General features: G+C 43.6%; 3 protein-coding genes across 14 annotated transcripts in view; 2 read left to right on the top strand and 1 right to left on the bottom strand.

Annotated features, from left to right (window-relative positions):
• Positions 1-38,169, top strand: part of APBB2 (amyloid beta precursor protein binding family B member 2) — a 385,145-nt gene extending 346,976 nt beyond the window's left edge. For 5 of the 8 annotated variants that reach the window (XM_075261546.1, XM_075261581.1, XM_075261548.1 and 2 more), the window contains 6 exons: positions 26,207-26,321; positions 27,116-27,203; positions 28,935-29,018; positions 29,124-29,239; positions 34,928-35,104; positions 36,607-38,169. In XM_075261546.1, coding sequence (XP_075117647.1) covers positions 26,207-26,321; positions 27,116-27,203; positions 28,935-29,018; positions 29,124-29,239; positions 34,928-35,104; positions 36,607-36,774 — 748 coding nt within the window. In that variant the 3' untranslated portion in view covers positions 36,775-38,169. Of the gene's footprint in view, positions 1-2,114; positions 2,401-16,658; positions 17,389-26,206; positions 26,322-27,115; positions 27,204-28,934; positions 29,019-29,123; positions 29,240-34,927; positions 35,105-36,606 lie in introns of those variants that run through there. The other 3 variants (XM_075261566.1, XM_075261561.1, XM_075261547.1) reach the window with 3 other exon arrangements.
• A 19,966-nt stretch (positions 38,170-58,135) lies between these two features.
• NSUN7 (NOP2/Sun RNA methyltransferase family member 7) lies at positions 58,136-86,751 on the bottom strand. The gene is made up of 11 exons (XM_075261590.1): positions 86,469-86,751; positions 77,898-77,956; positions 77,140-77,270; positions 75,288-75,440; positions 74,770-74,953; positions 68,330-68,540; positions 67,982-68,125; positions 63,079-63,180; positions 62,182-62,299; positions 60,101-60,224; positions 58,136-58,773 (listed from the first exon to the last, which is right to left on the bottom strand). The coding sequence occupies exons 1-11, from the start codon at positions 86,749-86,751 to the stop codon at positions 58,177-58,179; spliced, it is 2,106 nt and encodes a 701-aa protein (XP_075117691.1). The 3' UTR covers positions 58,136-58,176.
• An 84,496-nt stretch (positions 86,752-171,247) lies between these two features.
• Positions 171,248-283,332, top strand: RBM47 (RNA binding motif protein 47). 5 transcript variants are annotated; one of them, XM_075261391.1, is made up of 6 exons: positions 171,248-171,478; positions 220,428-220,630; positions 266,187-267,349; positions 272,846-273,049; positions 275,157-275,350; positions 277,900-283,332. In XM_075261391.1, exons 3-6 carry the CDS (start codon positions 266,218-266,220, stop codon positions 278,137-278,139), a joined length of 1,770 nt encoding a protein of 589 aa, XP_075117492.1. In that variant the 5' UTR covers positions 171,248-171,478; positions 220,428-220,630; positions 266,187-266,217; the 3' UTR covers positions 278,140-283,332. The 5 variants fall into 5 exon arrangements, with proteins under 5 accessions (XP_075117492.1, XP_075117489.1, XP_075117493.1 ...); XM_075261388.1 differs by having other exon boundaries at positions 272,843-273,049; XM_075261392.1 differs by lacking the exon at positions 272,846-273,049.
• The last annotated feature ends 5,026 nt before the right edge of the window (positions 283,333-288,358 follow it).

Here is a 288,358-nt window from a genome sequence, read left to right as displayed (position 1 = left end):
GTTATTTCTGTTACTGTACTGCAGTACAGTGAAAAAATGAAATGAAATGAAATGAAATGAAAAAATATATGGAAAATTTACCATAGCGTGCAGAACTTCAATAATTAAATTCATACAGGGTACGATAGTTTCCATACCGTCATGTGCATGAGATCGTAATAGAGTTTTCCTGGACTTATATATTATGACCTATCCTTATATATCCTATATCCTATATTATATCCTATATTATCCTATATATTATCCTATATATTATATCCTATATTATGTCATCCGTATGTGATGAGTAGGGGGTCTGACACCTGGGACTCACACATATCAGGTGGTTGAAGAGTGCTAAACCTCTACCCTGTGCAGATGTTGTCACTTTCATTGTCACATGGCTCGTGTGAATGTGGCAGAGCTGCATACCACAAATAGATAGGTTAGGGTCACCTGAGTCAAACAGCGTTTTCCCCTTGTAAATTGCTGCCTACGTTGATGTCACTGTTTATGTCAATATCTAAATGAGGTAACAAGAGCGTTGTCATTGCCTCCGAGAGGTAAGCAGCAGCCACCTCATTCATTTCAGTTTGTTCATTGACAAAAATAAACTATTAACACTTGTATTTTTGAAAGCATTCTTACTTTGCAGATTTCTCCCTGCCTAAAACTTTTGCACAATACTAAATCTATTTCCTCAGCTCCTTTTACCCTATGGGAAGGTTCCCTTTGTTAGGGGCTCAAGACCCCCTGAGTTATGTTGTCGTAGGTCTGATTGATCAGGAAGAAGTTTACGAGCTCGGGAGACATACAGACTGACACCAGGGTATCATGTTCAGTATGCTTCAGTTTATTAAAGCAAAAGGACAGGTTTTTATAGCATAAGTAGTCACACGATACGATGTCCAAGTATGGTTATATAGTTCCGCTATACACTCCAGTTCAAACTAGCTTGTTGCGCAAAACATCTTATGACAGAATACAAGAATGTTTCAAGAACCAAAATGTGCTAATGTATCTTTTTTCTGACCAAGGCTACATTCTGTCAGCACTTTCTGCACATATTGTTAACCCTTACACCTTTAAAGGGGTTGTCCCATCGCAAAGACCCTATCTATACTACTTGTTAATGTGGATGTAAGACTTTTCCTAAATACATTGCTTCAGCAAAACTGCTTTGTTTGTCCACTATCTTACTTTATTCAATTCATTGTTGACACAGCCCTTGACTTATCTGCTCAAAAGTCAAGTGATGTATCTGCTGCTCTCAGGGGGGAGGGAGGAGGGGCTAAGTGCACAGGAGCGAGCCTGTGTTTCTAGCTATTCCTGTGTCTACACCATGTGACCTAGCTTCCTGCTATCAGATAGGGGAGAGGAGCTGCATTCATTTCTTTTGTTCTCCCAGTTATCAGGCTAGCTAATTCAATTGTGTTCATTATGGCAGAGACAGGCAGTCTCTGTATGTAACACAGAATGGAGTTGCTGCTGCCTGTACTTCATAATCCAATATGGGTGGGCGGGGCTACACACTAATTTGGGGGTGGAGCTAAACAGCAGGTTGCTTCTGAAACCCCGCCCACCAAATGATGCAAGAAACCAGGAAGAAAGAAGATTTTACAGCAGTGAAGACTGGTGAGTATGCGACGTGGGAATACCCCTTTAAAGAAGCTTTCCAGTAAAAAATACATTTATAAAGGAGCCTGTGTGTAGCGTCGTGTTAGTGAATACCTTACTGACCTCCTCTTGGCTGCTCTTTGGCACAGTTTTCCTTGTATGAACTGGAGGTCAGACTCACAATACAGGTCTATGAGAGTCAGACTGGGGCTGTCAGTGTAATCTCCTGTAAACATTGTGTGTAAATAGGAGGAGATAGGAGGTCAGTGCTCCAGATGGGAGCACATAACTTCACACTAAAGCCTGATATTTACCAACCTGACACTACTCACAGAATCATTTACAAACAGAGGAACAAGAACATTTTTGGAGGAGCGCTTCTTTAGACTTCATGTCATCGTGAAGGCATTGCAGAGATTTGCTGTACATGTTTAACATGACAAACCGGAGTGCAGAGGTTGCTCTCTTGTCTCTGGAGGCTGCTCGCTTGCTACACAGAGATCAATCGATAGAGGTGACAACAATTAGCAGTCATTAATGGCTGTGGTTTCAATGTCTGGCAGCCTCTCCCCACGCATTGTGTACTATACAACCTGTACAAGTGAATTTGTGTAAGAAATGCATTAACCTTCAGAGGAGCCGGGTAGAAGGAGGGCTGCGAGTATTTTTGGTGTGGGGGGCGGGCTTCACAGCAGTCGCTTTTCCCAGTTCTTGACTGAAGACTGGAGATGCTGCATGTGTACATACTGATTTCCCTTCTTCCTCCCTGCCTTGTAGATGACCTGCTGCTGTTTCTGATCACAGGTTTGTTATTAGATGACTAATCTCTTCATTTTATGGATCACAAAGTGCATTTTCTTCTTCATTATCCCCCCTGCGTGTGTCCCATTCTTGGCAGAATTAGAGATTGCAAAGAGTCTCATTTGTCGGGGGCTCTGACAGGGCGCTAATGCTTTGATTTATTTATTGTATATAACCTTGAGATGTGCGCCAGGACAATGACACCCCAGGACATAGACTGCTTTTTGGGTACTTCAACTTAGGCTAAGACATGAGTTTGCTCTATCACATGTGGTAAGTGCAGCTCCAGATCCCACCTTATATACCTGAGCTCATATGTATGGATGGCCGTACAGTCTCCGGTCAGCCAAGGGCTTGCTAATTTAATTAAATTTACCTATAACGTCCCATTTTGGATAATTTATTGGATGTTTTAGCCTATATTAAAATTGATGATCGCCTGCGGCTGCTGGCACTGAATCATGTCTACTGTCAGTCATATACCACCATAAAAGCTCCCTCAGATTAATGACTTTGGGCCATGGACGGTGATTTTATGGAGCCCTGCATAGTAATCTCGGCTCGTCGTGATAATTATAGTAGATTGTTCACCCTGCGGTTCTTTGTTCAGCAGCTGAACTACAACTCACACGCTGGATGAATTTGTTGGGTGTCATAGTACAACAATGGCATCCTTCATTTTCCTTTGCTTTATCAGGGGGCAGAGATGCCCTGGTGTAATAACTTGCACACCATGTTCTGCTGGCTTTGTCAGGGGAAATTCCTGATTTCTTTAGTAAAGGATGTTGTTGCTAAGCACTTGCCTTATAATGAAGCCTGTGCTGTGTGGGGAGTGAAAGCATCACTTTGGAAACCTGACACGAAGTGCCAAATATTTCACTAAATGAATCAAGCGATAGTCGCTGTCACATAAAAAGCGGTTCACATTTCCTTCCTATTAGACCTACAGCATAGTACTGCTGGAGCTAAAGTTTGCTGGGTCTATTCATCGCTACCGTTATGTACATTTGCTCTATGACATGTACTTGATAAGAATGTTGATGAATTCAAAAACTTGTGTTTTTAAAAAAAAAACTAAGGAACCTTTAAGGGGACCTGTCATAATAAAATGCAATCCCATCTGTAGGCAGTTTATTGCAGAGCAGAGCAGATTGCTATAGGAAATTTTTCAGTAGAACTTGTCATTTACTATGCTTAGGAGTCCAGTGGGCGGATCTGCTCAGTGATTGACAGCCAACAGGCAAGGGTGTCAATTAGAGATGAGCGAGTAGTGAAATATTCGAAAATTCGTAGAGCCTCAATATTTGACTATTCGTTCGAATATTGAATCCCATTATAGTCTATGGGAAAACATACTCGTTTCAGGGAAACCAAAATTCGACCAATTGGAGTCACCAAGTCCACTATGACACCTCAGGAAATGATGCCAACACCTCTGGAATGCAACTGGGACAGCAGGGGGACATCTAACATGCCCAAATCCCAGGATTATTATTATTGCTGCTACTACTGATTTAGCCAGCCAATGACTGTATACGTTTTTTTCCAATGCCTAAGTTGTCCTAGTTCTTGTCCCACCTCCCCTGCACAGTTATTGGTGTAAAAAAAGCACCATGGAAAGTGGGAGGGGAATCGAATTTTCACTGCGTTTACCGCATGGTATTTGACCGAGTACGAGTATTCGGAATACCGTAGTATTTGATCAAATACCTACTCGATTGAATACCACTGACGTATTTCAAGTGTCAATCACTGAGTAGGACCACCTACTTGGCTTTATTGATCTAAATCTCTGCTTATTCTGGGCTTAGGGGTCCAGTGGGAGGCCCTACTGATCACTATCTCTGAAGACTGGACAGGCAAGGATGTCAGTCTCTGTATAGACCACACAATTACTTGGACCACATGGGACCACCTGCTGGACTCCTAAGCCAAATAGCAGTACAGAGTATTAGAGCATTAATAAAAGACCAATTATATTGGAGCTTTTGCAAAAAAAAAAAATCCCTGTGTGTGTGTATATATATATATATATATATATATATATATATATATATATATATATATATATATATAGATCATAAAGCAATTTCACTTTGACAATATCATCTAATTTGTATTCATTTATACATTTTCATTCCCTGCACCTAATGTCAAATACAGCCTGCTTCAATAAGACCATGGTAATTCTTATTAAGGCCAAGGCCTCAAATAGTGATCTGCAGTTCTGCGGAAAAAAAAAGCAGCAAAATGGTTTTTCCTCTGTGGACTTTCTCCTTCTATTATACCTATACATAAAAAGCTATCGTTTCCATATGTATAATTATCATGTTGCGATTTACAAAAATATCATATCCGCCGTGGATATTTTTCTGCAATGTCTGTATGGGATTATCCAGAATCCTATCCGCGTTACAGGTACTGTAACATGTGGCTAAATTGCTGCGTTTATTCCACGTGTGGCCCCAGCTTACAACACGAATAGAATAGACATATGCGTTAAAAGTATTTATGTAATTGTGAAGACTCTCCATAGCAGATATGTCAGGACACATTCACGCTTTCTGGTGTAGTACGTAGCTGCAGACCACATACACCTTATCCTAATTTAGAAAAAAAATCACTTGGGATAAAAGCCAATGATGTTTGAATTAACTCGAATAATATAAAGAAAATGGAATGATGAAGGCACAAAACACTGGCACATACAATAGACCTCATATAAGATACACTGTATGACTAGGGTTGAGCCGATCCTGAAATTTCAGGATTGTTTTGAAAATCCGATTTCCGATCATTTTCCATTCAAACCCTATTCCAATTCTGATCCCAATGCAAGTCAATGGGATTTTTTTAATAATCGAAGATAGGATTTTAACAACGATCCTATTCACTACACAGCATGGAGTCCAAAAATTGAAACAATTGAAACTATTTTTGGACTTCACATTGTGTAGTGATTAAAAAAAATCCCCCCTGGTGTCCGCTTACCTGCACAGATCCACTGCCGCTCTCAGTTCTTCTTGGTCCAGTCCGGTCTTGGTCTCTCCTTCACAAGTCTTCAGAGCGATGGGATGATGGGAGTAGGCGGGGCTTAGGAGAGTGTGGACAGGGAGACGTGAGTGCATTACTCACGTCTCCCCTCCCAGTACCCACCCACACTCTCCTGAACCACAAGTCCCGCCTTCTCCCAGCATCTCTATAATAGTAGTCTAGGGAGGCGAGGGGGGGGGGGGGGGCGCAGGGCGCTCTGAAGGCATGGAAGGAGAGAGGACTGGACCAGCAGAGGGCAGCGGCAGCACTTCTGTGCAGATAAGTTGAGAGAAGTTCACGAGTAGATAAATATTACTGTACATTGACTTGTCTAGTAGATAGTCATTGTACAGTAGTATTTATCTACTCGCGAACTTGCCTCATCGTCTGCCTGCCACTCTTCTGCTTCGTCCATGTTTTACCGTATATTCAGCTGAGTATACGGTAAAACAGGGATGAAGCAGAAGAGTGGTAGGCTGCGGTAAATCCATAGGAATAAATGGACACAGCCGGCATGCAGGGGGTTAAGTGTCCGGCCGCTTCCATTCATTCCTATGGGTGCTAAGCTTTTCCCACAATGATTGTCCAGTAGCCAAGCATTGTGGGAAATAACCTCCGATCTCGATCCCGCCAAAAAAGTCCGGGATCGGAAATCCGATCGTGATCATGAAATTTACTCGATCGCTGATCAGAATCTGAACATTTCCTATCCCGATTGCTCAACCCTATGTATGATGGTACAAGAGATAGATCTTATGTTATTTGTTTTAATGGGGTTACTGATCTACTTCAACTTGTAACTATTTATTGTGATACACTTCATTATTACATGTCCTAAACTTGGCTTTGGCTTCTGGTGACCATAAGATTAGTTTTTCTCCACTTTGTCCTCTTTTCCAGGTCCTCAGGTGCTGTTGTCTTTGTGTTTTCTGAGATGGTTTCCATCCATCTTGTGTCTGCTCATCCTATTCTTTTTTTCTTGAACTCTCCAAAACACAATTTTGCTTACCAAAGAGCTGGGGGGGGGGTCTCTTTTTATGGCAAAAATAAGTCATTTTGATCACGTGTGCTTCCTGAATAAGAAGGTCATGTGTGTTATTACAGCTTAGCCCCATTCACTATAGACAATCCATGGACAGGTGTCAGGCTATTTCCGGAAAAAAGAAGCTATGATTTTAGCCATTTAAAATACTGTTCATATCGACCAATATTCATTATTTTTAATTCTCTACATGTAAAATCTGTAATTCTTTCACTAAAGTATTGACTGTTTGCCTAAGGCTAGGTTCACATCTGCATCATTGTATCTGTCAGGAGCCTCCGGCACAGGTTCTATCAGAAATCCCAGATCAAAAAGTCCTGCAAGCATGTGGAAAAAATGACAGACCCCAAAATGGAAACCCATAGGACCCCATTATAGTCAATGAGATCTATTGGGCTCCATTAGTGTCAACCATGAAGTGGATCCATCTTTTTTTTTTTTTTTTCACTTTATTTGTTATAAATATTTCAGTAACCCAAAAAATTGTACAAATGAAAGAATGGCAAATGTAGTCAGAATTAAGAGAGCCAGCTTTAGTGCTGTCCATTCTGTTTTACATGTACAGACTGAACCCCGTAGATTTTCACCCGGCCGTATCTGAATACATAAACCCAACACACCTATTGGGTCCATAGCAATATCATGTTTACAACTAAGATTGTAGCCACCAATGTTTCACTCACTACAAGAAATTGTCCATGTTGTTTCACCTGTTTTATTAGGATAAAACAAAAGAATTGTCCACAGCTCTCAATGTGTGTATATGATGAAATCGGTTTAACTCTCAAGTGCCCGAGAGACGTCCTCTGGTCAGGACTGGGAAACAAATTCAAATCTGAAAAAAGTCTTCAGCACAGAGAGTCTATATAAAAAATCTCAATTTTTATTTAATAAATTTAAAAACCACCAGTAAGCAGTACCAGACACAAAAAGGAAAAGGGTAAGTGAAAAAGAAAAATAAACTCACATAAAACGTCCTTGCGGCATTCAAAAAACCTACGCGTTTCGGGACGTTCGTCCCTTACTCATGGCAATCCATGAGTAAGGGACGAACGTCCCGAAACGCGTAGGTTTTTTAAATGCCGCAAGGACGTTTTATGTGAGTTCATTTTTCTTTTTCACTTACCCTTTTCCTTTTTGTGTCTGGTACTGCTTACTGGTGGTTTTTAAATTTATTAAATAAAAATTGAGATTTTTTATATAGACTCTCTGTTCTGAAGACTTTTTTCAGATTTGAATTTGTTTTATTAGGATCTAGTTATGTTATTGCTTTTTTATTGTTCTATGAATTCTGTGAATTTGTTACTATGTACTATGCAGACACCTCATAAGTGTCAGATTATTTTATTTATCCGTGTATGCGTTATGGATTTACTTTTCAATAAAACAACTTTAAAGAAAAAAAACTGTGGCAAACATGGAAGAGAGGAGAACCTTTAGCATTGTGGCATAGATCAATGTATAGATCAGGGCGGGTTCACTTCTGCGCCCGGTCACCGCTTTGCAGGTTTCCGTCTTCTGCCCGAGAAACTGGACAGGAGATGGAAACCAAGCAGTCGGTGTCCACCCATGTGCGTCTTCTGGTCTCCGCGGCAAAACCGAGTTTTTTTTAACCGGCCCCAAAGTCTTGCATATCTGACTTTGTGTCTAGTTAAAAAAAAAAAAACGTTTCGCCGCAGAGACCAGAAGACGCGCAGGGGCGGACACTTTGTAAACCCATTCAAATGAATGGGTTTGAAAACTGACTGCTGGTTTCCGTCTCCTGTCCAGTTTCTCGGGCAGAAGACGGAAACCTGCAAAGCGGAGACCGGGCGCAGATGTGAAACCGCCCTTAGTCTTAGATTTGGATTTTCGACTAATGTAGCCAAGACATCCTCAGTCACTGTGATAAACCTGGTGTATTTTCAGACTGACTTGCCCATGTCTAACTATTAGTAAATCTGGGCCACTATTTCTGAGTACAACAATCGTTTGTGGCCCTTGGAAAGACTATGGAGCCAACATGCTTTGTTCACATGTACGTCAGAGTCTTATAAATTCCGCCAACAATCCGCGGAGAGAAAAGTTTAATACTGAAACTGGCAGAAACCTGGCGGGTCCCATTATAGTCTATGGAGTGTCCGCGGGTAACCGCAGTTTTAGCGGTCGGGCTTGTCATTCTGGTCCCACGAACAACCAAGAGCACGGTGCAAGTGAGAATCTAGCTTAAGCCAGAGAATCTGTAAGGCATAAAGAAAAGTTTATCAAACACCAAATGAGGAGAAAAAAAGCAGAAGAGAAAAGTTTTTCTGCAGAATTACATAACCTATTGTGGAATAACTGCGTCTACACATGTGCATGGTTTACTACATAAATTCTATTACATGCAAATTCAGTGTTGCAGATAGGTTTTACGTCACTCAGAGCAAGGATTTAGTCTGCTGCCTTAGCCCTGTGTCTAAATACCGTAGTCATCACAGGGGGGCCTATGAGGGGCCTGACATACAGCAGCACTAAGAACCTGAATACTCAATAGCCTAGAGGCCTGCAATAGTCTTCAGTGTCCTTAGCTCATACATGGACAGTGTAACACTGCAGCTGATATCCTTTTTATGGGTTTTTTTGGTTCATTTTAAAGGGAACCTGTTACATGGTAAATGCTGTTCGGTCTGCAGACAGAATGTTATAGAGCAGGAGGAGATGAGCAGATTAATATATAGGTTCATATGTTGAAAAGTCAAGGAGGCGGTCCTATCAGTGATTGACAACGGTCTCTGTATATACAACAATATATAGTCAATTAGTTTTCCCAGTTTTTTGTGGTAAAATTAGGGGGGGCAGCTTATATTCGGGTCGGCTTATACTCGAGTATATACCAATCTGCTCGGCTCCTTCTGATGTATGACATGTATGGTCTTGCAGGCTCTGCCCATCACAACTAACACATTGGGAGTCTCGGCTTTTCTGGGTGTTATGTTGTTGGAATAGAAGCCACCTATGCCTATCCCATATGCAACCCTAACCCACCTGGTTTGACTTGATACAGCAGGTGGTGCCTCATACTAACAGTCACAGGAGGCAGCGCCACCTACTGGATCCACGGCATACCAGGCAGCACCTGATTATACCCCCTCCATTCTAGCATCTACCCTGGGACACCTTATAAAAGTCGTCGCAGGTTTTGGAGTTACCCCATATGGATAGGATAGAGTATAACTTGGTACAACCCTGAGAGTCTGATAGTACATTGCATTGATTTTCCTTATGGACAACCCTCTTGTACAGGTCCCTATTTCTAATCCAATCCCAACACATTGCCAGACGCCCCTTAGTGTATAGTCAGAGGGTTCTTTGGCTTTCTATACACAATATGGCGGTGGTGTAGGAATACAGGATAGTGATAACTAGAAGACATACTACATTTACTCACACATCTCGCTGTTAAATTGAGGCCGTCCTATGGAGTAGCAAACAGATTATTTCCAGGAATCCCTTTATTTTTATGTAACGCTCAAGAGCATCACTTTTATTAACTTGTTATACGAGATGAAAACCTCCGACTAATTACTTTCTAGCAATTATTAAGTTATAACCACAATGTATAACTGAATGAAAGCACCGATGCAATGTCAGTAATAATCCCCATCCATCAGTGCCGCAATATCTTCCTAGCAATAAAGGAAAAATCCCCATGTAGATGAAAGATAAAACTGACTAAAAGTGATAAAGTGTTTCAATACGAATATAATACTCTGAAATCTGCAATTGTTTTCCAGTCATTTGGAGAACGCTCTTAGGCTGTGGCCACACAAGACTGACTCGCACCTGAATTCGGGTGGTTTTTGTGAAGCAAAACGGACTTGTATTTTGGGTTTACAAGAGAAAATGGTTTCTATTCTGTAAACGTGCCTGAGCCGTTCATTCATGGCAACCGATTAGCACACGGCCATGTTCAACCAACTTTGCGGTCAGATTTGGGTAGAGTCAAGTTAAAAAAAAAAAAAAATTCCAGCTTCCAAATAAAGTGATTAATTATTTTGAATATACAATACAATTATTGTTATTGAATAATGAATTAGATAATTAATAATGAATTACATATTTAATTTTTTAGGAAGTCATTCACTTGCTTTCTTTGTGAATTAGAGGAGCTTCAATGCTTCTGTCTGACCATTTATGAAGGCGTCGGAGTTGGTGGTCAGCCCTGGTCAGCACATGGACCATGTTGGCGATAAGGATTATTATATTAGTTGCGTATTAAATGGCATGACACACTGGCACATTTACCCCCACCATGACGCCTATTGTAGTGAGTGACTGACCACATAATATATGGTTATGATGTGTCCACCAAGTTCTCTTCACTGTAGAAAGTTGTGGTGTACAGCTATTCTTTCCCGTCCCCATACACATGCATACTTAGCCAGGGAAGCGTGTCTTCTTAATAAGGAGAATGGACTGGCAGTGACTAATCTCTCCTGAGAATAAAAGTATATCACACTTTTAAGTCCAATGTGTCTTCCGTCTGGGGAGAGTTCGGACACCCCCATACACATTAGATTGTCTGCTTGACCCAAGAACATGGATGTGTTGGGCGGTTGTTTCTCTTATACAGTATTTGGTCACTTTGATAGGAGATGGAGTAGTGACGGGGTCATAACTTGTGTGCGAATGATGCCACAAAACACAAGCTCTGGAACGTTAGGTGCCCATGAAGTGTTTCGTCCTCATATGAGGAGACCAGTATTATAAACTGTCCCGCATGCAGTGTAATGACTCCACCTAGTGTAATGCCCCTTCATATTCTAATCTCCCTGTTTTCTGGCCCCCCAAACAATATTATGCCCTTTTGTTCTGGCCCCCCATACAGTATACTGCCTCCTTTATTGGCCCCTGAACAGTATACTGGTCCCCACACAGTATACAGCCTCCATTTTTGGCCCTCACACAGTATATTAGACCTATATGGTATATTGCCTCCTTTATTGGTCTCCTATATTATATTGCTCGCTTTACTGGCATTCACAGTATATTACCCCTTTATTGGCCCCATACAGTAAGTGCCCTTCTATTGGTCCCCATACAGTAAGTGCCCTTCTATTGGTCCCCATACAGTAACTGCCCTTCTATTGGTCCCCATACAGTAAGTGCCCTTCTATTGGTCCCCATACAGTAAGTGCCCTTCTATTGGCCTCATACAGTAACTGCCCTTCTATTGGTCCCCATACAGTAACTGCCCTTCTATTGGTCCCCATACAGTAAGTGCCCTTCTATTGGTCCCCATACAGTAAGTGCCCTTCTATTGGTCCCCATACAGTAACTGCCCTTCTATTGGTCCCCATACAGTAAGTGCCCTTCTATTGGCCTCATACAGTAACTGCCCTTCTATTGGTCCCCATACAGTAACTGCCCTTCTATTGGTCCCCATACAGTAACTGCCCTTCTATTGGCCCCATACAGTTAGTGCCTAGGCCCCTTTACTGGTTGTAATAGAGTGGTATTAAGCTGTTGGATTACTCCAGCAGGTAACATATCATATAACTATCTCCGCTTTTGCCCACGGCCACATTGGCATGGGCAGGAGTGGGGATGGGTAAGTCAATATTGGAATACTCCAGTAGGTAGTGACCATCTAGTAAAAGAAAAAAAAAACTTGCTGTCTGGACCCCCTAAACTTGGGGTCTGAGCCTCTATTACTAGGTCGTTTTTAGGGGCGCGAATTCTAGAGCCTTTCTTACATGTTGTGTCTATTGAAGCACAAACTGTGATACCACTCGGGATGAAGGAAATTCGATATTAACATGAAGGCTTTCCATGGCGGTGCAGTGCGGAGCTGGTAATCTGCACGACATTTCGAACACTTTTTACATTGTCTGTGTGTTCTCAGAGCTGTCATAAAATCACATTTGCTTCAGTGAGTCTTATTGGAGTTATACACCCACAAAGAGAGAGCGAGAAGTAATATTGGCTCATAATCTCCGGCCTGGCGTTTCACTTTCCCTTTCCTTCCAATTAATGGTATTACTGGAGGGTCTTTACATTCTGTTTATTGTCGGTAATCTTTTAAAGAGCTGAAACTGAGCTCTAAATCCATCTATCCGAATTTGGTTTGGCTGAATGCTCAAGAAGAAGAAGAAGAACTCCCACCAAGCATTAACTCTATGTACTAAGCCTTCTGGTAAATCCCATTGGGGCCGACGTGGCACTAGTACTGGGGTGAGGGATAGGTTCTGACACCATACCAGCAGGTATCCTAATTGTAAAGAATAATGGATCAGTTTGAGTCCAATTTTTTTTGACAGGAACAAAAACATAGTACACCCTACTTTTGTGTCTGTCCAAAAAAAAACCCAATAGAAATGGATCCATTGTTTTGTGTTTTTTATACATTTATCTCTATGTCTTTTGGTGTCTGTTTCTTACACCGATGTCTGGGAAAATTCTTCCTGCCCACCTCTTCCTCTCTACCATCTTTTCTTCTTCAATCTTCCATGAATGACTGGCAGCCACCTCCGTTGGCAGACCATGGCCAATCAATTGACCATGCTACCCATTAGACATACAGTATATTTCATAATTGCTCCTTTAGGGCTATAGTCACATATGTCTGGCCATCAAGGCGAAGGGATAAAGCTACCCTGGATGGGAAAGCCTGATAACAGAATGGATGTGTTGTACCTGGCACCCCCACCAGCACTCCACAGGCTCAAATGGGGTTCAGTGCTGGACCTGTCAACTGGCTGGGTTGAGAAATATGGTAGTCAGTGGCCTAAAGTGGTTACGACCAGCACTAGCAAAGATGTGGCACATGAGGATGTGGATTCTCAGAAAAGGGCATGGGGCTTAAAGGCGCCATAATATACCAAAATTGTATCATAAAATTCTGGGTGCAAGTAAACTTACAGACATTCTAACTATACTCCAAATTTAGCTTCAGCCACTGTGATAAATCTGGTGTGTTTTCAGATTTATCACAGTTTGCTGGAATAAGTTTACTCTTTTCATTTATTATTATCTGGGCCAGAGTTTTGTTTTTGTTTTTTACAACCACACAAGATGGAAACTATGCCGGATCACCGGACCTATGTGAATGATCCCGAAGAAAAATAATCGCTAGAATAGTTGCAAGGCAGAAATCACTTCTGTATAGGAAATAAATTACTATGGTAGATAAAACAGTATTACTGAAGGAACCTAAAATATGCTCTCGCTTCCCTTCTGTGTCGCATTGTACTGCGCTGGAATCCAAATTGTCTTTAGTATGAGCATTACATTTGATGGGTAGACATCATTGCTTCCCATGTAAAGCAGGCAGTAAAAAGTCCCCAAAGACTTTATAGTTCTCTTTGGAGATGATAAAACTAGTAATTCCGATGTAGCTTGGAAAACATGCAAGGAAATTATACTTGGAAAGTATATTATGGGATACAGCATAAAAGGGTTGTGCAGGCTAAAAATATTAATGGTGACCTATTCTGTATAGAGCTGTGCTCTCTGTGTAGTGGCGGAGTCATTGCAGCTTAGCTCTCATTCAGGTGAGTAGGATCTGATGTACAGTAACCCGGACCGATCATAGAACAGGGCTGTCTGCTTCCTGCTCTGTTCTCTGTGTATCAGCTGCTGAGAACAGTCTATTGTTGTAGATACAAGGACCATAGCTTGATGGTTGTAGATACAAGAACCATAGCTTGATGGTGGTAGATACCAGGACCGTATTTTGATGGTTGTAGATACAAGAACCATAGCTTGATGGTGGTAGATACCAGGACCGTATTTTGATGGTTGTAGATACAAGGACCATAGCTTGATGGTTGTAGATACAAGGACCATAGCTTGATGGTTGTAGATACAAGGACCATAGCTTGATGGTTGTACAACCATTGAATAGACAATTATATGGTGAATGATCGTTCACAGACACAACCAGCAATACAGATTTTAATCCATATTGGTTATTACAATTGATCAAATTGAAAATTAATTTTCAATGTCACCATGAACGCTTTTTCACTGTGGCCCCCTATGTGGAGTCATAGCCTAAGACAGGGAAATTAGACTGATTCCTGGATGTGGGATGGACCGATGAATGATAATAATCTTTGTACAACACATACTATATATGCATACGACCGTGTGCATGTAGCCGGCTGTGATTAAATGGCGCAGACAGCCCATGGTCAACATCCGTGTGCTGCCAGTTCCTCCATGATGACTGCTCTCCGCTCCATGGACCTGTCCTGTGATTTGCCCTGAGCTCAGTGTCAAATACATGACCGTCTATATGCAGCCATAGAAATGAGTGGGTCAGTGGGCTAGCCATGAAAAACTTAAAAATTTACTATAAGGCTGCAGTTCAGTATGACCAGCTGTCCAGCAACATGCTAAATAGTATATTACCCTATATACACTCACCGGCCACTTTATTAGGTACACCATGCTAGTAACGGGTTGGACCCCCTTTTGCCTTCAGAACTGCCTCAATTCTTCGTGGCATAGATACAACAAGGTGCTGGAAGCATTCCTCAGAGATTTTGGTCCATATTGACATGATGGCATCACACAGTTGCAGTCGCAGATTTGTCGGCTGCACATCCATGATGCGAATCTCCCGTTCCACCACATCCCAAAGATGCTCCTCTATTGGATTGAGATCTGGTGACTGTGGAGGCCATTGGAGTACAGTGAACTCATTGTCATGTTCAAGAAACCAGTCTGAGATGATTCCAGCTTTATGACATGGCATTGCATTATCCTGCTGAAAGTAGCCATCAGATGTTGGGTACATTGTGATCATAAAGGGATGGACATGGTCAGCAACAATACTCAGGTAGGCTTTGGCGTTGCAACGATGCTCAATTGGTACCAAGGGGCCCAAAGAGTGCCAAGAAAATATTCCCCACACCATGACACCACCACCACCAGCCTGAACCGTTGATACAAGGCAGGATGGATCCATGCTTTCATGTTGTTGACGTCAAATTCTGACCCTACCATCCGAATGTCGCAGCAGAAATCGAGACTCATCAGACCAAAGCAACAAAACAAGTCAACCACACAATTGTACAAAAATATAAAAGATAACTTTTATTAAATACTACTAAAATAGTATAACAACATGACACGTAAATAATACAGGGATTACAGAGGGGTAGACAAGACTACATGTACTAATATGTTAACATAAGGATATGGAATGGATGGCTCCATGAACATGACTATATATCAGGCAAACATACCATGAGGTTTAAACAGCTCAATACTAAGACAAATAGTGTAAAAACACCTCCACTGTCATGTATGTACTAACCACAGGTAAGTAACATGCCCACACAGAATAGACAGAGTATTGCCACCATACATACCCCAAAAAAATACAAGGACCCAGGCAACGTTTTTCCAATCTTCAATTGTCCAATTTCGATGAGCTTGTGCAAATTGTAGCCTCAGTTTCCTGTTCTTAGCTGAAAGGAGTGGCACCCGGTGTGGTCTTCTGCTGCTGTAGCCCATCTGTAGCCTCAAAGTTGGACGTACTGTGCGTTCAGAGATGCTCTTCTGGCTACCTTGGTTGTAACGGGTGGCTATTTGAGTCACTGTTGCCTTTCTATCAGCTCGAACCAGTCTGGCCATTCTCCTCTGACCTCTGGCATCAACAACGCATTTCCGCCCACAGAACTGCCGCTCACTGGATGTTTTTTCTTTTTCGGACCATTCTCTGTAAACCCTAGAGATGGTTGTGCGTGAAAATCCCAGTAGATCAGCAGTTTCTGAAATACTCAGACCAGCCCTTCTGGCACCAACAACCATGCCACGTTCAAAGGCACTCAAATCACCTTTCTTCCCCATACTGATGCTCGGTTTGAACTGCAGGAGATTGTCTTGACCACGTCTACATGCCTAAATGCACTGAGTTGCCGCCATGTGATTGGCTGATTAGAAATTAAGTGTTAACGAGCAGTTGGACAGGTGTACCTAATAAAGTGGCCGGTGAGTGTATATGTACCAGAAGCAATAGTATATAGGTATATGTACCAGTAGAAATAAGACATGAGATGTCTCAGCTGTGCCAGCTGTCTGACTACCTCTATAGTTACTGTATTGGTGACTTTACTAGTTGTCACCTTTCTTTCTCAGAAAGAGACATAACAGACAGATTGTATTTCTCAATAACGCTGTAAAGCCTTGAGTGATTTATCGTAAGTATTTTTTAATCATGACATGATGGCCATAACTCTGCGGCCTGGTTACCATGTCATATATCTACTTGTCTTCCAGCTGGCAGAGTAAATAAAAAATCTGAGTAATGTGGACACTGAGCAGATGGTTGGGGTTAGTCCGAGACAGGTTATTTGTATAGATTATTCCCCGGCATGGATTCTCTACAGTGAGGAAATCCTAGTAATCTGTATTCCATCCTGGAAGAATAGCGCAGTGAAGAGCTACAGTCCATCATAGGGTTGAGACACATGGAAATAAGTTTTGTGTGCTTATGAAAAAGCATGCTGCCTAGATGCTGCGTGATGCCATGATTTATTACACCCCCCCCCCTCCGCCCGCTATCCATGAAGATCCTGATGAGGTTACACATGCATATGCTGCATCTCCACATCCAGCTGCTTGCTTTGCCTCCCATGTTACATCCCCCTATAACAACCTCTGCAGCTGCTCAGTGTCCTTTTAGAAGGAGATTTTTCTCCCTGCCTTATAGCCGACTCCTTTCTTACATCTTGATGTGGTCTTGCTTCAGCTCTTTACCAGCTTAAGAAAGCAATTACTTGCCCATTGATGTCCTGGACCTTAAAGCCAGTGTGTGAGAGTGTGGACGGTGTAGCGTCTGGCTGTGCGGCTTTGTGCTTTGGATCTCTTGCATTTTGTTGATTTTTCTTGCTAACTTGCCTTGTCTGCTCTGTTCTTCTATGCTGCCGTGGACACAGGGAGAGGTAACCCGTTTCCTTCCTATTGCATGCTCTGTGCCTTTAAAATATGTGAACCTGCTGTGAATGATCAATGGTTATTTGTCCCATTGTAATTCTTCTTATGATTAGCAATGTTGTAATGCAATCTTAATGGTAATGAATGAATGTAAGACACGCGGGGATATTGACGTTTGGGGTAGGGGAGACGCTTGAGACCATTATTTATATGTGAAATTGTTATAGAATTTTAGCAGTGGATACTTTGTCATTTTAGGTCTTCGATACGTCACCAATTATTATTGTAATTTACTATTATTGGCTCCTTGCACACTCCATTAAGAGTGTAAGGTCATATAAAGATCTAGAAGTACATGTGACATTAAAGCTGCGAGATATCCTAATTTCTTTTTAATATCTAGAGTAATTGAACATCTTGGAGCTCCAGTTTCCCTTCAAAATTCCCTTAAGGGCTCTTACACGTGGATGTATTACGGGTCTGTGTTGTATAGATTTGTAATATTGCATCTATAATCCCCGGTGATTCCATAAATGTTCCTCCAACATTGACAGTACACTGATTTTTTTTTTCTCAAAATTTAAATATCCCATGACATAAAAAAACAAAACTTGTCTTGTGACATATGATATTCCAGAGATACCCTTCCTCAGGCTGAATATTGTGCCCTCTAGGACCTATGTGCCTCTCTATGTATGACCCTTGATATAGAGGTATACCTCCAAAGTCACATCTGCTCTGGTTGACCTCTCTATGAGATTACCCTTCCCGTACATTGCACCTGTAGATGCGCCCATTTCCTTTAAAATGTGGGAGGAGCAGTAGGCAGAATAGGGGTGGAGCCTCCATTCACTCCCAACAGAATTATTTTGCATTCTGAGATCCTACAATAGCTGCACTAGTCTTAAAGGGGTTTTCCAGGACAACACCATATGGTAGGTCATCACTATGTGATTAGAAGGAGTCTGACACCCGGAACCCCCACCGATCAGCTGGTTGGTCGCAGTACTGCAGCCTGTTCACTGAATACCAACACATGAACTGCTAATGACCAGACACAGGCAGCAGAGGGCCCACGTGCAAGAACAGTTATGGGCCCACTGACCCCAACAGCTCTACATAGAGCACCCCTCCTTAAATATCTATAACAAGCCATGTAGTTCATTAGCTTACATCTTAAAGACAGTAGAAAGCTGATATTAAGGTGATAGAGCCCCGGCCTACTGGGCCCGATGGTTGCTTCAATAGCATGTCCGCTCCTGCCTAGACAGGTGATATAGGTAGATATTGGGACACCCTTTACGTACACGCAGAATATAGGACATGTCTGTTGAATTTTTCAGTGTAAAAGAGACTGTTAATGGAGCAGCATTTATGACCATCATTCCATTCAGACAGGGGACACAGACCCCCGTTCTTGTGACTTTGGGTGGTCCCTACAATAGAACCACCAGCGATCTGACACTTCTCACCTATCTACAGCTAAGATAACAAGGGGGCGATCTTGTGACATCCCATTTAAAAAGAATCTGTCACCGCTCTGGACCGAATGCTGTCATTGCCATACATGCAGGGACACATCCCTGTGACAAGCAGAATAATAACAATAACGCTGGGTTCACACTCCGTTTTCAGGTTTCCGTCTTCTGCATGCAGAAGACGGAAACCTGTCATGCCGAGTCTGGCCGTGAGCATTTTATGCGCTCCACGACTAAACCGTTTTTTTTTTTTTAAACCGGACACAGATTACTGCATGTCCAACTCTGTGTCCGGTTTTAAAAAAAAAAACGGTTTCGCCGCGGAGCGCATAAAACGCTCACTGGCGCACACGGCCGGAAACTTTTCAAGCCCATTCAAATGAATAGGATTGAAACATGTCGGCAGGTTTCTGTCTCCTGCCCCTGTTTTGTGCAGGAAACGGAAACCTGCAGAACGGAGTCCAGGCGCAGATGTGAACGAGCCCTTAGTCCTCAATGTATTCATAAATATTCAGGTGGAATAACAGAGGAACGACGTAACATGGCATATTTGTAAGAAGAGATGCTCTAACATTGTTATTTAATAGGGAATACAAGTATTCACTAACACAGACCTGTCAGGAGAGGGGAAAGCTATGCCCTGCTTAGTGTATATTGGAGCTTTGGCATATATTAAATGGCATATTAGTCACATTGCCATCCAGGCCAGCGTTCAGTAGATCTCATCATCTGTGACATTACTGGAGCCGACAGTCTTTGTCCTTTTCGTGCACTGATGGATCCAGAAATACAATTGACCCATCTTGTCTCTCTTACTTAGTCTGGATCAATACTGATAAAGGTGTGAGCAGATAGCTGTAGCTCCCAGTGCACCGTCCAATTCTGTGATACCTGTTCGCCATGTGGAAAGGGTATGGAGGCAAAGATCAGTCAGTCTAGTTTATTTTATCCTGAACCTATTACATTTCTATTTGTTCTTTCTATAAACTGTATTATAATGCATTGGAAGGTAGATTCTGTAGAACAGGGTCCCCAACCACCAGTACCAGGCCGCGGGCATGTTGCACCGGTCTGCGTACCGGCAGCGAGGAGTCAGCAGCTGACATTGACGCTTGGTTGTTGCTCATTAGGATAAGGTGAGCAAAGTGCGGGGTTGAGCCGGGACCCGCTGTATGTCCGGGATTCTAGTACTATGCAGGACATGCAGCGGGTCTTGGCTCCACCCCGCACTTGCCTACCAAACTTTGGGCAACTACATTACACGTCACTTGTCCCTGTGACGTGTAATGTAGCTGTAGTGAGGCTGTAGTGTGATATCCGTCATCAGTATCCATCTTCATAAGGGCTAGTTCACACGTGAACTGCCCTCGCGGGTTTTGACACAGAGAGAGACGCGGCGAGCCGCGTCTCTCTCTTGTCAAAACCCGCCCGCCGCGACCATCGCTGTCGCGGCTTAACCCTCTGCTGTCGGCTCAAATGAATGAGCCGACATAGGAGGGAGCTGCGGGGGGCGGAAGCCGCGCGACTGAGACAGCGCGGCTTCCGCCTGAAGAAAGGACATGTCCTTTCTTTTCTCCGCTAGCAGCAGCTCGCCGCTAGCGGAGAACAGAAGCCCGGCGGTCTCCATAGACCACCATTATAAGGGGAGGTTTTGGACGCGAAATCCGCTGTCAAAAACCTCCCCTTATACTCACGTGTGAACTAGCCCTAAGTGTCTGTCATCAGTAGCCATCTTCATAACCTACAGTGTCCGTCATCAGTAATCTACACCCCCATGCTTAACCCCCATGAAATGTGCTGTGCCTTCAGTGGCAAATTTAGCTCCACCCACTTCTACATTCCCATCCAATTCCCATCCACAGTATAAAGTCTGTCTCCTGGTGCATCCACAGTTTATTGCCCTCCTCCAGCTACTCCCACAGTTGAATATTCCCCTCCAGTTTCCCCCAGTTTAATTTCCGACCCAGTTACCCCCATAGTTTAATGTCCCCCTCCTGTTGCTCACAATTTAATGCACCCCATCACCTGTTCCCAGTTTAATATCCCCTTCCCCTATCCATCTGCCCCCACAGTTTCATGTTCCCTTCCTTCTACCCCTAGTTTCATATCCCCCTCCATCTACCCCAGTTTAATGCACCCCTCCATCTGCTCCCAGTTTAATATCCCCCTCCATCTGCCCCCACAGTTTCTTGTTCCCCTCCATCTAGCCCTCGTTTCATGTCCCCCTCCATCTGCCCCAACAGTCTCATGTCCCTCTCCATCTGCCCCCAGTTTAATGTTCCCCTCCACCTACCCCAGTTTAATGCACCCCTCCATCTGCTCCCAGTTTAATATCCCCCTCCATCTGCCCCATTCATGGCCGAGGTATGTATGAAAACAATGCCAACATGAAGAGTGGGGTGAATTTCAGATAATAGCAGCTTTGTAAGCGGACCCTCTGAACGGAAACCCAAACGCAGATGTGAACCTAGCCTGAGATGACCACATATAATAGATGGTTGGACTCCGGTCTCTTCCATCTTTGATTTGCTTATTAAAGGGGCAGAGATTCTTGCTGCAGCCAGTTGTCTTAGGCCAGGTTCACACTGGGTTTTTTGGTCCGGAACCTGAGGTGGAGGCCACTTCAGGTTCTGATCTAAAATATGGGTAGCTGTGATTGGATGCCGATGCAGTATACCAGCACCCAGTCGCGCACTCCACTCCGGATTAGTCGGGAGGAGGGAGTGTCTTCAGGCGGAAAAAAGAACTAACCAGCTCCTATTGATTTCAATGGGAGCCATCTTTTTGGTCAGGATTTTGAGGCGGATACGGCCTCAAAATCCTGACCAAAATACACCATGTGAACTCAGCCTTACAGCCAGTCATGGGACAGCCAAGAGGAGGGGGGAATGGCTAAAATTCTGGGACACATAGAGAAGATTTCTTTATGTTTATCAGTTTTGTAACAAGGCAAAATAGAATCAGAGGAATGAAGAAATAAAGGCAGGAAGAGTTGGGATACGTTTGTGTTTAGTGCTTATTATCAGGACACTCTTTTATGGTAGAGTGTATCTCCATCACCATATTCATTTCAGATGATAGTTAGACCTTTGTTCACACAAGGCTCCAAATGAATTGCATGGTGAGAATCGAGAGTCATTAATTGCTGTCTCGGAATATAATGAGTGAGACATTAATTGCTTGAAGTTTGGAAATTATCTGCGGCTTCCAGGAGATTAATCTCAGGTACTTAATTGTGTAATGGGATAATGCGGCCAATGTTATTCTTGAACAATTAATCTGTGAGGTTAATAAACACTTGCATTTTAGCCCTTGGTAGGTCTGCATTAAAGGGGTATTCCGATAATAGGAAGTTATCCCTTACAGCTAGATTGTTGGGAGGATTGACCTCTGGACCTATATAGGTCATGAGAACGGGGTCCCTTGTCTCCTATTTCAATGGAGTGATGGATACACAGGCTTTGCCCCTCCATTAATATCTATGGGACTGAAGAACATACCTGGTTACAGCATGTCTATCAGCGTGGGCATGTACCACCATTGCACCGTGCACACAGGGGACCCTAAAAATGCTCCAGCATTGTAATTTCATGAAGAATACAAGGGTATCCTAAATCGGATATAAGTAATAGAGATAACCCATTCCTCTGGTAAATGCAGATATTATCACCGTTTTAGCATCTTAGTGCAGTGATATCACTTTCCCTGCACCAGATCTTCATGTACATGGCGCGTTTTGTGGCCTTTGTTGAGCACCGGTTGACGGTAACCATTTTTTGTTCCATACTAATCTCTTTAATAGAATTTTTGGTTTTGTATTGCTTCTTCTATTCGCTCACAGTATGTGCGAATATAATACTTTCTTTTCAATGTGCAATTTGTCTTTGGATGAGTCTCCCTTGTGCAGACAATCGGAGGCTGCATCACATTTCTTTCTAACAGGAAGCTCATATAACTTTTTAATATTAGCATGATTATTGCTCATAGCTATTCATTTGTCCCTCGATAGTATAATTGGATATAATCTGCAAGAAGAAACTCCACTATGAATGAACAGATAGAGATAGAACTCAGTTCCAACATTTTAATAATAAATGATAAAAGGTATTTTATATGATAACCTGTGTCGGACGTGCTAACTGGAAGGTTGTTCATTGTGTCGGCCTCAGTGACAGGTCTGCTTAGAATAGAAAAGCATTGTATTCTTCATAGTCTTTGTTTAGGATGGAATAAAATAGAACAGCACCACTGTCATCTACAGGCTGTGCCTGGTATTACAGTTTACCTCCCTAAGGTAAATAGAACTGATCTGCAATATCAATTATAGTCAATGGAGAAAAGTGGAGGTGTTCCTGGCAAGAAAAGACACTTATTTCACACTTAATTCATAAAATGCCAGCATAGTAAAATACATGGTACTGTACAATACATAGAAGGGAAGATAAAAATTACATAGTATTATAATGAGGCATCCTAAGATGGGGACAGATGCTGCATGTCACTGAGGCTGGTACATCTACTAACCTGTGAGAGGGACCAGCAGCTCTCTTAAAGAGGACCTTTCATGGGTTTGGGCACAGGCAGTTCTATATACCGCTGGAAAGCCGATAGCCGAAGAGTATTATCAGGAGGGGAGGGGGCGTTCCTCCCCGCTCACACTGTACAGCGCTATAGACACTGCTGCGCAGAAGAACGTTCCTGACAGGACGTTTCCAGCGGTATATAACACCGCATGTGCCGAAATCCATGAAAGGTCCTCTTTAAAGGGGCTCTATCAGCAGATTTACGAGTTATGAGCTAAAGAAATGCCTGAATAGCCTTTAAAAAGGCTATTCAGGTACTGCTATTAGTATGTAAAAAGACCCCCCCTTCCCTATTTTTGTTAATTACCTTGGTAATGCCAGAGGGAGCGCTATGGCGCATGCATGTGCTTTCAATAGAAACTGCCATGAATAAGCAGGAGGAGGGAGGGGCTTGGAGGCAGCGGCAGGCGTGCAGAAGCTATGACGCTAAGGGGTGCACGACACACCCACCGTGCACAATCAAGCTCATTTACATATCGATTACCAAGGCAATTAACAAAAACGGGGGGGCGGGGGGGTCTTTTTACATACTAAAAGCAGCACCTGAATAGCCTTTTTATAATGCAAGGCTGCTCTCTACACCGATGTTCAGCAAAATCTGTGGCAGAGTCTACTACGGAGACTGACACAGATGTGAACCTAGCCTGACTTGTCAGTATTATTAAGTACTTGTATTCCTCATAAAATAACAATTCCTGAGCTTCTTATAGTTCGGTGCTGTTCCTTTGTTACTCCACATTAATGATATTCTGAAACCTAATAATGCCTGGACTGACTGTAGGTCGTCAGACTGTCCAGGGACATACCCCATTTGTCCTTTCTACTGAGACCTCATGTTGCGGAAACGCAAGATTTTGCTGCTTTTTTTTTTTAACCAAAGCAACGAATGCAAAATGAATGCAAAATATATAGGAAGTTCTTATACTACTCCCTCTGCTCAATCCACTCTTGGCTTTGGCTCAGAAAAGCAGCAAAATCTGCAACAAAATAAGTGGAGTTTCTGCAACGTGGGACCTTCGCTTTAATATAACATCTAGCAGGACTTACAGAGGAAAGGCGCAACACCGAATTCTAAGAAAAGATTCTCCAGAATTGTACTAGATCATGTCCTACAAGTGATGTACAGGAGAGCTGTCAGTCATATAGTGAGCTCAGAGTGCACAGATCCCCCAAGGAGGAGAAGGCCATGAGTAAATATAGTAAAGACAAACCCTCATGATCCTTCTTACTTTCTGAGTGCTAGAAGTTTTCCATAAAGTGTGTAACTTTCTGTAGGCTCTGTGCACATTCCCCTATTTATAAGACCCACACTAAATACACTGTAACTGATGGTTTCTGTTTTCTTATATATTCTGATGGATCTCATTGACTTCTAATGGTCCATTGTGTTATTTACTAACGTCACAGATACTTGGCTAAACAAACCGAACTCCGGTGTTGGTTATATTGCTTCAGCAATATATTGTACCTTTTATCATGCTGTATATGCCGTTATACACACCATAGAGCAGTGTTTCGCAACCTTTTGAAGCCAAGTATCTCCTTATGAAAAAGGTCACAACTGACAGATCCTGTAGAGGAGATCTACCCCTTTAATGTTGACTCAATGTCTTCTGGTTAGCAAGTGCCGTGCCTCAGTACTTGAAGGCGGCGAGTGGTTTGAGTGACACTAGCCCCCCTGAAGCCGCAGAACCTGAGCACTGGCTAAATCTACCACATCCAGAGCAGCCATGAGACTGTGCACAATACTCTGTAGGGTAAACGTACCAAGTACCACAGCTCGAGAGGACATCATACTAACCTGACAACCTTAGTGCACCCCGTGTAGTGTATGCTCCATATTGGTGGTGGGGCCCAGTAACTGAATTGACACTTGGAGCCTACATCCATCATCCAAGCACTCTTGCACCTTCTATTGACCTTACATACAATAAAATCAGCTGTGCCATTTTCTGCATACCGTAATACTGCCCAATACCCCATCACTTTTGCAGATATTAGACATGAAGGTTATATCCTCTTTGGCAATGTGCCAGTGTTGTCCTATTCTCAGAGTCTCTCCATTCTGCCTCCAAGGAGCTGAGCCGCTGTTGGTCCTTGCATTTTCCATTAGAATGGATGTAATGAACCAGTTGCTACTGGGGATGTGAGCATTGATCTATTAATTGCATGTTCCTGATAGGAAGGCAGATGAATATTCATGTACAGCCAAAGCTCCAAACTTTTACCTAATATGCATTCAATACCCGGGGTTAACCCTTACTTTTCCTGCAGTGGCGCCGCGTTGTAGATCACATTATTTGGGGATGTTGCTTTTCTTGGAGTGTACACTGTTTATGAGCACAATGATGCGTCCCCTGAATTTCAATGAGGAATCCGGATTTCCAATTAAACCGCATGTGGAGATTTATTACACCTAGGTTCTCCCCATTTACAATGCATTGCAGCATATTTTATTTGTCTCCTTGGTGGAAAATATACAATTACATTTTGGAATGACTTATTCCCATTATATGTGCATAATACCGGCTACTTGCATCTCTGGAAGTCGGTCTCTCTGGTCCTTATCACTATTTCATTACCAGTCTATGCAAGTCTTTAGGGGGACTTTAGAATATGGCTCTTTCTTGCTCCAGCTGTCAACATACACATTTTATTACCCTGTTGTGATGCTCGTAAAGTTTTGTGTTTTTGCTCTTCATCTATACGTGTCAGTCTAGGAACAAAATGTGTATTGCATATATTCATACTTCTTATTTTTGTAGGGATTTCGCATATGTTGCCAGAGACAAGGACACAAGAATCTTAAAATGCCACGTGTTCCGATGTGACACACCAGCAAAAGCCATTGCAACCAGCCTTCACGAAATCTGTTCTAAGGTAGTCGCAATATTATACCGGTTTATACCACATAGGAGTTGTATATACATAGTAGGGGGATACAGTATACAGTTATGGTATTTATTTTGCTATATTAATTTAGAGAGGATATGGCAATAGATCTCACAGAATGCATCAGATGTAGCAAACATTAATAAACACATTAGGAAAGTGAATTGTTCAAGGTAGATTCCGGCCCTGTGCATTCGGCAGAGGAGAGTTTCGGCTTTCCGCTACTAGTTTATTCATAGACGAGTGACTGGATAATCTTTATTGACAGTTTTGCATATAGTATTAAACTGAGCATTCATGTTAGTCCAGCTAGAGACTGCCACAGCTTATGAGTCCAGTGTATTCACAAGCTCAGCTCCATCTCGCGCCCGCCTAGTTTGAATGACAAGCCCCAATTTGTACTACGCGGTGTGAGATTTCGGCAGCAGTTGGGGAGGAGGGACACTGAAAGTCATTGTCACTCGGGTTAGGGGGTGGAGATTGGGTTTAGCTTTTGAATACACTAGACTCAAGCTCTCTCAGTCTCTAGCTGGAACTATAATCCTCAATGCTTAATATCAGGTGGGAGAACTATCAAAAGGGAGTCTGACGTGGATTTTGAAAGTAAGTCAACCAGTCTCATCGGGTCTAAGAGATCACTGTAGGCAGTTCATATTGTGAAATCTGACAGACCTTCTTTTCCTGGAAATGATATGTATTTGGCAATAAGCACAGAAAACAATGACAGAGCACAGATTGGTTGGATTATATAGTTAACAATGGCGGTGATTCATTCCTTACAGATTATGGCAGAAAGAAAAAATGCCAAAGCTACGGCTTGCAGCTCATCACAGGAAAGACCACATGCCAGCCTTGATGTCCCCCTGCAAGGTATGCAATGCTGGTACAACCCAACTAATATCCTATAGTTATTGCTTCCGAGCTTGGCTTTACCCTGGGGCTCATGTATATCTGAGACTAATAATAGAGGTCGCCTGCAATAACCTACAACAGTGATCTTTGCGATTCAGAAGGACATACAAGGTGATATTCACTATGGGTAATGCATCTCGTGGGGTTGTTCAGATCTGATTATTTCTGGACCCCCATACAGATCATTTTAATAACTGAGTAGAAGAAAGTAGCATGGAAGAAAAAAGTTCTGTGTTATGCTTTAGATCCTATTCCATATTCCATACCTCCATTTTAAAGGGTTTATAACACAAACAATATATATCCCATATCAATAATCATTGGGGGTCTGACCGCTGAGGCCCCCACTAATCTGAGATCAAGGGTGTTTTTGCTCCATTGTGAATGCAACCATGGGAAAAGTGGACAAACCCATGGTGTCTGCAGATATTCCCCTGTTCTCTTCAATAGGAGCGCTGAAGATCTGGGGGTGGGGTGGGGGGGGGTGCGTCTGCATAGGGAGAGACCACCATTTAGGTGTGTGGAGTCTTATTAAGCCATGAGCGCTCCACTGTGCAAAGGAACATGGGTAGAATATGCAAATCTGACTTCCTAATTACATCATGGAAGTCAGATTTGCATATTCTTCCCAGATACCTCTGGCAGCGGTGAAAAAGATCAGACATGCTTAAATCCAATATGCCTGACCTCTCTTTTCCCTGGTATGTGCCAATGGAGAATACATACATATAGGATGCTCAACTGGTCAAAATGAAATCAGCAGGTCATTAGCATTTTTCTAATGTATATGGCCACCTTAAAGGGAATGTGTCGCCAGAAAAATTACCCATAACCAAGTTTTGAAGGTAAACCTATATTATATTACATATCTATGAAAAATTTTCATGCCGCTGTATTTAAAAATATATTTTTAAATACAGTGGCATGAAAATATTGCCAATTCTGTAGGGGTTTTCTTTGCACCAGTCACCACAGACAAAATGATAATGTTACAATAGAAGATAACACCTCTATAGTTGACATCATATACTATACAATGGATGATGTTGCAGCTTATCTACTCCCCCCTCCCTGCACAGATCATGTCTAGGTAACACTCCCATAGACCTCAATGAGCGGCTCCCAGACTACTGCTGCCTATGGCCATGGTCGTGTTGTAAAGCAGATCACTAAATGCTGTTAACAGAGCAGAGGAGAAGCTCAGGGAAGATGGCCGCCCATATAATTATGTGCTGAAAATGTAATAAAACATGTACAAACAGAAAATATAAACAGTGTATTTCACTATCTGGTTTTAATAAATAAATTCTTTGTAAGATGTGTTCATATAGTGACTAGAGATGAGCGAGTAGTATTCGTTCAAATATCGAATAGTCTATGGGGAAAAACGGGAAAGTTGTTCTGGTTTCAGTGGAAACCAAAGTTCAAGACATTGGATCCTCCGAGTTAAGGAAGTAGCAGGACGAGGAGCACGAGGAGGTTTTTGAATTGAATTCAATGGAATTTTCGAATACAATTCGCTCATCTCTAATAGTGACCTGAACGTTCCATCATGGTGCGGACAATGTATCTTATACTGTGACTTGGATATTGAGCTGTATATTACTGATGTTTCCAGGCGGTTTCATCTCTATTACTGCTCCGTATTAATGGCTTATGTATTGCTGTATTGTCTGTCCTCTTATACAGTAGAATTCCCAACACCAAAGACAGAACTTGTGCAGAAATTTCATGTGCTGTATGTGGGGATGCAATCCGTTCCTAGACCCACAGGTATGTGACGTGTATCTCCTCTATAAGGTCACTAGGGTACGGTATGACATAATATTTATGTACTGTACAGAGCGTATTGTCTGACATGTTGTCTTCTCTCCTAAGGTATGGATGTTGTCAATGATGCCATTGATAGTCTTTTGAACCCCTCAGACAAAGAGGACTGGACACCAGTTATCATGAATGTGGCGGATGCCACTGTGACTGTCATCAAGGAAAAGGTGAGCTAAAGGAACCCGCCTTAGCTAGGAGTACCCCTCTTCATCACATGACTGACTGGAAGCCTTGCAGTCTCGTACTAACAACGTCTGATCCCTGAGGGGTTCAACGATTAGGTCCCCCATGAGAATGAGGGTATAGCGTCTGCCATTTTAATTGAGCATTGCTGCTTTATTCAAAGTCTATGGGAGTGAAAAAGAATTGTATTACATGGCAGGGCGTGTATGCAAACATCAATACATAAAGGGGACACTGCGGAGAGATCCCAGGGATCAGACACTTATCATCTCTGTTGTTCTCTGGGACATAACCTTTACAGGGATATTCCCATCTGGGACATTTATGGCATATTCCTCTGCATTCACTTCTATGGCAGTTCTCAGGAGGCTCGGGCTAATCTCAGGAGTCTTATACAAGTGGCTGGAGAGAGAAGCTCAAGCACAACCATGTCCGCACCCTATGTGTTTGGGGCAGGGGTTGCCTGATCTTGACGTCTATTGCTAGACGTACAGTAGATTTAGTTATTGCGAATAATCTTATTATTGGGAATCTTTTGACTTTCCCAGTGCAAAGGGTTTTATACATATCTGAAAAATATCGGATTTTCCAGTGAACTCAATTATTCTATACCGGGGTCTCAGACCACATTCCTTATCTCGCCCCCACCAATGGCTCCATAATAAAATAACATATGTTTCTGTATGTTCTGACTTCTCTGCATGGACAGTGCAGTATATGGGATGGAAAAAGGTTTTCTCACCATTGACTTCTTTTTGCCTGCGACTGGTTTCAAGGTCACATTATTCTGGTTAACAGTGCATGCACAATGACATTTAGATGAGTGCAGCAAAATAATGAAATAAATGACATTGCGGCCATTGAAGCACGGTAAAATATGATGATTTCTAACATTGTCATTTCATATCATTTACAGAGCAGATGTTTCATTTAATCACTTTATTTAATTAAAAACATGCAGGCAGATGTGTGGTTAACACCTCCACACTACAAGTACAGGGTAAAGCAAGGGGAATGCTAAATAGGAATGTGTCAGCAAAAATGAACTTTATTTTTTAACCAGGCTTTTATGAGAAACACATTATGTAAGAATTTTTGATTATTTTATTTTTAATTTTCTGGGCCATTATATATATATATATATATATATATATATATATATATATATATAATTTTTATTTATTTAAAAAAAAAAGATGTACAATATCCTGCAAGTTTCACTCTTTCCGCTAAGCCTAATAGCAGTCTTACACGTACTAATTTTTTAGTGTTTTCATTGCAGCAGTGATCTCATTTACATCACAAACATGGCTGTCAGTATCACAATTGAACTTCAAACCTCTACAGATAACACTCATATATCCACTACTGACAACAGATGGTATTAAAGTGTCTACTCACTCTCTCTGTACAGAGCCTATCTACAACTTATTGTAAAACCTCCACAATAGCACTTTTCCAGTTTGCTGCCATACAGCATATACCGTATATACTCGAGTATAAGCCGACCCGAATATAAGCCGAGGCCCCTAATTTTACCACAAAAAACAGGGAAAACTTATTGACTCGAGTATAAGCCGAGGGGGGGGGATCCACCATTGCAGATACAGTCTGGTCATGTGCATTGCAGCTTAGTAACTCCATGGGGTTCATAGTAATAGCAGTTAACCCCATCATGTCCCTCACATTAACCCCCTGTGTGCCTGACATAAGAGTTACTGATATGTGGGACATATGGAGGTAATAATTAGGTATCTTCATAATTAAGGTCCTTCATTAGTCCCCTCATGTGTCTCACATATTAGTAACCCTTATATGGGGCACACAGGGGTTAATAGGAGGGACATGATGGGGTAACTGTTATTAATGTGAGGCACATGGAGTTACTGACACTAAATGAATAACCCCAAATGCCTGACATTACTAGGCAGAGTAACTAAAGGAAGGTCCCTGCGTGTCACGTTACTGGAGCTTCCTCTCCTCCATACAACAGACATCTTCCATAAGACACAATGAATCCTGGCCACTCATCTGCAGGGGAGATGCTAAATCCTAGTGTGCTAAAGGACCTCTGATGACGTCATGACCATGTGATCGCACTCTGGTGTGGGCGGAGCTACTAGGATTTAGACACAACCTTATCTGCAGATGTTACATACCAGTGGCTACAGGACCTTTGATGACATCACAGTCACATGACCTCATGACAAGCCAATCACAGAGCAGTAGCACTATAGGACCTCCCCCTTCCAGGTCCTTCCAGTTTTCTGTGCTCCGTGGACTCGTGTATAAGCCGAGGAGAGCTTTATCAGCATGAAAAATGTCGGCTTATACTCGAGTATATACGGTAGACTAAAGAAGTTGTCTGCAGGAAAGATAAGAGAGATAGAGCTACCTCTTGGGGAACGTGAATGGGGAACCAACTAGTCTAAATAGAAGCCCTTGTACGTTTATCCAAAAAGATAACATGGCAGAGCAAGACCACAACACATGTAGGAGAGCGCCAGTTTCTCGATGACATCTCCAACATAAGCTAGTAGAAGTGACAATCTGCCCAAGTACTGAGATTCCTGAACAACCCTTTAAGGGATGACTTGAGGACACGCAGTTACAATAGTGACGTATATGGTGCCATAAGACAATTGAATACAACGTAAAGGTTCGACTATTTCAGTCCTTAATCATTTTTCTTCACCCAACTTTTCATTTGGCCTAAATAACAAAAATACATAGACATCAGCAAAACTGGGCGTCAGGCTCATAATGGTGAGAGCGGGACAAGATTAATGATGTGGCAGAAGCAGATGGTGAATAATAGGGCACATTCATACTCTGAAGAAATGTCACCTGCTCCATGTGAGCCAATTCCTCAGATATAGAAGGTGGAGGGTTGTGGTGAGGGGCCGGCGGTCTGCACACAAGCTGGAGTCTTACTGTATACTGCGGTGTATACATCAGGAGATGCCTCATTGCTATAGCGCTATCATTAATATTACTCCTATATACTGTAACGCACTTCCGTCTTATTTCTTCACTTGTTTCACCGCGCATGATGTTTTATTGCTCTGTTCGTTCCATATATCAGCATCCACTTCATACACAGGCAGTCTATGCATCAGCTCACACTAGGCTGTATCCCTAAATAGATTGCCTAGTTCACCTATCTACTGTACAAAGACAGCGAAATGGAAAGCCCCCGAGGCCAGTACTCTCTACATCCGCCATACAGGAATACAAGAATAGCTATAAATTGGAAGTGCTGCTGTCTTAAGATGTGAATCCATCCTTGTGCACTGCAGTAAAAGCTATTGTATGTAGCGTCCATCGTGACTGCGGTATATAGATAGAGCCCAGATTACCTGGACTAATACTAGCTGAGCAGTGACACTCCAGACAGAGCAATATGACTAGGCGTGCTATAATATCCATTCCCATCTGGTCTTTACCTATTTGACTACAAGTAGTGCTATGCCTTAAGAAATAATATATATATATAGTTTGCATTCCTCTCTGAGCTGGTATCTGTACATTACACTATGTAACAAATTTTTATTTTTGTTTTGTCTTTGTTTCAATAATGCTATTTTCTGATTACCGTATATACTCGAGTATAAGCCGACCCGAATATAAGCCGAGACCTCTAATTTTATCACAAAAACTGGGAAAACGTATTGACTCGAGTATAAGCCGAGGGGGAATCCACCATTGAAGATAAAGTCTGGTCATGTGCATTACAGCTTAGTAACTCCATGGGGATCATAGTAACAGCAGTTAACCCCATCATGTCCCTCACATTAACCCCCTGTGTGCCTGACATAAGAGTTACTGATATGTGGGACATATGGAGGTAATAATTAGGTATCTTCATAATTAAGGTCCTTCATTAGTCCCCTCATGTGTCTGACATATTAGTAACCCTTATATGGGGCACACAGGGGTTAATAGGAGGGACATGATGGGGTAACTGTTATTAATGTGAGGCACATGGAGTTACTGAAACTAAATGAATAACCCCAAATGCCTGACATTACTAGGCAGAGTAACTAAAGGAAGGTCCCTGCGTGTCACGTTACTGGAGCTTCCTCTCCTCCATACAACAGACATCTTCCATAAGACACAATGAATCCCGGCCACTCATCTGCAGGGGAGATGCTAAATCCTAGTGTGCTAAAGGACCTCTGATGACATCATGACCATGTGATCGCACTCTGGTGTGGGCGGAGCTACTAGGATTTAGACTCCACCTTATCTGCAGATGTTACATACCAGTGGCTACAGGACCTTTCATGACATCACAGTCACATGACCTCATGACAAGCCAATCAAAGAGCAGTAGCACTAAAAGACCTCCCCCTTCCAGTTTTCTGTGCTCCGTGGACCCTGACTCGTGTATAAGCCGAGGAGAGCTTTATCAGCATGAAAAATGTGCTGAGAAATTTGGCTTATACTTGAGTATATACGCTATTTAGATCTGAAAAGACACAGCAGAAATGGAAGAGTAATTTGTGTTTGATTTCCAACTCAAATTACTCTCCAATTTCTGCCCCTCTGGTAGAGCTTTGAGTTTCTGCTGCAGCTTTCATTCTATTATAAGTTGGGCCATAACGCTTATTTTGTCAACACCCTGCTTCAATCTTTGCGTCCCCAAAAGGTAGCCAGATTGAGGACAGAATTTGGCGTCGATTTTGCGGCAGAATCTACTTCAAAATCAGTGCCAAATTCTGTTGTGTGAACATACCCCGAGTATAGACCATCAATAATAAAGTCCTGAAAAAAGTGTGTGACTAGGCTTTCCTTCACCTGAGGACAAGATTCAGTTCAGAATGTAAGGCCCCCTAAACTTGTGATGGGGAGAGGGATACATTATTACCCTATGTAACCCTACTGGCCTTACTTTGTGAGGAGCGCTGAGTATTCAGAGTGAGGTAAGCTGAGGTTTTGGGAAACTATTAGGTGTGTTGTGATTTTCTGCAACCACAGTGCTTACCCGGAGAAGAAAGGTCTGAATAAAGGTCTACGGAGGCCCCAGGACATGTTTCTGGTCTATCCACTTCATTTCTTAGAACAAAAGAAACTGCAAATAGCTCAAAAAATGGCCTAATAAAATGTTGAGACGGCAGTGCTGTGTAATGGCCAATTACAATGTTATTCATTGCTTAAAGGCAACCTGTTGGCCCCGGATATCAGCAGTCTGTGGCTTGTGTACGAAAATGCAGAAACTCTGAAGAACTCTTAGTTTATCCATCACGGTATGAGATATGGGCTTTGTCGTCCGTCAGACTCTGCTTGACAGAATTCTCACTATTGCTGTGCATAGGGAGAAAGCTGTCAATGAGCAGCTGGAGGGCGGGACAAGTCTGCATGTTATTTATACATTAGTATACCGCTAGGAGTAAGAAGTCATTCTATCCAAACTAATGCATAGGAAAACATAAGTAACAGACTGCTGATAGGAACACTATTGTATGGTACCGTCACAGAGGGAAGCATAAAGGGGTTGTCAGGTCCCCTTTAAATAGAATCATCTTATAATTAACACCGGCGTATACGTAGTATCAGTGTCACATATTAGCTTTGGCTGATAGTGTCGAAATGGAATGACCGCCATGATGGGACTGACAGTACTTGTGTGTAGTGAAATATAACAAATGTCATCTGTATTCTCCTGGCAGGATGAAGAAGTCTTAGTGGAATGTCGGGTGCGTTTCCTATCGTTTATGGGGGTTGGCAAAGATATCCATACATTCGCTTTCATTATGGACACAGGCAATCAGCATTTCGAGACTCATGTCTTCTGGTGTGAGCCCAATGCGGGGTGCGTTTCTGAAGCTGTCCAAGCTGCCTGCATGGTAAGGAGACACACGACATGGCTTCTCTTGGGGAAGATCCTAAATACAATGTTATAATAATGTGGCATTACACCTGGTGGAGTACTGGGGCCCCAGCTATGGGTCGTCATTATTACACATTGACCCTGACCAATGACATCATGTGTCTCAGGGATAGTGTAATGGTGAGCCTTAGGTATACAGAGCCCCGATGACCCCTCCTCAACACAGTTATTGATAGCTTTACCTGTAACAGTCTGTGTACATGGAAGGCTGGCAATCACTGTGGGTGGGAGGGGTTAGCAGGATATACTCCTGATCTAAACCATATACACCTATATATCACAGAGCTCAGCTTCTCTCCTCTATCATATAACCCTATATATCACACAGCTCAGCTTCTCCCCTCTATCATATAACCCTATATATCACAGAGCTCAGCTTCTCTCCCTCTATCATATAACCCTATATATCACAGAGCTCAGCTTCTCTCCTCTATCATATAACCCTATATATCACAGAGCTCAGCTTCTCTCCTTCTATCATATATCCCTATATATCACAGTGCTCAGCTTCTCCCCTCTATCATATAACCCTATATATCACAGAGCTCAGCTTCTCCCCTCTATCATATAACCCTATATATCACAGAGCTCAGCTTCTCTCCTCTATCATATAACCCTATATATCACAGAGCTCAGCTTCTCTCCTCTATCATATAACCCTATATATCACAGAGCTCAGCTTCTCTCCCTCTATCATATAACCCTATATATCACAGAGCTCAGCTTCTCTCCCTCTATCATATAACCCTATATATAACAGAGCTCAGCTTCTATCCTCTATCATATAACCCTATATATCACAGAGCTCAGCTTCTCTCCTCTATCATATAACTCTATATATCACAGAGCTCAGCTTCTCTCCTCTATCATATAACCCTATATATCACAGAGCTCAGCTTCTCTCCCTCTATCATATAACCCTATATATCACAGAGCTCAGCTTCTCTCCTCTATCATATAACCCTATATATCACAGAGCTCAGCTTCTCTCCCTCTATCATATAACCCTATATATCACAGAGCTCAGCTTCTCTCCCTCTATCATATAACCCTATATATCACAGAGCTCAGCTTCTCTCCTCTATCATATAACCCTATATATCACAGAGCTCAGCTTCTCTCCTTCTATCATATATCCCTATATATCACAGTGCTCAGCTTCTCCCCTCTATCATATAACCCTATATATCACAGAGCTCAGCTTCTCTCCCTCTATCATATAACCCTATATATCACAGAGCTCAGCTTCTCTCCTCTATCATATAGCCCTATATATCACAGAGCTCAGCTTCTCTCCTCTATCATATAACCCTATATATCACAGAGCTCAGCTTCTCTCCTCTATCATATAGCCCTATATATCACAGAGCTCAGCTTCTCTCCTCACATATGTTCTTGTATCTGCAGACATGTTGCTTGTCTTTCTTTGCTGACATATAGCCCCTGTGCTTCTTGCAGTTACGGTATCAGAAGTGCCTGGTTGCCAGGCCTCCTTCCCAGAAGCCACAGCCACCGCCACCTCCTGCAGACTCTGTGACAAGGAGAGTCACGACCAGTGTAAAACGTGGCGTTTTATCCCTGATTGACACTTTGAAACAGAAACGCCCGGTGGCCGACATGCCATAGCTACAAGGCGGCAGAAGAGAGTAAGAACACTTGAATCTTATGTGTCTACTGAAGTACAAGTCGCTGTACAATGGAGAATCCTGCGGCTCAGCCTTCCACTCTGCTGCTGCGCTTCTCTTCAGAGAATCTCCCTTAATCTGATGTGTGACAAGCATGTTCTCGTTCTGACACCATGGCGTACTACAAAAGAAGCATGAATATAAATATATATCTACTCATACCTTTTATTTTTCTCTCCTATACGTGGTTCCTATTACATGCATTGGATGGTCTGTTTCCGATTGTAAATATGAGAAACATTTCATGACAAGGTGACATTTTCTGCACTCTCTAACAAATGCCATGGAGTCCATTGTTGTTAAGGATTACTAAGCATCCCATAGCTCACTGACCCATCCCATCATGCCCATAGTCATAAAGACGCTGTTATGTCATCGCTGCGGCGGCGGTCCATGTGCCAGCGGAGCAGATTTCTGGGGGTTCTATCACCTGCGCTGCCAGCACGTATCATTATGTATGGAGACCTGGAGGAGTTTAGCGGCCCGGGCTTCCCTGGGGTGGTCACATAATACAGGGAATGGACACGGCCGCTTCTTAGTACATTACATCCCACATGGCCTCCATTGTAAAGATCATCTCTTCTGATATTAGCGGACGGTTCTCCTGTCATCCCGTGGTCCATCTCACACTCCATACCTGTGGTGCAGCCTCATGCCACGTATACTCTCAGCACAGCGTCTATATAGCCTGACGTCACTGACACAAGTTCTATAGGGTTAACTGAAGGCGGCCACACAGTCCGTACAACTTGTACAGTCTCCATGTTTTCTGTCCTGCTCCATCTATATCAGTATCTGCCGGGTGTTCACACCATTGTATAGGCCTTGCATTCTGCCAGACCAATTTCGGACTGTATACACACTATCTTAAGATCTCGTGCAAATGAACATGAAGTGACGCCAAGGAATGAGCAGCCTGCCGACTACGGCCGTGTACAGACATAGAATCGGGTATACTGAATAGCGGCCATCTATAAACAATACTTTGCTTTTCCAATCTGTTCTGTGCTTCTTAATGTATGGTGTAGCCGCCTAGACAGGGGTCAAATATATAATACTGCCACTAGGGGGAGCTGAGGAACATTCTGCCTATAGTGTTGTTACAGGGATTCTAGCATTAAAACCTTTTTTTTTGTGGATAAGAGGTTGCAATAGCCTTTAGAAAGACTATTCGTCTCTTACCTTTGCTGCGCCTTTCCTTAGAAATACTGGTTTTTACCGGTATGCAAATGAGTTCTATCGCAGCGATGGGGGGGGCGGGCCCCACCACTGCCAGAGAAGTGTCTCCAAGCGCCGCCTCCTTCTTTGTCCGCCGCGTCATGTTCAATGTCTTCTTCCGGTGCAGGCTCATAACCGAGCAGAGCACACTGCGCAGGCGCACAGGTCACGGGAGAATGGCCGCTTGCACAGTATTGTTAGCGACCATTTTCCCGTGGCCTGTGCAACTGCGCAGTCTGCTCTGCTAGGTTACGAGCCTGCGCCGGAAGAAGACATTGAACTTGACGTGGCGGACGAAGAAGAAGGCAGCGCTTGGAGACACTTCTCTGGTGGCGGTGGGTCCGCCCCCATCGCTGCCAGAGAACTAATTTGCATACCAGTAAAAACTGGTATTTCTAAGGAACGGCACAGCGGAGACCATGTCTAAAGGTAAGAGACGAGTAGCTTTTCTAAAGGCGATTCCGACATCTTATCCACAAAAAAAATAAAGTTTTAATGGTAGAATCCCTTTAATGTGTTTTGTGTGTAAACAATCTGCAGTAAGCTCTTAAAGGGAATGTGTCACCAAAAAAATTACCTAGAACAAATTTTGTTAAACATATATTTTTTTTAAATTGATATATTTTTTGAATGTTTCGTATTGTTATCCATTTTTAAAAATGTGTACTAAATCCTTCAAGTTTAACCCTAACCACTAAACCTAATAATCGTCAACTCTATATAGGTTTTATTTACAGCACAGATGGGTATTACAATAGAAGATAGGAGCCATCATTACATCCACTACTGACAATAGATGAGGTCACAGTTAGAGATGAGCGAACAGTGTTCTATCGAACACATGTTCGATCGGATATCAGGGTGTTCACCATGTTCGAATCGAATCGAACACCGCGTGGTAAAGTGCGCCAAAATTCGATTCCCCTCCCACCTTCCCTGGCGCCTTTTTTGCACCAATAACAGCGCAGGGGAGGTGGGACAGGAACTACAACACCGGGGGCATTGAAAAAAATTGGAAAAAGTCATTGGCTGCCGAAATCAGGTGACCTCCATTTTAGACGAATAGTGGATTTCAAATCCGGGTCATATGAGAATGTGAACTTTGTGACTAAGAGACAGGGATAGCTGTACAGGCAGGGATAGCTAGGGATAACCTTTATTTAGGGGGGAATGTTATTAAAAATAACTTTTTGGGGCTCTATCGGGTGTGTAATTGTGATTTTTGTGAGATAAACTTTTTCCCATAGGGATGCATTGGCCAGCGCTGATTGGCCGAATTCCGTACTCTGGCCAATCAGTGCTGGCCAATGCATTCTATTAGCTTGATGAAGCAGAGTGTGCACAAGGGTTCAAGCGCACCCTCGGCTCTGATGTAGGAGAGTACTGCACTGCTAAGTCTCTGCATTCACATAGGAATGCATTGGCCAGCCTTCGGCCAATCAGCGCTGGCTCTGCCGGAGGAGGCGGAGTCTAAGGTCGGACCTGAATGGAGACTGGTGTGGAGCGATCTTAGACTCCGCCTCCTCCAGCAGAGCCAGCGCTGATTGGTCGAGTTCCGTACTCTGGCCAATCAGCACTGGCCAATGCATTTCTATGGGGAAAAGTTAGCTTGCGAAAATCGCAAACTGACAGGGATTTCCATGAAATAAAGTGACTTTTATGCCCCCAGACATGCTTCCCCTGCTGTTCCAGTGTCATTCCAGGGTGTTGGTATCATTTCCTGGGGTGTCATAGTGGACTTGGTGACCCTCCAGACACGAATTTGGGTTTCCCCCTTAACGAGTTTATGTTCCCCATAGACTATAATGGGGTTCGAAACCCATTCGAACACTCGAACAGTGAGCGGCTGTTCGAATCGAATTTCGAACCTCGAACATTTTAGTGTTCGCTCATCTCTAGTCACAGTTTATCTATCTAGAAAACAATCCAATGGACCTCAATGAGTCGGCTCCAGTATATCGCCACCTATGGCCACGAGGCTGCTGTACAGCATATCACTAAATGAGGAGATGCTGAAGCAAGATGGCAGCCCCATAATAGTACAACAAATCTACAATTAGAAAAAGTGATATCATCTGATTTTAATAAATATTAAAAGAATTGGCAATACATTCCCTTTAAGCTCTCTCTAGTGGGGGATGCAGGAAGGTCTAATGTTATATCTTAAAGGGGTTGTGCCATAGACAAGACGCCTTGTATTCACAGTCAAGGAGATACATGTGTCCGACTGTCGGGACCCCCATTGATACTTCCATGTCTTCATGGAGCAGGTCCATTCAATTCTATGGGGCAGAAATGATTTAGCCTTGGCTTTCCTTCAGCAGTCGACAAAGATGAATAGAACGGCCGTGGGCATATTGGACGGTCACTCCATACTAATGGGGCACTTGGGATACCCGTTCTTGTAATGAGTGGGGTTCCCAGCATACTTATCCCTATTGTTTGTTGTCCAACTCTATGCAGTGAATTTGTAGCCCTATTGTGCTAAAAGGAGACGCTCCCCTCTAAGAGCTGAATGTTCTCCCCGCACGGTCCCTACAGTCTATCAGCAGGTTCTGCATCGCTTTGTCCTGACGCTTTATGCTGAACCGTGGGCAGTGCCCAGCTTGTACCCGCTCCGACCTCCAGAGACAAATCGTTCTTAGTCTCGTCCTTGAACAGTTTATTGGTCTTTAATGTCATTTGGCTTCTTCTGAGGAAAGAAACTCATCAAATTCTGGCACAAAAGTAATAGTCGCCGCTCATCTACATGGTGGGCGGATCCTGCCGCAGTCACTAATTCTATTAGTCACTAATTATTAGGCTTTATTTTACCTATCAGCAGTTGTATCAGATGCCGGGTTATCGCAGGTTTGTAGACGACTAATTGTCTAATCTTCTTGGGCTAAACCTGGCGTCTCTCCAGTAAGCCCTGCAGTAAACCCTGTAAGCCCTGCAGGCAATAACATAGGGCCCCGGTCAGGGGCCTCGTCTATAAGACAAAGCTGATACAAAGAGTATTCCTCGCTGTAAGGGACTGATCATTCCAGAGAAGAGAGGGAATACATGGGGCTGCAGACAAGCTGTAACATAGCCAGTCTGATGGATGTTCTAGTGAATGGCGCCCTGCAGCTTGCTAGGTATTAGAATACATGCCAGCATCAGAAGCCCAGCGGAATTAGGTTTAGCCCAACATTGATCTAAAGGTGTCTGTGTTGGGGGATTCCATAAAGACAACTCCTTATTAAATAAGGTTTCTAGGAGCATGTCAACTTAAGGTTTATCCACCGCCTCCTGTTCTGGTCCACCGGCTGCCCGGATACTTGCTAAGCTTTGGTCCTCCGATGTCTCTCGGTACACACAGGACATGTTCCGAAATGCCCATTAAGCCAATTGCTCCTAAAGCAGGCCCTTATTCTGGGGCTACAAGACCCCGGTAAAGAGATCACTAGAGGAAGGATTTCTTACATAGCAGCCCTCACTGGGGTATATAGAAGGGGACATGATGGATATACTTGAACTAAAGATTTTAGGCACAGTCATTGAAAAGTCATAAAACACAGGTTCCAAAAGGGTAAAGGTTGCAAACCTGCAAATTTTAAAAGCCGAAGGAGTCCTGCAGAAATCCCTGCAAGCGGAGCCCAATTTCCATATCTGCCAGATATGGAAACAAATTATTTAGGCTCCCAAGTATTATAGGATTATATCTAGACATCACCAATAAAAAAAATACCTCACCCCATTGTAGTGTAGTACTGGATACAGCCCATTGAAAAGAGGGGGCACTGTTTCTGCCAAAAAAAAAAGCCTATGCTTTTTTTAACAATAGGAGATTCCGGAACAGAACTTAAAAAAAAAAAAATCTTATAATATATCTTAATGTAATGGTGGCACTTTCCAATAGGGTTATCAATTTTCAGATTTGAGGCTCTCTGGCATTCTGTACCCAGAATATTACACTCCAAGAGCATTATGTTGTTCACCATTATTAAAGGAGTTGTACAAGAGCATAAGTATGGTGTACCTGGCCGCAGCGTTGATGTCACCTCCGCCATGCACGGGTTTTGTGATTTTATACCATTTCCTGCATTGACCCAGTTTTTTATGCTCTTGGACAAACCCTTTATAAGTCCTGATGTCCAATAGGTGCACATAAACACATCTGCATTCAGCAATCCTCAGTATTACGCGGGGTCCTGACCATTCCCATGTATTAATCTAGTATAATAATATAATCTATCCCTCCTCACATCGTCAGCAGCAGGTACAATAAAGTTCTAGTTTACAAATTATTGATCAAGCTAAATCCATGAGATCAGTCTGTAGCCATAACGTCGCGATGAGATACCACTAATGCACTGCAAACACTGTTCCTGGTCATTAGAGGTGTTCAGTGATTGGATTAGTTGTTGGAAACGTTGCAAGAGTTTCTATGGAAAGCGGCATTATAATACTGCATGAAAGACTCCAGCTAGGCCTTGTTCACACAGTGCAGTTTGTAATATTTTTCTTTCTCACTGCACCATCAATTGTGACAATCACACCAAAAATGCAACAAGAACAATGCATGATGTGTAGGTTTTGTGTTTTTTTCCCTACTACACTAAACTGCGCGCCAGGGCCGGCTTCTAACATCAGTATACAGGCCACATGCCACTTATGGAACAATTTTTGTTGTCATTTTGGAGAAAAACATTGGCCTTGATACCCGTTGTCCTCCTGCACACACCTGTGCTTTGTAACAGTATCCACAATTTTGGATCCGCCATTGCGCATGAAAACAACACAAGGCCTCAGAGGACACTTTCACTTGGCTGTATCACAGTGTAATGAAAGTAAATGGGGCTGCGTTACGACTGTCATATTACTGCGACCGTGACGCTACAGTCCTAAGAAATCCAGGAGGGGTGAAATTGTTATAACTGCAACTAGAGATGAGCGAACACTGTTCAGATCAGCCGTTCCGTACAGCACGCTCCCATAGAAATGAAGCACCTGTGACGCCGGCAAAGTGTACGTGCCAGGTGCTTCCATTCATTTCTATGGGAGCGTACTGTTCGGAACGGCTGATCCGAACAGTGTTCGCTCATCTCTAACTGCAACCTAGGAGTCCGAACGCAACCTCCATGACTTTCATTGTGCTATGATGGAGCATAGTGAAGTCTTTGGTTTGGCCAAAATTTCTGGGCACCCCTACCCTAAGTCTTTCCTGTTAAACCCATGACCCCAAAAAAATAACATCAAATCTGCCACAAAAAACGATTACACAAGATTCCAGCCTAAGAAAAAAAAAATGGGAACGTTAGAACTTGCTGGAACTCTTAGAACGACTAGGATACAGACTAGCCTGTAGATCAGTGAGTGGTCCGGCCACTCCGACCCCACGGATCAGGACAACAGGGGGCTTATTGAGTCATCTGCTCAAGTCACCATCCTCCTGATCAGTGTTGGTCTAAGCGGTCGGACGCCCCCACTGATCCCTAATTTGATTATTAATGCTAATAGCGGAATCATTCACATCACCGATCATTCATACACTTCATGGTCATCCTATATGTGATGTATATGGCCGCCCGTATACATAGAGTTGCTCCTATCTGTATACCCTCAGCTGCTTATACTGTATATAACATGACGTCTTCATTATAATGCCACCTGACAGTGACATCGCTGTGGACGTACGATGGACGGAGCAGTGATCTATGGGGAATCGCCAGCAGTCCTTTGCAGATATTTTGTTTTAAAAATAGCTTTGCATATTTTAACTTAAAGAATTATTTTGTAAAAGGAATTGTAATTAAAAAGTCACTTTTTTTTACGGCCAAAAAGTATGTATGTGGTGTGTATGTACGACTAAATGCCAACGTGTTAGTAAGAGTCCATTTATCTATGCATTCTTTGTATGCAGTGGCTCTATAAACAGCCATGTTCACTATTGCCTTGTATGTGGTGGTTTTTATTCACACGTCACAGATATTTTTCCTTTATTTATAAATGAGCAGCGAGCATTGCTTTCTCCTGCGCGGCTTCTGTCTCTGTTTTTTCACAGCTTTTCAACATTTCATAGCACTGAAGTCTCAATAAACACATTGAAATCAATTGGTACCTATAGCGTCCATGAGAACCGTGGCCACCCTACGTGCAGACAAGTGGATAAGGCCTTACATGTGTGATGTATACCTGTCATGTATACAGCTGATGTATACCCCAGAGGTACAGGGTGATTTCCTTACATCCCACATGTCTAACATGGCCATGGATATAGACATGGGGTCTAATGTAAAACAGATATTGGCAAATTGGCATGAAGCTTCGGAGTAACCCACACTGACCCCACTAGTAGTCTATAGTGACCTTGCCTCTTCAGAGACTGTGCGGGTCCATTCACACGGAGGAATATGGTGGGGAATTTCAGTGCTGAAAAATAGCATCCCATTGACTTCAATGGGTTCCTTTTTCTGCTAGCATTGACGTCAATGGGAGGCTTTTTTTTTCAGCGCTGACATTGCACACCAAATTCCTCCATGTGAATGGACCCTGCCAGTGCCTTTGCCACTAGAGATGAGCGAACACTATTGAAAACAGCCGTTTCGAATAGCATGCTCCCATAGAAATGAATGGACGTAGCTGGCACGTGGGGGGTTAAGCGACCGGCTGCCGGCAAAGTCTGTGTGCCGGCCGCTTCCATTCACTTCTATGGGAACGGCTGTTCCGAATAGTGTTTGCTCATCTCTATTTGCCACCATTATATAGACCATACTGACTAAAGCTAACCATGTCATCAAGGGTAAACTACCAGCAATGGCCTCTCCACAGCATACAAAGATACCAGTGTTATAGATAGCACATAGTAAGTGGGGGGCCATTACAGATTATGTACTGGGGCTCTGGTTCTGCAAGTTATACCTCTGCTCAGGCTGTACATTCTAGATATCCAATGGTATTAACAAAGCCAAAAAGTACTAACGTTTGTTAAATTCTACATCCTACATTGGGCATAGAATGACAATCCTAAAAAATACGTGTACACAAGTAAAATACACGAGTGTCCAGATCACAGAATGATGTCCTGAATCAGAGGATCAGTATTAGATGGGTGGGGGTCTGCCCAACTGATCACTTAGGGTCCCTTCTTTTTGAGAATGTGTATGGGGTAGAGCTTTGGCTTTCTGCCGCAGGTTTACTTGCTGATTATCTTCAGACACAATGCGGCCAGGCAGCAGGGGCCTTGGGCTGTGGTTTCTGCTGACAGGTATAATACAGAAGTATTGCAGCATTTTATACAAACAAGCAAAAGATCATAAGCTCATTTCTACCAGTGGGACTAAAGAAAAATGTAAATAAAGGAAAAAAAAAATGTTAAAAAATATATTTAAAGATGTTTTTTTTGTTTGTTTTTTTTAAATTACAAAATATATCAAATTCCACATAAGGTTTTTATGTTAAAGATAAAATAATAAACAAACTAGCACATAATTGGTATCCATGGGGCAACACGGCGGCTCAGTGGTTAGCACTGCAGTCTTGCAGCACTGGAGTCCTGGGTTCAAATCCTGCCAGGAACAACATCTGCAAGGAGTTTGTATGTTCTCCCCGTGTTTGCCAGGATTTCCTCCCATTCTACAAAGACATACTGATAGGAGAAACAAATGTACATTGTGATCCCTGTATGTATATCCCTATATGGGGCTCACAATCCACAAAAAAAATAATAATAATATGTATCCACAACAATCTGCACTAAAATGTGGAGACTGTAACAAAAATAAAAGAAAAACCAAAACACAAAAATGTGATATTTTTATTAATCTTGTCTCCAAAAAAAAAAATGGAATAAAAAGTGATGAAAAAGTTGAATGCACCCCAAAAGAGTACAGATGAAAACTACAGCTCATCCCACAAAAAATATAACTCTACACAACTCGATCAATTGAAACATTCAAAGATTATGACTCTGTTACTTCATATCAACTATATTCACATGGCTGCTTAGTGTAAGTGGTAATACAGCCCAGTACCACAGTGTGACTGAGACCTTGCCTCCATATCCCAGATACTATATAATGGCCATGTAACCACAACGGCTGCGATTGTTTCCCCATCTACTTCTATTGAGGTGAAGATCAATGGGTGCACTTTATGTCTAGGCAGCTGGATCTGTAACATTGCTCTGGGTAATTTCGCTCTACACAGTATTCCTCCTCCAGTGCCGGCTGTAATTGAGACTTGCAACATTAAAGCAAAGGAAACTATGAATTAGGGATTTAATCGGGGCAGGATATTAATGGATTCAGTGGGGGTCACATTCAGCGTGGAGGCCGCCGCTGTCAGGGTCTATGCAGGGAAGTGATTCCTAATTGAAATAGAGATGCTGTAGCTGACTGGAGGTGATGGGGGTTAATGCAAGAAACAAACTGCCTGCAAAATACACAGGGGGATGGAGAATGTATGCCGGGCCAGAGCCAGGCGCGAGCACAGGCAGGTCCTGGTGGGGAGAACGCCTAGGCTTCTAATTCTGTGTATAAGTCAGGCTCTATCTGCAAATATATAATGTACAAGTCTGTAATGGAAAGATAAGACACTGGAAACACAACTACAGGTTATTCATGATAGATAGATCGATAGATAGATAGATAGATAGATAGATAGATAGATAGATAGATAGATAGATAGATACAGTGGCGGATCCAGGGTTTGCGGGGCCCTGGGCAATTGACTTTGGCGGGGCCCTACGCGTAGCGCGCCGCAGCAAATTAGGCCCTGCCCACTTTTATGTTGACTCCGTCCATTCTCATTCATTTTTCATGTGATTCCACACAGTATAATCCTCCTACAGTCACCCGTAAATTATATGTCCCCCCTCCATCTCTCCCCATTTTCATATACACCCTTCATCTACCCCTAGTTTCATGTCCCCCCCTCTATCTCTGTCCCCAGTTTCATGCCATTCTCCCCCTTTATCTGCCCACAGTTTCATGTCCCCCCCTCCATCTGCCCCAGTGTCATGCCGTTCTCACCCCCTCCATCTGCCCCAGTGTCATGCCGTTCTCCCCCCCTCCATCTGCCCCAGTGTCATGCCGTTCTCCCCCCCCTCCATCTGCCCCAGTGTCATGCCGTTCTCACCCCCTCCATCTGCCCCAGTGTCATGCCGTTCTCACCCCCTCCATCTGCCCCAGTGTCATGCCGTTCTCCCCCCCTCCATCTGCCCCAGTGTCATGCCGTTCTCACCCCCTCCATCTGCCCCAGTGTCATGCCGTTCTCCCCCCCTCCATCTGCCCCAGTGTCATGCCGTTCTCCCCCCTCCATCTGCCCCAGTGTCATGCTGTTCCCCCCTCCATCTGCCCCAGTGTCATGCCGTTCTCCCCCCCTCCATCTGCCCCAGTGTCATGCCGTTCTCCCCCCTCCATCTGCCCCAGTGTCATGCTGTTCCCCCCTCCCCTTCATTTGCCCCCCAGTTTCTTTGGGCCCCCTCCATCTTTGTCCCCAGTTTCATGCCGTTCTCTCCCCACCCCCTTCATCTTCCCCAGTGTCATGCCGTTCCCCCCCTCCCTTCATTTGCCCCCTCCCCCCCAGTTTCATGGGCCCCCTTCATTATGTTCCACCTTAATATTTAATACAAAACAAACACTTACACTCACCTTCTATCACTCACCTTCCATCGTTCCCCCGACGCTCCTCTCTCACTCCAGTCACATACGCGATGCAGGAGCTGTGACCTCAGCTCCTGCTTAGCTCCGGCCCGGCTTGCGTGTGTAAGCGTGATGTGATGACGTCATCGCGCCTACACACGCAAGCCGGGCCGGAGCTTTAAAGCAGGAGCTGAGCTCACAGCTCCTGCATCGCGTATGTATTCAGCTCATCGGCGGACGGACGCCAATGAGCTGAAATCGTGACAGGCAAGTGCCGGGGGGCCCCCAGAGGCTCTGAGGGCCCCGGCACTTGCCCGACTATGCCGAGGCTGACCGGGACCATTTTATTAGGGCCGGGCCGCGGGGCCCCGCTAAGCGCGGGGCCCCGGGCGGTTGCCCAGCTCGCCCGGCCCTGGATCCGCCCCTGGATAGATAGGAGATAGATAGGATATAGATAGATAGATAGATAGATAGATAGACAGATAGGCGGTGTCAGGCAGGAGCAAGCAATGGGGTAGGATTCTGAGCTCTAGCACAGTCCGCCTCTGATTGGAGCTCTCATGTCCCCTGGCTGCCTCTGCCCACCTGACAGTACATCAAGCATACCTCCCAACCGTCCCGATTTCCGCGGGACATTCACGATTTCGGTGACGTGTCCCGCGGTCCCGGTTGGAGGGAGGCATGTCCCGATTTCTGGAGGACACAGATCTGAGTTGAATACATACGTGACTAAAGCAAGGAGCTGTAACAGCTCAGCTCCTTGCTTTGCCGCTGCACTCCGGCTAGTGGCTGTGTAGGTGCGATGTGATGACGTCACATCACACCTAAAACTGTGTTAGTGACACTGCAGAGAGAGCGGCGGAGGAGTGAGGATAAGGTGAGTATAAGTGGTTTTTGTGTGTAGACTTTAAGGTGGAACATGAAACTGGGGGCAGATGAAGGAGGGGGGCGGCGTGACACTGGGGGCAGAGATGGGGGGACATGATTCTGGGGGCAGAGATGGAGGGGACATGAATCTGGGGGAAGAGAGGGGGGGACATGAAACTGGGGGCAGATGAAGGAGGGGACATGAATTTGGGGGCAGAGATGGAGGGACATGAATCTGGGGGCAGAGATGGAGGGACATGAATCTGGGGGCAGAGATGGAGGGGACATGAATCTGGGGCAGAGATGGGGGACATGAATCTGGGGGCAGAGATGTGGGGACATGAATCTGGGGGCAGAGATGGGGGGACATGAATCTGGGGGCAGAGATGGAGGGGACATGAAACTGGGGGCAGAGATGGAGGGGAGCCATGAAACTGGGGGCAGATGAAGGGTGTATATGAAACTGGGGGAGAGATGGAGGGGGGACATATAATTTACAGGTGACTGTAGGAGGATTATACTGTGTGCGGGCACATGAAAAATTAATGAGAATGGGCGGAGTCAACATAAAAGTGGGTGGAGGTATGTATCAAGCGGCACATCAGGCACCACAATGATCTGCACTTATTGCTTGACAATGGCGGGGGCTAGCAAAAACATTGCAACTGTGCTGGAATCAGTGTCTATTAACAGATGCTAAGGACTAGAATCAGTGGAGGTGGTGAGAGGTCCTCTTTAATTTCCTAATATAGGTTTATGGCAGCCAGAACTTCATATTTCTACTACAGAGCTTCACATCCACTGAAGAGACAAAGAGTTAAAGGGATTGTTCCTTAGAGTAGGTGGTAAAGCTTCTGGCATACAGTATATGGCAATCGTATCATAGCCCTGCATTTACCTGGTGGAGGCTTCTATACAGAGGCATCTAGCAAAAATCGTATATGGCGGCATACACTGGAGACTTGATATATACTAGGCCCTGATACTTAGCGCTTAGTTGCTGCATGCTATAGTACGCCCCTCCCCCTCCTCATACAAATAGTTGGACGCTGTGTGACACTTGATGGTAATCGCCCCCTTCTGTGTCTTGTGACATTTCTGGTGTGCGAGGAATAGTAAGATTTGGGTTATTAGCTGCGGTAATTCGCTGCTGACTGCCTGCATGCCTGGAGGATAGCGTCTAATGAGACCAATAAATTAACAGGCTGAGAATTGTTCACAAGACCATCAAATAATTGCGTTTCATTCCCATTATCACCCTGGAAAAAAACTGCAATAAAAAAAAAAATAAAACTCATTCATTACGTTTAAATTATTTGACAATGTAAAAATAAAAATGAACCTGGTTTATATGAGAAGTTGCCTGTAATACCGGAGATCACACCAGCAGAGGGCGTCTTTCAATTCATTGCAAGAATAATAAGCATGAATGAGAACAGACAGTCATAGAACAAGCAGGGGGCGGCCAAGCAGGAAGTCTGTGAGGTGTCACATCAGCCAATAGCTGCACAGCAGGAAGTGATGTCAGAAGGGGGAGTTGTTTTGGCTGTAAAATGAAGCCATTTTGTAATTTTAGGTGGTTGTAAGGGCCTATTATACAGAACAGCCTGAAACTTGAGGACCAGAGTAAAATAACAAAAGGTAAGGTATCTTACGCAAATGCAGATAAGGATCAGTTTTTACCGGAGGTTTTTGGGTTTTTTTACAAGAATTGTCTACATTAAAAAGCAAATACCCGAGGTCTGACAGGGCCTGATGTGCCCCATTATAAGTCAAAACATCTGCCATGGCCCATTAGGATCAATTTGTTAATAGATGTTACAGCTTCATTAGCAACTGAAGCCTTGACAGTAATGTGAACAGAGTCTAATATGATTGGTTTCTAGTGGAAACCTCTGAACTTCTCGCAACAAAAGCTTTAGCGAAACAAAAGGGCTTGGCCCTGATGGCTCTATAGTTAACCCCAGTGGGAACACTTCATACAGTGTTGGCCAAAAGTATTGGCACCCCTGAAATTCTGTCAGATAATACTCATTTTCTTCCAGAAAATGATTGCAATCACAAATTCTTTGGTATTATTATCTTCATTTAATGTGTCTTCAATTAAAAACCACAAAAAGAATTGTCAAAAAGCCAAATTGGATATAATTCCACAGCAAACATAAAAATGGGGTGGAAAAAAGTTTTGGCACTGTTTGAAAAATCATGTGATGCTTCTCTAATTTGTGTAATTAACAGCACCTGTTACTTACCTGAGGCACCTAACAGGTGGTGGCAATAACTAAATCACACTTGCAGCCAATTGAAATGGATTAAAGTTGACTCAACCTCTGTCCTGTGTCCTTGTGTGACCACATTGAGCATGGAGAAAAGAAAGAAGACCAAAGAACTGTCTGAGGACTTGAGAAGCAAAGTTGTGAGGAAGCATGAGCAATCTCAAGGCTACAAGTCCATCTCCAAAGACCTGAATGTTCCTGTGTCTACCGTGTGCAGTGTCATCAAGAAGTGTAAAGCCCATGGCACTGTGGCTAACCTCCCTAGATGTGGACGGAAAAGAAAAATTGAGAGATTTGAAAGCAAGATTGTGCAGATGGTGGATAAAGAACCTCGACTAACATCCAAACAAGTTCAAGCTGCCCTGCAGTCCGAGGGTATAACAGTGTCACCCGCACTATCCGTCAGCGTCTGAATGAGAAGGGACTGTATGGTAGGAGACCCAGGAAGACCCCACTTCTTACCCAGAGACCTAAAAAGCCAGGCTGGAGTTTGCCAAAACTTACCTGAGAAAGCCAAAAATGTTTTGGAAGAATGTTCTCTGGTCAGATGAGACAAAAGTAGGAAAAGGCATCAACATAGAGTTTACAGGAAAAAAAAAGAGGCCTTCAAAGAAAAGAACACGGTCCCTACAGTCAGACATGGCGGAGGGTCCCTGATGTTTTGGGGTTGCTTTGCTGCCTCTGGCACTGGACTGCTTGAACGTGTGCATGGCATTATGAAGTCTGAAGACTACCAACACATTGTGCAGCATAATGTAGGGCCCAGTGTGAGAAAGCTGGGTCTCCCTCAGAGGTCATGGGTCTTCCAGCAGGACAATGACCCAAAACACACTTCAGGTCAGCACTAGAAAATGGAGGATTATGTAGATAATCTGTTTTCCCATAGTCCAAACAGCAGCACAACAGATGGGGTATTCCTGCCCCTGCGTGCAATCAGGACAGGTGGAACTTTTACTCAATCAAAGAACCTCCCCTATAAGAGGTCACCAGACCTCCCCCTCCTCGTGTTAGTTCTAAAGTAGAGATTTCCAAACCCTTCAGAAAATTAACAAGCCAAACATACAGGGAGGGAGCTTTGTGCTGCTGTTTGGACTATGGGAAAACAGATTATCTACATAATCCTCCATTCCCCATACGTCCAACACAGCAGCACAACAGATGGGGAGGTAGCAAGAAACCCCCCCCCTAGGGTGGGACTTCCTGACAAACTGATGTCAATACCGAGCGACCGAAGGCAGCCGCCTCCGCGCTAAAATCGTCCAACCTATCATGTCTCACAAAAGTTAAGTGAGAACTCCTAGTCGCTGCCGCATAAATCTGGTCCAGGGAGATGGAATATCTCTCCCCACATGTCGTGGCAACTGCACAACTAGAATGTGCCCTTAAAACTCAGGCGGAAGTAGGCCCTGAGTACTGAATGCTTGAGAGATGGCCTCCTTGATCCATCTCGCCAATGTTGCCTTCAAGGCTCTACAACCCTTGTATTTTCTGAAAAGACTTACCAGAAAGGTTTTCTGGGTCGACGGGACTTTTTGGAATAAATCCCGGGAGATATCTTAATTGTACCCTGTCTGGAAGAATAGTAAATACGGCTCAGAGGCTGCTAAAGCCTGCAGTTCTCCAGTACGCTTAGCTGATGTGACGGCTAAGAGGAATTCCACTTTGCAGAAGAGGAACTTTAGTCCTATGTCTTGTAGTGGTTCAAAGGGGGGCCCACAGAGCCCCTGCAGTACCGTAGCTAAATCCCATTGGGGGATTAGGACTTGGATTGCGGGTCGGAGCCACCGGCCCCTCTTAAGGATTAACTTACCAACGAATCTTGAGACAATCTTATCCCTAATACGGCTGAAAGGGCAGCTACATGCACTTTTAATGTCACCGGGGTGAGGGCTTTCTCCAGCCCGCTTTACCAAAACTCCAATACCGTCTCCATAACTGGTATTGCACGTTGATTCTCTGTGCACCATTGCTGGTAAATTCTGCCAATCCTCATGTAGCTTCTATTCATAGAATCTGCCCTTGAGCAGGCCAGTGTTGTCCGCATGGCCTGTGACAATCCCCCATGTCCGTATAGGGTGCGGTCAACCTCCAGGCTGTCAGGTTGAACCTCTTCAGGTCCTGGCATAGCCACTTGTTTCGGGTTACCAGGTTGTGAAGAAGTGGAAGCCTCCAGTAATTCCCTCGACTCATCTGTATGAGGTAGGTAAATCATGCCCTTTTTGGCCAGAACGGTATGATGGCAATCACCCATACCTGGTCTTGACTGATCTTGGCCAATACCTTCGAAACCATGGGAAGTGGAGGGAAGATGTATGCCAGCCTGAACCTCCAAGGTATTGATAGGGCATCTACTGCCAAGGGGTTGTCCTCCTGGTAGAGGGAACAGACCCTCTCCACCTTGGCATTGTACTGGGTGGCCATCAGATCCACCTCGGGGAGACCCCTCATCCGAGTCAACTGACGAAAGACCTCCTGGTTGAGGGACCACTCGCCCGACACTGCTTCTCCCCTGCTGAGCTGGTCTGCCAGCACATTCAGATGTCCCCTTATGTGCACCGCACTGAGGTGGCTTAGATTTTCCTCAGCCCAGGAAAAAAATCTGATCTGTTAGCTTGAAGAGGGAGGGGACCTCATCCCTCCCTGCTTGTTCAGGTAGAGGACCACCGTGACGTTGTCCGTCCTGACTCTGACCGCCTTGCCGCGTAGATCCTGGGTGAAGTATAGCAGGGTTCAATACACTGCGCAGACTCGCGCCAATTCGATGACTGAGCAGTCTCCAGTCGGCTCCATGTCCCTTGTGCCAGGGTCTCCCCCCGATGCGCTCCCCAGCCATGGAAGGAGGCATCCGTTGTCAACAGGGTCCAGTCGGGCTGGACCGTGGACATCCCGTCCTTCAATAGGGACCACCATTGCAGTGATCGACGGGTACTGATGGACAACTGGATAGGCTTCTTCAGCCCTGAGGGGCTGCGGCTCCAAACCTTGAGGATCTCGCTCTGTAGTGGACGCATATGCTCTAGTGCCCATGGAACTGCATCTGCAGCTGCTGACATTAAACCTAGGACCTTCATTGAGGTTCTTACCCGAACCTCCCGCGTATCCGCCAGATGTTGCAACGCCCGACAAATCTACTCCTTCTGACTGTGAGGGAGAGATATCACCATCCTCTGAGAGTCCACAATGAACCCAAGAACTGGATTCTGGTGGTGGGGACGACTGCCGAGTTTTGACCATTGATCAGCCCGCCTAACTCTTCTAGGAAGGCGATAGTGATCCTTAGGTGGGCCGCGAGAACCTCTGTTGAGTGGGCCTTTAACAGCCAATCGTCTAGGTACGGTATGATGAATATACCTTGGAGCCGAAGAGCTGCAACGACCGGGGCCACGACCTTTGTAAAGGTGTGGGGGGGGCGAGGATATTCCGAACGGAAGAGCTGTGAACTGCAGATGACACAGAGTACCGTTCAGCACAACCCCGATCCTCAAGAACCTTCTGTGTGGCGGAAATATCGGGACGTGTAAATATGCGTCCCTTAAATCTAGGGTGACAAACCTGTCTCCTCGGTGCAGAAAAGGTGTCACTGACCTGATAGTTCCCTTCCGGAAATGGGTCTTGAGGACGTATTGGTTGAGAAATCTTAAATCGACCACCATTCTCTGACTCCCGATGTTTTGGGTCCCAAAAACACTGGAGAGTAAAATCCGGTCGATTGCTCTGCCAGGCACTGGCTCTAGAGCGCCTTTGTCCAGGTATCCCTGAACAGCGTTCTCCAGAAGGATCTGCTTTTGAACACAAAACGCGGGTTTACACAAATTTGTCGGGTGGATGAGATGTGAACTTTATTTTGTAGCTCGAATACACGAGCTGGAGGCCCCATGGGTCCTGAATGTGACGGCTCCATGCCGCCGAGAAGTGGGAAAGTCGACCTTCCACTGGCAAAGCGGATACAAGGGGAGGGGGGAGTAGACGTCAGAAGGTAGTTTTCTCCTTCTCAGGCTCTCGGATGGTGTGTCAATTTATACCTCCATAATGGTATCCAGCTCTTTCCAAAAGAGCCTGCCCGGCTCAAACGGAAGTGCGCACAAGTTGTATTTGGAAGTACTATCTGCCCTCCAGGGCTTCATCCACAGGGGGTGTTTTGCGGCCGTGGCTAATGAGATAGCCTTCGCCGCAATCTTCACTTGATACAAACCTGCTTCTGCCAAATAATCCACTGCTACGGAGGTGGAGGATAGGAACGCCAGAAGATCATCACAGGGAACACCTGTATAGATATCTCTACACAGAGTAGATCTATTACCTCGCAGGAACTGAACGACTTCTCCTGTTGAACTCCCACGGAGGCCTGCACAGATGCTGCAGTATAAATTCGGTGCAGGGAACCCTCTGCACGCCTGTATATCGCCTCCTGGAGATTTGAGCCATCTTCTGATGGCACTAACGTGCGCCTCGATAATTTAGAGACAGCCATATCGACTCTTGGGGGACGACCCCAATGATCAAATTTGTAGTGACGCCGACACAGTAGGCGTTAGTCAGGCAGCCCACAGGCAGATGGCACAGATGGAGAAGGCAGATCTAGCCTTCGGGTAGAGTACGAACAGTATAGAACTCTAGACCCGGTGCACTTAACATAAAAGTCTGTTTCCTTACAGACAGCAACACGAAAAAAACTCCCCCCCTTTTTTTTTTTTTTTTTTTTTTTTTTTTTTTTTTTTTTAAGGGACTTGTTCACTCACAAAAGTAGTCTTGGTGCACCTTAGCTTACCTCACCAGAGCTGTGGGAGTTGCTGGATAACTCACTGCCATCTCATAGGCTGCAGTTCCCATTAGCTGCGCTTTAGGGCAGCGGGAAGACCCGGCCAGATAGGTGCGGTAAAGCCATAACAATCGCACAGGGCATCGCAATAGACATGCACAACTATGCACTAAGCATAAAGGGAGCAGAAGCTGACACACAAATTCCATGCCTGTGAACTGTAACACAGCCAGGCACCTACAGGCCACAGTAATAGACATAAGTGCTCACACTATGCACTAAGCATGAAGGGAGCAAAGGCTCCACACAAATTCCATGCCTGACTGTAACACAGACAGGCCATTGCAATAGAAATGAGTGCTCACACTATGCACCAGGCATGAAGGGAAGCAAGGCTCTCACACAAATTCCATGCCTGCCTGTAACACAGACAGGTACATACACACCACTGCAATAGACATAAGTGCTACACTATGCACTATGCATGAATGGAGCAAAGGCTCCACCCAAATTCCATGCCTGACTGTAACACAGACAGGCCATTGCAATAGAAATGAGTGCTCACACTATGCACTAAGCATGAAGGGAAGCAAGGCTCCCACAAAAATTCCATGCCTGACTGTAACACAGACAGGTACATACAGGCCATTGCAATAGACATACAATCGACATAATAGAGTGCCCATAGCAAAAAGTATCAGTGCTTTTAGTTTTCAGAAAACACAGAGGAAAGCTAGGACTCAGCTTACCTTATTGGGCAGTGAATGAGCTGTGCACAGCTGAACCATCAGACACCCTGCAAAGCAGGTAAGACAAAACCTAAATCTTTCTCTCAGAAGGAAAGAAAGAGAAGGAAAGAAAGGGAAAGAAGAAGGAGCTAACAGCCACCTTCTTCCGATCCCGGAGGAGGCCACAGGCCTCCTCACCACCTGTCCCTGTCCGCAGGACAGAAAAAAACACGAGGAGGGGGAGGTCTGGTGACCTCTTATAGGGGAGGTTCTTTGATTGAGTAAAAGTTCCACCTGTCCTGATTGCACGCAGGGGCAGGAATACCCCATCTGTTGTGCTGCTGTGTTGGACGTATGGGGAATGGTGGTGAGAGAAAGCCCTGGAGACTTGTAAAGTGGCAGCAATGAGTCCAGCCCTGAATCCCATAGAACACCTGTGGGGGAGGGGGAGAGATCTCTTGATGGCAGTTTGGAGAAGGCCCCCTTCACATCTCAGGGGGGACCTGGAGCAGTTTGCCAAAGAAGAAGGGTCTAAAATTCCAGCAGAGCCTTGTAAGAAACTCATTGCTGGTTACCAGAAGTGGTTGTGCGCAGTTATTGTGTCTAAAGGTTGTGCTACCAAGTATTAGGCTGAGGGCGCCAATACTTTTGTCCGGCCCAGTTTTGGAGTTTTGTGTAAAATGATCAATGATTTGACTTTTTTTTTCATTCTCTTTTGTGTTTTTTCATTGCAAGCAAAATAAATGAAGATATTAATACCAAAGAGTTTGTGCTTGCAATCATTTTCTGGAAGAACACGAGTATTATCTGACAGAATTGCAGGGGGGCCAATACTTTTGGCCAACACTGTAGGTTAAAGAGTGTTTGTCTATGTATATGCAGCACATGTGTCATTCTGTGTATTAAACATACATGTATTCCTTAAAGGGATCCTATCACTTTGACCCAGCCGGAAGAAGACGGTGAAGACTACGTTGGTAACGAAGATGGAGGCCGCCCCCAGTGCTGTTTGAGCGCTTGGGCCCGCCCCCAGTGCCGCAAGAGAGCTACTTTGCATACTGAGAAAAAAACGGGATTGTAGGCGAACGGCGGCGTGGAGAAGACAACAAAAGGTAGGAGAAGAATAGCCTATTCCGACGTGGTGCCTAGAAAAAATTGTGTGTGAGTGATAGGATCCCTTTAATGGAGCAAACCATTTGGGCTGAGGGTTGCGCAACTGGTATAAACCATGACTTTAAGGAGGGGGAGGATCTCTAGCAGAGACTCCTTAGTTAGGAGGAAGAAGAAGTGTAGAGAGAGTGTGTCTTACGAGAGACCTGAGGATACTAAGCTAGTCCTCATGAGATAGGCCACAAGGACAGACATAGTGTTGCTCTGCAGTTAAGAGATGGGGATTATCCCGGATTATTTTTGTAGAAGTCTGTAAGAGTGATGTTATGTGGTCCTCTTAACTATGACCCTGCTTGTCACCTCTTGTCAGGCAGGGCGCCCTTTTCATATCTGCACCCCCTACAGCCAGGGAATTGCACCTTTTTCAGACTTGCACCCTATAGTCACAGCATTGCACTAATTTAGGATCTGCACCCCACAGCCAGGGCATTGCACCCCACAGCCCATACTGTTATAGAGGAAGACAGCCCCAACAAGGGAGACACAGGCGTCACTGGGAGTCACCAGGCTATGCTTTTAGTAATATTAATTATTCATTAATAGTAAGACAAATGTCTTAATAAACTAATTGGCAGGCTCATTATATCCACGTGTCACGTCATTTAACATTAGTTATAAGATACAAAAGGATAACATTAGAAACACAAAGGTCATGTTAGTAAATGAGGCACAATGTTACCACCGGATACAAGCGGACATGACAATGACGTATACTGCTCAATGCCAAGGCTTAGGATGTGGAAATGCGGTGGGCGGCGGAGCCTCCTTGGTTCTGCCAGGCAGCGACGATGTTGGTATATAGGATCTTGGCGAGGAGATGGCTCTTCTGGTTCCTGCATACCAGCGCTGGTGGCGATAGTGGACCGGACTCCGGATTTTGACAGTGGGTGGAGTCATGGACAATGGAGCCATTACAGGAGGCAACAAAATCTGGACTGGCTTCAGCACAATCTTTTCTTCTGGCTTTGGCCTGACAATGGTTGGTTGTCTCTCTAACATTTTGGAGATGGCCGAGGGGCTATTTGTAGATTTCCCTGTTATGTTTGAAGGGATTGCTCCGAGCTTTGTTGGTTTTCTTACTTGAAGACTGTTCTTTGGATCTTGTATTCTTGGGCTGATCAGATTATTTTCCCTGTTCAGGAACTCGATGATGTTTGCCTGATTTACTGATGGAGTTTGAGCACTTTTATGTGTTGCTTTTGATTTTTTCCGCTCTCTTTTTGAGGATTTTGGAAGTCCGATACCATCCAGAAGTCCCTTAGAAGCGGCTCGAGCCAAAACATCTTTAGCAGAAAGAAATTCTGATGGATCCTTCTAACATGAGAGCAAAACCGAAAAAAAAAACCAAATTAAAACGGAAGTTTCGAATAGTACGCACCCATAGGAATGAATGGACGCAGTAGAGATGAGCGAGCTTAACCCCGTGTGCTTAACCCCCTGCGTGCTGGCCGGCTCCATTCATTGCTCCCTCATCTCTACTGCTCACTTCTACCAAGCAATGACATTTTTGATCTCTATGGTCTGTGCTGGTGTGACCTTACAACAACCACTGCTGGAAAAAATATAGTATTATACTGTATATCAGTCAGACCATGTCATGGATTGACTTTTCTGGTCCAGCAGAGTGGAAACAGCTCTTAAGGTGTCTATATACATTAATCTACAGCTGATAAAAAGGGACAATTTCAACCAAGACAATTTTTCAGGTCAAATTTAGATGCGTCTAGCCTTAGTAAAGAGCATAACATGAAGATCTGTGCAGGTCCTACATCTAGGACACACACAAATCATTTGAAGTGGCGGCAACATTCCCTGCACTGCTTCCATTTCACAGGACAAGTGACGTCACATGGACTTGACACAGCTCAGTCATGGAGGGGGCCACAATACTAAGGAGCTGCTGCACAAATATATCGTGCTGTGCTTGGTGAGTACTGAAGGCGTTGCAGCACTCACACTGCGGCCTCTTCAAACAGATGACTGGCTGGGCCCTGGGTGTCGGAGCCTTGACCAACTTTATTTGATGACCTATTCTAAGGAGAGGTCATCAGTTATAAGAGGCAGTTCACACGGCGTAACGCCCCGCGCATTCAGGCACGTATACATGTGCTGGCCTATGCACGATACACATTGAAATCAATGGGTTACAAAGCCTCCCATTGATTTCAATGTGTATTGCGCGTATGCCAGCACACACTGAAATGAATGGGATCTGTTTTGAAGCGCCGCGCTCTGACACGTGTATACATGAGTGAATGCGCGGCGCATTACTCCGTGTGAACTGCCCCTAATGGAGTGGGTATAATCAGGTGCTGACTGGTATGCTGTGGATCCAGTAGGTGGCGCTGACTAGTATAAGACACCACCTGCTGTATGCCAGGTGTGGGGCTCTGGGTGTGTTAGATGTGATGGAATGGCAGGCAGAACCTTCCAAGCCACACAGCTAACACAAGCAAGGCAAGGCAACCTACATGATCCACAAGACCTGATGTAACCCACTCCATTCTAGTGTGAAGCTTCCATTAAATCCTTATGTGATGTTTATTGTAACCCGGTATCAATGACTATATAGAACTGAATATCTTAGTTGCACAGTCCAGTTCTACAATGTACTGCAGCCGGTCGCTTTCTGGTAACTTACCTCTCTGGTTAGGACTGCAAGAAAACAACCATTGGAAGTCTTTGATGGCTCCATTTTAAAAAAGTTCTCAGAAGCCAATTCCACTTCTTCAGAAGAGCAAAGGGGTATAAGAGGAGGGCTAATCCTGAAACACATCGGGGTCATAAGAAGGGGTGAAGATATGTCAAACACACTGGTCAAGGATAGCTAGGAGTGTCCTCCGGACCGGTCATCTCTTCTGTAAGGTCTGCTGTAGTAAATGCTGATATATATAGAAATAACAATTCTGTAGCCCCTTTTCATGGCTCTGTGTTGTATTATTCCTCTGTTATTGCTTCTGGAGATGTGTTTAGAACTGACAGTGTCCCCTAGTACATAGATAGTGTTCCCTGCACAGTCTTGTGGTGTACAATGCCAGACATTAGAGGGCGCTGCAGTTGCTACATCTTACCTGTGCCCGCTAGGTTCCCACTGCTTCCTAGTATAAGGGTGTTTCCAGGACACATGCCCTCTCTGCATCCTAAAGGTTTGGCACAGACCATTGACTCAGTGTGCAAAAATTAGAACACACCCCTAGCTATATGAGGCACCTTTTTCCTATGGGAAGGTGCCTAGACAAATGTGTTCGCCATAGTTCTGTCCGTATTACCTGTGTTGACCTCTGCTTGTGACCCCAAACCTGTTCTATTTGCCCTGATCTCTGCCTGATTGCCATATTGACTATGTACCACCCACCCTGACCGTGCTGCTGGGAACTTCCTGTGCTGGCTGGAAGCTCATTAGCATACCCTGACCGTGTTGCTGGGAACTTCCTGAGCTGGCTGGAAGCTCATTAGCATATGAATAAAAACGGACTTATTCAGAAACCACTGAGGCAATCTATATACTAAAGGTAGGTGAGGAATAGACTTTCTAAACCCTATGCAAGGATGTGATTAGTTAAAAATGACTTTTCCCAGTGATAGAGCCCCTTTAAACCCATAGGAGGAAACTGGAAAAAATGGGAAAAATATGCAAATATGACATTATGGCCCCTTTAATCTTGGAATTGGTTAAGTTGTCAGATCATGAAGTGATAGATAACACATCCTACACATATCCTACGCAGCCATTTATATGATGGGAATAAACATTTACTGTATATGGAATGTGACATCATAAAATGACATCACTAAAATTAGGTTTTAATTATGAAAATATTTTTTTAAAAATTGTTAGTATTTTTTTTTTTATCTGACTATCCACATAAAAAAAAATTAAACACTCCAGTTTTCATAATGAGCTGACATTAGCTGTTAGCTGCAGGTCACTTGTCAGCTTTGCTGTATAGGCTGAGACGCTACATGCAGAGCCATCTCATTATCAGTTAGCAGCACATCTGTATTGTATGAATAGGGACATAGAGAAGGCAGGATAGCACAAGTATACAGACAAAGGGCCCCTTCACACGGCGTAAGTGCGCCGCTCATTTAGACACGTATATACAGGTCCGAGCGCGGCGCTTCAAAACAGAGCCCATTGATTTCAATGGGAAGCGCGCGTATATCGGCATATACGCGCGCTTCCCATTGAAATCAATGGGCTCTGTTTTGAAGCGCCGCGCTCGGACCTGTATATACGTGTCTAAATGAACGGTGTGCTTACGCCGTGCGAAGGGGCCCAAATAAGTGTGTTGCTAAAATCGCTGCTCCCAAGAGACATTTTTTCTAGGGCCTATTCACACAGAGTAAAATGGCGTGTAATTTGGAGTGTAATTTTTACACGTGTAAAAAATTTACACGTGTATTTTGGAGTGTTTTTTTTTTTTTTACACGTGGCGTTTCAGTAGCGTTTACGGAGCGTTTTTTGGAGCGTAAACACTCCAAAAAACGCTCCGTAAACGCTACTGAAACGCCAAGTGTAAAAAAACACTCCAAAATACATGTGTAAATTTTTTACACGTGTAAAAATTACACTCCAAATTACACGCCATTTTACTCCGTGTGAATAGGCCCTAGAGATGGAATTAATGGAACTAAAATCAAGTACAGTAAAGGAATTTCCTTACAGTTCAGGAAAAGTCTGGTACAGGTGAGTGCACAATGCACATACACAAGGCCTACCTGTATGACTGCCCTTTAACTCCTTCCATCTTGACCTGCACGGCTTGCCTTATCACGCTTTCATTTTCCTCAGGATAAATGGAGCACGTGCAGTATACAATCGCCTGCGCTTTACTGACTGACATCAGAAGAAAGCAGAGGAGAATGTCACTGGATTGTCATGTGGGTCACATACTGTCCTTTAGAGAACACCGGCTTCAAACAATCAGCAATCCAAGAGAAAATAACATATATTAAAGGGAACCTGTCACATGGAAAATGTACTGCAATCTGTAGACGGTATGTATAGAGCAGGAGGAGCTATACATACAGCATGCTACAAAGTAAGAAGGCTTTTAAAACTAGAAAAAAAAGTGTTAAAAGTTACAGTATTTTTGTCAATTAACAAAATGAAGTCAATGAACAAAGGAGAAATCTAAGCCCCATCAATATTTGGTGTGACCCCCTTTGCCTTCCACCAATTCTTCTAGGTACACTAGTAGTTCCTAAAGGAGGTTTTTCCTGCCATCTTGGAGAACTAAGCCCAGATCTTCTGTAGATGTAGGCTTGCTCCAATCCTTCTGTCCCTTCATGTAATCCCAGACAGACTGGATGACGCTGAGGTCAGGGCCATATCATCACTTCCAGGACTCCTCCTCCAAAGGGCAAAGGTCACACCAAATATTGCTGAGATTTAGATTTCTCTTTTATTCATTCAATTCATTTTGTAAATTGACAAAAATAAAGTATTAACACTTTCATTTCTGAAAGCCTTCTTACTTTACAGTATTTTCTCCAGTTTTCTGTGAAAATATTCATTTAAATCCCTGCTAGTTCTGAGCTTAGGAGTCCAGTGGGCGGTCCCATCAGTAACTTATACAGGTGAGACTGTCAGAGTGCATTGGACTACACACTTACATTTCATGGCGTGGTTGAGCTCCGATAGCTGTTGTTTGGCCAATGCGTTGAGTCTGTCAGGTGAGACGTGTCCTTGAGAGAGATCCTGGAGCAGAGCGGTGTCTGGATGAGAAAGGTTAGACATGGCCATTATGGTCAGACGCTTGTAAACTCTTTCTATCATTACACTTATGGAACATATAAAACACAAATATAGGTAGGGTGATAAAGTCACGTAATTGTCTTCAGGTCACCTATTTCGTTTGGCGCTTATCAGGCCAAGGACAACATGGGACTGAGAAATTAATAGTAGTTTGCAGAATCTGAAATATCCTCGGGGTAGCTGTCACTTCCTACCCCCTTCTCTATGTGGCTAGCAATATTCAGAAAGAAGTGACAATGTGCACAAACAGACAAATATAAGAAGCAAAACCTATTTCTAAAATGTCATAGGAATATTTATGGTGTTAATAGGTGAGACAGTAAAAGCTTCAGATAAGATGAGGTTTCCCTTCGGCTTCTTTTATTTGCATCACGGGTAAGCTTCACAGCGCTCACTGCCCGCATCCATAACCTCTGAATGAGAGCGCTATACAAACAATACAACCATAACAAGAGTGACACCTGCAGGGTGAAAGATAGTACTACATGTAATAGAGAGTAACATTCCATCAGCCCAAATAGTTTTTTTCTTTGGACATATAATAGTCACGACATATTCTTTAAATTTGTATTGTTTCCATAGAAAAATCGTTTTATAATTTATTCTATCTATCTATCTATCTATCTATCTATCTATCTATCTATCTATCTATCTATCTATCTATCGTCCTGTTATAGGACTGGATCTATCCCATATATATCCACTAATGTGTCTTTCTTTACCTTGGTCAGATACATACAGATATAGGTGTCAAAAGACGACCAGGATTTCAAAACGACATGATTTTGCAGTATTGTGTCACAGGTTGTCTATCCTATATGTGTCTACTAGCATATGCCCACTACTTTGTCTGCGGGTTGGTGTTGGCGCTGAGCCGCTTATATTTAGCCAATTGTTGATGTGGATGATCCACCTGCTCCCACGTCTCGGCTCTGCTACATCGTAGCATATGTGCAGCATACTCAGTTGTATGTACATCTCTGGATATGGAGAGTGTACTCAGCTGAGCTACAGCGCAGCCTAAGCTCTGCTACATCTGGCCATTTGGATTATAGGGGTGTTCTTATGTCATTGTGTGAGCAGCTTCTGTGTTACAAAGGGCTGAATGGATGTTGTAGAAATGTGCCAAAGTTCGATCAGCCTGCTCCCGCGTCTTGGCTCTGCTACATCGCTGCATATGCGTAGGATACCCAGCCGTATGTACATGTTTACATATGGAGAGCCTATAGTGATGTGCTACAGCGCTGCATAAGCTCTGCTACATCGGGCAATTGTGATTACAGTGGTTTTGTTATGTTACTGCCTGAGCAGCTTCTGTGTTTCAAAGGGCTGAATGGATATTGCTGAAATGTGCCAAAGTTCTCCCCCCTCCCCCATCAGAGGCAGAACAACACATTCCCCGTCGTACTCACTGAAACTCTACACCCGATATACTCCTCTTGCCCACACACAGCCTGCATGTTCTGTAGTCTCCTGATCTTCCATGAGACTCCATTTTCTGCAGCTTTCACACTGTCCAGCTTCATCCTATATAACTCCACCCACAAAATAGCATGTAGCTCCGCCCACTTCCTAGCACGATCCTATCCTAGAATGGCTCAAGGACCTGTGATGATGTCATCACAGGTCCTTTAGTGTTGTGTGAACCTAAATTCCTTCACTACGGTCGTGTAGTGACATCATTTACCGGGATAAAAAGTAGTCTATGTTTTAATCGGGGTTCCTAACTATGTATGTGGCAAATTTCATGCAAATCCGTTCAGCCGTTTTTGCGTGATTGAGGAACAAACATCCAAATCCACAAACATCATTTATAATATTAGTATTAGTAGGAAGGATTAGTAGGATGTATGGCCATCCAATTGTGGTGTTGTAATTTGCCCTGTCAAGGGTTTTCCCAGCACGTTGTGATATTGTATTTGGCCGCACGACATGTCACATAAACAGGGCTGTGCTGCGAACAATATGCAAACTGTATAGAGGTAAGCAATTCTATTAATGTCTGCTCACACCCTAAGCAAGGAATAGGCAAATAAATCATCCATGGTAGAAAAGGAAAATATGCTCTAGGGCAGTGATGGCGAACCTTTTAGAGACCGAGTGCCCAAACTGCAACCCAAAACCCAAAAATTTTCGCGGAGTGCCAACACAACAATATAGACTTAATACTATGCGGATCCACAATTGCGGACAGTTACTGACCAAAAATTACAGTCATGTGGGGCTTTACAGAGCTTTCAATAATACAAACAACGTTGTACTGAAATGTAAAGGTCTCGGCATTTGGTACTTTGAACAATTAATTTTCACTATTTACATCGCACAGGATCTGTTTTATAGTTACCGTGTAATATTCTTACATCCTGTACTAATATCACGTCTGCTATAAAACAGATGCTGTGTGATATAAATAGTGAGGGGACCCCAGACAGTATTATATGCTCTGCAGTGGGCCCACCACACAATATTATATTCTCCACAGTAGCCCCCCAGTGTTATATGCTCCGCAGTAGGTGTCCCCCCCCCCACAGGATTATATGCTCCACAGTGGCATCCACACACAGTATTGTGTGCTTATAAATAGCCCCCCCCCCCAGTATTATATGCTCTTTAGTACACCCCCCAGTATTATAAGCCACCCCAGTATTATAAGCCCCCCAGTATTATACACTCCCCCCAGTATTATAAGCCCCCTCAGTATTATACACTCCCCCCAGTATTATACACTCCCCCCAGTATTATACACCCCACCCAGTATTATAAGCCCCCTCAGTATTATACACTCCCCCCAGTATTATACACTCCCCCCAGTATTATACACTCCCCCCAGTATTATAAGCCCCCCAGTATTATACACTCCACCCAGTATTATAAGCCCCCCCAGTATTATACACTCCCCCCAGTATTATACACTCCCCCCAGTATTATACACTCCCCCCAGTATTATACACCCCACCCAGTATTATAAGCCCCCCCAGTATTATACACTCCCCCCCAGTATCATACACCCCACCAAGTATTATAAGCGCTCCCCCCAAATCATATACACAGTGAGCCACTCTCATACTCACCCCTGAAGAGCCGCCGGCATCCACCTTCTTGTCACTGGCGGCGCTGATGACGTCATCGCGCCCGCGTCGGGGCAGAGGTCAAACTCTGCAGCCAGTGTAGGCCGCGGTCGCGCGATCCGCGGCCTACCCTGACAGCTTTCAGCTGTATGTGCATTTGCACATACAACTGAAGGCAGTGATCGCTCATCAACGGGGAATCCTGTACCGGATTCCCTGTTGGTGAGCGATCCGGGCGACCGCACGCGTGCCAGCATGGAGGGCTCTGCGTGCCCTCTCTGGCACGCGTGCCATAGGTTCGCCATCACTGCTCTAGGGCCACCTTTTGGAAGGTAGCTCTCTATAGATGAATACCAGGTTTTCCTGAAACCTAATGGCATAACCTGGGAATAAAACCAAACCAATATCTCTTCCAACAGGAAAAGAGACACATCTGCCTGTTATCAGTGTTAAGCAGGGTACTGCCTCAGCGAGTCAGAAGGGGTAATATGTTTCCTTAAAGAGACTATCTTTGCAGGCCACCCTGCAGTGTGTATAGACTAACACACCATGCATCATCTACAAGGAATTATGGAAAAGGATTAAAGAAAAAAGTTCTCCTTCGTGCAAAAAGTAGAACTCACTCTAGTGCCACCTTTAGGTATGTAGCCCTATATATATCAATACCTGGTCTTTAGAGAAACCTAGTGACATTGTCTGGGATTAGAGTAGCCAAAAGGAAAAGAGACTCCGCAGACTGTTTTAACCAGTGTGAAGCAGGGCAGGTTGAGATGTCCCTGATGTGGTTCAGAAGGGGTCATTAAGGAGACATTGCCACCATGAGGTGTACAGGAACTTATTAGACAATGCATGCCCTGCTAAGAATTTTGTGTAAGGAAAATGGATTCGGTTGGAGGTATTCTGGCTTGTCTTTATTCCCAGATTATGCTACTTAGCTTTCAGAAAAAACAGGCATTGATATATAGGGAGCTACCTTCCAAAAGGTGGCGTTACAGCAACTTCTCCATTTCCACCAAGGAGGCTTTATTTGTATATTCATTTCCCAGAATTCTTAGCAGGGAATGCATGGTCTAGTCAGTCCCTGTACACACCGTCGTCTTAATGAGAAATACTGTACCACCCCCTCTGCTCTCACCTTATACAGTTTGCTTTAAGAAATGTAAAGATCTTTACTAACCAACATGAAATTGTCCTATGTAAAAAGACAGTAACAAATTTGTGTTAAGGCAACAGTAGACACACCTGTACCTACCTGCCTGGCCATCTTATACAGTATCTACCTACACTTTATATTTACTACCTACTAACACATTGCTGAATGGAAGGAAAGCCGCCTAGAAAGCCCTGTAGTATAGATCCTGAGTAACGCCTGCCTCTATACAACAAACCCAACCCGAACGATGAAGAGATCAGCGGTTAGCACGGTAGTCTTGCTGCGCTGAAGTTTGGGGTTTGCATCTGACCACGGACAACATCTGCATAGAGTATATGTTCTGCCTCGGCTTACGTGGGTTTCCTCCGGGTATTTCATTTTTTAACAACACTCCAAACACATCCTGAATTGAGATTGTGAGCCCTACTCTGGGCAATGAGCAATGTCAATGTCTGCAAAGCGCTACTGAATATGTTGGTGCTACATAAGTCAGAGAAATAGAACAGATGAAATAAAACTATATTCAATGAGAAGACTTACCTCCATGTTCATGTAAAATAAACTCCACTGGGTCACTGATGCCTGACCCTGAACACTGAGGCAGGAGAAGAATAAGCTTTGCTTTCTGCAACCGAATATCAGAGGGGTCGATGTCGGTGAAATTCTCCTTCAGTATCTTAATATCTGAAATGTAAAGCATTATATAATGTAATAAGCTTATTTTCCGGTGTTAGGGCGCTGTTCATACTTGCATTTTCTTGCTTCTTTTAGGGGTTCTGGTATCTTTCATGGCACTAGGCAGTATACAGCCACTATAGGCACAATCCACACTTACTGCAGCTGACTTATAACTACTATAGGTGAGGAAACATAACCTGAAACACTTACTTCTGCAGTCCATGCTGCGGAACAAATCCAACATCTCCTCTTCTCTAGATTCAGACTTCACTCCGCACACATATATCTTACTAGAAAACTGACTGGTCAGCACAGAAATGTGAGCAATGGTGTAGTCTGGAGAAGGGTTGGCCACTATGATGTCGTCATCCATGTTGAGCAAGGCATTGACTGAATGTGCTGCCAGGCTGTGTGACTTATCCTGTGAATGTGAGAGCACAGATCAGGGGGGATATACATCATCATACACAAAGGAACATGGCTATCATCATACACAAAGGAACATGGCTATCATCATACACAAAGGAACATGGCTATCATCATCATAGACAAAGGAACATGGCTATCATCATCATACACATAGGAACATGGCCATCATCATCATACACATAGGAACATGGCAATCATCATCATACACATAGGAACATGGCCATCATCATCATACACATAGGAACATGACTATAATCATACATTACATATATACACAACACTATCCACAGAAAAGGAGATATGTGTGTGATCATGGAACCCCAAGGATGACAAGAATGGTAGTCTTCTATATGCCAGTCTTAGTCAAACTCAAGATGAACCTGAGCTATTAATATTATGCACTTGCATCTGCCCGGTGTTGGCGCTGAGCCGCTTATATTTAGCCAATTGCTGTTGTGGATGATCCACCTGCTCCCGCGTCTCAGCTCTGCTACATTGCAGCATATGTGCAGCATACTCAGTTGTATGTACATCTCTGCATATGGAGAGCGTACTCAGCTGTGCTACAGCGCGGCTTTAGCTCCTCTACATCTGGCCATTTGGATTATAGAGGTGATCTTATGTCAGTGTGTGAGCAGATTCTGTGTTACAAAGGGCTGAATGGATGTTGCTGAAATGTGCCAAAGTTCTCCCCCCTCCCCCATCAGACGCAGAACAACACATTCCCCGTCGTACCCACTGAAACTCTACACCCGATATACTCCTCTTGTCCAGACACAGCCTGCATGTTCTGTAGTCTCCTGATCTTCCATGAGACTCCATTTTCTTCAGCTTTCACTGTCCAGCTTCATCCTATATAGCTCCGCCCACAAAATTGTGTAGCTCCACCCACTGCCTAGCATGATCCTATCCTAGAATGGCTCAAGGACCTGTGATGATGTCATCACAGGTCCTTTAGTGTTGTGTGAACCTAAATTCCTTCACTGCGGTCGTGTAGTGACATCATTTACCGGGATAAAAAGTAGCCTATGTTTTAATCAGGGTTCCTATCTATGTATGTGGCAAATTTCATGCAAATCCGTTCAGCCGTTTTTGCGTGATTGAGGAACAAACATCCAAACACACAAACTTTCACAATTAGTAGGAAGGATTAGTAGGATAGGATAGGATTGAAATATATGATAGTCAGGAACTGGTGTAGATTTCAGGTATAGCTCATGCCATTTTTCTGGCATGAGCTATATTAATTTTGTTGGTCCAAGGTGTCCCTATCCTGGCCTGCTCTGCCCACTTTGTTAAAAAGTAGCTAGTATGGAGTGGAATGAACAATGTAGCATATTTTTGCACAAAACAGGGCTGTAAATAAAAAATGCACCACTTTTACACGCTTCTTAGGCCCCGTTCACATCTGTGTTCGAGTTTTCGTTTGGGAAGTCCGCTTGGGGACCCCCTGAATGGAGTCCTATCCACAAAGAAAAGCAGTTACCTAAGGAAACTCGCAGACCCCATACACTGTAATGGGGTCCATGTGGTTTCTGCATGAAAAATATGGAAAGAAAAGTGCTTCTTGCAGGACTTTTCTCTCTGCATATTTCATGCGGAGTGGGGAATGGAATGGCCTAAACACAAATGTGAACCAGGCCTTTCACTGGCTTACATAGGTTAGTAAATTCCCCCTATTAGTTTCTCTGCCCCAGTATTCCTTCTAATAATACCTGTCATGTTTATATAGGACAACAAACTACCAGGGAGGTACTTAAATGGGTTGTCCCATCTCAAGGATCCTATCTATACTGCTAGTTTATGTGGATTTAAGACTTTTCCTAAATACATTGCTTCAGAAAAACTGCTTTGTTTGGCCGCTATATGAGATTCTTCACTTAATTGTTTACACTGCGTTTCCATAACCACGGACCTGGGGATGATCTTATCTCTCCGCCCAGGACAAGTGACATAGCTCCCTCCTCTCAGCAGGGGAGGGGGAGCTGAGTGTTTGGAGCAGCTTGTATTTCTGAGCTGTTTATCTCCCTCTTCCAGATATCAGTCGGCTAATTGAATTTTGCTGATAAGGGCTGAGACAGGGAGTCCACTAAACACAGCCCTAAAAGTGAGTATATTGCAAACTGACTTGTGGTCCTGTAGCATGTAAGTTTGGGATTCTCATCACCTAACAAATCCAGCTCTGCAACATCAGCTTCATATTGTGCATCTTCCAGTGATACTGTGCTAATTTATTTACAACCATTCCTCATTACTGACTGCAGACATGTAGTGCTATGAAGAGAGATAGCTAGTGAAACCCCGCCCACCAATTCACTGAGAAAACCAGGAAGTGAACAGAGCACACAGCCTGCAAGTTGGTGAACAGGAGAGTTGGGAATACCCCTTTAAGGACTGATGGTTTATTCTCTCAAATATCCCTAGATTATACCAGTCTGTGTCTGGGATGCTTTAGAAAATTCCTAATACTCTGAGATGGGTGTGTTGTCACCTCTGGTGCTCCTGACACGTGTGGCGTGAAGCTGAAGTGCACTGCCCTGGTTTTGTTATGGTGCCGGGAACATTCTTTGCCTGGTAAGTAGACTTTTTCTTTTTTTTAACCCGAACCTACCTAGTATATGGGTACTTGGGATACTAAACTATTGGACCTGCAGGTGGCTTACTGTTCCAAATACATGCGAGTCTCTCAGCCAAAGACTATGGATGTATAAATGGAAAATGTACCTATAGGGAAGGCCTAGCAGTAGAGCGATCCCTACCACTTATACCTGTAAGAGGCGTCTTCCTTGCAGACTAAACACTGCACGCCAGTTAGACGACCCAATTCTACAAGGCGACATGAAAATGCAACAAGTACATAACAAGACTTCACATACGCGGCAGGTATTAGACATTCTCCCAAAGCATAACCCTTTTAATGTGTCCTTAGACAATACGTTACATGGCTTAGCCGTCCCCGGTGATCTATGCCTTTGCACCAGTTTCCATAGCAATTTATTGTACTCCTACACTCTCTCTGCTCATGCCGCAGCCAAAGTAAGGCTGCCCGGAGAAAGGCGCTATATTTTATGTTGGCATTGTCCTTCTAGGGATTAAAAGATCAAGCTCCCAAACTGGGCAGATTCTGTTCGCGGTGATAAAGTGCCTGACATAAACATGTTGCCACGCAACCCTCTTGCTCATGCAATGATATTGTTCCAAGTCTGGAGAGAGGGTACAATGGAGATATAAATCACTCTCTGCTCCTCGACATCTCCCTTTATGTTTGGTTTCCTAAACCAGATAACAAAAATGCTTCCTAGACAAATATGACTTGTAAGATGGTATATAGAGACTTGGGGTGACGCAAGTATTCTTGTAGGCCGTTTGTTGGGTGTTAATGACGGTGTCGCTTCAATGGGGACGACGACAATGATCATTCCGTTATATCGTCATAAAATCTCCATGCAAAGTTTATTCATGTGGGTCAATGCATACTGCCGGCACGATAGAAAATCTGCTTGGACTTTACTGACCAGGAATAACATCTGCATGGAGGTTCTCATCCCTATATGGGTTTCCTCTAGGTACTCCCAAAACTTTTGGATAATAATTGCCGTCCTATAAGATAGGTCCATTATAACCAATGGACCCCATATAGAGGGGAAGTTCTTATTCCATGAAAGCCTGTCTTCTGGCATAGATAACTGATAATGTGGCCTTTCTTGCTCCACAGATTCGCCATAGCCCCACGTTCTGTGCCTGCAGAGCGGGACATGACCCATTTTCTATAGGCATGAGATTTCCATTGTTGAGGACGGGTATGGGGACTTGATTTTATCAAGAGGCCAGATCATTCTGGTGCAGATAGTTTCAGACAGAGCCTTTGTAAAAATGCCAGGTACACAAACAGACATGAGCTGCACATTACAACACATTAAAGGGGTTATCCAATATTTGTAATAAAAATATATAGCAGGATGCATCAATACCAAACACTTCCTAATGTATATCCTGTTTCAGTTCTGCACCATTTGTCTGATTTATTTTCAGGTTATTGACCTCAGCTGTGTCGTTTCGTTTACAAGCTCAATGCCGCTCCCTGTGAGAAGTTCAGCCGGCAAATGAAACGTCACAGTAGCACGTGACCTCGGATGTGAGAGTGATTTATTTGGAGGAATTCACATTACCGTTAGTAGTGTCCAGTGTTCGCATCGTTGAGGAATGTTAACAATGGACACTAATAGATCAGTCAGAAATCCATTAAAAATCCCACGGATTTCAATGGGATTTGATCTGTTGCCCGTTAGGGTTCGTAAGTGTCTGTTTTCACTAAATCCAACAAGTGTCTGTTATTTTAGTGGACATAATAACGCAGGATGCAGGACTTTTGTGTCTGTTCAAAATAACAGAATTATGACAAATGTTAAGTGCCTGTTATTTTTTAACATTGTTTTTTTTTTTTTACCGGATACTATCAGAATGGGCATCTAACGGTAGTGTGAACACCTCCTTACCTGGTGATTTCATAGCAGGGTAGAATGGAGAAGGGAGGGGTACATAAGGGGTGAGAGCAGGCAGATGCATCATGGGAAATGTAGTGTGTCCACAGATTCACTGCATGCAAATAACAGTGATACAAGGAGCAGCAAGTAAAATAAAGCCAAGAAAGGCTTCACAAGGGAACAGTGAGGATTTAACACTGCTGTTGATTAGAGATGAGCGAACACTGTTCGGATCAGCCGATCCGAACAGCACACACCCATAGAAATGAATGGAAGCACCTGTGACACCGGCCGCCGGCAAAGTCAGCGTCACAGGTGCTTCCATTCATTTCTATGGGTGCGTGCTGTTCGGATCGGCTGATCCAAACAGTGTTCGCTCATCTCTACTGTTGATGTACTTGCGGATAATTTTTGGAAGCCGGATAACCCCTTTATGGTTATATAATAGGGACCAGATAATGATTACTAGTAATTAATAGCGGGTTTGTATTGGATTGCAGATGAAAAGCTATAGTCTACATTAGTAGAAAACTAGGTCAAAAACTGACCATTAATGTAAAAGATATGGAAGCGAAAAAAAGCTGGCATATCCAGATCTGTCTTTTTCACATGTCTTTAGGGATTAATGTGTCTTCACAGTAACAGACAACTAGCGAACCCTCCCCGATCCTGCAGTCATTCTCATATCTGTAGTAAGTGTTTTACTTCTTGATAATTTACCGAACGTAAGAAACGGACACATGAAAGGGAGAATGACTACAAGATCAGACTGCACAGGGTTTGTTTGTAGTCTGTTACCATGTATACACAAAGGTACAAAACAATAGAATTTTGGAGTGGAATGGAATATTATTTTATTACTTTATAATGCTTACAAAAAACATTTGCCATTTGGATCACTCACCCAAAATGTTAGTAAATGATTTGCAAGAATATTACGGAGGCAGTAAAATGTACTAAGCTTATTACATAATGTTCTGTATCAAAGACAAGCTGGTCTGTGGGGGCTTCTACAAGTTCAGCGTTCAGGATGGGCAACCATGTAATACACAGATGTGCGGGGTCGGCTGCATGTCAACAGTTCTTGGCTCATAGCAGGGGGAGTACAAGTGGAGGACCCCCTACTGTGATGTACATATGCTCTAATAACACAGGCAGACAAGAGCTGGTTTTATATCTTCATCTTTAATACATTACCATATGCATTTGTAACTGAAGCAATGCCTCCCCCCTTCCCCTTTGTTGACAAGTGATTGCAAAATTTTGACAGCAATACCTTGGTTATCCATGTAAAACCATGTGCCTATTAGGGCCGTGGCAGGGGGTAGGGTTTGCATGCTTAAGATACTGCTATGAAACATATTTAGCCTCGATCCATAGGTTACAGGATAAATTGATAATCCACCGAGATCTGATCACTGAGAACGGGATGTTTAGCCTCCATTGTGAATGCAGTGGCACCTCCTGGTGGACACAGATATGTTCTACACTCTCAATCACTTCAATAGGAGGTCCAAAGATAGCCAATTGGCTATCTCTGGCGCTTCCATTCAAGTTAATGGAGTGGGGTATGTCTTTGCCCACCCTTTACCCTTGGTTGGATTCACAATGGAGATAAAACACCCCGTTCTCAGGGTAAGTGGCGGTCTCAGCGATCAGATTCCAACTGTGGCATAACCCCTTTAATGTACTACAACTTGTCATGCACACTGGACATAAAGTTGGCCACAAATCTACCTGTAATATCAGCTGGAAGTTAACAACCATCTCCATGTTGCCAAGTTCCTCTTTCAAATGGGATGGAAAAATGAGCAAATCCGGGCAATGTCGATCCACACAGTACGTGTAACCGTCCAGTTCGGAGGGCAAGTCAATCTGGGTGAACCCATCTCGCTTTAAGGTGTTAAAAACTTCTGTGATGCTGAAAATAAAAGGTATAACAAGAATAAAAAGCCCTAAAAGGGTCCACAAAGCTGTCAAAATACTCATAAAAAATAATATTGAATTGAGCTGAGATGTTTTGTGGTCAAGTCCTATCCTTGTGCTGAATACAGTTACCGGTCCCTTGTGACCTATAGAATAGAAGAAGGAAGACTCTTCCCTTGCACCATAAACACTACTTCATCAGAGGGCGCAACGTCCCAATTAGTTTCTTGCCCTTGGCTCCTGTATTGCCGCTGACTTCTCCTTGACTTATCTCCCAATAACCTAGTGCACTACTCCATACTTTTATGGTGTTTTTTACTGATACTTACCTGGTTTTGGCCGTGTTAATCCAAGCATATATCGGTAATGTAGAAGCTCTTTGTTCTTGTTTCCGTACAGTCTCAGGTAATATATACTCAATGGTTGGAGCGGCATACTTAATTCGACATTTTGCAAGGGCTGCAGCCAGCTTGGTTTTATAGCTAAGAGAAACAACATAAAGCCATTAAGCTCTGGAAAAATAAAGGCATGGAGGCGTTCGCTTCCACAAAGTCTCTGACAAAGGAGTCTTATACAATGCGGAAACAAAGCACAAGAGCGAGCACAAAACAGAAGAATGTGTTCACGGGTTTATTACACAAAACATAAAAGCACTTAAGACGTGCAAAATCCACCTAGACGTTACAGTCACATATCCGGCACGTAGGCCTACTCTACATAAATTCGGAGAAATACCCTTCCTGATTTATAGTATAGGGTTATTCCCAACTCTGGGACCTGTATCGTTCTCAAGAAAGGGGTCCCAATCGCATTTCTTAAACCAGGGGTCACCACTCACATACATACCATATATATGGGCTTAAGTCCATCAGTTGCAATGGCATTTTCTGGGATGTATTAGTTGATGACCTATTAGAATTGGCCATCAATTAAAGATCTGCAATGGACCAGCCCCCGGGCCCCAGATGATCAGCTGTTTGAAGAGGTTACAGCATTTGTGTGAGCTCTGCAGCCTTTGTAGTACTTACCAAGCACAGCATTTGTGCAAGGGGTATGTTTGGTATCGAATCTCAGCCTAGTCACTTGAATGGGACTGGGGTGACTGATGAATATGACATTGCTTGGTGTGTGAGCAGAGAGCATCCAATGCTTCAAACAAGCACCCCATGCATCTTCCATTGATAAGTATAAGGAGAACCACTTTAACGTTACAGTGAACACACTTTTCGTTGAGGTATTACACTAGAAAACCTTACTATAATGGCATTAGATTACCTAGCAGTACAGTATCACTATATACACCATATTTGCAATATATGGTAATAATACGGCTTCCGCCTGTCGGCAGCAACCTCAGGAGTTGGCCCATTCATTTGAGCCGACTCCGGAGGGGGGAAGCCGCGACCGCGACAGTCGTTGCAGTCGGGTTTTGACCTCAGAATGACGCGGCACCCTGCGGCACTCTCAGTGCCAAAATCTGCCCCCCTGTGTGAACGAGCCATTAACAGAGCTCTAATGTAGATTATTGACTACCTGAGGGTAGACAACAGCAGCTACAGCTTTTCTTATTTATTGGTGAGGGTCTGACACCCTTGCTGATCAGGTGACTGGAGGGGCTTCAGTGTTTACCATCTCTGTACATTAGATAGTGGCTGTGCCCACAATGCGTCTCTCTGCATGTTTCTTCTATTCAAGTGAATGGGACTAAACCATAAAAATACACGTACAGGGCTGTTAAGCAATGAAAGGGACACATTGCAGCCCCTTCAGTCATCTGACTGGAGACAGGGCTGGGGGCTCGACACTCACCAATCTAAAATTGAAAACCAATAGACTATCAATGTTACAGATTCAGATGAGACCAGATTAAAGGGTTCCTGTGGTCACAGCAAGACTCCCCACTCTCTTTTCCCCTATGGTCTTGGCAATGTTTCCATCCAGGGGTCACAGCCCAGCTTTCATCTTCTTTCCCTAGTGGTTAGAGTAGGCCTCCCATCTTTTCAATAGTGGTCAGCACCCCCCCTTTCCCCAGTAATCTCACCAAGCCCAAACCATTTATGGAGACTTACAGGTCTGAAATCCTAATAATGTAATATAATATACATCCCACATTATTTTACCTGCATGAATCTGTAAAACTGAAACGACGACACTTGGCCAGATTTGTGATGTAGGACTTACCTCTCAAGTAGATTTTCGACTTCTTGTACTTGCTCTATAATGTCATCTTTGTTGGATACATAGCGAGGCTGAAACTTTCGATCCTGGAAGTCATATAACATTACCACGACCAGGCTTGTCATGTCATCAGGCTAAAGGAAGAGGAAAGCATTCGTGTCTAGTTCACACTTACATATGTACAACACTTAGACTTTATACATGATATACAAATCTTCTTCCAAAAATATAACATTGATGGCCTATTCTTGAGGTAACCCATCAAAGTGCGATTGAGATGTAAGTCCTAATAGTTTTAGTCAGCAGACATAGCTGCAATGTCTAGCACACGGTAGTTTCTCTGCTACTGAATCCTAATGCAACCCAGTTACTTTACTGGAGCACATCTGCAGTACCAGTCACCGCCACAAGGACAATGCTATACTGGGTATTGCAGTATCGGTACAATGGCAGTCCAACAAACCCAGTAGCCCCTTTGGTGTTTCTCGGCCATCTCCAGCTGTCCACTTCGGGCGACCTCGCTTCTGCCTCCTGTGACCCAGCTCCATTGCCACCGCCCCCCTCTGCCCCAATACATTTGGACTATAAGATGCACCCTCATTTTCCTCATTTGAGGAGAAAAAAAAGTGCTTCTTACAGTCCGAAAAATACAATAATTTGAGTTATATAATATACAGCCATCCGTGCCTATTTCCAAGTATACACATGTGCATATATCAGTATATAATCTGCTCAGATCATCCCCAGTATATGGTACTCACTAGAGGTTGGGAATGGTAGAAGCCGCTGACCAGTAATATTGTCTCAAGAAGATCTTGGTCTGCAAATAAGAAATAAAATAGCCAGTCATTCTTTAGACATGTATTGGAACCATCTCTCAAGGAGCCTGTCGTGTTGACCATGGTGTATGAGCAGCAGGAAGCACGTATATCATTTAGTTTTAGGAGTCCAGTGGGTTGGTCCTATTTAGTTGCTGATAGCTATCACAGTGTGCACACACATACGGAGGAAGATGGCGCTGATTCTGGCACGATAACTCGCGGCAGAATCAGCGCTGAAAAAAAGACTCCCATTGACTTCAATAGGTTACGTTTTACATGTGGAACCCATTGAAATCAATGGGACAAAAAGCCTCCCATCCGTTTCAATGGGTTCCGCGCGGAAAACGTACCCAGTTGAAGTCAATGGGAGTCTTTTTTTTTTTTTTCAGCGCTGATTCTGCCGCGAGTTATCGTGCCAGAATCAGCGCCATCTTCCTCCGTGTAAATGACCCCATATATAGAAACCTGTCAATTATTGGAATTTGGTACAGCTGCTGTCCCAGTCACAACTATAGGGACACATACACATATTGGGGGAACGCGGGGGGTTGGGATCAGTTGCAGGTAACGTTCACTTGTAGAGGGCTGAGGTATGTAAAGAACTAATCCAAATATTTTACAGTTCAATTCACATGAACCAACTAAAATGGCCTCCTCCATGTGACACCATGATCTCAGGAATCAGGTGGGCTTCCCCATAATGCCATGACAGCATCTCTCAGAAAACGGGGAAGCCATTCATGAATGACTATAGGCCTGATGTTACTGATGATTCAGCGATGGGTTACTATAGCCTCATGGGCATTATAAAAAGAAGGTGTCCTTTTTGTGGGGAGAGATTAGACAGATAGGAGCATCTCAGTCAGAGTGAGAGATTATAGAATAAAATATAAAGTTATCACTCTCATCCACAAGGCTCTCCATAATGCCGCACCTTCCTACATTTCCTCCCTCATCTCTGTCTACCGCCCAACCCGTGTTCTCCGCTCACTCAATGACCTAACACTTACATCCTCTATTATCAGAACCTCCCACGCTCGTATACAAGACTTCTCCCGAGCTGCACCACTTCTCTGGAATGCTCTACCCCGGACAATCAGATTAACTCCCAATTTCTACAGTTTCAAGCACAAACTAAAGACACATATTTTCAGACAGGCCGATCACAATTTCTAATGTAAACCCTTCCGTACTATAATTAGAATCCCCAAAATTTAACCCTCCTCTGTCCCCGCTCCCACATTACCCCACATGATATGATGTCATCTCAGGCTAACTTTATAGGTCCAAGCTCCATCCACATGTTAAAGGACACGACTGGTGACGGCTCATACAGCTTTATGTTGGTGTAATGACAGTCACCTCTATTACAAAAGTGCCTGACCTCTGTATAAGCAATGCCGCCCCTGCTACCTCTTGTGTCACCCCCTCTGCCTCATAGATTGTAAGCTCTTGCGAGCAGGGCCCTCAGTCCCATTGTGTGAAATGACTTTCTTTGTAATGTATCTTTCTGTCTGTTTTTGAACCCTACAAATTGTACAGCACTGCGGAATATGTTGGCGCTATATAAATACAATGTATTATTATTATTTGATTGAAAGAGATAGGGAGCATTCATCGGTGTCAGACAGCTAGTGTCCGCTGCTAATGTCCGTGAAAAATCTTGCGCGGACATTAGTATCAGACACTAGCTGTGTCTGTGACATTTTGCATTGATTTAAATCTACACTGGGTGCATTCTTCTACTGTCCGTTCCCAAAGATGTCTGACTTTTCAAGCGGACAGTACAAACCTACATGTCGGGTTTTGCTGTCCGCTTGAAAAGTTGGACATCTTTGTGAACGGACACTTAAGGACACCCACGGACAGTTATAGAACGCACCCGATGTCCATTTAAATCAATGCAGAATGTCACAGACACAGCTAGTATCCGATGCTAATGTCCGCACAAGATTTTTCACGGACATTAGCAGCGGACACTAGCTGTCGGACACCGACGGTAGTGTGAACGCTCCCATAGGAGACTGGAGTTACTCTGTTTGTGTCTGTCACACTATTAGACCTTATGCCCACATGGCCATGAACAGACCCATGATACTTGTATACAGCTCAGTCACAGCAATGATGATAGCGACACCGTGACCAGGTGTTGTACAGGAATTTGCACGATTGGTTCGTAACAAACTGAATAAAAACATTTTTCGGTTGGTTCATCTATTTTGGCCGACCATCATTTATTCATTTCACGCGGACAATTGTTTGCAACGGCCAACAGTAGACTTTCCCCTGCCAAAAAATGTAATTTAAGTTAGAAAATGTCATTAATGGGGGAGGCTGAAAGTACAAGTGACTGGCAAATGATCATTAATAAAAACAAACCTTTATAGACCCTTCTAAATACACAAAAATTCAGAGGTCTATACAAGTCTATTCCACCAGGTAAGATTTAGGGTGCAAGAGGAAAGAAATGATCCCAAGATTTTCTGCTTACTAATAATGAGTGGAATACAGATATCCGGATCACATTGTGTGCTCGTCGGACTTGTCGCCATTCTATAGGTCATGTACTGGTATGTAATAGTTTGTTTAGAAACAATCAAGAAATATCGGAGGGCGACTCACATGTCCAGGCATTCAGTATTATCAGTATTTACAAGTCTTATCACTAGAAAAATAACCCTGATCAAATACAGGAAGGAGCTGGTAGCCAGCAACAAATACTGTTACTACCTGCAGGTCTCCTCACAACAGTCCCTCCTGGAGGTTACGTCTCCACTTATGTGGAAGGATTACCACCACAGCTAGACGACATTCGCATTGTAATCTCAAGAGCAGATCAGTTTGCATGACCAGAGTCAGGTGTCGCAGCGTTTACGTGAATCAAACTGTATCAGATTTATCGCACGCTTTAATAGAAGTGAATGGGCAATGTCAGCTGGTGTATAACTCTACTATAGTACCATGTCATGGAGACAACTCCTTTATGTTTAGTACGATTTAGGTGAAATGGCAAATACAAACATAGTCCAGACAAGACAAACATAGGACATTTGTGTGTCCAACTCAGAATATATAATGAATATCAGGGACTTTGGGGAGTGTGGAACAGAGTCCAAGAGCCAATGAGGTTGCATCTACTGGGGTATTAATATTAGTGACGTATTGTTAGGATAAGGGGGACACTGACTCCCAGCACCCTTACAAGAAGATTTGGGAATGAACTGCTACACTCCAGTATAGGATGGCATCATACACTGGGTAGTGACCAGAAATAGTATAACAGCCCTGCTCCATATAGGTAACACTAGGGCTAAATGGTGAGCTTGGCCATGTCTCCCATTGCACAAAGATCGTCAGGTTGCCCTGTGATTCCGTCATTGTAGATGCATTGTGACCACCGGGGTGCAGAAACCGTGACTTCTCGTTTCTAAAAAGATTGAACTCTGCTCGATCTTTGTTGCAACTATAAGTCGCAGTTGCAACACCCTACGGTGAAAGGGTCACAGGGCGCCCTAGTGATCTTCGGTTATGTGACATGGATTTTGGTCAGAGTCGCCATAGCTTTAATCACATAGGTATTTGGTGGTCAGTAGATGGCCTTCCGCTGATCGATACTGGTCACCCATCCTAAGGACTGGTCCTAAAAATAGGATTTTAAGTTGGCAATAAGTCTGTTTGGCTTCTTTAATAGGAAAAAACTATGTCCAGCAACTTGAAGGTTAATATGTAATGTTCATCTTTAAGTGATTAATATGAGGGCTCGTTCACATCTGCGCCCGGTCTCCGTTCTGCAGGTTTCCATTTCCTGCCTGAAACTGGGCAGGAGACGGAAACTTGCCGGAATTTTTCAAGCCCATTCATTTGAATGGGTTTGAAAAGTGTCCGACCGTGAGCGCCGGTGAGCGTTTTATGCTCTTGGCGGCGAAACCGTTTTTTTTAAATTTTTTTAACCGGACACAGAGTCGGACTTGCAGGACTTTGTGTCCAGTTTAAAAAAACTGGTTTCACCGCAGAGAGCATAAAACGCTCAGCGGCGCTCACGGCCGGACCCGGTCTGCCAGCAGAAAACGGAAACCTGAGTGCGGAGACCGAATGCTGGTGTGAACCCAACGTTACTGGGTCAGTTGTAGAGCAGATGTCAGCTTATGTGTATACATACCCCAAGCAGTCTTAACCATACCCCTATGATTAATTCAATTTTAACCCTTAGAGTGCTGGATTGCCTTTTTCCTATGGTGCGTTTCTATGTGTGGACAGGGAGATGTTGGTGTAATGATAATGGAGAGTACTTCACCTGGCTGAACTGGTTCTTGAGTGTCCTTGTCTTTCCAGCTTCTCTAACCCCTGGTAATCAGACAAGGCGGACATATTCCTTGTGCTAATCCTTGTAAGGGTGTTTAGTATTATAAGGCGACCATTTAAATAACTGATAGACCATGTAACGCAGAGGTAGGGAACGTACGGCTCTCCAGCTGTTACAAAACTACAACTCCCAGCATGCATACTTGCTCTGCTGTTCTTGGAACTCCCATGGAAGTGAATGGAGCATGATGGGAATTGTAGTTTCACAGCAGCTGGAGAGCCGAAGGTTCCCTACCCCTGATGTAATGCCTATACGGGCTTAGGGTGCTGGAGACAACCCTTGTGAGTGGCCCTTTGCTCTCACTAATAGAATTTGGTGCTAAATGGTGGTAGCAGCCTAAATAACAGGGCAGCATGGTGGTTAGCACTGTTGCCTTGTTGCACTGAGTCCTGGGCTCAAATCAAATTGTGATGGAATGTGCGCCCCATGTTTGCATGGGTTTCCCCACACTATGAGGAACAAGAAAAGATCAGGAAGCCATAGATAGAAGATAGTTACCGTGGTCTTATGTCGCTATAGAAGTTGTCAAAATGGAGCCGTGAAAAAAGGGAATTTTTCTTTCCCATTCTGCATAAGTCACAACATTAAAGATAATGATAATGTGACATGTCAGCCAGATGGATTCAGGGAAGAATGCCTTGTCCTGACGAGAGAGTGTAACTTTATACACAAGGACGATCCTGACTTTCTCTTATTGGATTATGCTCAGGATCACTAAGTACCTAGGACAAGAGATTAACAGCAAATGACAAAGAAACTGTCACATGATAGACACGTGTAACCTAAGGATGGCGAACATGAAGACATAGAAGACAACTTCAAGTGAGAATGCTATTAATGCCACAACAAAGGTTAGAAGAACGCGGGCCTAAAGGGCCTGACATCAGAGATGTAGTAAAATAATCTAAGTAAACAGCAGGGAGAGAAATGAAAGCCTATATAAAGCCGTACAAAAAACATTGCACAACATCACCTGTTTACTTTCCCAATGTGAACAGACACTTTTATTTGTACATGGGACACTTTATTGATCCGGTTTATTGGTGTCAGAGAAATACAAATGATTCACTAGATGAATATGAACTTTTTGGTAATATCTGATATAAGTACAAGCATCTGACAGACAATACAATGTATTAGCAATCATATTAACAAAGCTGCCTGGCCTCAAAGCTTAAAGGGGTTGTCTAGCTAGAGATCAGGTCTCACCCCAGCACACGACCAGTCAAAATGTACCATCTTATACCAATTAAAATGCACCTTTGCCACCTTCACCAATTCAAGCCCTTTTCATCCTCCCCTGATTTTAGGACAGCTGGAATTTTTTCTCTACCCCCCTCCCTCCCCCCACTGTTCCTGAGCAATTGGTGCAGTTAGTTTTGGTGCCTGATAGGCTAACTAGATTCTTTAAAGTCTAGTGGGTGGTGTCAGGCAGGAGCAGGCGAAGCGGCATTACTCCAATCAGAGACAGACCATGACAGTGCACAGAATCCCTCTCGCCTTTTCCTGCCTGACACCACCCACTTGACATTAGAAAGTTATACTACACAATAATACAATTAAAAATAATATTTTATTTGGAAGCCGGAGTAGGTAAGTTTTTTACCACTTCACAACTGTGACTCCGAGACCGTGCCGTTCAGCTTGCAAATTGATATGGTATATAGACGGCACAGTTACGACTAGGTTAACCCTTTATGGACATCTCTATTCACAGTATACATCAAAAGGGACACTTCGTGACTACACATCACAAAACTATCCCTTATGTACAGTCCCTGACAAAAGTTCTGTCGCTTATCCATGTTGTAGAATCAAAAGCTTATAAACTGATTTTAAATTCATCTATTGGTTTAAGAAATGTCTGATATGAAAGCTGAAACCCTCCCAAATGTGTTTTTTATTAAGAAAATAAATTGGCTTCACTGGCGAAATATTGATCATTTAATGAACACAGAAAGGTCAGATTTTGGCAGGACAAAAGTTGTCGCCTTGTTTTGTGATGCCCCTAATCCTAGTGTACAGCCTCGCCGGTGCTCACTAATCAATTGGTTAATTAGTGGGGGTGTATAAGAAGAACTCCAGCACCCCAGACCTTTACTTGTACTGCAACTTCACCTCTGACAACATGCCAAAAATCAACCCTGCGACCAAAGCCTTGATCATCAAGAAGCTGAAGACCAGATCCACTGCAGAGGTGGCCGCATCTTTAATCTGTCTCAGCGTCAAGTACGAAGAATTAAAAAAAGATTTGACTAGACTGGAGATGTTTTTAACCAGCCCAGGTCCATCAGACCCCGAAAGACAACGGCTCAGGAGGAACGTTTGTTGGTTACAAAATCAAAACCAGCCCCTCTTCCACTGCAGCAGAGCTCCAACAGGCCTGGCCACCTCAAGTCCTTGTGTCAGCTAGAACAGTTTGTAGGATTCTGTCTCGAAATGTCCTCCATGGTGGAATCAGAGCCCAGAAGCCATCTCTAAACAAAAGGCAAAGGCCTGCTAAACGGATGGACAATGGAAAAGTGGCAGAAGGTGGATTTCTCAGATGAATCTTCAGTTGAATTACATCACAGCCACCACAAATACTGAAGGAGACCTACTGGAGCCCGTATGGATCCAAGATACACCCAGAAAACAGTAAGTTTGGTGGTGGAAAGATCATGGTCTGGGGTTACATTCAGTATGGGGTGTGCAAAACATTTGCAAGGTGGAAGGCAATATCAATAGCCAAAAATATCAAGAAGTATTAGCTTCCTCTTACATTCCCAATCATAAAAGGGGTCACATTTTGCTGCAGGATGGTGCTCCATCTCATACATCCATCTCTACATTAAAGTTCCTCAAGGCAAAGAAGATGAAGGTGCTCCAATACTGGCCAGCCCGGTCACTAGATATGAACATCATTGAGCAGGTTTGGGGTAGGATGAAAGAGGAAGCTTGGCAGACAACTCTGGGAGGCATGTTAGACAGCATTCTGTGCTATTCCTGATGACTTCATCAATAAATTGTATGAATCATTGTCGAAACACATGGATGCCGTCCTACAAGCTCATGGAAGTCACACAAAATATTACATATGGCTCTAATAGCACCACAACCTCATTCACCAATGTTAGGAAACATATCTTTGTATTTGCACTGAATTATTGGTTTGATTTTCACATTACTTTATGTGGGCGACAAAACTTTTGTCTTGCCAAAATCTGACCTTTCTGTGTTCATTACATGATCTGATGATTTATTTTCTTAACAAAAAAAAAACATTTGGGAGGGTTTCAGCTTTCATAGGAGTCATTTCTAAAACCAATGGATGAATCTAAAGTCAGGTTATAAGCTTTTGATTCCACAACATGGAGAAGCGACAGAACTTTTGTCAGGGACTGTACTGGGATCTCCAGGTTTCCACCTCTAGTCTTAATGAATGAGTCTGAGTTTGGTTTAGTCAAGTGCCCTGTATTTTGGTTCTGGTTAGCAATGTATAAAGGATGGGGTCATGCACTGTTGCAACCATTCAGTGACTTGATGGTTGAATAGAGCTGGCTATAACAAGCTGTACAATACAATAGAACAACATGCTTAAAGCTAATACTACTGGGACAAATGGCCGTCGCTACGGTTCTACAAAAGATTATATAACATAGCAGAGCGGACGTAGTGCTGCATTAATGCTGTTATTTTTTTTCCATTGAGAACTGACTTTTAGATCAATACTGTTCGGTTTGCTGTACACCCCTCAGCATTTCAGGAACCATTATCAGCAAACATATGGGTCCAAATCACATCTACTCTAGTTCTACTTATGCCACCCACTTACCAATACCAATAGCATTCACTTAAAGGACTAGCGGGGAATACTACACTGGCAATGGCGGAGCATTACAGGGGTTTATAAAGACTTTAGAAAAGCAATTGCATTGATATAAGTATCAGAGTATATACGGCTCTGCATATATTCATGGTGGTCTTAAGATTGCTGAAGGACAGTACAATGATTTCTTTGAAACATGAAATTGTCATATACAGTATATAGTTGATAAAATTATGATGTTCTGTGATAAAATTTCAGCATTTTTTTTTTAAAGCCCTACAGCATGGAATTAACAAGAAATATACAAAATATTAGTCAGTATATTACATGTAACACTCACATTTCAGTGCACTGAAAGCCAATTCATATGACCAGCGCTGAGATTTTTCGTCCTTGAACTCGGGTGTGAAGTGTTCGATATCAGAACCATAGCTGACCAGGGTCCTATCAGGGGGTTTCCTCCGATAAATACCTTGGAAGATCTTGGCGGCATTGATGAATACCTGATCAGAATAGCTCGCTGCTTCAGTCGTGAAGGATACATTGCGGAAACCAGAATCTTTAGTGCTGGTCTCTGACATCTTCTCTGAAACTAAATGATTCGGCATATCCAGGTTTGGCATATTTATGATGGGCACGTGCCTAAAAAATATAATAAAATAGTTAACACAGCCTTACTTTACATCAGTGATATCCACGCTGTGGCTCCCGAACTGTACTGGAAATTAGAGATGAGCGAACACTGTTCGGATCAGCCGTTCCGAACAGCACGCTCCCATAGAAATGAATGGAAGCAGCTGGCACGTACACTTTGCCGGTGGCCGGTCGCCGTGCCAGGTGCTTCCACTCATTTCTATGGGAGCGTGCTGTTCGGAACGGCTGATCCAAACAGTGTTTGCTCATCTCTACTGGAAATACAACGCACAACGGTCGCAATAGACAAGAGCCACAAGCTGGAGACGACCTGTATTTATTTTTATAATATCTAGCCTTTTTTTTCCACTCTCACTCTCCTATAAAATCGATCTTAGATATTAAACCTACACGTACATAAATGTGTGCATGTGCAGATCAGTGAGAACATGGCACATGGATGATGTCTGTGTTCCACCCCTGACCTTCATGAACACATACAATTCATTCATGAGCCCGGACATAAAACAACAGAAATAGGAGCTGTCCTGAGGTTTGATCCCCAAGCTCATAGCCCTCTACACAGAAGTGTGAGAATATACATTGTGTGTACGGGGGCCGTAAGTAATGAATGGGTCAGTGTGCTGGCTATTACACTGACGCTGGGTTCACACTAGCATTCGGCAGTCCGTTCTCAGGTTTCCGTCATCTGCATGCCAAAGACGGAAACCTGTCATGCCGTGAGCGTTTTATGCTCTCCGCGGCGAAACCGTTTTTTTAAACCGGACGCAGAGTACTGCATGTCCGATAAAAAAAAAAAAAGGTTTTGCCACGGAAAGCATAAAACGCTCACCATTCAAATGAATGGGTTTGAAAGAGTCCTGCAGCTTTCTGTCTCCTGCTCTGTTTTGTGCAGGAAACGGAAACCTGCAAAACGGACTCCCGGGCGCAGATGTGAATGAGCCCTGACAAAGCACTGTAAAGGGCAAGTAGAGAAAGACAGTGACGTGGTTGTACACATGCACTGCTCTCCATTCACTTCTACAGGATTAGCTGAGCAAGTATACTCTGCTGAATCTGTGACTCCTCAAGTTGATCAATTGAAGAGCCATGGGATCTGATATCCAGGTCCAAATGGATCAGCTATTTGAAATGGCAGCGATGTTCCATGGGCACCAGTTCTGTTTTGCAAGACATCGGCTCATCGGCCAAGGGGCAGCGTGTTGAACTCCTGCCAATCTTTAATTGAGTGTCTATCCTAAGGATAGGTCATCAAGCCTAGACAACCTCTTTAAGTTTCCTGTGCTATGCTGAGATTACTCTGCTGAACATGCCCCAGCCTACAAAGCAATGCTTTTGAAGAATGCTACAAATGTTGGTCTATAGTATTGAAAAAACTGTCAAATACTGTAATATTTCAAGACATGTCAGTGACATAAACTCCCCCCAAAAAAAATAAATAAATAAAATAAAAAATAGCAGTATTTTTCATTGCTATAAGTCCATTTGCTTGGACCTCAAGGATCTCAGACTGAAAACCTTGTCGCCCCTTTTTACTAGGGACAGTAGTAGGACCCAGTTCACAAAACTGCATTAATGAAAACTTCTAATATGCCTCTCATCTATGCACTTTAATACACTTTAGGAAAAATATATTATTTTCTTAAAATATTCGGAGAAATTGCCTGGTGACATGTTTAATAAAAAGCACTAAAATTATTCAACCCACATCTGATGTGAAATTCCTGGCTAGAAAGCCTCCATATAGAAAGCTGATTTACACTTGCAGGTTTGCTGGCAGGTCACATAGATTTACCGTTCAGCCTGACACTAGTACTTCCATCTTCACTGTCACAGCTGTGATTGGGATTTCGGATGAAATTGAAGGCCCATAAATGTCATAGCGCATACATTTTTAATTCTGGCCGATACCATGGGTATAATGGTATGGCAGCAAACAGGATTAAAAACACATTCCTTCTTCTGCTCTATAAAGCTTGCCGTGGAAATTAAAAAGTAGAGAAATGAAATGCTGACTGGGCGAACAACATCTGAAAGTGAAGTTCTCAGCAATGCTCAACTTTTTGTCATGTACAGTACAGTATATATATAGTACTAGCTGGTACCCGCGACTTCGTCTGCGGTGATTGTAGCAGTGGGTATATACAGGCGCGGGTAAGGTTTTCGTACTGTGTATAAGGTATAGGATATGAAATGTAAGTTTGTATCTTGTTTTTGCTCTAATTCAGAGAATACGTGAGACTTTTGTGATGAATGTAATTTGTATTTGAGCTGCTATATATACGGTGTTGTGAGAAACTTTACATAGTGACTTTGGGACAGAGGGATGTGAAGTTAACCCTTTCCCGCTGATGGCATTTTTTGATTTTCGTTTTTGACTCCCCTCTTTCTAAATCCCATAATTTTTTTATTTCTCCGCTCCCAGAGCCATATGAGGTCTTAATTTTTGCGGGACAAATTTTTCTTCATGATGCCACCATTAATTATTCTATATAATGTACTGGGAAGCAGGGAAAAAAATTCAGAATGGGGTGGATTTGAAGAAAAAATGCATTTCTGCGACATTCTTACGGGCTTTGGTTTTACGGCGTTCACTGTGCAACCAAAATGACCTGTCCCCTGTATTCTGTGTTTCGTTACGATTCCGGGGATACCAAATTTATATGGTTTTAGTTACATTTTGACCCCTTAAAAACAAATCCAAAACTGTTAAAAAAATTTTTTTTGAAAAGTCGCCATATTCCGACAGCCGTAACTTTTTTATACGTGCATGTACGGGGATGTATAGGGCGTCTTTTTTTGCGGGGCCGGGTGTACTTTGTAGTTCTACCATTTTCGGGAAATGTTATTGCTTTGATCACTTTTTATTCAAATTTTTATCAGAATCAAAACAGTGAAAAAACGGCGGTTTGGCACTTTTGACCATTTTTCCCGCTACGGCGTTTACCGAACAGGAAAAATATTTGTATGGCTTTGTAGAGCGGGCGATTTTGGACGCGGGGATTCCTAACATGTATGTGTTTTACAGTTTTTAACTACTTTTATATGTGTTCTAGGGAAAGGGGGGTGATTTGAATTTTTAATCCTTTTTTTTTGTTGATTTTAATATTTTTTTAAACTTTTTTTTTTTTGCATTTATTAGACCACCTAGGGGTATTGACATGGGTGGGGGGTGTCGCGGATTGTCAGAGCGGTGGGGGTCGGCAAACATGGCTGCTCCGGAGCGTTAAAGAGAACCTCCTGGAGTATCGTTAAGGTGAGGGGCAAAGTGGTAAAGTATATGTATATGTGATTGTGTGGGGTTAGGGGCGAGGCTGTAGAGGGCAATATGAATTTTGTGGCTTGCTATGGTCCAAAGTGTGTGAGATTGCAGAGATGGTGGTGTGAGTTTGGGGTTTGTGGGGGTCCTGGGAAAAACGTATGTGCGCTATTGTGACGAAAAGTAGCCTATTGCGCAATGGGGTGTATTAACTATGCTTGTGGAAAATTTCAGCCAAATCGGTCGAGCGGGTTTTGCGTGATTGACTAACAAACATCCGAACATCCAAACTCACAAACATCCAAACTCACAAACTTTCACATTTATAATATTAATAGGATAGTGGCCTCTAAACTTTCTGCCACTAAAATGCTATGGAGAGAGAGTAAATGGCTCTGAAGCTAGAAAACGTCATCTCAAGAGAAGAGAAAATAAGAAATCACAAAACTAAAACACATAAACCATGTCTTAACACATTGAAGTAAGAAAATCAGTTTCTAGGATGAGAACAGGAGTTTCTTCAGGGTCCCATACCGCATAAATAATGGAAAAATAAAAAGTCACCGTCATCTGGTATACAAAAGATCTGCTTATACTGGCGCAGGTAAAGGATATTATGGAAGCTGTAATGTAATACAGGTGGAGAGCAGTACAGTACATGTAATACAGGTGGAGAGCAGTACAGTACATGTAATACAGGTGGAGAGCAGTACAGTACATGTAATACAGGTGGAGAGCAGTACAGTACATGTAATACAGATGGAGAGCAGTACAGTACATGTAATACAGGTGGAGAGCAGTACAGTACATGTAATACAGGTGGAGAGCAGTACAGTACATGTAATACAGATGGAGAGCAGTACAGTACATGTAATACAGGTGGAGGGCAGTACAGTACATGTAATACAGGTTGCGGGCAGTGGCGGTACAGGTAATACAGGTAGTAGTACAGTACATGTAATACAGGAAGAGAGCAGTACAGTACATGTAATACAGGTGGAGAGCAGTACAGTACATGTAATACAGGTGGAGAGCAGTACAGTACATGTAATACAGGTGGAGAGCAGTACAGTACATGTAAGGCTCTATTCACACAGAGTAACGCCAGGCGTCATTTGTGTGTAATTTGTGTGTCTTTTACGGCCGTCATAAAACGTTTACATAGAGTTGTATAGGAAAAGACGTCCGTAATTTACGGCCGTAATGTACGGCCGTCATTACAATGACGGCCGTAAATGACGGACGTCTTTTCCTATAGAACTCTATGTAAACGTTTTATGACGGCCGTAAAAGACACACAAATTACACACAAATGACGCCTGGCGTTACTCTGTGTGAATGGAGCCTAATACAGGTGAAGAGCAGTACAGTACATGTAGTACAGGTGGAGAGCAGTACAGTACATGTAATACAGGTGGAGAGCAGTACAGTACATGTAATACAAGTAGAAAGCAGTACAGTACATGTAATACAGGTGGTAAGCAGTACAGTACATGTAATACAGGTGGCGTACAGTACATGTAATACAGGTGGAGTACAGTACATGTAATAGGAGTAGAGAGTAGCACAGTACATGTAATAGAAGTAGAGAGTAGTACAGTACATGTAATACAGGTGGAGTACAGTACATGTAATAGGAGTAGAGAGCAGTACAGTACATGTAATAGGAGTAGAGAGTAGCACAGTACATGTAATAGAAGTAGAGAGTAGTACAGTACATGTAATACAGGTAGAGAGCAGTACAGTACATGTAATAGAAGTAGAAAGTAGTACAGTACATGTAATACAGGAGGAGAGCAGTGCATTTTATAGAAGTACAGAGCAGTGAAGTACATATATTACAGATGGAGAGCAGTACATTACATGTAATAGAAATACAGAACAGTACAGTACATGTAATACAGGTAGAGAGCAGTATAGTACACATAGTATAGAAAGACAGTAGTACTGTATATTTGGTAGAGGTAGAGACCAGTAACAATATAGGTAGCGCAGGTAGAGAGCTGTACAGTACATTTAATATAGGCAGAGAGGACTACAGTATCTGTTGTATAATCCGCAAGCAGTACAACAGGGGTAGGCAACCTTTTCTGTTCGGTGTGCCGATTTAAATTAAAAAAATCAAAGATGAGGTCCTCGGAGTGCCGGGCAATAATTGTAAAGCTGACGACACCTACGCTAAAGTCATATAGCACAAACCGCAACATAGGGGTGCTGTCGGGTTCTGCTGTCCGCTTGAAAAGTCGGACATCTTTGGGAACGGACACTTAAGGACACCCATGAACAGTAAATGAACGCACCCGATGTCCATTTAAATCAATGCAAAATGTCACGGACACAGCTAGTGTCCACTGCTAATGTCCACACAAGATTTTGAACAGACATTAGCAGTGGACTCTAGCTGTCGGACACCAATGGTAGTGTGAACGCTCCCTAAGTGAAACGCAGATAAATTTGTCACTTTTAGTTCCTGGCAGTGCAGTAACAGCAAAACCCCAGCCAGGAATTAATGGGTGTCACACTTACAACAAAGTGAATGCACTGGTGCCTAGGAACTGGATTTGGCTTTAATTGCATCTAGTTACAGTGTCACCACCCAATAGAATCACACTAAGGCTGAGGCCCCACATTACAAAAATGCAGCTTTTTTATTGCAGATTTAGCTGCGTTTTTCTTTCTGTCGAAGCCAAGAATGGCTAGAAAACGAATGGGAAATATATAGGAAGCTTTTTATACGTCTCCCTCCTGCTCAATCTACTCCTGGCTTCGGCTCAAAAAAACCAGCAAAATCTGCAACGAAAAAAAGCTGTTTCTGCAACGTGGGGCTTTAGCTTAAGGCCCCCCACGTTGTGGGAACACAGCTTTTTTTGTTACATATTTTGCTGTGTTTTTCTGAGCCTAAGCCAGGAGTGGATTGAGCAGAAGGGAGACGTATAAGAAGCTTCCTATATATTTCCCATTCCTTCTGTAGCCATTTTTAGCTTTGGTTGAAATAAACCACAGCAAAATCTGCAACAAAAATGCTGCATTTCTGCAACGTGGGGCCTCAGCCTTAGGCCTCCTGCATACAAATGGCACGCATGTGGTTTTCACTGACCTATACATTAGAAATGAATTCACAGGGCTGCAAATGCAGACAGATATAGGGGATGTATAGGACACATATAGGACCTGCTCAATAGTTTTCAGTTCTTCAATATGGCCCAGATACACAGCCACAAAAAAAATGGCTGTATATATGGGTCAATTGAAATATATAGGTCTGTACTTTTATCCAGACCTATAAAGATAAAGAGTCTGGTCATGTGCATTGCAGGTTACAACTCAATGTGCCTCATATTAATAGCAGTTAACCCCATCATGTCCCTCACATTAACCCCCTGTGTGCTTTACATAAGGGACACTGATATGTGAGACATATGGAGGTAATAACTGAATATCTTCATTATATAGGTCCTTTATTAGTACCTCCATATGTCTCACACATCAGTAACCCTTATGTGAGCCACACAGGGTTAATATGAGGGACATGATGGGGTTAATTGCTATTAATGTGAGGCACATGGAGTTACTAACACTAAATTAATAACCCCAAATGCCTGACATTAATAAGAATAGTCAGTAACACACACGTACCTGGTGTTTTTACTTTCACTTTGCTTCTCCTCCTCACGTGTAGCAGCAGGTCCAGGGAGCCCTTATCCTGTGCAGTGAGAGGCTCACCTCTGATTGGTGGGCAGTGAGAGAAGGGGGCGTGTCCTACACCGCAGCTCTACCAGAGCACTGAAAGGACGCTCTCTCTCTCTCTAAATTTTAGTGTGAAGTCTCAGGCTGGCTGCCGTGCCAGCAAAATATGCCTCGCGTGCCAGTCTTGGCACGCGTGCCAGGGGTTGCCGACCCCTGCAGTACAACATGTGTTGTGCAGCTAGATAGCAGTACAGTCTGACTCAGAAAGGTCCAGCTGAGTACTACAGGATCCTCCAGTGGGCCCAGGCTCTGAACACAGGGCGGGCTCAGCAAACGGTGTCCTATACTATGGTACCCTGTACTATGGTTTATAGGACCCCCATGAACCTCATTCCGGCACTGACTATAGTACAGCGCAATTAGTACAGTTACTGAGCAGTATGGCACGTGTCCTGAAGTAAGATAAAAGTACAGTGTATGTAGCACAGGAAGACAGTAGTGGTAAAGGTAGAAATATTGATCTGATTCATTGTCCTGATTCCCCCTGACTCTTCCAGAAGAATAACTATAACCTGGAGTTTGTAGATCTCGAGGGATGTTTGAGAAACAGGACGTGTTCACTTTGCAAGTGCTGTCAAAAATGCTGGACATAATAGCGTAAAATATTTTGTGTGGTAAAATGAGGAACATCGTGGCGGCTGTTATATTTGTTTCTTTTGCCCCTATGACGGAGCAGAACAATGTAAATAACTATGCAGGTGTGAACACAGTGAACAGACTCCTCTTGTAGGTACAACAATCCTGCCCAAACTTGGCAGCCAGTTCTCTCGGAGTGTACCGATGGGTGTTGTGAAAGGTAAGGAGAATATCTCTAGTATGACGCTACATGAACAAACAATTCCATGCACACAACAACAGTAGATAAGACCCACTATGAGATTTTTGTCTTGTATGTTTATACAAGAAGAACAGAACTGCTCAGGAGCTTCTTGAGAGCCACTTTACCATAGAACAAATGGTGCACCTGCACGGAGGCCTATGGGAGTGGAGGCGCCCTCAGTGGACCTGGATTAATGGGACAGTCCCACATTTCGGCTCTTATCCTGCTGTTTCAGGTGGCAGGCGGCGCAGAGTTATCTGCTTCATGCGCCACAATTCAGGCTTCGGTTGATGATGTCTATGGCATCCAGAGACACCACTAAACCAGGAACCTGCAAGCAATTTTGTAGGAACGAGTGTAGGTGAGTATAAGCGCCCCTTCACATGGCGCAAGCGCGACGCTCATTTAGACACATATACACTTGTCCGAGCGCGGTGCTTCAAAACAGAGCCCATTGATTTCAATGGGAAGCGCGCGTATATCGGCATATAAGGGATCAAGGCGGCTCCGATAGTTTTTTTTTAACAGCATAACCATGTATACTCGGCCACTTTTACTTCAATAGGGAGTGGGGAAAAAGCAGCTCCCAGTAGCAGTTTATTACCGAAGGCAGTAAAGGTTTGGCCAAGGGCACCATCTGAGCTGAGAGTCACATTCATCAACACTTGTACATTCATACAGTACATGGGGCTCTTTAATATGTTGTAGGCCAAAAAAAAAGCACCTGAAAACTCTGATTTAGAAGAATGGACAAGGTCTCAAACTCATGTCTTAAAAAAAGTACCACATGGGGTTACTTATATTCTGAATGCCAGAAAACTAGTGTAAATGCATCTATACATAAGGGGTTAACGTGGAGCGCGTAGTATATACCGTATATACTCGAGTATAAGCCGAGGCCCCTAATTTTACCACAAAAAACTGGGAAAACGTATTGACTCGAGTATAAGCCGAAGGGGGGAAATGCAGCAGCTACTGGAAAATTTCAAAAATTAAAATGGTGGGAGTTTTTGGGTGCAGTAGATGCTGGGGAAGGGGAGGGGGTGTTTTGGTTTCTGTCTGCCCCTTCCCTGAGCTTGAGGACTGGGTTTTCTTCCTCCACGTGGAATTCAGCCTGGCTGTATATAGGGGATCTGCAGTGCTCCTATTAACCCCTTCCTGACGGAAAAGGAGCACTGCAGATTCCCTATATTCAGTAGACACAGAGATACCTAATGTGTTTGTGTGTCACAGTCATTTTCTACTTTTATATGTATTCTAGGGAAAGGAGGGATTTACAACTTTTATTTATTTCATTTTTTTTTTATATTTTTTTAAAGCTTCTTTTTTTCCCCTGCTATTTTATGGGAGATTCTATACATTACTATTGTGGCTGGTCATAGACTCCCCCCCCCCACAAAAAAAAAATAAAAATAATAATTTTTTTTGCTTGACTTGAGTATAAGCCGAGGGGGGCTTTTTCAGCACAAGAACTGGCATTCAGCCAATCAACACTGGTTCTGCCGGAGGAGGCGGAGTCTAAGATCCATCCACAGCAGTTTCCATTGTGGTCCGATCTCAGATGTAGCAGTGCTGAACCTGCTGCACACTCAGCTCTGCTGGATCGGGCCATGCGCTCTGCTTGGCTACTCCAGAGTGGCCGAGCTCAGCCAACAGCCAGCTCTGCTTCATCTCCGATGTAGCAGTGCTGGGCATGCGCTCTGCTCGGCTGCATCTCCGGAGTAGCCCAGCTGAGTGCACGGCCCGATGTAGCAGTGTCCGCTGCAGCAGAGCTGAGTGTGCAGAAGGGTTCAGCACATACTCAGCTCTGCTTCATCTCTGGTGTAGCAGTGTCAGCACTGCTACATCTCGGCATAGGAATGCATTGACCAGCGTTGATTGGCCAAATGCTATAGCATTCAGCCAATCAACGCTGGTTCTGCTGGTGGAGGCGGAGTCTAAGAGTGGTCCGATCTTAGACTCCGCCTCCTCACAGACTAGCCTCCGGCAGAACCAGCGTTGATTGGCCGAATGCTGTACTCTGTATGGCATTCGGCCAATTAACGCTGGTCAATGCATTCCTATGGGAAAAAGTCAGCTTGCGCATATCGCAAGCTGACAGGGATCCCGACGTAATACAGTGACTTGGGCATGTTAGATGCCCCCAGACATGCTTCCCCTGATGTCCCAGTTGCATTGCAGAGGTGTTGGCATCATTTGCTGAGGTGTCATAGTGGACTTGGTGACTCTCCTGAGTCGAATGGTGGGATCCCCTGAAACTAAGCATTTTTCCCCATAGACTATAATGGGGTTCGATATTCGTTCGAATAGTTGAATATTGAGCGGCTACTCGAAACGAATATCGAATATTTAATGTTCGCTCATCTCTAATGACTGTAAATACAATCTCTTTAGTTATGAGAGTATATAATAGACCCTGAATATTATAGGTACAGGGCAGTATATACAACCTGTATACCATAGTTATAGGATATTATACTCTACCTATGTGCTAACCTAAATCATAGTTATAAGACAGTATACAGAACTTTTATAGTATAAGGACAGTGTACACAACTTCGATACCATATTTATAGTACAGTATATTTAATTATTACACCATAGTTATATGATATTATATACAACTACTGCTCTATATTGGAATTATATACAATTTCTATAGTGTATAGGGCATTAAACACAATATCTACACTATATAGGAAATTATATACAACCTCTATCATAGTTATAAGACAGTATACACAGCCTTCATAGTTATAGGACAGTGTACACAACTTTGATACCATATTTATAATACAGTATATACAACTACTACACCATAGTTTATAAGCATTATATACAACTTTGGCACTATATAGGACATTATATACTCTATAGGGCATTAAATATAATACTTACACTATGTAGGATATTATAAACAATCTCTGCACTATATAGGACAGTGTATACAACCTGTACACTACACAGAACAGTGTATACAATCTCTATACTATATAGGACAGTGTATACAATCTCTATACTATATGGGACATTATATAAAACCTCTATACTATATAGGAAACTGTATACAATCTCTATACTATATAGGACATTGTATATAACCTCTACATTATATAGGACAGTGAATACAATCTTTATACAGGAGAGTGTATACAACCTGTATACTACATAGGATATTATATACAACCTGTATACTATATAGGATATTATATACAACCTGTATACTATATAGGATATTATATACAACCTGTATACTATATAGGATATTATATACAACCTGTATACTATATAGGATATTATATACAACCTGTATACTATATAGGATATTATATACAACCTGTATACTATATAGGATATTATATACAACCTGTATACTATATAGGATATTATATACAACCTGTATACTATATAGGATATTACTGTATATACAACCTGTATACTATATAGGATATTATATACAACCTGTATACTATATAGGATATTATATACAACCTGTATACTATATAGGATATTATATACAACCTGTATACTATATAGGATATTATTGTATATACAACCTGTATACTATATAGGATATTACTGTATATACAACCTCTATACTATATAGGATATTATATACAACCTCTATACTATATATTATATACAACCCCTACACACTATAGGACACTATACACAACCTCTAGTCACAGTGCCATTGTCCATCCATACACATCACACATATCTGCAGTCAGGCTGTTGTGTCCCACAAAGTTTCCATGTAGTCTTATCACCTCAGGGTCCTGCACCAGTTGTACAGCCTGCTGAGCCTTGTGGTTCTCCAGCCAGGCTGTGGCACATCTATCCCAGCACACACTTACCCAGCAGGTCCAGCTGTGCTGCCTGACCTGGAGCCCCAGGAGATAGCACTGGTACCGCGGAGCTCAGCCGTCCCCGCCACAGCACAACCCCCGCCACTACTGCCCCGGACTGGGCGGGAACCACAGGGATCAACGCTGATGAATCACCATAGCAACCAGCTGTGTGTCCACGGGCTTAGGGCATGGTGGGCGGGGACTCCTCACCCCGGGCAGTGCGGAGATTGCAGGGGGCGTGGCCTGATACTCTCATAGAGTATAGTGCTGTGCTGTGTGTGAGGGCGCTATGTACAGCCCAAATACCGACTGTATACATACAATGTATGGACATGGAATACACACTGAGAGATACTAGATACTGCAGAGATAGACAGACAGACTCTTAGAGGGCTATTCCATAGGCTGTGCCATTAATCCTTAATACATCATTTTGTGGTGACTATTACTAATAAACTTTATTAATTTCTTCTTGGTGGAAATTAAAAAATCCACCATTTTCACATATTGGTTGTAAATTTATTGCAATGCCTGTCTTCATACTCCTGCAGCGGGACAGGGTGCACCTCATTTATAACAGGGCTCCCACCAGTGGCGTAACTAGGAATGGCGGGGCCCCGTGGCGAACTTTTGACATGCCCCCCCCCCCCCCCCCCGACACCGAAGATCTCGACCGAGTCCCTCCTACGCATTCCTGCGCGCTCTATTATGGGTACTATTCCGTTATTGGGCCAGCAGAGCTGTTCAGCACTAGTATCGGGACAGCAGCAAGCAAGGCCGCATACCCGCATCGCAGTACAGTTCCGGACAGCATCGCGCATCGCAGATGAGTTTGGGACAGCATCGGGTTCAGCAGCATTCACACACACACACAGCTAATTGTAAGTGGATATACTTTATTTCGTAATTGCCGGCAGAGATGCTCAGCACTAGTTATCGGGACAGCAGCAGCATCGTAGTGAGAGAAATGGACGTGCCGGGCTGGTCCGATGCTGACAGAAAAATTGGGCGCCAAATTAGTGTGTTCGTAGTTGTAGTCACAGTACTCACCATTGTTTCAGTCACAGTTCTCAGCAGTTTTGTCAGATGGATTACACGCTGTGGGATTTACCTGCAGATGAAAAATCAGCAATTGAACTGTTCCAAGCCAATGGTCTGATCCATAAGAGCCGGTTTTGTGTTCGTAACCACCAGATGAAAATGTGTTTTTTGGCCAAAGCATCTCCAAAATGGCGGTGCAGCAAACGTCCGTGTGACGAAAAAAAGGGTGTGAGATCGCAAACTTGGTTTGCCAACTCACGCATTCCTTTTCTTACGGCTGCCCGTTTCATTTATTGTTGGTGCCAAGAGCTGACATCCGTAGAGTTTTGTGAACAGCAATTGAAGATGAATCACAACACCTTCGTAGATTGGAATAATTACCTCCGCGAAGTGTGTACAAGTGCCTTAATATCCCGACCTTCTACAAAAATAGGAGGCCTAAACAAAGTGGTTGAGGTGGATGAAAGCCTTTTTACAAAAAGGAAAAACAACAGCGGCCGGGTTCTGCCACCACAATGGATCTTTGGAGGATTGTGCCGTGAGACTAAGGAGTGTTTTGTTGTTGCAGTCCCAGAAAGATCAGCTACAACATTGATAGCTTCTATTAAAGCCAACGTGGCAGATGGGAGTATAATATACTCTGATTGCTGGAAGGGGTATAATACTACAGACTTAAAAGCTGCTGGCTACGACCATTTAACAGTGAACCACAAGTACAATTTTGTTGACCCAAACACTCAGTGCCACACGCAAAATGTGGAACGTTTGTGGGGAAGTGCTAAATGGCGCAATAAAAGACAGCGCGGAACAGCCCGCCAGCATCTGGAGTCATACTTAGCCGAATTTATGTGGCGACAAAATCATTCCAAAGAAACAATGTTCACAGATTTGTTAAAAGAGATCGCTAATTTCATGCCTCCTGTTTAAGACAAGTTATATAACACAGCCCGACACGTCCATTTCTCTCACTACGATGCTGCTGCTGCTGCTGTCCCGATAACTAGTGCTGAGCATCTCTGCCGGCAATTACGAAATAAAGTATATCCACTTACAATTAGCTGTGTGTGTGTGTGAATGCTGCTGAACCCGATGCTGTCCCAAACTCATCTGCGATGCGCGATGCTGTCCGGAACTGTACTGCGATGCGGGTATGCGGCCTTGCTTGCTGCTGTCCCGATACTAGTGCTGAACAGCTCTGCTGGCCCGATAACGGAATAGTACCCTATTATGTCCCATAGTGGCCCCTGCGCACAGTATTATGTCCCTTAGTGGCCCCTGCACACAGTATTATGTCCCTTAGTGGCCCCTGCACACAGTATTATGTCCCTTAGTGGCCCCTGCACACAGTATTATCCCCCATAGTGGCCCCTACACACAGTATTATGTCCCATAGTGGCCCCTGCACACAGTATTATCCCCCATAGTGGCCCCTACACACAGTATTATGTCCCATAGTGGCCCCTGCACACAGTATTATCCCCCATAGTGGCCCCTGCACACAGTATTATGTCCCTTAGTGGCCCCTGCACACAGTATTATGTCCCTTAGTGGCCCCTGAACACAGTATTATCCCCAATAGTGGCCCCCTGCACACAGTATTATGTCCCATAGTGGCCCCTGCACACAGTATTATCCCCCATAGTGGCCCCTGCACACAGTATTATGTCCCTTAGTGGCCCCTGCACACAGTATTATACCCAATAGTGGCCCCTGCACACAGTATTATCCCCCATAGTGGCCCCTGCACACAGTATTATGTCCCTTAGTGGCCCCTGCACACAGTATTATACCCAATAGTGGCCCCTGCACACAGTATTATCCCCCATAGTGGCCCCTACACACAGTATTATGGCCCATAGTGGCCCCTGCACACAGTATTATCCCCCATAGTGGCCCCTGCACACAGTATTATCCCCCATAGTGGCCCCTGCACACAGTATTATGTCCCTTAGTGGCCCCTACAGGACTAAATACTGTCACCGCTGACCGCTATACCAGGACAAATTGTGGATAAAAAAAAATCTGGTCCTGTGCATTACAATTTAGTAACTCCATGTGCCTCATATTAATAACAGTTAACCCTATCATGTCCCTCACATTAAGCCTTGTGTACCTCACATAAGAGTTACTGATATGTGAGAGACATGGAGGTAATAATAAAGTATCTTCATTACTATTACCCCCAAATGTCTCACATATCAGTAACTCTTATGGTGAGGCAAACAGGGGTTAATGTGAGGGAGATGATGGGGTTAACTGCTATTACTATGAGGCACATGGAGTTACTAAAACACAAGTAATCCCCCCAAATGCCTGATAGTAATAAGTATACATGAGTCCCCCTGCGAACTTCCGGTTGGCACATGCGCAATGGAAGGGCGGCAAGAAGACTTCCTGTTCCTTAGTGAATTAACCAGGGCTGGGTATGTACTTCAGGGTATGGTCCTCGGGTTACGACGAGCCTGCTGCAGAACCTCATTTTCTGAATGCTATACAGTGTATAGCATTCGGCAAATGAAGGCTGATTGTGTAGCAGGCTCGTCCTTGCTACGAGCAGGTAAGTATGCTGTTACCAGTTGACTTTTTCTCATTGAAATGAATAGACCAGCGTTGATTGGCCAGTTGCCAGTGATTTGGCCAATCAACGCTGGTTCTGCCAGAGGCTCGTCTGAGGAGGCGGAGTCTAACATCGGACTATTCATTCCAATGAGAAAAACTCTTGCCTGCCCGTGGCAAGGACGTGCCTGCTGCAGAATCAGTGTTCATTTGCCGAATGCTATACATATATATAGCATTCGGCAAATAAATATATATACTGTATAGCATTTAGCAAATGAGGTTCTGCAGCAGGCTCGTCGTAACCACGAAACAGTATGCCTATACCCCTGCTAGACATGGCAAACTCTCAAAACCGGAAAGAGATCTTCGACCGGAAATAGGAAGGGCGGGACTTAATCCTTTGTTATTGTTGTCAAAGGGGGACTCATGTATAGTAACCCCAGTACGTACCTGTGTAGCTTCAGTTTCATTTTCCTGCAGCAGCCTCTTCCTCTTCTCTTCTGTGCTGGACGGCAGGGATAAGCCCCGCCTCCTCCTCTCATTGGTGGGCAGAGGACAGCAGAGAAAGGGAGGGGGGGGAGAGAGGGAAAGCGTCCTGCAGCGCTGACAGGAGACAGACCTGCAGCTCCTGTGTCTCAGCTGTTGCTGCAGCTTCGGGGCCCCCTGTTGGTGGAAAGTATTCCACCAACAGGGGGCCCCGATCATTATACTCGGGGGTCCGAAAAGACCTCCTTAATGGTAGCAGCTGTCACCGGGCCCCTAATGTCCCGGGCCCTGTGGCAGCTGCTACCGCTGCTATGGTGGTAGTTACGCCACTGGCTCCCACCTCCTCATACATCAGTGCACCCGCCACAGAGCCGTGCTCCTGCACTGAAATCTACGCCAGCCCAAACCGTACCTCACACATTTCAGGAAAACCGTTGCAACATTTACACAAAAACCTGATTTGCGCAAAAATTTGCATCTTTTTTATGCTGTTTTCTGACAGCTGAAGTACAAGGACCGATAAATCCGCCCCATTATTTATCAATATAACCCCTTCCCATTCTTCAATTTTAATTTTATTGCTCCCCCCAATAATTTTTCCATTCACAGAGCTGTATGAGGGCTTAGGTTTTGCGAGACAAATTCTACTTTGCAGCGGTACCGTGTATTATTCCGTACGATATACTAGGACGCTGTAAATAAATTCAGTATGGGGAGGGAGAAGAGAAAAAACGCCTTTGTACAAATTACTTATGGGCTTTTATAGCATTCACTGTAGTCTGTGGGTCAGGACGATTACAACTATGCTAAATTAATCGTTTTTTTGTTTTGTTTTTTTTAACGGTTAATCCCTTAAAAAAAAGCAAAATTTTGCTAAAAAATTTTTTTATGTGCATAAAGAGTGTTTTTTTTCTGCCAGGTGTATTTTTTATTCATAACGTTTTGTGGAATGTTTATTGTTTTGATCGCTTTTTAGAAAAAAAATTTCATAGAATTTTTAGTTTTTTCCTTTTTTTCACTATATTTTTTTAAACATTTTTTTTACCGCTATTTTCAATCTCCCTAGTAGGGGTCATTAATAATACAATTCATTGTAAAATCACAGTACAGGGGTGAACCTGCCCTTTTCGCCGCCCGAGGCGGACGACAGAAGGCTTCCCCCCCCCAGGGAGGAGGGGGCGTGATGGAGCGAAGAGGGCGGGGCTTAGCGGCGTTAGCAGGCAGGGAGAGGACCTGCTCTCTGCCTGAGCGTGAGGGGAGGCCGCTGGACTGGACTGGCTTAGTTAATCAAAAATGCCGCCCTCCCTGGGGCCCTGGCATAGCGCCGCCTGAAGCGGTCGCTTCAGGTCGCCTCATGGGAGGTGCGGCGCTGCTTGTATTACAGGTTGCATAGAGGAGCCTGTAATACAAGTATATGCCATACAAGCCTGGGAGCCTTCAATAGATTTCCAACTGTCACAGCAATGGATCACTGGTTTCAGATCTTGTTTCAGGGGCCGGTGATCCACCCCAAAATGGGTACCGACAGGAAAATGGCACCTCGATAAGCTTTGACAGAGGTATCGGGGGGTTAATACCCACAATTAGTGTGGGCACTAATTGAGAGTAATGCTGGCAGGTCTGGCAGCTATGACAGACTTTTACCTCCACCAGTTTCCTTTTAAAAATGATGGACACCTGACGGACCTCTACATTGTCTTTGGGTCTGCGGTGTTCCGTGTGTGACCGCTGTCTTAGCGGTCTATCTCTCCATCCTTCTGATCCAAGCAACTTGTGATGTAACGTTAGTGTGAACCAAGTGTAATACACATCCCAATCCATGGAAGCCTTTGCAGTGCCAAGTTGTTTTTTTAACATATATTTCAAAACATTTTATTTTTCTATTTCTTTTTTTGTCGGAAAAGGGGACCAGACTGGGCAATATTTTATCGCTTCCATAATAAATTGCAGTACCAATGTGCTGTGTTGCGTTATGGCTGTTACCATAAAATCTGACAGCTATAAAAGCTGAAATCTATAAAAGATCCTCCTAATACAGGGTAAATACTGAGACTGTCAGGGGACTTCATTAGACCCCGCTACCATTACCTGGCAGGAATCTCATAATGCTGCATATAATTTCAGTTTTCTGGCACAAATGACTTAGAGGGATCCTATCTTTGAAACACATTTTTTTTCTCCCTAACATGTTGGAATAGCCTTAAGAAAGAGAAAATGGTCGCTTACAATACTGTGGAAGCGGCCATTTTTTTTGTGGCCGCAGGCATGCGCAGTCGGCTTTGCCCTTGGCCCGAGGCCTAGAAGTTAGAAGACACCACTGGAAGAAGACGCAGTGAAAACCTCGTTGCAGAAGATGGAGGCGGCGCTGGAGAGTTCTCTGGCAGCATTGGGACACCCCCAGTGCTGTTTGAGCGCTAGGGCCCGCCCCCAATGCTGCGAGAGAACTCATTTACATCCCGAGAAAATACAGGATTTTAGGCAAACGGTGGTGCGGAGAAGAAAAGGAAAGGTAGGAGACAAATAGCCTTTCTTAAGGCTATTTCGACATTTTAGGGAGAAATGTGTTTAAAAGATAGGATCCCTTTAAAGAGGAATTTTCACCACCTCCACCAACTCCAGTTCTTAGCATCTGTTAATTGGCGCTGCTCCACTGATTCCAGCACAATTGGACCAGAACAATGGACACCCTGACGCCAGCAAACCTAGTATAATCGGTTGTCTGCAGAACATCTAATAGTTGCTGCTACTGGTCTATTTCGGCAATAAATAAAAGCAAGAAATGGTGCAAAATATAAAATAACCATTACTTACACATAAATCCAGGGGATCCAGTAGGTAAATCATTGCTTTTCTTTTTTTTATTTCATTACTTGCTCTTTTCAAATTTCAGAAAATCCCAGACAACCCCTTTAAGATTTTCTCAATTGTGTTTGTTTTTAGATTGAAAGCAAAAATGGGAGGCAGAGAAACTGTGTTGCCTGTTTATGTCTGCTTCACATCCCAGTAGGGCAACCCTCATAGCACCAAGGGACCTCAGAGGCTTCATAGGAATACGGAGAGTAAAGTAAATAAGCTACTGCAGTATGTATTTCCATCTTCTGACATAATAGGCTTAAGGCAACCCTCCAGTGAAAGGCAAAAATGTAACCATGCAAAGCCAATGTATAGTAAATACATTGGGGAAACTAGGGAAACTTAAAGGGGTTGCCCAGGATAATTTATATATTTTTTTAATTAGGTCGGGGGCAGGGAGGGAAGGACCATAGTCTGTCTGGTCCTATAGCTCTGTTGTTCCCAATCAGCCTCAGCAGAAGGGGCACAGCGAGATTTTCTGCTTCTATTATACCTATATGGAAAACACCAGTGTAAAGTAAATAGGTATAATTGACATGCTGCAATTTAGCAAAAGGCTCACGTTTCTGAAGTTGCAGCATTTCCGCTGCAGATTTTTTTCTGCAATGTGTGGATGGGATGAGCCAGAATCACTTAGAAGGTCCTGTAAAACGATCTGTGTTTTTTGCTGCACCGTTCCGTTGCAGGCAAAATGATGCATTTTCTTAACGTGGGGCCCCTAGCTTAAAGAGCGCTTTTCAGCACGAAGTACAGATCTTTGCATCATTTAACGGGTGCTGATTCCGGCACAGTTGAAATTCTTGCATGCACCATTCCTGAGAAATCATATACAATTTAGGCTCTGTACTGTCAGGTGGGGGTGTCAGGCAGGAGCAGGCAAGGGGTGCAATTTTGAGCTCTGACACTGGCTGTCTGGGATTGGAGTTCTGAATCACACCCCTTGCCTGTGCCTGCCTAACACAGCCCCCTGACAGTACACACAGCACATCAGGCACCAAAAGTAATTGCCTGTACCGGCGAGAGATAAAATTCCGGCTGTGCCAGAATCAGTGGATCAGAGACTATTAGCAGATGCCAAGAACTGGACATGGTAGAGGTGGTGAAAGGTCCTCTTTAAATCATTTGTGCCAGAAAACTGAAGTTACGTGCAATATTTTGAGATATTTTGTAGCTGCTAGGCACATTTACCATATATGCATCGTTTATAGCCTCACTTGGTTCAAGCCAAGCTCTTTCCCTTTTTGTGGGTCATTGTGGACTTCCCAAAAATTGCTTCAGTTTTACTTTAGCCCTCGGAGGAGGGAACTTAATGATAAATTCACTGATTAAAATGTGACAAAATTATCAAGCAAACCGTATGAGCAGGAAAAGGCTCCCAGGCATTGGACATGGGATATAGGAAAGAAGGAAGACATCTTCAGGTGGGTATAAAAACTGATTTTAACCCTTTGTGTGTGTAAATGTTTTTCAATCTACAGGTTCCGGTATCCTATGGGCTATGCCAGGTTTGGCGGACTGCATTGGACAAGCACTTTTTAATTTTATTTTTGATAAAACAGACACAAAGAGGGTTGTGTAAGGAAGTATTTATTTTAATAAACGTTATTGTGTGTGGTTATATTATCTGTTTAATCTCCTTAGTGATGGAGTTGCCTGATTGATATCTTTCCATTACTATGGCCTAGTGTCAGCCAGCCAAAAGACTAGCTCTAACCTCTCCTCTCCTCACTATTACCCCAGGACCCAATATATCAGGGGTGTTGGGAAGAGTCAGGTACCATCAGACCCAGACTAACACGACTGTAATGTAAGTCCACAAATGGTCCGCAATTGAGGGTTTTCAGTTGCGGACCATTTGCGGACACATTATACTCAATGCGGCCTCTTACACCACCAGATATTTCATCCGTGGTGTGGCCGGGCCGCAACCGTGGTCCGCAATTTATAGAGCATGTCCGTAATGGCCATGAATTGCGGCACTGCACGGACTCGCCCATAGAACTCTATGGGCGAGTGCGGCAGGACACGGACATCTGCGGAGTGTATGTTGCCATACATGATCAGCAACATGCGGAACGTAGAATCATTACGGTCATGTAAGACCAGCCTAAATTGATGGTCCATCATTAAGGTGGTCTTAGGCGGCTGCTGTTTATACCTTGGCTGGGAATGAAAAAATAAATAAACAAGTGAGTAACAGTAAAACATCCCCACTGTACACAATGTAGTCTGAGACTGTGGCAGCCACCAGAATGGAAGAATGGCGTCAGCAATTCCCAAGTGGAGGACACTAGGTATGATTACTATACATTATTTGCTATGAATGATCAAATTTTTACTTTTGATGGGGGAGGGGGGGCACTTTAATATAGCATGCATATTCTCATTATATGGTTAATGCTTACACCGCAGAGCGTGTCAATAATACAGAAAAGATAAGATAATCCTTTAATAGTCCCACATTGGGGAAATTTCAGTATGTTACAGCAGCATAGTAATACAGATACAGGATAATGCACAGTAATATAATACAGACGTAGACACACATATGCTGAGAAGAGAAGATATACTAGGAGTCCATAGCAGCTAAGGAAGAGAAGAGAAAGAAGGAAGACTTCATAGTCATAATCATTAGTTTCCTGTGCAGAGTGATCTTCGCTTGGTCTGATGTAGATTATACAGCCTGATCGCGGTTGGAAGGAAGGACTTGCGATAGCTTCTTCTCACACTTGGGGTGAAGCAGACGGTCACTTACAGTGCTGCCAAGTCCCATCACAGTCTCATACATGGGGTGGGATTTGTTCTCCCGCATGGAGGTCACCACGGACAGTATCCTTCTGTCACCCACCACCTGTACTGGGTCCAGGGGGCTCCCCAGGACAGAGCTGGCCCTCCTGATCAGCCTGAAAAGAGGCAGAGCTTGCAATTGTGCAATGTGGGAGCAAAACAGGTAGCCGCAAGGGAGAAGGTAGCTCCACCAGTGGGCCCTTGACATATGGGGTCTACTGGGAACATACCTCCCCACACCCGGCAGAGTGGGCAGTGCATAATACACTCACTGCACTATATACAGATGGGCAATATACAGCATCTCATGTTCAACAGACTAAGGCGAGGTTCACATCTGCGCTGGAGTCTCCGTTGGAGAATCGGTTGCAAAAAAACAATGAAATTGTGCAGAGAGAAAAGTCCTGCAAGGAGGATTAGAAACTTTTTTCTCTGCTGCTTTCAGTTTTAAAATGTCAGACAGCTGATGGAGCCCTATATAGTCAATGGTCCGTGGGTAACCCCTGTTTGAGAGGTCCCCCTGGCAGACCCGAATGACGGAGACCACAGCACTAGTGTGAACTTTGCTACATTTGTATATTAAATGGTTATGCTGAGTTCAATCTGCAATTCTGAATGTTATCATAAGAAACAACAAAAAAAATGAAAAGTCATTGAAAAATGTTTTTCCAAAGGTTTTTCTTTTTTTTTTTTTTTCTATGATAGGATATCATGATGCAGTAGTTTAACGGATTGCAGAAGTTTGAATAAACTCTATTACATCTGTATTGTGGACCCCCAGCATGAATTTTACTGGTGAGCCCTAGGCATCCCAGTCTGGCACTGAAAATGGGCTAACAACTAATCCTATTAATATTATAATTTGGATGTTTGTTCCTCAATCACACCGGAAAGGCTGAATGGATTTCATAGAAATTTGACACACACCTACATATTGGCCAGTAAGGAAAAGTGGGCTACTTTAAAAGTGTCTCACTCACCCCAAAACACCACCGCGACCCTCAAAAGTTGGCTCCTGCTCCGCTGTTGGCCCGGGCATGACGTCAGCACAGGTAGTTACACGCCACTCCTATTGGTGCATGGTGGTGCGGGGGCGGGATAGGGAGCCAGCACAGCAGCCCATAGGTTGGTGCCGAATTGTGGGCGTGGCCAGCACGCGGGGACCCTTTCCTCAACATAGCGGCTGCCCGCATGGTTCCGAATGCCACTGACATGTCGGCCGGCCACACATTGCCTCAGGCCAGTGTAGCATGCAGCAGCGCACTCGGCCCGAACAAGCCCAGCTGCACCTACCCGTGAACTGTGCGGCCGGGCACACACACGGCTCGGGAAGGACCGCCAGAGGGCAGAAGGTAAGTAGGGGCAGGGGGGCCAGATTGCACATGTGGAAAGGGGGGGAGGGTAACCGGGGTCACGGGTAGGTGATGGTGGGGGGAAGGGGTAGATGTAGAAGGTGACTGTAATCTCTAAAGGGGGGGAAGGGGCCCGGGGGCGCAGGTGGGGGGTAAGGGGAGGGTTGGGGGTGCGGGTGGGGGGAAAGGGGAGGGTCGGGGGTGCGGGTGGGGGGAAAGGGGAGGGCCGGAGGTGCAGCAGTGGGGCCGTGGGGTCCCGGCCCACGATGCTGTGGGAGGGCCCAGAACCGGCTGCAAGGAAAGGGCGGTGGGGGGCCACAGGCCACGCTGCAAGTGGTTCGTGTAAGTGTGAGGGGACAGCGGACGAAGTCGCGGGTTATAGCTAGTGAGTGATATAAAGGCATACTAGATAGTCTGAAGATGCAGCATTTTTATTATCCAGCATCAGTCACTGTCATAAAACTGGTGCGATATCACTGGATCCTAGTTTATATGGATGCATATACCCATCACTATGGTCTATGACTGCCCTCTACTGCACCGTTGTCAGTTTATACTGTAGAGAATAGAATGATAAAACGCTTCTTGTGTCTATTTACTGATTTATGTGTTAGTTTAATGTGTGAAATTACCAACATGACCGCCATCATCCTTATTGAAGCGGAGTGCGAATATAGTCCTTATGCTACGCTACTGCTGGCTCTTATACAGAGCAATGGCTCCTATTCTACAGCGGATGTAAGCTGGGCTTTAATAAGGACATCTTGTCATATAATGTGCCATATACATCTAGTAGGTTACATTCTAAGCAGATTCTGAAATATCTCCAAGGACAGTGCAGTGTCCTAGATGCAGGCAATACACGTGGAAAATGAAGACATCATTATATGAGGTCTCCAGGGATGCAGAACATAGATTGTGAGCACACATTGGGGCACACCGGCACATCATTCAACAGTATGGCAGACATTGTTGTAACATGTGCAAAACAGGGTCATTGTGGGTAAAGGGCTTTGATAAATAGTGTGTGTGATGTGAATTTATTTTTTTCTTGCTTTTTATTTTTATTTTTCCAAGAAAATGTCTGAAAACAAATCACCAAATAGAGAAAAAAGAGAATTAAGAAAATCCTACAACTAACAATTTTACTGTATCTTACATAAATTGCCCCCCCCCAAAAAAAAAACAAAAAAAAAACAACAAAAAACAGAATTAAAAAAAAATCCCAAAGGGTCCATTAGAAATAGGCCAATGTTATTATTTGCTATGTAGTTACAGCTTAGGGGACATTCATACTACCGTTGTTAGTGTCCTTTGCTAGCATCAGTCAGAAAATATTTACAATGGATACTAGCAGATCTGTCAATAATCTGTTAAAAAATCCATTGATTTCAATGGGATATAAGATAAGATAAGATAATCCTTTAATAGTCCCACCATGTTCTGTTGTTCATCAGCATCTGTTTTCATTAAATCCATCACAGGTGAGGAAGGGTTCACACCTGCGCGTGGTCTCCGCTTTGTGGGTTTCCGTCTTCTGCCGACAGGAGACAGAAACCTGGCATTCAGTGTCCGCCCGTGAGCGCCCGAGAGCGTCTTCTGGTGTCTGTGGCGAAGCCAACCCCCGGAAGAAGACGCGAAGAAGACGCGTTCCTGAAGAAGATGGAGGTGGCGCTGAGGAGTTCTCTTGCAGCATTGGGGACGCCCCCAGTGCTGCGAGATAACTCATTTGCATACCGACGAAAAACGGATTATATACCGAACGGCGGAGCGGAGAAGACATCTAAAGGTAGGAGAAGAATAGCCTTTCTTAAGGCTATTGTGACGTGGTAGGCAGAAAAAAATTAGTTTTAATGATAAAATTCCTTTAAGGCATTAGCAAATTTTAATATTAAATGATTATTCAGTGTCACCAAAAAATCTTCAAAGTGATCACTAAATGGTGTAAATAAATATGGCGCAATTGTTTTAATTAACCATCAAAAATCTGGTGTCTAATATTATTATATGGGGACTGGATATATGTAACTCTGCCCTTTATTAAAGGATTATCTTATCTTATCTTTATAAAGGCCACTCACATTCTTGCCAAGATTTGGCATTTGCAAATCACCCTGTGAAGGGCTCTCCCAAGTTGACGTCTTGGAACGTGTCTGTATTTCTATGGTAATCCTAAGCTATTTCTTTATCGTAAATGTACAGCACTGATGGCACGGGGAGTCCAATGAATCTCATTGGACTCATCTCTGGTGCTCCCGAAACTTGGACAGTTCTTCAGTGAAGTCAAGGATGTAAACCCCGAATTCAGTGGTGCGGGGCAAGCGCACTGAAACTGAGGTGTACTCCTCTGGCTTCAGTGAAGAACTATGGCGTTGCGAGGAGTACAGCAGCAGGGTGGGTATAAAGCTTTTTATTTTTATTGTGGGTTCGGATGGCTTTATAACAGGGAGATTTGGGAAATTAGACTCCCAGTCCATAAGGACCAGTGGGTGCTTTAGTGTCCCAAATCGCCCTGACATATTCCCTTTAGTATCTGCTTCTGCACATGCAGTGTCTGTAAAGTAACCAATACATTGACTTTTAAACAGGAACACACAACCTGATAAATCATAGACAGGTATTTCCCAATTTTTGAGTTATGCATTGAATAATCTTTGAAATACCTCCCATGGATTGTGTTACGCGTATTCCCCAAATGAAGTCATCCATCAGTAGAAGTTAATGGTGATTGCACAATAGTAGTGCGTATAGCTACTGGTTACCTAACTACAAACCAACGCACACAGACAATTGTGAAATGACCCCATTGTAGCCCAGCACTATTTTAGTTACATCATTGTTCTGTCTTAGTAGACCAAAAATAATTAATATCACATTTCAGCATGTAATAGTATACATAATAAACATACCACAAAAATATATCAATGTAAAACACAAAAAAGAGCCTTCCATTGCAGTCTCAAGTAAACCCAACAAGTCATGTACTGAGGATTTTCTGAATGTAACCCTCTTGTTTACAGCAAAAATTTCACAATACATACATAATATATTTTTTAAATGCTATGCACACATTTTGAGCTACTTTATATTATTGATTTACATGTGTTTTATGGATGTTGTAATAGGTTTCTCTTATAACAGGTATATAGTTTGATGTTCGCAACTGTGTTTTACACCACATAGCAAGCTGCAGAATGCCATATCGTAATAAATCTATCAGACTGGCTGTAAGATCGCTAAGGGCTCGTTCACATCTGCGCCCGGTCTCCGTTCTGCAGGTTTCCGTTTCCTGCACAAAACAGAGGCAGGAGATGGAAACCTGCCGGCATGTTTCGATCCCATTCATTTGAATGGGCTTGAAAAGTCTCCAGCCGTGTGCATCGGTGAGTGTTTTATGCTGTCCGCGGCGAAACCGTTTTTTTTTAAAGCGGACACAGAGTTGGACATGCAGTACTCTGTGTCCGGTTTTAAAAAAAACGTTTCGCCGGACTCAGCATGACAGGTTTCCATCTTCTGCATGCAGAAGATGGAAACCTGAAAACGGAGTTCAGGCGCTGGTGTGATATTGCATTCTGAGGCTTGAGAAAGCGCACATAGTTGCGCGAAACGGCTGTTGCCTACTTGCCTATATATGCTCTATTCCCTCCCTGCACTTCTTGTTTTTAAAGAAATATGTTACCTTAACCCCTTAAGGACCAGGCCATTTTTTGGTTTCGCATTTTCGTTTTTCCCTCCTCACATTTCAAGAGCCATAACTTTTTCATTTTTCAGTTCACAGAGTCACATGATAGCTTATTGTTTGCGGGACAAATTGTACTTTGTAATGGCACCATTCAATATGCTGTGCAATGTACTGGGAAGCTGGAAAAAAATTCAGAATGAGGCGCAATTGGAGAAAAAATGCATTTGCGCCATTTTCTTATGGGTTTAATTTTTACAGCATTGACTGTTTGGTACAAATGACATGTTACCTGTGTTCTACGTGTCAGTACAAACGCGGTGATACCAAATTTATATAGTATTTGAAATTTTTTGATACTTTTAAAAAAATGATAAACTTTGCAAAATAGAAAAAAAATTTTGTGTCATCATGTTCTAACACCTGTAACTTTTTCATATTTCCATGTATGGAGCTGGTTGTGGTGTCTTTTTATGCGGGACAAGATGACGTTTCTATTGATACCATTTGGGGAAAGATCCGATGGTTTGATCACTTTTTATTCAATTTTTTATAGGAGGCAAAGTGTTGAAAAAAAACACTTTTTGGCTGTTTTTATTTTTTTTGCCGCTACGCCGTTCGCAGTACGGGATAAATGTTTTAATATTCTAATAGTTCAGGCATTTTGGAGCGCAGGGATACCTAATATGTTTATGTTTAATGTTCTTTAATTACTTTTATAGCTGATCTAGGGAAAGGGGGGTGATTTGAACTTTTATATTTTTTTTATTTTTTTAATACTTTTAAAAACTTTTTTTTTTCTTCTGTTACATTTATGATCAGACCCCTTAGGTACCTTGAAACCTAGGGAGTCTGATCGCTCATACTATTCACTGCAATACTACAGTATTGCAGTGAATAGGAAAATCGCAGCACTTCTATTAGAGGCTGCCTCTGGCCTCTGGCATCGTCTAATAGATCTAGTGCAGAGACAAGCCTGGAAGCCTTCAATAGGCTTCCGGCTGTCATAGCAACCGATCACCGCCCTCTTGTGACGTTCAGGAGGGCGGCGATCGGCGAAACATGGCGGCGCCCATGCCGCCGGCGCCGTTTACACACTGCGGTCACGTTTGACCGCAGTGTGTAAAGGGTTAACAGCAGCGATCGGCTCGGGCACCGACCGCTGCTGTTAGTGGCAGGTCCTGGCTGTATTATACAGCCGGCATCTGCCGTGTATGGAGCGAGCTCAGCGTGTGAGCTCGCTCCATACATCCCCATGCGACCCATGACGTACAGTTACGTCAAGGGTCGCTAAGGGGTTAATAAAAGAAGTATTTTATGAAGACGAGCGTGGATGTGGGTGAGTGCCCTTCCTCATTTTTTCTACATTTGCTGGTGTGAACCCAGCGTTAGGGCTCGTTCACACGTGAACAAAGGGGCGGATTTTGACAGTGGATTTAGCTTCAAAATCCGCCCCTTTACAATGGTGGTCTATGCAGACCACCGGACTTCTTTTTTCCACTAGCGGCGGGCTGCTGCTAGTGGAGAAAAGAAGCGACATGTCCTTTCTTCAGGCGGAAGCCGCGGCGCGCTGGACCGCGGCTTCCGCCTAGCGGCAGCACCCTCCTATGTCGGCTCATTCATTTCAGCCAATATAGGAAGGGAAAGCCGCAACCGCGATGGTCGTGGCAGGCGGGTTTTGACCAGAGAGAGACGCGTCTCGCCGCGTCTCACTCTGTGTCAAAACCCGCGCGGGCACCCCACGTGTGAACTAGCCCTTAGTCTGCAGCCGCTCTCTCCTCTCCTAAATGATATTCTAAGCTGGTTTATGACAAAATGAAAGAGTCCTGACTAATATTTTATCAAATTTTACTTATTCTAGAAGAAAAATGTTTCTTTCAGTCCTCTTGTGGTCTCTTGATATTAATTTTTTTTGTGATTGTATCCATTAAAGGGGTTGTTTGTTCTTTCCTGCAGTGCTTCTTTGTTACGGCCCGCTAAGTGAGGCCCTAGGATAAATTCACACTGGGTATTTTGGTCAGGATTTTGAGGCCGTATCTGCCTCAAAATCCTGACCAAAAAGACAGCTCCCATTGAAATCAATGGGAGCTGGTCAATTCTTTTTTCCGGGAGCCATTTGTTCCGGCTCCTGTAAAAAAGAAGCGAGATGCTCATTCTTTCAGCCAGATTTGCCTCGCAACATTCGCCTAAAGCCATTCCCTCCCGACTAGGCCCATTCATTTGGGCTAATCCGGAGAGGAGTGCGCGACTGGATGCCGATACACTGCACCGGCATTAAGTCATGGCTACCTGTATTTTGGTCCGGAACCTGAGGCGGCCTCTGCCTCAAGTTCCGAACCAAAAAACCTTGTGTGAACTTAACCTTAGCCTTAAAGCGGAAAACAGGGGGAAGAACGGAAAAAAGGAAAAAGAAGAAAAATTGTAAAAATAATACGTAACCTTTATTAAATCACTAAAATACCACAAAAGCTAATCATTAAAAATGTATAATACAAGAACAAAAAAGGATGAATAACCTCAATGAGTGTGAGGCCCCCTAATCTACACTCTGGACAGATATTAGGTTTATACTGCAATGAGACATGTTCAAATGAGCGGGGCTACAAACTCATTCACACTATGCAGGTAGTTGCTACTATTTTAGTGACAGTCAGAAGTAATTGTCCACATTAATAGTGTATAAGCGCACCTTCTCCTAGTCCATGAGCTGGAATAATATATATCTCCAGCTGAAATGGCGATGGTAGCCGCTAAAGTATACTGTATATGAGTATGGCAATTTATATTATGCTGTCCAAGTTTATGAGGCTGAATATTGCAAGCACAGCGGAGGAGGTAAGTATAAAGCCCTGATCAAGGCTCATAGTTCAACCAGTGCACAGGAATGGTATCTATTGCTGGTTATGTGCTCGGGGTCAACATTCATTACTGCAGTTATTTCAGCAGAAAGCCGGCAGCTAGTATTGAAGTTGCATACCATTGTAGGAGATACAGTCGTGTTGGCACCCCTGAAATTTTCCCTCACAATGAATAGAGATGAGCGAGTACTGTTCGGATCAGCCAATCCGAACAGCACGCTCCATAGAAATGAATGGATGCACCTGGTACTTCCGCTTTGACCGCGTGCCGGCTACGTCCATTCATTTCTATGTGCGCGTGCTGTTCGGATCAGCTGATCCGAACAGTACTCGCTCATCTTTAACAATGAAGTATAAAGCTGTAATTACAAATGTTTTGTTATAAATTTGTTTATTTCCTTTGTGTGTATTGGAACAACACAAAAAAACTCAGATAAAAAGGATAAATTGGACATAATTTCACACAAAAATTGTCGCCACCTTTCTAAAATTGTAAGTAAATAACTTTGTTTCAAGCATGCGATGCTTATTCCTACTCACCTGTGGCAAGTAACAGGTGTGGGCAATATAACAATTACATCTGAAACCAGATATAAAGGAGAGAAGTTGACGCAGTCTTTGCATTGTGTGTGCCATACTAAGCATGGAGACTTGAAAGAGGAGGAGAGACCTGTCTGAGGACTTGAGACCCAAAATGGTGGAAAAATATTAACAATCTTAGGGTGCATGCACACTACGTAACGCCGGGCGTGTATGAGAGCCGTACACGCCGGCATTACAGCAGACTGCCGAACACTTCCCATTCACTTCAATGGGAGTGCTCGTAACAGCGGCGTTTACGAGCGCTCCCATTGAAGTGAATGGGAAGTGTTCGGCAGCCCTGCTGTAACGCCGGCGTGTACGGCTCTCATACACGCCCGGCGTTACGTAGTGTGCATGCACCCTTAAGGTTACAAGTCCATCTTCAAGATCTTGGATCAACATGCTTTACAGCCTCGTCCTATAGAAGAGTATACCTACCCTACCAAGTACTCTGCACTGTACAGATGAAGATTTGGCTAATATCTTTAGTCATGTTGCAAGGCCTGATATTGACTATAAGTTAGCTACCTGCACTAGGTGGCACTACAAGGGTAGCGTTCTTTTTTTTTTCCTTAAAGGTAAGGTGATCAGCATATACCCCAAAATTGTAAACCTATTTTTGAGAATTTTTGTTTGCTCTTTATGGTCTCTCATATATACTCATATACTTCTAGTCATTCAGATGTAGCTGTTGTACCTAGGTCAAGGATAAAACAGTGGGCCCATTAAAATGTAATATTAGATCTACAACTGAACCCCAATAGACAGACTTGTAGGTTGAGAATGTTGTTGTGTTTTTGGAATGTTGGTAACAAGCAAACGTAGGATTCCAGCACTGAGAGGCAACAGTGCAAAACACTGAGCCACACCGCTCCGCACCAAGCAATACCTGAGATATTCATATATGGCACATATGTCTTGAATTGTTATCAATAATATTATTTATTCAGCCTTTACGTGTCTTGTCGTGAATTATTTCCTTACGTACACTACACCTCTAAACGACATCCAGCATTGCCATAACATTAGAACAAAGGAACTTGTTCTAAGCGCTAATGTACAAATCAGACACTAGATGGCAGTGTTGTAACATTTCTCTATGAGGTGTAAATAAGTGGCACGAAAACCAACAGCGCACTCCAACATGCGGTTTGGAATTATTAGGGGGCCTTCACACGGAGTAAACGCGTGTGTATTTTTGCAAAATACACGTGTAAAAATAAGACTCCCATTGACTTCAATGACCTTTTACAGCGTATTTTTACACATGTTAAAAATATCATTGAAGCCAATGGGAGTCTTATTTTTACACGTGTATTTTGCAAAAATACACACACGTTTACTTACTTAATGAGCTCTATCAAGTGCTTAAACACTTGAAAAGAAGTAAATGGCAAAATAAAATTTAAAAAAGTTAATGGCTTATGTACTTCTGTGGCAACCTTATTATACCACCATGTAAAACTAAGCTGTAATACAGCCATGTGCATACACTATTGTCATGTACATATGTTATACATACCTCCCAACTTTCAAACAACAAAAAGCAGGACAAAATGTGTGCGGTGGCAAATTTTACTCCACCTACTTCTAAATAGGCTCTGCCTATTCCCACCCATTTCTGTGCTCCCCATGCAGTATAATGTTTCTAATCACCCGTACATTATATGCCCCCACATTATAATGTTCTCCTCAAATTGACCCCACACTATAAAGTCTCTCTGCAGCTGCCCCAGTTTAAACTGGGGGCAACTAGAGCCTGACATTAAACTGGGACAACTAGAGGGGGACATTAAACTGTGGGTGCAACTAAAGGGGGAAATTATTGTCCCCCTCCAGCTGTCCTCAATTCAGTGCCCTCCTCTAGTTGACCCCCAGGATTAATATGCCCCTCCACTTGCCCCTAATTTAATGCCCCCTCCGTCTGCCCTCAGTTTAATGTCCTCCTCTAGTTGACCCCAAAGTTTAATGTCTCTCTCATACCCCACCCAGTTTAATGTCCCTCCTCATATGCCTTCCCTGTCTAATGTCCCCCCTCATACTCCCCCAGTATATTGCCCCCCCCACAGTTTAATGGCAGTCCACTCCTGCTTCACCACTGTATTCAACTCATCTGTGTCCTCACCAGATGCAGATGAGATGAATCTGTGACATACCTCCCACCGACTGGGACTGTCCTCACCACCTTCTATCAAGGAAAACCTTATACTGGCCTTGGGCACATTTATATTTTCAGCAGGTTTTCTTCTAGCCAAGCTTGTAAGACATGGGGGGATTTACTGTGTAAGGACAAATAAAGAGGGTATTATACCATTTGGGGCCAATAAAGGGGGCATTATACTGTGTTGGGACCAATAAAGCTCTGCTACCAGGACTTCGAGGTGTGTGTGTGTGTGTCCCAATCTTTCCCTGACTCCTTGGTGATCTCCAGTCCTTGAGATCTCTCATCTGATTCCCCTATACTACACAGCATTCCCACCTCTCACAAACCCACCTCAACCTATTGACACTTCAATGATGAACAAGTACAACCGTCTCAGGTCTAAGTTGTCCCTGACATAGCAGGTGGAAATAACATGGAGAAATCAGGCAACTGTGCTCCCTAAGAGTAAGTTCACACAGAGGAACTTGGGGCTGAGTTTGAGTTGGATTCTGCCTTAAATCATCTCCAAATTCCATCATGAATCTTTAATGGGAGGCAGAGACCAAAATAGGACACTAAAAAAATAAGAATTCTGCACGATCTCGCCATAGAGGCTCTGCTTCAGTTTGCTGCTGGAAGGTGGTGAGGAATTTGAGATAGAAGATGTGTGAACAGGCCCTAAGTCTGTCACTCAGAAAAGGCCGCATCATATAGGACATAATAGAGAAGTACTAAACAGTACTGATGTTTATAAAGCTCTAGGGTGAGATAGGAAACTTACTATTACCTGCAGCAGCATGTGTCTGTAGTTCTATGGCACTCCATCTCTTCCAGCTCCCCTACAAAAAGAGGGCAGATTTGGGTTATAAACTTCTATAATTTTCTTTACATACACCCAGTCCAATATGCTGCTACTACTTTTAGGGTAGCATATTTGCATAAATTTGAACTTGAATGGAGGCCCTGGTCACATGACCAAGAAAAGTGCAGTAATTTATGTTAACAATCTGCAATGTGTGAATACGCCCTTAGTCATATGATTAAGCTGTAGATCCAACTAAACTTAGAACATCTTCAAGAATGAAGAATGTCTCTGTAAAAAATAAATAACTCACTAACTAGAAAGAAAAATGGAAAATTGTGGGATCTGTGCCTGGAGCTTCCCTAAATATATTCCTAAAATGTGTGAGCGGAGCCTTAGGGAAGTATTCTCATTATGCAATGTCTGCCCTCGAGTATTTTATGTTTTATGATATGCTGAGTATTTTATGTCTCCACAGTAAGTGATAACTTGATTCACTGAGATCTGTATGAGTTGTGACATTTATTAACAGACCTAGAAGAGGATGAACTATTTCACAGGGAGGATTTTATAATGTGTAACCTTGCTGGATTTGGACATTGTGTAAAGTGGCGAAGGTCAAACCAGGGTTTAGTCTTTTCAATCCGTGTAGGATCTTTTCTTTAAGAGGACCTTTCATGGTTTGGGGCACAGGCAGTTCTATATACTGCTGGAAAGCTGACAGTGCGCTGAATTCACTTTGTGTTTTCCCGATCTGTGCCCCGGGTTAAGAGGTAGCGGTCCTGGTACCGTAGCTCTTCAGTCAGAAGGGCGTTTCTGACACTGTCAGGAACGTCCTTCTGTACAAATGGCGCCAATAGCACTGTGTTCTGAGACCGGGGAGGAGTGCCCCTCCCCTCCTGAAAATACTCGTCTATGGACAAGTACTGTGAGCAGAGGGAGGGGGTGTTCCTCCCCGCTCATACTGTACAGCACTATTGACGCTGCTTGTACAGAAGGACATTCCTGACAGTGTCAGAAACGCCCTTCTGACTGTGAAGAGCTACGGTACCGGGACCACTAGCTCTTCACACAGGGCACAGATCGGGAAAGCTGACAATGCGCTGAATTCAGAGCACTGTCGGCTTTCCAGCAGTATATAGAACTGCAGGGGCGTAACTACCGTGGTAGCAGCAGTAGCAGCTGCCACAGGGCCCGGGCCATTAGGGGGCCAGGTGACAGCCGCTACCGCTGCGTTTTTTTTTTTTTTAAAAGTCCGTTACGGGCCCCATTCACTTGCCGATCCTGGCTGGGCCGGGATCGGCAAGTGACACTGCAGGGCCCACAGAGGCTATCATTATACTCGGGGGTCTTTGCAGACCCCCGAGTATAATGATCGGCGCACCGGGAGGGGTAAGGTAACATAAAAAACAGTGTTACTTACCTCTCCGCGATCCTGCCAGGCCTCCGTCATTCATGTCTGACGTCACATGACCCAGGCCAGCTTCCCGGGTCATGTGACGTCTGACGTCATTAAAGCTGGACAAGAGCGGACAGGACAGCCGACAGGAACAGGTAAGCAACTGTCTCTGTTCTTTTAATGGTTTTAATCCCCCGGGTCTCCGATTATTATACTCTGGGGTCTTTTCAGACCCCAGAGTATAATAAATGTTTATAGGTGTCCACAGTGGGACATATGGGGACACTATGGGGGATAATACTGTGTGTGCAGGGGCACTATAGGGGTTAATACTGTGTGTACATTGGACACTATAGGGGTTAATAATACTGTGTGCATTGGACACTATAGGGGTTAATAATACTGTGTGCATTGGACACTATAGGGGTTAATACTGTGTGTGCATTGGACACTATAGGGGTTAATACTGTGTGTGCAGGGGACACTATTGGGGATAATACTGTGTGCAGGGCTTACTAAGGGACATAATAGAGTACGGAGGAGGGGGTCAGTCGAGGTCTTCGGCATCGGTTTGGGGAGGGGGGGCCCCATGTCAAAAGTTCGCCACGGGGCCCCGCCATTCCTAGTTACGCCACTGTAGAACTGCCTGTGCCCCAAACCACGAAAGGTCCTCTTTAAGTAACGTTCCCACCATCAACATTAAGTACTGAATTTCCCCAACAGTGAAGGTGTGAAAAAAACAGAAGCAGAGTGAGTCTGTGTAAGTTGGCTGCTGATGTGCCAAAAGTGGCCAAAAATTTTCAACATGGCTGATGTGTTTTCAGCAGACTATACTGCACCATCATCCGGTGCAGGGGTTACAGCATTACACAGTACACATTCACATCCGTGGGGTGTTGTCAGGACAGGACAGGACAGGTCCACCAGAGAGGCGCTCTTTGGAACTACTTTCTATTTTGAGGATCCTAAATGGAAGACTCCCCCTCTAGTAACTCAGAACTCCTAATAAAATATATGAAAGGGTACTCTTTAAGATATTTCATGTTCAGTTTCTAATTACAAACAATTTGTACAAAAAAAAAATTCTTGTCCTTAATGTATGCAGCCCTTTAGTTTCTGAAAGGAATAATAGAATCCAGTTCATATAAAATAATAGATGCCTTTTCTTCACCATTCGCCGTACCCTGCTGGAGATGGATCCTGACACGTCACATGGCACTAGTTCCTGGTATTAGGCAAACATCCTCTGTTTGCACACTTAAAGGTGCACTCATACGTAGTGGGAGCGAGCGCACACCTTACATACAAAATGTTCTGCTCATAGTCTAATGCTATTTAATACTGTACTCTACTCAAAACTGGATTTTTATTCATAGGCCTCCTATTCTGGTATAACTTTTTGGAGTGCTACAATACTAGGCCTACTTCTAGTTTTTAGTGCTTACTTTGTGTCCCATAGCTGATCAGATACTGTTTAGAAGTACAATGTGCCTGAAAGAAGACAGAAATACATTGGTACATGTGGGCTTCTATATATTGAAGGCCTCGGTTCCCAAGATGAGGGCCTTAGATAATTTACTTTGCCATAGATGTTTGGTCTTAAGATAAAATATTATATATGGCCAACCCTTTACTTAAGATTCAAGTACAAGAAAGCTTGTTATGAAAATTCTAGAAATAATTATCTTATTTCCATGTTCTGCAGAATATCTACGGATGTGGCACGATTGGCTTTCCCTTTCTGTGCCCCACGTTTGTGACCGTATCAGGAAGGCCCTTCCTCATAGTAGTGTCTATTGCACTGAGAGGGGGCGTTCCTCAGCGTCATCCCTGGGCGGTAAGGAGCGCCCCCTCTCAGTACAGCGCAATAGACGCTACTATGAGGAAGCCCGTTCCTGATACACTGTCAGAAACGCCCTTCTGACCACTGAAGAGCTACAGTAACAGCACCGATAGCTCTTCAGCTGGGGCACGGAACGGGAAAGCCGATAGTGCGCTGAATTCAGCACACTGTTGGCTTTCTAGTGGTGTATCACACCGCCTGTGCCCAGAGGACATGAAAGGTCTTCTCTCACATCAAAGCAATGTTTACATTTCCAGGTGTAAATAGAAACTGTTCTTGGAGACTTTGGTCATTGTACAAGATATACAAGTTCTTTGTAAGCAGAACAATGTTACTCCCAACTGTAATGATTTCCAATGATCTAGTGATTTTTAGAAGAATATTACATTATGCAATTGGTGTAGTAATGGTGGTCGCAACGTTCCAAAAGGTCACATTTGAAGTTTAGACTTTTGATATTTTCACCCGGATTACTATTTATAATGTGGTAACACATGAATCAGATTGATTATACTATTACTCCTCATGTAGCAAATGGTGGTGGACACAAGACAGAAACCTTGCCCATCTATAACTGATGTATTTGGCCACTTTCACACGATCAGTGTTTAGTCAGCATATTGCATCAGTATTCGTAAGTTAAAACCAATGGGTCCGAAGCACTGAAGAAGTGCAAATCATATATATATATATATATATATATATATATATATATATATATATATATATATATATATTTTATTTATTTATTTTTTTTGTTTGTTTTTGTACACTCCACTTCTGTTTTTGACTTTCACTGATGCAAAAAAATGACCAAAAATTAACCATTTGAAGGTGACGGAACCGAGTATACATACAGTGGGGGAGATATAGGAAGAGGAGTACGGTGGCTCAGTGGTTAGCACTGCAGTCTTGCAGCGCTGGAGTCCTAGGTTCAAATCCTGCCAAGGGCAACATCTGCAAGGAGTTTGTATGTTCTCCCCATGTTTGCTAAATTTTCCTCCGGGTACTCCGGTTTCCTCCCACACACCAAAAACATACTGATAGGGGATGTAGATTGTGATCCCTATATGGGACAGTGATTGACAATATCTGTAAAGCGCTGCAGAATAGGATGGCGCTATATAAGTAAGCAAAATAAATAATAAAATAAGTGTGCCTGAATTCTGGAATAATTTGCACCAAAAAATGATGAAAGGTGAAAGTATGGAATATAAAGCGGCCATACATTTTTTTTTGCTCAACTGACAGCTATTCTTCTCGACTCTCCAGTATATGCTGGGACAGATTTATCAATACTGTGTAAAAGTAAGGCCTGGTGCACATCTGCATTCGGTAAGCTGTTCAGGGAGTCCACATGGGGACCCCCCCCCCCAATGGAATACTGAACACATTGGCAAGCGGTGAGCAGTGAAAGCACACAGACCCCATAGACTATAATGGGGTCCGTGTGCTTTCCGCGCGGTGTCCACATAAGTCATGCAGACATGACGGTAGATTGTGAAGCACTTTTCTGTCTGCAGACACCGCACGGAAAGCACTTGGACCCCATTATATTCTATGGGGTCCATGTGCTTTCATAAGTTCTTCACTTGCCAATGCGTTCGGTATTTCGTTCAAAGGGGTCCCCATGTGGACTTCCCCAACGGATTAGCGAATGCAGATGTGAACCAGGCCTTACTTTTACACAGTATTGATAAATCTGTCCCAGTATATACTGGAGAGTCAAGAAGAATAGCTGTCAGTTGAACAAAAAATGTATGGCCGCCTTATTCCATACTTTCACCTTTCATAAACAGTAATATTTCTTTTGCCTCTAGACAGGTATTCCAATTCATTTTTAACCCCTAGTAAGGCTTAAACTGATAAACCTATTTTAATATTTGCATATATTTGGCCAGGGAGAGTCTCCGTTCAGGTTCATGGTCTTCCTGACATTTGGCCCGAACACAAATTCGTCAACCAATCTAATGGGCTTGTATACAAACACAAAATAGACCAAGACCTGGGACTCGAATGGGGACGAAATATTGGATTCCCAACCGAACGTACAGGTGAGTTTGCACTGTTCATGTATTAGTCCCTTAATAAACTGGAATACCCCTTTAAAGAGCTTCTTGATTCTCTCTGAAGTATCATGAACATATTTACCCTAATTAGGATAATATTATTTATACCGCCATATTCACATATTGCTCCTAGCTGCCAACTACAGCAACTCATGCCATTGTTTATTTAGCAAAGGTTATGATTTTAGAAAGGGAAAAAGCATAATCTCTTGGCATCACATCAAACCACAGCTGCGTACTGCGTAGACTAGCTCGGAAGACGTGTACAAATGTGATGGCACACCTAGAACACATTCATTTGCTATAGTTCAGCTACTGTGTATGCGAATACTATGTACATAAGGACAGGCACATAAACCCATTGTCCCAACATTAAAACTGGGTGAAGAGAATATCTTTAATTATCTCATTACAATGGCAACTGTCAAGGGACGAGATAGATTATACAGTAAGTAAACAGATCTTGAAGTTGATGTGTTGGAAGCAGGAAAAATGGGCAAACGTAAGGATCTGAGTGACTGACAAAAGCATACTTGCCAACGCTCCTGAAATGTCCCGGAGGCTCCCGCAAAGTGAGTGTTCTCCTGGCATCTTGGAATAGGAGGCAAATCTCATGGACTCGGAGGTAGAGGCACTTGGTCATATTATATATAATGTGGGTACTTAATAGTGTGACTGTCACATCCCTAAAAAGGTATGTCATGCAATACTACGGGGGAATGCCATGCCCCCAAAGAGGTGTGGCTTTGTAAAAAGTCATCTGGAAATAATTATCTGAAATTTTTTTTCTGATGTGCTTTGTATACTAGACCTCCAAAGGCCCAACCCCAGCAAGTTGGCAAATATGAATATCTTCTCTTCTCAGCATGTCTAAGTTTGTAATATATTACTGTGTATTATCCTGTATCTGTATTACTAGGCTGCTGTAACATACTGAAATTTCCCCACTGTGGGACTAGTAAAGGATTATCTTATCTTATGAACAAAGGATATATTGCAGTGACTAAATGACAGGGTCAGATCCTTTAAAAAAATAGCAGGTTTTGTGGGTTTCCTACTATACAGTAGTTAATACCTACCAAAAGTGGTGCAAAGATAAAAAAAAAAATAAAAAAAAAGGTTGGTAGCCATGGGCACCCAAGGCTCAATATTCCATGTGGGCAGAAGACTAACATAAAGGCCCCCAATTATAATGTATCATATACAATACTGATCTCCTCATATTGGGAAGAGACACCTTAGGCCCCTGGGACCAGGTACAAATGCACCATCTCAAGTTATGCCCCTGCATATGGGGAGCAAAGAATATCCATTCTGGTTACCGTAAAGCAAAAGGTTAATTCTGGAAACTTACAAAGAGGTAAGTAGGGTCCATGACTTGATGGGTAACAGCTATTTGGCAGCACAAGAGGGGCCTACACAGTATTAGATAGATAGGTAGCTTTTATTTTATGGTACATCGATATATATTTATATAAGCAATTAAAGGGCACATAGTCATAGGCAGTATTCGGGAAAATACTTTGGGATATACAAAAGACTTATGACTGAAGTATTTTAAATACAAATAATACTTTCATCCCAAAGTATTTTAAATATAAATAATAAATACTATTTAAAAAGGATTTTAAAAATACTTTAAAAATTTAATAAAAACAAAAATGGAACAATTGAACATAGGCTAAAAGCTAATTGCAGTGAATGGGAAGCGCTCGTGTGTACGGCTCGGACTGAGCCGAGCGCCGGGCCCCTTCACACGGCGAGCCGTACACGTGAGTGCTTCCCATTCACTTCAATGGGAGCGCTCGTAGAGAAAAAAAAGCAGCCCATTAATTTCAATGGGGAGCGCTCGTATGCCAGCTCCCATTGAAATGAATGGGATCTGCTTTATACGCGCTGATTCTGAACGTGTTTTCATGTTCAGAATCAGTCACCATATCCGTAGTGTGAATGCACCCTAAAAATGTAGAGATTATTCCTTTTTATCATTAATAAATTAACAAGTTAACACAGCGTCGGCGAGATTCTCATTAATTCTTGTGAATCTCGGGACACGTGAGAAAATTCTCTGAACGTATTACTTGTTTTAAAAAAGATATTAATTTTGTATTTTATATAATTTTTTTTTAATTTGAAATCAGCTTTTTATTTTAATTTTTAATAGTGTGGTAAAAAAATAAATCATCCGAAAAAGAAAAAGGCTTTTATCACTTTCAACTCGCGCACCCCTAAACTGTATATCCGGTTCTAAAAATTTGCGTTGGGGTTGGGGATTGCAAAATAAAAACCAAACCATGATGTAATTAAATAACTTGCCCTTAAGTGCTGTTGGACGTTGAGTTTATTTGACCCGTAATTAACTTGTTTGGACAGGCTTTGCAGTAAGCAGACACTTTTTGTCCTGCCCCTGACGCTTCGGATTTAGTTTTGTTAATTTTGAAAAAAGTTCCGTCCAAAATTGCAGAGATGTGGGTCTTCGAGATCTGAGTCATTGTCGGTTGCGTCCCCTTCACTGGTATAACGATTTTCCTCCATTTTTGAAGTAGTTATGGAATTGCTTATGTGATCGGGATGATTAAAAACTATAAAAATAAATCACGCTTCACTACAAGGCGGCCTTGCGTTGCTGGAACGCGCTGGAATTTTCCCTCTCGTCACGCACGAAATACTAGAAACGAGAGTGATGGCGTGACTCGCTTGCTTTTTTTTTTTTTTTGTCCAGTGAGGCGGGTTATTTAAATTACAACATTTGTTTTGAATTTAGACAGCAATTAAAATATGTAAAATACTTCCTAAAAGTATTTTAATTACAAATACAAAATACTGAATAAAAAAAGTGTTTTATTTTACAAAATACAAATACCTGACAAGTATTTTAAATACTATTTTAATCACTTGTATTTTAAATACTCCCAAACACTGTTCTTAGTCAGGGCCGGCGTCAGCACACGGCATAGTCGGGCAAGTGCCGGGGCCCACAGAGCCTCTGGGGGGGCCCCTCGGCACTTGCCTGCCCCAGCACAGAATGCAGGTGCAGCGTTCTGTGCAGTGGCGTAACTACCGCGGAAGCAGCGAAGGCAGCTGCCACAGGGTTACTCCAGCCGGTAACGGGCCCTATTTACTTACCGATCCTGGCTGGGCTGGGCTGTGGGACAACGCAACCCCCACAAAGACTATTATTATACTCAGGGATCTTTGCAGACCCCCAAGTATAATGATCGGAGGTCCGGGAGACGTAAGAAACATAAACTGTGTTACTTACCTCTCCGGGCAGGCTTCGGCCTAGTTGTCTGATGTCTCTGACATCACATGAGCCCGGCCTGCGTCCCGGGTCATGTGGTGATCGACGTCATTGAAGAAGGCCAGTAGCGGAGCTGGGGGACAGGTAAGTGTTTTTTTTTTTTTTATTCCCCTGGGTCTCAGATTATACTCTGGGGTCTGAAAAGACCCCAGAGTATAATTGTTTATGGGTGTCCACAGTGGGACATAATACTGAGTGCAGGGGCGACTATGGGACATAATACTGTGTGCAGGGGCTACTAAGGGACATAATAGAGCGCGGAGGAGAGGGTCGGTTGAGGTCTTCAGTGTCGGTTGGGGGGGCCCCATGTCAAAAGCTCGCCACGGGGCCCCGCCCGTGGGAGGGGGGGTATGACATTTTGCTCCACAAGGGGGCCCACTGAGGCTCTGTCGCCCAAGGGCCCATAAACACCTGGAGCCGGCCCTGTTCATAGGTCCAGGCATTTATGGCAAGATCACTGTCAGCTGACTGAATGGTTTCTTTAACCCTGGGTGTAAACTGATATCATCTGGAAAATCCCCATCTGATCATACATTTCCTCTATACTGGCCACTGGAGGGGAAATGAAGTATTGCATGTGATCCAAGTACTACAGCGGATTTCCATTTTGGTTTGTAAAATAAATTGGTCAGAAAGGGATGATGTCTCTCATTAGGGAGTGACAGTACAGAGACTTATAAGACCATGTATGCCCTGCTAAGAATTCTGGGTAAGGAATATGCAAATAAGACTTCATAGATGGAAAAAGAGGAACTTTTAGAAAGTCTCTCTCTATAGGTTACATGCATGGTTTTCAAAGAAACCTGAAAGCGAAATTTTGGAATAATAGCCAAACCAGAAAAAATCTCCCAAAAGGAAGAGGGAGATACAGGGAAGTCAGCCATGGCTGGGCATAACCCAGTGTATAAGACAAGTCTTTAGTACCAAGAAAGGTTTGCTGGCGACATAATGTGAAGAAGGGCGTCCAACAGACTGATCTGGAAAATCATGAAAAATTAAAACAGGAAGAATACAGGAAAGTTGCACAACTTTTCATTTTACAAAAAATAACACATTTCTCTCAGTATTTGTCATACTGGACAACCCCTTTAAATACTGAACCTCCTCAATACATATGCTCATATAATGGCAAGTTTTGAATCTGTCATATTATCCCATCAATGTTGAATTATAAGATTTGCTGATCACCTGTGAACTATTCTTCTAGTCTATATTTGCAGTGCCAGCAGTCAAGCAGTTATTTCTTCATTTTATCATATTAGGTGCTGCGGACCGGCTCCTTTGTACACCACATCAGCTGGCCTTGCTTTGAAATACAACTTTGGGTAATTGACTTGCTGGCAACTTGAGTTGAATGGGTTTAGACAGATTAACATTCTAACAGCAAGAGGCAGGCAGTCAGCGGGGCTGAACACAATCCTCCAGGGCTCATTAGTTTCAGGGGGGAAAAAAAAGGAAATTTAATTTCATTGCATGGGTGTAACTACTGGGCTAGCAGACATAGCCGCTGCTTTAGGGTCCAACACCTAAGGGGGGTGGGGGCATTTCCACTAAAATCTAGGGTGGAATTAGTGATAACAATGGATGGGGATATGGAAAACAATGCATTTCTATTACGCTACAGGGACATTGTTTATGCATTGCCTGTACTGTGACATCACTGTTTATTATTCCTATAATGTGACATCACTGTGCACATTATCTGTACTGAAAAAAAAATTACCCTTTGCATTATTTCTATTATTCAGAGCGGTACTGCGCATGCCTGAGCGCCATTTTATTGTAGCTCGCTATAGAACTCAGCATGCTGTTCTGTGGTGAACTACACAAAAATGGCGCTCGGGCATGCAAAGTACCGCACTGAACGGCGCGGAACCGCACATGCCCTTTGCACAGTATGCTGTTCTATAGCGAGATGATGATTTTTGTTAACCAAATGCTGCAGAATGTTTTACGATTTTTTTTTTTTTTTTTGTGCTGAATTCCTTGTTCTACTAACAGTAAGAGCTCGTATCAATTCCTAGCATTTGGTTTCAGACGGCTTCATAGTAGTTATTATAATGAGCGTAATGTCCTGACATTATCATAACAGTCACTTCAAGTAGCAGTGCCAATGTAACACAATACCACAGGAAGAACAATGACTTTCTTCAAGCTCACACAAAGCCAGACAGCGTCACATTCTTAGGTAAATAAACGTGTTATGCCTCTCCTTGTGAGATAACAAAGTTCATCAACGGAAAAAATCCCCCCATTATGTTTCATTTAACTTCCTCTTCTACTGTCAGAGGTTGATTAGGGATAAAAGAAAAGTTATACAGTTCTACAACACTTGTACATGTATGCTGACAAAATAATCCGCTAGGTCAGTCTACAACTAAAGCTCTACTCTCACTATCAAGGTTCACAAGTGAGTGCGGCGATCCGTGAAAAGTAGAGCATGCAAAAGTGTGTAGTTCAGGGGTCTTGTAGGTCTTGATGATCAGGTAGGTGCTGGGGCCCAGGAAGGACAGGCTGGAGGAGGAAAGAGATAAGGACATGCTCCAGGTTTGGGTGGTTAGGCTGGAGGTAGACCTAATCTTAGTTCCCCAAGATGGGTAAGAAGATCAAGCTCTTGTTCATACATAGTGGCATGGACAGCAGTGGTGGAGCCAGGTCCAGCCAGAGGTTGCAGATGACCATCTTAGTAGCCAGTAAATGGAAGCCACAGTAGCACTTTATACCCATTTACCACTGGAGGACTGAATTGGTGGTGGTATCACTAGGATCCGTGTGAGGGAGAGGGAGTCGCCCCTTGCACAGGTTCAACAGCTGAAGGCTGAGAACTTACTATTGATTTACTAAATACAGTTCCTGTCTGATAAAGAATTCAACTATGTCAAAGACTTTAGTGAAAGCCATAAATCAGTAGTCCAGTTGTCCTTTTAGTGTCTTGTCCTTCAGACGTTATAAAGTGGCACAGTTGGCAGAATGGGCACAGGTTCAAACCCCGTGCAAAATCATAGAGTAAGACACACCAGGCTGGGACACCGATATCAGTCCCCTCCTGAGGTGTAACAGCTCTATCATGTTACTAGAGCACTGGATGGAGTCAATTGTGAGGTGGGTTCCCACCTCCATACCCTTAGAGGTACAAAGGGGTCATTAAGATCTAGTGGCCTCTCCAGTGGGCAACAGCATGCTGCTACAGAGTGCAAATCATCTTGCTGGAAGCTATGCTACAGAAGGAAGGCATGGCAGTATGGGTGTGAGTTATGAACCTCAATGAGCAAAATTTTACTTTAGCCTCTAGAGAGTTGATGGCATGTATCGGGTAAGGGGAATCCAAGTTCTCCATACTCTTGGATGGTATGTAGAGTCTTTTTGAGTCCGTCACAGCGACCATCACAATATTTCAGGTGAAGCTGGAAGTTACAATGGTTAGTAACCAGCTGTTGGTGGAGGTGGTCTGCCTAGAAGGGCTACATGAGTAAGACCAGCTGGGGGCATTTTAATGAATCCACTGTCATGTATGTGGCAGGCTGCTTTACTCAAGGTCCATGGAAGTTATTAAATATTTAAGGGCTGTCTATACTTGATCTCCATTAGACCCATAGTGCTTCAATGGAATGACAAGGTGCACCATGACCACCCCTCTATTCAAATGTCTCAAACAATGGGTTCAGGACTTGGTTGTCATGGGATCATCCCTTTAAAGAGATGGTCTCAGGACAGTTCCCCTAGTGTGGATATTATAAAGGGGATCTGCCCAGAATAACCCTCTATGTGCAAAAACAGGGAGTCACTCTGTATGATGTCATGTAATACAACATTTTCATTGCAGCCGGATCTGTGTGGATGAGTTGATCACTGTCATCTTAATTTTAGAAAGAATTCATAATGGGGTCGAATTTGAGAAACTGTTTTTCCGACGTTGTTTCGAGCTTTGTTTTTACAGAATTCACTGCATCCGAAATAACATATCAACTGCATTCTATGGGTTGGTACAATTCTGGCAATATCAGATTAATTCATGAAGAAAAGAATGTGTGTGTGTGTGTGTGTTATATTATAAAAGAAAAGGTGCCAGCCGAAAGGAATTAGCAATATCATTATACAAATACTACAAAAAAAAGCAGGCAGCACCGCAATATTGAAGTGGAGGAGTTTTATTACCCCATACTGCGACGCTTTAGTCCAATTCACATGGACCTTTCTCCATGTGATAGTAATGGCATACAACATTTTATAGGGTTAAAAGTGTCAAAGTTCATCAATCCACATAATTATATAATCATATCACAAATCTGCTCAAAGCACATATTGTCAATGAAAGTACAATCCAAATCACAAAAGTGCATTACAAAGTGTATTTGTCCTGTATTTGCAGTCCAGTGTTCCCAGATCTCCTATATTATGATCACTTGGGCATTTCTCAGCTATTTATTTGCTATTGTACAGTTACTTCTGGCAGAACAGTATCAATAGTGGAGGATGGCAGAATACTGCCTATAGTACACGCCCACAGACTCACAAACTGCCCAGCAGGACCCAGCAGGTATTTCAACTGTTCATGAAAACTCAGGTAACCTTTAAATAATAAATAAATGAGTCCACTTGTTTAAGGTGAAAATATCTTCTTTTCATCAGGTATATCAATAAAGTGCAAAAAATGGGCAGTACATCAATTCAAAAATGCAGAAAAGGACTCTTTCCATGTGTTGCAAAGTTTAAGTGCCAACAAGAAGCTCTCTTGGAGACAGGTTTTCAGGGAATTGCACCCATAGCTTTTTATTTTTTATCAGTTCCTACATAGATAGATATACAGCATCCTAGTCTCTTCTGTGACACAGCATATATTACCATGTCCATCACATGATGTCTGTAGTAGACAGTGACCAGTTCTCTTCTCAGCAGTTCAATGACCACAGGTCATACGATTGTTGAAGTTTTGGTTTTGGAAATTTCATGTGATTAGGAGACAGATTTATTTCTCACAGTGGTTAGAAGTTTTATTGACTCCAATGTTACATCATATGTACAATGATTCCACAACGTAAGGGGGTTTCAAGTGACTAGACATTTCTTAAAGGGGCTCTATCATCAAAATTCAGCCCTAGGGGGGCCACACAGTGGCTCAGTGGTTAGCACTGCAGCCTTACAGCGCTGGAGTCCTGGTGCTCAAATCCTGCCAAGGGCAAAAAACCATCTGCAAGGAGTTTGTATGTTCTCCCCATGTTTGTATGGATTTCCATCCCATATTCTAAAGACATACTGATAGGGGAAAATGTACATTGTGAGCGCTATGTGGGGCTCACAATCTACATTTAAAAAAAATTCAGCCCTATGAGCCCCACATATGCCTGACTAGCCTTTAAAAAGGCTATTCAGGCACCGCTAATGGTATTTTAAAACCCAACCCCGTTTTAAACTAAGACCGTAAAAAGGTATATGCAAATTATACTTACCGTGCACGGTAGGCGGTTCGTGCACTGGTAGATGACCTTCGGTTCTGCCTTCCTCTGGTGTCTTCTTCCAGCGACGTCCTCCTGGGTTCTCGCTTCCCCGCCTCCATATTCATTTCTTCCGGATGGTTTCATCCAAATCACACACATGCGCATTATCGCTCCTTCCGGAGCGCTACTGCACACGCTTCAGCGCCATTTTTTTTTGTAGTTCTAAGGGATACTGAGCATTGACTGACCTCATAGGGCTGAATTTTGATGACAGAGCCCCTTTAAAGGGGCTCTATCAGCAAAATCATGCTGATAGAGCCCCACATATGCGTGAATAGCCTTTAAAAAGGCTATTCAGGCACCGTAAAGCCGTTTTTCCCTCTGCACATGTTCAGAATGAAGAAGGTGGAAAAATAAAGAAAAAAAAAATGGATTGGTCAAAACTGAACACAGACACAAACAGTTATTTTTTTGCGGACACCCATTGACTAATTTGTCCAAAAAGACAAATTCGGGTATCCGCTGTGTAACCATTTGGAATCCATCTTGTATCAAACATTTTTTTTTTTTCTAAATGGTTTGCAAGATGACGGAAACCGTGCGCGGGTGTGAACCTAGAGTTACGTTATCTCATTTTGGCTGCCCAGTGAACACTGTGAAAACAAAGCCCTTTAAAAAGTCGGGTATGAAACCCCCAAAGCTAAAAAATTAAACCCTCAAATGTCCTTGTGAATACAAAATTGAAAAATGGCAAAGTTTTATAAATTCATCAGACTCTACTAATGTCTCATAGGAGTTTTATCTTTGGGACCCATAAACCGTCAGGTGACAGGCCCCCGTTTTGCAGGGCGAAATTATATGTTGGCAGCTTAATGGAAAGAAGGGCAACAGGAGTCTAAGGGCTAGTTCACACGTGAGTATAAGGGGAGGTTTTTGACAGCGGATTTCGCGTCCAAAACCTCCCCTTATAATGGTGGTCTATGGAGACCGCCGGGCTTCTGTTCTCCGCTAGCGGCGAGCTGCTGCTAGCGGAGAAAAGAAAGGACATGTCCTTTCTTCAGGCGGAAGCCGCGCTGTCTCATTCGCGCGGCTTCCGCCCCCCGCAGCTCCCTCCTATGTCGGCTCATTCATTTGAGCCGACAGCAGAGGGTTAAGCCGCGACAGCGATGGTCGCGGCGGGCGGGTTTTGACAAGAGAGAGACGCGGCTCGCCGCGTCTCTCTCTGTGTCAAAACCCGCGCGGGCAGTTCACGTGTGAACTAGCCCTAAGGAGTTACAGCTTGCTTATCTGCTATGTTTCCAAAATGGCTGGGAGCCTACGACTACCAAAATGGCTTCAAAACCCTGTCTATGCTGTTTAGGACTAGTTTTGACATAGTGAAAATGTTCTTCTGTTCAGTGCATCTGGGTCATGGGCACCCATTTTCACCTGTGGTCACCACCCAATATAAAGATTGACAGGTCCTGACAAAAAAAAACGTGCACTGGCATGTACGATCATTCCTGGAATACACCAAACATCTCAACTGCATACGGGAAAGCCATTTTGGTGGTGGTAGACTCTCTTTAATATGTATTATTGAAATATTATATTAGTAAACATGTTATTTCCTTTAATTATCTCATCCTTTGCAAATTTCTTTTTCAGCTTTTGCACTAAAATAATCATTTTCACTTCCTGTAATATCCCTGGCCCTAAACCAAACTTTAGACCTCGCTCTAGCCAGACACATGACTTCCTCATAATCTTCTTTCTCAATAACATGTGTTTTGCAATAAAGCTGAGATTGCTAATTTGGTATTCTCCATAAAGATTTGATTGTTTTGTAACAATTATGCATTCTCATGTAACAAAAAGAATCTTTATGTAAGAAATATATGCAGTGTGATAATATGGGACAATAGGCTCATCCAGACTCCTCATAAAAAAGCAGGGAAAATGAAGTCTTTTTGCGAGATGCATGCAAAAAGTATAAACATCAAGTATGGACACACCAATAGGTTTTTCCTAAAACAATGCGGCAAGAGAAATCGGTAACTCAAGAGGTCTAAAATGCAAGCCAAGGTGTAAGGAATTCCATCACTTTGAACTCTACAAGTGTCTAAAATACACAGGGGTGTACTGAAACCCCATCTTATGCAGAGTTCGGTTGAGTAGCATGAGAGTGTTTGGGAGAAAGGGATACTGCCAGAGAACTCTCTCCAGTGTCACCTCCATCTTCGTCAGGAACGTCCTCTTCATCCTCTTCTTCTGGCGCAAATCTCAGACTTCTAGGCCTCGGGGAGAGCAGACTGCTCAAGCCCACAGGCCAGGAGAAAATGTCCGCTTACAATACTGGGTAAGGGACCATTTTCTCTTGGCCTGTGGGAATGCACAATCTGCTCTGCCTGAGGCCTAGAAGTCTGAGACCTGCGTCGGAAGAAGAAGATGAAGAGGATGTTCCTGACGAAGATGGAGACAGTGCTGGAAAGAGTTCTCTGGCAGCACTGGGGACGCCCCCAGTGCTGTTTGAGTGCTGGGGCCCGCCCCCAGTGCTGTGAGAGAACTAATTTGCATATCGACAAGAACCGGGATTCCTATGGAATGGCGGCGAGGAGAAGACAACGAAAGGTAGGAGTCGAATAGCCTTTCTTAAGGCTATTCTGACGTGTTATTAAGAAAAAAATTTGTTTGTACTATAGTATCACATTAATCTGGAGCACCTGAGGTAGATATAAAATTTGGGAAAGGAGGTTTATTGTAAAAATCTCACCGCAGTTGAACCAAATTAAGGTGAAGGCCATCGGAAGCAATCTTGAATGGAATGTAACAGACAAAAAGTTGAGTTTGAAAATAGATTGTGTGTCGGACGGGAGATGAATCTCCATGTAGTGGAAGGTCTGAACTGACCAGCAGATACTGAAAAAACTCTCCAATTTAGTGGCCAATGTGGAAGGGAGGTTAATGTGCATTGCTTCAGATTTGGAGGTATTAATCTTGAGCTGTCATAGAGCAAGAATTCACACATTTGATAGGGGACCTATTTCAGGGACCTGTTTCAGGTCAGGTTGTTTTCTGAGGCCCATTTCACAACTGCATTTGGGAAGGCCGTTAGGTTTCTGTTCGGGGGTCCCCAATCTGCATAGAACCCATTAGACTATAATGGGGTTCGTGTGGTTTCTGATCGATTTCCACACAAAAAATACGGAGAAAAAAGTGCTGCTTACAGCTTATCTACGGCTTATCTCTCCGCATATTTCATGTGGATAGGTGAACGGAATGGCCCGAACGCAGATCTGAACTGGGCCTGATAAAGTGAACGAGGCTTCCCAGTGTTTGGACAAAAATGACTGTAGAAAGGGGGAACATTGGCATGAACATCAAAGTCCTTGGATGAAATACTATCGGTGGATGGACCAGAATAGAGAGAGAATCTCATTCAACCTAAAGTCCTACACAATGATGAGTTTCCTCTATGAAGTCTTGGTTGATTCTATTTGAGTCCTTTTCAGCAAGGGTAGAAAAACATCATCATGTGCAATCCTTCTCTTCTGGTTCTATTTAACAAATTAATTGGTTTCTGTCCATCATGAAACCCACCTTGTCTGCGTAAATGATACCCTTAAGAAAAGCCCCAATCTTAGTTAACAATTTCATGTCAGTTGTGAGCTATTCGTTGGCACATTGTGTCGGGTTGTTTCTAGATACGGGTGAATCTCTCAAAATTCCTTTTGGGTTCATGTGGTTCAGGATCAAGATATGTTTTGGATTTAACAAGTTCAGTATAAATCACAACTTAAACTGGCTCAAATCATAGTGTTTAGGATTGTCAGGGCTCCTCGGAACCGATCTATCCAATTTCTAGCTCTCTAAAACAAACACAGCTGAGGTTATGTGAAAGTGAAACTGACATGTATGTCTATGGAAAAACAAACAAGCAGTGGATACAACTCTGAATTTAAAGAGGACCTTTCACTACCTTCACTAATTCAGGTTCTTAGCATTTGCTAATAGACACCGCTCCACTGATTCCAGCACATTTGGAATTTTGAAATTTTTTTTTCTCTAGTTTCCACCATTCCCAAGTAAAAAGTGCCATCACTTTTGTTGCCTGATGTGCTATGTAAGGTCAGAAGGGCAGTGTCTGGCAGGCGGTGCGATTCAGAACTCCAGAGGCAGCCACTGTCTGAGCTGAAAATCACACCCCTTGTCTGCTCTTGCCTGATACCGCCCTCCTGACAGATCAGAACCTAAATAACCTACTAGACACTTAATCTAACAACATTGATTGCTCAAGAAAGGGGGGGGGCTAGAGAAAAAATTCCAATTGTGCCAAAATCCATGATGCAGTGTATTAAATGATGTAAAGAGCTGGACTTGTTGGAGGTGGTGGAAAGTCCTCTTTAACAATTAGCATTTAAAATGCTTCAAAATGTACCTCTTTGTAGGGGAAAAGATGCTTGCCTGTGCTTTTTAGACACACATAGTGGTTTGATTTGTAGATAAATTAGCCCATTTTGATGGGCTTGTTGTTGTTTGGGAGAAAAATTTGTGACTATGAGCCACTTGAAAAGTGATCCCTTTATTACCAAAAATTATCCCTTTATGGGGCCACACGGTGGCTCAGTGGTTAGCACTGCAGCCTTGCAGCGCTGGAGTCCTGGTGCTCAAATCCTGCCAAGGACAAAAAAAAACCATCTGCAAGGAGTTTGCATGATCTCCCATATTCCAAACAAGACATACTGATAGGGAAAAATGTACATTGTGAGCTCTATGTGGGTCTCGCAATCTACATTAAAAAAAATAAAATAAAATAAAAATTATCCCTTTATGGGAGCATATGTGAAATCAAAGGTGTGTTTTTTTTTGTTTTTGTTTTTTTTTTTCAAGTCAACACTGAGGCACCCCCATAGAGATATAGTAGAATGTGTTGGACCAGGCCGCAGGACATCTGTGGTCGGTGGCAGTAGTGGTAGCTTTGGCAACATGAGTGGCAATTCAACATGGAATATTATGATGGACCAATCCCCAGGACATGTCTGGTTCACACAGCACAGATATTCTCCCCCACTGCTATTTACCGTATATACTCGAGTATAAGCCGACCAAATATAAGCCGAGGCCCCTAGTTTTACCACAAAAAACTGGGAAAACTTATTGACTCGAGTATAAGCCTAGGGGGGAAATGCAGCAGCTACTGGAAAATTTCAAAAATTAAAATGGTCAGAATTTTTGAATACAGTAGATGCCTGGAAAGGGGAAGGGGAGGGGATATGCAGTGCTCCTATTAACCCCTTCCTGATGGAACAGGAGCACTGCAGATCCCCTATATTCAGTAGACACAGGGATACCTAATGTGTTTGTGTTTCACAGTAATTTTCTACTTTTATATGTATTCTAGGGAAAGGAAGGATTTACAACTTTTTTAAAACAATTTTTAAAGCTTCTTTTTTCCCCCACTATTTTATGGAAGATTCTATACATTGATATTGCGGCTGGTCATAGACTATTGCTGACTCGAGTATAAGCCGAGGGGGGCTTTTTCAGTACAAAAACTGTGCTGAAAAATTCGGCTTATACTGGAGTATATATGACTCCTATCACTAATAGATTAAATTTGACTGACTAAACTTTGTTCTAACTCTGCTACTCTAGCTATATGACAAGCTTTGCTGCACTACTAGTGTTGTGTATTGCTGATGGCACATCCACTGAGCGGCCTGTCCACCTACCAGGAACTATTGGCTGAGAGGCTCTCATGTGATGACGTGACACCAGAACGTCACAGTGACAAAAAGACACATACTGTACATCTTCTGTATTTTCACTGCTCACCATTTATTAAGATTAATTAAAAAACAAATATTTTGGAATATTTGCTTCAAACACAGCTCGGAATAAATTAGTTCACCCATCTCTAGTCATTTCTCCCGCTTGTATTCAGTCCTCAGATACGGGTACCCTTGCCCAGTTTCTTAAGGGATGATAAAAGTTGATGACTTAAGTTTTCTACAAAAGTTTTGTAATAGAGAAGTGGGAACTGGAGCTTTCCCAGTCCCAGTTTGATTGCTGTCCCGGGTTCCCATTCCATTATGGGGTCCACTATCTTTTTCTGCCAATATAGATAGTCCAGATTTGGCAGAGCAATCACTGATTCAGGAGCTGAAATCAGGGCATACAGTTTCAAGATTGGAACTGTGTATAGAATAGAATATAGAGTAATTTTCTTGCAAGGCATTTGCAGTATCTACAGGCAGGTGTGAATATGTGCATTACTGTTTTTCTAGTGGGGATAAAACTATGGGCCTTTTGCATTCTCAATAGCATGTATCAAGGATTACCAAATTTATTACCAAACTAATAAGTGTGTAATCTAAGATGCTGTTAATGTACACACCAACTTCACAAAATTTACCAGATTCCTTTTGGCCTGACCTTTAGTGAACTCTCTACAGGAGGCATCTTACAAAGAAAGGCCTGACCCCATATAGCTAGGCCAAGGCCATGTGCTGCAATTGAATCAAGCCCCACTCCCATAATTCTGAACCGCCTAGATCAAGTGTATAACTGCACTTGGTATCCCTGCAGAAGAGGACCTATTCAACTTGGTCTCCATAGATGCTACAGTATTATCAAATAAGAACGTGGAAAATGTACAAAAGGTATGAAAATGGGATGGGAACCGCTTATATCAGGTAGTGAGGAGCATGGTGCAGTCATATACTCCCACGTTTATCTTTGTACATCATCGGTACATGTACAGTACAGATCAAAAGTTTGGACACACCTTCTGATTCAAAGAGTTTTCTGTATTTTCAGGACTTTTTCACGACTTTTCATGACTTTTGCACAACACAACTGATAGTCCCAACCTCATTTATTAGGCAAGAAATCCCACTTATTAAACCTGACAGGGCACACCTGTGAAGTGAAAACCATTTCCGGTGACTACCTCTAGAAACTGATCAAGAGATTGCCAAGAGTGTGCAAAGCAGGAATCAAAGCAAAAGGTGACTACTTTGAAGAACCGAGAATATAAGACAGATTTTCAGTTCTTTCACACTATTTTGTTAAGTATATAATTCCACATATGTTACTTCATAGTTTTGATGTCTTCAGTGTGAATCTACAATTGTCATAGTCATGAAAATACAGAAAACTCTTTGAATGAGAAGGTGTGACCAAACTTTTGGTCTGTACTATATATACAGTATATGTTGTGAGCACAATCTGCTCTAAGTATCACCGTATTGAAGTCCAAATGATTAAAGATAGGGTAGCATATGCTAGAGATGCGCACAAAATACACTCAGCTGTGGTGTAAATGGTGGATCTACTTTAATGATGACAATGAAGCAGTATATAATACATTGGATAGACAGGAAGAGGATTTACTAGTGTAATTAGCATAACCTGATTGGTGGAGAAGTTGTAACACTAGTCCTGGCACTTGTCTATTGGATAAGAAACTGGAGAGCGGTCACCCCCCCCCCCCCCCCCCCCGAGGGCTGAGGGGGGTTGTGAGCTCTCTAAACAAAGGGGAATTGTAAAAGGCCATCACATGGTCTTGAAATCCAAAATGGAGACTCTGAGCACATGGCAGGACCACATGTCTGAAATACAAAATGGAGGTTACACAAGCTGACATCCTCCACAATGTTGTCAGCTTCATAATTCAGTCTTTACTTTAACAGTTTCCCACAGAAAACCTTTATCCTTCCTCTCCATTTATTGATCTGTTCCTGTTTTTCTAAATTTTCTTTAATTAATATGGAACCAAAAGCAGAACAGTGTGAACAAGCCCTTATTGTTCGTATAATGTTGGACCAGTTTGACCACGGTATATGAATATTTCATGGCCTTGTAATATACACAGGGCTAATGAATCAAGCAACCTGTGTTTTGCACATGGGAGCTCATATAGAGGGCAAAAGACCACTGTTCCTTTCAGCATGTGGGTCCCTTTCTCTCTGTTCTATAATTTGCTAGTGCTTATCATACAAAGTAGAATTTATGTAGTAAAATTCCATTTTAGCGCCTCAATTTTGTTAGGCTCACGTTAATCTATCCTTATTACAATGGATCCCATTCTTATAAACAAAAATAGTCAGTGTCACTGATACAAACCATCAATTTCTAGGTTTACATCTGGGTCAGATTTTCCATAAGAGACTTCGTCACAGATTGCTGGAGAGAAAAGTCTTGCATGGAGCACTTCTGGGTGGCCGGACCCTTACAAACAAGTGATGGGTGCTCATTTAACATCCATTTTCACCCACTTGATGCCAAGAGCTTTTGTAGAATAAAGAGTTCTGAGCTGATTAATAAAGAAAGAAGGATGTGTACAGATCGCATTAGAGAAGAACACAAAGGAAGTATTAAATAGAATAGACTTAATAGTTCAGGAAATGAATATATTTAAATACAAAGGATGCAAAATACTGATGTAAGCTAGACATGTGTGCCATGATACTATCCGTCCTAACAGTATTCAAGTAAATGGTAGGATGGTGTGGATCTAAACATGAAGGAGGAATTGAGGAACAAGGAATTTGCAAATGTTAGTACAGACTGGTCAAACCTTAAAGGGAACCTATCAGATGGTATTTCCACTAGGGTTGAGCGATCGCAATTCCGAACACGATCTTTTTAGGTGGGATCGAGATCGGTGATTATTTCCCACAATGCTTTACTACTGGCCAAGCATTGTGGGAAAAGCTAACAATGTTAGCCTTCACACTGAGTATACGCTCCACTCATTCTGAGCAGAGTGTATACTCAGTGTGAAGACTCCACTGCGGTTGCATAGGAATGAATGGAAGCAGCTGGCACACAGTCTTAACCCCCTGCACGCCGGCTGCGTCCGTTCATTCTAATGGGAGACTAGCTAATATCTCTAGTAGATCTCTAGTACCTGCAGAGATGGCTGGTCCGGTGCCCGGTGTTCTCGTTCTTCTTCACCTCACTGCCCCCGCCTCCCAGGTTAGTGTTACAGAGCTAGAAAGAAGGCGGGGATTGTGACTTAGAAGAGTATGGGTGGGTACAGGGTGGGGAGACGTGAGGTTTCCTCTCTCAGTACCCGCCCACACTCTCCTAACCTGGGAGACGGGGCAGCGAGGCGAAGAAGAATGAGAACACCGGCACCAGACCAGCCATCTCTGCAGGTAAGTGGACACCAGGGGGGACTAAGTAGCCAGAAGATTTAAAAAAAAATAAATCTTCTGGCTACTTAGTGATTTTAAAAAATCACTACACAGCGTGGATTCTAACAATTAAAGCATTCAATTGTTAGATTCCATGCTGTATAATGAATAGGATTGTTTTTAAAATCCGATGTCCGATTAGTAAAAAAATCCCATTGATTTGCATTGGGATCAGAATTGGGATAGAGATCGGGTTCGAATGAAAAATGTTTCGGAAATCGGATTTCAAAATCGATCCTGAAAAGTCAAGATCGGCTCAACCCTAATTATCACCCTACACTGGTCCCAGTGTCTGCAGCATCAGGTCATGTTCTTTCCTATGGTGCGCTTCACTAAGCAAAAGCTCTGCTAACCTTATGCAAATGTAACTTAGTCATACAGTCATTATGCAGTGTTACTGGCATGTCCCTCACTTTCGGACATCAGCTTGATACCCTATCCAACTGCTTGCTGCACAGCGTGTGATTTAGTGTAATGACTGTGTGACTAGGAGAAGCTGCTACTGTCCCCTCTGACTAGTTAAGATAAATTTTGAATATTGCAATTGTGAGAAGGTGACGGGTAGAGTGCTGGAGTCCCGCTATATCAGCCCCATGTTTCTGACATGTGTGGTCCAGGGTGCGTCTAGAATAGGTCTCAGCCCAGCTGTGGATATTAGGCACATTACTTAGCCATAGAAGACTGAAGAGCCTGCATTTCAGTGCAGATCCTGGGAGCGAGTACTTGGGTCTGTCCTGATATTGAAAACCTGCTGAGACGGTACAATGTTTTTTGGTTAATTCGTGTGACTGGTAGGGCAGATAGTGTTTTCTGTTTAGTTAGTAGCTCAAACGAGCAGGATTTTTTCTTACTGTTTTGCCCAAAGGCTGTATTTTATTTTGATAATTTTTTTGTGCCTTTTGTAAAGTTTTATTTATCTTGCTGTTATTTTTTAAATAAACTGCTTTGCTACAAGATTTGTTTCCCTGTCTCTGACTGGTTGGGTCTGCACCACTGCTGCTACCGAGCTACCTTCCCCACACAATCTAAGGTTTTAAATGCTTATATCTTGACTTTTCTGCAATAGAATTTGGTGAGAGGCACCATAGGAAAGGCCAATACTTGATGCACATTTACTGCGGCCAGTTGGGGGTGGAAAAAACACCTGACAGGTTCCATTCAATGGGAATTTTCCCATAAACTTATTTGAAATTGTAGACCTTTAAGAGTGTAACATTTTTTGCAAACACAAATAATTTAAATTTTAAAGATTTTATCCAACCATCTTAGTGGTGACAGTCTTGAGAAATCGTGATATATTTCTGAGGACTTTTTTTTTTCTGCAACGTTTCGCCTTGGTGCCTTGGACAATGTCTTCTTGTTAGTCAGGTCTCTTAGTAATAAGCTGATCATGGGTTGCAGTTTTGCAAGAACCCCCAAGTCATCAGTGGGTTGGCCCTTAGAGATGAGCGAACAGTGTTCTATCGAACTCATGTTCGATCGGATATTAGGCTGTTCGGCATGTTCGAATCGAATCGAACACCGCGTGGTAAAGTGCGCCATTACTCGATTCCCCTCCCACCTTCCCTGGCGCCTTTTTTGCTCCAATAACAGCGCAGGGTAGGTGGGACAGGAACTACGACACCGGTGACGTTGAAAAAAGTAGGCAAAACCCATTGGCTGCCGAATACATGTGACCTCTAATTTAAAAGAACAGCGCCGCCCAGGTTCGCGTCATTCTGAGCTTGCAATTCACCGAGGACGGAGGTTTCCGTCCAGCTAGCTAGGGCTTAGATTCTGGGTAGGCAGGGACAGGCTAGGATAGGAAGGAGAAGACAACCAACAGCTCTTGTAAGAGCTAAATTCCAGGGAGAAGCTTGTCAGTGTAACGTGGCACTGACGGGCTCAATCGCCGCAACCCAGCTTTCCCAGGATCCTGAATGGAATACACTGTCAGTGTATTCCCGTATACCCGATATATACCCCGATACCCGTTCCAACGGTGTGCCCCCCCACCTTCACCCCAGAAATACCCTGCAAGTCCCCTAGCAATAGAATTGGGGCTATATACACCCACAATTTTTACTACTGGTATACAGTGCCATTGTCTGACTGGGAATTCAAAGAATATATTGGGAATACAAATACCCTCATTTCTTGCTACTGCCATATAGTGCCAGTGTCTGACTGGGAATTCAAAGAATATATTGGGGTTACGTGCACCCACAATTTTTACTACTGGTATACAGTGCCATTGTCTGACTGGGAATTCAAAGAATATATTGGGAATACAAATACCCTCATTTCTTGCTACTGCCATATAGTGCCAGTGTCTGACTGGGAATTCAAAGAATATATTGGGGTTACGTGCACCCACAATTTTTACTACTGGTATACAGTGCCATTGTCTGACTGGGAATTCAAAGAATATATTGGGAATACAAATACCCTCATTTCTTGCTACTGCCATATAGTGCCAGTGTCTGACTGGGAATTCAAAGAATATATTGGGGTTACGTGCACCCACAATTTTTACTACTGGTATACAGTGCCATTGTCTGACTGGGAATTCAAAGAATATATTGGGGTTATAAATACCCTCATTTCTTGCTACTGCCATATAGTGCCAGTTTCTGACTGGTAATTCAAAGAATATATTGGGGTTACGTGCACCCACAATTTTTACTACTGGTATACAGTGCCATTGTCTGACTGGGAATTCAAAGAATATATTGGGGTTATAAATACCCTCATTTCTTGCTACTGCCATATAGTGCCAGTTTCTGACTGGTAATTCAAAGAATATATTGGGGTTACGTGCACCCACAATTTTTACTACTGGTATACAGTGCCATTGTCTGACTGGGAATTCAAAGAGTATATTGGGAATACAAATACCCTCATTTCTTGCTACTGCCATATAGTGCCAGTTTCTGACTGGGAATTCAAAGAATATATTGGGGTTACGTGCACCCACAATTTTTACTACTGGTATACAGTGCCATTGTCTGACTGGGAATTCAAAGAATATATTGGGGTTATAAATACCCTCATTTCTTGCTACTGCCATATAGTGCCAGTTTCTGACTGGTAATTCAAAGAATATATTGGGGTTACGTGCACCCACAATTTTTACTACTGGTATACAGTGCCATTGTCTGACTGGGAATTCAAAGAGTATATTGGGAATACAAATACCCTCATTTCTTGCTACTGCCATATAGTGCCAGTTTCTGACTGGTAATTCAAAGAATATATTGGGGTTACGTGCACCCACAATTTTTACTACTGGTATACAGTGCCATTGTCTGACTGGGAATTCAAAGAATATATTGGGGTTATAAATACCCTCATTTCTTGCTACTGCCATATAGTGCCAGTTTCTGACTGGTAATTCAAAGAATATATTGGGGTTACGTGCACCCACAATTTTTACTACTGGTATACAGTGCCATTGTCTGACTGGGAATTCAAAGAGTATATTGGGAATACAAATACCCTCATTTCTTGCTACTGCCATATAGTGCCAGTTTCTGACTGGGAATTCAAAGAATATATTGGGGTTACGTGCACCCACAATTTTTACTACTGGTATACAGTGCCATTGTCTGACTGGGAATTTAAAGAGTATATTGGGAATACAAATACCCTCATTTCTTGCTACTGCCATATAGTGCCAGTGTCTGACTGGGAATTCAAAGAATATATTGGGGTTACGTGCACCCACAATTTTTACTACTGGTATACAGTGCCATTGTCTGACTGGGAATTTAAAGAGTATATTGGGAATACAAATACCCTCATTTCTTGCTACTGCCATATAGTGCCAGTTTCTGACTGGGAATTCAAAGAATATATTGGGGTTACGTGCACCCACAATTTTTACTACTGGTATACAGTGCCATTGTCTGACTGGGAATTCAAAGAATATATTGGGGTTATAAATACCCTCATTTCTTGCTACTGCCATATAGTGCCAGTTTCTGACTGGTAATTCAAAGAATATATTGGGGTTACGTGCACCCACAATTTTTACTACTGGTATACAGTGCCATTGTCTGACTGGGAATTCAAAGAGTATATTGGGAATACAAATACCCTCATTTCTTGCTACTGCCATATAGTGCCAGTTTCTGACTGGGAATTCAAAGAATATATTGGGGTTACGTGCACCCACAATTTTTACTACTGGTATACAGTGCCATTGTCTGACTGGGAATTTAAAGAGTATATTGGGAATACAAATACCCTCATTTCTTGCTACTGCCATATAGTGCCAGTGTCTGACTGGGAATTCAAAGAATATATTGGGGTTACGTGCACCCACAATTTTTACTACTGGTATACAGTGCCAATTTCTAACTAGGAATTCAAAATGCGCAAGGCTCCCGGAAAGGGACGTGGACGAGGCCGTGGGCGAGGTCGGGGGAATGGTTCTGGGGAGCAAGGTAGCAGTGAAGCCACAGGGCGTCCCGTGCCTACTCCTGTGGGGCAGCAAGCATTGCGCCACTCCACAGTGCCAGGGTTGCTTGCCACATTAACTAAACTGCAGGGTACAAACCTTAGTAGGCCCGAGAACCAGGAACAGGTCTTGCAATGGCTGTCAGAGAACGCTTACAGCACATTGTCCAGCAGCCAGTCAGACTCTGCCTCCTCTCCTCCTATTACCCAACAGTCTTGTCTTCCTTCCTCCCAAAATTCCGAAGCTTTACAGAACAATAACCCAAACTGTCCCTGCTCCCCAGAGCTGTTCTCCGCTCCTTTCATTGTCCCTCAACCTGCCTCTCCACGTCACGATTCCACGAACCTAACAGAGGAGCATCTGTGTCCAGATGCTCAAACACTAGAGTCTCCTCCATCTCCGTTCGATTTGGTGGTGGATGACCAGCAACCCACCCTCATCGACGATGATGTGACGCAGTTGCCGTCAGGGCATCCAGTTGACCGGCGCATTGTGCGGGAGGAGGAGATGAGACAGGAGTTGGAAGAGGAAGTGGTGGATGATGAGGACACTGACCCGACCTGGACAGGGGGGATGTCAAGCGGGGAAAGTAGTGTGGATGTTGAGGCAGGTGCAGCACCAAAAAGGGTAGCTAGAGGCAGAGGCAGAGGTCAGCAGCTTAGGCGAAGCCAGGCCACACCCGGAATCTCCCAAGATGTTCCAGTTCGTACCCAGCCCCGAAAAACTCCCACCTCGAGGGCACGTTTCTCGAAGGTGTGGAGTTTTTTCAAGGAATGCGCCGAGGACAGATATAGTGTTGTCTGCACAATTTGCCTCTCGAAATTGATTAGGGGCTCTGAGAAGAGCAACCTGTCCACCACTTCAATGCGCCGTCATTTGGAATCCAAGCACTGGAATCAGTGGCAGGCAGCAACGGCAGGACAAAGGCCGCCTGCCGTTCACGCCACTGCCACTGCCTCTGCCACTGCCTCTGCCTCTGCCACTGCCACTGCTGACTGTGCTGGCGATGCACTCCAGAGGACGAGCCAGGACACCACTTCATCTGCCTCCGCCACTTTGTTGACTTCTACCTCATCCTCCCCTGGTCCTGTCTTATCTCCTTCTCCTGCACCATCAAAGGCACCATCAGGCGTTTCTTTACAACAACCCACCATCTCTCAGACATTGGAGCGGCGGCAGAAATACACTGCTAACCACCCACACGCGCAAGCCTTGAACGCCAACATCGCTAAACTGCTGGCCCAGGAGATGTTGGCGTTCCGGCTTGTTGAAACTCCCGCCTTCCTGGACCTGATGGCAACTGCGGCACCTCGCTATGCCGTCCCTAGCCGTCACTACTTCTCCCGGTGTGCCGTCCCCGCCTTGCACCAGCACGTGTCACTCAACATCAGGCGGGCCCTTAGTTCCGCGCTTTGCACAAAGGTCCACTTGACCACCGACGCGTGGACAAGTGCATGCGGACAGGGACGCTACATTTCACTGACGGCACACTGGGTGAATGTAGTTGAGGCTGGGACTGCTTCCCAAACTGGCCCGGTGTACCTCGTCTCCCCGCCTAACATTCCTGGCAGGGACACGAGAAGAACACCCCCCTCCTCCTCCTCCTCTACCGCCTCCTCCTCCGCCACCGCCTCCTCCTCCGCCACCGCCTCCTCCTCCGCTGTTAGATTGACCCCAGCTACGAGTTGGAAACGTTGCAGCACTGGCGTTGGTAGACGTCAGCAGGCTGTGCTGAAGCTGATCAGCTTGGGGGACAGACAGCACACTGCCTCCGAGGTGAGGGATGCCCTCCTCGATGAGACGGCAATATGGTTTGAGCCGCTGCACCTGGGCCCAGGCATGGTCGTTTGTGATAACGGCCGGAACCTGGTAGCAGCTCTGGAGCTTGCCGGACTCCAACATGTTCCATGCCTGGCCCACGTCTTCAACCTAGTGGTGCAACGTTTCCTAAAGAGCTACCCCAATGTTCCAGAGCTACTGGTGAAAGTGCGGCGCATGTGCGCCCACTTTCGCAAGTCGACAGTAGCCGCTGCTAGCTTAAAATCTCTCCAGCAACGCCTGCATGTGCCACAACACCGGCTTTTGTGCGACGTCCCCACACGCTGGAACTCAACGTTTCAGATGTTGAATAGAGTGGTTGAGCAGCAGAGACCTTTGATGGAATACCAGCTACAAAACCCTAGGGTGCCACAAAGTCAGCTGCCTCAGTTTCACATCCATGAGTGGCCATGGATGAGAGACCTTTGTGACATCCTACGGGTCTTTGAGGAGTCCACAAGGAGGGTGAGCTCTGAGGATGCGATGGTGAGCCTTACAATCCCGCTCTTGTGTGTTCTGAGAGAATCCCTGATTGACATCAGGGATAACTCAGATCACACAGAGGAGTTAGGGATAGCATCCGATCCGTCACAGCTGGAGAGTAGGTCCACACATCTGTCCGCTTCACTGCGTTTAATGGAGGAGGAGGAGGAGGAGGAGGAGGAAGAAGAGTTGTCCGATGATGTGATGGTGATACAGGAGGCTTCCGGGCAACTTCGAATCGTCCCATTGTTGCAGCGCGGATGGGTAGACATGGAGGATGAGGAGGAAATGGAGATTGAACTTTCCGGTGGGGCCAGAGGAGTCATGCCAACTAACACTGTGGCAGACATGGCTGAGTTCATGTTGGGGTGCTTTACAACCGACAAGCGTATTGTCAAAATCATGGAGGACAACCAGTACTGGATCTTTGCTATCCTTGACCCCCGGTATAAAAACAACATCTCGTCTTTTATTCCGGTAGAGGGGAGGGCCAATCGCATCAATGCTTGCCACAGGCAATTGGTGCAGAATATGATGGAGATGTTTCCAGCATGTGACGTTGGCGGCAGGGAGGGCAGTTCCTCCAGTAGGCAACCAAGTTCTCACCGGTCCACACAAACGAGGGGCACACTGTCTAAGGTCTGGGACACCTTGATGGCACCCCCTCGCCAAAGTGCCGCCACGGAGGGTCCTAGTGTCACCAGGCGTGAGAAGTATAGGCGCATGTTGCGGGAATACCTTTCCGACCACAGCCCTGTCCTCTCCGACCCCTCTGCGCCCTACACGTATTGGGTGTCGAAGTTGGACCTGTGGCTTGAACTTGCCCTATATGCCTTGGAGGTGCTGTCCTGTCCTGCCGCCAGCGTCCTATCTGAGAGGGTGTTCAGTGCAGCCGGTGGCATCATCACTGACAAGCGCACCCGTCTGTCAGCTGAGAGTGCCGACCGGCTCACTTTGATAAAAATGAACCACCACTGGATAGAGCCTTCATTTTTGTGCCCACCTGTGTAAAGCACCCCAACATGAAACTCCATGTCTGTACTCAACCTCTCCAATTCCTCCGCATCCTCATACTCATCCACCATAAGCGTTGCACAATTCTGCTAATACTAGGCTCCCTCCAACATGATTTCCCCCAACTCTGCTGGTTAGAGGCTCCCTCCACCCTGATTTCCACCAACTCTGCTGGTTAGAGGCTCCCTCCACCCTGCTTTCCCACAACTCTGCTGGTTAGAGGCTCCTTCCACCATGAATTTGCCAAAACTGGGCTGTTTAGAGGCTCCCTCCACCATGAATTGGTCCAAACTGGGCTGGTTAGAGGCTCCCTCCACCATTAATTGGTCCAAACTGGGCTGGTTAGAGGCTCCCTCCACCATGAATTTGCCCAAACTGGGCTGTTTAGAGGCTCCCTCCACCATGAATTTGCCCAAACTGGGCTGTTTAGAGGCTCCCTCCACCATGAATTGGTCCAAACTGGGTTTTTTAGAGGCTCCCTCCACCATGAATTGGTCCAAACTGGGCTGGTTAGAGGCTCCCTCCACCATGAATTGATCCAAACTGGGGTGGTTAGAGGCTCCCTCCACCATTAATTGGTCCAAACTGGGCTGGTTAGAGGCTCCCTCCACCATTAATTGGTCCAAACTGGGCTGGTTAGAGGCTCCCTCCACCATTAATTGGTCCAAACTGGGCTGGTTAGAGGCTCCCTCCACCATGAATTTGCCCAAACTGGGCTGTTTAGAGGCTCCCTCCACCATGAATTTGCCCAAACTGGGCTGGTTAGAGGCTCCCTCCACCATGAATTGGTCCAAACTGGGGTTTTTAGAGGCTCCCTCCACCATGAATTGGTCCAAACTTGGCTGTTTAGAGGCTCCCTCCACCATTAATTGGTCCAAACTGGGCTGGTTAGAGGCTCCCTCCACCATGAATTGGTCCAAACTGGGTTTTTTAGAGGCTCCCTCCACCATGAATTTGCCCAAACTGGGCTGTTTAGAGGCTCCCTCCACCATGAATTTGCCCAAACTGGGCTGGTTAGAGGCTCCCTCCACCATGAATTGGTCCAAACTGGGGTTTTTAGAGGCTCCCTCCACCATGAATTGGTCCAAACTTGGCTGTTTAGAGGCTCCCTCCACCATGAATTGGTCCAAACTGGGGTGGTTAGAGGCTCCCTCCACCATTAATTGGTCCAAACTGGGCTGGTTAGAGGCTCCCTCCACCATTAATTGGTCCAAACTGGGCTGGTTAGAGGCTCCCTCCACCATGAATTGGTCCAAACTGGGTTTTTTAGAGGCTCCCTCCACCATGAATTTGCCCAAACTGGGCTGTTTAGAGGCTCCCTCCACCATGAATTGGTCCAAACTGGGCTGGTTAGAGGCTCCCTCCACCATGAATTTCCCAAAACTTGGCTGTTTAGAGGCTCCCTCCACCATTAATTGGTCCAAACTGGGCTGGTTAGAGGCTCCCTCCACCATGAATTGGTCCAAACTGGGGTTTTTAGAGGCTCCCTCCACCATGAATTGGTCCAAACTGGGCTGGTTAGAGGCTCCCTCCACCATGAATTGGTCCAAACTGGGGTGGTTAGAGGCTCCCTCCACCATTAATTGGTCCAAACTGGGCTGGTTAGAGGCTCCCTCCACCATGAATTGGTCCAAACTGGGCTGGTTAGAGGCTCCCTCCACCATTAATTGGTCCAAACTGGGCTGGTTAGAGGCTCCCTCCACCATGAATTTGCCCAAACTGGGCTGTTTAGAGGCTCCCTCCACCATGAATTTGCCCAAACTGGGCTGGTTAGAGGCTCCCTCCACCATGAATTGGTCCAAACTGGGGTTTTTAGAGGCTCCCTCCACCATGAATTGGTCCAAACTTGGCTGTTTAGAGGCTCCCTCCACCATTAATTGGTCCAAACTGGGCTGGTTAGAGGCTCCCTCCACCATGAATTGGTCCAAACTGGGTTTTTTAGAGGCTCCATCCACCATGAATTTGCCCAAACTGGGCTGTTTAGAGGCTCCCTCCACCATGAATTGGTCCAAACTGGGGTGGTTAGAGGCTCCCTCCACCATTAATTGGTCCAAACTGGGCTGGTTAGACGCTCCCTCCACCATTAATTGGTCCAAACTGGGCTGGTTAGAGGCTCCCTCCACCATGAATTGGTCCAAACTGGGGTTTTTAGAGGCTCCCTCCACCATGAATTGGTCCAAACTTGGCTGTTTAGAGGCTCCCTCCACCATTAATTGGTCCAAACTGGGCTGGTTAGAGGCTCCCTCCACCATGAATTGGTCCAAACTGGGTTTTTTAGAGGCTCCCTCCACCATGAATTTGCCCAAACTGGGCTGTTTAGAGGCTCCCTCCACCATGAATTGGTCCAAACTGGGGTGGTTAGAGGCTCCCTCCACCATTAATTGGTCCAAACTGGGCTGGTTAGAGGCTCCCTCCACCATTAATTGGTCCAAACTGGGCTGGTTAGAGGCTCCCTCCACCATGAATTGGTCCAAACTGGGGTTTTTAGAGGCTCCCTCCACCATGAATTGGTCCAAACTTGGCTGTTTAGAGGCTCCCTCCACCATTAATTGGTCCAAACTGGGCTGGTTAGAGGCTCCCTCCACCATGAATTGGTCCAAACTGGGTTTTTTAGAGGCTCCCTCCACCATGAATTTGCCCAAACTGGGCTGTTTAGAGGCTCCCTCCACCATGAATTGGTCCAAACTGGGTTTTTTAGAGGCTCCCTCCACCATGAATTGGTCCAAACTGGGCTGGTTAGAGGCTCCCTCCACCATGAATTGGTCCAAACTGGGGTGGTTAGAGGCTCCCTCCACCATTAATTGGTCCAAACTGGGCTGGTTAGAGGCTCCCTCCACCATTAATTGGTCCAAACTGGGCTGGTTAGAGGCTCCCTCCACCATTAATTGGTCCAAACTGGGCTGGTTAGAGGCTCCCTCCACCATGAATTTGCCCAAACTGGGCTGTTTAGAGGCTCCCTCCACCATGAATTTGCCCAAACTGGGCTGGTTAGAGGCTCCCTCCACCATGAATTGGTCCAAACTGGGGTTTTTAGAGGCTCCCTCCACCATGAATTGGTCCAAACTTGGCTGTTTAGAGGCTCCCTCCACCATTAATTGGTCCAAACTGGGCTGGTTAGAGGCTCCCTCCACCATGAATTGGTCCAAACTGGGTTTTTTAGAGGCTCCCTCCACCATGAATTTGCCCAAACTGGGCTGTTTAGAGGCTCCCTCCACCATGAATTGGTCCAAACTGGGGTGGTTAGAGGCTCCCTTCACCATTAATTGGTCCAAACTGGGCTGGTTAGAGGCTCCCTCCACCATTAATTGGTCCAAACTGGGCTGGTTAGAGGCTCCCTCCACCATGAATTTGCCCAAACTGGGCTGGTTAGAGGCTCCCTCCACCATGAATTGGTCCAAACTGGGTTTTTTAGAGGCTCCCTCCACCATGAATTTGCCCAAACTGGGCTGGTTAGAGGCTCCCTCCACCATGAATTGGTCCAAACTGGGGTTTTTAGAGGCTCCCTCCACCATGAATTTGCCCAAACTGGGCTGTTTAGAGGCTCCCTCCACCATGAATTGGTCCAAACTGGGTTTTTTAGAGGCTCCCTCCACCATGAATTGGTCCAAACTGGGCTGGTTAGAGGCTCCCTCCACCATGAATTGGTCCAAACTGGGGTGGTTAGAGGCTCCCTCCACCATTAATTGGTCCAAACTGGGCTGGTTAGAGGCTCCCTCCACCATTAATTGGTCCAAACTGGGCTGGTTAGAGGCTCCCTCCACCATTAATTGGTCCAAACTGGGCTGGTTAGAGGCTCCCTCCACCATGAATTGGTCCAAACTGGGGTTTTTAGAGGCTCCCTCCACCATGAATTGGTCCAAACTTGGCTGTTTAGAGGCTCCCTCCACCATTAATTGGTCCAAACTGGGCTGGTTAGAGGCTCCCTCCACCATGAATTGGTCCAAACTGGGTTTTTTAGAGGCTCCCTCCACCATGAATTTGCCCAAACTGGGCTGTTTAGAGGCTCCCTCCACCATGAATTGGTCCAAACTGGGTTTTTTAGAGGCTCCCTCCACCATGAATTGGTCCAAACTGGGCTGGTTAGAGGCTCCCTCCACCATGAATTGGTCCAAACTGGGGTGGTTAGAGGCTCCCTCCACCATTAATTGGTCCAAACTGGGCTGGTTAGAGGCTCCCTCCACCATTAATTGGTCCAAACTGGGCTGGTTAGAGGCTCCCTCCACCATTAATTGGTCCAAACTGGGCTGGTTAGAGGCTCCCTCCACCATGAATTTGCCCAAACTGGGCTGTTTAGAGGCTCCCTCCACCATGAATTTGCCCAAACTGGGCTGGTTAGAGGCTCCCTCCACCATGAATTGGTCCAAACTGGGGTTTTTAGAGGCTCCCTCCACCATGAATTGGTCCAAACTTGGCTGTTTAGAGGCTCCCTCCACCATTAATTGGTCCAAACTGGGCTGGTTAGAGGCTCCCTCCACCATGAATTGGTCCAAACTGGGTTTTTTAGAGGCTCCCTCCACCATGAATTTGCCCAAACTGGGCTGTTTAGAGGCTCCCTCCACCATGAATTGGTCCAAACTGGGGTGGTTAGAGGCTCCCTTCACCATTAATTGGTCCAAACTGGGCTGGTTAGAGGCTCCCTCCACCATTAATTGGTCCAAACTGGGCTGGTTAGAGGCTCCCTCCACCATGAATTTGCCCAAACTGGGCTGGTTAGAGGCTCCCTCCACCATGAATTGGTCCAAACTGGGTTTTTTAGAGGCTCCCTCCACCATGAATTTGCCCAAACTGGGCTGGTTAGAGGCTCCCTCCACCATGAATTGGTCCAAACTGGGGTTTTTAGAGGCTCCCTCCACCATGAATTTGCCCAAACTGGGCTGTTTAGAGGCTCCCTCCACCATGAATTGGTCCAAACTGGGTTTTTTAGAGGCTCCCTCCACCATGAATTGGTCCAAACTGGGCTGGTTAGAGGCTCCCTCCACCATGAATTGGTCCAAACTGGGGTGGTTAGAGGCTCCCTCCACCATTAATTGGTCCAAACTGGGCTGGTTAGAGGCTCCCTCCACCATTAATTGGTCCAAACTGGGCTGGTTAGAGGCTCCCTCCACCATGAATTTGCCCAAACTGGGCTGTTTAGAGGCTCCCTCCACCATGAATTTGCCCAAACTGGGCTGGTTAGAGGCTCCCTCCACCATGAATTGGTCCAAACTGGGGTTTTTAGAGGCTCCCTCCACCATGAATTGGTCCAAACTTGGCTGTTTAGAGGCTCCCTCCACCACTAATTGGTCCAAACTGGGCTGGTTAGAGGCTCCCTCCACCATGAATTGGTCCAAACTGGGTTTTTTAGAGGCTCCCTCCACCATGAATTTGCCCAAACTGGGCTGTTTAGAGGCTCCCTCCACCATGAATTGGTCCAAACTGGGGTGGTTAGAGGCTCCCTCCACCATTAATTGGTCCAAACTGGGCTGGTTAGAGGCTCCCTCCACCATTAATTGGTCCAAACTGGGCTGGTTAGAGGCTCCCTCCACCATGAATTTGCCCAAACTGGGCTGGTTAGAGGCTCCCTCCACCATGAATTGGTCCAAACTGGGTTTTTTAGAGGCTCCCTCCACCATGAATTTGCCCAAACTGGGCTGGTTAGAGGCTCCCTCCACCATGAATTGGTCCAAACTGGGGTTTTTAGAGGCTCCCTCCACCATGAATTTGCCCAAACTCTGCTGGTTAGAGGCTCAATCCACCCTGATTTTCAAAACAAATGTTGGTGCCAACCTCAACTTACTACAAGGGCCAAATTCACTGCTGGTGACAAGCTCTCCTCACTGCAAGTGCCAAATACACATGTTTCAAGGTGTTTTCCTACTGTCAGAGAGGTGGTATTGAGTGTGTAAAGTGTGTAGTTGTTAGGCTGTGATGTTGGGGTAATAGAGGGTCTTTGGTGTGTTAGATGCCCCCAGACATGCTTCCCCTGCTGTCCCAGTGTCATTCCAGAGGTGTTGGCATCATTTCCTGGGGTGTCATAGTGGACTTGGTGACCCTCCAGACACGGATTTGGGTTTCCCCCTTAACGAGTATCTGTTCCCCATAGACTATAATGGGGTTCGAAACCCGTTCGAACACACGAACATTGAGCGGCTGTTCGAATCGAATTTCGAACCTCGAACATTTTAGTGTTCGCTCATCTCTATTGGCCCTAAATCAAGTGTTCGAGTTCCCTGCAGCGCCACTGTAGGAGGACAGAAGAATTGAGAAGCTCCTATTTAAATGAATGGTTCATGTATTTCTGGACATGTTGGGTCCTCCAGAGCGAGAGATGCCTTCTCAAATAAGGATTGGGAATGGGGGAGCCACTTCAGAATAGGATATTAGGAAAAATGTTTTTGTGGGATACTTAGGCTAGATTTATGGAACAATCTAGCACCAATACAAAAATATAACAACATGTAATTATTCGTGAAAGTGAAACTCTAGAAAAAGATAATCAGCTTGATTTAGAAACCTTAACCCCAACCCTAGTAGTTGGTGCCAATCTGGATATCCCATATCTTGCAGGCCTCTTCTGATGCCAAATCCAACATTTCATTTCATAGTAGTGACTGTCGTAGATTTCTTGGAAAATAACTTTCTGTTCCTGTGTGCAGACAATTATTTTTTTGTTGAGGTTCCTGGGTGACACATAATAAAGGCAGCTTGGAAATAACAGAAGGAACTGCAATTTTTCCATGCCAAACTTATGTATACTCACTGCCGCTCCGAATGTCTGAGATCAAGCTTGTATTGTATTCGGTAAGCCATCAAAATACTAAAAAGAGTGGTAAAAAAAAAAAAATATCCGAAAATGTTTTATAATGTTTTACATAAGATGTAAATTTTTTTTTGTAAATAATGATAAAAACACATACCAAATATATTATCACTGTAATAACTCAACCCATACAACAGTAATGTTATTTTCAAAATTAGTGAATGGCATAAAAAAAATCTTTAAAAAACCCATCAGATTGCCGTTTTTTTTTTTTTGTCTGCATGTCACTGAAAAAATGCTGTAAAAATAACTTGTTCCTCAAGGTGGCATTAATCAAAATGTCAGGTCTTCCTGCAAAAACTAAGTCCTCATACAATTCTGTTGAGAAAAATAATTAAAGGGGTTGTCCAGTTTCAACAAATGAACCTTATTGTTTGTAGAGGGAAAATTTATACAATCTTTCCCATATACTTTCTGTATCAATTTCTTAAAGGTTTCTCTGATCTCTCATTGGTGTTATTCATTCTGTTTACTTCCAGAGGATAAAAATCAGTCCATGGCCATGTGATGGATACACAGGTATGTAGCTTGTTAAAGTAACCGGTGTCCATCACATGACCATGCACTGTATTATAATAATAATAATAATAATAATAATAATAATACATTTTATTTATACAGCGCCAACATATTCCTCAGCGCTGTACAATTAGTAGGGTTCAAATACAGACAGAGATACATTACAAAGAAAGTCATTTCACACAATGGGACTGAGGGCCCTGCTCGCAAGAGCTTACAATCTATGAGGTAGAGGGGGTGACACAAGAGGTAGCAGGGGCGGCATTGCTTATACAGAGGTCAGACACTTTTGTAATAGAGGTGACTGTCATTACACAAACATAAAACTGTATGAGCCGTCACCAGTGGTGTCCTGTAACATGTGGATGGTGCTTAGACCTATAAAGTTCTCCTGAAATGGCATCATATCATGTGGGGAAATGTGGGAGCGGGGACAGGTTAGATTTTGGGGATTATAATTCTAGTACGGAAGGGTTTACGTTAGACATTGTGATAGGCCTGTCTGAAAAGATGCGTCTTTAGTTTGCGTTTGAAACTGTAGAAATTGGGAGTTAATCTGATTGTCCAGGGTAGAACATTCCAGAGAAGTGGTGCAGCTCGGGAGAAGTCTTGTATACGAGCGTGGGAGATTACATGACCATGGACTGATATTTTTTTATCCACTGGAAGTAAGCAAGGAATCTCAGCAAACAGAAAATATATTGGAAAATGATCCAACTTTTTATTACAGAGTAACATTTATTTTCTGAAAGTGGACAACCACTTTAAGTTATAGGTCTTGAAATGGGGATGAATGGAGTTTTCCAGGATGTTTCAATTAATGATCTATCCTTCACTGAAGATCCCTGAGAGTTTAAGACCTGGGACCCCACAGATCAGCTGTTTGAAGCAGAATCAGCTCTTCCCGAGCACAACTGCCACTTCACTTTGTCTAATAGCAATTCAGCTAGCTTGGCTAGTAATGCTGGAGCTGCAGCAATCACACAATCGCTGCAGCCTCTTCAAACAGCTGATTGGCTGGGTTTCTTAAAGGGGTTTTCTTAAAATAGGTACCAGTCACTTAGGGGTTAAGCTGTGAATATTACTGCTACAAAAAGCTATGATGTACATAGGACCATAGTACCTGCATGCCCTGTTTTGTGGAAACCACAAAAATGGAGTCATGCAGGAACACAATTTTTCCCTATAATAAAAAAAATAAATAAATTTAACTCATATTTCCCATTTCTATTGACTATACACCATTTATTGTGCACTGGAGAATGTGATCGGTACTAACCAGATGGTTCTTTTCATGCAGGTCTTCCTTTTTCTTTGTGTGAACCCCTTGAGTCTGAGAACATTCTCCTAAGAACCTGATAAACTGGTTTAGGCAGAATTAGGGAAAATGAGAATAATGTTGTTTTTGTAGTTTGTAGTAGACTATTGGCTACTTGTTCCGGCACAATGGTACTGCAGCATTGATACTATATTTAGAACTGTTGAAAAATTCAGGTTTCTCTCTGTGCATGTCGCCAGCATTAGCAATAACGCAAATCATTTCATGGTGGAAGCGTTACCTATAGCAAGTGGGTTTTCATTTTCTAATTCCAGGTAATCTGAATGGTTGCTATTAGAGATGAGCGAGTAGTATTCGATTGAGTAGGTATTCGAAATACTCGTACTCGATCGAGTACCACTCGCTATTCGAATGGAAAAATTCAATGCAGAACCAGCGTTGATTGGCCGAATGCTATACAGTCGGCCAATCAATGCTGGTTCTTCTCCTACCTTTAGAAGTCTCTGCGCAGCGTCCCTGCGGCGTCTTCCAGCTCTTCATTCACTCTGCCAGGCATTGGGCCTGGGCAGAGCCGACTGCGCATGCCCCGCGCTACAAGAAAATGGCTGCTTTGACTGTAAGCGGCCATTTTCTTGTAGCGCGGGCATGCGCAGTCGTCTCTGCCCAGGCCCGATGCCTGTCAGAGTGAATTCAGAGCCGGAAGACGCCGTGGGGACGCTGCACGGAGAAGACTTCTCAGAGGATCCAGCCCGACCCTCACTCATGGACTTGGTAAGTTAAATTTGATCAAACATTGCCTACCCCTGAAACGAGCATTTTTCCCCCATAGAGTATAATAGGATTCGATTCGAGTAGTCGAATATTGAGGGGCTACTCGAAACGAATATCGAGTATTTAACTACTTGCCCATCTCTAGTTGCTATATCTAAGGCTGACTATGCACATGTGTTGGCCAAATGCTTGTTTGACCAACAGCTAATTTTCTTGCCCCCCCCCCCCCCCCTTCCATACATAGGCAATCTAGGCCCAACTAGGTGTACATGTACTTTAAGTGGGAGAAAGGATATACACTGATGTCAGACAACTACTAACAACTACTTATTCCTTTCCTCACTGCAACAAAGGATCAGGCATGTTGAAATTCAACATGTCTAATCCTTTTTTTATTTTGAGGGGTGTCTGGCAGCAGCTCATTCCGTTCCTCCTTCTTAAAAATGTAGCATCACCTGTACAAGTTACTAGGATTAGGTTTGCATTTGCTTTTGCAGAAATTAAAAAAAAAAAGTCAGAATCTGGCAGATAACAGAGAGCAGCAGAACAAATTACCTAAATCTCACACTTTCCTGAGTCCATGGCTAAACAGATGTCTTTACCAGAGCTCACTGAGAGGCCGGTTGGTATTGGCTGGATCTGGATCCAAGTTATCACTCCAGAAGCAAGTGTAAAAAATAGATGCCTGAGCCCAACGCTCTTTAACATCTACATCAATGCCAGGCCTCACCCTGAACAATCGGGAGGTGAAGTTCCTGCTATACGCCGATGACCTCCTACTCCTGGCCCCCATCGAGAAAGACCTCCAAGAAAGCCTGTCAGTGCTGGAAAAATGCAGCACAACATGGGCCCTACCCATCAACCAGAAGAAGACCAAAAGTCATGGTATTCCAGAAGAAGGGCCACAATAAAGCCCCCACCCCACAATTCACACTGAACGGCTCCACACTGGAGAAAACCAACAGCTACACCTACCTGGGGTTGGAGCTCAGCCAATCAGGAAGCTTCAAAGCAGCAATAGAAACCTTGAAAGCAAAAGCCTGCAGAACCTTCCATGCCATCAGAAGACAACTGTACCACCTCAAACCACCGGTGAGGGTCTGGCTGAAGATATTTGATGCAGTCATCGCTCCGATCCTTCTCTATGGCAGCGAGGTTTGGGGCCCAGCCACCTACCCAGACCAGTCAAAGTGGGATTCCAGCCCAAGACCTTCCACCTGGAGTTCTGCAAGTACCTGCTCCATGTCCATCGCAACACCTCCAACATGGCCTGCAGGGCTGAGCTAGGAAGACTCCCTCTATGGCTCACCATGCAGAAGAGGGAGCTATCATTCTGGACTCACGTACAGGGCAGCTCTTACCACCACCAAGCCTGGCTGAGCCACAGAGCCCAGAGAAAAACTGATACCCCCAACCAAGCATTAGCCATCTGCCAAGCCAAAAACCCCAACATGCCCTGAACAAGGCTCAAATAAAAGGAGTCATTGAGACAGACAAAGAGCGGTACATCGAGGAATGGAGAAGCGCAATAAATAACTCCAAGAAACTCACTGTGTACCAATCCCTACAAAGAGACTACACCATGGCCACCTACCTGGAGAGAATACGCCACCCCAAACACAGACAGACCCTAAGCCGGTACAGACTGAGCGCCCACAACCTAGAGATAGAGACGGGGCGATACAGGCAGACGTACAAGCCACGGGAGAACAGACTGTGCCAGCACTGTGACCAGGGGGCCCTAGAAGACGAGACCCACTTCCTGCTACACTGCACCAAATACTCAGCTGTGAGGGCCGTCTACTACTAAAGACTCTCTGCCCACATCCCAGACTTCATATCTGCAGACGAGAAGAGGAAACTCTACATCCTACTGGGAGAAGAAGAGACCACTGTGGAGATCGCTGCCCAATATGTGTCCAGCTGTCACCAAACAAGAGGAAGATGAGACCCCACGGACTGTTATACCCCAAACCATCCACCCCCATACAGCTGTCACCAACTAAGAGGAAGATGAGACTCCATGAACTGTTATATTTATCCCAATACACCCGCCCCACCCCACCTCCCCATATAGCGGTCACCAACTAAGGGTGCATGCACACTACGTAACGCCGGGCGTGTATGAGAGCCGTACACGCCGGCGTTACAGCAGGGCTGCCGAACACTTCCCATTCACTTCAATGGGAGCGCTCGTAAACGCCGCTGTTACGAGCGCTCCCATTGAAGTGAATGGGAAGTGTTCTTCAGTCTGCCGTAATGCCGGCGTGTACGGCTCTCATACACGCCCGGCGTTACGTAGTGTGCATGCACCCTAAGAGGAAGTTGAGACTCCATGGACTGTTATACCCCAAATCCGCTCCCCCCACCCCCTTATCCCATACTCTCACCCTCGACTCCAACTCCCCCCCCCCCACTTTACTAGCTTTGGCAATGCCAAATATCCATCAGACGTGTGTTACGGTTCTGTGTATATAAATAAAATAATTTTTAAACAACAGAACCTCTGGGCTGCAAGGCACTGCAGCGAGGTCCACAGGCCCTATGATGGGCGGCCGTCTGCCTGAGCGCAACAATATGGCAGTACAGCACAGTGTGCACAAGGAGCAACACGCAAACGCCAGTTACGTTCACTGAGCGGATGCGACGGTGCAGCTCCCAATGTGAACAGCGGTGCAACTAAAACCTGCCAGTTAAATTCACTGGCCAGGTGCATCTGTACTGCAGAAGTAACAAGGCTGCCAAGGGTTAACGCCACCCCTGGTCAGCAACACAAATGTTCCTGCAACAGCTAGGAGTTTAACACTGAAGTGTGACAGTGCAGTAAGGCTATCTCCTGAGACCAACCTGCTGCAACTCTACAGGCTGGAACAGTCTCTACTGCTCCTAGCCTTGGTGTAGAGCTGACAGAAATTCAGGATTTACCAGTCCTAACTACCCAGTACCCAGAGAACAGCAGAGGAACCCCACACTGAGGCCTAGTCTGGAATCCTGCCTGGACACTGGAGCCTTTCTCTGCAACAACTGTCATTCAGTCTTTCAGATACAAAGTGTGAGCGCCGGGCGGGCGTTGGCTCACACTTTTTAAAGGGGAGTCCCCGCCCAACAGGGCGGTGGCTATGACCTCACTGCTCATGCTCAGTAGGCAAGAAGTGGCACTTAGCCTGTGAGCGACTCCAATAGGCCTGAGCATGCTCAGTGGGCCGAAATCTGGATTTACACTCCAGACACCTCACTACATGAGACCGAGGGCGAGGGTTAGATTGACCCGCAGGTGGCGCTGTGCGCTGAGAGTGGACCCTGCGGGACCCAATCCTAACAACGTGCCAATAGAGCCTATTTGATTTGATTTGAATAGATGCCCTACAATCTGCAATCAAACCAGGAACCACAAGGCAGGAGAGCGGAATCAAAGGAATAAGCATGTACAAACTGAGATCAATTCCAAGGGATACAGTCAAAGCCAAATCAGTATGCAATCCAGGGTCAGGAGTACAGCAAAGCATAGGAACCTAACTAGTAAAAATTAATTAATAGCGGGCACATGGAGAGTTCTGAACAGACCTTAAATATCCCTCCTCAGCTGCTGATTGGTGGAGCACCTCAGAGCTCTGATTAACTGTGGTGAAAGCTTCTTATATTGGTATCACAACCTTGAAGGGATTCTATCATTAAAATCCTTTTTTTTTCAGGAAAAGCCTGAAGCTGGAATAGCCTTAAGAAAGGCTATTCTTCCCCTACCTTTAGATGTCTTCTCCTTGCCGCTGTTCCGGTGATATTCATGTTTTTCACCGTATGCAAATGAGTCTCCAGACAGCACTGGGGGCGGTCCCCCTGTGCTTAAACAGCATTGGGGGCATCCCCTGTGCTGCCTGCAGACTCTCCAGCGACGCCCTCCATCTTCTTCTCGCAACCACCTCTTCTCCACGTCTTCAACCAAAAGTGCCGCCTGTGCATGTGTGGCGGCCATTTTCCTATGCCTGAATGGATAATCACGTAGGAGGCCACTCTTAAGGCTATTCCTACATGGTAGGCCTGAAAAAAAGGATAGAATTCCTTTAAAGCAACAATAGTGAACCCTAACAGTATATAATCAATTTACTGCTGACAGGCTCCCTTTAAATACAGGAGGATTATTGTCTGCAGTTTGTATTACAGCTGCAAGATTTACTTTACAGCAAGACCTCAAGCATAATCTCAAAGCTGCACAGGCATGAATTAAGGACCTTTCACTATTTCCACTAACTCCAGCTAATAAGACACCATTCCACAGATTATGGTGCAGTTGGATTTTTTTTGTGCAGCCCCCACCATAACTGAACAATCAGTGCAGTTAGTTTTGGTGCTTCAGCTTATATGCTAATTAAGCTTTCTACTGTCAAGTGGGTGGTCTCAGGCAGGTAAGTCTCTGTCCAATCAGAGGCAGACTGATTCTGAGCTCTGAAACTTTCTCCCTTGCCTGCAACCACCCAATTGATAGTAACTGCAAATATTGCTGAGGAACAGCAGAGGCTATAGAAAAAAATTCCAACTGCATCTGCTTAGTAAAAATGCAAAGGGATGAAGGTGGGGGAAAGTCATCTGCAAGTTTTATTGTCATTTAAGGTGTTGTAATGTGTGTGTACATGGGTAATAAAAGATAACAATTGAGTCTTCAGTAGTTGATACCTTTTAATTCTTAACTGAAAAGATGATGACAAATAGCAAGCTTAGGAGACTGCGTAGGTCTCTTCATCAGGCATGGTGTAACGCCAGACCTAAAAAGTCATATATTTATACACAACAGGGCATAGGAACACTGTGATAAATGAGATACATGATGTAAAACAGCTATCAATATATAGACGGGAGTAATAATAATAATGCATTTTATTTATATAGTGCCAACATGTTCCGCAGCAATGTACAATTTGTAGGGTTGAAGTACAGACAAAAATATACTAAACTAAACTAAAGCAGTAAATATTGGAGCAGTCCATAGATGAGGAGTGTGAAAGTCTTATTGTCCTCTGACAATGTCCCTGGTTGTGATAGCCCCACCAAGACTGAGCGCACATTCCTTAAATGATCTAGAATAACTTGAATTCATGAAACACATTCATCCTTGGTGAGTGTGTCAAAGGTTGTCATGAGTTTATACTCCCTGACCTTCCTGTCTCTCTGAGATTTAAGATTTTTCTGGGGAGATCTACTCCTTATATATGTACTGCTCTAATATCTACTGCCTGAAGTTATTTACTCCTCTCCTTATATTGATACTTCTCCTTTACACCACATATCTCATTTACTACAGTATTACTATGTCCTGTTGTGTTTGGATACATTGAAACCTCTCTGAGATGACCAAAAGTGCATAAAAAAGTGGTCTTCTGGTGGGTGGTCTTTTCAAAGAGCTAGTCTTTGTAAAGGTTTCACAGTATGTGATATTGTTTTATATCTTATATCTCTATTTTTATATCTACTGACTAATATGGTAAGCACCATGGAATTAATGGTGCTATATAAATAAACAATAATAATAATAATAATAATAATAATAATAGTATAAAGTTAGATTTATTTATTTTTCCTTAAACTACATGGGTACTAACCCTATTTCAGAGCATGGTACAGCTACAAGTTGTCTGTTGTGTGGGTGGCTCCATATATATATATATATATATATATATATATATATATATATATATATATACTGTCTCAGGCAGTGTGGCCTGCTGAGTTGTGCCACAAGAGGGTGTAAAAGTGCTTCCCACCTCTTGGAGGCTACTTTTGGATAGTGTACTTCTTGATAGATTATTGACTGCTAGGCAGTCTTCTATAATGTATGTGTAACACATTTTGCCTAGTTGACAGAAAGAAGGCACATCATTGGACTGAGAAAAGTAGGATAGTCGTTTTGTCAAACTTCCCACTATCTGATGTAGTTCTTAGGAGGTGTTAGAAGCATTGGTTACGTGAAAGCATGTGAATATGACATGGCTCCAGAAGAGCCAGCAAGACTATGTTCACTGGTAGGATTATGTGATCCGCCAACAAGCATCAGCATCTCCTGAGGTTTCCTTGTCCACCATCCAGACACAGGTGGCAACTCAAACCCAACCGCTGTCTCTGCTGAGTCTTCAAACATGTTGGAGACTAAACCGATGGCCTAACAGAGAAGGCCTTTTCCTCTGTTAAACTCCTTAGATGCCATGGTCACTTTAAGTGTTTAAATGGTCAGGATTTGAGTAATCTCCAATCCCAGCTATTACAGCACGAGCCCAACTGTACCGTATGGACCTGCGCAATTTCCATCACCTTCATTGCTATCAATCTGTGGAGAAGTTATAGATCCCAAGGTAAAATTATAGGTAAAAGTATATCACAAGGGGCAAATAGCTTAACCATTATAAAACATAAGAAAAATAGCTTATAGGACATTTACGGGTGAAAAGTGATTAGAAAAGCTAATTCTATTCTCATTCTATTAAATCTTGAGACTTTGTTGTGATCATCAAGTTATTCCCACTGATTCATTTATAGATCGACCTTACAGATACTACAGACCACTCTAACTGCAGGGAAGTGACAAAGAAAAGATATCTGGTGTCATCCCTCCCATGTGAAGAAACCTGCACATAGTCCTGCTCAGATCCTCTAAGAGTTCGCTCATGACTGGAGATCTGCAAAGTTGAACTTGACTCTCACTTAAACTTGACACTCACCAAGAATTTCATTTCACTAAAGCCAGACTCTTGAACTTCTACAGTTGACTACTTGTTTAATCTTCTTCTAATTGCCGTGAAGTAAGAAAGGAAAAATACAAAAGATACCTTCTCATAGACCAAAAAATACTGCATAGACCTGCTCATATACCATGACAGTCCACTCATTACTGGAGATCTGCATTTCACTAAAGCCAGGCTCCTGAACCTCTACAGTGGACTACCATGTTTCATTGTTTCTAGTTTTGTGCTGATGGTGGGTTGCAAACCCTACCAAAAATGATCAACCTGTTGCTGAAATGGATACACAGTATGATACAGTAACTCATTGTCCAAGGTTAAAGGGAGTCTGTCAGCAGGAAAATCTTAAATTAATGACAGTACCTTATAGTGCTCTTTATGCACTTTCCAAATATGCCTTTGTTATTCAGCATTGCTGCTCCTATGCAATTTTCTCAATAATGGAGCTGCAATGATGAATAACAATGGCATATTTGGAAACTGTGTAAGGAGCACTACAAAATACTAAGACAGTGCGCTGAATTTATGCCAAACAATGAACTGCATCATATCAATGGAGGTCCAGACCAAGCCACAGAACAAGTCAGAGATGGAACTGGAGCTTATGGCACTATGGTCGCTGTGGTCGCTAACCTTCAGAGAACTATGAGGGATGAGTCAAATCTGTCAAATCAATCAAATCTGACAATCCAGAGTGGTGGACTAACAAGATAGTCCAGTCCAGCTGAATGCTAACCATTTATCTTCCATCAAATGAATAGACGCACATTTTTCCGGACTGCCTCAAACGTGTGTGACTTTACTGTCACTTTAGAAAAGTTCAGCCCGTTTTTGTCATAGCATACAGTAAGCGATGACACAGAGCTGGAATATATAATCACAAATACATGACCATTCTAGGAGTCAGAACGTCGACAAAAGCCCTGACATATTGTATCTCCGGTCCTGGGAACCTCCCGTAACACTTAAATAATATTATACTATTAGTAGCCCTTGCTTGCAGTTAACTTTACATTTCTTATTGTCAGGGAACAGCCCGGGCTGGGACATATTTGACAACCCATAGTGGTAGACTAACAAGAAAGTCCAGTCCGGTCGAATGTGAACTATTTGTCTTTCATCAACTGAATAGACACATATTTTATCCAGGGTTCCTCAAAACTATGTGACTTTACTGTCACTTCAGAACAACCCTTTTGCAATAGAATTCGGCAAGTGTTGACACAAAGTGCTGGAATTTTCCTTATAATCACAATTCCTTGACCATCTTAGATGTCAGAAAGCCCATAAAAACCGTCATATTGCATCTCCTGTTCTGAGAACTTTCAGCAATAGAATTCAGAAGTGATGAGACTATGTACTATAATTTTAACTTATAATCCCAAAAATACTTGACCGTCTTAGGTGTCAGAAAGTCCACAAAAGCCCTGACATATTGTATCTCTGGTTCTGAGAACCTCTAGCAATAGAATTCGGAAAACGATGAGACTATATACTAGAGTTTTTCCTTATAATCACGAATACTTGACCATCTTAGGTGCCAGAAAGTCCACAAAAACAGTGGCATTAAGGAATTAGTGGTTCTGAAATCCTCCAACAACAGAATTCAGCAAGTGATGAGACTACAGTGTTGGCCAAAAGTCTTCCGGAAAATGATTGCAATCACAAATTCTTTGGTATTATTATCATCATTTAATTTGTCTTCAATGGAAAATCACAAAAAGAATTGTCAAAAAGCCAAATTGGATATAATTCCACAGCGAACATAAAAAAGGGGGGTGGACAAAAGTATTGGCACTGTTTGAAAAATCATGAGATGCTTCTCTAATTTGTGTAATTAACAGCACCTGTTACCTGAGGCACCTAACAGGTGGTGGCAATAACTAAATCACACTTGCAGCCAGTTGAAATGGATTAAAGTTGACCCAACCTCTGTCCGGTGTCCTTGTGTGTACCACATTGAGCATGGAGAAAAGAAAGAAGACCAAAGAACTGTTTGAGGACTTGAGAAGCAAAATTGTGAGGAAGCATGAGCAATCTCAAGGCTACAAGTCCATCTCCAAAGACCTGAATGTTCCTGTGTCTACCGTGCGCAGTGTCATCAAGAAGTTTAAAGCCCACGGCACTGTGGCTAACCTCCCTAGATGTGGACGGAAAAGAAAAATTGACAAAAGATTTCAACGCAAGATTGTGCAGATGGTGGATAAAGAACCTCGACTAACATCCAAACAAGTCCAAGCTGCCCTGCAGTCCGAGGGTACAACAGTGTCACCCCGTACTATCCGCCGGCGTCTGAATGAAAAGGGACTGTATGGTAGGAGACCCAGGAAGACCCCACTTCTTACCCAGAGACATAAAAAGCCAGGCTGGAGTTTCCCAAAAGTTACCTGAGAAAGCCAAAAACATTTTGGAAGAATGTTCTCTGGTCAGATGAGACAAAAGTAGGAAAAGGCATCAACATAGAGTTTATAGGAAAAAAAGAGGCCTTCAAAGAAAAGAACACGGTCCCTACAGTCAGACATGGCGGAGGTTCCCTGATGTTTTGGGGTTGCTTTGCTGCCTCTGGCACTGGACTGCTTGACCGTGTACATGGCATTATGAAGTCTGAAGACGACCAACACATTGCGCAGCATAATGTAGGGCCCAGTGTGAGAAAGCTGGGTCTCCCTCAGAGGTCATGGGTCTTCCAGCAGGACAATGACCCAAAACACACCTCAGGTCAGCACTAAAAAATGGTTTGAGAGAAAGCCCTGGAGACTTGTAAAGTGGCAGCAATGAGTCCAGACCTGAATCCCATAGAACACCTGTGGGGGAGGAGAGATCTCTTGATAGCAGTTTGGAGAAGGCCCCCTTCACATCTCAGGGCCTTCACATCTCAGGGACCTGGAGCAGTTTGCCAAAGAAGAATGGTCTAAGATTCCAGCAGAGCCTTGTAAGAAACTCATTGCTGGTTACCGGAAGCGGTTGTTCGCAGTTATTTTGTCTAAAGGTTGTGCTACCAAGTATTAGGCTGAGGGCGCCAATACTTCTGTCCGCACCAATTTTGGAGTTTTGTGTAAAATGATCAATGATTTGACTTTTTTTTCATTCTCTTTTGTGTTTTTTCATTGCAAGCAAAATAAATGATGATATTACCAAAGAGTTTGTGCTTGTAATCATTTTCTGGAAGACAACGAGTATTATCTGACAGAATTGCAGGGGTGCCAATACTTTTGGCTAACACTGTTTGTGCTAGAATTTTAACTTATAATCCCAAAAATACTTGACCATCTTAGGTGTCAGAAAGTCCACAAAAGCCTTACATATTGTATCTCCGATTCTGAGAACCTCTAGCAATAGAATTCGGCAAGTGATGAGACTATGTGCTAGAATGTCCCTTGTCTTTAAGGCCATATTTCCTACTATTTGTATCTCTTACGCTTTTATTATGTCTCTCCCGGACACAATTATCATTCTGTGAATTAAACCCCAGACAGTGGAGTGATCTACGACAGACCCTGTAATGAGAATTTTTTTCCTTCTATCCAGTTTATTTTTTGTGTTCTTATCTGTTCCCTTTACTGTTAACTGACTGTGTTTACTATAAACTGTATCTGTGTGCTTTAGCTACGCATGCAACCCGATGTGTCACTGGCTTAACCCTTGAATGATTTCTTCATGCCCTTATTATGTTATGGGAAGTAAAAACAGTGTTTCACTGGGGAGATCTGGGCATGGTTAAAACTAGGCTTGGCAGTGGTAGAACAGGTTTGGCCTCCTGTTTTCTCTCTGTCGTTTCCATCTTGTATGCGATCCATAGACGACAACGCTGCTTCTATAACAGAGAGGGTACAAAATCAAGTGGGTGACGCAGTGTTACGCCCAGCAGTTGGCATTATCACCATGACTTGAGCTTTGATTGTGTAAGCCTGACATATTATTGGTTGCTTTAGCTACATTTCCAGATTGTGGAAGTTTGGTAAATGCTAAGAAAGGAGAAATGAAACAGGTGCCTTGAAAAAAAAAAAAAAAAGCTAAACAACCCGAATGCGTTTCGTGAAGCCTCGACATGCCTTCCCATAGATAGTGAACTCCCTCTGTGTGTGTCAGTCGCTAAGACGGACCCAAAAGGACTCACTATGAGCAGTTTCTCCTTTGTAGTAAAGGTATCTGGAGAGGAATGTTGTACTGGCCCATGGCCAGTAAGGGCTCACTGAGCAGGATAAAATTTCAGTTTGGATGTGCGGGAAATTGCTTGTGTTAGTTGGGAGTTAGATTCTGGTTTGGTGAGTTTAAGGGCAGGGAGTATACCAGCAAGAGACAGGCTTTTCAGAGAGTGAAACTGATAAGACTGCCCCGGCCAACCTCTAGTGCTTGACGCTCCATACGACTTTATCCGCTTTCCCGTAGCCCAGACGCATTTGGTATGCCTTAGGAGGGATCACATACTTCTAATCATTTCTGTCTAGTCAGGCTTTTTTTTTTTTTTTTTTATTAAAATATCCTTCCGAGACCCTTTTATTATTGGAATGTGCAGCGGGATTTGGGATTAGTGGCAACCTGCTAATTGAGGTTTTTTTTTTCGCTGTGCATTTTTCCAGGAGGGAAAGAAAAATTAAGAGAGGGCGAAGATTGAAGTGAGTTCAGGCTAGAGGGTTTGGTTGCTATCAACGACAGGAGGTGCTCACAGATCCTTCTGCTGCGAGGAAAGGAAAGAAGGAGATGCAGTAGTTTTTGAGTCACACAGAGACGTCTCCAGAGTGCAGGTTTACAGCGCAGCGCAGGGAAGCGACTTGGCCTGCAGAAACACATAAAAGCAGGTAAGTGTTAAACTTTATGTTTATTGCAGATCAGCAGTGAGTATAAGCAGTACGGTGCAGGGCGGCCGGCATCAGACTGTGCTGAGCAAGTTAAACATTACATTCTGACTATTGATTTGTGAATGGCGAAAAAAGAGGATGTTTTGCAAGGAGTTTACATTACTCATATTGTTCTGATAACCTCTTCTCCACTTCTTGTACCAGTATATAGCAGACGAACACTTCTCGCCATATGTTTAACGGCTGCTATTGTGACAACTCTGTCTTCTCACGTTAGGATTCTAGATGTTATCATAGAATATTTGCTACTATCTCCTTATTTTTGTGAATGGTCACAAGTAACAACCCTTGTACTATAAAACTTTAAAGGAGTTTCTAATATTGATGGCTTATCCTTAAGATGTTAGATCTGTGGGGGTCTGATACATGAGACCACCCATAAATCACCTGCACCGGAGTAACTTTTGGTAATGTTTGAAGTTTATGGAACAGCGTTGTGGTAACTACACTCATACACAAGTAGTATGGCAGGTAAGCATCACAGATCGCTGTATGTAAAGATTACCAAAGCAGCGCTGTCTTGGTATAAGTGACCTGTGGGGGTCCAAGTGTCGGACCCCTGCAAACCTAATATTCATGGCATAGCCTAAAGATAAGATACTAATGTTAGAAACTCTCTTTAAATAAATGGGGGCATACACACTGAGACTGGGGCATATTAGGGCACGTGTTTTAGGTATAATATATATATATATATATATATATATATATATCCGCTAAAAAAAAACGGCAGTGAAAAACGGATTGATTTTTCATAGCCATTTTGTACCCAGAGGGCATGTATTTACTGATCCTCATGTACTTAGGTCTATGAGAGATTAGTTAAAAAATGGCCAGAAATTGGACATGTCCTATTATTTGTCGTCCGTCCAAAAAATGGACCTATGAATAGTTGAGCTGAAACCAAACGGCCATCACATGAAAGCCTAAGGGACACTAGAGCTGAATACAAACCTATGCCAATTTGCAGAATTTGGCACATATCCAGTCCATTTTCTGCCATTCCTACAAACCTTTTTAGAAGTGTGCCCATGGTCTTCTAAAATTTAGAACTAACTTTTAGGTTGGGGCCCCACATGGCGTAACACTGCGGCTTGGCTGTGGTGGAAATGGCGATTCCCTATATGTATAATGGAAGCACAATGTGGCCATTACATCGTCGACTGTTCTGTGTCGTCACGTGTCCTTGACATTCTTCAGATACATTATGCCCTTATAACTAATGTTATGTCACGCTGTAGAAAAAAATGCAATCTTTCACATACTGGCATCTCCGTTGTCTGAGCTCATTGTGAAAGAACCTCTCTATTCACTTGTCTCCATGGATGTGGAAGGACGGACTCTCTCAGCAGGTGGAACTGAGTTAAAGGGAATTTTCCACCGGCCTGTATTATCGATACTTCCTGAAGTTTACATGTAAATGACTGGGTTGCCACATCATCGTCTTATTGTCCCCAGCGAAAGGGAAAGTATAGAAGTGAATCTTAGCTGACCCGGGCAGAGAGCTCGTTGTTGCATTCTTGTATAAATCAACATACATGGTCAGTGGATGTATATAGGAAAACTGATAAGATTAGGTGAATTTCCCCAAGAGAGATTTATAGTCCTATCTCAGTCCCCTGGTGCATAATGTATGATTTTAGTTATTGGAGGCTGGTGAGTAGTAGTCACCATGCCCGGGTGCCAAAGGGTGTCCAAAGCCCCTTCTACCACATAAGATATTACCTGTTACAGGTTTGTATTGGGGGGCAACAACTTCAATTTACATCGGATTTCTGGTTACAATATGTTCAAGTAGGGAATATTGTTGAAAAGTAGAACTAAAGGGTATTACCATTGAGGGGCATAACTATAGGGGGCGCAGAGGTAGTAGACACTACTGGCCAGTGAATGGGCCCATTGCAGCCTGATAACAAACCAATATTATGATACTGATTGCAGTGGCCTCTTCACGACTTGCCAAGCACAGTGCTGTACATTATATAGTGGCTGTGCGTGGTATTGCAGCTCAGCCCCATTCAATGGAAAGGAACTGAGCAGTGGTATGACCATGTGACAAATGATATACTAGCTCAATATGATAATCCTGGACAACCCCTTTAAATGCATAATGGTCCCAGTATATGATTGTCTGACTTAATATTACAGTAGGTAATATGTAAAATGGCAGGGGCCAAGGAATCGAGCGTCAGCTTCAGATCACAAAATTATCGTTGCTACAAGGAGACTGCTTATAGACGGTGATGTGGCAGTTTACGAGGGGATATACATTTTTGCTAAAGCCAAATATTGATATATATTCTATTTTCGGATTGTAGAATTGTTATTCTATGTTGTGTACATGATTATGGGGGTGGCCATACTGCCATAGAGATATGCTTTACAGCAGCCACATAGGCCACAATATGCTGCAAATGACTCACTGACTAATATGGGAGAGTTTTATACACATGCTCTGTGACCTGTACAGAGGTCATTGTGCTGGGAAGGGGAGATATGACCATTTCCAGTGGCATAACTAGCAATGGCGGGGCCCCGTGGCGAACTTTTGACATGGCCCCCCCAACCGACACTGACGTCAAAGACCTCGACCGACCCCCTTCTCTGCACTCTATTATGTCCCTTAGTAAGCCCAGCACACAGTATTATGTCCCTTAGTGTCCCCTGCACACAGTATTATCCCCCATAGTGGTCCCTGCACACAGTATTATCCCCCATAGTGGCCCCTGCACACAGTATTATCCCCCATAGTGGCCCCTTCACACAGTATTATCCCCCATAGTGGCCCCTGCACACAGTATTATGCCCCATAGTGGCCCCTGCACACAGTATTATCCCCCATAGTGGCCCCTGCACACAGTATTATCCCCCATAGTGGCCCCTGCACACAGTATTGTGTCCCATAGTGGCCCCTGCACACAGTATTATCCCCCATAGTGGCCACTACACACAGTATTATCCCCCATAGTGTCCCCTGCACACAGTATTATGTCCCATAGTGGCCCCTGCACACAGTATTATCCCCCATAGTGGCCCCTGCACACAGTATTATCCCCCATAGTGGCCCCTGCACACAGTATTATCCCCATAGAGGCCCCTGCACACAGTATTATCTCCCATAGTCGCCCCTGCACACAGTATTACAGCCCATAGTGGACACCCATAAACAATTATACTCTGGGGTCTTTTCAGACCCCAGAGTATAATAGTTGGAGACCCGGGGGAATAAAAACATAAAAAATTACTGTTTCGTACCTGTCCCCCAGCTCCTACGCTGTCTTCTCTGCTGCCATCCTTCTTCTATGAGGTCGGACGTCACAAGACCCAGGAAGCAGGCTGGGTTCATGTGACGTTAGAGACGTCAAACAAGTAGGAAGGAGGCCTGGCAGGATCGTGGAGAGGTAAGTAACAGTGATTTTTACGTTCCCTTACCTCTCCCGGGCCTCCGATCATTATACTCGGGGGTCAGCAAAGACCCCCGAGTATAATGATAGTATTTGTGGGGCCCGCGGTGTCACTTATCGATCCCGGCCCAGCCAGGATCGGCAAGTACATAGGGCCCGTAACGGCCTATTAAACGTCCTATTAAAAAAAAAAAAAAAAACCACGCAGCGGTAGCGGCTGTCACCGGGCTCCCTAATGGCCCTGGCCCTGTGGCAGCTTCCTCTGCTGCCTCTGCGGTAGTTACGCCACTGACCATTTCCTATAGTGAATAGTGGATTTTATTCTGACAATGACAACATCTGCACAGAGTCTGTATGTTCTCTCTATGTATCCGTGGATTTCTCCCCACACTCCATAGACATACTGATAGGGAATATAGAATGTGTACCCTACTGTGGACAATGAGCGATGATTTGTGTGCTATGAAATATGTCGGAGTAATGTAAGCAAGAGAAATAAATACACAGATAATAGAGGTGTTATATTTCATTGTAATCCTCCGGCGATGATAATGAGATGATGACTGAAAAATGAATAAAATAGTGTACCAAGCAGGATGTGTATTAATAGGCTTAATAGTCACTGTGAAAACCACAGGATTTTACGTTTTTTTTTTTTTTTTTTAATACAGACATCGATAAGGAAAATTAACCAAATATTCCTAGAAATATGTTTAATATAAAAATTGGATTAAAACACTAGCTCATTTTCTGGTAATACACCCCCTTTAGGCAAACGCCCCACAGGACAACCTGCAGCCAAAAAGCGCTGCGGGAAAAACTGCGGCGGCAACGCATCACGGTTCTTCCCGCAGAGCTTTATACAGAAAGTTCACTGAGCTTTCCTCTGCAAACTCTCTGCTACAAATATATCTATGGGGAAACCGCAGGCGTTTCCGTAGATAGAATTGACATGCCCGGTTTTGGAAATCGCAGTGTGTCCGCACCATGGTTTTTACCGCAAAGTTGGCAAGGCATTCTCTGGAAATCCCGTCCACTTTGACTATACTGTAAAACACTGCGATTTTTCCAATTTTTCCAATTTTTGCATTTCTGGGCCGCGTTGCCCCAGCCTTATGGTGTTTGTTTGCAGTAAATGGGCACAATATACAAGTATCTTTAGTACATTTAGGCTAAGGCCCCACATAGCGGGCTGCAGCAAAAAAGTATTGTGGGGAAAACTGCTGCGGCGGTTTTTCCCTCCTCGCTTTTCACAGAAAGTCCGCATAGGTTTTCTTTGCTGTCTGCTTCTGTTATGGCGTTTCTAAAGGTGTAAATGACGTTGCAATTTGCAAAACTGCAGAGCTTTTGGAAATCACAGTGAGTCCGCTCCACGTATTTTTCTGCAGTGTGTGAATGGCATTCGTTAGAAAGGACTTTCAATATGAAGGGATCTTAAAATACTGCAGTTATTTCTGCCAAACTGCAGTGTTCATGCCATGCATGGCCCTACGTATCAGAAACACACCTTTTTTTTATGCCAGATTTTGTTGCAGTTTTTTTGAGCCAAAGCTAAAAATGCATACAAAAAATGCTGCAAAATCGTTGCATTTCTGCAACGTGAGACCTTAACCTTAGAGTCTTTAGTGATTGTCTAACTTAAATGCAAAATATTCCCTCTTAAATATAAAATATAGTAGGTGTCCAGTAAAAAAAAAAGACACGTCTTGGGGAATACAAGAAACAAGAATCTATCTATCTATCTATCTATCTATCTATCTATCTATCTATCTATCATCTATCTATCACATAAATACATTACAATACTTGACATCACTCAGTGCTTTGTTGTTATACAGTATATGTGTATATGTTTAGATTACATTATAGTTGTGCAACTTGTTGCTCTTTAGCTACTATGGTGCAATAAGTCCCCACATACCTGAGGCGGTCAGGGCATGTTCAGACACGTAGGATATAGCCGCAGTAGGGTCCGTGTTTGCTATGTGGGCTAATGATAGATCCAGCTGGGCGTTAGGCTATTAATACCTAGTAAAACTTCCCAACCGCTAGCTAAAAAGGTTACTCCATGGTGACAATCCTTGTCCATAGGCTATATCAGAGCATATGAGCATCAAAGAAAGGTCTTACCCACTCAAGACCCCCCTCTATAAGTCATAGTCAAACATTGATTTTTGCAATGTGGTGGCCTTAAACCATTCATGTCTTACATGGCCATACATTTGGGCATATAATACTACACCTATATGGCCCTGGTAGACTATAGCTGATAATTTCTAAAACTTGACCCATGGCAGTCAAGTAGTGGTTGTGCCAAATTCAGTCTAATTAAAGGATTGTTGAAATTTACTCTTTTAACCCAGGGTATGTCTCCGTGTATACAGCGCCTATGCGTCTCCATGGTCCATACAGACTATAAACAACCCCTATGTAGTCTGATCCTCCCATTCCTTGGCTACCTTTACTATTACATTCAATGAGACTTGACTGATAATATTCCAGATTCTCCTCTTTCGCCTTTGTATTTTTCAGACATTGAATCTATTTCTTAACTATTTTAGATCCTAAAAAAGTGGAATTGATGTAAAGCCATGGTCGGTATCATGCACTGCCTGGTATTAGAGGGAAATAAAGTAAAAGCTGCGCTACAGAGACATGACAGATAAGGTCTTGTTGTGGATGGTGTCCAAAAATAAAGGAAAAACATTGGTCAGATGTTTTCTCTTACTACAGAAATGAAGCATTGTGATCATTGTTTACATTGGAAATACCTTTTCTATCGAACGTACCTGAGCAGGAATACGTACATGTATTGACTCTTATATGTACTATGAGAGTCAATAAATATTAACCTTACAATTAAGGACACGCTACGCTGGTGCAAGTGCAACTGGGCTCTTAAAGGACCTTTCACATCCTCATAGATGTATGGTACTATACATACATATATACTCGAGTATAAGCCGAACTTTTAAGCACAGTGTTTGTGCTGAAAAAGCCCCCCTTGGCTTATACTCGAGTCAAGCAAAAAAAAGAAAAATATATATAATTTTTTTTTTTTTTTTTGGGGGGGGGGGGTCTATGACCAGCCACGATAGTAATGTATAGAATCTCCCATAACATAGTAAAAAAAAAAGAAAAAAAAAGCTTTAAAAAAATATAATAGAGTAATAAAATAAATAAAAGTTGTAAATCCCTCCTTTCCCTAGAATACATATAAAAGTAGAAAATTGCTGTGAAACACAAACACATTAGGTATTCCTGTGTCTGACAGTGCCCGGTCTACTGAATATAGGGAATCTGCAGTGCTCCTGTTCCGTCAGGAAGGGGTTAATAGTAGCACTGCAGATACCCTATATACAGCCAGGCTGAATTCCAAGTGGGGGAAAAAAAAACCCAGTCCTCAAGCTCAGGGAAGGGGCAGACAGACAACCAAAACACCCCCTCCCCTTTCCCAGCATCCAGCAACTTCTGCACCAAAAAACCATTTTAATTTTTTAAATTTTCCAGTAGCTGCTGCATTTCCCCCCCTCAGCTTATACTTGAGTCAATAAGTTTTCCCAGTTTTTCTGTGGTAAAATTAGGGGGGTTGGCTTATACTCGAGTATATACGGTAGCTAGAAAGCCTAAATTCAGCGGTTCTGTATGTGTCCCAGTGCTGGAGGTATTGGTGTTGTTACTTTCGGCACCAATATCTCTCCTCTGTCAGAAGTGGGTTTTACAGCTTAGCAACTTCACTAGGTTGTGGGAAACACCTCCTGACAGTACAGGGCTATGAAATATTACTGTCAAAGGAGCTTTTCTCACAGCCCAGCGATGACGCTAAGCTGTAAGGTCTGCCCTTCTCCAGCATCGGGGCGCATACCTGGAAAGCCGGTTCTGGTTATGAATCTTAGTCCACATCAAGTTAATGGGTATAATATGGAACTAAGCAAAGCTACAATGTGTATAGTCAGACTCATGTGCCTAGGTAAACAATCAAGGAGACATGGTGGCCCCTTCTTTCTTCTGATCAACAGGAGTATAGGGAGCTACAAAGATTATAACTTATCAGCAAGCTTCACTGATATTAAGGCCCTGCTCAGGTTCTCCAAAACAAATGATAAAATAATATAGGTGTACAGTAGTTAAAGTACCTGGTTTTGCTGATCAAATTGTGCCCCATGACATTGTGAAAGAGGTGCGGCTGCCCTGGCGGTATGGGATTCCAATTCTATTTTTACATGAATTTTTTCTTTTCTGTTCTAAATATGCAATATATAGAATGCCTAGAGGTTGCACAAAAGCCGACATTCATCATAGGTCAGGACATACGCTCACCACTTCATCATGTTCTATTAACACCAATTTCACTTGTCGTCCTACGAGTCATGTAAGTTCATTTGCCTTCTGGTCATATTGAAGACAATCGTTACGTGTGATTTTTCATGTAATGACATTTTTGAGATTTTGTCTGTTTTCTCTAAATGCTGTACGTGTATAATCCTATGCAAAAGAGCAAAAAGCACAAGGCCGAGAAATGCTCCATTTAATGTGCGCCATGAGTGACCCTCACTCTAAGCAATGGATGACATGCACTATTGTACCCCTTTATAGTTTGCTTTGCTTTCCAAGGTGCTGCAAGGACTACAAAAGAAATGTGCAGCTCCTATTGCTTTTTGACTGGTTTCCTAATACAAGGTTCCTACAGTCCTCAAGTACTAGTCCTAACTATTCAGAATTTGGAGATATCCCATAAAGAGAAAGACGCAGCGCCGCACCTCCCATGAGGCGACCTGAAGCGACCGCTTCAGGCGGCGCTATGCCAGGGCCCCGGGGAGGGCGGCATTGTTGCTGACCTAAGCCAGTCCAGGACAAGCTGTCCTGGACTGGCTTAGGGTCACCGTCACTGAGCAGTGGATTGGGGAGGCCACTGGAGCTGCGCTGCTCCAGCGACCGCCCCTCACGCTCAGGCAGAGAGCAGGTCCTCTCCCTGCCTGCTCTCTGCCTGCTAAAGACGCTCGCTCCGCTCGGCCCCACCCCCTCCGCGCGGCCCCCTCTTCTGGGGGGGGGGGCGGCTTTCTGACGTCCGCCTCAGGTGGCAGAAACCCATGGTTCACCCCTGGAAAGACGGGGTCATGGCAGAGGGGTACTTGAGGCCTGGAGTAGAGAAACACAGTCCTAGCAGAATAACCATCCATATATGTTGGAGCTATACAAGCAGCAGAATAATTTACATTATTACCAATCCCATTTTCTCGTCTTGCTTGGTGTTTTATATACAGACACGCGGTGCATTTTATTCATTGGTAGACGTTTTATTGCCACACAGCCTTGTAATACATTTCTGCTTCTGTTGGCACTGCATAAGTTAAGGCCTGCGTGTCAAGGTCACCTTGTAAGGAACAATGCTGCTGGCACTGCAAGTTTATTATACTTAGTTTTGTAACATTTGTCCTCCGTCCTATTTTTTTTTTTAACTTTCAAAATTGTATGTGTCCTAAAAATCCACAGAGCGTGCTTTTTGCTTTTTGGGGTCAGAGGTAGACTTTTCATTTAATTTTAACTGAAGTTGTGCAAAAAAAATCTTTCATAGAAAATACACTACTATTAACCAAGTGTGTTAATTTGCACTTTGGGCACAATTATACAAACGGAGGAAATAGAGGAAAGTTAAAGGCAACCTATCACATTGTACTTGCAGCCCCATCTGCAGGCAGCATGTTATATGTTATACAGCAGCAGGGGCCGAGCGGATTGATATATAGTTTTATGGGAGAAGATACAATAGACCTTGTACTGCCTTCATCCAGGGGGTGGTCCTACTTAGTGATTGACAGCTATGCACATTCATACAGTGAAGGCAATCACTCACTGATTAGGACCGCCCACTGGACTCTTAAGCAAAATGATTGGAGTCCTCTATAGGGCTCTATGATTATAGAAATTTCTGGTGGCTCAAGGATCCCAGTGCTCACCCATGTGGTAGTCTCACATCTGCCTTCTACACCTCGGAATATCTCTAGGCACTGCTCGAAGTCTTACACAGGTAAACAGTACTTGTGCAATTGAGCATCTCGCTAGGTTATTAAGCGCTTGTTCCAGTGTCTTCAGAGTTTCCCCACAGGGGTGTATGAATGTTGTTCTACTACGTGTTTGCTTTCCGGGAGGTTTTTTATGTTCTCGCCTGTGTCACTTACAAATTAGATTTTGTATATTTTCTTTCCATATTGACTCCACTGTGTCAGCCCATATCAGGGGTATAACTATAGGGGGTGCAGGGGTAGCAATTCTCTCTGGGCTCTGGAGCACATAGTAAGATGGGGTCTCATTACAAATTAGGAGAGACTATCAACAATCTCATTAAGGGTAAATTCACACAGGGTTTTTTGGATCGGAACATGAGGCGGAGGCCAAAAGCCGCACTCTGCTCCGGATTAGGCCCAATTGAATGGGACTGGTCCGGAGGAGGGTGTGCCTTCAGGCCGAATTGCGAGGCGAAATGGCCTGAAGAATGAGCACCTCGCTTCCCGGAAAAAGCTCCTGAGCGGCTCCCATTGATTTCAGGATTTTGAGGCGATTACATGGATGTCATCCTCAAATTCATGTTCATATTCCGACATGTGAACAGGGCCTTAGCCAGTGCAAACTTGGATTAGATGGTCTAAACGCTCCAGATTTATCACGGTGACTGATGCTGGATTATAAATCTAGAGCATTTTTACATTATTATATAGCACCTACTAGTTGGCATAATTGTGGGGCACATTAGTGCATTTCAAAGGGATTCTTCCATTAAAAACCTTTTTTTTTTTTTCAAGGCTATTCTTCTTCTAACTTTAGATGTCTTCTCTCGCTGCCGTTCGGTTAAAATCCCGTTTTTCGCCGGTATGCAAATGAGTTCTTTCGCAGCACTGGGAGCATCCCCAATGCTGCCAGAGAACTCCATCTTCTTCAGGAATGGGGTCTTCATGCATCTTCTTCCAGGGGTTGGCTTCAAACTACTAGGCCTCGGGCCTAGGGCAAAGGCGACTGCACAAGAAAATGGCCACTTACAATACTGTGTATTGTAAAAATCTCCCACTGTCTTTTAAGGGACCTATGTTTACAACCTCAAAGGGAAATCCATCCAAAATAGGTAATTCTGACATACTTAGGATATGGCCCCAGGAAGCGCGCCTCAACAAAAAAGCACAGCGGGAAAAACTGCGGCAGCAACGCATCGTGGTTATTCCCGCAGTGTTTTTCACAGAAAGCCCACAGTGAAAACCTCTGCAGACTTTCTGCTTCCATAATATAGAGTAACCGCCAACTTTTCCGTAGGTATGATTGACATGCTATGATTTCCCAAAAAAATTGCAGCATGTCCGCTGCGTGTATTTTTCTGCAGTCTGTGCAGGGACTGTATGTGAGTCATGACAAAGATGCACAATGGAAATATATAGCATTACATTTTGCTTTCTTTTTGTTCACATTAGGGGGAGGGAACAATTGTTTTTTCGTTTTCTGGAGTAAAAAGTTGCACAACTCCAGTCTTCAAAAATTTTCACCATTGAGTCTTAGAGATTGGATCATTATATAAAAAGATCAGTGACATTTTTTTTGTTTTGTTTGTTTCAGCACTTCCTACTCATTGCGTGCATTGGCAATGATAAGTACAACATCCGTGAACAAATAGTCATGCACAAACCTTGTATTTTCCTACAAATTCGTAACCTATAATCTCATGAATATGGCTGCCCTCGAGGCCTGCACTGGGTAAACCTTGACAAGCAATGATTTGTTACTTCTTTTCTGAACCTGCCCTGTGTTTGTAATGATGTAAGCTGTGAAAGTGAACCTGTCCGTATTAGAGATGAGCACATTTCACATAACTGGTTGAGGTCTGATTCAGTCGAATCGCCTATCAGATTTGATATTAGTCTGAATGAACTTGGTCCAAATCAAAACTGCCCTGAACAATTGTATATGACACTCTAAGGTGTCTTAGGACTGTATCTATCCCTTTCAAGTTCAGAAATTTTTGCAATCCTGGAGGAGGGGGAGAAGGTGAAACATAACCAAAAAAATTCCTACTCACCTGTCCTTGGCCCTCTGATGTCCGCCGCAGCTGTCCGTTCCATTCAGACGTCCTGAGCCCCACATGACCACTGAGACCAATCAGTGGACTAGTGATGTATGTGACCGGTGACTTATGTCAGTGACATCACCGATCCCTCTACAGTGACCACTGAGGCTCACGTGGGGTGCAGGTGTAGCAGTCAGTAGTAGCCCCTATTGTCTTAACAGTGGTGTTTTGCTGCCATCTACTGGTGTGAAGAAATATAGCCTGGGACTGTACTACTGTGAGACAATAATCACCCTGTTCTGTTTGGTAAATGGTGCGGTCCAGAGGAAGTGACGTGAGCAGCGTGGTGTGGGCCCAGAGTGTGTGCTGTGAGGACCTGTGAGAGGCCATTGCTGCTGTAGGCCATAGTAGAAGGCCTGAAACACTGCAGAGACTGACTGGAGAAAGCGGCAGTGTTGTGGAGATTGTTCTGGAGACTAAAGCCGGACTGTGCCTTGGACTTTGTTCAGACCTTCACCCAAGACAGAAGCAAGACAGAGTCTTCTGAGTTCCTGGACAGGCCTGCATCGAGGGAGCACCACAGAGAGCTGAGAGACTGTATAAACCCGGTACCGTACAAGTATCTCAGGGACAGCTAGGGACAGTTTATAGCGTGCGTTATCCTCATACTGTTATATGTAACTTAGTTTTATTTTGTTGATTCCTTCCCATTTTCCATAAGTAAATTGTGTTATATACCTGCCAGTGTGCGTCTGTCTCCTAGTCGCGGATCCTTGTTACCTGCTGGCCCGGACTTACATTTTGGCGTAGTCGGCAGGATCCGTAGCTCAGGAGACATGTCGGACAGGGAAGAGGGAACCTCTGCCGGGTCAAGCTCAGGCGCCCCAGCTGATAGTCCCAATGTAGCTGTTTTACCAGGAAGGAGAATGGTGCCACCGGGCTCAGTGATGAGCCAAGTGACAAAATTTAATGGATGTAATATGACGGTAGCTGAATGGGCAGATCAGATACGAGGCTTACAGCAGATATATGACATTGCACCAGATGTGATAGTACAGTTAGCCACACTGACGCTGACAGGGGACGCCAAGACGACTGTCAGGCTACAACCAGCTAATGAGAAAAAGACATTTGATGAAGTAGTGACTTTGTTAGAGACCATTTATGGAGAGACAGCATCATTAGGTTCCCTAAAGGTCAGGTTCTTTCAGCGAACCCAGTCAGAAACTGAAACTCTCCCTCAGTATGCCAATGCCCTACAAGAACTACTCAATGACGTTAGGGAAAAAGGGGGAACCAACGCTATAGCCGACTATGACCGTACTCTCCGAGACCAGTTTGTCATAGGAATACGTGACAAGATCATAGCAGAGGCAATGCAAGATGAGATAAGGAGATGGCCACAATCTACCTTCAGTGACATACGGGTGGAGGCAATTTACCGTGCGAATAGTAAAGTGACAGAGCCACAGGTGAGACAGAGTGTCACACTAAGTCAAGGGGCTGAAGCAGCAGCTATAGGAAAAGCCAGAGACCTGGAGTCCATTATTCAGAAACTACAGGTACAAGTAGAATACCTAACAAAGCGCTGCGAAGATTATGCACAGCAGGCCAAGAGAGGCTATGAAGGAGGAAGAGTGAATAAAGTACCTGAGAGTGGAGTGTCAGGGGCCTACCGAGGGGGCCCAGAACAGGACCGAGAACGTTGGGTCTACCGAGGGGGCCCAGAGAGACGACCACCTCGGCGAGAGATCCAGTGCTGGGTGTGTGGAAGACTGGGACATGTCGCTGCAAAATGCCCAGACAAGTTCCCAAGACAGCCGCCTTTAAACTAGAAGGTTCCAGCGCAGCGGGGCATGTGTTGGAAGGGAATAAAAGAGTGAAGGAAGTTAAGAGCCCTGATGATACACTGATTGCAGCAAGCCCAGTATTGCAGGTCAAGATGAATGATGTTCTTGTTACTGGAATGATAGATACGGGATCACAGGTTACCACTATGGGAAGAGAATGTTATGAACGGTACTTCCAACAGTCTGCCCAGTATGACCCTGAGATGTTTGTGAGTGTGGTGGCAGCCAATAACCTACCTGTCCCGGTATGCGGAGTAGTCTGGATGGACGTGAACATATGCGGCCGAGACTTAGGCAGAAGAGGTATTATCGTAGTCCAGGAGGGCTATGATAAACAGATCCCCGTAATTTTAGGGATGAATATTCTGAAGGACATGGACCACCTGCTGTTTGCTAGAGATGGGCATAATTATTGGAGAGAAGCTACTGCTCACCAACCCACTCGGGCTGCCTTACAGTGATTAATAAGGATGTGTGGACTACAGAGAGCCACCGGTGGAGAACAGCCCGTGGGCTGTATTACTGTTCCTCATCACACCAAGATAACACTACCAGCTGAAAGAGAGACTATTATATCGCTCCCACTGGGCACCACCCGGAAATTAGAAGGCCTCTCTGTCATGATTGACCCATTATCTAACCAGAGCGGGTGCACGAATGTGCTTGTGGCTCGCTCCTTGTCTGTGGTAACCCAGGGGAGAGTGTTGGTGCGGTGTGTCAATACCCATAACCAGAGTTTAGATCTGACTCCAGGTAGCCTCCTTGCCAAGGTCTATGCTGTCCCAGCTGAAATACGAAAGGCGACACCTTTAGAACTGACCCCGTCCGGGAAGGGGGAATGGTCAGTGACCGTGTCCACAGAAGCAGAAGGGCTCATTGTCTCCCATGAAGAAGGGCGGTTGCTGCGGGAACGGATGAAGTTAAATGTTTCCCGATTCACCACTGATCAAGTCAGAAAGGTAGACCAGTTGCTAGGAGAACACGAGGCCTCATTTGCACGACATGAGAATGACTTTGGCTGTGCACAGGGAATCTATCACGAAATACCCACTGGAGATGCGGCTCCCATCAGAGAGAGATATCGGCAGATACCACCCCAACAGTACCAAGAAGTGAAAGATCTGCTGAATTCAATGCTGGAGAATGGAGTTGTTAGAGAGAGTCAAAGCCCTTGGGCTGCACCAGTGGTGTTAGTCAAAAAGAAGGACGGATCTTTAAGGTTCTGCGTGGATTATCGTAGACTGAACTCCTGCACTGTACGTGACTCTTACCCGCTCCCCCGTATTGAAGAATCGCTTACGGCCTTAGGCAAGGCCCGTTACTTCTCGTCCCTGGATTTAGCAAGTGGCTACTGGCAGGTCCCCATGAGTGAGAAAGACAAAGGGAAGACGGCTTTCATCCTCCCAATGGGTCTATATGAGTTCAACCGTATGCCTTTTGGTCTGACCAATGCCCCGGGTACATTCCAACGGCTCATGGAGAAATGTCTGGGCGATTTCAATTTCGAATTCACTCTGATTTACCTTGATGACATCATTGTCTATTCCGCTACATTCGAAGATCATCTTCAGAAGCTGGGGCAGGTTTTTAGGAGACTGAGAGAGCACGGTTTGAAGTTGAAGCCCAGTAAGTGTCGCCTGTTACAGGAAGAAATTGAATATTTGGGACATCGAATATCAGGACGTGGAGTGCAGCCATCCAGTGAGAAGATTGCGGCTGTGCGAGACTGGCCCACTCCTACCACCCTACGAGAGGTCCGTGCCTTCTTAGGGCTTGCTGGATATTACAGGCGGTTTGTGAAAGACTTTGCACACAAAGCTGAACCACTGAATGCGCTATTGAGGAATACCGCTAGGGGTCCGAAGGCTCAATGCGTGCCTTGGGGTATCGAACAAGAGAGAGCATTTCAAACTCTGAAAGATGCTTTGACCAACCCTCCAATTCTGGCATATGCTGATTACCATCTACCCTTTCAGCTTTATACAGACGCCAGCCAATATGGTCTTGGGGCAGTACTCTCCCAAATCCAGAATGGAGAAGAAAGAGTGATCGCATATGGCAGCCGGTCATTACGAGACTCTGAAAGAAACCCTGCTAATTACAGCTCCTTCCGCTTGGAGTTATTAGCCCTTGTGTGGGCAATGACTGAGAAGTTTGCGGGGTACCTCACCGGGGCAGAAGTACAAGTGTTGACAGACAACAATCCACTGGCACATTTGGATAATGCAAAGCTAGGTGCCCTGGAGCAACGGTGGATGGCCCGACTTTCTAAGTACCGCTACAGTGTGAAATATCGCTCCAAAAATGAGAATCAGAATGCCGATGCATTGTCCCGAGTCACTACCCAACCACCGGTCGGGGACATAGATCAAGAATTAGAATCAACAGAGGTACCTGATTTCACCCAGTTTTCCCAGAAGGTGGTGACTGCTCGACAGAGCGAAATACTGGGAACTCAAGTAGCTCCCTTCCTGGGCCCATCCCACCAAGAATGGATTGGGCTCCAGCAACGTGATCCAAGCCTGGCACTGTTATGCCGTTGTGTTAAAAAGGGGTGCAAGCCTACTACTGATGAAAGAGACCAGCTGTCACCCGAAGTATTAGCGGTACTGGGGCAGTGGAACCGATTGGAGATGAGGGACGGGATCCTACGACGGTGTGTATACTTGCCAACTGAAATTGACGCCTGTTATCAAATTGTAGTGACTACTGATCTGGCCCGTCCACTAGCCGCCGAGGTACATCGTAGGAATGGTCACTTTGGAGCTGAGAAGACCTTTAGGTGGCTCCAACGATTGATCTTCTGTCCGAGTCTTCATTGTTGAAGAAGTGTGTCGTGATTGCAGAGCATGCGAAATCAACAAAGCAGTTGAACAGAGGGCTCCAACACAGACCATAGTGACGAAAGAGCCACTTGAAGTATTGATGATTGACTATCTCGCCGTGGGATATTCTGCAAGTGGGCATCAGTATTGCTTAGTTATGGTAGATCACTTTACCAAATTTGCTGTAGCCGTTGCAACAAAGGACCAGACTGCTGAGTCGGCTGCTGAGGCCCTGTGTCACCACTTCATACGAGTGTACGGCTGCCCTCAACGCATTCACTCTGACCAAGGCGCCTGCTTTGAGGGGCGAGTCATGCAAGAAGTGCAACGTATTTATGGAATGAAAAAGTCACGCACCACCCCATACCATCCACAGGGGAACGGGGCATGTGAACGATTTAACCGCACATTACTTCAGATGATCCGTACCTTGGAAGCCGACAAGAAGCGACAATGGCCGCAGTACCTGCCTGAATTGCTATGGGCCTATAATAATCAAATCCACTCTGTCACAGGGTACGCCCCATATGTTCTCTTCTTTGGGCGACCCGGAAAAGGTGTGGGAGACCTCAACCTCGAAGACACCGATGAATTTCCTTATCGAGGCCTGCCCACTTGGATTCAGGCTCACCGTCAGAGATTAGAGACTGTCCACCGGATAGTACGTGAGAGACTACAAGAACAAGTTCACCCTAATCATCGGCCGGTGCAGGACACCCCTCTTAAAGTGGGCGACTTAGTCTTGGTACGAGTAAAGAAGCCACTAGGGAAATTGGACAGTAGGTGGGAACCTGACCCTTACTGCATTGTGGCCCACCCTCATGTTGATAGTCCCGTTTACCAAGTCCAAAATACCCTGACCAAGCAGACGCGGACGCTACACCGTGACATGTTACGCCCATGTCAGTCTCAAGGGCCAGTTCAGGATGACAGAGAGGAAGTGACTATGACACACCCCTCCACAAGTGAGCCCTGGTTGTGGGATGACGATGATGATAACGGGGGTGTTGTGGAAGCTGTGACCACCCCGACAGTAACTGGGCCTGCAACAGTAGTGACACCCCCGACTGCCATATCTGACCGTCCTAATGAGAGACCGACCTCTACACTTGCTGATGATATGACAAGCTTGCGGCAGACTAGTCGCTCCACAGCGGGTGTACCGCCAGTGCGTTATGCCCAGAATGAGTTTGTTTGGCCAGCGGTCCATCGCTACATCACAACATTGCGATTACAGAAATGTGTTGATGGGGCTATTGTTGTCAGGGACTGCCAACATTCGACTGGGGGGGTATGTAGCAGTCAGTAGTAGCCCCTATTGTCTTAACAGTGGTGTTTTGCTGCCATCTACTGGTGTGAAGAAATATAGCCTGGGACTGTACTACTGTGAGACAATAATCACCCTGTTCTGTTTGGTAAATGGTGCGGTCCAGAGGAAGTGACGTGAGCAGCGTGGTGTGGGCCCAGAGTGTGTGCTGTGAGGACCTGTGAGAGGCCATTGCTGCTGTAGGCCATAGTAGAAGGCCTGAAACACTGCAGAGACTGACTGGAGAAAGCGGCAGTGTTGTGGAGATTGTTCTGGAGACTAAAGCCGGACTGTGCCTTGGACTTTGTTCAGACCTTCACCCAAGACAGAAGCAAGACAGAGTCTTCTGAGTTCCTGGACAGGCCTGCATCGAGGGAGCACCACAGAGAGCTGAGAGACTGTATAAACCCGGTACCGTACAAGTATCTCAGGGACAGCTAGGGCCAGTTTATAGCGTGCGTTATCCTCATACTGTTATATGTAACTTAGTTTTATTTTGTTGATTCCTTCCCATTTTCCATAAGTAAAGTGTGTTATATACCTGCCAGTGTGCGTCTGTCTCCTAGTCGCGGATCCTTGTTACCTGCTGACCCGGACTTACACAGGGCTTCTAGGGACCGAGGCACAATGTGCACCCATATGGATTGCGACAGCAGACAACAGTGCACCAAGGACGTGTGTGTTTATGTTGCACCAGCCCCAGGTCCCTCCGGGACAACCCCTTTAAAGGGGTATTCCACGAACATAATCATTTTTAAATTTGTAGATAGTTAAAAGTAAAAAAAATTTCAAATATAAATAATTAAATATTTTGAAGATTTTTATTTATTTATTTTTTTAAATTTCTAAATAGTTTGTGGTCACGACTATGAATGCAGAACCTTTTTAAGGTCAGAAAATCAACCATGATGTCCTTATTGTCCCGGGATATCTAGTAGTGTCTCTGCCTGATAACCCAGCTACAATAAGAAGATCATGGCTGGGTTCCTGACAAATCCCAGACCATAGAAAGTTTCTGTATTCATAGTCCTATCCACTGGCAACCGATCAAGACAAAGACTGTCACCACTAAGATGGTTAGAAAAAATCTTTAAAATGCTGCAGAATTTTTATCTACTTATATTTGCGAAAAGGTTTAACTTTTCACTATCTACAAGTATAGATATGATTATGTTCATGGGAATATTCCTTTAAGGTCTCCTGCTCACGACCATAAGGATATGCTATCTGCAATCACAGATTTGCAAAAAGACGCTTGTCTGTGCGGTCAACAATAGGATACGCTTCATGTCAGGAGACAGGACAGATACTCTTTAAGATCATAGGCATAAAGCAAGCCTATAGCATTACTAGGAAATGAGGCTGACACAGATAGTTGTGCTGCTCACGTCTCCTGTTAGACACTTCTTCGTACTGTCTCTTTAAAGGAGTGAGCGACTAGTAATGGACCCTACCGAAGTGAAATGTTTGCTGTGGGAAAGCCCATTTGACAATTATCAGGCCGCATGAATATCTTTTTGTTTTGGTATTTCTTTAATAGCTAGGTTCTGAGTACACCTAGACCTTGCCAAGATCAGGGGCATCTTCTCAGTATCCTACTCCACACAATGTAAGCTTTGTCTTCTTAAGACAGGAGGGTTCAGTGACACAGAGAAGTCAATGGAGCACTAAGATCTCCTTTTTTTAACCCTTCGCTGCTCAATCTGACGTCCGAGAAACCGTTCAATGTCTTTCATTCCCCTTCCCGTACCACCCACCTGTCTCTATTGAGAGTCAATATAAGGAACGTGCACTTAGAAGATATTTTTTAATTTGACATATCTCAGCATAGTCGTGATTCAGCATTAAGACGTGTGGTTAGAATGAAGGAAACAATGGCTGAGCTCGTGCTTAGTAATAGCTGCGAGTTAGAATAGGAAAAGAATATCAAAGATTCCTTTGGCGTCAGTACATTTGCTGTGTCAGAACGTGGATTTCTATCTTTTTGACATTCTCGTACATCACAGTGGGAGGAGATTTGCTAAGAAAAATACCGCAGATTTCTGGCCTGTCTAACTTGTCTTGTTCCACATTTATCAAGTGTTTCGGGCGCCTTTTTAGACACTTTAGAACGTGTATGAAAATGGAGTATTTGCTGGTGGGAAGGGGCGAGGCTTTGCTGAAAGTGGGTATGGCGTAAGTTGCAACACCGTGCAACAAAAATTTTGGTGCATTTTTCTATGGAAACTAAGCAATCTAAGGATGTGCACCGTCATTCTAGACCAGTGATGGCTAACCTTTTAAGTTCAAAGTTCGTAAAAAAAACCCCCCTAACTTAACTTGGGTGGCATGTCACATCTAGAAATATCTATAATTTTGTGATATTTGTAGCTCTAGTAAAAAAAAAAAGAGTAATATTTTTTACATTTTTATTTTATATGTATTCCTGGGCCATCATATGATATATGACCCCCTTTTCCTGGTCCGTCACATGGTATAGGACCCCCTTTTCCTAGCCCATCACATGGTATAGGACCCCTGTTTCCTGGCCCATCATATGGTATAGGACCCTCGTTTCCTGGCCCATCATATGGTATAGGACCCCCGTTTCCTAGCCCATCATATGGTATAGGACCCCCTTTTCCCGGCCCATTACATGGTATAGTACTTCCTTTTCCTGGCCCATCACACAGTATAAGACTCCCTTTTCCTGTCCCATCACATGGTATAGCACCCCATTTTCTTGGACATTCACACAGTATAGGACCCCCTTTTCCTGGCTCATCACACAATATAGGATCCTGTTTTTCTGGCCAATCACACGTTATATAACCCCGCTGAAGAAGGCTGGCGCACAGTTCGTAGAGTCCCGATGTTCTTCAGCACCGTGACATTAGTGTAGCTCCACCTAGAGGAGGCAACGGATGGCGGCCAGGACAACTGCTTATTGCAAAAAGGGAGCGTTCACACTACCGTCGGTGTCCGACAGCTAGTGTCTGCTGCTAATGTCCGTGAAAAATCTTGCGAGGACATTAGCATGGGACAATAGCTGTATCCGTGACATTTTGCATTGATTTAAATGGACATCGGGTGCGTTCTTTTACTGTCCGTGGGTGTCCTTAACTGTCTGTTCCCAAAGATGTCCAACTTTTCAAGCAGACAGCAAAAACCTACATGTCGGGTTTTGCTGTCTGCTTGAAAGTCGGACATCTTTGGGAACGGACAGTTAAGGACACCCACGGACAGTAAAAGAACGCACCCGATGTCCATTTAAATCAATGCAAAATGTCACGGACACAGCTAATGTCCGATGCTAATGTCCGTACAAGATTTTGAACGGACACTAGCAGCGGACACTAGTTGTCGGACACCGACGGTAGTGTGAACGCTCCCTAACACAATAAGTAAGTGCCAATGTGTGTCACCCAAAATGTCTTGGCACATCATCTGTGACATGCGTGTCATAGGTTCGCCATCACTGTTCTAGACAGTCTAATAATGTAAGATATTTATTAAACCGGATTAGACACTTTGATAAATCTGGAGCATTTTAAGAACGTCTAGTCTAGATTTGCACTGTCTAACTTTTAGACAGTATTAGGCCATCTGCACACGATAGCGCCATTTTTTATGGACCTAAGGTGGCGACAGACTGTTGCGGTGATCTGTACAAGTCCACGGAAGGGAATTATTCTCATGACAGTGAAAAATGGCCACGTTATGGCCCATGAATGTCTATGGCTCTATTGACACAACTGTATGTATGACAAAGAAGAGCGGCCGTGAAAAACAGTCTGTCAAAAAGACATCCATTTACTGTTATTGTTATTAAAATGGACATGTGACGGCCACATACAAAAACAAACCTTACACAGTTGTGTGAATACGGCCTTAGTAAATCTGCCCCAGATTGTCTAGGAACGTATGAAATCTGAGAGGGCATGCCGGGGTATAGAAAAGCCCCTATATCTGCATGGGACAAGTGTGCATGTGTTTTCTTAATGGAGAGATACTAGTCACCTCTTGCAGCTACATATTTCCATTGAGAACAAAGACTCGGCATGCTGAAATCCAACTTCCCGATACATCTTTCCACTGACATCCGCCATTGGAAGGGTCTGCTGACCCCATACACATTAGTTCAGCCGATCCAATCTGGGCTGCATATATGGCCACCTATAGGGTTTATATTTATTTTATCTTAGGTAACAACCTGTAAAAAACCCAAAACTGTTTTACAACATAAGACATGTAATTTATAAATGAAAGTTGCAGCATAAGTGCACCCCGAGGCACCGTGTACGACAGATTGTGACTACAGCTATGCTCAATGCTTCTTTTTTAGCAACTTCTCGTGTGTACGCCTCCTGCTGAGTCAGACATGGCCACCATCACAGTGCAACATCTGACAAGCACAATATCACCTACATCTGATGCTTCTAATCCTCGGCATCAGGATTACACGAAACTGCTTTACCCAAGAAACCAAATTCCAGCATAGATTCTCCTTAAAGCATCCGAGGCTTGATGTCACACTTTGTTACAAGATCGCACCCACCCTTGAGAGCTTTCCCCGTCTTTTATAGAGAATGTGTAAAAATCTAGGTGTTCCCTGCATTGTCGCCTTTGTCCACATGAAATGTATATTTTAATGCCCTGTGAGAAAATAAACAAATAATAGAAGAGGATCGTTTTCTGGTTCTCTATCACTTTACGGTCCCTCCTCCTCGCACAATAAGAACCTAAGGATTTCAGCACGAATCTTAATCGAATGCTATTTTTTGTTAAGGTATTAGGGATCATAATGGATCTAGAATAGCTCCTTTTACAAGTATTAAATCCCAATCTTGTTAAATAACCTCTCCGATCGCTCTTCCTACTCCTCTTTTGTGTACGGGTAAGTTCCACCGTGTGACTTTTCCGCGCAGGTAACTGCATTGAGATGCTGATGCAGTGCACCGGTATCCCACTTCTGATTAGACCTGAATGAATGGGCCTAAGCAGGAGTGTGTCTTGAGCCACGGAATCCGTTGTGGAATCCTCAAGAAGATGGGGCATGTCACTTCTTTGTCCCGCTAGCAGGGAAAAAAAGCATGTGACTCCCATTGAAATGAATGGGAGACGTCTTTGCAGGCGGATTTTGAACCTAATCAGCTTAAAAAGAGGTTACCCACGATAGACTATAGCTGTGAATGTAACCTTAGTAACCCCTAGTGAATGCAGAGGTTCCCCCACTCCCATTAACTTCAATTGGGAGGCTCCAGAGATAACTGAATTACAACAATGAAGTGAATGGGAATAGGGGGTGTCTCAGCAGTCAGACCCCACCAATCGGCAATTTATCCCATATCCTATGGCATAACTTTTTTAACCCCTTCCCGACATGCGCCGTAATAGTACGGCGCGTGTCGGGTCTGTAACTATGGCGACCGCCCGGGAGCCGGGCGGCCGTCATAGCCGCCGGGTGTCTACTGCTTCAAGCAGTAGACAACCGGCTCTAATGCCTCCGATCGGTCCCCGGAGGCGCCATTTTCCCGGTGGCGCATGGGCGCCGCCATTTTGGCAGGGATCGCCGGCTCCTGGAGCATGCTCCAGGGCCGACCCCCCGTTGCCATGACAGCCGGGAGCCTTGTTAAAGGCTCCCAGCCGGTCTGCAAATTCTCTCTTTTGCAGGCTGGTGTATACAGCCTGCAAAAGAGATGATGCTTTTTTGCAATGCATTGCAATGCATTAGCATTGTAATGCATTGCATTAGTGATCAGACCCCCTGGGGTTCAACACCCCTAGGGGGTCTAATAAATGCAAAAAAAAAAAAAAAAAAAAGGAAAAAAAAATATAAAAAAATATAAAAAGTATTAAAAGTTCAAATCACCCCCCTTTCCCTAGAACAGATATAAAAGTAGTTAAAAACTGTGAAACATATACATGTTAGGTATCCCCGCGTCCGAAATCGCCCGCTCTACAAATCTATACAAATATTTTTCCTGTTCGGTACACGCCGTAGCAGGAAAAATAGTTAAAAGTGCCAAACCGCCATATTTTCACTGTTTTAATTCTGATAAAAATTTGAATAAAAAGTGATCAAAGCAATAACATTTCCCAAAAATGGTAGAACTAAAAAGTACACCCGGCCCCGCAAAAAAAGACGCCCTATGCATCCCCGTACACCTATGTATAAAAAAGTTACGGCCGTCGGAATATGGCGACTTTTAGAAAAAAAATTTTTTTAACACCGTTTTGGAATTTTTTTTAGGGGTCAAAATGTAAATAAAACCATATAAATTTAGTATCCCTGGAACCGTACCGAAACACAGAATATAGGGGACATGTCATTTTGGCTGCACAGTGAACGCCGTAAAACCAAAGCCCGTAAGAAAGTTCCAGAAATGCATTTTTTCTTCAAATCCACCCCATTCTGAATTTTTTTCCTGCTTCCCAGTACATTATATAGAATAATTAATGGTGGCATCATGAAGAAAAAATTGTCCCGCAAAAATTAAGACCTCATATGACTCTGGGAGCGGAGAAATAAAAAAGTTATGGGGTTTAGAAGGAGGGGAGTCAAAAACGAAAAACGAAAATCAAAAAATGCCATCGGCGGGAAGGGGTTAAAAATCAAAATTGTGTACCCAATGTCTGCAAATGGTAAGTTTGGTTGACAATAATCGAACGTGCCTTAAGGTATATACACACAGGCACAAGACTAGGACGCCGTAGACACTCCATTTGCTGCCATATGGTACCTTCATATTGCACATCAGTATGCAGATCATTAAAGGGGTTGTCCCATGAAAAACATCCTATCTATACTGCTAGTTTATGTGGATTTAAGACATTTCCTAAATACATTGCTTTATCAAAACTGCTTTGTTTGGCCGATATCTTAATTTATTCACTTCATTGTTTACACATAGTTTCTATGACCACGGGGCTTATCTGCTCAGTTCCCAAGTGATGTAGCTCCCTGCTCTCAGGGGCGGAGAGAGGGGCTGCTCTGCAGCAGCTCTGAGCTGTGTATGTCTCAACGGAGCTCCTCAGATAGGGGAGGGGGGAGGTGAGAGCTCCTGCATTTCTGATTCTGGTTTAATTGAATTTGGCTGATAAGGTCTGAGATAAGGAGTCCGTTACCTCTGTATGTAATGCAAGCTGACTCAAATCCAGCTCTGCTACATCAGCTTCATACTGTGGTAATGCATTTACAACCAATCCCTCATTACTGACTGCAAACATAGCAGATAGCAGAGCAAGTGAAACCATGCCCACCAATGTGCTGAGAAAACCAGGAAGTGAACAGAGCACAGAGCCTGCACGTTGGTGAACAAGGGTTATGGGAATACCCCTTTAATACCCCTAAAGGAGAATAGTTCCATAATGTAGCATTTAATGGAGCATGGAAATAGTTTTTACTGCTCTGTTCATAAGGATCAAAATTTTTAAAAAATCACTACATACCTTTTGATGAAATTGTGGTTATGCTTAGATACAATAGTGTGCCATGCACTTCTATGTGAGCTCTATATAACTCTGTAATACTTGCATCCCCTACCCTTTGTTTTTGTAGGGCAGTGTGCACACAGCTAACGACTCCTTGTGTCTCCGTACAACAAACCCATATCATGTGATTTCCACACAACACGAAGGTACTCCAGTTCTTGGAGTTGTCGTGAGCCCCCAAAAAGAAATTGATGATTGCCATATATGTACCATAATCAGAAAGCAGTACTGCTGTGTGCCTGAATCCTAAGGGGGGCCTCCTAGAGCAAAACAGTGATGGATAACAAAATATGGAGATAAGTATATTTAGCTAGAGTGGTGCTGCTACATTATATGTTTGTAACAGAGATTTACTGCAGCAGCGGGACCCCTGGTACAGAAAGTGAAATCTCTTAGGAAGAGATTGACAAAGAGAGTTAAATGAAATGATTTTTAATCTTTTGATCCTTGTCACCACCCTGGTGCTATGCAGTAATACACTAAGGAATTTTCAGCAAGTAATGTTTAGGGACTTAACTTCTTCGCTGCCTGGGTGGTCTGCGGCTGAAGTTTGTCCCTACTATATTCATTACATATCTGATCAATGACATTGTCTTGTGTATTGTTGTATTGTCATTGATCCCACTCACACAACAGTCTATGGGATATCTGCTTGTCCTCAGACTCAGTGTAGTGAGGAACTGAATCCTATCATTATGGGAAAAGATAGTATTTGTTACACAGAGCTTGTCCAGTCCCCTGAAGCGTGCCTTATAACCCCACATAGTCCAACTGCTAGCTCATCAGTATCACATGCTACATAGCTCGCAAAATATTGCACCTTCTATGAGACAATGAGACCCCATGAATGGCATTGACCCCATGGTACTTCATATTAGAGAACTTTCTGCTACTGATAGAGATTGAACGTTAGTTTCAGGTCTGATTCACAAATCAGTGGTCACATTAGATTTGGTCCAAAACAATCGAGCCCCGACAGACCTGAAAAGTAGCATATGATACCCTGAGGTCTCCTAGTACTGTATCCAACCTACTTCCAGCTCTTTAATGTCACAATAGTATCATAGAGCAATGTACAAATGTAGCAGCCGCTAAATAAACATTTTTGCGCTATTTTGAATTACAATCATTTGTTTAACGATGGCTACATCTGTATATGGCAATGATCCATCCACAGAACCATCACAAACTCATGCCTAAGGTCCATCATAGAGATGGGCGAACCTCTCAGGATTCATTTCAAGATCGGATTGCTTAGGTTCAATATTAATTTTGGGTTGAACAAGCTCAGTACAAACCAGACCTTAACTTGGAACCTGTCTATAAAATATAGTTAGAGATGAGCGAATACAGCCGAATGGAAGCGGCCATTCATTTCTATGGGAGCGTGCTATTCGAAACGGCTGTTTCGAATAGTGTTTGCTCATCTCTAAACATAGTGTATGACACTGTCAGGACTCCTAGGAACCGATCTATAAAACATGATGTAGAATACTGTCATGGCTTCTTTGAAACTATCTATAAAACATAGTGTAGAACACTGTCAGGGCTCCTACGAACCTATCTATAAAACATAGTGTAGAACACTGTCAGGGCTCCTAGGGACCTATCTATAAAACATAGTGTATAACACTGTCAGGACTCCTAGGAACCTATCTATAATACATATAATATAGTCAGGGCTCCTAGGAACCCATCTATAACACATAGAGTATAACACTGTCAGGGCTCCCGGGAACCTATCTATAATACATAGTGTATAATACTGTCAGGGCTCCTAGGAACCCATCTATAAAACATAGTGTATAACACTGTCAGGACTCCTAGGAACCTATCTATAATACATAGTGTATAATACTGTCAGGGCTCCTAGGAACCCATCTATAAAACATAGTGTATAACACTGTCAGGGCTCCCGGGAACCTATCTATAAAACATAGTATAGAACACTGTCAGGGCTCCTAGGAACCTACCTATAAAACATAGTGTATAACACTGTCAGGGCTCCTGGGAACCTATCTATAAAACATAGTGTATAATACTGTCAGGGCTCCTAGGAACCCATCTATAAAACATAGTGTATAACACTGTCAGGGCTCCCGGGAACCTATCTATAAAACATAGTATAGAACACTGTCAGGGCTCCTAGGAACCTACCTATAAAACATAGTGTATAACACTGTCAGGGCTCCTGGGAACCTATCTATAAAACATAGTGTATAATACTGTCAGGGCTCCTAGGAACCCATCTATAAAACATAGTGTATAACACTGTCAGGGCTCCCGGGAACCTATCTATAAAACATAGTATAGAACACTGTCAGGGCTCCTAGGAACCTACCTATAAAACATAGTGTATAACACTGTCAGGGCTCCTAGGAACCTATCTATAAAACATAGTTTATAACACTGTCAGGGCTCCTAGGAACCTATCTATAAAACATAGTGTAGAATACTGTCAGGGCTCCTAGGAACCTATGTATAAAACATAGTGTATAATACTGTCAGGGCTCCTAGGAACCTATCTATAACACATAGTGTAGAACACTGTCAGGGCTCCTAGGAACCTATATATGAAACATAGTGTAGATCGCTGTCGGGGCTCCTAGGAACCTATCTATAATACATAGTGTATAACACTGTCAGGGCTCCTAGGAACCTATCTATAAAACATAGTGTAGAATACTGTCAGGGCTCCTAGCAACCTATCTATAAAACATAGTGTAGAATACTGTCAGGGCTCCTAGGAACCTATCTATAAAACATAGTGTAGAATACTGTCAGGGCTCCTAGGAACTTATCTATAAAATATAGTGTAGAACACTGTCAGGGCTCCTAGGAACCTATCTATAAAACATAGTGTAGAATACTGTCAGGGCTCCTAGGAACCTATCTATAAAACATAGTGTAGAATACTGTCAGGGCTCCTAGCAACCTATCTATAAAACATAGTGTAGAATACTGTCAGGGCTCCTAGGAACCTATCTATAAAACATAGTGTAGAATACTGTCAGGGCTCCTAGGAACTTATCTATAAAATATAGTGTAGAACACTGTCAGGGCTCCTAGGAACCTATCTATAAAACATAGTGTAGAATACTGTCAGGGCTCCTAGCAACCTATCTATAAAACATAGTGTAGAATACTGTCAGGGCTCCTAGGAACCTATCTATAAAACATAGTGTAGAATACTGTCAGGACTCCTAGGAACCTATCTATAAAATATAGTGTAGAACACTGTCAGGGCTCCTAGGAACCTATCTATAAAACATAGTGTAGAACACTGTCAGGGCTCCTTGGAACCCATCTATCCCTTTTCTAGCTCCCTAAGGCAAGCAAAGCCAAAGTTTTGTCAAAGTGAAAGCCTCATTATTATATTATAGGGGTTGGATGTCACAAGGAGGCCCAAAAGAGGTGCCGGAGGGTGAGTATGAATGTTTTCTTTTTTTTTCTTTTTTTTTTTTTTTGTCACTTTTTGACTCCAGAGTATAATGTGGCATCCATTTTAGTTTGTCTTATGTATCTACTGAGATCGCCAGGCATTGACGTCATGTATTGTTGCCTGTGTTCTTCACTTTGACACACAAAGCTCCACATGGGACCCTCATCCCTTATCAACCGACATGTGACCCAATAGGCAGAGAATAGTTGAAAATGAAACTATAGCAGGGTACAGAGACAGAACTTTTTGAAGCCTGCAGTCTCTAGATTTATGGTGTAAATGTTTTTGAATGTTCATCATGACCCATACAACATAACTTGGTCAAAGCCCGCTTAACTTCAGCAAGCACATGGCTACAGCTCGCCTGAAGTTCAAGGAGAACCAGACTGACAGCTACAGGAATTTTTCTCTGGTTAAACCGGATGGCAGCACTCTAACACAGTACACCCCCCCCCAGCATGGACCATATATATAACGTCATTATTTGCACAACTTTGTGTCTCAATAGACACTTCTACACACAGACAAAATGAGTAACTAACAAACATTACAGTATCTTAATATAAAGTACATGTGTTGGGATAGATCCTAATCTCAAACAACTTCTTTACAACTTGTAACTTCTGGGTTGATACGCTTTATACCGTGACCTCCACTGTCTGCATGGCAGCTTTACTCAAAGGGGTTCTCCATGACTGATAATTAAATTAATTGGAAATCAGTGGAGGTCCAACACCTGGGCCCCACTCTGATCAGCTGTATAGAGCACAGTGTAAAGAGCATACTTGGCAACATTTGGGCACTAGCGTCATGGACTTACCCATTCACATCATCAGCATGCCCTCTTTTGGGTATGACCATGCCCGCTTTCTTGTGGCATAGGCATGAAATTGCTGGCCTGCTTTTGGCATGTGACAGGCATATAAAATGCACAAGTCGCATATAAAATGACTCCTATAACACAGAGCTCAGCTTCTCTCCCTCTATCATATAACCCTATATATCACAGAGCTCAGCTTCTCTCCTCTATCATATAACCCTATATATAACAGAGCTCAGCTTCTCTCCCACTATCATATAACCCTATATATAACAGAGCTCAGCTTCCCTCCTCTATCATATAACCCTATATATCACAGAGCTCAGCTTCTCTCCTCTATCATATAACCCTATATATCACAGTGCTCAGCTTCTCTCCTCTATCATATAACCCTATATATCACAGAGCTCAGCTTCTCTCCTCTATCATATAACCCTATATATAACAGAGCTCAGCTTCTCTCCCACTATCATATAACCCTATATATAACAGAGCTCAGCTTCCCTCCTCTATCATATAACCCTATATATCACAGAGCTCAGCTTCTCTCCTCTATCATATAACCCTATATATCACAGTGCTCAGCTTCTCTCCTCTATCATATAACCCTATATATCACAGTGCTCAGCTTCTCTCCTCTATCATATAACCCTATATATCACAGAGCTCAGCTTCTCTCTTCTATCATATAACCCTATATATAACAGAGCTCAGCTTCTCTCTTCTATCATATAAACCTATATATCACAGAGCTCAGCTTCTCTCCTCTATCATATAACCCTATATATCACAGAGCTCAGCTCCTCTCCTCTATCATATAACCCTATGTATCACAGAGCTCAGCTTCTCTCCTCTATCATATAACCCTATGTATCACAGAGCTCAGCTTCTCTCCTCTATCATATAACCCTATATATCACACAGCTCAGCTTCTCTCCTCTATCATATAACCCTATATATCACAGAGCTCAGCTTCTCTCCTCTATCATATAACCCTATATATTACCGAGCTCAGCTTCTCTCCCTATATCATATAACCCTATATATCACGGAGCTCAGCTTCTCTCCTCTATCATATAACCCTATATATCACACAGCTCAGCTTCTCTGCTCTATCATATAACCCTATATATCACAGAGATCAGCTTCTCTCCTCTATCATATAACCCTATATATCACACAGCTCAGCTTCTCTCCTCTATCATATAACCCTATATATCACAGAGCTCAGCTTCTCTCCTCTATCATATAACCCTATATATCACACAGCTCAGCTTCTATCCTCTATCATATAACCCTATATATCACAGAGCTCAGCTTCTCTCCTCTATCATATAACCCTATATATCACAGAGCTCAGCTTCTCTCCTCTATCATATAACCCTATATATCACAGAGATCAGCTTCTCTCCTCTATCATATAAACCTATATCAGAGAGCTCAGCTTCTCTCCTCTATCATATAACCCTATATATCAAAGAGCTCAGCTTCTCTCCTCTATCATATAACCCTATATATCACAGAGCTCAGCTTCTCTCCCTCTATCATATAAACCTGAGTTTAGCTTCTCTCTGTCTACTAGATTCTAAAAGGACAAAAATCACCTGAAAGGTTCACTTTATTGAATTTACTTCTTCTTGTGCTTAATTAAGGTAAAAAGTTCATTTCTTTTTATGCCAGAAGATTTACATTACAGGTGGGACATTTTGTGGTTTGTTCCTAATCTTTGTCACTATCTGTTAGGAGAATGCAGTAAAAATAGCTTGCACCAGTACAAAGTTGAAGCTCTTGTATGAAGCAGGAAGGAGGGAGTGTTTTGTCAGTGGAAATTAATACATGCTTACAAAAGAAACAGGTTTTACAGAATGCTGGTAAGGTTTATGTGTTTGCCAAGTGTATTATATATTGCACAATACCTATGCACTCATAAGGACACGTAGCATTGGAACAGCTTGCTTTTTTGTTCAGTGCCACTGCATAAGTAAAGCAAAAAAATGGAAAAAGACTAATTCTTATATAGTTTACTTAAAGGGCTTTTCCATTTTGAAAATTCTTCTTTATTTGAAAAACTCCCCCAAATTATATCTTAATATATTAATCTGTAGCAGAACATTGCAGCAATAATTTAATTTAACAATTAACACCTCCGCAGGAGAAATGTAGTACTACATGTTGCCCATTGAAATCGTTGGGCTGTTGTAATGGTAGATAGACATGCTGTGTCCTCCAGAGTGACTTGTTCTTTGTAGCAGCTCTATATTCTGGCTACACACATTAGGTGGCCATAACAGTTAGGCCCGGTTCACATCTGGGTATTCCATTCGGTGAGTCTGCTTGGGGACCCCCTGAATGGAATACCGAACACATTAAAAAGCGGTGAGCAATGAAACCACAAGGACCCCATAGATTATAATGGAGTCCGTGTGTTTTCCGCGCGGTGACTGAGTCATGCAGAGAGAAAAATACTCCAAGCAGCACTTTTGTATCCGTATGATTTGTGTGGACACCGCTCAGAAAATAGACGGATCCCACTATAGTCTATGGGGTCCGTGTGCTTTCATCGCTCACCACTTTTTAATGCGCTCGGTATTCCGTTTGAGGGGTCCCCATGCGTACTTTCCGAACGCAGATGTGAACTGGGCCTGAGAGGGATAACCGTTAGCTGACAGTTTTCCAAAATTTATTTATTGTTGAAAATGGACAATTGTAGCCAAAACCGAAGAGACAATCCTGTTCGTCAACCTATAATAGGATGTCAGTGTCTGGAAGGAAGTGAATACTGTTTAAGGCTGGGGCCCCATGTAAATAAACACAGTGTTTTACAGTCACTGCAAAGTGGATGGGATTCTAGTGAATCTCATGCACACATTGTGGAAAAATATACGCAGTAAATATGCTGTGATGTCCAAAAACGTTGTGGTTTTGGAAATCGTGGCACGTCAATTGTACCTACAAAAATAGCAGTTGTCACTGAATGACCAGTTTGAACTTCTATAAAGGTCAATATGGACTATACCTTTACCATAACATCCATCTTCTTCTATCTCCTGTTTGTGGCAACCTTTTGAATGACCTTTGCTCTTTTGTACCAGGATCCTTCATATATAGCAAGGTGGATTTTTCATTTCAGTACCCACTATGAAATGCTATATGCACCTTGCACCAGCTGTTTTGGGTCCAGACTATAATGGGGTCTGTGTGCTTGCCACCAGATCATCGCAGGGATCATGCGGATAGGAAAGTAGTTCACAATCTACTTTCCTGTCCGCATGATTTGTGTGGGCAGCGTGCAGCAAGCACAAGGACCCCATTATAGTCTGTGGGGTCCGTGTGCCTTTATTGAACATCGTTCGGTATTCCGTTCGGGGGATCCCCATGCAAAAGCAGATATGAACGAGGGATTAAGCTGATCCCAGGGATAGTCTCTTCCCGATAAAACCCAAATATCCATTTGAAAATGACACTGTGCAATAGTCAATATAATAAAATCATAGAAGTGAGTGACAAATAGGTCAGTAGACTGGCTATTGGTGAACTTGCGCTGTATGTTTCTATAGCTAGTCACCAACATTTCGGTCATAATCAGGATTACCACCGAGTTGGTGTCAATGAGATCACTTCCTAACCTTCTATTTATACAATTACATGGCTTCTACATAGTAAACTGATCACACATATGATGACCTATGTATAATGGAGTGGAATGTGTGACACTCACTGCTGCAAACAATATAACTTGTGACTGCCAATAATAATAATAGAACAGATATTGAATTAATCATTGATTATGCCCTCATTTGCATACTAATTTAATAAAGTGCTACATAATTGGTTTGTTATTTTATTCTATGTGCTTTTAATAGAACAGGTGTGTTATTACAAGGTATGTACTGATCTATCCCCAGCCTACTTATACAAGTTATAGATCTGTAAAGGTATGTTCCTTGCTTTATAATAGAATCTAAAATCTTCATGATTATTATTCCCATCACTCATGCTGGGTTCACATCTGCGCTCGGGTTTCCATTCTTCGGGTCAACTTGGGGACCCAAAAAATGGGAACCCAATTTGCTTAAAAAGCGGTAGTCTGAATCTATAGCCTTCAAAACGTTATTGTTTAGATTCTGCAGTAAAATTCTGGGTGCCGTTTCCATGTCCTTCTTCAGTCTGAAACGGGGGTATTTCATGTTTTCTATCCAAAAGCAAACTATATTGGAGAGTATCAAGCTTCTGCGTTTTGCACAAGATCCAATGAATGGAGCTGTGTCAGAATTCCTTGTATAGTCGGAGGTGCCATGCTGCGGGGAAGAACTTCGTGGAAGCCATATTACTAAATCAACTCTCATAGATATAACTTGCCTCAATGCAAAATTTGTAATGGGGCTCCCACTTGCCATGTGTTATCTATAATACTGGTGTCTATATGCCACCACTTTGTGAGCTCTTCTGACTAATATGTATGAGGGTGTAGCCACTTTTGGGTTAATTAATGGGTGGTTCATTATGGGGCATAATACTGTGTGTAGGGGCCATTATGTGGCATAATACTGTGTGCAGGGGCCACTATGGGGGATAATACTGTGTGCACGGGCCACTATGGGGCATAATAGTGTGTGCACAGGCCACTAAGGGACATAATACTGTGTGCAAGGGCCACTATGGGGCATAATACTGTGTGCAGGGGCCACTATGGGGCATAATACTGTGTGCAAAGGTCACTAAGGGACATAATACTGTGTGCAAGGGCCACTATGGGGCATAATACTGTGTGCAGGGGCCACTATGGGACATAATACTGTGTGCAGGGGCCACTATGGGGGATAATACTGTGTGCAGGGGCCACTAAAGGACATAATACTGTGTGCAGGGGCCACTAAGGGACATAATACTGTGTGCAAGGGCCACTATGGGGCATAATACTGTGTGCAAAGGTCACTATGGGGGATAATACTGTGTGCAGGGGCCACTATGAGGGATAATACTGTGTGCAGGGGCCACTATGGGGGATAATACTGTGTGCAGGGGCCACTATGGGGCATAATACTGTGTGCAGGGGCCACTATGGAGGATAATACTGTGTGCAGGGGCCACTATGGGGGATAAGACTGTGTGCAGGGGCCACCAAGGGGGATAATACTGTGTACAGGGGCTATTATGGGGGATAATACTATGTGCAGGGGCCACCAAGGGGGATAATACTGTGTGCAAGGGTCACTATGGGGGATAATACTGTGTGCAGGGGCCACTATGGGGGATAATACTGTGTGCAAGGGCCACTATGGGGCATAATACTGTGTGCAGGGGCCACTATGGGGGATAATACTGTGTGCAGGGGCCACTATGGGGCATAATAGTGTGTGCACGGGCCACTAAGGGACATAATACTGTGTGCAAGGGCCACTATGGGGCATAATACTGTGTGCAGGGGCCACTATGGGGCATAATACTGTGTGCAGGGGCCACTATGGGACATAATACTGTGTGCAGGGGCCACTATGGGGCATAATACTGTGTGCAAAGGTCACTATGGGGCATAATACTGTGTGCAGGGGCCACTATGGAGGATAATACTGTGTGCAGGGGCCACTATGGGGGATAAGACTGTGTGCAGGGGCCACCAAGGGGGATAATACTGTGTACAGGGGCTATTATGGGGGATAATACTATGTGCAGGGGCCACCAAGGGGGATAATACTGTGTGCAAGGGTCACTATGGGGGATAATACTGTGTGCAGGGGCCACTATGGGGGATAATACTGTGTGCAAGGGCCACTATGGGGCATAATACTGTGTGCAGGGGCCACTATGGGACATAATACTGTATGTAGGGGCCACTATGGGGGATAATACTGTGTGCAGGGGCCACTATGGGGCATAATAATGTGTACTGAATGCAGGTGGGAGTGTTTATCGGTCAGTTGGGGGGGGAGGATCGGTTGGGGGGGAACCCATGGGAAATGTTCACCTTGGGACCCTGCCATTTTTAGTTATGGCACTGGTAGTTAGGAATAGCTAACGTTACGTTAACAACCTGAACCATGAATGTGACCATGTAGTGTGCTCTGACCTTTTTATTTTCCATATGTTCTCACTAGCTGCTGACAGGTTACGCAAGCTGTGATTTGTAATCCTCTTACTTTTATGCTTTTACAAACAACGGTTTGTTTGGGGAAGAACTTAATACAGTCACATGGAATAAGACTTTAAAATTCTTACTTAACCACTTTATGGCACATTCTGCTCCTGTTCAGAATACTGTTTAGCACCAGCAGCCAGGTTAGTCCCTTGCTGTGAATAGCAGGGCCTGCACAGGACGTGCCAAGGCTAAAAAGTCCTCTATTGACTACGAGTCAATCTTTGTAGGTTAAGAAATCAAAACTCTATTTTGTGAGTGAGGAATAGGACAAGCTCTCTTAGTATCCATGGATGGAAGTCCCTGAGGCTGCATTACTTTTTGTGCAATGTTTTTAAATGTGTATTTCCAACTGGACATTTATGGCTATATCCACAGGATATGCCAAGATGCAGGTCCCACCTTTGAAGCTTAAAGAGGACCTTTCATGTCCTTGGGCACATGCGGTATTATATACCGCTAGAAAGCTGACAGCGAATTCAGCGCACTGTCGATTTCCCGTTATGTGCCCCGGGGAAGAGCTATCAGTGCTGTTACCGATAGCTCTCCAGTGTCAGAAGGGCGTTCCTGACAGTCTAACTGGGAATGCCCCTCCTAACAGTACTGTGTGTAGCGCTATACAGTGAGGGGGCGTCCTTACTGCCCAGCAATGATGCTGAGTGGTGAGGAATGCCCCCTCACAGTATAGCGCTACACACAGTACTGTTAGAAGGGGCGTTCCCAGTTAGACTGTCAGGAACGCCCTTCTGACAGTGAAGAGTTATTGGTAATGGAACCGATAGCTCTTCCCCTGGGGCACGTAACGGGAAAGACAACAGTGCACTGTTTCAGCGGCTTTCATCAGTATATAATACCACATGTGCCCGAGGACATGAAAGGCCCTCTTGAAGTGTGGAGGGGCAAAGCAGCAACCTAAACCAATGATGATGTAGGAGATGTATCTGAGACTACCTCAAACTGTTGGCACTCCACCTAAGATATAGTCACAGCTCTGCCCTAAAGGAACTGAACTACAAATTGGACAAGAAACAAGATCTATGGAAAATATATGGCAGGTAACCATCCCCCATAGGTACTTGAGTTGTTTACTGGAGCAGAATGTGATATATGATATATACAAGTACGTACTACATACAATAGATAATGATCTATTACCTAAAGATTGCTGTAAAGTATATCATTATATGTGGCTGTTTACGTGAAAAGGGCCCAGATCGTCGATACTAATTATAGAGAAAATAGTCCAAAACATATTTGGGTAAAAAAAAATCACAATTTTGTTTTATGCAAAAATTTTATTTAAAAATATGTCAAGTTTACAAATTTGTTGAGACTTTTAAGAATTTGTACACTGTTACACCATAACCGTTACAATGATACCAAGAACTCCATATCGACAGTGTGGGCCCTTTTCACATAAACAGCCACATATGTTTACAGAGCAGAGGAGAAGCTCAGACAAGATGGCAGTCGACATATTCATGTATAGAATAAAAAGTCTACAATCAAAAAGAGATTAGAAAAAAATTGATACATTTTATTATATATACAGATATTTAATATCTGGCTTTATTTACAAACAAAAAACATGGGCACATGGGTCTATCTATCTTACCAGGTAGGCCGATGGGGGCTCGCTTCCATGTAAAGTTGCCTGGACCTTTTCGCTACTGATTATGGAGTAAAGCCCCATTCCATGTTTTTTGAGACCCTAGGGTTACGTGTTAGGGCTAGTTCACACGGGAGGGGTGGGGTCAAAACCCGCCTGCCACGATTGTCGCGGTCGCGGCTTCCTCCTCCGGAGTCGGCTCAGATGAATGGGCCGACTCCGGAGGTTGCTGCCGCCAGGCGGACACCGCCACTCCAAGAGCCGCGGAATCCGCCTGAAGAAAGGGCAGCTCGCTTCTTTTTTCCGCTAGTGGCAACATGCTAGCGGTCTCCATAGACCACCATTGTGAGGGGACAGATTATGACGTGGATTACGCACCATAATCCGTCCCCTCTGTGCCTGTGTGACCAGGCCCTTACACCCCTGGATAAGCTTACAACACAAAGTAGGCAAGACATGAAAACTTTACCCTGTTCTCATAAGCGCTGACAATCCTTTATTATCATTAGATCCCGCTATTAACCGCATAGATCAATTACTGATTATGTGCAAGCTCAGGCTTTTTATACTTCCGTACAATAGGGGGCAATGTTGTGCTGATTGATTTGGCTTTAGGCTCTGTTCACATAGTGGTTTTTATTGTACCTTTTTTAAGTCAAAAGAAGGAACTGGATAAAAAGACAATGAATACAAATAAATATGTTTTATTATTTTTATGTAATTATAGTAAAATATTGAGAAACACAACACTTACATTTAACAACTTCACATTTACCTTCACATTTAATAACATTTACATTTAACAACTTCAACATGGTGAAAGGTTATATGTTTGTATGTTTGTTCCTCAATCACAGCCAAACGGCTGAAAGGATTTTGTTGAAATTACACACACACACACACACACACACACACACATATTGCCCAGGAAGGAAGGATAGGCTACTTTAAATGTGGGTCACTCACCCCAAATCGCCACAGTGACCCTCCAAAGAACCCTCCGGCGCTGCTGTACAAGCTGTCATTCCGTCAGCGCTGGTCTGTCCATGCACCTCCTATTGGTGCATGGCTGGGTGTGGGCGGGCTGTGCAGCCAGGGCTGCAGCACCATACGTTGGGGGCTGCATGTGGGCATGCCCATTGAGCAGGGAAACAGTGAGGAAGATGGCGGCAGCCCACATGGTCCCGGGACCGCAGCTATCCCAGGCCGCCTACACACTGTCACTTCGCGGACAGCTAAAGAGGAGCGCACATGCCGGCGGCTGGTGCACCCAACACACCACATAACTGGTCAGTGCAGCGGATACAGGGCAATGGGTGGGGGGTTGGGGGGGGAGGTTGGTTGGGGGGGTTGCCCCAGGTCGGTGTCCCCAGGGATCAACCACATTCATCCTGAACACACTTCCTCCGTCGGCACGTGGACGCAGCCATGTCCACTCTCCACGCCGGCACCCGGAGTCTCCGGAGCCCGCGTCAGGTTGTTATGACAGCCGGGAGCCTTGCGCTGGCTCCCTGGCCTGTCAGTCTTTCGCTTCTATTGCAGCCTAGGCTGTGTAGCCTGCAATAGAGGCGCCGGTATTATGCAGTGCATTGCATAAGACCGGCGCTTAAATTGCAGTCTACCTGCCATAGGCTGCAATTGAAGCGAAAGACTGACAGGCGGGGGTGCCAGCGCAAGGCTCCCGGCTGTCATAGCAACGTGACGCTGCCACCTGCCTCAACCTCTGGGAGCCGGCGATAACAGCGATCATAACAGCACCAACGCGCTGCCAAAGGAACTGCATACTACCTGTCGGTGGCCGCAACGATCGGCGACATTAACTCTTCCGGCGCCTCAGTGACAGCTGGCCGAGGTGCAGGAAGCGTTAATGTCGCCAATCATTGCGGCCACCGACAAGTATTATGTAATGCATTGCATTAAACCGGTCCTTCTATTGCAGGTTATGCTACGTGGTCTGCAATAGAAGCCCCGGTATTATGAAATGCATTACAATGCATAAGCATTGTAATGCATTGCGTTGCTCATCAGACACCCTGGGGTTCAAGACCCCAAAACACAGTGTAGGAAATGCACAAACAAATTTAACAAAAAAAAAAGGAAGAACAGCAACCAAGAACAAAAACATTCACCACCCCTATCCCTAGAACACATACAAAAGTTATTAAATACATATTAGGTATCCCTATCTCCCAACGCCGCCAACTTCCGTCTCTTACCCGCCACTCGGAATAAGCTGTGGCCCCGCCAGAGGTGGAGGGGCATGTGTGGAGCCTTTGGGGAAAGAATTAGGAGGGACAGTGGGGTGCACAGGGCTTTGGAGCAGGGAGGACACAAAGCAGGGAGGACACAAAGCCTGAAACCCGTGGGGGAGGAGTTCACAGTGTGCCGTGCTAGAGGGGTCAGCACAAAAGAGGGATTTGTGAGTCAGTGGGGGTCCACGGGTGCCGCAACATCATCCCCAACCGCGACCGCCGACGAAGTCGCGGGTAAATACTAGTCTATTCCTATGTGCATTGATTTCCTTACATCCTCTATTATCAGAACCTCCCACACTCGTATACAAGACTTCTCCCGAGCTGCACCACTTCTCTGGAATGCTCTACCCCAGACAATCAGATTAACTCCCAATTTCTACAGTTTCAAACGCAAACTAAAGACGCATCTTATCAGACAGGCCTATCACAATGTCTAATGTAAATCCTTCCGTACTATAATTAGAATCCCCAAAATTTAACCCTCCTCTGTCCCCGCTCCCACATTTCCCCACATGACATGATGCCATTTCACGCTAACTTTATCTGTCCAAGCTCCATCCACATGTTACAGGACACCACTAGTGACGGCTCATAAAGTTTTGTTTGTATAATGACAGTCACCTCTATTACAGAATTGTCTGATCTCTGCATAAGCAATGCCGCCCCTGCTACCTCTTGTGTCACCCCCTCTATCTCATAGATTGTAAGCTCTTGTGAGCAGGGCCCTCAGTCCCATTGTGTGAAATGACTTTCTTTGTTATGTATCTTTCTGTCTATATTTGAACCCTACAAATTGTACAGCGCTGCGGAATATGTTGGCGCTATATAAATAAAATTTATTATTATCATTTCCATTGTTCTCCTGTATCACAGTACCGGAACGCAGTTTGTACAAGCCCATTCACATGCTAGAAATTTTTTTTTTCTTGTGTGTGTGTGTGTCTGCACCGTCGTAACCTCCACGGCAGAAATCTGATTGTAAGCCATGGATTTCTGCTGTGAAAATATACATTGCACTTAATGCCGCCATCTGAACATACCCTTTTAAGGATTAGCTTCTGCTAGTTCTACCTTATTGTATTAAACAAAACTTTTCACCATCTCCACCAAACTTTTTGCATTCTTTAATAGATGCAGCTCCCCTGATTCTGGTGCAGTTGGAGATTTTTTTCTCTAGCCCCCATTGTTCCAAAGAAGGGATCAGGTGGGAGTGCGGTCCCTCTCTTTTGCCCTGGCGCACACACCTAACAGTAGAGAGCATAACTGTGCTGAAACTAACAGAACTGATTGCTCAGGAATGGTGGGGGCTAGAGAAAAAATTTAAAGGGTAGAAAACCTCATCTTAATCACAAGTCTAAGACATTTGTGGAACCCTTACACACACCTAGAAGTGGCTGAATGATTCTTCTTCAGGAGCCTGAGTCCTCAGCATGCTTATGTAATATTGGTGTACTCGGCTGAGGAGGACAATGGCTCACTTCACACTATTGAGTGTACTCAGTGAATGTACAGAAGGTTTTAATTTGTGTAATTCTCCTATTTGATTGATATTTATAGCGTTAGAGATGTAACTATTGTATTGGACGGTAATTATAGTCTCCTTCCCTCTGCCATGAATTTGGCCCTCCGGGTAAAAGTCTCGTTTAACAACCTGTTGAAAGTCCTTGTTATTGACGTCACACAACCTTGTTCTTCCTAGAAGGGAATGTTAGATTAAAGTACAAGACTAAGTTCTTATCAGGATTATAAGGTGTGATAACCTTTACAGGAATTGGGCTAGGCTCAGAATACGGCTGGGTTGTATGACCTAAAAATAAAATCTCAATTTTTTAAGTTCTTGAATGAGTCTCATCTTTAATCTCAACTATCCTGCAGAGCAAGAATTCCTTTATATTACCCCTGAGTAGTAAATCAGAATTTCCCCCCAAAATACACCCTTCCCCTTATCTTTAGTTAGCGCTGTCATGTGGAGCAGACATACAAAGATAGAACCTCTGGCCTTTGTAGAACTGGAATACCATGTAAGGGCTAGTTCCAGAATCCACGTCAAAATCCTGCCGCCCCCCATTGAAATCAATGAGAGCCGGTCATTTCCTTTTTCCGCGAGTAGTTTGTTCCCGCTCACGGAAACTAGGCCCTTTCATTTGCACTGCACTGGCATCCTGTCACGGCTTTCCACTCCGGATTAGGCCCAAATGAATGGGCCTAGTCCGGAGGTTGGTGTTGCAAGGCAGAATTTGTTCACGAGATCCAGATAACTCCATATAACTTCACTAGAGATTCAGATCCTCCATCTAACTATACTAGAGATCCCGATACCTCCATATACGGGACCTTGATGACACTTAGCAGCACTGTAAGTGACCGTCTGCTTCACCCCAAGTGTGAGAAGGAGCTATCGCAGGTCCTTCCTTCCAACCGCGACCAGGCTGTATAATCTACATCAGACCAAGCGAAGACCACTCCGCACAGAGAACTAATGATTATGACTATGAAGTCTTCCTTCTTTCTTCTTCTGTTCCTTAGCTGCTATGGACTCCTAGTATATCTTCTCTTCTCAGCATATGTGTGTGTACGTCTGTAATATATTACTGTGTATTATCCTGTATCTGTATTACTATGCTTCTGTAACATGCTGAAATTTCCCCACTGTGGGACTATTAAAGGACTATTTTAGGATTATTTTATCTTATACCTACAGTATAGATTTAGGTACCTCCATATAACTCCACTAGATATTGAGATACCTCCATAAAACTCCATTAGATATCCATATACTGTTCTATAACGCCACTAGAGATCCAAATACCGTACTTTCATATAAGTCACGCAGAAATTCAGAATAGCTGTATTTCATTTATACCTACAGAAGCGCTGGCGTTTTTCCTATAGGTATAACAGAAGCAGAAAGTCCGCAGAGGTTTCCTTTCCAATTTCTGTGAAAAGGGCTGTGGGGAAAAACTGTGCATCATTTAGTGGCATCTTGTTGTTCAAAAGAAACTAGTACCTACTAATGTGAACATAATGTGAACAGGGCCTAAGAATAATATTACTCCATTGAATCATTGCAAAAGAATTTTTGCATTGCTTTTAAATCCTGAACATGAAAAAATGAGTGGTGCATATCCTGAGTGCAAAAATGCTAAAAATCCCAATCACTATAGGGATGGATGGGTTGCAGTGATTGACGACTAGTAGTGCTCACTACTTTCCACCTGCTTCCACTGATACTTCACATATGAGAGTCCCGCTTTAACTTTCTGCAATATGCAATGGAAATACTGCATTTAAATCTATTTTTAGGAAAAACACCAGCATGTTAAAAAATTTCCTATGAATCTGAGAATAAAAAAAAGAGTAAGGTGGAAGTCAGTAGGATTCTTGTCATTGAGACAGGACAGAACTCCCCGCTGTTACGTAACTGAGCAGAAGTTATAGGGCCAATTTTCAACCCTAGGGTCATGCATTACCTTTATTATAAGCAGCATCAATGTTGACCTAAATGTGTAAATACAGGGATCCTGCATGTCCAGGGTCATGTATGTAATATGAATGGGAGTGTAAACAGTTGAACAGTTCATGAAACTGATTTAATTCCGTTCCTGTAACGCCAATGCTAAATTGGTATTAGGTTAAAGTGGAACGCCCACATAAATGTTTCTTCCTTTCTGACCTGTTATAAAGGCACATGTCAATTTTAGTTAAAGGGGTTCTCCAGACAGAAAATCTTTTTTTTTTTTCTTATAAAGGTCTTTTAGTGCTAGTGATGGGTTAATAAATACGCCCATATACCTTTAGCAATTATTTGGAGTGATTTTTTTGGTGTCTCTGGTTGCTGCTGCATCTGTGCTGTTACCTTTCTGCTGTGCAGCATTGTGTGTAGCTGCTGCACTAACTCCCTCTAACTCAGCCCCCTCCTCCTCTCTCACTCTGTTACAAAACCCTTTGTCTGGCTAAACCTAGGCCTCCCACCCTCACTGACTAGCGATCCTGCCCATTACTAGCCCCTCCCACCCTGCCATGTCTCTCTTTGGCTGGTCTTACACGACTGTAGTGCTTTTTGTGGTCCGCAATTTGCGGATCCGCAACACAAATTTCACTCTAAAAACTCATTCCGCAGACGTCCGAGCCCAACCGCGAAGTGCATCCGCAACGTTCCATGTGTATCAGTATTATGCGGATCTGCAAAAAACAAAACACACCACATATTGACATTCGCAATTGTGGATATACACTGATGTATGTTCAGTGTATATCCGCATAACTGCACGCGCCCATAGACTTGTATGGGACAGTCCGTGCTGTAAAAACACTGCCATTACGGACAGTATACTGCCCGGACCACGGTTACGGCACGCCAGACCCGTTCCCCGGACAAAGTAAGGCTTGGTAAGTATTGCTGGAGCTAGGGGACCGCTATGACATGACCGCTATGTCACATGACCGCTCCAGGGATATGGATAATTGTACATCATTTTTAATTGAAGTAAGTTAGAAGTTAGGTGAGGAGAGGGAGTTTAGTTTAAGGGATAATTATCAGTTTATTCTGGAGAACCCCTTTAAGGTAACCTTCTTAATGGTGGCTGTATTCTCACCCTTCTGGTCCTCAGTTGTGTCATGTGATCAACAATCCCTCTCTGCAATTGTCACAGCTTCTTGCATGTGGATAGGAAGTCTGTCTCTTCAATCCGTCCTATGAGACTCACATTAAGGCTTTCTTATGCTAAGCTTACACTAATGTTGCATCTCCATTGGGGACTAAATGGCGGATATACAAGGAGTCCTGCAGCCCCTATTGACTATAATTGTGTCCGTCAGGTGTCCGTCATTTTTAACCTGAAACCAGTGAAGGAAATGTCCTACTCATCTTATCTGATCCCTTCATAAATGGGCACGCTAGCCACAACATTTCCTGGCACAACAACGGATCGGACATGTCGAAACCTGGTTGTTGAGCGGCCGTGATTGCCAGTGGTCTAACTATAGGTAGTGGAAGGTCAAAGGCACACTTGTTCCCTGGTGCTATAGGAAGCCCAAAGGCCACTGTTATACATAAGAAGATACTAGTAATATACAGGACACAAGGATAGCTGGCTGTCAGTGATATTCGGACTCCCGATAGAGAAGGCAGAGACAGCCCCTGTTTTCCTCATTACTGTATATACAATGATAATGAATGCTTTGTGCTGGAAATGACCATGATGTTTCCCGTCCAGATGTAGGTGGACAGTGGACACTGGGTATTAGCAGATCCACATCAGTTTTGCATTGAGCCTAAGAAGCCTGTATACCCCTGACAATATCCTATAAATATGGCCGGGATTGTAATTTTTCAGTCTTTACAAAATATAATCAGAAAAAGGAAAGAACACGACCCTTTACTGATAAGCACCAGGAACATAAAGTGAAGACTCAGCTCACATATTATCAAAGGACTATTTTTACGCAAAAAAAAAACCTCCCCGCTGGACTCAGCTGACTCACATCCATGGGTTTTACATAGCACCACACAATGTAACAGAGAAATATTATGATGAAAGATTTCCTAACATCAAACAAACAACTAGATACAACAGGGACATCAGCAAAAGCGCAGCAAGATCGCAGGGATCTGTATTATAGGCAACATAATGGTTTTTGGTTTGTTTTTATTTTTGGTTTTAATTTTCTATAAATCTTGATATCTTCCATGGATGTCACTCTGAATACTGAGGGTGATACTTCCTGTTCTGTAGAGATTATTAGTGTCTTTATGTTTTCTATTACTGCTCTTTGTATCCACATTTACTGTAGCTTCTGGCAGTTTTCTCCATAAAACATTTTTTTTTTCTGAACTAGACAATGTCATCCATCTTTCCCTATGCAGGTTGGCAGTCATGTGACAGCTCAGCGTCTCTCAGGCCAGAAATATCATGTTATCTAAGATAACTAGGCGTTTATACCTTTTCATGGCATACAATCCTATAATGACTGGTAGCCTGGCTGGTTAGCATGTACTACATATACAGTGTTGGCCACCCCTGCAATTCTGTCAGATAATACTCTTGTTCTTCCAGATAATGATTGCAAGCACAAACTCTTTGGTATTAATATCTTCATTTATTTTGTTTGCAATGAAAAACCACAAAAGAGAATGAAAAAAAAGTCAAATCATTGATCATTTTACACAAAACTCCAAAAACGGGCCGGACAAAAGTATTGGCCCCCTCAGCCTAATACTTGGTAGCACAACCTTTAGACACAAAAACTGCGCACAACCGCTTCCGGTAACCAACAATGAGTTTCTTACAAGGCTCTGCTGGAATTTTAGACTATTCTTCTTTGGCAAACTGCTCCAGGTCCCCCCTGAGATGTGAAGGGGGCCTTCTCCAAACTGCCATCAAGAGATCTCTCCTCCCCCACAGGTGTTCTATGGGATTCAGGTCTGGACTCATTGCTGCCACTTTACAAGTCTCCAGGGCTTTCTCTCACCACCATTTTCTAGTGTTGACCTGAAGTGTGTTTTGGGTCATTGTCCTGCTGGAAGACCCCTGACCTCTGAGGGAGACCCAGCTTTCTCACACTGGGCCCTACATTATGCTGCACAATGTGTTGGTCGTCTTCAGACTTCATAATGCCATGCACACGGTCAAGCAGTCCAGTGCCAGAGGCAGCAAAGCAACCCCAAAACATCAGGGACCTCCGCCATGTCTGACTGTAGGGACCGTGTTCTTTTCTTTGAAGGCCTCTTTTTTTCCTGTAAACTCTATGTTGAGGCCTTTTCCTACTTTTGTCTCATCTGACCAGAGAACATTCTTCCAAAACGTTTTTGGCTTTCTCAGGTAAGTTTTGGCAAACTCCAGCCTGGCTTTTTTATGTCTCTGGGTAAGAAGTGGGGTCTTCCTGGGTCTCCTACCATACAGTCCCTTTTCATTCAGACGCTAACGGATAGTACGGGGTGACACTGTTGTACCCTCGGACTGCAGAGCAGCTTGAACTTGTTTGGATGTTAGTCGAGGTTCTTTATCCACCATCCGCACAATCTTGCGTTAAAATCCCTCGTCAATTTTTCTTTTCCATCCACATCTAGGGAGGTTAGCCACAGTGCCATGGGCTTTAAACTTCTTGATGACACTGAGCACGGTAGACAAAGGAACATTCAGGTCTTTGGAGATGGACTTGTAGCCTTGAGATTTCTCATGCTTACTCACAATTTTGCTTCTCAAGTCTTCTTTCTTTTCTCCATGCTCAATGTGGTACACACAAGGACACAGGACAGAGGTTGAGTCAACTTTAATCCATTTCAACTGGCTGCAAGTGTGATTTAGTTATTGCCACCACCTGTTAGGTGCCTCAGGTAAGTAACAGGTGCTGTTAATTACACAAATTAGAGAAGCATCACATGATTTTTCAAACAGTCCCAATACTTTTGTCCACCCCCTTTTTATGCTTGGTGTGGAATTATATCCAATTTGGCTTTTTGACAATTCATTTTGTGGTTTTCCATTGAAGACAAATTAAATGAAGATAATAATACCAAAGAATTTGTGATTGCAATCATTTTCTGGAAGAAAACGAGTATTATCTGACAGAATTGCAGGGGTGCCAATACTTTTGGCCAGCACTCTATCTATCTATCTATCTATCTATCTATCTATCTATCTATCTATCTATCTATCTATCGCATTTTGCCAAGTACTACTGTATATATTGATGTCTTTAGCCAACAGCAGCTTTAGAGTCAGCACCAGCATAATGTAATGCTGCCAGACAGGTGAGACAGCCTGCATGCTGTTTACGCCAGACTGCAGACTATTTCACTACAACAGAATATGATGTTCCAGTAGGAAACTCAACAAGGTGAACTGTGTGTGACATTAGTGTGCGCACTATCATTGTGATATAACTTCACTCTGTGCATTATCTCGTGACTATATTAAGTTGCATTATTGTGTAAACTCTTCCTGTATTGTGACATCATCGTGCGCGTAATTTCTGTACTGTGATGCTAATGTACACATCACTGTGTGCATTATCCCTGTACTGTGACAACATTGAGTTCATTATCCCATGACTGTGACATCACTGTGTGCATTATCTGTGTATTGCGACATTACTGTGTGCATTATCCCTGTACTGTGACATTACTGTTTATTATCCCTGTACATTGACATCACTGTGTTCATTATCTGTGTACTATGACATTACTGTGTGTATTATACTTGTGATGTGACATCAGTACTGTGTACATTAGCCCATTACTGTGACATCACTGTATTATCCCTATACCATACCTCCCACCTTTTGAAGAATTGAAAGAGGGACAAAATGTGTGGCGCGCATAGCGAGCCGCGGCAAATTTAGCCCCGCCCACTTTTGTGTTGACTCCGCCCACTCGTTAATTTTTCATGTGCCCGCACACAGTATAATCCTCCTACAGTCACCCGTAAATTATATGTCCCCCCTCTATCTCTCCCCCAGTTTCATATACACCCTTCATCTGCCCCAGTTTCTTGTCCCCCTTCCATCTCTGCCCCCAGATTCATGTCCCCTCCATCTCTGCCCCCAGTTTCATGTCCCCTCCATCTCTGCCCCCAGTTTCATGTCCCATCCATCTCTGCCCCCAGATTCATGTCCCTCCATCTCTGCCCCCAGATTCATGTCCCTCCATCTCTGCCCCCAGATTCATGTCCCCCCTCCATCATTGCCCCCAGATTCATGTCCCCTCCATCTCTGCCCCCAGATTCATGTCCCTCCATCTCTGCCCCCAGATTCATGTCCCCTCCATCTCTGCCCCCAGATTCATGTCCCCACATCTCTGTCCCCAGATTCATGTCCCCCCATCTCTGCCCTCAGATTCATGTCCCCCCATCTCTGCCCCCAGATTTATGTCCCCTCCTTCTCTGCCCCCAGATTCATGTCCCTCCATCTCTGCCCCCAGATTCATGTCCCCTCCATCTCTGCCCCCAGATTCATGTCCCCTCCATTTCTGCCCCCAGATTCATGTCCCCACATCTCTGTCCCCAGATTCATGTCCCCTCCATCTCTGCCCCCAGATTCATGTCCTCTCCATCTCTGCCCCCAGATTCATGTCCCCACATCTCTGCTCCCAGTGTCATGCTGTCCTCTCCATCTCTGCCCCCAGTGTCATACCGTCCTCTCCTTCATCTGCCCCCAGTTTCACGTTCCACCTTCACATTACACTTACCTTTTCCTCTGCTCCCTCGCCGCTCTCTGCGCGCCTCTCTTGCTGACACATATGCGGCTGAAGCAAGGAGCTGACACAGGTCAGCTCCTCGCTTCAGCCGCATATGTGTCAGCGAGAGAGGCGTGCAGCGGCGAAGCGAGGAGCTGACCTGCGTCAGCTCCTTGCTTCAGCCGCATATGTGTTCAACTCAGATCTGAGTTGAAATCGGGACATACCTCCCTCCAACCGGGACCGCGGGACATATCACCCAAATCGTGAATGTCCCGCGGAAATCGGGACGGTTGGGAGGTATATTATACTGTGACATCACTGTGTACATTATCCCTGTACTGTGACATCACTGTGTTTATGATCTTGATACGGTGACATCACTGTGTACATTATGTGCAGTATCACTAAATAATCATAAACTTTGCATGTCAATGTGTTACTTAGAGTAGGGGCCCATTACAATCCTTCTCATAGGCCCTGTGGATACTTGTTTTGCCCCCTGGCGCCCTGTATTGTTCTTCTAAGGTTTATATGTTTTATTTTGCAGGTATTACAGATGAACAGGCAGTGTAAAGGTCTGTCAGGTAGAGCGGTGTGGTAACAGCACCTCCTCGACTAGTATTAAGTAAACACTGGAGTCCTCTGATGCCCTTGAGCTGTTTGAGCACTGAAACTCGGTAGACTTGAGAAAACCATTCAGAAGGCACACGTTCCCATTGCAGCCCTGTCCCGTCCTCCGCCAACTAACAGGTATGCCTTACATGCAGAAATCTTCCTACAATTTGGCGCACTGGACCTCTGAACTTTGCTTCTTTTTATTACTCATGAACTGCCTAGATAGAGGGATTAACAATTTACCTTCCTTACAAGTTACTAAGTTTCAAGATCATTTCTTAAGTTTTTAGTGGACTGACTAATATGTATCTACAAGTAACTCGGGTTAACCTTTAGTTTCTGGCTGTGTTGCTTCTCGGTAATCTTAGTTACATTCTCTTCTTTTCACCCTGGAATGTATGTCCTGAACTTTGATAAATTTAGTTAAGAATTTGGAGGGGACCGCGCACCTCTTGGTGTTATTTAACTACTTGTGGCCTGTCCTTGTGTAAGTTTACTGACTCGTCATTCTAGGTGTAGAGACGTCGCCTTTGACAGAGTACAATGCAGCGTTCCTTCATTGGCCAGTCTTTAGTTTTCTTTACTGCTGGGCACACCTATTCTTTATCGCCTTACAATAGAACCAAAGGTTACAGTGACTAAACTGTTTCTAAAAATTCTTGTATAGTCAAGGAAATAACCTCACCACTTTTGCCTTAAAGGGGTATTCGGGTGACAACAAGTTACCCCCATCTGCAATTGCTGGGATCCCAAGAGATCATACGGATTGTGGTGTTTTTAACCCTTGTTTTAATGGAGTCAAAGGTTAGAAATGCATCTCCACTTATTACAATGGGAACGGCCAGAGATAGGCGAGTGTTGTATGTATTTGTGACCTGCTATTTTATTCAATCTGGGTGCAAAACACCCCATTATGATCACAGGAAGGTCCCAGCCATTGTCTTCCGATCAGCAAGTTACCCCCTATCCTGTGGATAAAGGGTAACTTGCTGTCTCTAGAATATCCCTTTAACACATGGGCTTCACCACTAATAAAATCCATATTTTTCCCAATTCGCTGACAGCTTTTTATGTATGTCTCCATTATTTTAATGGCAGGTAGTAAGTACTCCTTCTAATTCAGATAATACATCCTTGTGGGCAATATTTTCTGTTACAGTCAATAGTAAAAGAGGAAACTCACCTCTAAGGGGAAGTAGTAAGGGAAGATTCCCAGAGATGGAAATATCTCACAAATTGCTCAGTTGACCGGTTTATAAACCAATATAACTCTTCCCATTTAGGATCAGTGAGGACCAAACCATTTTCTGGCTAGTCATTGTGACTATCCAAATGTGCTTATAAAACAACGCTGAAGACATTATGTGCAAAAATCAAATCTGTTTCATATTACAGGAATATATAAGATATCTCTGTGTCTCAGGAGCTCAGCCATGTCCCTGCTCCTCCTGCGATAAGATGTAAGATAACTAGATGGAACAGGAGCCTCCCTGCTGTGCCCTGTCTGCTATAGGTCAAAATCCTACTAATATAAATGTGAAAGTTTGTAGGTTTGGATGTTTGGTCCTCAATCACATAAAAACAGCTGAACGTATTTGCATGAAATTTGCCACATACATAGATAGGAACCCCGATTAAAACATAGGCTACTTTTTATCCCGGTAAATGATGTCACTACACGACCGCATCATCACAGGTTCTTCAGCCATTCTAGGATAGGATCATGCTAGGCAGTGGGAAGAGCTAAATGCTATTTTGTGGGCGGAGCTATATAGGATGAAGTTGGACAGTGTGAAAGATGAAAAAAATGGAGTCTCATGGAAGATCAGGAGACTATAGAACATGCAGGATGTGTGTGAGCAAGAGGAGTATATCGGGTCTAGAGTTTTAGTGAGTACAACAGGGAATGTGTTGTTCTGCCTCTGATGGAGGGAGAACATTGGCACATTTCAGCAACATCTGTTCAGCCCTTTGTAATGCAGAGGCTGCTCAGACAGTCACATAACCAAACCCCTGTAATCACAATTGCCCCATGTAGCAGAGTTTAGTCGGTGGTGTAGCACACCTCTGTAGGCTCTCCATATGCAAACATGTACATACAGCTGGGTATCCTACACATATGCAGCGATGTAGCAGAGCCGAGACGCGGGAGCAGGCTGATCGAACTGTGGCAAATTTCTGCAACATCCGTTCAGCCTTTTCCAGAAGCTGCTCAGACACTGACATAAGAACACCCTTATAAGCCAAATGGCCAGATGTAGCAGAGCTTAAGCAGCGCTGTAGCACAGCTGAGTACGCTCTCCATATGCAGAGATGTACATACAACTGAGTATGCTGCGCATATGCTGCGATGTAGCAGAGCCGAGACGCGGGAGCAGGCGAATCATCTACAACAGCAATTTGCTAAATATAAACGGCTCAGCACCAACACCAACCCGCAGACGAAGTCACAGGCAGATGCTAGTAATATATAAGCCATAACTCTTGGTTAAGCAACACCTCCTCAGTCAGTCTCCAGCTGAAGATGGGGCATATCAGGAGGAGATTTACGCCTTTATTTCTTTGCGTTAGTACCATACAGAAAATTCTGCACAAGGATAATGAGTAAAGGCAGCTGTATTTTTTGTTCACTTTTCCCATTTCTTCCTAGGTTTAGTGTTCCCTTAAAGGTAGGCCATCCTCTAAATTTCACCTCCCAAGCCACTATCAGTACCTCCTAGTTTTGTCTCCTGGTGTCAGCTATTCTGCTGTCCCTATCAACAGAAAAAATAATTTATATATAGGTTTATATATAGGTTTATATATTAGGTTTATATTAGGTTTTTCAAGTCAAGGAGGGACTTTACTTCTTTCATTAACTCTCCAGATCCCAATCTGGTCCCTCCATTGTAATTGACCACTCTCCGCCCTAGTCTGGTGGTGATATGAACCGGGGGGAGGAACCTCAATTACAGAGAAGGGGTGCGGAGAGGTTACATTGGTTCTCCACCCCATTGGCTTAAAGAACCTGATTTGCATACTCATTAAAAGGCAGCAACAGACTGCAATCGTTTGGGGATGACAGGTTCCCTTTAAGGTGAATTTCCACTTTAGCATGTATAAAGAGCAATGATATACAGTATATGTTGTTTTTCCATTTTCTTGTATTGACTTTCCATTGTTCTTAGAACAATTTAGTCAGTCTTTTAGAGTCACACTGCACAATCTGGATTTTCCCAAAGTCTTAGGTTGTAGTGAAGAAGGACAGAGTGGAAAATATGTCTGATGTTTTAGATGAGAAGATTTTTTATATCAAGTGCTGATCAGTACAAAATGTGCCGATCTTATTCACTTCTTCTTCTCCAGCCTATTACACAGGCACGTACAGGAGGAACTATCCCTAAAATGATCCTTCCCCTGGAGTGTATTTTTTATTGTTTGCCATCAGCATAGTCCTTATTACATGGGGTGCCGGTGAATAAACACTCATTTATTAGGTGATCGGTCTCGCAAGGCCTTAAATCATACTTTACAATGTGTACTATAATAGAAGACAGGCCATTGTGAGACAAAAGAAAGGTCAACGTGGGCAGCATTTTGTTATTTAGCAAAGCATGACCACAAAACTTCGTCTGCTGACCCTTTCAATTTTCTGTATTGTAGTTTCATTCATGCGATCCTCATAGGACGATCGGGCAAGATGTCCAATAACCATATAGAGAAATGTGAGCTGGGAAACAATGCAACCACTGGCCTATTTGTTTTGGTACATTAATAGCGAAACAATGTAGCAAAGCAGTCTATGCTGTTTCCAGAATTCAAAAGTTATAGGATATTAATGTGCTACAGTGTTTTCATAACCGTCATTCATTTCTATCAGAGATATTGAAACAGTGTAGCATATCCAGTTCAACTTTTTCCGTAATCCTGGTAACCTCTGTCTGTGACAAATGGACAGATATAACCATCTTAGTCATAAAGGGTTGAGAAATGAATACTCCTTTAAAGGGCTTATTCAGACAACCGCAATATACAGACATTTGATGTGTACTGTCTTTGTCCATCAAAACGGGCATAGATAGTGCCATGTGAATACACCCATTGAAATTCGTGGCCATGAGAACGTTTCAAATATGGCTGTTGCGTGGCCATGGTTCACTTCTATGTGAATAATGGCCATCCATGCACTTGCACAGACAGACCCGTCATTTCTCACAGACTTAGGGCAATGTGTGTAAGGCCTAGTTGTTGTTTCAGGTGACTTTGCAGAATAAGATGTCACTTGTGTAATGACAGCCATAGCAGTAGTGAGTAGTGAGGGGAGATAAAACACTTACTAGAAGCAGCATTGTCTATATGTGTGTCTGCTTGTCTCTCTGCAGCTCTCTCCTCCACTCCCAACTCTTTATGTCAGACAGGTCCAGCAGAGTAACCGAGGATTCAATGGGGGTACTCAGGTTCTAACACAGTGATGGTCCAGTTGAAAACATAAAAAGGAACTGTGGTCTATTTCCTAGGGGTCCTAAAGTGAGCATTGATTTCTTGGGTCAGCAACAATAATACGACCTCTCTCAGTAAACTAGTAATCCCTCTGATCTCTACCTGGTTAAGCCAGATTTTATCAGTGATCTGAGAGTGAATGGAGAGTCTGAAGTGGAGCAAAAGACATTTTTAACAATACCAACACAGAGAAAGCTAAAGCAGTCCATACACATTAGATGTATGTTGATCAAATCTGTTAATTTTATCAAGTTTGATGGATCATGTAATATTAATAGGAAGCAACTTCTCATCTCTCCTTTGATTTGTCGAGAAGGATTGAGCCGTTGGATTTCAGCTGTCCAATCCTTTTGCTCACATTTTCCTATTTATTAGATAGGCACTGCTTAGAAGAGCTAGATGTGCATGTACATAAGGAAGCTGTTGTGTATTATACAGGCTACTATATAAGTCAAAGGGCTGTCTGTATAATGCAGGACATGGACTCGTCTCCAGAGCATGAACCACGCCATAGCTGTTATCCACATTGTCCAAGAGATGAGGATTCTGAAATTAGAACCCCACTGTATTATTGTGGAATATGATAGTGTATTTTTGTGCCTGGACAACCCCTATAAGGTCACATGTTGGTGTAGTCCTTGTAGTCTAATGTAGGTCATATGTGCTTTGACTATACACTGTATTTACCATATGGCAAACATTCTGAGTTCTATTACAAGTTTATTTCCTTCTCTTGTATGTAACGTCCTCTAACACTAGAGTAAATGCAACAATAAAACAAACATGGTGAACGTTCTCACAGGCTGAATCTTTACCACCTTGAAGGTTCTGTGTGACTGTTCGTGAATATTATTTTTCATCCTTCATACAATGTTTGCACTGAGGGTGGAACACAGGGGTTGTTTAGTGTCTGGTGAAACATTTACTAGAAGCAATCGACCGTGAGTTTGAAGGGCATTCCATTACCAGGCCTGCTCTCTGAAGTAACAGGGTGAGAGGGACAGTCGTGTCAGAAAATACAGGCTGAAAGGCAGAAAAACTAGGAAAGACACGCAGCTAGTACAACGTGTTCCATGACATTATTGTGTGGATGTTCTGGCGGCATTGTCTTTGTGTGCCCTTTAATGTCATGCAAGTGTATACAACATTGGCATTGTGTCATGATAACTTTTTTCTAGCAGTATATCAGGGTAGCGGGGTGCGTTGTCTCTAAATTGTCGACATCTGTCTTGATCTAGAGGGCAGACGGTTCCTGGGCTATGTATCACCAAGTCCTTGGTCTACAAGGACCACATCAAGGCTTTATACCACAGTTCTTCACTTCATACTGTCAAAATGTATTTTACATACATGTACATACTGTATAATAATAATAATAATAATAATAATAAATTTTATTTATATAATGCCAACATATTCCGCAGCGCTGTACAATTTGTAGGGTTCAAATACAGACAGACAGATACATAACAAAGAACGTCATTTCACACAATGGGACTGAGGGCCCTGCTCACAAGAGCTTACAATCTATGAGGTAGAGGGGGTGACACAAGAGGTAGCAGGGGCGGCATTGCTTATACAGTGGTCAGACACTTTTGTAATAGAGGTGACTGTCATTACACAAACATAAAACTGTATGAGCCGTCACCAGTCGTGTCCTGTAACATGTGGATGGAGCTTGGACCTATAAAGTTATCCTGAAAACACATCATATCATGTGGGGTAATGTGGGAGCAGGGACAGAGGAAGGTTAAATTTTGGGGATGCTAATTATAGTATGGAAGGGTTTACGTTAGAAATTGTGATAGGCTTGTCTGATAAGATGTGTCTTTATTTTGCGTTTGAAACTGTAGAAATTGGGAGTTAATCTGATTGTCCGGGGTAGAGCATTCCAGAGAAGTGGTGCAGCTCGGGAGAAGTCTTGTATACGAGCGTGGGAGGTTCTGATTATAGAGGGTGTAAGTGTTAGGTCATAGTTCAGCAATAATATTAATTCCATTTGGAAATATGTTATCCCCCCCCCCACTCCATTGATTTCACTGAGACTGCTAGAGATAGCTGAAGTCCAGCGCTCAACTATCTCTGGCAATACCGAGTTCTTTTGGAAGAAGGTAAAATGAGCAAGCATAAGGATTTTGGCAACTACGACAAAGGCCATAATGGCATGGTTAGACAAGTGTGTCGGAACATTTCCAAAATTGCAGCTCTTGTAAGATGCCCCTGGTATTGAGTAGTTGCTACCTACTAGGTAAGGAAGCCAGACTGGAATAACAGCTGTCGGCCAAGCAAATGTTTAGTGAATCGCATCTAAAATGGACTTTAAATTCTGCAGTATGGGACAATGCATTGGACTTTCAACTCTTTGTTCATACCTGTGCTTGGGTTTCCATTCTTTGGGTCCACTTGGGGACCTAAAAACGAAAACCCAATTCTCTTAAAAAGTAGTTACCTGCACAAATTTGTGGACCCCATAGATTAGAATGGGGACCGCCGGGTTTCCGCCTGAAAAATGCCGAAATCCTGAATGTAGAGCGAGCACTGGTGTGAATCCAGCCTAAGATAGGCATACACATCCAGATTTTTTTCTGATAAAAATAGATCACACATTTAGTTTTTTCCAAGTTAACCAATCACTAACCACATTCATGGTTGAGTCCTGCTATGCCCATTGTACATTATATAGGTTTCCAGGCATACAGATCTTATCTTCACTTTCCTTGTTTGTGCAATTGCTTCAGTGACTCGGCTGACTGCCACTATATACTCCACTGGCTCTCAAGACAGTTTCACAATCTGATATAAGTTTTCAGTCGATGAAGGTGCAATCATCATATTACATCACTTTGAGTGTATTATTATGCATTGATTATATTATAACGTTGAAAGTGCTGTGAATTTGCTTTATCGCTGGTCACATGCTCTGCGATTGCAGCGGATCTTGGCCCACTATTAAAGAACAGCTGCTATTGACCTGTAAGCACAGTCAGATAGTCAGCGTTCACATGGATATGTTGCTTTTTTCTGCTTTCTGATTGGAGCTTCTGTTGCTGAGAGATTATCTTGATGGTCTCCTAGTGCAATGAGGGCATCACCATTGCTCTCATTACACCAAAGCACTACCTCCCTGCTGTCACTGACTGGGTCAGACAATGTACATGTTAGTCTTAGCAGGGAAGTGGAGAATGATGGAGAAGCTGGGCACTGGGAAGAATAGGTCTTTAGGGCAATGAGAGCAGAAGTGACATCCTCATTGCACCAAGCAGCTCATTAGCATATTAGGAAGAAAAATATTTGTAGCCCCAATATGATTTACATGAGCCACAGTTATCTGACTGCTTATAGTTCAATAAGGACTACTCTGGTGACAGATTCCCTTTAAAGACTAACCATAAACATTAAATCACATTAACACATTAAATCATATCACAGAGCTCAGCTTCTCTCCTCTATCATATAACCCTATATATCACAGAGCTCAGCTTCTCTCCTTCTATCATATAAACCTATATATCACAGAGCTCAGCTTCTCTCCTCTATCATATAACCCTATATATCACAGAGCTCAGCTTCTCTCCTTCTATCATATAAACCTATATATCACAGAGCTCAGCTTCTCTCCTCTATCATATAACCCTATATATCACAGAGCTCAGCTTCTCTCCTTCTATCATATAAACCTATATATCACAGAGCTCAGCTTCTCTCCTCTATCAGATAACCCTATACATTACAGAGCTCAGCTTCTCGCCTCTATCATATAACCCTATATATCACAGAGCTCAGCTTCACTTTTTCTATCATATAAATCTATATATCACCGAGCTCAGCTTCTCTCCTCTATCATATAAACCTATATATCACAGAGCTCAGCTTCTCTCTTCTAATATATAACCCTATATATCACAGAGCTCAGCTTCTCTTTTTCTATCATATAAATCTATATATCACAGAGCTCAGCTTCTCTCCTCTATCATATAAACCTATGTATCACAGAGCTCAGCTTCTCTCCTCTATCATATAAACCTATATATCACAGAGCTCAGCTTCTCTCCTCTATCATATAACCCTATATATCACAGAGCTCCGCTTCTCTCCTCTATCATATAACCCTATATATCACAGAGCTCAGCTTCTCTCCTCTATCATATAACCCTATATATCACAGAGCTCAGCTTCTCTCCTCTATCATATAATCCTATATATCACAGAGCTCCGCTTCTCTCCTCTATCATATAACCCTATATATCACAGAGCTCAGCTTCTCTCCTCTATCATATAACCCTATATATCACAGAGCTCAGCTTCTCTCCTCTATCATATAACCCTATATATCACAGAGCTCAGCTTCTCTTTTTCTATCATATAAACCTATATATCACAGAGCTCAGCTTCTCTCTTCTAATATATAACCCTATATATCACAGAGCTTTGCTTCTCTTCCTCTATCATATAACCCTATATATCACAGAGCTCAGCTTCTCTCCTCTATCATATAATCCTATATATCATAGAGCTCAGCTTCTCTCCTCTATCATATAAACCTATATATCACAGAGCTCAGCTTCTCTCCTCTATCATATAACCCTATATATCACAGAGCTCAGCTTCTCTCCTCTATCATATAACCCTATATATCACAGAGCTCAGCTTCTCTCCATCTATCATATAACCCTATATATCACAGAGCTCAGCTTCTCTCCTCTATCATATAACCCTATATATCACATAGCTCAGCTTCTCTCCTCTATTATATAACCCTATATATCAGCTCAGCTTCCCTCCCTCTATCATATAACCTTATATATCACAGAGCTCAGCCTCTCTCCTCTATCATATAACCCTATATATCACAGAGCTCAGCTTCTCTTCTCTATCATATAACCCTATATATCACAGAGCTCAGCTTCTCTCCCTCTATCATATAACTCTATATATCACAGAGCTCAGCTTCTCTCCTCTATCATATACCCCTATATATCACACAGCTCAGCTTCTCTCCTCTATTATATAACCCTATATATCACAGAGCTCAGCTTCTCTCCTTCTATCATATAACCCTATATATCACAGAGCTCAGCTTCTCTCCTCTATCATATAACCCTATATATCACAGAGCTCAGCTTCTCTCCCTCTATCATATATCCCTATATATCACAGAGCTCAGCTTCTCTCCCTCTATCATATAACCTATATATCACAGAGCTCAGCTTCTCTCCTCTATCATATAACCCTATATATCACAGAGCTCAGCTTCTCTCCTCTATCATATAACCTATATATCACAGAGCTCAGCTTCTCTCCTCTATCATATAACCCTATATATCACAGAGCTCAGCTTCTCTCCTCTATCATATAACCCCATATATCTATACAGGTTCACTATAATTGTCAAATAAATCTCCATATACGACACACACCTATATTGTTACGATTGAATATTACTGAACGGGTGGAAAATCTTTTCCTATATGTATCCTGCCCACATGCAGATTCTGCTGATCATCTCAGACAAATCATCTGTCTGAGTTATTTGCTGACTTTTTCCTGCATTCCTGTTATTGTACACACTGTAACAGTGAAGGGTTAAAGACGTGATGTTGTGAAACCAGCCAGCTTGATACTTTTTTTTGTCTGTATCTCCCACTGAGTAAAATCTTTTTTTTCAAGGCCACGTACATAACATGCTTGCCCTATTGGCCTCCGGGCTAGTTTCAATTCAACAATTCCTGATTTTGGAAACAATGCAGAGAGCCCTGACTGCTTCCCCTTTCTCCAACTGCACACACATTGTCCTCTTGTTTGCATGAGAACAATATAAGAGAAGACCTAAGCGAGCTGCAGACACAGGTATGTCCAGTAGACTGCTCTGTAGGGTTAGGATACCACCCCCTGATCTTATCTGGAGAACCTCACCTGGAATAATAGAAGTCATCTAGGATGCAAAGATTTTATGTTACGGGGAGTATTCTGGCTTGTTACATGGTGAATTTCCTAATACACAGAAGACCGGAGCTCCATATCACACACACATGACTGTCCTAAAGAATTGTCTGCTCAGAAGGCATGGACTACAATGTAGAGTAAGTAGCTTGAATATGGACTGTAGTATTCTAGATTATATACCTGCGCAGTGGTATACAGCATGTACTGCACACCCTACTATAACCATTACATTTATAGCACACTTATGGTGAGCAGACAGTGCCTAGGAGTCATTATGATCTCCCAGGATGCATCGTAGCATGGTCTGTAATCTCATGAGACGTAAATCTAATCCTATTGGGGTATATGCACACTTAGTAGTTGTAGCCAAAAGCATGTGCATATTCCCCACCATAAACTGCTCTGACACCCCCTGTACTGTGTCACTCTCTCCGCCAAAGTTATTATTACCTGGATTCATTCCTGACAAGGTCCTGAAACCAGGAAATAAACGCAAACACACACACATGTACAGTACACACATGTACAGTACACATACACAATACACACATACAGGACACACATACACATACAATAAACACACACACATACAATACACGTACACACACAGGACAAACACACACATACAATACACACACGCACAGGACACACATACAGTACACACACACAATACAGACATACAGGACACACACACACATACAATACACGCACACACACAGGACAAACACATACAATACACACACATACAGTACACACACACAATACACACATACAATACACACACACAGGACACACACATACAATACACGAACACACACAGCAGGACAAACACACACACATACAATACACACATGCACAGGACACACACATACACATACAGTACACACAGGGCCGGCTCCAGGTTTTTATGGGCCCTTGGGCGACAGAGCCTCAGTGGGCCCCCTTGTAAAGGAGGTGGGGGAGTCGAGACACTGTGCGTTGCAGATGAAGCGAGTGACGTCATGCAGGAGTGTGGCGTCACCAACGCCATACCTCCCAATCTTTTTAAAGAGTAGAAAGAGAGGCAAAATGTGCGGCGCGCTCTGCAAATTTAGCTCCACCCACTTTTATGTTGATTCCACCCATTCTCATTCATTATGTGCTCCCACACAGTATAATCCTCCTACAGTCACCTGTAAATTTTCTCATGGCCTGTCATTATTTTGTGTGGGAACTGGCGATACTGTACTGTGTGAGACCTGGACATTAGTTTGTTTGGGATCTGGGGGCAGTATACTTTGTGGGATCAGGGGCAATATATTGTGTGGAACATAGGGGGTACTACACTGTATAAAATCTGGGGGGCAGTATACTGTGTGGTACCTGGGGACATATACCATGTGGGGACACTTAAGGGGCACTACACCAGCACCTCTCTGAGAGGCCTCCCCACTCCCGCCATATTTACAACACCCCTACCCATGTTCATACTTAGTTTCCTGTACTATTGGAGTTGGCTTTACTATTACAATGATCTAGTCTGACAGCCCCCATACATCTACCAATGACCGGGAGAACGTGGATCAAATCAGGTGGCGGGTGCGAGATCCAGTCACCTGAACCAGAGTCTGATCTAGCCCAAGGAACCCTTACTTTCCTGTGGTGGGGAATAGCCCCGCTTCTAGACCTGATTACATTGCACCATGTATACCCATCTCATGTAGTATTGCAGTACTATGACATATTTGCAATTACAGTATTATAGTCAACCTCTGCTTCTCAAAGATCCTGCACTTGGAGGTTAGAGTTCACTCCAAAGAGGAAGAGGTGTGAAACTGCTAGTTTTTATATAGAAGCGAATCTAGAAAACAAGGAAGCTGATTCTTACATCTGTACTAGTAATAAGACCCAATACTTTAGACCCTCACTGAAAGAAATTGAGGTAGCTACAGTATGATCTCCTACCCTAGGATATTAGTGTAGGCCTGCAGGATGATATATAGAATATTTTACTATACAATGTGCATTATTCTGTAAAAATGTCACCTTATGTACAGGTGGTACTGTTAGTAATGATCATTTACAAGTCAGTCTTTCCCATATACAAGAAGGGTTTTTGCCCCCTTAAAACTGAGACTTCACGTTGTGAAAGCATGATGTTATGGACACTGGGACAAAACACGTTGCATTTTACATTACCTGCAAAGTAGATGGGATTCTGCCTAATCCCGTGTACACATTGCAGAAAAAATAGGCAGCGGAAAAGTCAATGGCAATTATACTTGTGGAGATGCTGTATAGGAGCAGAAAATATGCAAAATCGCAATAAAAAAACACAGCAGAAAAAAAGGGACGTGTTTTTGCTGCGTTTTTTTGGCTGCTCTTTACTACATGGGGCCTTAGCTTTAAGGGGTTTTCTAGCACTTGCATAGTGATGACCTATCGAGGGGGTCCCAGGAGTTTGGACCAACATTGATCCCATATTGAGCACCTATCCTAAGCACTCTGCAAGTACAGTACTAGAGCTCCTTCACTTGAATGGGACAGTTCTTGGCACTTTTAGGAGGCATTCACACGGAGTAAAGTGGTGCTGATTGTCCCACGATAACTTGCGGCAGAATCAGCGCTGATAAAAAGACTCCCATTGACTTCAAGGGTTACTTATGCACGTTAAACGGAACCCATTGAAGTTAATGGGAGTCTTTTTATCAGCGCGAGTTATCGTGGCAGAATCAGCAGCACTTTACTCCATGTGAATTTGATTGAACCTTTAAGATACCATCAAGTCAAGCACCATATTGGGGCACCTGTAAAGAGTACTTTAGTAAAATGGCTAAAATGTGAATAAACATATGTGACATTAATATCAAAAACACTTCCTGTAACCTCTCGAACGTTCAATGTGAAGGTCAAGAAGTCCGGGAAATAATCTCTAAAAACTCAGACTACCTACTTGTGATATTGTATATAATATTTAATATATATATATATATATATATATATACTGTATATATATATATATATATATATATATTGATTGATTGATTGAACTAGTTTGATTTATCTCAGAATCATTCCTGAGAACATTTATTGTCCTTTTAATTGATCTCTTCAGTGATCAAAGGTTACATAAGATGACGGGTGCGTCTGAGACAAGCTAGGATCTCGCCCTAGCAAACCTCTTATTGAAGGGCTGGCTGATCACATAAAGCCATAAATCACCTAAACACTGCAGAAAAAAACTGTGATTTGCTTAATACCCTTTACTGAGAATTGGGCCAGTTTTTGGGAACAATCCTTCCTAGGAATTCCTGATAGCCACCAACCATAGAGCAAACCTTCATTGGTCGGCTGATTTCATCTTCTATGCAAGTTGTAAAAGTCCCATTATTTCGGGTACTCTGTCCTGAATCGTCAGCTATAACCAGAATGGAGGGCAACCACAAAGACCGCTTTCCTCTCTAGAGGACCTAGCGAGTCCTTGCATTGATTTATATGGGCGCTGTGTAATTCTGCATTTTCCCTGTTCAATTCCTCAGCGCTGCAGAGGAATTGAACACTTGTGGACAGGTTCACACCACCAAGAAAACACATGAATTGGTTTGACATTTTAACCGGGCCAAAAATTGTCACAGACAACTAAACTAGACAAAAAGGGTAAAATTTCAGGTCAGAATTTTTATTTTCTATGCGGCTTATAGTTTATTTTTCATATTGCCTCCTAGTTTCCCATAAACGCACAACTTGCAAATGATTTTTTTGTTGGCATTAAGTGGATGATCTATGAAAGCTGCAATGTAGATGTGCTAGATATAAGCTTTGCTCCAGCAACCAGTCATGTAATGCAAGAGTGCACAATCCGCTCTCCTGACAGCTACAAATGACAGTGTTCTCTACAAGGGGCTCTGAAGGTCATGAGAAGTACTTTTGGGTTCTGTGTTGCAATTACTTGTCAGCTGATCGGCCATCTGACAAATACTCATTTCCTGTAATCCAGAACTCCAGCCAACAGTTCCCGTGATGTGCTTCTCTAAATACTCAGACTACTGTATAGCTTGTATACGGCTTACACGGTGTATGTATACATGACTCTTCTTTCAGCAATGCAGCACAGGCTGTACAATGCAATGATGTCATGGCGTCACCTGCGTCACGATACTGACGTCTGTCCTGCTAGACTATTGTAGTACAGGGAGTCTACAACTCCCTCCTCTGCAATGATATAAGTGCAGGCATTGCCCTCTTCATAAGTATTCACTGGCATTGCTGGCGTTCTTGTTCATTAGGCAGTGGGCACACAACATGGCAGGCAGAGTGGTAAGTGGGGGAAACTAGTAGGCCTATCCAGTCACAGCTCTGAGGCTTATGAAATTCATTTCTGGCTGGGCCCTTGATATTAGTAACACCCTGATGGGATCCTGGAAATCTCAATGGTAGTGACAGCGTAACATGCAATTCAGTTAGTAAGATCTTAACTAGAGATGAGCGAGTACTGTTCGATCAGCCGATCCGAACAGCACGCTCGCATAGAAATGAATGGACGTAGCTGGCACGCGGGAGGTTAAGCGCGCCGGCTACGTCCAAGCAGAAGTACCAGGTGCATCCATTCATTTCTATGGAGCGTGCTGTTCGGATCGGCTGATCCCAACAGTACTCGCTCATCTCTAATCTTAATCTGTCCCGGGTAAAAGTGAATAGCAAATAAGCCTCACTTGGCACAATATGGTGTATTGGGTCCATAGGTGGACAATGTCCTTCATGTGGGAGTCATAAATCTATGGTAACAGCACTTCTGTGTACGTCACTCACTATATAGCCTGGGGTCATTACTTATACAACTTGTCTCTTTTTAAAAAAATTTAAAAATTGGACATATGATAATATATTTTTTTTCTGTAATAGTGTCAGCAGTGAGTTATATATGGGAAATAACAACTGGCAAATCTATAGAATATACCGTATTGAATATTATTGAATATTGGACCCCACCCATGAAACTGCATATTTGCTCAGTCTAAAATTGGTTTCTAATGACTTTGCTTGTGCAACATCTTTAAAATAGATCCCTAATAAATCTCCATGTTCTATTGTGTAACGTGCCACTGAGCGGAGGATAATGGCAAAATAATTATATAGCTTGTGCTATTACTTGGTTTTTACTTTTTATAGCTCCACATAGTAAAAACTGTTCTGCAACAGAATATCCTGTCTACTGTGGTCAGATGTCTCTGGCCTGAAAATATCTCCGCTTGTAGGGCCACCGTACAGGGAGTCTGTCATCAGAACAGCCCCTATCGAATTATAAGCACAGTCAGATAGCTGGGGTGCATATAAATAACACACTTTTTTCTGGTTCTACTAGGTGACGTAAATGATACAAGTGTCTTGTTATATGGTACTTAGAGATTTGGGCTCCTTAAGGGGCTGAGATGCAACTTCTTCCGCTTTAGGTGTGTATGTAGAGAGACATAACAGCGGCCGTTCTCCACATTTGCAGTCTTCACATTATTCTACTGCTTCATGATTTTCTCTCTGCACATCCTATTCATGTTCCTGTTTTTCCATGTTCTCCACCTCCAGCCCTGACGTCCTGCTTGTCACCTGGCACTTTCCACAGCACTGATTCTGTGTTTGTGCAGGGAGCAGGTACACAGAAAGGGCCCATTGTGATCCATGATTTGTGCATACAGCCTAAGTGGTGTAATATAAACAGATGCAATGATCTACATCGTTTTCTGTTCCCAGATGGCACTGAAATGGAAAGACGTTTTCACAATAAGTCAACGGCTAAGAACTGGGATTGGGAGATTTTTTTAGTCTTGCTTTTTTTTTTTGACAACAGGTGTGTTTTGCACTTCTGAGGGTTAATAGCCTAATGTGGCCTCCATATTCTTTACTGAATGGATAGGTGTGTGTTTGCAACCAGTTTTATTGCTCCTTCATATCTAAAATTTTTGAAAATGTGAAGCACATTTGCAAACAGTCTTGATTTAAACTATCCTATAATTTTTGTACACATCGCCTATGCAGACCTATGTGTCTCCTATGCAGACTTGTGTGTCTCCTATGCAGTTCGTTGTGTTTCCTATGCAGACCTAAGTGCCTCCTATGGAATCCTATATGTCTCCTATGTAGACCTATGTGTCTCCTATGCGGTTCGTTGTGTTTCCTATGCAGACCTATGTGTCTCCTATGAAGACCTATGTGTCTCCTATGAAGACCTATGTGTCTCCTATGCAATTCTATATGTCTCCTATGTAGACCTACTGTACGTGTCTCCTATGCAGTTTGTTGTGTCTCCTATGCAGACCTATGTGTCTCCTATGCAATCCTATATGTCTCCTATGCAGACCTATGTCTCCTATGCAGACCTATGTGTCTCCTATGCAATCCTATATGTCTCCTATGCAGACCTATGTGTCTCCTATGCAATCCTATATGTCTCCTATGCAGACCTATGTCTCCTATGCAGACCTATGTGTCTCCTATGAAGACCTATGTGTCTCCTATGAAGACCTATGTGTCTCCTATGAAGACCTATGTGTCTCCTATGAAGACCTATGTGTCTCCTATGCAATCCTATGTCTCCTATGCAGACCTATGTGTCTCCTATGCAGTTTGTTGTGTCTCCTATGCAGACCTATTTGTCTCCTATGCAGACCTATGTGTCTCCTATGCAGTCCTATGTGCCTCCTATGCAGTCCTGTATGTCTCCTATGCAGTCCCATGTGCCTCATTGGTTACAGACTACAAACAAAGCCTTTGCGTTGGCTAAACCTGTATCACACCCTCTTTTTGCTAACCTGCAGACAAGACAGCTATCTGTTTCTGACCCTATATGTTTATGACCTATCACATGTCCATTCTGCAGACAGCATGCTATAGAGCAGGAGGAGCTGAGCCAGGTGATGTCTCGCTTTGTGGGATACTATTCAGTACAGCCTGTCCAGTTTATCCATCTATATCTGTGTGTTTTCTATGCTTAGTCATTGAGTCATGGGGCGTTCCTATCAGTGATTGACAGTCCTCCTTGTATGACTGTGCATAAATGACAATCACTGATAGGACCGCCCACATGACTACATGAACTGTAGGCTTAAAAAACACATAAAGAAAAATAACACGTCATACTGAATCTTATCCCACAAACAATTCATCAATCTGTTCAGCGCTTCCTTTTCTATTACACGTTGTCTGCAAATTGTACCAAATTTTTCATGTGACAGGTTCCCAAAAAAGTTGTAACTTTACTCTTAACTATATGTGGAGCTTTGCTAGACTGGTAGACATTTTGCATTCGGGCACAGGAGCTTCTGATTTCTTGTACCACAACGTATCAGCCAGTGTTTCTGAAAAACATGTTGATGTGTTACAAGTTAGCACCGAGTCATCTCCTGCCACACAACCGGCAGTGACTGACAGAATCAATTATTAATCTGCTCAGGTACTTTAATGACCAAATTGGGCTATTCATCTTTCCTCATGGTTAGCTGTCATCTCCTGACCTTGTTTTCTCTTGTGCATAATAATAATCTTGGCTCTATCACTATTCTCCATTGATACAGTATAGGTCTACACCTAGTAGAATATGCGGAATCTTAAAACAGAATAATTTATTTTTGTCAATTAACAAAATAGAGAGAGAGAAATCTAAATCCCATAAATATTTGGTGTGACCTTTGTCCTTTGGAGGAGGAGTCCTGGTGGTGATGACTTGTCTTGATCTCATCATCATCCAGTCTGTCTGGGATTACATGAAGAGACAGACGGATTGGAACAAGCCTACATCTACAGAAGATCTGTGCTGAGTTCTCCAAGATTTTTGGAACAAACTCCCTGCCGAGTTCCATCAAAAACTGTTTGCAAGTGTATCTAGAAGAACTGATGGAAGGCACCAAATATTGATGAGAATTAGATTTCTCTTTTTGGGATTCGCCTCAGTTAGTTAATTGACTATAATAAACTAGGGTTAGGGGGATATCGTCACTCCTTGGGGAGAGACCACCATATCTTGCAAAGCATAATAAACTACTAACACGTCCATTTCTGAAAGTATCCTTACCTTGCAGAATTTATTCCAAAGTGCCTAAATGTTTGTACAGAATTGTATATACTTAGAAGTATTTTAGAGAATGAGAGTGTCACACGTATTTTGCACAATATAACTCTCATGTAACTAGTAGTCAGTAAATAGTCGCTGCAGCCAAATAATCATATAAGTAATGGAACACAATGCTGACGTGTCAGGAATGAAAGAAGTTACATGCTTCACATAGCAGTGCGGTATGTGTCTGTCTGCAATGCAGAATAATGTTAATACATATTCATTATAAAGAATAAACCTGAATTATAGTTTATAAAGTTTTGGCTAATATGTTTTTAGTAGGTTACCCTGAAGCCAACTGTACTGAGATCAGTGTAGCAGTATCTATTAAAGGATGCAAAGATCTGGACTTGGTGGAATCTCCGAAAGGTTCTCTTTAATGGGGCCCGACACATTAGACAAGTGTCAGCTGAACCAGATTTTGGTGGTACTGGTTGACCATGTGTATGGAGGAGTCCTGACAGCACATGTTGGATTTCTACATGCCCAACCCTCTAGTTCTCAGGATAGATAACCAACTGCCAATGGTGTCTGGCATCAGCTTAATTCCCTCTCTGCATTTAAAACACATACACACTCGGCCAACATGGGTAGGGTTATCTTTCATAACATAAAAACTGATATTTTTTGTATTATGCCACAAACCTGCAAGTGACTTTACATAGAGTCCATCAATTGCTTCCATGTAGTCTGCCATTAAAAAATATTTTTATTAAGTTGGGTTCTGCCTAATCCTAATATATACCAAAGACACACCCTATACTCCAGCATTAGACCCCTGATACTGGGAGCAGATTACATGTATGAGTGATGGAAAAATATATTCCCCATACATAAGCATGGAAGATGTGTCCTAGAATTATTAATGAATGTAAATCCTGATAGGCGGCTGATCTGAGACTCAGGCCAGGAGGCCTTTATGAATATGAATTATAGTCTTATTGAATTTAATAAATACAATTACGCTGAATAACGCTCCTGTTTTACCTTGTGGACTGAAATAGCATTCACGTGTAGTTCCCTTTATATAAATTGCTATGTCATCTCCACCCATGTACAGATATCAGGAAGTGTTAGATCTTATATGAAAGGTACCGTATATACTCGAGTATAAGCCGACCCGAATATAAGCCGAGGCCCCTAATATTACCACAAAAAACTGGGAAAACTTATTGACTCGAGTATAAGCCGAGGGGGGGGGGGGGGAATGCAGCAGCTACTGGAAAATTTTGAAAATTAAAATGGTTGGAGTTTTTGGGTGCAGTAGTTGCTGGGGAAGGGGAGGGGGTGTTTTGGTTGTCTGTCTGCCCCTTCCCTGAGCTTGAGAACTGTTTTTTTTTCCCCCCCACTTGGAATTCAGCCTGGCTGAATATATAGAGTATCTGCAGTGCTACTATTAACCCCTTCCAGACGGAACAGGAGCACTGCAGATCCCCTATATTCAGTAGACACAGGGATACCTAATGTGTTTTTCTACGTTTGTATGTATTCCAGGGAAAGGAGGGATTTACAACTTTTTTTTATTTTTTTTAAAGCTTCTTTTTTCTCACTATTTTATGGGAGAGTCTATACATTGATATTGCGGCTGGTCATAGACCCCCCCCTCCTAAAAAAAATAATAAAATAAACAATAATAATAATAATTTTTTTTTTGCTGACTCGAGTATAAGCCGAGGGGGGCTTTTTTAGCACAAAAACTGTGCTGAAAACCTCAGTTTATACTCGAGTATATACGATAATTGAAATATTTGGCTGCCAGAAACCAACAAAGCAGACAGAAAGGCCAGAGTGCTTATGGATAAGGTACACTGGATAGACAAATGTATTGGGACACCTACACATGACAACTGGGGGAGTTTTATCGATGTCTCATTGTAGATTCATAAGCACTAATATGGAGATGGCCCCCTTTGTATCTGAGGACTTTTTGAGTGTTTTAGGGACAGTTTTTTCCTCATTCATCCAGTAGAGTATTTGTAATGTTGGATGAGGCTCACAATCTCCATTCTAGTTCATCCCAAAGATGTCTGATAGGATTGAAGTCAGAGCTCTGTTCTTTGACACCAAACTCCCCAACCATGTCTTTATGGACCTTGCATTGTGCATTGTGCATTGGGCACAGTCAAGCTGGAATAGAAAAGAGTCTTTCCGAAAATATTCCCACAAAGTTAGAAGCATACTATTGTCTAAAATTTCTTGCTATCCTAAAATAGTTGACTAGTACTAATGGGCCTTGGCCGATCCCAGAAAAACAACACTATGGCATTATCCCTCCTCCACCAAACCTTACATCTGGAACAATGCCATCAGGCAGGTAATGTTCTCCTGGCATCTGCCAAACCCACACTTGTCCATCAAACTGGCAGATACATAACTGTGATTCCTCAATCCACAGAACACATTTCCACTGCTCCAGAGTAAAGTGTGTGATGTTGTGCTTTACACCACGCCATCTGACATTGAGCTTGCCTACATCTGCTCACCTCTGTTTTATTCACATGGGCCAAATGGTTGCGATGCCTAAGGTGTCATGCACATGACTGTATAAATCTGAGGGCCAATGTTATACCTCGTGGTCTTTAATAATAAAGTGTTGTCAGGAAGGTGCTACAATAGCAATAGACAGCCTGTGCGCCCTGGATATAACCCATAGGACATCCTTGTGCTGCCACATTTAGTCTATTCGATACCCCGGACAGCGAGCCTTTATTCCTAAGGAATATTTTACTACTGCAGTTCAGCATTTTTGTTTACTTAAAGTTATGTGAACATGTCGTGCCCGAGAATGTATTCTTACTAAGTGTCTGAATAATTGTATTACAATCATTATACAAACCACAAAGCCAGAAGCCAGCCATAATTGTAGGAAAGCACCTTATAGTCTGTAAATCTGGATCCAAACGTAAAACGAATACAAAAAAAAAAGAAGAAATCCATCTCACCTCTCTTATGCAAATGTCCACATTTGGTCAAAAAACAATAAAAGAAAAGAAAATGGGCCAGAACTAGTGAATCCCATCCACACATTTGATGGGACTGAGCTGCAAACAGGCTGATGAATGTGGCGTCACAAGGCCTGTGAAGCAGACTGAATGGACTTCTGAACCCCTATAGACCTCTTGGTGACTTAGTTATTAGAGATGAGCGAACACTAAAATGTCCGAGGTTCGATATTCGTTTCGAGTAGCCTCTCAATGTTCGACTACTCGAATCGAATATCGAACCCTATTATACTCTATGGGGGAAAATGCTCGTTTCAGGGGTAGGCAACGTTCGATCAAATTATACTTACCAAGTCCACGAGTGAGGGTCGGGCTGGATCCTCCGAGAAGTCTTCTTCGTGCAGCTTCCCCGCGGCGTCTTGCGGCTCTGAATTCACTCTGCCAGGCATCGGGCCTGGGCAGAGCCGACTGCGCATGTCCGCACTACAAACGGGCATGCGCAGTTGGCTCTGACCAGGCCCGATGCCTGGCAGAGTGAATTCAGAGCCGCAAGACGCCGCGGGGAAGCTGCACGGAGAAGACTTCTAAAGGTAGGAGAAGAACCAGCGTTGATTGGATGACTGTATAGCATTCGGCCAATCAATGCTGGTTCTGCATCGAACTTTTACATTCGAATAGCAAGTAGTACTTGATCGAGTACGAGTATTTAGAATACCGTAGTATTCATTCGAATACCTACTCACTCATCTCTATTAGTTATGATTAAACCCCTTATATTACCATTGTATTAATAATAACAACAGAGACCTAAATGTGGGTAAACGTGGGGTTGGCCCCAGTTTATTGACCAACGTAATTTAACAATCAACCAAAGAACATGAATTGCTAAAACAAAAATAACCAAAAATACACATAAGGCCATGCCCAAATCTATTCCATGTAGATGTTCTTTCTCCTGCCAGATTGCCCCGCTGTGGATCAGCCGGTATGAACAACCTCGATTTCCTCCATCTTTGGGCATTGACTCCCGCCAACAGGGAAGGAACCTGAAAAAAACGAGAAAAAACGAAAAATACCAGGGGAGATAAGATCTATAAAAGGGCCCTGTAAGGTGGGTGTTCCTCACACAGATGCTGAGGGTAAGACACAGGCCTAAGACCCCTCACAGTATTTTATACTCCTCCTCCCCAATTTTTTTGTTTATAAATGTCACCAATTTCAAAACAAAACTGCATCTCCCACGCCCTTTAGTCCATGGCCCTTTCCTTAGGCAGTGCAGGGCCTTGCAGAAGTGTCCTACCCAAGTGCCACAGCTAGAGATGAGCGAACACTAAAATGTTCGAGGTTCGAAATTCGATTCGAACAGCCGCTCAATGTTCGTGTGTTCGAACGGGTTTCGAACCCCATTATAGTCTATGGGGAACAGATACTCGTTAAGGGGGAAACCCAAATCCGTGTCTGGAGGGTCACCAAGTCCACTATGACAACCCAGGAAATGATGCCAACACCTCTGGAATGACACTGGGACAGCAGGGGAAGCATGTCTGGGGGCATCTAACACACCAAAGACCCTCTATTACCCCAACATCACTGCCTAACAACTACACACTTTCCACATTCAAAAAAACCTCTATCAAAGTGGGAAAATACCTGGAAACCTTCTTTACTCCCCAAATGGATGGACACAAACCCCAATTTAAGCTCAACAAACAGTAACAACCACCCCTTTAAATCACGTTCCCCATGACAACCACAAATGGAATAGGCAATGGGAATTCCAAAAGCCCTCACCCTTAACTGTCATTTTGAGTGTGTGTGTGTGTGTGTGTGTGTGTGTGTGATGTGGTAAGACCTTCCAAAATTCACTTTTCTAGCCCTTAACATGAGCCCTTCCAAACAAAGTTACAGGACCTTAAGCTGAGCTACCAGCAGAGATTGAGGCCCTTGGCATGAGTAGAGCCTTGCACCAGCAGTGTTTTTGGCACTTAGGGTGAGTTGAGCCTTGTACCAGCGTGTGTCCCTTAACATCAGGCGGGCCCTAAGTTCTGCGCTTTGCACAAAAGTTCCACATTAACTAGGCTGAATGGTACAAAGATTAGTAGGCCCGAGAACCAGGAACAGGTCTTGCAATGGCTGTCGGATAATGCTTAAAGCACATTGTCCACCAGCCAGGCAGCCTCTACCTCCTCTTACCCAACAGTCTTGTCCTCCTTCCACCCAAAATTCCCAATCTTCCCAGAACAATAACCCCAACTGTCCCTGCTCCCCAGAGCTGTTCTCCCTTCCTTTGACTGTACCGCAACCTGCCCCTCCATTTCGCGATTCCACGGACCTAACAGACGAGTATCTGTGTCCAGATGCTCAAACACTAGAGTCTCCTCCATTCCATCTCCGGTCGATTTGGTGGCGGATGACCAGCAACCCACCCTCATCGACGACGATGAGACGCAGTTGCTGTCAGGGCAGCCAGTTGACATGCGCATTGTGCAGGAGGAGGAGGCGAGACAGGAGTTGGAAGAGGAGGTGGTGGACGACGAGGACACCGACCCCACCTGGACAAGGCAGATGTCAAGCTGGGAAAGTAGTGTGGATGTTGAGGCAGGTGCAGCACCAAAAAGGGTAGCTAGAGGCAGAGACATGTCCAGAGACAGAGGTCAGCTGCTTTGCCGAAGCCAGGCCAGACCCGGAATGTCCGAAGATGTTCCCTTTTGTACCCAGCCCAGAAAAACTCCCCCATCGAGGGCACGTTTCTTGAAGGTGTAGAGTTTTTTCAAGGAATGCGCCGAGGACAGATATAGTGTCGTCTACACAATTTGCCTCTCGAAATCGAGTAGGGGCCCTGAGAAGAGCAACCTGTCCACCACTTCAATGCACCGTCATTTGGAATCCAAGCAATGGAATCAGTGGCAGGCAGCAACGGCAGGACAAACGTCGCCCGCCGTTCATGCCACTGCCTCTGCTCACAGTGCTGGCGATGCACTCCAGAGGACGAGCCAGGACATCACTTCATCTGCCTCCGCCACTTTGTTGACTTCTCCCTCATCCTCCCCTGTTTCTGTCTTATCTCCTTCTCCTGCACCATCAAAGGCACCATCAGGCGCTTCTTTACAACAACCCACCATCTCTCAGACATTGGAGCGCCGGCAGAAATACACCGCTAACCACCCACCCACGCAAGCCTAGAACGCCAACATCGCTAAACTGCTGGCCCAGGAGAGGTTGGCGTTCCGGCTTGTTGAAACTCCCGCCTTCCCGGACCTGATGGCAACTGTGGCACCTCACTATGCCGTCCCTAGCCGTCTCAACTTCTCCCGGTGTGGCGTCCCCGCCTTGCACCAGCACGTGTCACTCAACATCAGGTGGGCCCTTAGTTCCGCGCTTTGCTGCAAGGTCCACTTGACCACCGACACATGGACAAGCGCCTGTGGTCAGGGATGCTGCAGTGCTTATCTTTAATGACAGGCAGGGTGAATGTGGTGGAGTCTGTTCCCCGGGTACAAACTGGGTTGGCCTATCTCCTCTCCCTGGCCAAAATTCATGGCAGGAGTAGACTGAAACCCTACGAAGCTGCAACCTCCACCCCAGCTACTAGCGGAAAACACTGTAACACTGGCATGGGGAGATGTCAGCAGGCCGTGCTGAAACTGATCAGCTTGGGGGACAGACAGCACAGTGCCTCCGAGGTCAGGGATGCCATCCTGGCTGAGATGGCATTTTTTTTTCCCTGCTACACCTGGGGCCTGGCATTTTTACGCCTGTGATAATGGCTGGAACCTGGTAGCGGCTCTGGAGCTTGCCAGCCTCCAACACGTTCCATGTTTGGCCCACGTCTAACCTAGTGGTGCAAAGTTTTTTAAAAACATACCCAAATGTACCGAAGCTACTGTTGAAAATGCGGCGCTTGTGCGCCCACTTTTGCAAGTGCACAGGAGTCGCTGCTAGCCTAAAAACACTCTAGCAAGGCCTACATCTGTCCAAACACAGGCTGTTGTCCGTCATTCACACACGCTGAAACCCTACAATACCATATCTTGAGCAGGGTGTGTGAGCTGCACAGACCTTTGATGGAGTTCCATCTACAAAACCCAAGGGTTCCTCAAAGTCAGCAACCAAAGTTTCTGCACCATGAGTTTCCAGGGGTGGCAGAGTTATGGCTAGGGGCAGAGGCATGGATAGGGATGATGTCTAGGGGCAAAAGCAGTGTGGATGTGGAGGCAAGCTAAGCAGGAAAAACTGGGGGTACAAGCTAAGGCATGGACTGGGGTGATGTCTAGGGACAAAAGCAGTGTGGATGTGGAGGCAAGCTAAGCAGGAAAAACTGGGGGTACAAGCTAAGGCATGGACTGGGGTGATGTCTAGGGGCAAAAGCAGTGTGGATGTGGAGGCAAGCAAAGCAGGGAAAATGGTGGCTAGAGGCAAAGGGATGTCCATAGGCAGCAAGGGCAAAGATGCAAAACTCTCCCGTTTCAAGAATTTTCCTGACTTGTCTCCCCACAAAACATTCCTGGGAGGAGGGCTGAAACACCACCCTCCTCCGCTGTTAAATTGACCCCAGCTACGAGCTGGAAACGCTGCAACACTGGTGTGGGGAGACGTCAGCGGGCCGTGCTGAAGCTCATCAGCTTGGGGGCCAGACAGCACACTGCCTACAAAGTGAGTCATGCCATCCTCGATGAGACGGCAATGTGGTTTTTGCCACTGCACCTGGGCCCAGGCATGTTGTCATGTGTGATAATGGCCGTAACCTGGGATTGGCTCTGTAGCTTGGCAGCCTGCAACATATTCCATGCCTGGGCCACGTTTTTAACTCATTGCTGCTAATCTTTTGAAAAAGTTACCCCAATGTTCCTGAGCTACTGGTGAAAGTGTGGCGCTTGTGCGGATAGTTTTTAAAGTCTATAGTTGCCGCTGCTAGCCTCTATGCACTCCTACAACGCCTGTACCTGCTGGAACAACGGCTGTTGTGCGACGTCTCCACACTGCTGGCACTAAACATATCATGTGTTGAGCAGAGTGTGTGAGCAGCACAGACCTTTGATGTAGTTCCAACTCCAAAACCCTCGGGTTCGTCAAAGTCAACTCCCTCAGTTGCTCAACCATGAGTGGCCGTGGGTGGCAGACTTATGTGAAATCCCATCCCATCCATTGCACTGGACACGAAACATTAGCATGCGCTCAGCACAACTTCGGATATGGCAGCTGCGTTAAGCAGGGTGCAGGGTACAACACAGACCAGGCCCGAGCACCAGGAACAGGTGTTAGAAATACTGCAGCATCTGCCATTTCCTTCCAATTTTGGGGTTTTGGACCCGCCACCGACTTGTCTGGACCTAAGTGGGGATCATGAGACACAGTTGCCATCAAGGCAAGCTGTGGTCATGTGCGGTTTGCAGTAAGGGGGCAGTGCGCAATTGGAAGAGGAGTTGGTGGATGACGAGGCCACCGACCCCACATGGACAGGGGTGATGTCTAGGGGCTAAAGCAGTGTAGATGTAGAGGGAAGCTAAATCAACAAAAATCCTGGGTAGAAGCAAAGGCATAAACTGGGGTGATGTTTAGGGGCTAAAGCAGTGTAGATGTGGAGGGAAGCTAATTCAACAGAAAAAAAAGGGTAGAAGCAAAGGCATAAACTGGGGTGATGTTTAGGGGCTAAAGCAGTGTAGATGTGGAGGGAAGCTAATTCAACAAAAAAAAAGGGTAGAAGCAAAGGCATAAACTGGGGTGATGTTTAGGGGTGAAAGCAGTGTAGATGTGGAGGGAAGCTAAGCAGCAAAAACAGTGGGTAGAAGCAAAGGCATGCAAAACTCTACCCTGTTGGAAGACTTATTCCTAGGTCTGGAACACGTTAATGGCCCCCCTGGACAAATTACTGCCACTCAGGGGCCTAGTGTCACCAGGAGGGACAAGTATAGGCGCATGTTGTGGGAATACCTGGCCGACACCAGCTCTGTCCTCTCCGATCCCTCTGTGCTCTACAGCCTACACTTATTTTCTCATCTTTTTTTCTGAACTGCACATCTCTTGCCTGCTTCCTTTGGGATCTTAGAAATGGTGGTCCACTTCCACAGATGGTAACTTCAATAGACAGTGTAACGGGAGTAGCTGAGGGATCGCTGTCTTAACCACTTTTTGGCACAAAATTAACTTCCAAAGCCAAATATGGTGCAAGTATATGATGCAAGGACACCTACACACCTATCTCTGACACATTGGGGAGTTCACCCTCATGCGCCCTTTTGGCCTGCACCATCATGCGCCTCTTCCCAGCCACTCCACATTTCCCAAGCTTTTCATTGCAGGCAGAAGTACAACACAACCCACCCCCATGCCCAAGCCTTTAACAGCCTCATCGATAAACTGCTGGCCCTGGAGATGTTGGTGTTTGTTTATGCTTCTGGAGACCCAGGCCTTCCGTCAGCAGATGGCAGCTGGGGCACCTCCCTATGCTGGGCCTAGCCGTTACTACTTCTCTTGGTGTGCTGTCTCTGCCTTGCGCCTGCATGTGTCCCATAACATCAGTCGGGCCCAGAGCTCTGCGCTTTGCTGCAAGGTCCACTTGACCACCGACACATGGACAAGCGCCTGTGGTCAGGGATGCTGCAGTGCTTATCTTTAATGACAGGCAGGGTGAATGTGGTGGAGTCTGTTCCCCGGGTGCAAACTGGGGTGGCCTATCTCCTCTCCCAGGCCAAAATTCATGGCAGGAGTAGACTGAAACCCTACGAAGCTGCAACCTCCACCCCAGCTACTAGCAGAAAACACTGTAACACTGGCATGGGGAGATGTCAGCAGGCGGTGCTGAAACTGATCAGCTTGGGGGACAGACAGCACAGTGCCTCCGAGGTCAGGGATGCCATCCTGGCTGAGATGGCATTTTTTTTCCCTGCTACACCTGGGGCCTGGCATTTTTGCGCCTGTGATAATGGCTGGAACCTGGTAGCAGATCTGGAGCTTGCCAGACTCAAACACGGTCCACGCATGGCCCACGTTTTCCAACTTGTTGGTGCCATGTTTCTTTGAAACCTACACCATTGTGCCTGATATACAGGTCAAAGTGGGGCCATTTTCGTAAGTGAGAACTAGCCTCTGCTAGGCAGAAAACATTCAGAGCACACTCCTCTCATCTTCGCACCGTTGGCTGGCGGAGGAAGACGAGGGGGTTGGAGTGGCATCTGATGTCCCTATCCCACACGAGGCTAGAGGGTGCACTTCAGTGCATCCCATTGCTTCACCACAAATGGTGTGAAGGGGAGTGGAAAATGGAGGAAATGGAGAGTGACCCTTACAGTTGGGGCCAGCAAAGGCATGCCAAGTAACATACTGGCACACATGGCTGACTTCATCTTGGGTTGCTTTTCAACACATATTTCACATCATGAAGAACAAATAATACTGGATTTTTACAAGCCTCGAACCCCGGTCTAGGTCTAATGTCTGTTCCTTTCTTATATTAGGGGAGAGGGAAAAAAAATTACTTCAGTGATACGTTTAGCGTACATAGACTGACTATTAATGTGTATCCCACTTAGTGTTGTTAGGGTTACACACCGTCACAACCTGGCTAAAGCTTCTATAGCTGTTAATAAAGTCAACATAACTTTACGGTATCCAAAAAGACAGCTGGTACCGACAGAGAGCAAGACAAATGTCACCCAAAGCTGTGAGCTCTGAACACCCACAGTGACTTTGGCGTCATCATCATTATTAGGGAGCGGGTGGTAATAAATAACTTGGCAGTGCCTAAAACCCAAAAAGCTTACACAACTATATTTACATTAAGATACACAAATGACACTTTTCAGTAGCATGTCATGAGACAAGCTGATAAGCTCTTCCTTTGTGCAGTGCTATTTGAAAGTTAAACGCTGCCTTTATTTTAATTCTGGAGAAGGTGCAGACATTAGATTTAGAACATGTTGTCTTCATTGTCCAAATCCTCTATATAGGTAACGTGTTTTTCGGGCCGAGCTGTCTGGGAACGAGCTGGTGCAGCACTGACAACCTGGGTGAATATGGCAAGAGCCTGAGATGTAGGGTGAATGAATCCCCAAATTATTTGTGGAATTCCCAGTGAGACAATGGCACTATCTACCAGTAGCAAAAATTGTGGGTGCACATAACCCCAATATATTCTTTGAATTCCCAGTGAGACAATGGCACTGTATAGCAGTAGCAAAAATTGTGGGTGCACATAACCCCAATATATTCTTTGAATTCCCAGTCAGACAATGGCACTGTATACCAGTAGCAAAAATTGTGGGTGCACGTAACCCCAATATATTCTTTGAATTCCCAGTGAGACAATGGCACTGTATAGCAGTAGCAAAAATTGTGGGTGCACGTAACCCCCATATATTCTTTGAATTCCCAGTCAGACAATGGCACTATATACCAGTAGCAAAAATTGTGGGTGCACATAACCCCAATATATTCTTTGAATTACCAGTGAGACAATGGCACTGTATACCAGTAGTAAAAATTGTGGGTGCACATAACCCCAATATATTCTTTGAATTCCCAGTCAGACAATGGCACTATATACCAGTAGCAAAAATTGTGGGTGCACATAACCCCAATATATTCTTTGAATTACCAGTGAGACAATGGCACTGTATACCAGTAGTAAAAATTGTGGGTGCACATAACCCCAATATATTCTTTGAATTCCCAGTCAGACAATGGCACTGTATACCAGTAGCAAAAATTGTGGGTGCACATAACCCCAATATATTCTTTGAATTACCAGTGAGACAATGGCACTGTATACCTGTAGTAAAAATTGTGGGTGCACGTAACCCCAATATATTCTTTGAATTCCCAGTCAGACAATGGCACTGTATACCAGTAGTAAAAATTGTGGGTGCACGTAACCCCAATATATTCTTTGAATTCCCAGTGAGACAATGGCACTGTATAGCAGTAGCAAAAATTGTGGGTGCACGTAACCCCCATATATTCTTTGAATTCCCAGTCAGACAATGGCACTATATACCAGTAGCAAAAATTGTGGGTGCACATAACCCCAATATATTCTTTGAATTACCAGTGAGACAATGGCACTGTATACCAGTAGTAAAAATTGTGGGTGCACATAACCCCAATATATTCTTTGAATTCCCAGTCAGACAATGGCACTATATACCAGTAGCAAAAATTGTGGGTGCACGTAACCCCAATATATTCTTTGAATTACCAGTGAGACAATGGCACTGTATACCAGTAGTAAAAATTGTGGGTGCACGTAACCCCAATATATTCTTTGAATTCCCAGTCAGACAATGGCACTGTATACCAGTAGTAAAAATTGTGGGTGCACGTAACCCCCATATATTCTTTGAATTCCCAGTGAGACAATGGCACTGTATACCAGTAGTAAAAATTGTGGGTGCACATAACCCCAATATATTCTTTGAATTCCCAGTGAGACAATGGCACTGTATAGCAGTAGCAAAAATTGTGGGTGCACGTAACCCCCATATATTCTTTGAATTCCCAGTCAGACAATGGCACTATATACCAGTAGCAAAAATTGTGGGTGCACATAACCCCAATATATTCTTTGAATTACCAGTGAGACAATGGCACTGTATACCAGTAGTAAAAATTGTGGGTGCACATAACCCCAATATATTCTTTGAATTCCCAGTCAGACACTGGCACTATATACCAGTAGCAAAAATTGTGGGTGCACATAACCCCAATATATTCTTTGAATTACCAGTGAGACAATGGCACTGTATACCAGTAGTAAAAATTGTGGGTGCACATAACCCCAATATATTCTTTGAATTCCCAGTCAGACAATGGCACTATATACCAGTAGCAAAAATTGTGGGTGCACGTAACCCCCATATATTCTTTGAATTCCCAGTGAGACAATGGCACTGTATACCAGTAGCAAAAATTGTGGGTGCACATAACCCCAATATATTCTTTGAATTACCAGTGAGACAATGGCACTGTATACCAGTAGTAAAAATTGTGGGTGCACATAACCCCAATATATTCTTTGAATTCCCAGTCAGACAATGGCACTGTATAGCAGTAGCAAAAATTGTGGGTGCACGTAACCCCCATATATTCTTTGAATTCCCAGTCAGACAATGGCACTATATACCAGTAGCAAAAATTGTGGGTGCACATAACCCCAATATATTCTTTGAATTACCAGTGAGACAATGGCACTATATACCAGTAGCAAAAATTGTGGGTGCACATAACCCCAATATATTCTTTGAATTCCCAGTCAGACAATGGCACTATATACCAGTAGCAAAAATTGTGGGTGCACGTAACCCCAATATATTCTTTGAATTACCAGTGAGACAATGGCACTATATACCAGTAGCAAAAATTGTGGGTGCACATAACCCCAATATACTCTTTGAATTCCCAGTCAGACAATGGCACTATATACCAGTAGCAAAAATTGTGGGTGTATATAGCCCCAATTCTATTGCTAGGGGACTTGCAGGGTATTTCTGAGGTGAAGGTGGGGGGGCACACCGTTGGAACGGTGATTTGGGGTGTATATATGGGGTATACGGGAATACACTGTCAGTGTGTTCCATTCAGGATCCTGGGAAAGCTGGGTTGCGGCGATTGAGCCCGTCAGTGCCACGTTACACTGACAAGCTTCTCCCTGGAATTGAAGTTATATGTAAGCCCAATATATTCTTTGAATTCCCAGTGAGACAATGGCACTATATGGCAGTAGCAAAAATAGTGGGTGTATATAGCCCCAATTCTATTGCTAGGGGACTTGCAGGGTATTTCTGGGGTGAAGGTGGGGGGGCACACCGTTGGAACGGGTATCGGGGGTATATATCGGGTATACGGGAATACACTGACAGTGTATTCCATTCAGGATCCTGGGAAAGCTGGGTTGCGGAGATTGAGCCCGTCAGTGCCACGTTACACTGACAAGCTTCTCCCTGGAATTTAGCTCTTACAAGAGCTGTTGTGGTTGTCTTCTCCTTCCTATCCTAGCCTGTCCCTGCCTACCCAGAATCTAAGCCCTAGCTAACTGGACGGAAACCTCCGTCCTCGGTGAATTGCAAGCTCAGAATGACGCGAACCTGGGCGGCGCTGTTCTTTTAAATTAGAGGTCACATGTTTTCGGCAGCCAATGGGTTTTGCCTACTTTTTTCAACGTCACCGGTGTCGTAGTTCCTGTCCCACCTACCCTGCGCTGTTATTGGAGCAAAAAAGGCGCCAGGGAAGGTGGGAGGGGAATCGAGTAATGGCGCACTTTACCACGCGGTGTTCGATTCGATTCGAACATGCCGAACAGCCTAATATCCGATCGAACATGAGTTCGATAGAACACTGTTCGCTCATCTCTAGCCACAGCCACATTGAGCAGCTGATCCCAAGTGTCAGACCGACACCGGTCAGCTATTGATAGCCTGTTATAACAATAGGTTAACTATACGTAACTTAAGAGCAGCACGGTGGCTCAGTGATTAGCACTGCAGCCTTGCAGCGCTGGAGTCCTAGGTTCAAATCCTGCCAAGGGCAACATCTGCAAGGAGTTTGTATGTTCTCCCCACGTTTGCGTGGGTTTCCTCCCACACACCAAAGACATACTGATAGGGAATGTAGATTGTGATCCCTATATGGGACAGTGACTGACAATATCTGTAAAGCGCTGTGGAATAGGATGGCGCTATATAAGTAAGCACAATAAATAAATAAAAATGAACCCTTTAATGTAGTGTATATACAACGATCAAATAAAACCTCAAAAGGAATTAAAAGGATACACATTACCATAGTTAAAGGATTTGTATAAGGTTAGAAAAACATGACTGCTTCCTCCCACAAACATCACCACGTTCGTCCATGGGCTGTGTCGGGTACTGTAGTTTTTCCATAGGCCATGTAATAAACCGAATTTATTGGTTGCATAGACATGTACCTACCATTTTGCTAGATCTAACACAAACTATAAACAACTAGTCAAGATTGAAAACGGTCTAATGCATTTCTTATAGATTTTGTGTCCTCCTACTATAAATGTAACAATTATTGTTAGAAATCCCCACTTATAGTATTCTGAGCAAATATTGTATCTGTGTGTAGTCATAGAGTAAGGTCTTCTATGGGAGAGGTAACAAACAGCTCCATAGTAAAACAAATAACAATCCTTCCATCTGCTTGGCTTTCCCCGCTGTTGCCCATGTTTGTTTTTGTGTGCTCTCAGTGGGGCTCCCAACTATTAATCATGGGGCATATCCCATCCCCATCTCTGTCCCCCGCTGGTTGGTTGCTGTGCCCGCTGAAGTGACAAATTGGAGACTCAGAGAGAGAGTTTCCATTGGAGCTCCTTGATGTTTGTTTCTCTTCTAGTCTTGGGTAGGTGTGCTGTTTACTTTTACTTATTGCGTCCATAGACCTTATGGTGGTTGTGTAATAGTCTGATTTTACTATGGAGGACCTTTCTTGTATGAAGAGTGATCTGGTTGTATATGATATCTACAAATATTGTGCACTTAAGTGATCCATATTTTTGGATGAAATTTTATGAATTCATTACTGTATTATATGCAGAAAGTGGCAATGAGAGAAGCTACAATGGTAAGGTCCATCCAACAATCCAACAACTTTCCATACACATGAGATCATTATCTGCAGACCATTGGCAGATCAAGCTTATTTGGTAGCATTTGCTGGTAATCTTAGCAGATTTCACAAAATTAAAGCCGGCCATACTCGCTAGATTTCGGTTACCATGTCTCCTTCCAATTGAGGATCATACAAAGAATCCCACCATAAGCATTGCCCGATCAGGGGGGGCAGTTTAGTTGCATATTACTAGTTGGCTAAAAAACGCCGAACATGTCAAACACTGATATTCTCAGGCCAACAGCAAGCCAAAAACATCCAATGTGGTGGATCTGTTTTTGGCAGACTAAGTGGTCAGTGCAATAAATAGAAAGCCATTCCATCCTATTCTAAGGTAGTCAATGTGTCTGAAATTGGCCACTGTGCATGGTTGTTCGTGTACAATTTTTAGGTGATGGTTAGCCAACATTGCAAAAGTCAGGTTGGCCAAATTATATCTTATGTTTATGGTCAGGTTCCAAAAATGAGTTGCAACGTGATGGACTGACATCTAGGCCAGTGGTACAGGTAGGTCATGTATATGTAGAAAGTTAATAGATGGATTCTGCCCAACCCAGTTAGGCTGCAAATAGTCTTCTTATAGGATGCAGCTCGCCTGCATTGAACTAGTAGGTTAACTCAATTATAGTGAAATGCAGTAACTATATAAAGTATATGAGGAACCTACTACCAGGAAAAGCATTTATACACAGAGGTGTAACTTAAAGCTCCCGGGCCCCAATGTAGAATCTGTAGAATCCGGGCCCCTACCTTGTGTTATTTAGAATAGTTGCATATTTTACGTATGCGGCAGAGAGATCTTTGGGGCCCCTCTGGGTCTAGTAGTGGCTATTATCATTGCATTCCCTATAGCTACGGAACTCTTTGTTGAGTATATAGATTTTGTATACGTCCACTGATAGTGAACCTGTGGACAGCTCCACTTTCTTTTGTAGTCACAAGTGACATATCATCTTGAATATCTTATATTTTTAATCCGGATCCCCTTGTGCACATGTTGTGTATCTGCAAGCAGGACTTTTCTCTCCGCGTTTTTTAGACGGCAAAACCCATTATTCGCGGGTTTACATGGTGTGGGAAAGGTAGCTCGGTAGCAGCAATGGTGCGGACCCATCCAGTCAGAGACAGGGACACAAAATCTGCTTTTAGTAAAAACAGCAAAATAAATAAACCTTCAGGTCATGCACGAAATAAGCAAAATAAAATACAGCTTTAACTTCAGGCAAAAGGGAAAACAAAACTCCTGCTCGTCCGAGCGCTAACTAAAATAATATAAGCCTAACTGTAAGTGTGGCTTACTTCCGGCCACATGATCAAACAAAGTCCCAGTTTGGTCTTACCAAAACTCAGCTCTCGAGGGCAGACCCAGGCACCTCCACTCACTCCCAGGATCTGCCCTGAAGTGCAGGCTCTGCAGTCTTTTACGGGCCAGTAACAAGCCTAGGACCTACACCTGGGGCCGAGGCCTACTCAAGACCCACCCTGGACCACACATAGGTCCGGAATCTATATATTGTGACTCCAGCACTCTGCCTGTCACCTTCTCACAGTGGCTAACCTCTTTTTAAGTGGATTGGGTTTCCATTTTCTGGACCCAAAGACTGGAAACCTGTGAACCCAGCATTAGATGTTGACATGACGCTCGGGTGAGGGTTCCTGGACAGTATTTGTACCCTGGACATTATGCACACATCTTGACTGCAGGGTTTGCTTCTGTCGCAGTCCCCTATATTACACCTGCACATACAGTGTATTTTCAGTGTGCCGCCACCTCATTGGCCGCTTTATCTTATCTGCTAGGTTACACTGTTTGCACAACGCCTTGTCCTAGGGTGAAGTTGTTTGTACTGAAATCACTTCCCTGCTGACTGTCGCTGTACCTTGAAAGGGTATATTTATACTAAATTCCAAGCTCTTTGGGAAATTTCATGCTTGTGCCTCAATTTCTTGTTATGGCAAAAATAACAAAACAGAATGAGTGCGAGCCGTACGTTGATGGCGAAGGTGATCTCAAGCTGTCTAGCATCTGGGAGATGTAAGTTACGCCTTCTCCTTGTCGACCACACCTACCACAACTCATTTCAGGTGCCCTTAGCAAATACCTTCCAAGGAATGTAAATGGCCCTTTGCTGCTGACCAATAAACATATGCATGAGCTAAAAATCCTGTGACTGAGAGTGACTCCTCCAGCAGAGGCGTTCTGTACTACTGACCTGTCAGCAAGGCTTGAGAGGTATGGAAAAGCTTGTCTGCTGTAAGTTGTCTTATTTTCTTTTCATCTACAACCCTCATTTTACATTGTATTAGTAAAAAGCGATAGTTGGCGGGTCTATTAATACATAATTATAGTGGCCCTAAAGGTCGATGTTGTGCAAATTTAACGTAATCCGTTTATATTCCGTATGTAGATTTATCAAGATTAATGACGTATCGTGTAAACTTTTCTTTTGGGATTTACACGCAGATTATATCTACTTTATTATAATTATGATCATGGTAGACTGCCAAGAACACGGCGATGCTAAACTTATGTGACATTTAGGAATTATAATGGTTATTACGTAGATCAAGGACAAGGAGCGTTTTCATCATGGCGTCTCCTCTATGCCTACGAAGTAGGTTTTTCGATTTACTTGTAGAATTGGTAAAATGGGTTTGCGGTGTTTGGATGACCTTTAACGCCTTTGAAAATATCCTAGCTTACTGCAATGAGCGGCTCGGGTCTATAGCAGGGCCTGTGTAGTAATACTATGCATACAGTGGTCATCGGTTGTCCTATATAACTTGCTCAGCAGGTGACATGTTAATGCCATGGTGGACAATGGTGGGCGTTCTGGAATTCAGACAATTTGAATGGACTGTTTGGTCTGGAATGGTTGGTTTGCAAATATGATTTGCAGCTGATTTTTATATTAGTCATCAGCGGTCAGGCTGACGTTCGGCTGGGGAGATATAGGGGATAAAAGTCGGCAATGGCGTCACGATCGAGTCCCAATGATATCTGGACGTTCGTCTGCAAACATTTAACTAAGATCAGAATAATAATAAAATTCGTCTGACTATGACCTCAAAATGATGTATTTGCTTTTGGGCCCAGTGATCGAAACCTCTATCACCACCATTACTGTAAGTGGCGCAAATCCTAGAAATGTAGTAGATGAATGTAAACTTGTGGTTATATGACAAATGATACTAAACTAAGTGAACTTTATTAAGGAAACGTCTTAAGAAATGCTGGTCATAGGGTACGTACAAAACTGCCTACACAATTGGGAAACGCCTGACTACGTTGCGATTCCTGCCATAACCACTATACAAGTAGTTTTAGTCATACGGGGTAGATATGAAATTATAAAGCAGTTTAATAGAAAATGTTACCTGGGGAGTGACCGGTACATGTTTGTCTATGGCGTTGTTTTATATGGTGTTGGTGTAGCACTTAACAACAGATAAGATAATGTACCTGATAGGAGGTTCCTCTAATCTAAGGTGGAGTAAACTTTCTAATCTAGTAATTGGTTTCAATTCTAACTTAATTTGGCTAAATCCATCAAGTGGTAAATACTTTGGGCTTTCTTTGCAGTGGAGTCAGTTGAAAGGATGAACAATGGTTTGTGCTGTGCGGGAGTTTCTTACCTGTCTTTTCATTGAAAGGGTTAAGAGGGGACAATGTAGGCATTGTTCCTGGGTCTAATCCCAATATATGGCTCCCCTATCATTTCGGACTGTTAGATGTTTGTTGTCTGTCTCTCTGAGCCTCTCGGCAGATTGTAGACACTTGTTCTTTGGCTTTAGTGCAGTAAGGCAAGCGCTATGTTACGACCATAAAAACATTATAAAAATATTTTATTAATAGTGTTACATATTGATTTTAATGCATTTCTTTATTTCGCCTGCAATGGTGCAGTAGGGGAACTCGACACTTGCTACTGAATACCCAAAAAGATGACACATGGGGGTCCCAGCAGTGGTAGGTGATATAATAGGCTTATTGTTGGAGGACCCTAATAGCAAAAAAAAAACTTGTTCAGTGAAAAAAAAAACCTTTAACTGGAGTATGACAGGAGTTACTTTCACCATGCTGTAATTTTGATTTTGGTAGTGGGCAGACTCCTGGCACCTCCGTCAGTTAGCTGGTTGAAGGTGCCATGGCAGTCACATGAGCACCGTGGCCTGTTGAGACTGTGAGTCAAGTCCATCAGTCATCAGTCCCATTCTAGTGAATGGCCTGAGTGGCAATGCACTATGTACAGACCTGTGCCTGGTATACAGTGAGTAGAGCCCTGTGCTGAGCTCTGCAGCCCCCTCACTCAGTTGATCAATTAGGTTGTTGCAAGCAATTACTTATCTGATAAATCCCCTGCTGTTCCAGAATGGCCAATTGGACAGTTTTGTAGGTGTTGGTTGGTTACCCATACATCCACACGATGGCTGCAGACATCACTAAGTGCTGATGATGTCATGTATGAAACAACGCCACTAAGGTAGTAATTGGCTGCAGCAGTCGCATGGGTGCATGGCGGGCAGGAAAATCAACAAATGTTATAAAATCCCTTTAAAAGCCCTGGGCTAAGGCTGTGTCATCCATGTCAGATCAGTGGGGGTCCAAAACCCAGCACTCTCACTGATCAGCTATTCTCAACAGCTTATAGAATGGAACAGGCAGCGGAGAGGGGACCAGACCAAGTTATTGCAAACCAGCTCCCATTCTGCTTCCTGCTCCGTTCTCTATAGACTGTTGAGAATATCTGATGTGTTACTGGGTTTGGATCCATAATATAGGTCATCGGTATTTTTAGCTATCTATGAACTATAGGGTAGAAAAGACATTGTAGTGTTTGTATTTGGGACATAACACATGGACGCCTCATGGTCTTAGTAAACCAAAGTCAGATTTCCTTAGACTCCTATAGGGAGCTGAGTTTAGTAGAGCTATGAGACCCGGACCAGGGTCTTGCAGCCCTAATATTTATGTTAGGAAGAAGCGCATCGACCTATAGCAGTTGTTCCTGAAGGGTCGCCCTATTCCACCTTGTCTATTATTGTACTATTTAGACACATATGATTGCATGTAATAAATTTAGCCAAATCATGCAAGGTGCAAAGATCTCCTCACTTCGCCCTAAACCCTAGTTAAACATTGGAATATGTTTATGACATTAACCCTGTGCAGAAGTCGGTGACAGTTCATGTAAGCCTTAACAATCACTGTAAACCTTTATTTCACAATTTCTATAAAAAGGTTATACAAACATTTCGGATCAGAGGTCACTTTTGAATTGCTGCACTTTGCAGCTTCATTCTGCCGATCCGACAGAAATACAGATATGAAGATTGTCGTCCCCCCGCTCCCACCCCCTACCCTGAAATCAGCAGCCGGTGAAATGCTTGATTTGTACAAGTCAGTCATTGGTACTTGGGATTAATAAGTAACTTCAAAGGCAGCCAAGCTTTCTGCAGAGCAACACATATGTATGCAGAAAAGGTCAGATCTGAGAGCATTTACTGCTAGGGATAAGACCTGAGCAAGAAAACAACACCAAGACTTAATAAGAAACGCCACCAAATTCCTGACTTGACATTAAAGCTGCACAAATTGTTAAGTTAAATACTTTGGAGCTGGTTTATTCATTTTGCTTTATTAATAGGGCGAACTATGCGTGGTGGCGAGGCGTGAAAATCTCTGCCACAGTGGTGCGCCTTGCCATAGTCTTCATGCACACAGTGTTTTGTAGGATGTGTCTTCCTGTCCATTCTGACAGACCTGACTTAAAATATATTGGACCAGAACATCACAAAGACACTTGGATTGCACACTTGGTCTTGTTCATGAAGTCTTATACACTCTCAATTTTGCATACATGAGTCTTATATGGTGACGCACTAGGTAGCTACAGGTTTCTTTTACAATGTTACATACATATAGAAGTAGAAAATGACAGTGACACACAAACACATTAGGTATCCCTGTGTCTACTGAATATAGGGGATCTGCAGTGCTCCTGTTCCGTCAGGAAGGGGTTAATAGGAGCACCGCAGATCCCCTATATTCAGCCAGGCTGAATTCCAAGTGGGGGGAAAAAAAACCCCTCAGTCCTCAAGCTCAGGGAAGGGGCAGACAGACAACCAAAACACCCCCTCCCCTTCCCCAGCATCAACTGCACCCAAAAACTCCGACCATTTTAATTTATGAAATTTTCCAGTAGCTGCTGCATTTCCCCCCCTCGGCTTATACTCGAGTCAATAAGTTTTCCCAGTTTTTTGTGGTAAAATTAGGGGCCTCGGCTTATAATCGGGTCGGCTTATACTCGAGTATATATGGTATATGTTGAATTGTATTGGAAAATATTGGAACCTCTCTTTATGCTTGACACATGGGACACGTTACAGTATGGGGACCAGGGGCTGCTATTGAAGTTTAGACAGGTATGGACAAGATGGTGCAAAGTAAAAATACTTTAAAAAATAGAAGGGTTAATAGTTTATTTTTGTCAATTAACAAGATAAAGTGAATGAACAAAACAGAAATCTAAATCCCATCAATATTTGGTGTGACCCTCCTTTGCCTTCCATCAGTTCTTCTAGATACACTTGCAGATAGGTTTTGAAGGAACTCGGCAGGGAGGTTGTTCCCGCCATCTTGGAGAACTAAGCCCAGATCTTCTGTAAATGTAGGCTTGCTCCAATCCTTCATGTAATCCCAGACAGACTGGATGATGGTGAGATCAGGGCTCTGTGGGGGCCGTATCATCACCTCCAGGTCTCCTCCTCCAGAGGGCAAAAATCACACCAAATATTGATGAAATTTAGATTTCTCTTTTCTTCATTCACTTCATTTTGTTAATGGACAGAAATAAACTATTAACCCTTGTATTTCTGAAAGGATCTTTTCCCCACCTGCCTAAAACCTGCGCACTAGTGCCAGATTACTGGACTTTCCGGATTATAGGATTTTTTTTTCTGATGTAATTTACTATTGCTCCCTACCAGTTGTTCTAAAAGGAAAAATCTAAAATGTGACCTGTAATTAGAAAATGTCCATTAGCATGAGAAGGTGCCGTAACCCTAGATTTTAATCAGGGTCAATGAGGAAAATCCAGTCTGACCTGGTACATTGTGCCTCAGGGTGAAGAGGTTGAGAGATTTGCCTCAATAGGAACGTGCTTGTGGGCCTCTGCTTCTATAATAAATGAGGTTATTTATGGGCAGGAAAACAGGAGTACAAGCCGTAAACGGATTACCCTATGGACAATATGTCCATAGTGTTTACTACATGACTGTTTGTGGCAACAAAAGTGACTTGAGGCAAATATAACCCGAAGATGCTGATCTGGTCATCGCCACCAAATGTAACCTTAGAGTATGTATGGAGAAGGAGTGGCGGTTTATATATTGGATATCTGCGATGTGGTATATACATATATCTTAGGGGGTTTTGTTGATCGCAGCAAGTTCCAAGTAGCCTGAGTTTCCCCCATCCTTAAAGGGGTTTTCTGGGACCTTTATAATGATAAACCTTCCTTAGGTATACTGTGCAGGGGCCTGAGATAATACTGTTCTTCTTATCCATTCACTTCAATATGATAACAACATATAAAAGTCCAGGAAACTCTTTAGTGCAAAGCAAGTCCTTTATGGATAAGGCTATGATCCAAAAAGTCTTATTGTGGGTCTTGGGGGAAATCCACTGTTGACCATACACATGCAGTAGCTGTTGACCATCAATAGTGCTCAGTGTAATATAATAGGGAGATACAAATAAGGAGTCACTGGACTCGTATGGCAGTAACATGTGTGAGTGCGCAAAGAATTGGGTATGTAGAAATCCGACATACTTTCTCCTTTCTCCTAAGATTTTGAGGGACAGTTGGAAGACCACATACATATTAGGTTTTAATTGAGTCTCTCCAATATCATTAAGTTGTCCTTTAAGCTGGCCAAATGTACTAGAAAGCGGTCAGAACATTCAGTCGATAGTCATACCTTTCAACCCTCCATAAGATGCATTCTTGACTCACCCTGAGCTCTGAATGGGAAAGGGAACAAGCCAGTACCAGACACCGTTGATGGCAAGAACATCAGGCGTGCAGAAATCCAACAATATCCTACTTTACCTTGACATCATCTGTTAGAGGAAAGATGGGCTTAAATCTTTCCATGACTTAAATATTGGTGATCTATCCTTAGGATGGGTTCCCAGTATACAATCTCTGGGACGACAGGTACTCATGCCATTAAGAAAAGGGGATATGGCGCTCAGGCTTCCTGCTTGTGCCAATGGCATTTCGACCGCTCCAATTCGTTCACGTAAATGAGATTGAGCTGCAATACCAGGCATGGATGGTACGCAATGTATGGCACTGTGCCTCATATTTGTAGAGACCAGGGTGCCCACCCAGGCACTATAGCCCTTTCTAACAGTTGAGCATTGGAGGTACCAATACTTGGGCACCCACCAATCTGGTCCATAAGAGAGGTCATTCATTTTTAAGTCCAGGTAGGTTGTGTTAACATCTGAATTGTGCATAGATTGAAGCATGGGGGACTCTAATCGCAAAGTCTATCTCACTGCTGAATATTATATTAGGAATAAAATGTAATATTTATCATAAGCAGCCAAAGAGATGGACTGAAGTTTTCTTCAATAGAATGAATAGAATGTTTGCCACTAGATTGTCAACTTTGGGGTCATTCATAGTTTTTGACTATTTATGAGACAGGGTATCATTCGTTATTACTAGGATATTGGTTAAGGATAGGATGTCTAAGACCATGACCATGTATCGGAGCAGTAGAGACTGCTGCAGTTCCCTGTAGACCACAGTATACTTAAGGGTCACCAACATTTGGTCTTCTTGGTTTTTCCGTTGGCACTTAGATGATGTGGCATTCACCATGACAACGTCATTGGGATAAACAAATTAAGGTATAATTGTCCCCTGAAGCTTGTAGAACCAGTATGTCCAGCGCCTGCTCCAGATCAGCCACATGCATTTATGCAGGAATCTAGATCGAGGAGATTACAGAGATTCCCCAAGAATAGCAGATTCCTGGGATGAAGAACCATAGCAGCAAATACAAGATCGACAACAATAAGACAAGTTTGTTTTTCTGCTTCTGTCTAAGATGCAAAATGTTTTGGGCTTTTTTTTTTTAAAATGGAAACAGATTTAAAGGGGCTTTGCTGGCTTTAGAGATTTTTGATACTTATGACCTATGCTTAGGATAGGTCATCAATATCAGATCAGTCCAGCAACCCCATAAACCAGCTGTTCTTGACAACTATATAGTGGACAGAGATGGGTGCTCTGTACACTGTGTAGTGGCCATGCCACATTACTACAGCTGAACGCAAGGGGTTAGCAACCTTTGACACTTTAGCACTGAAATGCACACATGCTCTGTTGTTCTTGGAGCTCCCATAGAAGTGAACAGAGCATGCTGTGAGTTATAGTTTCTCAGTAGCTGGAGTGGCAGCCTCTGTTATATGTCCACGGTTTATTTTTCCTCCCTATATATTTGCACTGTTCACATGAGTATGGGGATGCAGTTTACAGTCACAGTGCTGCTTCCTAGATGTTGCAGCTTTGTTTTACTTACACTTTGCATAATCTAGATGTGACTACTGATAACACTAGTAAATGGCATAGATGGTGACGACGGAGTATCACAGGGTGACATACATAGCATAGATTAAACATATTCTCCATCCTGCTGTGACAACTCCATCACCCCAGTTACACTCATGACTCACCATTACAAGTCTATCTAATTTGGAACATGTTTATTAGAGAGGATCTGTCACCGCTCCTGCCGTATCTTAGTAAATACTTGTATTCCTCTGTAATCATCTTATAACTCAGTGTTGTCCTGTATCTCTATTATTCCTCTTAGTAATGTATGATTAAATTGACAACTGGGTTTATCATTCTGTTTGTTAAAGGGGTTTTCTATCCCTAAATCGAGTTTTCATATAGAAGACTTACATAGAAGAGTTCATCGGTATGTGATCTACTGGAGACCTTCACCTGGACCATGCACAAATACCCTGCTCTAACAGCCTGTGCTGAAGCCTGCTAGTGAATGGGCAGCACCACTAAGTAATAGAGGAGGGGCTGCAGTTCTTATGAAGCACAGATATGCAGTTGATAGGGCTGGTGCGCTGTTACTATTACTAGAAAAGGAGTAGTGCTGCATGCACTTTCCGTCCACTACCCGTAGGCTGCTGTAACAGCTGATCTATGTGGGGTCCGGGTGTTGGATAGCACCCTGTGGACAGGTCAACATGATTTGTGCCTATAAAACTCCTTAAAGGGATATGTTGCTACAGGGTTCGGCACTGGCAGAACTGATGTGGACAGTGTCAGACTGTACAGGGACATCCCGCCACTGGTAACACCTAGCTGTCAAAATATTCATAAATTCAATTACTAGGAGGAGTAGCAGAGGAAGAGCAATGCACAGAGTTCTAGGTAAAGGTGTTCCATAAGTGTTGTGTTATCAGGAGTACAAGTACTTACCAGTATATGTCATAAGCGGTGACATGTTCCATATTAGATAGGCTTTGTAATGTTGAGGCATGAGTGTAACTAGGGTAAATAGGATTGTCACAAAAAGGGAATGGGGTGTGATTTAGTAAAACAGACATGCCAGGAGAGGGAGCAGGTCTTCTTCAAGTATATAAAATACAACATTACTGTGGTTAGGGAAGATGCAAGTGTGCGTAGGTGTATTCACACATATAGGTCATGAGGTCATGTTTTAGAGGAAGCCTGTATACAATTTTTTTCCAACATTCCTTCCTTGTATGAAGTGACATTGCATATCTACCCATACACAACGGATGGTTGGCCGGTCTCCACAAGGTCAGCAGGTTCACCTAAGGGAGCCTTGACACGGAGTATACAATGAGCGTAAAACACATTCAGAATGAGCGCGTAAAACCAGCTCCCACTGACTTGAATGGGTGCCGGCATTCGAGCGTATCACATTGAAAGCAATAGGGAAAAAAGCCTCCCATTGATTTCAATGGGGAGCGCTCGTATGCCGGCACCCATACAAGTCAATGGGATCTGGTTTTTACGCGCTCATTCTGAATGTGTTTTACGTTCAGAATGAGCGGAGTGTATACTCCGTGTGAAGGCTCCCTAACAATCATCTCATGTGTATGGGCTGCTTAGCTGTATGACAAGTCGCGAGAACTAGGATACACATGCTGGAGTCTTTGTGTCATTGACATCTGATACATTGTGTAGGATCTGTACATATATTCTTCTCGCTTTACGATACAAATCTAAACGTGATGGAAAATTTTCTCATTGCATTTCCCATTCTGGTTTTAGTATTAGTAAGAATGAATTGAAAAGTCTATGTATTTCCTAACCATTGGGTGAAGGGTTTCTGCCTTGTGTTGTGCAAGTCGCTGCATGATAAGGAGTGTCTCACTTCCAGAGTAGCTTCTGTTTCTTCATATATTTTTCCTATTTTGGCCAAGTTTTTTCATGACTAATTTGCTCTGGGAAGTCGTTTTTCGACCAAAGGAGGGAAAAAATTTATTCTAAACGCTATTATTTTCTTTTCGTCCTATTAATTCTTCACCACTCTTCTTCTTCAATAGGTTTCAGCAAGTACTGTATGACTTTGGCATAATGACAGCAGAGGATTCGCTTGCCATGATGAGTAACGATTCTACTAACATGACATCAAAGATCACAGAGGGAGTCGCCGGTGCACCAAATGAAGCTGCTCTCATTGCGCTCATGGAACGTACAGGTTATGCAATGGTCCAAGAGAACGGACAGAGGAAATATGGAGGTCCACCACCAGGTTGGGAAGGGCTTCACCCACCACGTGGTTGTGAAGTGTTTGTGGGGAAAATACCCCGTGATGTATATGAGGATGAACTCGTGCCAGTCTTTGAAAGCGTAGGTAGAATCTATGAAATGCGTCTAATGATGGACTTTGACGGGAAGAACCGCGGCTACGCTTTCGTCATGTACACTCAAAAGCATGAGGCCAAGAGGGCCGTCAGAGAACTTAACAACTATGAAATAAGGCCCGGAAGGCTTTTAGGTGTGTGCTGCAGTGTAGATAACTGCCGACTTTTTATTGGGGGCATTCCGAAGATGAAGAAGAGAGAGGAGATCTTGGAAGAAATCTCCAAAGTCACAGAAGGGGTTTTAGATGTCATTGTCTATGCTAGTGCTGCTGATAAGATGAAAAACCGAGGCTTTGCATTTGTCGAATATGAAAGCCACAGAGCTGCTGCTATGGCAAGAAGAAAACTGATGCCCGGAAGAATCCAACTTTGGGGCCACCAGATTGCTGTCGACTGGGCAGAACCGGAGATTGATGTTGACGAAGATGTCATGGAGACTGTAAAAATTCTTTATGTCAGGAACCTGATGATTGAAACGGCTGAGGATACAATTAAAAAGATTTTTGGCCAGTACAACCCCGGGTGTGTTGAGCGCGTCAAGAAAATCCGCGATTATGCGTTTGTTCATTTTACCAGCCGAGATGATGCAGTCCTGGCCATGAGAAACCTCAATGGGACAGAACTGGAAGGATCTTGTATCGAGGTCACTTTGGCCAAACCTGTTGATAAGGAACAGTATACGCGTTACCAGAAAGCTGCTAAAGGAGGCGCACCAGCCACGACCACCACCACTGAAGTCACTCAGCAGAATTATGTTTACTCCTGTGACCCCTACACACTAGCCTATTACGGATACCCATATAATGCATTGATTGGTCCAAACAGAGATTACTTCGTGAAAGGTTGGTAGCAGTAACATTTATGTGTCTATCTAAATAGAAAGTGAAGGTATCAATATTTTATCCCCTGGCAAGTAGTTTTTTTTATTTTATTTTTTCACTATGTGTATAATATATAGCACTAAGGCCCTGTTCACATCACTTTGCAATGGCTACAATGGCCTGTGCTTAAAGGCGTTTTCTGGGACAGCGATATTGAGCTCAATTTCCTCTTCTTAGGCAGTGACATCGCATCCATTGGTCATATGCTCATTTTGCAACTTGTCCCATTCAAATGAATGGGGCTGAGCTGCAATACCAAGCACAGCCACTATGTCACATATGGCGCTGTTTTTAGTAAGTAGTGAAGAGGTCACAGCCATTAATATCATAGTCTCAGATAATTCTTTTAATGCCTATGTCATGAGCTTTTCATGATGTATTCATTAAATAAATGCTATTATAGTCTATGGGCAATAAATGCATCTGTTTAACGCGTGTGTCACCCATAGGCAATATTAGCATTTGTTAAATGTCACTTATAACCATTGAAAAGCTCATGACGTATATGTTTATGGGATGGATTCCTGTGCTGGATGCCAGTCACAACTGTCCCCTGTAGGCAACCATGTTGAGAAAAAGGTATGCATTTTAAGTATACATTTTTGACTAGGTGCAGTATAGAATAGCATGGTGGACTGTACTATTCCATACCTTTATCCCCTTAGAAAACCCTTCAAGCTTGTCAGACTTTTGCTTTCCTTAAGGATAGAATCTAGGGGGTAGATAGAAATACTGTAATGTTCAGCAATACGTGATTTCCGTTCTTTGTTGGCAATACCAGATATAGATGTTGTTTCCTTTATCTAACAAATTCTTCTGTCTTTCTCTCTGCAAATTTGCAAAGATCATCTCAAATTTTTATGAAGAACAAAATTCTGCGAAATGTTTGTATAGTCTTGAATCTCTTTAGCAAGCACTTTATGATGTGACATGATGTTTCATTGTTCTGCCATTTCCATGACTGCTGACTAGTTATGCGGTGCACTGTGACCTTGAGGAAGTGAAAACAGGCCAAAAATGACTGATTTGGCTGTAAGTGAAGCCTTTGAGCTAACAACAAGTATGAGATGAAAGCTTGGATGACTGTACGTATAATGTAATAATATGTGCACCAAAAGGCAAAACACATTGGAGTGCTTTCCAGTTAAGGATAGGTTCACACCTGGCTTCTGTTCAGGAATGGTGGGACCCCGTGGCGAACTTTTGACATGGCCCCCCCCAACCGACACCGACGCCGAAGACCTCGACCGACCCCCCTCCTTCACACTCTATTATGTCCCTTAGTGGTCCCTGCACACAGTATTATGTCCCATAGTGGCCCCTGCACACAGTATTATGTCCCATAGTGGCCCCTGCACACAGTATTATCCCCCATAGTGGCCCCTGCACTCAGTATTATGTCCCTTAGTGGCCCCTGCACACAGTATTATGTCCCTTAGTGGCCCCTGCACACAGTATTATGTCCATTAGTGGCCCCTGCACACAGTATTATCCCCCATAGTGGCCCCTGCACACAGTATTATCCCCCATAGTGGCCCCTGTACACAGTATTATCCCCCATAGTGGCCCCTGCACACAGTATTATGTACAATAGTGGCCCCTGCACACAGTATTATCGCCCATAGTGGCCCCTGCACACAGTATTATGCCCCATAGTGGCCCCTGCACACAGTATTATGTCCCATAGTGGCCCCTGCACACAGTATTATGCCCCATAGTGGCCCCTGCACACAGTATTATGCCCCATAGTGGCCCCTGCACACAGTATTATGCCCCATAGTGGCCCCTGCACACAGTATTATGTCCCATAGTGGCCCCTGCACACAGTATTATCCCCAATAGTGGCCCCTGCACACACTATTATGCCCCATAGTGGCCCCTGCACACAGTATTATGCCCCATAGTGGCCCCTGCACACAGTATTATCCCCAATAGTGGCCCCTGCACACAGTATTATGTCCCTTAGTGGCCCCTGCACACAGTATTATGTCCATTAGTGGCCCCTGCACACAGTATTATGTCCCATAGTGGCCTCTGCACACAGTATTATCCCCCATAGTGGCCCCTGCACACAGTATAATGTCCCATAATGGCCCCTCCACACAGTATTATCCCCCATAGTGGCCTCTGCACACAGTATTATCCCCCATAGTGGCCCCTGCACACAGTATTATCCCCCATAGTGGCCCCTGTACACAGTATTATCCCCCATAGTGGCCCCTGCACACAGTATTATGTACCATAGTGGCCCCTGCACACAGTATTATCGCCCATAGTGGCCCCTGCACACAGTATTATGCCCCATTAGTGGCCCCTGCACACAGTATTATGCCCCATAGTGGCCCCTGCACACAGTATTATGCCCCATAGTGGCCCCTGCACACAGTATTATGCCCCATAGTGGCCCCTGCACACAGTATTATGTCCCATAGTGGCCCCTGCACACAGTATTATCCCCAATAGTGGCCCCTGCACACACTATTATGCCCCATAGTGGCCCCTGCACACAGTATTATGCCCCATAGTGGCCCCTGCACACAGTATTATCACCAATAGTGGCCCCTGCACACAGTATTATGTCCCACTGTGGACACCCATAAACAATTATTATACTCTGGGGTCTTTTCAGACCCCAGAATATAATAATCGGAGACCCAAGGGAATAAAAACATAAAAAAATTACTGTTTCTTACCTGTCCCCGGCTCCTACGCTGTCTTCTCCGCTGCCGTCCTTCTTCTATGACGTCAGACAAGTAGGAAGGAGGCCTGGCAGGATCATGGAGAGGTAAGTAACAGTGTTTTTTATGTTTCTTACTTCTCCCGGTCCGCCGATCATTATACTCGGTGGTCTGCAAAGACCCCCCGAGTATAATGATAGCAGCGGTAGCGGCTGTCACCGGGCCCCTAATGTCCTGGGCGCTGTGGCAGCTGCCTCTGCTGCTATGGCGGTAGTTACGCCCCTGGCCAGTGTGAACCTACCGAAACTAGTATGAGAGTTAGTTGTTTTCCATCATCCAACATCTCCATCTGCTTTATACATGGCCCTTGATATTATATGTGGGTGAAGTGCTCTTATGTGGGCACTTCTGATGTCCCTCCTGAATATTGGTGTAACTATAAGAGTAGAAGTAGTTTGAGCAATGCCCAGGCCCAAAAGTCAGAGAAGCCCACTGGTCATCCTTACTACCATAGGTCACCCTCACCAAACTAAGGCTGATTAAACTTCTATGATCTTCTTTCTTATTTCCCCTTTACCCCTGCCCACTGGTGCACCATAGTGAGACCCTGTGAGAAGCTTTATGATACATAACCTACCACTGTGAAAGGAAAAGATTAAGCTTCTAATGGCAAAAATAATGGTTGGTTAGCAGCCTATAGTTATAGTTACATAGTAGATGAGGTTGGATGTAGACATTAGTCCATCAAGTCCAACCTATAACCCTACAATCCCTACAGTGTTGATCCAGAGGAAGGCAAAAAACCCCATGAGGCTCATGCCAATTGCCCTATTTCAGGGGGAAAAAAATCCTTCCCGATTCCAATCTGGCAGTCAGTATAAAACCCTGGATCAACGTGTCCTTAAAATCTAGAATCGATAAACCTTAATATTGTTCTCTTCAAGAAAGACATCCAGGCGCTCTTTGAACTTGTTCAATGAATCCACCATCACCACTTCCTAGTCAAGGAGGGCTTCTGTGGGAGAGGCTGTGCCCAATTACTGTATGGGGAAACTGACAAGGGAAACCATGGGGAGCTGTGAATAAGTCTCTACAGCGTTCAGGGCCAGACAGAGAGAAAAGGTTAAATATAAATGTTGCTAAAATCTAAGGCTTATAGCTGCAAAGAGGAGTTGCGCAGGGGGTCCCAAACAAAACTTTAGCCTTTAGTTACACCCCTTATCCTAATGGTCTACGAAGTATGTGTGCACACCATTAAAAAAAAAAAAAAAAAAACAAAAAAAAACATTTGCCCTCTCCATTGGAAAATGAGCTTTTCTGTATTTAAGTGTTACTTTATTGTGAAGTTATATGCTCCCTTCCAGAGCACTGACCTCCTCTCTGCTCCTCTGATGCACACAGTGTTTCTTGGATGAACAGGAGGTCAAACTCACAATGCAAGTCTATTAGATCCTCAATCTGGAAGGGGGCATTGCAAACTAAAGTATTTAGTACTGTCAAATAAAAGGTGTCCATGATGAATCCAAATATTCCTGTAGAATGAGCTATAAATCCTCAGGGCAGGGAGCATATATAAATATACCATACCCTTGTAAAGTGTGAGCAAGACAGATAAGAGAACATTCTCAAGGTCGTACGTTATTCCTCGTGCTCTTGGTCACAGTTCATCTCACCTTATCAGTAAATCCGTGTTTGTCACCTGATTTTCTGCTAGTTCTACCTCCGACATGTCATTATTCCCAGCCATGATTTGGTTTCGTATGTCTGGCATGTATTTTACATCTCACTTTCATACTAAAGCCATAAACTCTTTCTCAGCTAAAATACAAGATTTCCCTATGTCTAAATGTACCTTGCTATATTGACACATACATGGGTCATGATGATCCTCTCTTGGCAGAATGCAAAAAACATATGAAATACGCAGATTATTATTGCATCAATGCAGTTTTCTCAATATCATTGACTAAACCCAGCAATTATTGCAGGACTGGCCAACTATCTATGTCCATGCGGACATCGCACGGAAAACACATGGACCCCGTTATAGTCTATGGGTCCGTGTGCTGTCATAAGCTAACCGCTTGTCAATGCATTCGGTATTCCGCTCAGGGGGTCCCCATGCAGACTCCCAGAATGGAATATCAAATGCAGATGTGAACCAGGCCTTATAGATATACAATGCAACAGAAGCTTTCCTCTATATTGCTTAATACATACATAAGCAGATATACTATGGCACAGACAACTCTTTCAATGGGTTTCAATTACTTCTATGATAAGATATCACGGCCCAGAAAGTTATCACGATGCAGCAAGTCAAGTTAAACATTACTACATCTGTATATGTAAATGACACTAGAGTCTTTCAATATATTACGTGTTTTGCATTCTGTCAAGCTTATACTTGGTGTTTGGAGTCTACTTGTATTTTAGCTTCTCTTTCCATAAAACTGCATTTTGCTTAACTCGTGTTTCCATTTTGAAGATGACATTGCACCAAGATCTCTACTGACCCTGTGCAATCTTGGGAGGAGTTACAGTTTAGAGAAAATATCATTTTCCAAGCACCTTGGCTGATTTGACATTAGAGAGATTGCAAGGACATCTTTTTGGGGGGGAGCCTAGAAAGTGGGACCATGAAAACTCTAGTATCTTCTCCTCAATGCGTGTCATTGCCCAAAATAGAAACACCTACCCATTGCTCCGCATATGCTCATGGAGGATTACTTGTGATCTCCTATGATTTCTGATTGTGTTATGTTGGTATCACAAGCAGGCAGCATAAGAGGCAGAGGGCGAGGTGCAGCTGGCAACAGAGCCCCTGGTCCCAGGGGCACGTACCTGGGGGGATATTCGGCCGGCCGTGGCATTTATAGCAGATATCATGAAGGGAAGGGTAAACAGCAAGAAAAAGGCTTTGAACTTGTTCCCAACCTGGAGTTACCAACAGTCAATCCAGTTGCTCTTAAACCTGGCGCAGGTTAGTCCTAACATCTAACATTTTACACTGATCCCTGATAATTCACTTCATTCCTTCACTGGAGAAATATGGATGGTGTTTATGGAAGAACATGCAAAACCTTTAAAAAAGTGGAGTCAAAATGACCAACCCAATAGAGAACCTAAAGAGTCACTAAACCTAAAGTCTAAGGATACGTTCACATCTCCGGCGCAGAGTCAACCTAGGAAGAAAAAGTCCAGTGAAATCAATTATAGTTAATGGGTCTCTCTGGATTCATTGTTGTCTGTCATTGAACGAGTCTGACTTTACTGTTTAACCCATTCTACTCTTCCTACAAAAGAATGGATTAAACAAAGCAGATGTGAACATATCCCAAATCTTCTACATTTTCTGTGCAGTTGAATGCAACCTGTTGTTGACTTGTTAGCAGCCATTTTTGGCTAGGGAAGGGCTGACCGTAGTGTTCGTCAATGGGATTACTATTAGATAGTCCAGGAAAATCCCTTCCCCCATGATCACTACATTGTCTTGCCTAGCTTCATCTCTTCTATAAGCTCTGTTTTTCTAAACTTTGTACTCTAGGTTTAGTGCTCCTTTAAAGGCGTTGTATGAGATTGAAAAAACACAACTGCACCGCTGTTGTACATAGGCTATGTTTGGTATCGCAACTCAGCCAAGTTATTTGCCGGGTTGCCTATTTGCAACAGTGGAACTCTTTCTAGACAGAAGTAGCCATGTTTTTGTAATCTCACACAAATCCCATTAATATTATCCATAACGTATACTATTGTAGAACCTGAACCCTTATATAGCGTGAAGAAGAGACTGTCTACATGTAGATGTGTTTGACATCAATGACTCCACAATCCATACTTCTAACACAAATGAATGAATCAACCTTCATTATACTGTATGAGGATCTGTTCCTGGTATCTTAAATCGATCAATCATTTTGTATTCCTTGATCATTATTTCCCAAATCATTCATTCATGCCTTCTTATCTGCTAGACTAACATACTGTACTATGGTGTGCAAAACCTATATACTACTTGTATAATGTACATTGTTTAGGGTGCGGAGGAAGCTTATTAATATTACAAACATTAATATTATTATTATTATAATGTATTATTATTGTTGTCATTGGCTGTTTATTATTCTACACAATGGAGGAAACCAACAAGCAGAGAGTATAAGTGATCACCATCTTCACCAATTCCAACTCTTTGTATCCTTTAATGGGTACCTGTATACAAATACTGGCGTAGTTGGAATTTTTTCTTTCGCCCCCACCATTACTGAGTAATTGATGTTGTTAGTATTGGTGACCGATAAGCTACATAGACTCGCTATTGTCAGAGGGGTGATCATGGGCTGGAACAATATAGGACCAGTCGAGAGCTCATTTGGCATATTGGGTGCTAATACTAACAGAAATGATTGTATAGGAATGGCGGGGGCTAGAGAAAATTCTAGCAGTGCTGGGATTATTGGAGAATTGAAAAAGTTGGAGTTGGTGGAGGTGGTGAAAGGTCCTCTTAAAATGGATTTTCTCAACCTTTCTATATGCCCTTTAAGAGGTGTATCTGGTTGACTTGAGATATCCATTTATTACATAGTCCTGCTCAGACAATGCCCTTAAACAGCTCGGAGGAAACGTGTTTGTTTCGGTGTCAGTATCTGGATCTCTCAAGGTTCTTCTGAAATGGATGCTATGGTCACGATCAGTAGAACCATGGCGGGGAGTCCAGGTAATGTATACACAATGACACAGTTACTGAGATTGTTGCTGTATGGGCAGGGCTATGGGAGATTTTATATGACTACCTTGTACATCAGCAGACACGTTTCGGACTAAAGGCTACCATAAACAGCAGTCTGTAATTTGCTGTTTGGCAACAAGGGAACTAAATAAAGCATTCCCAGTTATAACAACATATCAGAGAAGTGTGTATACTATTGCATAATGTATTATTTAAGGCAACGCTATGGATGACACAATGTTTTAACAAGGCTACAAGTGTATTCCTACGAATATTAGTCAAAATCTGTTTATATTGCTGACTCCACTTAACAAGACAAGACTGCATTCCTCACTGACTTATATACATATATATATTTCAGTGGCCATTCCAACCATCGGCACCCAGTACTCCGTATTTCAGGCTGCATCGGCTGCCAAGCTGATTGAAGATGGCAAAATCCATGGGATGGAGCATATGATCAATCCAATTGCGGTGCAGGCCGATCCTGCCAGTGCCGCTGCCGCAGCAGCCGCCGCGGTTCTGCCATCAGTGTCCACTCCTCCACCATTTCAGGTTGGTAATATGTCATGTGTTATTAGGAATGATGGAAAGATTTCACCTGTAACATTTCGGAGTTGTAGGTCTCTGTTCTGAATATGCACATCCTGGGAAGGACTTATCAAAACTACAAGATGGACACAATGCGGAATTTCCATCAGGGATATTTAAGAGCTTGTTCACTTGAAAGCCATCATGGCAAAAACAACCAAAATTGGGTGATCTTTTGCGGCAACACATTTGCTGAAAGCCGCTGCAGGAATTGACATGTAACACAGTCCAAGGGACTTTGCTTAGTGGGTTTTCGACACAGTATATGGCGGTGATTTATAGAGGCCTTATCCAACCACAGCAGGTACCACGTCCGTGTACTGCCCATGTATCTTAGCCAAAAATACTAATTTAATCAATATACCAGATAAAAGCACCAATTTAGGGCAATATTACTAGTTTTGTCATCACTTTTGAAAGGAAAGAAAAGTCACAAATTATCGCACAAATATGGCATAAAGGTCCCACTTTGCACAAAAGCTGCTTTTTTGTTACAGATTTTTAAACAAAAATTTTTTGAGGGTGGCTTCAAAAGGAATGAGAAATATATAAGAAGTTCTTATACTTCTCCTTTCTCCTAAATTCTTGGATCAAAAAAATACTGCAAAATCAGAAACAAAAATAGCAGCAAAGTGAGGCCTAAAAGTGATGTAAAGCCTTTGATAAATTTCCCTCCATAGTCCTATGGTTCTCCTCCAGATGTCGTCATAAGATAACTCTATAGGACACCTTATTGTGTCCTAGAAGCAATGTTCAAAGGTGAGAATACCCTTGTATCAGTGGTGTAACTAGGAATGGCGGGGCCCCGTGGTGAACTTTTGACATGGGGCCCCCGACTGACACCGACGCCGAAGACCTCGACTGACCCCTCCTACGCATTCCTGCGCGTTCTATTATCCCCAATAGTGACCCCTGCACACAGTATTATCCCCCATAGTGGCCCCTGCACACAGTATTATCCCCATAGTGGCCCCTGCACACACTATTATCCCCATAGTGGCCCCTGCACACAGTATTATGCCCCATAGTGGCCCCTGCACACACTATTATCCCCATAGTGGCCCCTGCACACAGTATTATCCCCATTGTGGCCCCTGCACACAGTATTATACCCCATAGTGGCCCCTGCACACAGTATTATCTCCCATAGTGGCCCCTGCACACAGTATTATCCCCCATAGTGGCCCCTGCAAACAGTATTATGCCCCATAGTGGCCCCTGCACACAGTATTATACCCCATAGTGGCCCCTGCACACAGTATTATCCCCCATAGTGGCCCCTGCACACAGTATTATCCCCATAGTGGCCCCTACACACAGTATTATCCCCATTGTGGCCCTTGCACACAGTATTATACCCCATAGTGGCCCCTGCACACAGTATTATCTCCCATAGTGGCCCCTGCACACAGTATTATCCCCATAGTGGCCCCTGCACACAGTATTATGCCCCATAGTGGCCCCTGCACACAGTATTATCCCCCATAGTGGCCCCTGCACACAGTATTATCCCCCATAGTGACCCCTGCACACTGTATTATGCCCCATAGTGTCCCCTGCACACAGTATTATCCCCCATAGTGGCCCCTGCACACAGTATTATCCCCCATAGTGGCCCCTGCACACAGTATTATGTCCCACTGTGGACACCCATAAACAATTATTATACTCTGGGATCTTTTCAGACCCCAGAGTATAATAATCGGAGACCTGGGGGAATAAAAACATAAAAAACTACTGTTTCTTACCTGTCCCCCGGCTTCTACGCTGTCGGCCTCCGCTGCCGTCCTTCTGCAATGACGTCGGACGTCACATGGCCCGGGACGCAGGCCGGGTTCATGTGTTGTCAGAGACGTCCGACGACTAGGCCGAAGTCTGCACGGATCGTGGAGAGGTAAGTAACAGTTTTTTATGTTTCTTACCTCTCCCGGTCCGCCAATCATTATACTCGGGGGTCCGAAAAGACCCCCGAGTATAATGATAGCCACGGTAGCGGCTGTCACCGGGCCCCTAATGTCCCGGGCCCTCTGGCAGCTGTCTCTGCTGCTATGGCGGTAGTTACACCACTGCCTTGTATTGCTAAAACACCCACAAAGAGCACGAAAAAGAGCAATAAAAGTATCAATGACAAGTGATAAGAGTCACACCTAAGACTGTAATAGAATTTATTGAAAAGGGGCAAAGTTGAAAGATAACATGAGTAGAGCAGGGCGGTTTCCCGGTGGGATTTACAACTATGGTCATGTGTCTAGCAGTTTTAGATATAAAATGGTTGTCAACGATTACCACGTACTATGGATTAAGGGTGATAAGAGGCTTCCAGGCCCAACAGGCATGGATTATATCCAAGAGGACAGTATACAGGGAAAGGGGTTCATAGAACTGTAAAGCCCTTCTTATGACACAAACCTTTATTTTGCTCCTGGCTTGTAGATATTCATTGAATTTAATATTTTGTTTGCTTTTTTCGTAATGGATATATATATGAAGTATTTTCATGATCTATATTTCAGGGCCGTCCAATAACTCCTGTGTATACCATGGCTCCAAATGTGCAAAGGATTCCTGCCGCCGGTATTTACGGTGCAAGCTACGTCCCCATCGCAGCTCCTGCCACAGCCACATTAGCCACACTACAGAAGAACGCCGCTGCCGCAGCAGCAGTATACGGAGGATATGCTGGCTATATACCTCAAGCTTTTCCTGCTGCAGCCATCCAAGTTCCATTACATGACATCTACCAAACCTACTAAAACTGTCATCTCAAGGAAAAAAGGGGGGGCAGGGGACTGAAGGAACTCTAAAATATTTATGAAGAAAAAAAAAACTAAAAATATATCCTTAGAAGAATATTTTATATATGTGAATTTTTTTTTTCTGCAAAAGTCAGTTTTTAAGATACGTTTGTTCATACATTTCTCTTTGGCGTTTTTATGCTTTAACCATATAGTTTTATATTATGTGGTCTGGTTGCTTAGGTTTTTAACAGTATATACATAGGCAACGTATTTGGTATGAAGGTTTTGTTTTTTATATATATAATTATAGTACAATGTGCACTAGAGGTATAAATATATATAAATATATCTGTATCATGTAGTACATTAAATAATATTGCAATAGTGTAAGTGTATACGTCCGTACACGTACATGAGCAGCTATAGCCTACAGAGTAAATATTCCATATTTATGAAATATATAGAGAGAGAATTTATAGACTTTTTTTTTTTTGGGAGGTACTTAATTTATAAAGATATACTGGAGGATCCTGGAAGGAACTAGAAAGCCATGGCGTCTGCCATACTTCATAAGCCTTTCCATATTTTGGAGTGAAGAGAAGAGCAGTCATGGAATACGGCACAGGTTGGTGCCAATGGATGCCACCAGGACTCCAGTAACAGGTTGGCTATATTACCATAGAGGGTAGACTGACCATTTGGGCATTAGGGCAGTGAGTGCCTCGGGGTCTTTGGACAGAGGAAACCCACTTCCCCATACTTACAGCATTCCTTACAAGTGCAGAGTCTGCAATAAATGGTATAGTGGTTGGTAGGGGGGCCTAAGACTTTTAATGCCAGGATTACCCATTTACCGGCCAGTCCTGTGTTGTCCACATGGTAAAGGGCTCCTCCAAATGTGGTGAGCGTTACAATTGAGAGATGACTACTGAACGCAGAAAAAGCCATGCCAGTTGGTCTACTGTAACAGGTGTTTGATGTCTCTGGCAGTGATGAACTCCAACTCTCACAAAGACAAGCAATAAACCTAAGACTGCCACCAAAGTAGACGCCACACGCTTACACAGACATGCATCCTCTTACCACTTTCCATTACTTTGTCCCTTCGCAACGTGGACAACGTTCACAAATATATAGAATTTCATTCCACAGATTTATGAGACCATTCTGTAAGACAATAAAGTGAACCTTAAAGGGGATGTTCATTTTTAGGATCTATCCTTGGGATAGGAGATAAGTGGGGAAACACATGACCCCTGGGGCTTTTGTTGGAGCCGTGCCATGTAATGGCAATCTTCTCCCATCCATATTTGTTCATTCCATTGCCAAGACCCCTGTGAGGTCTGCTATCTGCTGTGACTCAATGCACGCACCTGTGTTTTTGGGAAGAAGCCACATTGTGCCATTTCTACTTTTTACATACGGAATGACTTTCTAAGTGCCTGGTATATAACAAATGCTACACAACTCAGGAATTGCTGACATTTGTAGGTATATGGCCAGCTTACCCGTCTATGATATACTAGGTGTAGCATATATTTTATGAATTTTATATTTCAATCTCTAGCTGCTCCGCTGCCAGCAGTCATAACCTGGGAGCTCTAAAAACTGGATTATTTGGATTATTTACTCACTTTTTTATATCATGTTTCTTATTTGCATGCTTGCATTCTATGGGTGTTCTGTTGGTGACTTTTAGTGTAACTATAACCTTTTTTGCCTACCATACGGGGTAGCACCAGCACCAGATTGCTGAGCATTAGGGTCGCTGGCTTCTTCAAGGTGGAAACTGGATATTATGTGTTTCATATAGCATGATGTGTTTTTTTTTTGTTGTTTTTGTTTTTTTTTTAGGTAGAACCATTTTATTTCAGAAATGAGTCCTGTTCTGTTAGTGAATATATTGTTGCAGTGTTTTTTTCTCTTGTTTTTACAGCCTGTTTAAAGGCTTTTTAGAACAATATTTAAGTTAAATGCAGCATTTTTATGTGTTTTTTTGGGTGTTTCACATGTAGTAACACATCCTGTTGTGCCATAATGCTGTGTTGAATTTACAAACAGAATCTATTAAATATCCTTTTTATGCTTATTTATTTGCTCTCCACAGTTAGCGGTTTGCTGAATGTTTGTGCTACTGTAGCACGTGGCCGTACACGTCACCTGTCATACATCCTGTAAAATCATTCATCTCTAATAGCTATCCGGCCATTGTAATAGACAGAGTCCTAGAGCAGTAGTTTCCCCATGACACTTCTGATACTAACCTTCCAATCCCCACAATAAACTCAGAATTTAGTGATAAAATTCTGGCTGCTTGCAGTCACCTGGAGGGGGAGCTCAGGATCTCACTGAATACTGATATAATCATTGAGTGTAATGCATTAGCTCCCTCTAGTGGTGACTGAGAGCAGTCAAAAGTTTATCCTGCCTATGCAGAGAATTTGGAGAGGTTTCAGAAAAAAAAAAACTTGGCTCTGACTGCTATGAAGTAATAGGTGCAGATTTATCAATGGCCTACCCCACTTTTGCAGGTTTGCAACTTTTTAAGTAGTAAGTCGCCCTTGGCACTTTCCAAAAGGGGGCTGTACTGTGGACAGGATTCATTCATTCATTCATTCATTCATTCACTAGATTTCAGAGTAAGTGCACAGCACCCTAGAGGGCGCACCTGAGCCTTGTCATAATTCAGGTGATTTCTCCATTAGCGCAGGGATTATCAAGACCGGTTTACAATACACTGGTCTTGATGATATCCACCAAAGACTCATTTTGCATGGTGTTCAAAGGTGGCCGGTGACTTTAAGCATATTTAATATAGTCTCTTCTTCGCTCCATAATGTAACTTAAATGCAGTAGCGTCGCCAACACTGGAGTAAATAGAATAAATATAAAATATTACTTTTATTATTATTATTGTTGACAACCACAAAGCACTCAAAGTCCAGGCTGCAGTATGTTTTCATGCACAGTTATGCCCTTTAATAGGAAAAAAAAAAAAAAATTCTGCAAATTTGTATGGAAGTAATGCAGGTTTGCTGTTGTTCTTATAGAGAGGTTATCTATCTATATTGCTGGCTAGGCAACACTTTATTATAACTGTGCTGACAATGTTTGGCACTTTTCTTTGCTGTAGCCTATAACACATCTTCACAGGTATGTTGTAGGAATATACCGCCATACACAAATATACGTGTATATTGGCCTATACCACTGTTATAACCACAGTATCTGAGGTTAAATCTACAGTAGCATGTAAGTAAATACGGCGTATGAACTGTCCAATATATGCTTAAAGGGGGTTTACAATGTAGTCATTTATTCCCTATCTACAGAAAAGGGATCAATGTTGGATTGCTGGGGGTCGAGCTGGGAGAATAGGAGCCCATAAGATGACTTGGGTGCTCCATGTGAATGTAGTGGTGGTGGCCATTTCTCCATTCACTTCTAAAGGGCTGCCAATGATCACTTTATTTACATGAAACACTTAGTGGAGCTTGCCGTCCATTCTCATGATTGCTGGGGTTCCAGCGTTTATTCCCTATTGTGTGTATACGGGGTAAATATGATTCAACAATAAATCACTTTAAGCACTAATGTGTTACTTGAAACATACTGTATATATAAGATATTGAGATATTACAGCTGGGCATACTTCTGGATCCTAAAACAATATCTGTAATGTAATGAGCATGGAGAAGAAGAAAAATAGGAAGGAATCTACCCAGGGGCGAAGCTAGGTGGGTCATGTACCCTCGGGATTGGGGCACCAAGTCAGTCTGCATTGTCTAATGTATTTGGAAACAAAGCTAGTGAAGGAAACTCTAGCTATTCCACTGGATCATGCAATAAGAAGCAATATGCATCACTGAATTATTAAGGGGTCCAAGTTAGGGGTAACAAATCTACTAACTAATGATAGCATCTTAAAGAAATTTCTCGGGAGTCACAGGAAACTCAGGGGTGGCTGGTGTGGGTCTAAAACCATAAAAGGCATACTCACCTATAGTAGGTGCTCCATTGTACAATCCCGATCACCTTCCCCTTCCATGTTGGGAGCCACGTGGATGGGCTCACCTGATGGCTAAGGTCACTTATTGGTGAGGAACTAGTGACTTTACTCAAATACATCACTGGATCCTCACCAGCGCCCTCAGCAGTAAAGTGAACCACGCCACAATTCTTTGCACGGGAGGGTGAAAAGACTGGGATTGTACAATGAAGCATCGGGTGGGTTTCCTATGACTTCGGGTGAGTTTTCCGAAGTTTCCTATGACTTCTGCTGAACCCCTTTAAGTATTCCGTAAACTGCATAATAACTATCCATATGATGAATGTATAGTTGATATATAGTTCAGAAAACAAGCGTGCATGAGTATGGGGGGGACTAGGAGAAAAAGCTGAAATGTTGAATCAAGCTGTGTTTTCCCTTTGTAAATTGGTGCCTCCATTGTTGAGACATTGCCTTTTTTGTCAACATGAAAATGAGCGACAACACCCTGATTGCACCAAAGAACTCATCTGCAAATGTACAAAATAAGTGATATGCCCGCAATACATAAGGGGAAAAATCGTCTGATTCGGGTGACCCTAACCTATCAATCTGCAGGGTTGATATTCTGGGTTCTGGTGATAGACTCCCTATAGGCCATGGAAGAATTTAAATATATAAGTAACTCACGCCACCATGTAAAACCGATAACATACATGTAAATACGCATTATTTGATGTTTTTGTATGTATATTAACCTTACAAATGTTCCTTTCCCTCCCTACCAAGTGGTGAAAACACTCCCATATTGAACCCTGTAGTCATGTGTCGGGATGGTCGGAGACAACTTTCCCTAATGAAGTGGACTGAATGTACAATCCTACTATCCACTGTAAGCTCTGTGATCCTCATGTCTTAATGAATTTGGTTAAAGACGTCATTTTTGCTCGGGAACCATTTCATGCACACTACTGATGAGAATTCTATTTTATAGACTTGAATTGTGAGCTTATATCTTAAGAACAAATTGCACACAAGATATGGGGGAATATGATATGCCTTGTTTTTCTTCTTAAAGTGTTGACTGTTTGGAGTCTTATCTCACTCCCTTGCAGATACTGGTATTTGTGTTTCTAAAAGCCCTTATGTTCAATGTGAGTTTGTTTCTATATTTGCTTTGTATTTTTAGAGTGTAGAAAATAAAGCATTCCTTAAAACTGCATTGACTTATGGTCCTTTACTTCTATCAGAACATACAGAGAATTAAAAGGGATTGTCTTATGTATTTAGTTTTAGGGTTGCTCAGTAGATGACAACAAGCAAGATAGCAGAAGAATGGGCAACATGAGAGGAGGAGGTGCACTGCATATCCTAATATGTTGCCCAATTGTCTCTGTCACTGTTGAAGAAAATACACCATTAGCAGCACCACCACAAGTCAATAAAAGGGGTGTTTAGAGTTAGAAAAATCTTTTTTCTTTTCTTTTGTCTATCTTAAAACATCACCACCATTGGTCATAGGCACTATCTGGTTCATTTCTATTCATGGGAATGGGATTGAGCACCAATACAATACTCTGAGGAACATGAGTTTCAGTGTTTAGACCATTATTTTAATCCAGAAAAAACCCCGATAGATACATATATGTACAAAGGTACCTGCTGCCCGTGGCATTGTCCTCAGGGAGAAACCACTGGTCACAGTTGCAGCTCTTACCCGGACACCAGCCTGATTACAGGAGGTAGAAAACGTGAATTAAAAAATTTTAAAAAATCGAGAAACTACAGAGCTCTATTGGAGAAGGATGGATTGCCAGAGTGAAGTTAGATACTTGGTAACTTTATTGGTTCCAATGACAGTAAAAGGGCTACGTGTTTCGACATTGGTCTGGTGTCTTCATCAGGCCAATAACGACAGGACTGCCAGAGCATGGGAACCATAATCCATTTCAGTTCCCATGCTCTGGCAGTCCTGTTGTTATTGGCCTGACGAAGACACCACACTGGTGTCGAAACGCGTAGCCCTTTTACTGTCATTGGAACCAATAAAGTTACCAAGTATCTAACTTCACTCTGGCAATCCATCCTTCTCCAGTAGCGCTCTGTAGATTCTCGGTTTTTTTCTCTTTTAATTCAATAGAGGGATAGACATAAAGATAGATTAGATACAGTCCTATGAAAAAGTTTGGGCACCCCTATTAATCTTAATCATTTTTTGTTCTAAATATTTTGGTGTTTGCAACAGCCATTTCAGTTTGATATATCTAATAACTGATGGACACAGTAATATTTCAGGATTGAAATGAGGTTTATTGTACTAACAGAAAATGTGCAATATGCATTAAACCAAAATTTGACCGGTGTGAAAGTATGGGCACCCTTATCATTTTATTGATTTGAATTCCCCTAACTACTTTTTACTGACTTACTGAAGCACAAAATTGGTTTTGTAACCTCAGTGAGCTTTGACCTTCATAACCAGATGTATCCAATCATAAGAAAAGGTATTTAAGGTGGCCAATTGCAAGTTGTTCTCCTATTTGAATCTCCTCTGAAGAGTGGCATCATGGGCTACTCAAAACAACTCTCAAATGATCTGAAAACAAAGATTGTTCAACATAGTTGTTCAGGGGAAGGATACAAAAAGTTGTCTCAGAGATTTAACCTGTCAGTTTCCACTGTGAGGAACATAGTAAGGAAATGGAAGACCACAGGGACAGTTCTTGTTAAGCCCAGAAGTGGCAGGCCAAGAAAAATATCAGAAAGGCAGAGAAGAAGAATGGTGAGAACAGTCAAGGACAATCCACAGACCACCTCCAAAGAGCTGCAGCATCATCTTGCTGCAGATGGTGTCACTGTGCATCGGTCAACTATACAGCGCACTTTGCACAAATAGAAGCTGTATGGGAGAGTGATGAGAAAGAAGCCGTTTCTGCACGTACGCCACAAATAGAGTTGCCTGAGGTATGAAAAAGCACATTTGGACAAGGCAGCTTCATTTTGGAAACAAAAATTGAGTTGTTTGGTTATAAAAAAAAAGGCGTTATGCATGGCGTCCAAAAAGAAACAGCATTCCAAGAAAAACACATGCTACCCACTGTAAAATTTGGTGGAGGTTCCATCATGCTTTGGGGCTGTGTGGCCAATGCCGGCATCGGGAATCTTGTTAAAGTTGAGAGTCGCATGGATTCCACTCAGTATCAGCAGATTCTTGAGAATAATGTTCAAGAATCAGTGACGAAGTTGAAGTTACGCCGGGGATGGATATTTCAGCAAGACAATGATCCAAAACACCGCTCCAAATCCTCAGGCATTCATGCAGAGGAACAATTACAATGTTCTGGAATGGCCATCCCAGTCCCCAGACCTGAATATCATTGAACATCTGTGGGATGATTTGAAGCGGGCTGTCCATGCTCGGCGACCATCTAACTTAACTGAACTTGAATTGTTTGTCCAAAATACCTTTATCCAGGATCCAGGAACTGATTAAAATCTACAGGAAGCGACTAGAGGCTGTTATCTTTGCAAAAGGAGGATCTACTAAATATTAATGTCACTTTTCTGTTGAGGTGCCCATACTTTTGCACCGGTCAAATTTTGGTTTAATGCATATTGCACATTTTCTGTTAGTACAATAAACCTCATTTCAATCCTGAAATATTACTGTGTCCATCAGTTATTAGATATATCAAACTGAAATGGCTGTTGCAAATACCAAAATATTTAGAACTAAAAATGATTAAGATTAATAGGGGTGCCCAAACTTTTTCATAGGACTGTAGATAGATAGATAGACAGACAGATAGATAGACAGATAGATATGAGATAGATAGATAGATAGATAGATAGATTGATAGATAGATAGATAGATAGATAGATAGATAGATAGACAGATAGATAGGACAGATGATAGATGATAGATAGATAGATAGATAGATAGATAGATAGATAGATAGATAGATAGATAGATAGATAGACATAAAGATCGTGTAGCTGGGCCATGATGAAATGGCATAGACGGCTCATGGATGAGATCCGGGTGCCACCCATGTCTTCACGGCCCCATTCACTCTAAGTTAAAAAAGTTAAGCAGTTAAAAATAATAAAAAATCTAATTCAATACAAATAATTAATTCCCAAACCATAGAGGATGGAGGGAATATTGGAGATCAAACTCCATACATAGTAATGTCACTTCTGCAGAACTGGCTGTATCAGTCACACATCAGTACGGCGCATTGAAATAGAAATATTCATGTTTTTGCTGTAAATTTGTAGACATTTTTGCAAAACAATGTACAAAACTGTTATGTGTCACTAGACCCTAGGGGTGTTTTGTATGCTGTGGATGTGCCTAATATATGACACACCTACTCATAAATCCTTCAGCGGCCATACACTAAACTCTGTCGCAGACGTAGATTTCAGGCATCATTTACACCAGAAAACTGATATAAATGATGATAAAGCCTAAGCCAGGTAAGACGTAAAGACGGTGTAGATAAGGCGATTTAACACATTTGTTGTGGATAGGCTTGGCCTGGCTTGGCTTCGTTGCCAGATCTCTTCCTATATGTAAATGATGAATTGGGTTCCTGCTTCATATTGCCCATGGAAACGAAAAGTAATTGACAGTGAAAGCCGTGAAAAAAATCAATTGAGTTCATTTTTATTGGCCTTTTAAGAAAAAAAGCATGTTTAAAGGTCTGGTAATTTTCCAGTCCTTTGAAGAGGAAAGAAATCTGTATCATGGACTCTGTGCCAGTGTGTGCGACAAGCGAAAAGATTTACACCGCAGCATGACAAATACTCCAGTAATAGAGAGACCACAAGATTATTCTGCATTTATGTGGGAAAACAAAGCTCTTTGTAGATAACTAAGGAAAGAAACAAATCATAGAACTATGGTATCCGGCATCTTATCCGGGTCTACTGATTTCTATGGGATAGTGAGCATTGGGTCAATGTGGAGAGATGTGTAATGGTGCCCACCAACACCAGGATGTAATGAGGGCTGTCAGGTAGGGCTGGAGTACAGAGATCCAGTGCGTAGAGTTCCGTGCCTTCCATACACATACCATAGAGTAGTTCTTAGGTTCTAATTAAAGAGGAACTGTCAAATGGTACACAATGCTAAATGCCGTACATCATTGGTTCTCGCCGTGCCCCTGATCAATATAGTGCTTTTCTAATTAAAATCCGTCCACCCATTCAAAAGATAGGGCCCCTGGAATATTATATGTAAGCCAGCTGTGATTAACCAAATGGGCGGGAACCTTTTGTATTTCTCAGAACCTGAAAAGCTTCCCACCCACATGGAGAATCAGAGCTAGGTGGCATGTAGATTTTGTACTTGGTGACAGGTAGGGTTGAGCGATCATGTTCAGAAAAGATCGGATTCTGATCGGCGATCGAGAAAATTTCACAATCGCGATAGGAATTCCAAACACGATCTTTATAGGTGGGATCGAGATCGGTGATTATGTTAGCCTTCACACCGAGTATACAGTGTAAAGGTTCCGCTGCAGTTCCATAGGGATGAATGGAAGCAGCCGGCACACAGCTTTAACCCCCTGCGCGCCGGCTGCATCCATTCATTCTAATGAGAGACTAGCTAACATCTCTAGTAGCTACTTACCTGCAGAGATGACTGGTCCGGTGCCTGGTGTTCTCGTTCTTCTTCGTCTCGCTGCCCCCGCCTCCCAGGTTAGTGTTAAAGAGCTAGGAAGAAGGCGGGGCTTGTGGCTTAGGACGTGATGTCTCCCCTCCCAGTACCCGCCCACACTCTCCTAACCCTCCCACACTCTCCTAACCTGGGAGGCAGGGGGCAGCAAGGCGAAAAAGAACGAGAACACCGGGCACCGGACCAGCCATCTCTGTAGGTAAGTGGACACTAGGGGGGACTAAGTAGCCAGAGGATTAAAAAAAAATCCTCTGGCTACTTAGCGATTAAACAAAATCACTACACAGCATGGATTCTAACAATTAAAGCGTTCAATTGTTAGATTCCATGCTGTATAGTGAATAGGATTGTTTTTAAAATCTGATTAGCAAAAAAATCCCATTGACTTGCGTTGGGATCGGAATTGGGATCGAGATCATCTTCGAATGAAAAATGATCGGAAATCGGATTTCAAAATCGATCCTGAAAAGTCAAGATCGGCTCGACCCTAGTGACAGGTCCTCTTTACATACTTCAGAGTAAGTTAAATCTGAACAAAGGACAAGATGTCTAGGACAATG

This window comes from Leptodactylus fuscus, chromosome 1, assembly GCF_031893055.1.
Source record: "Leptodactylus fuscus isolate aLepFus1 chromosome 1, aLepFus1.hap2, whole genome shotgun sequence".
In the NCBI taxonomy this organism is placed as follows: Eukaryota; Metazoa; Chordata; class Amphibia; order Anura; family Leptodactylidae; genus Leptodactylus; species Leptodactylus fuscus.
Note: the sequence above shows the minus strand (reverse complement) of the source record. Positions and strands in the feature narration are given on the sequence as shown.

What these genes read in the sequence shown, in the direction of transcription:
- RBM47 (XM_075261388.1), top strand. Translation starts at nt 266,218, where the DNA reads ATGACAGCAGAGGATTCGCTTGCCATGATGAGTAACGATTCTACTAAC. An exon ending in CAGAGATTACTTCGTGAAAG is followed by an intron (nt 267,350 to 272,842) that starts GTTGGTAGCAGT and finishes TGGTATCACAAG; the next exon opens with CAGGCAGCATAAGAGGCAGA. An exon ending in TGCTCTTAAACCTGGCGCAG is followed by an intron (nt 273,050 to 275,156) that starts GTTAGTCCTAAC and finishes TATATATTTCAG; the next exon opens with TGGCCATTCCAACCATCGGC.
- NSUN7 (XM_075261590.1), bottom strand. Translation starts at nt 86,751, where the DNA reads ATGCCAAACCTGGATATGCCGAATCATTTAGTTTCAGAGAAGATGTCA. An exon ending in ATTAACACGGCCAAAACCAG is followed by an intron (nt 74,954 to 75,287) that starts GTAAGTATCAGT and finishes TTTTATTTTCAG; the next exon opens with CATCACAGAAGTTTTTAACA. An exon ending in GTTAAAGGGCAGTCATACAG is followed by an intron (nt 60,225 to 62,181) that starts GTAGGCCTTGTG and finishes GATGTGTTTCAG; the next exon opens with GATTAGCCCTCCTCTTATAC.